The 288358-nt window shown below is 42.8% G+C and overlaps 2 protein-coding genes and 1 long non-coding RNA gene across 6 annotated transcripts; 1 reads left to right on the top strand and 2 right to left on the bottom strand.

Annotated features, from left to right (window-relative positions):
• Positions 1 to 85460: 85460 nt before the first annotated feature.
• Positions 85461 to 91612, bottom strand: LOC139673668 (uncharacterized). The gene is made up of 3 exons (XR_011698176.1): positions 91498 to 91612; positions 89021 to 89067; positions 85461 to 85537 (listed from the first exon to the last, which is right to left on the bottom strand). It is a non-coding gene; the product is annotated as an uncharacterized lncRNA (long non-coding RNA).
• A 604-nt stretch (positions 91613 to 92216) lies between these two features.
• BRF1 (BRF1 general transcription factor IIIB subunit) lies at positions 92217 to 271819 on the bottom strand. Of its 3 annotated transcripts, XM_071557365.1 has the most exons (18): positions 271484 to 271819; positions 256648 to 256728; positions 222999 to 223172; positions 198082 to 198113; positions 188692 to 188764; positions 180504 to 180653; positions 178872 to 178965; positions 168872 to 168998; positions 166868 to 166907; positions 166685 to 166777; positions 165750 to 166028; positions 141845 to 141906; positions 139133 to 139214; positions 138980 to 139035; positions 136901 to 137157; positions 101402 to 101453; positions 98128 to 98296; positions 92217 to 95939 (listed from the first exon to the last, which is right to left on the bottom strand). In XM_071557365.1, the coding sequence occupies exons 1-18, from the start codon at positions 271668 to 271670 to the stop codon at positions 95902 to 95904; spliced, it is 2046 nt and encodes a 681-aa protein (XP_071413466.1). In that variant the 5' UTR covers positions 271671 to 271819; the 3' UTR covers positions 92217 to 95901. The 3 variants fall into 3 exon arrangements, with proteins under 3 accessions (XP_071413466.1, XP_071413467.1, XP_071413468.1); XM_071557366.1 differs by lacking the exons at positions 256648 to 256728; positions 271484 to 271819 and adding an exon at positions 232048 to 232095; XM_071557367.1 differs by lacking the exons at positions 198082 to 198113; positions 222999 to 223172; positions 256648 to 256728; positions 271484 to 271819 and adding an exon at positions 198399 to 198554.
• BTBD6 (BTB domain containing 6) lies at positions 183431 to 186815 on the top strand. 2 transcript variants are annotated; one of them, XM_071557369.1, is made up of 5 exons: positions 183432 to 183993; positions 184243 to 184540; positions 184721 to 184811; positions 185095 to 185213; positions 185435 to 186815. In XM_071557369.1, the coding sequence occupies exons 2-5, from the start codon at positions 184332 to 184334 to the stop codon at positions 186465 to 186467; spliced, it is 1452 nt and encodes a 483-aa protein (XP_071413470.1). In that variant the 5' UTR covers positions 183432 to 183993; positions 184243 to 184331; the 3' UTR covers positions 186468 to 186815. The 2 variants fall into 2 exon arrangements, with proteins under 2 accessions (XP_071413469.1, XP_071413470.1); XM_071557368.1 differs by having other exon boundaries at positions 183431 to 184540.
• Positions 271820 to 288358: the final 16539 nt, after the last annotated feature.

The following is a 288358-nucleotide window of genomic DNA, read 5'->3' as shown; positions in this document are numbered from 1 at the left end:
GGGTGGTGAGACAGTGGGACTCCTGGTTGCCCAGAAGTTGTGGATGTCCATTCCTAGAAGTATGAATTGCAGTAAATGATTGCATTTCACTCTCTTCAACAACAATGAAGATGTGCCTGCTTATAGAAACACTGGATGTTTGGTTTCCTTAATGAAGTTAAATGAAAGCTTAGGAAACACAACAGAAAGGTGTAGGAGATGCTCAGGTCAGAACAGAGGTTTTTATTTTATGGCATGAAACCCATGATGTGAACATCAGAAATTACTGGTCAGCAACCAATTTCTGACACAGAGAAAGATCTCTGACTCATGGAGTTTTCATTTCAGGGTAATCCAGTCCTTCCTTTCCCAGGGAAAACCTCAAAGCACCCTGGTTGGTGCACACCCTTCTCAAACACGTGTCAAAAGCCTGCTGAAATGCATAACAGCTTCCAAATCCACAGGTATTACCTCTCTTTTGCTGACATGTCAGAAGCCTTAAACAGACAAAGCTGACTATAAAGGAGAAATAAAAAAGTTGCCATTTCCCTCCAGAGGCTGCATTCAAAGCAGGGATGGTGACTGAATGCACCTTTCCAGAGGAGGACACTAAAACCTGAACTACTGGGACATCTTCACTTATTTTTTTTCCTTTAAAATAAATTCAGGAAAAAGCTCACCCCATGTCAAATTGCCAGGACACCATTGCATGAGTACCTTGGCAGAGGAATTCAAGACCCAACTGAAGACTGCTTTTAAAAACCTTAATATCTTAATGTGATTTAAAGATCTCTTTTCATCCAGCTGAGCAGACTATAACATGACCCAGTGGAGGAGAGCTGGAAGATAAATTCTGTCAGAAAATAAGCACTGAATAGTCCTTTACTGTTGCTGTTTTACAAAAATAACACCTACAAGCACTATGGGAGATCTGTCACCACTTGAAGTCCAAACTCTTTCCCAAAGTGCTATTTCTGAGGTGATTTCTCAAGTGGTGGTGTCTGTACCACTGGTGGGAAGTGATTCAGCACAGAAGAAGGAGAGAATCATGGAAAGCTGTGCCATCTGCTGACTGTGGCATCCTCAGTGTCACAGTCTCATCAGCTCTGTGTAGCAAAAGGCTGAGCACAATACAGGCTTGTAAATAGCTCTGGAGGGCAGAGAGACACTCAGAAAGACACCTCTAACACTGCCTTCCTCAGCCAACATTAAATGAGTCTCTCTGGCACCTCTAGCATGTACCCATGGATCACCCTGAAGTACCAGCACAAGGGTTTCCCAACAGCAGTAAATCCATCAGTTCTGCCAACTTCATGCCTGAGCTTCAGCCATTTCAGATTGCTATGGCTGTTGGATTTGACACTTTCTCACTGCACATTCTCACCACTCTTTCTGGGATTCAGAAATGTTTCCCATGACTCTGAATGTGTGTCTTTCTAAATGACAATAGAACCCAGATACACAAACAGTTTTCATAACACTGCTGTTGTTCGCAGCCATTGTTTCCTATTTGAGACACTCAAATCCTCATTCTCACAAAGTGCTGGCCATATGCACAGCTCTACATTTTACACCGAGTGTAAAGTGGAGCTTTATATCCTTTCCTACACCTGGCACTTTATACCGATGCCACTAACTTTCAGTGTCTAACATTCCTGTTTTCAGCAGGTGACAGCTTGAGCTGCACCAGTGGTGCTTCATCAAACTACAACCAGGCCAGAAACTCCTGCTGTAACCTTCCTTAGCAGATCGTTTACAGGACTGACATTGGTCCCCTTCACTCTGCTGAATTACAGATAATTGAAATTAGTGGCAATATGCACTCACTGCAAACTGCTTAAATTTATGCCACAAAACTCTGGATCACTGTCAGAGCTAATATGACTGCTGGAAATAGATGTCACATGACTCATCTCAGGCTTTGCTAATCTTCTTCTAGTAGGATAGTGCTATGAATCCACAGCATGTTCAGCTTAGTGCGTCACTTTTTGTGGTACATCACTTTGAACATCCCTTTCCTTTTCAGGCCTTCTTTCCTACAGAGTTCTGGATTTCTGTGCGCTTTATACATTTCATTTTAGGCTTGATAACTTCCTTTCCTTGTCAAATGCTAATTTTCACTGTTTAATGTATTTCAGGTTATTTTTGCCCCATGCCTCAGTCATAAATAAGAGAAGATCTCGAAAGACCTAATCCTGCTAAACTAGTTCAGTCCCTGACCAGTACCAGATCTGCCAGAAACTCCAGATCTCATCAAGTTCCCATGTACTGCTTCATCTTTGCCCTCCTGAGTTACAGGGAAAAAACCAACCAAACAAACAAAAAACCCAAGAAACACTAGTAAAAACATCAAATGCTTGAGGAAAAGCTGTTATCAAAATCAGGTCACCTTCTGCCACATTCCTGTCTGTTGGCACTTGTGCCTTGCAGATTCAGAGAAATGTGGGGGGCTCTTCCCTCCCAATTAGCCTGCATAAAAAGGTGTAGCTCTAGCAGGTCATGTAGTTGTTTTGGTTTTACACTTGGCATGATTTCTTGTTTCTCTTTCACTCCTGAACCAACAGGTTGTTCAGAACTCATTCAGAGCCAAGTGTTTGAGGGCCATTGGATTTGAACCATTTAATCTCAAAGACGCAGTTCCCTTTGGGGCATCAACATATGATATAGAGGGGCAGAAGTTTAGAAACAAATGGCTAGAAAAAACTTGGCAGAGCCAAAACAATAAACGTGGATGAACATTAGAAGAGGGAATGGAAAAATACAAGTGTTGACCAACATAATTGTCAATCTCGTAGTGAAACAATCAGTAGAACAAACAGCATCTCTCCCAGCACAGGGAGAAGAAACATGGGAAAGGAGAACCTTGGGGCACCAGAGGTAAGAAAATCACATCTGTTGTAAATCTCCTGATAGTGTTGGCCACCAGCCCTTAAGGATCCCTAGCAAAGCTGTGTTCCTTTCACTGAACCAGTTTCCACACTTTACCAGCTGGAGCAATGGTCACCAAAGTTCAAACTAAGCCAATTTTCTACTGAAAAATCAGTGCTAAATCGTTCATGTCCAGACATTAAAAGGATTTTGGCCCAAACAGATGGAGTTGAAACACCTAACAAATTATCAATGTAACACAAAAGGGTGACTAGAGTTTCTGCTCCTGGACATAAAGCCCAGGTGGTAGCTGTGACCATGCATGAATTTGCCTTAAAGGGAGGGAGGTTTTGCCCCCTCCCTCAGGCTCACCCCTTGCTGTGAACCAAAGGTGCAGGGTGGGAAAGAGGACCTGCACAGTACACCTCAGAGGGGGCCCAGTGAGTGGCAGATGTCTGCACCATCAGTGTCACACTCTGCCTGAAAAGAGAGCACCTCAGATAGAGAGGGGTCAGGGTCACAGCATACTATGGCAAAGCCAACAAACCGCCAGCATTGCATTGCTCATGGGAATGAAAAGAACAACAAGGTTTTGAGGAAAGGTTAAAAAAAGCATCAGACCATGGACTAAGTTGGAATGGATGCAGATGATGTTTAATTTGTAGCAGCCAGACAGCACCACTCCCACCCCTTTAGCAGCTGGAGCATCGGGCAGCTGAACTCTAATGGAGTCAATTTGCTGCTGGAAATAATGACTAAATTACTCCCATTTGCCCAGTGAAGAGGCTGAAGTCTAAATAGATGAACATCGGGAGGTAGCAACCTGTTAGAAGCAGGCTGTTGTCTTGTGAGAGTTTCCTTACCTGCAAGAGGGAGCCAGAAGCCCCAGCACTCTTCAGCAGAGCCCTTCTCTTACTGCAGAGCCCTTCCACCAAGCTAAACAAGTTTCTAGCTCAGTTCCTTCCAAGCCCCAAGGAAAGACAGCTTGGCTGAAATGTCAGCTGATAAATGAAAGGGTTTGTTTGAGGAATAAACAAGGATAAGCCTTGCAACAGCACTTCCAACCCTGCTCTGGTCACCCCATTGACGTGGGGGAGGATCAGTCACTCTATAAAGAGGGCTGGTTATTCACCATTTCTGCACAGGCAGGCAGTCATGCTCTCTGCTCTCACCACTGGTAGCTGAAGCTGCCAGGGGTACAGCAGCTCCTGCGGAGTTTCTAGGTTGGTGGCACAACACCCATGTAAGAATTTGTGTGTCTGAAGATGTGTCTAGGACAGTATTGCTGGAACGTTTGAACAGCATTTAAGTTGCAACTTGTTTCATGAGAGACTCCTACAAAATCCCGATCCAGATGGTTATAGTTCAGCCATTTCACCTGGCAGCCTCTGCCCCTTGAGGGGTGAAGGCAGGATCCCAAAATGGAAACCAATGAAAAGTGCAGATGAATTCCCAAAGCGGTCTAAAATAAGTAGGAATTTTGCCAAGAGGCAGATCCAGAAAACTACTCAGACACCAAAGAAGGCCCTCAGTGCTTCTCTACAGGCTCTGACAGCAGGTAGGAGACACCTCCCTGCTAAGCCCTCCAGCACTCCCTTGAGGCTGACCTGCCTCCGGCCCCACAGCCTGCTACACCAAATGCTGAGTTGCAGCATGAGGCCAGGCTCATTTTACTTAGATGCTACAACACCTGGCTTTTAGAAGCTCTTTCTTTTGTTAGTTTTTTTTTTTTAGAGGTCTCCTTTGGATCTTTCCTAAGAGCCATCCAGATGCTTATCTCCCCATCCTATATAGACAATTACTCTGTTGCTGTTCCCATGATAAAACCAGGTCTTGACTATACAAGCCCTGGGGAGCCCTGTCAAAAGGGAAATGAGACTGAAGGAGATGGTTGCCCACCCCCCCACCTCCCCCCCAACGCCCCCACCTCGCTTCGGTACCAGTTGATGATTCATATGCTGCCTGTCACTCAGTGGGAAAGATATTGCAACACTCCATCAGCATCACCCATCACTGTTCCACACAGACATCCCTCAGACAGGCAAACTTCAGAGTTAATAGCAGCAGCCATAGCAAGGGAGGAAGCCAAGATATTCCACAGTGAGCCTGCACCTGAGGATGGCTGTGAATATACTCCTGTGGTTATACAGCAGTTCTATAGCAGGTCCCAGTTCATGAGTCCACTTGTCTCCCTTGTTCCTGTCACCTCTACTATTCCATCTTCCCTGTGCAGCTGTCTGAGTGAGGCACCCTTGCCACCACTTCCCCCCTGACCAGTGACAAACTTAGGTTCTTTGTCATTTCAGGAGCAAGTGTTCATTTTATTTCTTATAGCGGCTCTAGGCCTTCCAAGTGATTTTTAGCAGGTTTGAACTATTTTTAAAGGAGTCGAAGGAGAGTTCTAGCAATTCCCCACTCCTGAAGATGATGAGGAGCAAATCCTCACATTTTGCCATAGGCAGGCATGACTCAGGCAGGGCTGTATACACTTAAATGGCACTGGTACCGATTGCATTTACTGTGTGCCTATCAGCTGGTTGGACTGGCTCCTTCAAATTAACAAAGCTTTGCCTTGGGAAGGAAGGCAATCTCTCAGCCTATTTCATGGTCTTAATACAGTTGCATTTTCAAAGCAGGCTTCAGCTGCCAGCTGAAATGCTCCCTCCCAGCTCTGAGCCTCCAGGTCACCCACCACAAGCCAAGGACCAGGGTGCCAGCAAGAGACAGTGATCTCATCTGCAGCACTGCCCTGCTGTTACAGCAGAGATGCTCAGAGCACTTGGATTGCAGCATCATCACTGGCTCAGAGTCTCAGCCCCGGGACCAAGGGACATGGCCACTGATAAGTGCCCAGAGGGGGCTCCTTAGCCCCAGCATTCAGACCTCTTGTCATCATCATTCTAGCATGGGCCTGTTTTGTGAGTCATGCCTTTAAACAGATTAGGGATACAGATAAGGTGATTTCCACATTAGTCATGACAGAAATGCAGGTAGTGGATGAGCAGAGCTGGTTTGGGTCATATTCCTAACTGGAATGATCTTTCACTCTCCATTACCCAGCCTACTGCACTACAGCATTAGCATGCAGGTCCTGATGACTCTCTGGGTGAGTCACCAAGTGTAACATATCACAGTGCAACCAAAGCTTTAATAAACAGTGCTCTAGGTTTTTTTTTTAACTTGATCTCTATTTCCATAATAAAAGCTTTCTGTTATTACTGTGCATGTAGTTGTCAAATCAGAATATTCACAGGGATATTCTCAATTCCCAATCACTCAATAACTTATAACGAATGCAGAGCAGACATGAAAGCCAGGACACCTGGGTCCTGTGTCTTGGAGCTCAGGCAGAGCAACACAACTCCGAGTGAACATACTGCATGTCTGCCGTGGGTAGATTTTCCAGTCTGCTTCAGATTTATCCCTGTTGAGATTAAACCCTCACAGCACTGGGCAGCTCTGCACCTGCACCGCACCAAGGTCAATGGTACTTGCCACCTATTTTGCCAGCAAGGGTAACTGGCATTTCCCAAGCTCATTCACAAGGTCAGACCCACTCACCAAAGAAGAATCTTCATCTCAAAGAGAAAAAAACTTCTGTGAAACTCTGTGGGAAGGTCCCTGGAAGACACCTGTATTCACTACCTTTCTCACTGAGCAGTTCATCCCAGACCTCAGACCACGCTGCTGATCTAGGTTCTGTGTCATTGCTTCTAGCTGAAATCCAGAGCAACAGCTCCTAAAGTAGTGACTTTCTGTAGTCTCCTCACGTCTCCAGCTGTTCATCCAGTGTGGCCTGGCTCACCTTGGCATGGAGACAAGACAAAAATCAATATTTGACCTGTCTTTTGGTGACATGCCTGACATACCTCTCTTCAAGACTTCTATCATATTTGTTTACCTCCAATGAACTAATGTTTTCCAGATTTTCTAATCAATATTAGCTAAGACATTAAAAAGATGCTGAGCAAGATTATTCAAAAATGATCCAAGTGAATCAATGAAGACAACTGGACTACAAACAAAGTTATTACTGTCATAGTACTGGAAAGAAAGTGAGGGATGCTGGGCCAGGCTGATGTTTTGGGAGCTTGCTCAATGACTGTGTACCAAAAGTCCTTTGGCCTGGCCTTCAGTGATATCTCCATAAATTCCTAATTCTCACAATCATGGAATACTGTTGGTAGGCATTGGAGGTCCAGAAGTAAAGACTCATAGTTAGAGCTGATTGGAAAATTGTTTTCAGGAAGTGCTGGGAGAATGATGAGATGAAGGGACTGGAGGGTCTGATGCTGGGATCTGTTCTGGAAATGCAGGGAGAGAGCAGAACTAAGGAAGAGAAGAAATGGGAATAGGAGGACATGGACCATCCAGGGTGAAACTCAGACTATCCAGAGGGGGTCAGAGGGTCCAGGACAGAGGCAGATTCCAAAGGGCATCTCTACCTGGTCCCTCAAATTAGGCAATCAGATTAATTGTCTTCTAGCAACAAGATGTGACAGGAGGCATCTGGGCTGCAGCTGTGCTGTTAGAGCCTTGGCAGCGTGGTCCTACCCCTGCTTTAGCCTTAGTGTGCCCTTTCAGGACCAGCATGGTGGCAGAGGGACAGTGGGGTCCTGACACTGCCACCATGCTGGAAACGTCAGTGTTCCTGCAGGTCCCACAACTGCTCCAGGACAGAGTTTCTGCACTGCCAGAGCATGTGTGTCCACTCAAAGGGAGTGGGGTACAGGGTACATTCAAGGCCCTTTGCTACCTTTGAGAGCCAAGAGCTTTGCTTGTGCATCCTTTTCAAGGAGAGTTCTTTCCACAGGGTGAAGGGAAACACCCCAAGGATAGAAAGAGGTGAAGACTGGCAAAGGCCTGCTCTAAGCCATGAAGCTGAAATGCGGGGATTCACAGATAAAGCTCAAAGCATGTTGTGACACCCTGGTACTACATGGGGTCTGTGCTGCTGCTGGCTGATGAGCAAAATTTCTGTGCCAGCTCATCCCATATAAGCCTGACTTTGAAACTCTGCCTGTGAACTGGTTGGGGCTTTTTTCCCCTCTCAAAAGTCAATATTTAAACTTAACCTCATGGGGGTAAATCTCACAAAAAAGGACAAAGGCATTGCTTTGCAGTGCCTGTTGAAACCCAGCGTGACTCAACCCACAGCATTCCTGACACACTGCACAGGAGGACACATCCCTTGGATGTCTCGCTCTGGGTGTCACAGCCATTTCCTTCTGTCTACTTCCACCAAGCAAAGGCAAGTTCTCTCCCTGTGACTCAGTAAGGACTTTGTTAAATTATTTTTTCTGCCCAAAGGGATTGTTTTTTGACTGGAGTTAAAAATTACCACAGCCAGAGGTCAGAGGCAGGACCCTTACTGATCTGACCCAAAGCTCTCTCTGACTGCACTGGATGTTCTCTTCCCCTTTGCAAAAGGTGAGCAGCAAGGAAATCAGAGTCTGTTTGGACTGTGAAGCCCTCTACTACAGCATATAATCCTTTCAGACATCCTAAATCAGGGGAGATAAGACTACATGAGGGACTGAGAGCTTCAGGCTCAGACTTTACTCTCCAGCAAATCCTGAAACAAGTTCTGATAAGTCTAGGCTTTGGGAAGTAATTTAGGAATGATCTGCCCCCACAGACAGGGAGAGGCTGGGTAGATAAGAACTTGAATTCAGAGATATGGTAGCTATAGGGACTGCCTGTAGGGAACAGCCCCTGGAGCAAACAGTTCCCGGAACAATACTGGGATTTACATTCGAAGAAAAATAGCTGATTGCCTCTCAGGGCCTTTTTGACATTCATGGAGTGCTGGCAATCAGGGTATGAGGGTACGGGAGCAAACCTTGGCACCGGTTTGTTGGACAGTGCAGATAAAGCCTCTGGGAGTGGGGTTAGTTGCTGAAAAGGCTGTTGCTTCTTAGGAAAGAGAGGGAGTGAAAGACTTGGATTTTCCTTTTGAAAGACACATATAAAAGGATGAAAATAGACCTTAACTATCTGCCCCTGCCTTAGTCAAGGTCCTGCCCTGGCCAGGCTGACCCACAAGAAATGGCAATATCTGAATTTCCTTCTGCTGTACAAATGGGAAAGTCTTTCACCTTCTCTGGATCCAGCCTTGGCATCTGCACAGGGCTTTCTGACACACTGACAAGATGTTCCCAGAGAGTCTTTTTATGTCCCTACTAATTACCTATATTTTTAATTGCAGAAGGGAAACTTTGAATGCCACACGAAAGAGAAAAATCCAAAAGCAGTTTAGTTAGGTGAAATAAAAATGCCCTGAAAGTATACATTCAGGTAGCAATAAAAAGACTTCTTTTATCACTGCTTAGAGGCATACAATAAAAGTATATTTTCAGTGCTTGGCTGCCACAAATAACTGTACTACAATAAGATGTGTGTATTATAAAATTGTGTGGGTGTGGTAATTAGCACCCTTTGCAGCAGAATATATTCATACAGATCCCAAATTACATCTGAGAAGTTAAAAAAAAAAACAACCAAGGTTGGATGGGAGGAGGATGAAACTTTCCATTTTATTTTTGGGAAGCATTCTATGAAAAAGTAGGATGCATCATATGCTATGTTGGGCTAGAAATGGGTAACTATGCCTTCTGAGTAGGGACTGGAAGAAGCAGCCCGTGTAGGTCTCAGAGGAGTGTGTAAGTGTGTGTATGTGTGTGTGTGTGTGTGTGTGTGTGTGTGTATGTATGTGTGTGTATGTGTGTGTGTGTGTACACACCAGGCAGGACCATTACACAGCTGTTCTCAGTGCTGCACACTGCCTAAAATCCTTCTTACAGTAAACTGTGCCCAATGGAGCAATCGAGAGCTCAGCTGAAATACAGCTTATACATGCATAACTAAGTTGCGAATCAGGCCTGCGCTCTGCAGCATCATCTCACCTTTTGGTAGAACTGCATCTGCAAATACAAATGCACATGGAAAAATCTGTGAAGAGTGGCTGGATCCAACACCCACACACTATTTTCTCCAAGAATCTTCCTTGCTTCCTAGTCTTCTAGGTTTGGTTTCCAAATGCAGAAAGTCCTTGATCATATAATCTATTCACTCTGTAGCCTTATATTAATTGTTTCCATATGCTGTAGTTCATACAACAGAAAGAGATGAATCTGTCACAGCTTCCACCTTTGCCTCTACTGTGATTTTTAGGAGATTCTCTTTATGTTTGGGATAAAGAGAATCTCCTTCTATTACATGTGGATCCATCACATTTATCTCTTATGTAAGACTGCTTAAGCACTTGCTTGCAACCTCTTAGCATCTGCCTAAAGCCACTAAGGCTCATTGCAATGAGATGGAGCTTGACTGGGAGCTTTTTATTATTTGGAATCCAATATTCCCAGCTTGCATATTATATTTGCAGAAGCCTTGTGAAGCTTTATAAAAAATCTGTCACATATATTCTATTTTGATAGGGCTATTTTCATAGTGTTTCCAACTCTGTTATTTAAAAATTTTCTAGCTTGGTCTCCCAAATACCATTTTCAGGCAATTTCTTCTCCTTATTTGATGAGCATCTACTCTTTCTCCCTCTTACTTTTTACATAGCTCTGTTAAAATTTTCTAAGAGGTCAACTTAGAGGGCAGAACATGTTTGCTGTAACTGGTGTATTCTGGATTTTCTTGGCTGTGTAAATGAAATTAATATATTATCCTTCAGCAATGTTGTATTGACTCTCCATCTGTTGAAGGCTGTAGTCTTGTTTGGTCACAGTATTGTTTGTATGAATACAGGGGGCCAGAGGTTAGCAGGGTCATGACTTCACTACAATAGCACTGTCTTGGTGTGTCTCATTTCCTCCCTTGCTCATCAGTGTTTTCAAAGGACTGTCAGTGCTGGTCTGATGAAACAGAGTTGTCTGCAAATTCAGGATGGAGCAAGACAGATCACTGACTGGTCTTTGTGCTGATACCACACAGCAGGATAATACCATTGATGAAGTCTTTTAGGGCATCCTTGAACTAATTCACCAAGTTACTCCCCTCTGCTGCTACAAGTTCTTCCTCAAGGTGCACTTTTATATGATGCCCACAGCCATGCACTATATTAAAAAGATCAAGACCTGTGCATATCTGTGACAGCCCCACCAGCAGCAGTGCTGCACCAGTGCCTCTCTCAGAGGCCAGGAGGAGTTTCCATAGCATGCAGGAGTGGTTGTGAGTTCCACCTTCCTCAGGTTACTGGCTCTGTGTGACACTTAGGACAGACTTGGCTGATGAGGTTTCAGGCCAGGTGTGTGGGTTGCAGGTATAACCTAGAACATCAAATCAGTGATCCCACCCACACTTCCAACCATCAATTTGTCAAGGCAGCTTTTGCAGCTTGCATAGGAAAGGTTTTCCTGCCTACCCTGAGAAAACAGCAGGTTTCTTATAGAAACACTGATCAGGCAGGGACCAGATCAACACTGTCCATGTGTCTCTGGTCAGATCCAACAAGTCTATGGATGGGGTTTTTTGTGGAATATGTTATTGGAAGAATCAGTAGTGCTATGAAAAGAGTGTGAATGCTGAAGACACAAGAAAAGAAAACAAACAGTGTCATCAGTCCATTCAGTTTGCACAAGAACAGCTCTAACAATAAAGTCTCAGACTACGAATTGGTGCTACAGTGAAGCATCACTTCCAAATCTATCAGAAAAGTTGCACCTGTTGATCATCTTGAAGGCTTTAGAATGAACAGACAAAGTCATCCTCATACCATCTCCTCACACCAGTGGAATGGACCAGCCTGAGAGTCAGGTTTTACTTTGTAGTCACAGCATGCTCTTTTACAGTAATGCACAGAGAACCAGTGGACTGGCAGAAACAAATTTCAAGTGGAAACTGTTAATGGCAGTTACCACCCTACCACTCATTAGAATTTTATTGTGAATATCTCTTTTTTCCCATAAAAACTTAAAAGAAAAAAAGTATTTTGGCCAAAAATAGAAGATGTAGATCCTGATAGGAACTCTAGTTCCCTTTTTTCTCTACTCATCTGCCTACAATGCTAGCTCCTCAAATGTGTTGTATTTCCCATAGAGCATCAAAGCTCCGGGAAAGGATATGTGAGAAGATTGAAGTGCTGTTGAAAAGGAAGGGGCACATCTTTGAAACACAGAAGAACAGACACTCAAAGAACACCTAAAACTCAAACAAAGAACCACCACTCTAGTTGGATTATTTGACTGAACACAATTTTTTACAAAGGAGTCCACCACTAAACCATATTCTTAAGTACCACATCTACATGGCTTTTAAATACCTCTCGGGATGGTGATTCTACCATTTCCCTGGGCAGTCTGTACCAATGTTTGGCCACCCTTTCAGAGGAGAAATTTTTCCTAGTATCCAAACTAAATGATGGACCACCTCTCTCATTTGTGCCCACACGAGGGCCCTGCAGTGGTCAAGGGATGATCACACTCACAAATAATCCTGCCCAGGGGAGAAGGAGAGGAATGTTTTTTAACTGGAACTAGTTCAGTGATCCAGTGTACCACTCAGACATGGTGTAGGACTGGGTGCAGGGAACGGGAGGGAGGTGGGTGCTCTCTAAGCAGGAACTGGCTCTGAGGAGCTGCTTGAGGTGCCCTGTGCAAGCAGAACCTTGGTGTAAGGGGCTACAAAACCAACGAGGCATGAAGAAGCCTGAGGAGCTACATGTTCTAATATTAAATTGAACTTAACAGTTCAACAACAAACGCCTGATTAGCCAACTCCTGATAGCCTAAACCAGTGTCCACTTTGCCAAACCCTGGGTAATATCCACTGAGTGTGAATGGGGATGCAGAAGCTCTCACTGGGGTCAGCACAGTCATATAACCAGCAGACAGCTCAGCTGATCAGAGGTGGTTGTTAATAGAATCATAGAACGTCCTGAGTTGGAAGGGACTCACAAGGATCATAAATTCCAACTCCTGGCTCTGCACAGGACACCCGAAGACCACACCATGTGCCTGAGAGCATTGTCCAAATGCTTCCTGAACTCTGTCAGGCTTGGTGTGATGACCACTTCCCTGGTGAGTCTCTTCTCCCTGACCACAAACCCTTCCCTTGGACAGAAAAGCATCTTCCCAACTCAGAGACTTCCTTTTCCCAGGCTTCATGATTGTCAGATCCTGGCTCTTCCACATCCCCCTAACAGGCTACACCCTTCTAGACACCAACCTTAGCAATTTGCAGCCTGCTCCATACAGTCCCCAAAGACTCATCATTGCTTTTTCAAATATTTAAGGTCAGAAGCTCATCCAGTCTGCCCCACTGACTATTCCACATCTAAGAACCACACCAGTACTGGCCAGGTCTAGCCTATAACTAATTTTGAAGTTAGCTTCTTTCTGACATAGACCGTAAGTATCACAGCATCCATCCCAGCCAAAGGAAGGGCCCAGAGGTGGAGCAGCACCGCACTCAGCAGTCTGGTTATAGAGTCATTTAGGTTGGAAAACGCCTTTAATATCATTAAGTCCAACCATTATGAAGCTTTGTACATCCTTACAGGACAAAGGAGACTTCTGCCATGCTCACACCATACCAAAACCTTCCGAGGCACAAGCTCACAGTCCCCTGGCTCCATATCCAGCCTAGTGACAGTGCAGTTTGGTCCCTATCTCTATGTTCCCTGAGTATCTACAATTACTTCAGGGCCAGTGAAGACATTTTCCTTTGTGATGTAACACAAATTTTTAAGATATTCTTCTGGAATGTATTTACTCTTTTCACCCAGCAAAAAGAAAAAAACAAACAAGCAACAACCAAAAAAACCCACAACCAAACCCTAAAGTATTAGTAATATGCCCTACAAATAACTATGTTTAAAAAAAGAGAAAAAACAAACCCCACAAAAACCAAACTTGAAAATGTGTAGTTTTATCTCAGTTTTTCCTTTTCTGCTTGTACTTGAGGTTTTGCTGAAAGGCAGATTTTAAAAAGAAGCATCTTGTTTCCTTGAAATTTTCCATTTTTAACTGAAAAAGAACAACCACTTCAGAAGAGAACATGAGCAGTCAGCCGAAACCCTTGAGATTTTTCACTGGTGATTTCAACACTCTCATTTTGGGGGTTCATTGTTTCTATGTTGATGAAAAATCTATTCACTAATGTTTTCCCCAGTCAGTTTTGAAAATTAAAATTAGAAGTTCCTGCTTCTTTTATTGCCTTTTTTTCTCCTATGAGCCCTTCTCACCCAGGTTTACTATTTTTATATTGAGTCCCAGCTGCTAACTAAGTCTTGGCTTAGTGATCTTACTGCAATGATGAGGCATTTCCATTTCTGATTTCTAGCATATGTTGCACTTAATATAACACTGCCCTTGTGCACCAGTTACCCCGGAATAATGGCTGTGCCAGCAATAGAACAGTGGTATAGTCCCATGAGAACAACCAGGGCACGAAACCTGTGCCAATATGCAGATGTCATGCAGTTAACAGAATAATAATATATCCTTGAAATATATAGGTATTTTTCTCAATGTATACAGAAATATGTTTGATACTGCAATGAAAGCTTCTTTATTTCACTTTTTCTTAAATCAACTGGGGAAAAAAATAGCTGCAAAAGAGCCAAGAGATAATGATGAAAACCTGAACAATTAATTCTGGGGATGAGGCATCAACAGACTGAGCTGATTATTTTTTCTTTCTTAGGTCTGTAACCTCAACTAGATGATTGCAAAGACCAGGCTCTTCTGCAAGATTTATGGGACTTTATTCTTTTCAAAGAGGAAGAGCTGCCTTTTGCAAGGTGTCTTACAACTTCTGCTTTGAGAAACCAGAGCAGAACATCTGAAAACAGAAAAGAAGCAATGGATTTGAAACCACTATTGGATATAATGCGTCATAATTATTTTGCTGATCTCTGACACTTTGCATCATGCCCTGAGCAGTGTGACAGGAGATTTTATAATGGCTGCATTCTGCAAGTTGCTGAGCTTCCTTCACCTCTGGAGATAACACCACCAGCCCCACCAGTGGCCTGACTGGGTTCTGCACAAGTCAGGCTTCATGACTCAGACACATTTTTGCTTTATTCTAGGAAAGATTTAGCTGAGCAAACAGCTTCAGGGCCACAAGGTGAAGTTTTCAGCTACAGCTGAAGCAGTGCATCTTCTTGCCTTGGGATCCAGCCCACACAGCCTTTGTGAAGGTGCAAACTGGAATACTTCCAGTCTCCTGGGTGGTTTGACTAAATCTGCACACCAGATCTAGCAAGTGAAATCCACCTTAAAACCCAGCTTTTGGTTGATGCAGAACCTTTTGAAAACAAGTGCTATCTCCCATCCATGCAGTGCAGCAGAAGGAAGACAGGCAAACACAGGGGTGGGAGCACTTGCAGAAAGAGCAGCTCTCCCTGCTGCAGGAATAATTGTTTCTGCTTCCAACTAAGTCAGAAGTAAAAAAGCAATTCTACCCAGGAGATGAACACTGCATTACATAAGACTTCATATAGAGTAAATTGTCATCAGATTTATTGCAGGTAGAAAAAGGCTGTTCTGTCTGCTGGCATAAAATATGCACTAGGTTTTAAGAGGCCAGTGAGAATGAAGGAAAGAGTATTTTTGCAATTCCTTGTCCTAGAACTTTCTGAGCAGGGACCTGTCAAGCTTTTGGAGCAGAAACATTTTTAAATGTAAAAATAAGTATTAAAATGGTATAAGACATAAATCTGAAGCAGGAAGTCTTGATTAATTTTGCTTGTATTTGTAGTATTAAAACAAAACAATAAAATCAGATTTAATATTCCACATTGAATTCTGATCATTCACTGTTTGTTTTTCTCTCTAAGCTGGAGAAAAAGTTAAAATATCAAAGTCCTTCTCAGAATTTAAGTTCAAAGATTATTTAAACCATGAAAGGTCTTATTTTAACATTGTTAGTAACAGCTTGCTTCAAGGCTATTTGGCATAACTGCATCAGCTTATGGTCCTTGATGCCTAACACAAGTGGGTGTTTGTGAGTTCATTGCTCTTATCCTTTTTGTGGGTTGGATATATTCATACCAGGAATATATTTCCAATGATGCCTCTATAGGAACAAAACACAGTCAAAGAAGAAGTAACAGTAAAGGAGACAAGTCTGTGCAGTGGACAGTGATTTTAGAACACAGACAGACCCAATTCAACAATGTTCAAAACAAGATGCTTCAGTTTGGTTCAACAAACTAAAAATTTTTATCTGGATCAAAAAAACCTTTTTTTTTTACTTCATGGATTTTAGTTTTTTCCCCTTACATTAAATTTTTCAGAAACTGTGTATCCAATCAAAACCAAAACACACAAATCCTTACCAATCCTCATGGACAGAAATATTGTGTTTAACCAAAAGGTCATTAAGAAAAAACACCACTGTACAAACTGATCATCTCAATTCTTTGTCCTTTAAGCTTATAGTTTCCCCGTAAATCACACAATAGTCTCAACAGACAGGAAAGACAATGACTCTTGATTGGAAAGACAACGAGGCCAGTCAGTAAACTCAGATCACAATTAGCACCAGCTGTAACCCAAGTGAACTCCCCAATTTAATGGTTCACAGGAGAACACATATATACAGTAAAAGCTAGCAGCTAAATCAATTCCATCACCCTCCCCCAGACTCCCCTCCTCCCCCAGGTCCTTCAGACAAAAGTCTATTTCCATCCTTAGCTGTTAAAAATATTTTTAGAGCTCTTCAACTACAGAAGGCAGAAAAAGAAATAAAAAAAAAACAATAGAATTTGACACAAAAGCACCCTTCTCATTAGGACTTTTTAAATAGCATCAGAGCTCATTGAATTTCATGCACTAATAATATTCCTGCTCAATCCAAGGCAAACCAGTCAAATCTAAATCTATCAGATTTTACAAGCAAAGGAATATTGCCAAGTCCTAATATTTCTCCTGCATTCATTGTCAGAACGGGATATGGAGTCTCTTCCAAACTCCAGATTTCCTTTTCTCAAATCGCTTTTAAATCTACTACTCTATGGAAATAAAAAAAAAAGGGAGTTAAAAAGGAAGTTAAATCTCAATAGCAACATCTATGTAGGATTCTCAGATAGACAGTGTTTTGGGAGTGGAGCTGGCTTTAGCACAGCAATCAGCCAGGATTTGAGATTAAAAAGTAGCTAAGACCCTACCAGACAAAGCCTTTGGGCAGATAAAGCTGCCTGTGACAGTAATAAAGCCCCCAAAGACACCGAGACATGTCTGAATCCTTGGCCAAGCTGCCTCTTCAACTGGGAAAAAGAAGCCAGGGAGCCTGGTGCCGGTGAAATCAGTGGGACCACTCATGGGCTTGAAGCCGAATGTGGGATGTTGGTCCCTCTAGTGCTGCTAGACTGGGTCCCTCCTGCACAAGCACTTGAGACTCACCCAGCTAATTGCAGAGACCTGCAGTTTCAGCCATCTCCAGCCTTGCAACAACTGCCAGCGCCTTGCAAAACCTTGGTAGGAGCTGCACGAGGTGCTGTGGCTGCATGAACAGCTGCCTGGTGTGTGTGTGCATGTGTATATCACAGTTTCATTCAATGGTTGGTGAATACAAGTGATAAGGAGGAATAAAGCCTGTAGTTAGAGCTCATTTTGTATGGTATGGTATGTCTTGGGGGTTTTATGGGTTTAATATATTCACTGCTCATGCTGGATCTCAGCACAGACCTCCAGATGAGAATATCTACTTGAGATGCAGGTTGCACTTCAACTCATTTATAATGAATATAACAACTTGTGAAGTGGATTTAGAAGTCATTGAGTTATAGATTATTTGGGTAAACGGGGCACAAGCACTGCAGCAAGAAACCCATTTAAATATTAAGGAGAGCTATAAACTGAGAAAAGAACTGATGACAGGGTAATATCATGTCAGAACATGCCCTCCAGAGAGGAACCTCTACTGTGTATTGATCTGAAAGAGCTCCAGAAATCATTCTGAAAACTCATAAAGCTCAGACACAAATGTGGTGAGAAAGGTGAGCTGCAAAGGCCAGCAGGGAAATGGGATACACAAACTGGACCAAACCCTGCCAGCCTTAGCGCATGAGCAGTCCCACAGTGGGTTCCTCTTCTCTGGTCTGTAGCATTCCCATGAACCCAGAATTAATCAGTAAGTAAGAAGTAAGAGTAAGAAGTCAGTTGCTTGGACAGAAAAGCCATTTCTGGGAGGATTTTTACCCTCTGTTTATCAATTCTGTTACTGTCCACAGACAACTTCCTTGGTCTAAATAAGCATGTGTCTGGAGAGGTAAAAGATGCCTTGTAGGCATCTCACACCCAAAGGTTCAATAGCATGGACTAAGGACACAGGATTAACCCTCCACTGGAAATATCATGTCCAAGGCAAATTCTGGGCTATGGACTGCCAGCTGGACCAAGCACATTTGGCACACTATTGAGCTAAGGGGGAAGCCTCACTGGCTGCAATCTAACACTGTAATGAGGGTAAGGAGTAATGAGATTTCCCAACACCACATGATGCTGAGAGCTTTTGGAGAGGTGCTGAGAACACTCTGAGTCTAGTGAAATTTTAACACTTGTGGCTGCTCCAAAGCCACCCAGCAAAGCAGAGTCTGTTATGCACCAGAAAAGCATGAAGGGCTTCATGCACAGCAACTGACATGTATTACCTGAACACAGCCCTTGCCAGTGGTCACTATTGCTTGCTGCAGCACTCACCAAATCAAGAGGTACCCTTCCAGGGAAGGGCTTTATAAGCAGGTTCTGGCAGAGGACTGAATAGCAGAAGCCTGTAGAGAACAACTAGGGAAGGACAAATTAATGATAACTACAAGTCATCCAGTATTTCTACTGGACATTCTTTCAAAATGTGTCTATAACATAAGCAGCAAACAGGCTTTTCAGACTTGATCGGTGCACCAACTGTGTTTAGTTCAGAGACAGTTCATGAAGTATCAGGGCCCCTTCAGGTGGGGTTATGTGATTCAGCAGGAAGAACTCATCAAGAGAAGTAAGCACCAGCCAATTCAAGGATGTGTAGCTCCTGAAAAACAAGAGGTTCCTGTTTGGCATGCAATTTGCAATACAAAAGCACTGTTACAGTCACTTATTTCGAGTTTGTCCTCTTCCCTCCCTCCTGCCCTTGGTTAGAGAATGCTCTCCCATTTTTTGCAGCATCAGGAAAAACAGTCTGCATCTGGCTGATGGGCCAGAAGCACCGGGCACCACCTACGTGAGGCTGGCAGTTGCTTTTAGCATGAAAATTGAAGCATGCTCTTTGGATGATGAAGCTCTCTACCCAACTGAAAAAATGCTGAGGAGCAAAATTCAGGCCGAAGTGCAGGAAACTGTGAAGGCGTGAACTGTTGTTCAGTGAGCAGAAGAAGAAACATGGTCGAAGTGAGATGGGGACGGGGGAGAATGAATGAACGCAGTCTCAGTGCTACACCTAGTCTTACACAATTTATAGCATGACATTATAACGGGTAATAATAATCTAATGGGAGGGCATAGCTGGCGCTTCTGAAACTGTTGGATCTGAAGGTCGCTCATTTTAACATCGAGACAATCTTTTCAAAGCGCCGTCCGGTGTGAAGCGTTAACGGGGAGGTGATCAAGGCTTTTAATCTAAAGGCTTTTATGCACAGTAGCCTGCGGTGGGGCACCTCATGCACCTGAAGACCGGAACGCCTCACTGAGCAAACACGACATGGTACTGGCCCCCGAATCAAACTACCCAGACATCCAGGAAGGAGCTTCGCGCTACATTACCCCTCGCGGGCTGCCATCTGCGGGGGTGGCCACCGGAGCGGCGCAAAGGCAAATTCCTGAGCACACAACCCCGTCCAGAGCGCCTGCAGCTCCATCCCCCGGGTCGTGGTACACTGGAGACACCATGCCAAAGGAGTGGCTTTTATTAGCACAAGACCCCTCCTATAGCGATTAGTGGCGAAGCCTAATAACAGGATTAGTTAGGATGTTGCCAGAAAAGGCTAATTGTCTACTGCGAGACTGACTCTAACCCGTTTCTTGGCCGAAAGCTCCTCTGAGTTTTGTGAGAGCTCTGCAAGCCAAATGCAGGCACAGACACAGAATGAAGGCTGGAAGGAAAGGCACGGTAAGGGACTGTGAAGAGAGGGTGGCAAAAGCTCACCATTCACAGGGCTCCTTTATAAAGTATATGGAAAATGCCCCACCGAGCCTTGCTGAATAAAAACAAGCCAACACCAATGGATGACACAGCTTCTTCTCTGATAGTATTTCATAAGATACAGAACTCACAGTTTTCTAATAGATAAGTAATTTATACTTTAATTATCCCTGAAGAACAACAAAACAGCACTTCTATTTTTCCCCTCAGCTCTTACACTAATTCCGTTCAGGCCAGAATTAAAACCATTGTAAGTACAATTAACCTAATGGCTTACATTCTGTGTTTTACCTTTTACAGCCACCTCAACTGATGGGACACATTACTGCCTTATTAAAAAAGCAAAAGCATTGCTTTCTGCATTTATGGAAGCAGAAACTGAACTTAAATGGCTCTTCCACTTTATAAAAATCTAGGGATTGGAAATCACACTGCACTTAAGAAATGTGAACTACCAGATATTCCTTTTCTCCAAGATAATAAGAATGAGATACTCAGTTAGTTACACCCTGAAAATCTGATCCTTAGCATTTTGCTGTTGCCCCAGAGAATCAGAGATGTTCTAAAACAGTAATACAGTTCCACAGTACATCAGTCTCAGTCCTGCCTGGAATTGCATGGGAAAAACGAACTTCAGTTCCATACAGAACTGTGAAGGTTTTGAGAAACATTCTTCATTCCAAACTGTGGCAAGAAGCCAGCACTTCAAACGTTTTTGGTTACAGTGAATTCCCCCCAGACCTCAATTTGGAAACATCAAAGCACAACATGCTCCCCAGCATTCTCCAGCTGCTAGTCTGGCACCCAGCGATGAAACTGTAGCTGCTGGGGATTAAAACTGGCATGGTTTCTCTCTCACCTATTCCTTGAAAACAGTTTAAAATCCATTGTTGCTGTTGCTTTAAAGGTCTGTACCTCTGAAAAGCACATCACAATCCACAAGTGTGAATCAACATCTTTGAACTTTGGTGACTGGGGCCAGTGCCTTGTAGGGTGCTTAATCCCACCTGGGATTCATGGCTCAGCAGGTTGATAAGAAGCCAGACAGGTGAGCTGTCAGAGAAGGTATTGGCAGTTCCTTGGAGGAGTATAGCCTTGAGAAAGACCTCCAAGAAAAGCCCAGGCCCTTGAGGAAGTACAATTAGTCACCATCAGCCCACTCTCATCCTTGTCTCACCCACACCAAGTGACTGCAGCAAATCCACCAGCAGGATTTGCATGCTATCCAGTTTCCTGGTATTGTGACACCACAAAGAGCTCAAGCCACATTAATTGCTGCTTAATGTTCACTGTCCACAGCTTTTAGCAGCAGGATTTATCTTACCAGGTACATCCAGCTTCCCTGGAGAAAGAACTTGTGCTAGTACACCGTCAGGAGTGACATGGAGTAAGATCTAACCTGGGATAAGGCCAAGAAGGGAAGAAGACAAGGAAACAAGTGGAGAGTAGTGGAAGGTGATAAAAGCTAGAAGTGAGAGGGGAAAATATCGAATAGTCATGTGAAAATTCTTCCATCTGGCTGGAAATTGCCATTCCCTCTTGAAGGGCAAATGATAAAATAACTGTGTAAGGGCAGCACTCAGCCTGGCTTCCATCACGCAGAATCAGCAGTTAGAAGAAACTCTCTCTCAGGGCTGGAAGAGAACTTGCTAGTCTTCCTGTCCAAGCCTGACACTAAAACCCAATTCCCTGGCTCACAGGAAGGCTGTTGAATAAATACAGAATACTCGCTCCATCACCTGAGCAATGAGGCTTCGCAACAGGCTGAGCAATTGCTCTCCATCCTGATAACCAAGACAATTGCTAACCATCCCACACCACAAAAGTTTTGTTAGCACTGCACATTTGGGATGCTGGACAATCACATGTTCTCCCTCCCTTTTATTCCCTCTGACTTATCCATGTCAATTATTTCATTGAATTACCATAGTTACTCTGTTCTGCCTTTGCCTTTCCCCCCACTACCACCAGCATTTTACTAAAATGACTTATTTGCTTATTCCAGTAAAGTTTTTCCCCACTCTGAATCCAGACAAGAAAGAAAAACAAGCTTAATTTAGAGAAATTTTAAATTTCTGAAATAGATGACAGCTGAGAAAAGACTGGCATGTTAAATCATTCCAATTCACAAACACCCTACTCTCATTTAGGCTTGACAGATGCAAATGCCAGCCAGGTACTACCTACTAGTAGTGCTGTCTTTATTTATGCAAATACATAATACAAAATCCTCTTCATGTACATTAGCCATCTGCAGGAGAGTGGATTTCTAGCTGCTCTTTTTTCCCCCAATTTTTCATTTACGTCATCTACAGTGGTGGGAGGACAGGCTTAACACCTTCTTCAGGTTAAATAACTAAGAGATCACCAAATACTGCTAAATCATGTCACAAGTTCTGCCAGTGTCCTGTCCTGAATAACATATATATTTTTTAATGCAACCATGAATCAAAAATACCAACTAGGCCTGCAGTTACTGCAGCAATGAGATAGCAGGGTAAGGGTGGTCAATAAGAAAGCCAGTTTTTGCAAGTGTATGTGGTATAAAAATGCCTACCAGACAAAATGAGACTGAACTGTTATCCATTTAGAAACCAGGCAAAAAAACACGTTCAGTGCCAGATTGAAATTCAGACTGAACAGGAGGTTTCAAGCCAGTTGCCAGGTCCACCAAGAAGCAACACCTTCTGCTCCACGTAGCAGACTCCTGGTTATATTTGCAGGTGCAGAGAGATCTGCTTCAGGCACAGCACTAAGGTCATGGCACCAGTTTACTGAAGGTCACTCTGAACACAATATACCCCAGAGACTTTGGTTATCTCATCTGAAAATTGCAGGGAGTGAAAGGATAGGATGGTGATATGCTTCAAACAAAAATATCTCAATCTTTCAGGTTTTTCACTGAAGTAAGATTTTCTATCAGGAGAATTCCCAGCTGCAGTCTGAGACCCAGTGGCTGCCCCTTGCTCAAAATTCGGTTTGCTCAAACCAGCAGCTTACAAGCCATGGTATTTTCTTGTTCAGTGTGTGAATGCCAAGCAAATGCTCAGTTCAAAACTGGTTGTTTTAGAGGTGGGAAATTGGATTATTACAGTGCTCACTGCTTTGCACAGGGAGGAGGGAATGGGAGCTTGTGAATAATGCCTTGCACCAGGAGAAGGGAACAGGCCTTGTTCAAGCAAAGGACCAATCAAAAATGCAGGGCTAGGAGAATCAACACCAAAACCCCAGGAAGCACTTTCTGTCTGACACAAGGGGTTCCTGCTGCTGTGACAGTCCACATGCCCAAGAAGAACATCTTGGACACCCACTCTGAGGGTCTAAGGATTTGTCAGGATCTGAGCCCGACTGTGTCAGGCACTGTGCAGCTTACAATAGCATACGTTAAAACCAGCCCATACCCCAAAAACCTTGTGGAGTGGTTAAGATGCTGTAATTAAGTAATTAGCAAGTAAATAGCAAGAGGCGAAAGCAGGGAGAAAGGCAAAGACAGGTCAGTGTCTTGGGTTTCCTGTCTGGAGTGAGACAGCCCCATCCAGCCACCCCCAAACCAAAACCTTAATGTCCCACCTCTCTCTCTTTTTTAGCCCCAAGTGCCAGGTGAAACCAGTTAAGCTTGTGTAAAGCTGACACAGAAACCCTTTCCCCATCATATTACATCACTCAAGGTTTTGGGGAGTGAGAAAACAGATCCCTAGGTCTGCACCCAATTTTCATTCTGATTCTTCTTCTCCAACTTTCTCTACAAAAAACTTGAGATTTGGCATAGGTAAATGCTTCCTAAAAAATCCCACAAGGACCTCAGGATGTGTCCTAGGGATGACAGAAACCTGTGGCACATACAAGAGGGCAGACCCAGTACTCAAGCTCTATCTGCAGTTGTGCAGCTTTAATAGAATTGTTCAAGCTCCTTCTTCTCAAGGTATACACTGATAATGACAGCTCAACTCAATTCTTGTTAATTATGTCATTCACTGGAGAAATGCCCCAATGTTTCAGAGATCTCCCTCAAAAGATTAGGAAGAAAACAACACACTTGCTCTCTCCCCTTTCTTGTTAATTCCAATCAGGCACATGCTTTTCTCGGGTCACTCAGGTCTGCTATTCTGTGGGTAAGAAAAGCGCTTGTAGAGGGACAGAAAGATGCTTAATGTGTCCTGAGGACTGCAGGCAGCTTCCATACTGCCAAGCACAGCCAAAATCCTTGGGGACAGCCATTAGGAGGACTGCAGGTTTATGCCTGTGGCAAGCTATGGCTGTTCCATCCCAGGAGCCTCAGAGATGCCAAGACTGAGCCAATATAAAAGTCTACCCAAAAGTATCTCAGAGCAGCAGCTCCAGTGCTGTGAGCTCCACAGGGGCAAGTAGGGCAGAAACCAAGTCCAAAATCCCCTGCACACTGCCTCCAAATGTTCTGCTGGGACTGCCAGGCAGTGCCTCAGGCAGGTCCTGTAGCTGTGTAATCTCTGATGACTTGCTGAGAGTTTACCTGTATGGACCCTTGTGAGACCTCATGGTATTCATCCCTGCCCCAGAGATGCTTGATAATGTCAAGACCTGGGCCAGCAGGAGCAGGGGCACACAATACCTAGCAAAAATATGACTGCAGCAAGTAAGAGCAAATGTTAAGTGTTGTAGACATTGTACACAAACATATTCAATACAAATTTCTGAATACATAGGTTGTAAAATTGTATGGTAACTACATAGAATATCAAATTCTGCACTAGAGTGTCTCTTAGATTGCTGAACTGTGTCAGTTCCACTGCACTTCAGACACACTCAGATGAGGGCTCAGGCAGGGATGTTTCCCTCCTACTCAGCAGTGTAGCCTATCCTCTGGGAAGAGTTCAGAGAAAGGTGTTCCTCACTGCAGGGAAGACAGCAGCACATTTAAAACCTACCTCTAAATAACCCTGACAGGATCTCCAAAAAAAGGATTTTGCTTCCTTTGGCAGCAGCTTCTGCTGCACACCCAGACGCTTTCTGTGCCCACCCCAACGGGCTCAGCCCAGCCTAGAATCTGTCAGGGTTATCTGACAGAAACAAACCCCAAAGAACAGTCCTTTGCTTCTCCTCAAGACACACAAAAAATCCCTTCCTCTCTGTGATGCAAATTCCAGTTCTCTCCACACCTTTTGCATGGCCTTCTCTCTTCCTGTGTCCCTGAGCTCAGCTGCCACCAAATTTGACTGATGAAAGGTGACAGCTCTATTATATTAATTCCCCCCAGAAAACAGAAAAAGTCTCACATGCTTTTCATATCAAACACATGGCACATTTCAGAGTTTCTCTGCATACTCTGGCTTCTCTTCTGCATGAAATGTGGCCATCGAGCAGAGTGATCCCCAGACTGGGGGATGGTCTTGTCAAACAAATGGTAGATTTTCACTTACTCCTATTTTCATATAATGCATGCATGCAAGATTAAGTATGCTTGTGCTATCTTTGGCTGATCCAGTATGATAGTTGCCTGCAGCTGCTCCAGTCTAATGGACCCAGGCCCTGTCTATATGGCCTGAAAGGTGTGTTTGTAGAAGACAGCCTCAGGCTATAGTGCTCCAGTACATGAACTCGCACCTAAGTCCCTGTCTTATCAGAAAATTAACAAAAGCCAAAGCCCCAAATTCTCCCAAAGTAGGACTCTTTTATCTACAAATTCTCACACTGTATAAACTCAAATTAAAACAGCTCCTGTAACTGCATCTTTATTTTAATGACAGCCTGCTTTCATTCCCACAATCCTCTGCCCATCGAACCACTATGGATGGTTTTTACAACTTAAACACTATCTTGATAAAAGCTAATTGCACCAATCTGCAAAAAGTTTCTCCACATGACAGTAATTCCCAACAAACACTGTCATTTGATCTCATGTATCTCCAGTCCTTTTCTTCAGTTCCCTTTTACAAAGCTTGTGCTATGGTTTGTCCCAGTACAGTGCCCTGCTTGGCAGCAAAACGCCTTTGCCATGAGATTAACCACAAGGAAAGGATTTGAACCAAAGAACCCACCTTGCCCGACAAAAAGGGTTATTTTATTGTCAACCTTTCCAATTTATTCAAGCCTGAGTGCACTGAAGGGGACAGTCGTCTCCAGTGTGTTTAGGAGTTACTGATTTCCCTGCACTATATTTGCTTTCTAAGCAAGGCAGCTAATTCACCCCCCTGCCCGGGGCCAGGTCTTTCTTGGAGGGCATCCTCAAGCTCACAGCCATCTTTTCAGCATCTTCCTCAAGTTTCTGACCAGGCCCTCTGTCTCCAGCAGAAGTTCAGTCCTGGCAGAAGCAAATGTCCTGAGGACACCCAACCCACGTCAGAAAACTGGTTGAGGCAGCCAGCTTTGTAATAAGCACAAATCAGTCAGAAAAGCTGAAAACACTTGACCGTTGTCTTCTCCACCCATGTACAAAGGAAGGAGCAAAGCTCCCAGACTCCGGTCGCAGCCCGAGGACTTGGAGGCACAGCGGGTCCCAGCCGAGCCCCAGCAAACACAAGGCAGCAGGATACAGAAACTTCCCTTGGCAGCCAGACATGCTTTTTACAAAAGCAGGGGAACTAACTGCATTTTGCCACTCCTCAGTTTTGGGCCAGTTCCCAAAGGCTCTTTGTGCCATGCCGGCTGGAGGAAGCCGACCACCCGGATGAACAAAGGGCTGGGGGACAGCCCCGGCTTCAGGCTGGTGCCGCTCTCCTTGGCAGCAGATTCTTCCCTGAAAATCCCTACCAAGCCTTTTCCTTTAAGACTTTGTCCAAATGCTCCACAGTTTGGATACTGCACACCGTTCAGTGGCCTTGGAGCCAGACCCTCCTTTGCATTACTCTACTGGCCACAGCAGTAGGGAATGGCTTTACAGCAATTCCTGGGAAACCAAGAGGAAAAGCAGCGGGTGGTCAGACATGCATCACCTCATTCAGTTTTCTGGTACAGGGTCCAGCCAGTGCTGTTGGATGGAGGAGTCACTCTGACAGAAGAGGATTATTTTAAAATCTAACAATGAAAGACTGTTCTTCTCGTTACAAAGTGAAAAAGAGAGTGAGAAAAGGAAAGTGTCTTCCACGATAGTTTCTCAGGCGTGAGTGAGAATATGAACAGATTTTGCAGAAGCAAAAGGGGAATTGGGGTCACCCCATTACTCTCAGACAACACTTTGCTATGGAGAGCAGCTGCACATTTAAAGCATGATAAAAGTGGATGCACATGCAGACACACACATTTATTCAGCACTGCTCCTTGGAGTACTGCAGCCAGAAATCCCAGAGGGGTGCCTTTCCCTCCCAGCATGGCCCCACACCCAGATGGGCTGGTCTGGGGAGCTTCATGGGTCCCTAAGCACACAGGAAAGTAAGGCTTGCCAAAATGAGCTGTCCTCCTCTCTCTCTCTGTGAGACCACATCTCTAGCTTCCCATCCCCAGCACAGTAACACGTCTTAGCCCACCAAAGTAGTCCTTTGAGTGTGTTAATGAGACCAAAAATCTAGCAGAGGACAAGAGAACTCATAAAGTTGTTTTTACAGCAAGGAGAGACCCTCCATAGTAAATTCACATGGCCAAAATGGCCAGCAAAAGGACAGCCTTCAACCACCACCCATGTCTGCTGGCCTCAGAGGAGTAAAAAAAATCTCTACATTTTGGATGACAAACCAGAACTGGAACACCTGCATCTAAGTTGAGCACAGGAGGCAGTGTGGCTGAGCAGAGAACACAGAAGCACTCATGGACAAATGCTTTCTGCCAAGGCTCCAGCACTGATGCGCCACACAGCGTGTGGTAAGTCACTCCTATTTGCAGCCTCCTCCAACCCAGCTCATCATAGCAGGGCAGTGTGTGTACAGAGTCTGGCTGGAAGCTGGGCCTGACCTCAGCTGGGGTCGGTGCACACATGGATTTACTGATTCAGGAAGTTCATCTGCCAGTGAGTTTATTGAGGAAGAAGGTACTGCACACTCAGGTCATCCAAACCCATCGTGCAGCCGTTCTTTGCCAGGCCAGTGTAGCACCACCTGTCCTACCAAACCCAAGTCTGAAAACCATGAATATGTTTATTGGCTACCAGAAAAGTAGAAGACTAGCAAACTCATGCACTGTGGCCAGTGCACTTTGTGTTTGTGAGGTTATTTCTCTGCTGCTGGGGAGATGCTGCTCTCCCAGGGATGGGGATTTTCCTCCATGTCACACTCGCGTCACAGGCCATGGAGCTATACCACGTAGGGATGATGGAGGGGTCAGATTTTGCAGCCCTCTCTTTATTAGCCTCCCTGGGAAATCTGGGTCTGATCTTTCAGCATATCCTCTCTGTTTTCTGGAATTAAGTCTGCATTATGAGTAGCAGTGCAGCCACTGACTTGGACAAAGAAGTGGGGAAGACCAGGATAGTGTTTTTTCCACAGCTGAGAGATCCCACATGCCTGAGGAATTTCCCTCTCTTGCTCTATTAGTAGCAGTAGGAGTGAGTGATGGGGGCAAACCTGTTATCACATTACAGTCTGAAGCGCCTGTGCTTGCACTCCCAGCTTTCCCAATGGATGAGAAATGTAAACACATCTCCCTCACACCCCGTGCCCCGGCACAAGGAGACCGGCAGCTCTGCTGTGGAGGTGGCCAAGGAGAGGCAGTGCAGCACGGTTTGGGTTTCCTGCCAAGGGAGTGCAGGGACAATCCAGCAGGTTGAAAAATGATCAGAAGGGCTGCGCTTCAAACTCCCCCTGCTCTATCAACCCATTCTTCATCCAGCTGCTATGAAATACTCCTGGAACGCTCAGAGGTTATGTACTATGGTTTGGCTGTTTGCCCGTTCAGTGAGGCCTTCTTTTTTTCAAATATTAAGGCCTTAAAACTCCCAGTAGAACTGGGTCCTACAGTACAAGCCTTATTGCTACAGCTTAGCTGCCAAAACATTGCATCAGCCATCACAATAGCCTGGCACCAACTAAAGAAATAGGGCATCTTCTCCTTGTGCTCAGTTCAGAGCACAGATGACAAAGTCATCGATGGCTGGAGCTGCTTGGAGATTTCAGGACGAGACCAAGGTTTTGTCAAAACATTCAAGTCCCCTGGAACAGGAATTGTTTTATTCAAAACCTCTCCAGTGATAAACACTAGCTTGGTGCAACACAGAGGTTTCCAGTAGGTCAGCAATGAGAACTGGGACCAGTTCGAAAGCAGGTGATGAATGCAGGCAAAACTGCAGGGCCTCAAACAGCTGTATAATGTCAGTCCAATGTTGGCCACCATCCTGATAGCAACGCTGCTTTTACTGAGCAGCTGCATGGTCTAAGGACATCCACTTTGCCAGAAAAATGGAAATATTTTACTAATGTTCATAGTGAAATCAAAAGCAGACATAGAGAAACCAGTATCTCTGGCCAAAGAGTGCCTGATTTCCAGACAACTGCCTTCATGATCTCAAGTCCAACTCTCTGACTCCAGTCTCCTTGCATTCCCTACATCCTCACTCAGACATCTCACCTTCCTGAGGATTAATTTTCCTTTGGCTTCCATGCTACTCTTCTGTCCTGTTTCTACTCATACCTCCCTGACAGCCTTTGACCGACTGGAATGGCTTCCAGTCACACACTCCACACATGACTGAAAAGTGAGGCAAAGAAGCAAATTTATTAAAGGAAACACAGATTTTTATAGGGGCAGGTAGGGAAGGTACTAGAAACTGGGAGGTAACAAAGATGGAATTGGACAAATCCGGGGTGAAGTATGTAACCAGGCAACAAAACCCACCAATAGGGGAACAGTGGTCAACAGGCCAATAAGGGAACAGGGTTCTGGGCAGAGATGAGAAAATGGCCCAGGGGCTTATGGGAAGGAGAAGATGATTTAAGGGAAAAGAACTTTAGGAATCCATTTTTAAAAGTGGGGGAGCAACAACCAGTGAACTGTAAAACCAAACCCCGTACAATAAAAACCACAATGTCCTAATTCAAACATTCATAACATTGAACGTAGTGAACTTGGTGTCCTTAAACAACTGCGGTGCCTCAGATTCTTTGTCATCCTCATAAATCCATTTCTTGTAGTATTTTTTCCATTCTTGGTAAGTCAGATGTTCTCCTACACCTCCTCCTTTTTCTAAAGCAGGGTAACTAAAGGAATCTTGTCAGGTAATGAAATTCCTCAAGCAAACAAATAGGCAGAGAAGTATTGTATTAAAAGCATGACAAAAATTATAAATAAAGCTAACAAACCAAAAAACCACAAATTTTTTAAGTGGAAGAGAAAACCCTTACAATGAATAACTGACTATGTCACCCTCCAAGGTGTCATCAGACTGGGTGATTTGCTCTATGAGCTCATGAAGCTCATCTCTATGTGACTGAATGGATTTAGAATGATCCTAGAAGTTCAGGCAGCATAAACCCTCGAATTCAGAGCATCCATGGCTATTCACCAGTAGTAAGAAGTCAATGGCAGCCCTGTTCTGAAGGGTGGCCCTTTTCACCATTTGGGTGTCTAATGGCAATCCCTCTAGAGCAGCGCTGGTCAGATTGGCCTCCTTTGCCAACCAACATCCAACCCTTGTCAACAGGTTGAGAGCATGGCTTGTGTCAATGGCTGGGATTATCACACTGGCCAAGATGTTCCCACTATTTGACCATATGTGAATGTCTGAGTCACAAGTTTGTCTGAATTCATGGACAGTCTTTGACTTATTTAGGGGATGTTGAATTGGTTGTCGGGGGTTTATGTTCCCAACTACTGGACCTGGGGGAAGACTTTTAACCTTAATAGGATTCCAATTCTTGGGATTAAAAACATTCTTGGGTACACCTCTGAGAGTGTGATCCTTAATTTTATATGAAGAAATCATTTTAGCTGAATTGAAAAGAGTTAATTTTCCTAGTGTACAGGGACCTCCTATTGCTAGTTGTGAAGTCACTTTCCAAACTAAAAGACCACAAATAAGAAAAGTTTTTTTCCAGCAAAACAACTGATTTGGGAGGTACACACATTTCAAATGTAACGTTTCTCTCACACCAAAATGAAAAATTACTCTGTCAGTGGAAGAATCCCAAATATTTTTCTTATCTAATTCATCTAAAAGAAAATAGAAACAATAATCAGCCGGAGGAGTACCCAAAATTTCTAATGGAATAGGGAACTCAGTGGTATAAACAAACTGTTTTGGTGGTTGGTATCAATAATACCTAGGAAAGTGAGGGGTACAAGTGGCAGTAGGATTGTCAAATCTTCTAAAATCATCACAAATGGAAGAATAATCCTTTAGAAACTCGCCCCAGTCCTTTTCACTCCAATTAAACATGTCTTAAAAGGATTAGTCCAGTTAGTAGTGGACAAGCGTAACGAGTCAGTGCCAACTGCCTTTTCTAGGGAATACCAAACATTCTTATGTTGTGAAACAAACCAAGGCATAAAGGGAGGAGATGTAGAAGAAGGTAATGCCCGTCTGCCGTTGGATCGGATTGAGATGATGAGAAGAAGCAAGGTCAGGATCATCGTTCTTTCTAAGGCATCTTCATGGTGTAACTTGACCATCACAAGGGAATCCATTTTAGGCTGGACCCTGTAAAGACACAAATATACCCTCTCCCCCAGGTGATGAGCACAGGGCCAACCCAGTCTCCAGTTATTACATCCTTATATTTTACTATGGCTTTGGTGTCTACTTTCTCTTTAGTCACATTAAAATGTCTTTGGATGGGTGAGATGTCCTGCTGTGGGCAGTTTAAAAAATTAATAACATATAATGCTTTACTTAATCTTTCCCAGGGAGCAAACCCAATAGTAGTGTTCTGTTGTTTAATTAAAATATCCTTGAGTGTTTGGTGGGCACGGTCCATGATCGCCTGCCCAGTAGGGGTGTGTGGGATCTCTGTGATGTGAGAGATTCCCCACATATTAAAAAAGTTCCTTTAACTAGGTTGAAACACATGCAGGGCCATTACTGGTTTTTACCTTCCTTGGGATGCCAAGAATCGATATAGCAGCTAAAAAGTGTTTCTTGACATCCTGGGCCTTTTTCCCAGGATGAGCCATAGCCATAATGACACCTGAGCAAGTATCAATGGATACATGTACGTATCTTAGTTTTCCAAAGGGCCTGTAGCGCGTGACATCCGTTTGCCATAAATCAAGAGGGTTAATTCCCCTGGGATTAACTCCCTCTGATGGTACAGGGGTAACCCTATGACAGTCAGAGCATGCTGAAATCATAGCTCTAGACTGAGCAGTAGTAATTTCAAATTCTTTTCTGAGGGCTTTGGTGTTTTGGTGGAAAAAACTATGTGATAATCTGGCCTTTTCTAGATTATTTGGGACCACTGCATTTTGAATTTGAAATGTTGAATTGGCAATCTGGTCCTCTACACGATTTCCCTTAGCAATAGGCCCTGGAAGGGATGTGTGTGAGTGGATGTGAGTGATATAAAATTTATGTTCCCACTGAATTTTATAGAGCAGCTGCCTAAATAAAGGTAGTAACTGATAGTTGGCAATATCTTTAAGATAGGCATTTTCCATACAATGGACCACGCCAACAACATATGCTGAATCCAAAATAATGTTCAAAGGCTCAGGAAATAATTGGAATGCCCTCAATACCACTGATAATTCTGCAATTTGTGAGGAGGATCCTGGTGCTTGATGGACATCACACACCCATTTGGTAGCTTTGCGCCAGGCAACCATGGCGTTGTATGTCCTACCTGAGCCATCAGTAAACACTGTTCTGGCATTTGTTAGTGGGATTGACAAATAATTACACCTCAATTTGGGTTGGGTGAGAGCTAGAAACTGCAAGAAGGGGATGGAAGGAAGATGAATTAAAAACTGACTCTTAAAATCTGCTGTAACTAATTGAAAGTCAGAGCTGTAGGCTTGTAATTGAAATAATTGGGCAGTGGAGAGAGGAACATAAATGAAATCTGGATCTCTTACTGTGAGCTCCTAAAGCTGCATCCTGCTTTTTTGGCAAACCTTGGAAAGCATCTCAGTGTAGGTTGTAATTGACTTTGCAAATTGAAAACTCAAAAAACTCCATTCCCATAACAAAAAAATCCTTGTTTTTAAAACCTATTTGCCCCAATATAGCATTGTCTCTCTCCCTTAAAAATCACCATGATGATAGGTAGTCCACACACTCTCCTCCTGCTCTGGCAGGCACATAATTTCTGGTTCACTCGTTCCAAAACTGCTGCTGTTTCTGCTGTCACGTGGCAAGGAGAGGTTAAGTCAGCTTTTCCTTTAAGTAGTTGAAATAATGGTCTTAACACAGCCATAGAGAGTCCCCACGGTAGGTCTAATCCAATTAATCAATCCCAATAGGGAATGTAAATCAATTAATATTTTGATATTGGTGGGCAACGTTACTGCTTGTGGTCGTATGGTTGTATTGTCTATTTTGAAGCCCAAATAATTCCAAGGAGCAGTTAACTGTCCCTTTCCCGGAGCTATCTCTAAACCATGTGCCAACAATGCTGCTTTGCCAGACATGTGTACTTGTGTTAGATGTCTTCAGACTTGGCCAATAGCAGGATATCATCCATATAGTGGTAGAGTATCATCTCCTGGAACTGCTTCTGAACTGGTGACAAGGCATCTGCAACTACTTGTTGACAAATTGGAGGGCTATTTTTCATCCCTTGAGGTAGAACAGTCCAATTGAAATGCTGCGATGGTTCTGCCGCACTGATAGAGGGCACTGTGAAGGCAAACCAATGGGCATCTTTTGAATTCAAGGCAATGTTAAAAAAGCAATCTTTGATGTCAGTAACTATCACAGGCCATCCAGATGGAATCATATTAAGTGAAGTTAAACCCGGCTGAAGCACTCCTGTAAGTTCTATAATTTTATTCATGTCTCTTAAGTTGTGCAGCAACCTCCATTTTCCACTGGACTTTTAGATTGCAAATATGGGAAAGTTCCGTGGGCTATTGGTCCACACAGTATGTCCCTTTGCCAATTGTTTGTTAACCAAAAAGTGGACTTGGTTCACCCGGATTGGCTTATCAGAGACCCAACTGAGTGCGAGGACTGCGGTTTGCCCATGGTCTTCACAATAAATTTGAAATAACTCAGACAATTCCCCACTGTCCTATCACATCCCTTCCCCACAGAGTCATTGGGATGCTTAAGACATATTGTTTTCAGGAAGCAGTCCTTCCCTCTGGGCCTTCAACAAGGAGAGTGAACACACTTTGGAGTGGTGTTTTTGCTCCTTCTATTCCTTAAATATCAATGCCAGGCTTTGTAGTATTCCAAGCCTCTGGCCAGTCCTGTGCAATTATGATGTTTGCACCTGTATCTAGCAAACTTTTAACTAAAACAGACTGATTAGTATTGGGGAAAACACAGCACACATAAGCATTGACCTGTCACGTAAAATGGACTGAGACCACTGGACCAGTGTGGTCTCGTCCAGAGTTTTTTGTTCAGAGGAGACTTCCTTGGTAATCTGGGTGATAGGTGTTTGGTAATCCAGCTGCACTACAGGGAAATGAGGTTTCAATGCCACCTGTACTGCATTTGGATGTTGTACTGTAACCAACTGAGGAAAACCGTTAAACCCATTTCCTTTGAAGTGGGAGTTCCTGTCACAAGATACTCTCCCTATAATTGTTGCAATCCATGCGTAGATGTTAATAACACGGTTTGGTATTTGTCATCCTCTATTGTGAGGAGGTGGGGAGGTGCCAACTCCATCCTCTTCAGGCTTCCTTTGCAGGCTCCCCCTCTGGTATTGTGGGGAGCAGCTCCCTACGGAGGACTTGACAGGCATTTTTGGTCATCATGCTGCCCTTGGCACTCAGCTCCCCATTTCCTGGATCTGAGATTATTTTGTGAACTGCCTTTGGTGATAGGCATTTCCCATCTTTGTCAAAAAGGGACCGGCAATCGCTGACCCAGTGTAGCCCCTTTTTGCATCGTGGACATAAACTGGGTGGTATTTTCCTCTTTGTTTGTAGACTTTTTAACTGGGGATAATCCTTTCTAAAATGGCCAATTTGTGTGCGCTGGTGACATGTGCTTTCCAATAGTTTTAAGGGTACCAAGACCTCTCCCAATTGGGACGTTAATTTCGTATGGGCTTCTGCCAGCTGTAAAGCCATTGATGTTTGGGCCTCTGCTAAGAGCGTTGTAATAGATGTTTGTGGCCCTATATCGCGGCAGGCCTTGATCATGTCCATCGGAGTGGGATTTTGCAGTGCCTTAAGGACCTTTTGACATTCCTTATTAGAATTCTCTATGGCTAGTTTTAAAAATAAGGCATCTTGGGCCTCCTTTAGCCTCACATGTTTGGAGATGGACTCCTTCAGTCGCTTGGCAAAGTCTAAGAAAGGCTCATCCAATTTCTGCAGTATTTGAGTGAAGGAAGGAATGGACACAGATTCTTCAGCGATTGCATGAATAGCCTGGAGAGCTAAATGTTTTGAGATGGTTAGTTCATTGAAGGGTATTCTTGCCTGTGCTGCATTGGAAATGTATGGACCCTCTCCAAACAGCATGTTAAAAGTGTCAAGAACAGACTTTCCAGTTGCTGAGAAAGCTTCCCGCGCATGTTTTCCGATTAAAGCTCTCCACTCAGTCTGAAATAACAATGCTTCCATTCTACCCAATAGAACTCGCACCAGTTCTTTAATGTCATTGGGAGTGAAAACAAAGGCTGCAAACAATGAATTCAGTGCTCCCATTCCATAAGGCGAATCCAGTCCATATTCTGAAATGGCCTTTTTGACATCCTTTATAAGTGGTAATGGTATTGGCTCCCATACCAGTGGACGATTAGCTTGATAAAAAGCTGGGAAAGCCTTAATTATATTCAAATCCTCAATATCCTTCGCTTGTTGTCTAAAATGGGCAAAATGACTGTGTAGGCCTGGCTCCAGGAAGCAGCCATCTTGGCCGGGCACCACCTCCAGGGGGCCAGAAGTGGGTAGGGCCAATGGAGTGAGTCCACCCTCCTGGCCCTGGGAGCCACCATCTTTGACTGGGCGTTCATGGGTGCCGTCATTTGGTAATCTCCTCGCCCTAGAGGGACTGGAAGTGGGTGGGTCCTGTTGAGCAGGTCCACTCTCATGGGAATTGTCACCACGCCATTGTAGTTCTGGCAGGGTCCCAGTGCCATTTAATTCTAGCTTTTTTCCTGCCCCTGATACCACACACATGCTTCGATCACAGTTTGTCCCTTCCTCACAATCACTTAAGTCCTCCTCTTCCTGATTGTCAAGGACAGCCAAAATTAAATGCCATGCAAGAGTCGCTTGTGAAGCCAGTGGGTCATTCTGTTGAGTGGCTTGCCACAATTTTAGCCCCAGTTTATCCCATTTTGCATATGTAAGATGGTAGGGAATAACGTGATTGTTTTTTGAGATCCACTTAACTAAGGACTTAAGGGAAGCTTTATCAATTGGGTAACCATGACAGTAAATTAGGCTGTTCAAATGGCTGTAGCGTTCCCTTTCTCTTTTCGAGAGAATGGCACCCATGGTAAAACTGACAAACAGGAATTTGTGGTAAGGAGAGGAATGGAACTGCACAGTGGCTGACCTACCTCGTCTAGCAGGTAGGTCGAGGAATTCACCAAGCTTCGCTGTGGACGCCTGCCTGGGCAGGGAGCCAAGTCCACTCTGCCACCTGAGCCCGCAGACACCTGGTCAATCCTCTTCACAGAACAGCCTCTGTCCAGGGTCCCTGTTCAGGCAGCCATTGACCAGTTGGAATGGCTCCCAGTCACAGACTCCACGCACAACTGAAGAGTGAGGCAAGGAAGCAAATTTATTAAGGGGAACAGAGATTTTTATAGGGGTGGGTAGGGAAGGTACTAGAAACTGGGAGGTAACAAGGATGGGATTGGACAAATCCAGGGGTGGAGTATGTAACCAGGCAACAAACTGACCAATAGGGGAACAGTGGTCAACAGGCCAATAAGGGAACAGGGTTCTGGGCAGAGGTGGGAAAATGGCCCAGGGACTTATGGGAAGCAGAAAATGATTTAAGGGAAAACAACTACAGGAATCCATTTTGAAAAGAGGGGAGGGTAACAACCAGTGAACTGTAAAACCCAAACCCGTACAATAAAAACCGCAAAGTCCTTATTCAAATATTTATAACACTGAACATGGTGAACTTGGTGTCATCCTTAAACGATTGTGGTGCCTCAGATTCCTTGTCATTCTCATAAATCCATTTCCTGTAGTATTTTTTCCATTCTTGGTAAGTCAGATGTTCTCCTACACCTCCCTCACAAACTCTCTGAAGATCCCTCACCTCCCTTTTCCCCTGATGAAAAGACCCTGATATGGGTTTTTCTCTTAATGATGCCTTCTCTCACTGCCTCCAAGACCACTCCTGTCCCAGACACAAGTTCAGCCATCCCTTCCATGTGGGTGGCTCCTGGTTCAACCCTGACTCCAGACCTCCTCAACCAAAACCATGCACTGTGAGACTAGGTAACTCCCAACTGTGAGCCTGGACCTTGTCACTGAGACGGACTAGCCTCCCTCTTCTGTCCGGGCCAGAGCTCAGCAATATCACCCTTCCAGGTGCATTTCCAATTATAGCCTTCCCCAGGATCACCACCACCAAGCTAAACCTTCCAGGTTCAGTCCAAATACCAGTACTCAGACATGGCCTTTTCTGTCTTTCTGAACAGTCAAAAGCCTGGCCAAATTCTCAGCTTCTTGGTTACTGCAGCATCATCTCTTCTGTCACTCACAAATCCAATCCTTTCCCCTTCAGAGCCACTCTGAATGCTGCTGCAGAGACCCACAATTTCTTCAGGTCCCAGTGCAGCTTCCTCAAGGCCAGTGGTATCACAGCAGAAACTGTGCCCATACCCCTCTGCACTGCACTCAAAGCACAGACAGGCAAAGATCCCATACCCTGTTAGCACTTCCCAAGTATCCAAGAAAGTTTCTACGCGGGAATCCAGCTAGCTGCTTTGTCCTGCTTGAGAAAGGTGTTATTGTCCTACAGCTAAACTAACATTTTATGGGCTTTGATGGCATGCCAGGTGGGGCTTCCTGACCCACACTTGCAGCATCACCATTCCTGGGCAGGAAGTCACTCAGCAGCTACTGCAGCAGGCTGTGTTCAAAACACTGTTACTCATATTTATGATGCACAGCATATTAGTACCACGTCAGGTGTGTTTCAATGCACACAGGACTGAGCAGAGACCAAACCCTAAATTGATTTTGTTCAGTGCTGGCACTAGATCCAAATTTGATTTTGCCCAAGTGTCTGAGGCCATTTTTGGCCAGTGGCTGTCTCTCACTTTGGACCCAGGCAGACTGTATTATGTGGTCAGCCCAGCTGGTTCCTGCTCCATACACTCATCATCAGATATTGCCAGTTTGGTTTCTGTGGGACCCACACTGGTTGGAGCTGGTCTGGAGGATCACTGGGGATGGGTGTAAGGGCTACTCTGTGCAGCAAAGCGCACCCCCATACCAAGATCTCTGCTCCTCATGGGAACAAACTAGCAGGCACAGCAGTGCAGAGTTGCACCATGCAGAACATTTTCTCTATTGACCAGGAGCTGGCCCTCAGCATTACCCATCTATCCCACTTCCAGGACCAGGCTAATGCTGCTGTGCATCTCTGTACCACACAGCCAGGCCATCCTGCTCAAAGGCACTTGTGAGTTCTGTTTACCTGATGCAGACATGCCCTCAAGCCAACTACAACCATGATCCTGCCTGGAAGGGCTTTAAATGGCATCAGTCAGACAAGGAGATTTGAATTTGCGTGTCCCCTGACTACAATGTTTTTTTCCCCATGGCAAATGCCCTTCTTTCTTACCTCCCTCAGTCCCAAAAACACTCCCTCCCTGCTACTTCAGTGGGACAGGGAGTGTTGCAGCACCAAGCTGGGTACTTACCTTGGCTGCATCCTGACCTTGTGCTGGAATGAAACTTATTTAAACAACTTCCTCCAACACCCATGTTTCCACTGGAAAAAGACATCCAGGCATGGAAAATTTATTTAGAAGTCCAAAAAACAAGTTTGTGTTTCCTGTGCAGGGTAGTTCTCCTTAGCCCAACACAAGATTATGGAAAAGGAGGTAGGACAGTGCCAAGCAGAGCAGCCAGCTATAGTAAATGCCACAAGACACAGACCACAGTACTGAGGGCATGTCTGCATCTGGTCATCAAATGTTCTAGGAAGAAATGGCAAAAGGCAGCACCCAGTTTGTGGTTTCATCACATGAAATAGATACAAGTCAGGACAGTACAGAGATGGGGCTGTCACAGCAGTGGGCAAAGCCTACAAAGATGGCAACAGGAGCAGGACTTGGACCAAGAAAAATCCTCAGCTGCTTCTGTCTAGATGTCAAGAAGTCAAAGCAGGGACATGGAGAGAAAAGGTCATCCAACAGAGGCAGGCAGACACTGGGAGCAGATCTGCCAATGGTGATGACACAAAGATGACACAACTTTAGTTCAAAGCTCAGTATACTTGAGGGATAAAGGTGCCTGCTAGACCACAACAGACAGTAAAAGCTGTGCCCTTAGGGTGGCTGCCATACAGGCAACCACTGCCTCCAGTAAATCAACAAAGACTTGTACCAGAAATAAATATATATTGCCAAAAAATACATTAGCCTGCTTCTAATTGGAGAGTTGCAGAATGGAAAAAACTTGTGAGAAGCATTAGAAGCACACCAGGACAGAACAAATGCCTTCTCCAGATACATTTTGGATGTAATTCTGCTAATAAGGAACCCATGTCACTGTACAAGAAGAAAGTCTTTGTCATATTATTCTCCAGCACCTGAACAGCAAAGGGCCTCCTGTATAAGCACCGAGTCTGCCCAGACCATTTTTAGATCATGAAGTTCTTGCTGCTTCTGAGCCTGTACTTCAAAGCAGCCAGGACAAGCAAAGTTCACTCAGATGTATGTGAAGAGAAGGTAAACTGCCTGGCAAGTCAAAAAATAAAGTCTAGGGAACAGAAAATAATTTATGAGTTTTCTTGTAAAAGAAACTTGCATGGATGGAGCAAACAATCTGGTATTTAGCTGAAAGGCAGCACCAGAGAAATGAGAGTCCCATAACAGCATCACCCAAAGAGAAACTGGACTGCAGAAAACAGATAAATCACTTCAGAGAAGTGAGCTGAGGTACAAAGGATCAGGTGGTGTCACTGAAAGGATATCAGCATTTGAGTGAAAGAAAAAGGCCCTGCACTCCTCAGACTTCCAGACAAGAGCAGAGCGTGCAGCCAGCTCACGAGCAGAGGAGATGACTGTAGCCAGGCTTGGGGGACATTAACAGCAGGGCCCACATATGTATTTTCATATCTGAGGAAAACTCACTGTTGTATTTGATGGGACTCAAAATCTGACAACTTGGTGGGTGTGCAAGAGAGGCCCTAGAGCATGATTTGGATTTCACAGTAAACATACAAAGGAAACATTGCACAAGAGATGCTATCCAGCTACTGCTCAGAAACTATCCACAGCTGACAACATGGCTTCTCCACCAGAAAAGACTGAGATGACCCTTTTTTAAATATTATTGACACGCATCAACAGTTGTTCAGATACACTGAGGCCTTCTGCAAACATACTAAGGCTGGACAAAGTATACAAGGCAGAGCTCCAACCTCCCACCTGCACACCAATGCTCCATCTAAACTTCTTCATTTCTGCCACATCCAGATAACATTGCCTCTTTACCAGGTTTTGCCTCTGTTTCCCCTTTTTGCTGGAAAAGGCAAGTATAGCCTGTCTCCAGCACTCTGAAGTTGGCTTTCAGAAATACAATGGCTTGGTCTCAAATATTCTCAATGTATTATATCAATTCACCTCCACTGCCATAAACGGTGTGAACAGACTTAGGTGTGTGGGGAGACAGACAAATACAGGAGCAATTCTCAGACTATGAAAAGAAAAAGGCTGGAAAGCTCCCAAAAAAGGTCTTGTGCAGGTCAATACAGGAAGCTCAGCTTCTGCACCATTGTGGGGGGAAGTGGCTTCACGTTACTGATAGGTGAGGTGTGTGAAAGAACAATGAAACACTTCAGCTGTGGGACACTTCAGGCTACACTTGGACGTTTCATGTCGCACCTCAATTAGTACGTCAGAAGTGACATTTGCAATGGCAGTAATGCCACTGAGCTGCTGTGACAAAAGCACAAGGTTTTATTACACAGGGTTTTATGACGCTCTCGCTTACAGAGAGGCCCCTTTACGCCTGCCTGGCACTGGAGAATGGCCTTACAGTGGGCACAAACAACATCACATTCATCTTTATGCCCTTCACCCTGGCAGAGGGCTGCAAAGGGGCCCTGTAGCAAAAATAAAAACTCAGTCCAACCTATTGTCTTAAGGAATTACATAGACTACATCACCACAGTAAATATTTTCTTCGACAAGAAACTACATTCAGGGAAGTTTCCCAAGAAATGTATAAGCTCTAAGATGCTATGTCAGTTTTCTCATTGGGTCATCACAGAAATTTCTACCCCGTCATGCAGCTTTGCTGTATTAGTATTTTTAACATTGCTCATGAACCCACAGAGCAACTTCCAGATGCACAACTTGATTTTTCAGTTTAGGTACATTGGCATAGCTGGACTCTTCCAGCTGAATTTTTCTCTAAATTCAGAAAAATAAAAAATTAATATATAACTAAATGCAGTGGTCTTCTCTGAGCCTGGGGCATCTCAGATCTAGGTTACTGCTGAAAAATTAGTCATATTCATTCACAGCCAATTTCTGCTTTCCCGGACACTTCAGTGGGGGCTCAGTCTTCCCCACAACCCCAAAATACCCTCCCTTCCAGGCAGCATGGTCTGCCATGGGCAGAGAAAAATGTTTTAAGTGGAGCTCCAGCTCCCTCCACGCGCTCCTGCACTCCCAGCAATGCCGCTGCCAGATTCTGCCTCGAGATCCATGAGGATACCAGGAACAGGACGGTGTGCTGAGCGTCTGGCTCGCAGACAGGGCCCTAAACGCTGCAGGTCTGCACGAACACTGGGCAGTGTGTGGCCAGGAATTAGGTTAGCATTGATTTGGGTAAGCTGGCAGGAGCATCCTTTGCGTTACCCACAGACAGGCCGGTCACATGAGGAACAGCTGGAGTGCACACAGAGCCTTCTTTAATTAAAGTGCTACTCGCCATTTTTCTGGCAGCGCTCCCAGAAAAGCAATAAAATGGCAGCAGAGAAAACAAATACTACATAACACACTTCCACTCTCCTTTATGTTTCCAAGTCTCTCTTCTCCCTCCAGCTTAATGTCCTTACTTTTTCCTTTTTTTTTAATTTTTTTTTAATTTCACTTAATAATCATTCCTTGTTTGTGACAGGCTAGGAAAGGAAAAGGTCAAGAGGAAAGAAAAAAGGGTCAGGAGAATTGAAGCAGCCATTCAACTGCTGCTCGTGATTAAACATGTGGAACAATGTACCTGCTTATTAGGACATCTCCCACTCCAAGAAAACATCTGCAGAGCATGTACACCTTTTTAGGAGATGCGTGTGCCGTGAACACACACCGGCACCTCACGGGAACATGAACAGCATTCACGTGTCAGTCGTTATGGAAACATTTTCTTTTCCTCCCTTTCTCCCTCGGATCTACTGCTTAAACAAGCATGGGATTGTCAACACACCAATAGCTGCTCATTTTTCCCAAATTAGCCAGAGCTGGTTGGGCTTTGCTTTGTGTTCCTCCAACCTCTGGCTCCCACCGGCTGAGCCCAAGGAGGCAGGAGCGGTGCCTGTCCTGGGGCACACAGCCCATTTCACAGACTCATCTGTTCCCAGCAAGAAACCTGTGCCATGCTAATAATAGCCACGATGCTATTTTTGCTTGTGTTATTAGGCTTTTTTCAGCATAGGGCATGGAAGGAAAAACACAGAGACACACGGAATGAAAATGTGAAATCAGAGACAGGTACACATTGGTCCCACTATGGAGGAAATGTGTAATCAGCTTCTGAACAGGAACAAGGTTATCAGGGACATATGTGCTGAAACACAAAGGCTGTTTCACTGCGGGAAAGCACCTTGGAGTTGAGAGAAATCAGGAGCTAATCTACTTATGAAGTATAACTGGAGTCTGGTGGGACACAGAGTCTGACAGTCAACCCTCTCTGAATGTGAGTAGGGGAGCTGAATCTAAATGAAAACCCACTTCCAGACACTCAGACCTGAAGCCCACAACAGAGCTGATCTGAAACAGGGAACACTGGAAATCTGGATTTGAATTTTTCAGCTTGAGCCCATCTCTGTGTCTGAGATTTACAGTTTTGACATGTTTATATTGAAACAAGATGGCTATAAATACAGTATATTTCTCTCCCAGTAAAATCTAAGGAGAGGAATGTTTAAAAGCACTCAGCAGGGGACTAGCACAGCTCCCAGTCAATTTAATTATAAACTCTCCTCTCTTCAACTAGTTTAGTCTGGGAGTAGTTAGACTGCTTTTGAAAGTCCCGCTTTATTTTTGTAGAGCTACAAATCATCTATATTTATATAGCTGAATGTGCATCACAAGAATGTATTTTTATTAGCACAGATCAGGAGCTCTCCATGCAGGACTTTTTTTAATTTAGGGGATGAGGAAGAGAGTAAAAAAATTCAGTGCATAGGGGAAAAAGGTAGAAATCTTGACAAAGCAAACTGATATTGTGAATAACCTACAAATTCTTTCACTTTAGCTCATCTGGGCCTGAACTGTCCCCTCTCTGAACTGCTGACATGCCCTTGGGTGCGGTGGATGAAGGGATAGACCTGTTTTCTCTGGCCAGATCACATGTCCCATCATGCACAAGTGTCATTACTGCTTTAAAAGCAGCCTGGTATCATTCTGAATAAAAGCAAGACTGCTATTAACTTATTGGGCAACACTGGCCTACTTAAGAGTTTTATCAGATCTGTCTGATGATCCATGGCAGGGACAAGAACCTCTTGCAAAATTTTATACGTGGCCATGTAATCGTACGTGATTATTTTTCTCATCATCTGAGCAGAATTATTTTGTCTCATAAGCATTTCTGGCCTTTTGCTCTGCACAGAATGAACCAATTTTAAAAATGAAAAAGGTGGAAGGCACAAAAGCTATTGTGGATGTACAGAGCCCTTAATTACAATACTTTACCTTTGGAGAAAACTATGTTTCATTAACTGAACGAGTAGTAGTATATGACGGTGATTAAGTTTAATAGAGTTGAGACCACGGTGGGGAAGATAAAGTTACTACTGAGAATCCACTTCTAAGTGCAAAACCAGCTTCTGTTTGGAGAGGCGTTTGATGGAAAACTGCACTGCTTCTAACTAAATGAGGCTTAAATAGCTGTAATTTTGTATGTATTAAAATTAAGATTCCTTTAGGTATAAACCATGGAAGTTTCCATGCAATTACCACTCTTGACGAGCAGCAGAGAGCGTACACCACAGAAAATGACACTTTTTAATTTAATAAATGAGACCAAACACATGCTTTTCCATGGGGAGAAGGAAATAGAGCCATCAACGAGCTACGTTTAGCCAAAATAACTGAACAAACTTCAAAACCATTCACTCTAGTGAACTGTGTCTGTTCCAGTCTAAGGGAAATGTTTTTCCTCACTCTGGTTTTCCTGACTTGAGCCGTCTCTCCAGGCTCTCTGCCTGCCTCTGGCAGACACTCCAGCCCCTCAGCCCTGGATGGAGACACAGAGCTGTGTCTTAGCATGGCCTTTTCACCCACCTTTGCTCTCTGCATTTAATCCAGGGGTTTAACCCAGGGAGGATAAATGCAAGTGGGAATTTCTCCACCGCAGGCTCATTTGGAGTCAGCTCTCACAAGCCATGCAATGACCTGCCCCTATTGCTCAAGCACCATGAAACACAGAAAAAGGCTATAACTTCTTCATTAAGCATTGTCAGCAGACAGAGCAGAATAATAGAGTGAAAAGGTGGGAAGATAATAAACAGACACCATCTCATGAGGATGTCTTGACGAGACAAATATCAGACACCGAACAAAATGCATCCCCTCTTAAGTGGCATTTCTATATTTAACACCATCTAAAATGTGATAATTTACACTGTCACAACATGTCTCTTAGAAACAGTCCCATTTTATTTGCAGTCAGCCAAAGTCTGGAACTTAAATTCCGACCTCATTTCTAGTAGGGAAAAAAAAAGTAATGAAAAAAAGGAATAAAAAATAAAAGGGAAAGCTAACATCTGGCAGAGCTGGGTATTTATTAGACTTTATAAAACTCCACGCTTCTGTTATACATAAGACAGGCACAAAAGGGGCCCCCAAAGTGTTATTTCCCCACCAGTGTGAAACAAGTGGCTTATTCAGTAAGTTTTCAAAGAACAGAGGCAAATGGATTATCTCAAGGAGAAGTTAAACACAGAGAAATGCACTGTAGCTCACTGTTGGATTTAGCTGCCTGCTGGATGTGGAGGGCGGGGAAATCTATAAAATCTATCATCATGGTGTCCAGCTGAGACTTTACACTTCTTAGGGAAATGTGAGCTGTGAACCACCAACAGCTGCTTTTCTCCCAACTTGTGAAATCACTCACGGAAGGAAAGTGTTTTCTTAAGAAATTTTCAAAATACAGCAAAGAAGAGCCCACTAAATCCTCCAGCTCCTGACGCCAGGTCAGGATGACAAGGTTTTTCCAGCCTAGCTGTGACTGTCAGGCACAATGAGGTGTGATTTGTGACCAATGTAGTTGGGCTGGTGAAAGCCCCAGTCTAAGGAGAATTACACAGACTTTTGCTTGATTTCCTTTATCCAACAGCACTGAAACAAGTCTCTCCCCAGGGGTGCTTGACCAGTTCCCCACTCCCAGCTTTCCAAACATGGACACAGACTTAGCCCTGACAAGAGGAAAGGTCCACAGTCAGACTGAGTGTCCTCTTCACTTTTCCCCTCGGCATGGCACTCTTGGGATCTGCTTCAATCAGTGTACCCAGCTCCCAGATCACATTCAAAATCAGTATTTTCTTAGGAGTGTGGGGTAAAAGGAAGCACCATTGTTTGGTAGCAAAGTCCAGCCAGTGAGAACCAGGACCTGAGAGTGACCTTGTAACAACAGCAATAATTCTCCTACCTAATTCAAAAGCAGCAAAACTGCTCTAAAGTTGCATTTTTAGGTTGTTAGCTTTGGTCTCACGGACAGGATACCCTTTTCCACTCACGCTATCATTAGTAAGGCCCTTCACAGACATGAAGGAGGGAAGGTTTGCACACCCACACCTGGATATTAACCCTTCATCTCAGACTGCTGCTGCTGGAGTGGAACACAGGCAACAATTTGTGTGCATGACAGTGAACTGTAGGGCCCAAACATGCTCTTTGGAAAATAATAGGTGTTTTTACGGGAACAAGTTTTGAGTCTGAGATGTTCCTGGTCTCTTCAGGATGAAGGATATAAGGGAAGGCTAAGGATGAAGGATAGAAGTGAAGGGATGCAAAGGGGCTGGTAAGCAGCCCCATGGTATCATCAGCACGGTACTTGGTCCTGGGGATGTTCATAGGGCACAGAAGCCATGGACTGGTACCAGAGTGAGGCAAAGCAGCTGAGCAACAGGGGACAAAGTCCAGTCTGACCATGATACAGGCTCTCCAAACACTCAGGACAGCTCAGGGAGCTGAAGCTGAGTCCTTTCCTGGCAGGACCCAGCATCTCTATGCACCATCTGAGCTACATTCATTTTCCTTCTCCACACCAGAGAAATTACAGCTGCCATTTGAGAAAACAAGCAGGTCATTAACACAGAGATACCATCAAACAGTAGCACAGTGCAGATGAGCTGCTTGACACGGTGGCGCAACAGGCTGGAGGAGGCAGACCTGTTACAGGGAAGAGCAATTTTTTTTTTCAAGTATGCAGTGAAGCTGCTAAAAGATCCCTTCAGCCAACCTGAAACAGTTTGGGTTGCACTTCCTGAGTACTCTTAAGTGTATAGTTTCAGGGCATTTGGCACCTTTCACAGATCGAGAGACACAGCTAATGTCTCTTCTGGTGCAGCATCTCAGGCATGAATCTCAGTTCAAATCCCACCCCTCTTGAATTCAAAGACTTCCTCCTCCAAAACTAATCTAATCATCCCACTATAGGGCATGTCCAGGGGTGGGCACAGCGGGGTATCCCCACATACTGTGATCAGTGTTTCCCTCCTGAGCTTGGCCTCACCAGACTGAGAGAAGACTATCTGCCTCTTCACCCCTCTGCCCATTCGTGTTTCACAGCAATGGTAGGAGAAATGAAAAGCAGCCCAATTCCAAGGCACTCTCATGGAGGGTCAGTGTCGGAGAGATGACTGAGATCCAAGTCTTTGTCTCAGGTTATGGCTGGAGAGGAGGGTCATGACAGGTATTAGCACATGCTCAATACATCCAAACATTCACTCTTATTTATAGGACCCATTTTTTGGCAGATAAAGCATCCATTTAACCCTGAAAGACCTTTTTTCTTTCACTTTGCAGATGCAAAACTAGTCAATTTGGGCCCAATCTAAGTAATTACAATAATTGCTTTAATGTTGAGCCATTCACTCAACCTAAAGCAATTTATTCATTCACCCTATCCTCTTCACCCCACAGCCCAGGTTTCACACCACCCAGCATGGGTGACATCCAGCCCTGAGTGCCTCTACCACCCCTGAGGGTGGTCCCAGCAGCAGGCTCAGAGCATCTTCGCTCTACCTCAGGTCCTCTCAAAGCATCCAAAGAAAAAGAACAAAACAGCTTCCTCAGTCCTTGTGTTATTCTGTCTGCAGCAGAGATGTGCCAGTTACCTAATGGCATCAAATTAACAAACGAACAGGTCTCGTAGACCAATTAGCAGAGAGTGCAAGCAATTTTCAAGCAGGCTGCAATTGTCAGCTAATGACCTTGGAAGAAGCTTTTATTTTTTTGGTTCTCTCAGAAAAGTCCATATTAAAATAGTTGATAGCTGCTGAGTGTCACTTACTGGGCTTTCACGTCATGGCAGTGCACTGGGGAAAAAAAAAATTAAAAATTTTTTTAAAAATATAAGGAAAAAAAAGAAGAAGAAAGCAAAATTGGGAAGCCAGGTAAGTGTAATTCAAGCAGTATATTTAAGAGCAGTGCACCTTCACCCAGCAGGCATATCGGTTTTTCTCTGGACCATTACCTTCTCAACACCCAGTAATGCACCACACACGAGTGGAGTGACCACGAGATGAGCTGAAAGCTTCCCCTCATTTCACTATGAGCCCAGGTCACCCCAGCTGCACTGTGCTCTTCCAGACTTCACTAAGACTTTCCTTAGGGAAAGGCAGCTGCCTTCTTATACTGCTCAAGGAACAGCCCAGGACCAAGAGCCTTTCCTTGCCGCTCCTCTGCTTTTTTAAATAAAACCAAACCAGGGTGTGACCCACAAAAAATTGTCCACCCTAATCCAGGGATGTAAAACTTGCATGTGCCAAAGGTTAGCTACACCTCAGTGTCTCCCAGGAAAGCATGGTGCTGAACATAAGGGCAGATAAGATAGACCTTTGCATACCAGAGTATCTTACTTGGACCACGGCTCCATGTAGTTGGGGGGGGGGTGTGACATGTTATCTCACTTCCCCAGCTGGCCTTTTCCCAGGAGCTGCAATCCACCCTGGACCAGCAAAAGAATTAACAGCCAGTATCACATGAGCCCTGTGGGATAGAGATGGAAGGCTTCCTCACCCAGAGAAGGTGGCATGACACTGTTGATGCCAGCCAAGTCGCATTTGCAACATGGAATAGACATGACACCCCTGGGAAGGAAAATCCTGAATGCCCAGAGCATGCAGGTTTTGGTCCTCATTCACATCCCTCCAGTGTGGCACAGCAAAGTCTCACTAAAATGGCCAGAAACTTAGACCACAATTCTGGTTGGTTTGGAATTCCCTAACCCCTTCCTCATGTAACTGAAGTTTATGATTCCCAGGAGGTGCCACGGGAGAGTTTAGAGAGGGAACAAAGTAATCCAAGAGAGCAGAACCACTGCTGGTCAGTTTTCCTGACTGCTTTCTATTTTGATATAACCCACGATACTTCAGGTGCTCTCAGCTCTGCCCACACCTGGGAGGGTCATGCTGGAGTCTCCAGTGGTGGTCCCTCCAGGGCTTCCTCCTGCTGTCAGATCCACAAAAATCCCAACAACGAGTATCTTTGAGATCTCTATCCTTCTGTCAGATACAGCTGGAATCAACTGAGGGGCTCACCCTTTTTAAAGGTCAAGAGGAAGATAAAGAGACTGTGGGTGGATAGCTCCTGCAATTGTAAATGCCTCATTCCTCTAGGAAAGCAGGTTAAAGATGGGGTGGAAGGGATTAAATTCTCTGAAAATGTTTCAGAACAGATTTTCTATAAAATACAGTGGATATCCATAACTCCTCACAGGAAAGAACAAGATGAAAATATTTTAACGGTAATTTGCCTAGGAGGAACAAATTATGAATTACCTCTGGCTCATATGCTCCTGAGTAAGTGATCAGACCAAAATGAGCATGACAAAGCCTTTGTAATAGCTCCTTACTATGAAGCAGTAATAGCCTCATCTGTCCTACAGCATCAGGGTCACAGATGATTGTGTAAATCAATAAAGTAGACAAGCATCTTTCATCTGAATCAACTACTCTGCGTGCTGTTTATTTGGTACCACAATGACTCAGAAACTTTAAATCTCATTCAGTTACTGGACCTGGTCTGAGACATCAGGTTCCCTTGCCTCAGTATCCCCACTACATAATGGGGATATTGGCATCAACACAACTTCAGAAAGGGCTTGAAAACAGGCACTGGTATTAAAAAGGTGACTATGACAAATCTCTTGCTGTCACATAGCCTTCAGTGTTAGCACTTTCACAGCTTGCTATTGCAATGAAAAAAATAACATTTCAGTACATCTCCACGTACAAGTGTAGACAAGCTGTTCTTTAGACACCCTTGGCACTACCAGAAGCAAGGAGAGATCAAAATAAAGAGTAAAAATGGACTGCTATCCCTCCTCTGACACTGCTGTCTTGCAGTTGCAAACACGGAGGTGGCTTGTTGCCCTGGGCTTGCAGTTGCCTCCACCCCCCAGCCTGCCCTAATCCCTCCCTGTGCTGGGATGGATCCTGGTTAGCTCTGCTCTGCTCCTCTTCCCTTATGGAGCAGCTCTCAGGGGCGTGATGAAATTTCCTCAAGTATGGCCCAGGCATTGCCAGTCGTTGCTCACAGCCGGGGAATAAACACCGTAACTTCACAAAGCCTCTCCCAGACTTGTTTTCTCTGGTCTGTTTTAGGCCAAGCATTTTCATGCAGGCGCTATCCCCACATCGCATCTGGGAACGAAAGGGCAGAATCATTCATCTAAATAAGAAGTGTGAGCCAAGAAGTTTCACTAAGAGGGAAGACATTTTCTGCTGAGATAGGAAGCGAGATGATGAGCTGATAAGTAGAAAAGATTTCATGTAGCTATGAATACATTGTGTTTATATGGCCTTATACCATAAGGATGAGTTAATAAACAAGATGTATTTATGTGGCTATCTATCACATCCAGCTGGTGATAAGTACGCTGTAATGATATAACTATACATCCCATGTATCCAGATAAAAATTCATTGCTTCTCTTGGCAACACACTGTACTGTTTCTGGACATAAGTATATTTACTTGGTATTTATTTGGCATTCACCATGTGTGTGACGAAGATTACACTTCATCCACCTCTCTGTTTGCATGTATTTGTACCCTGTTGCAGACTTACTCAAATCCCTTGGGATTCAAACGTGGTCTGCTCCTGCTGCCTAAAAGTTCACCTGCACATCTCACCAAATACATTTGAATCCAGGCCGGATTCATGCAAAGTGTGAGATTTCACTGCACCACAGAAAGAAACACCGTGATTTTAGGTCATCAGTTTGAAATCACACTTAACACAAGCCAGGTTAAACTAAAGACTAAAGCCTAACAAAAAAAAAAGAACTATTCCAAACTGTTCCGTATGTAACAGCTGGTTTCGGCTACATGTCCAGAATAAAGCTAATCACAGTCATAAAATACCACAAACAGCATTTATTGCAATGCCAACTAGCAAGATAATAAAAAGGATATTTAATAATATTTAATACTCAATACAAAAGAGAATAAATATAATAAAATACTTAAAACTTAATAAAATATACAAAAGTATGCCGCATACTTGAAATACAGCTGATGCTGCAGCAGTTGCTTCCCATCCCTGATGCTCACTCGAGCAGACGGGCCAGGACCGGCAGGAACAGGACGGCATCCGTGCTTAGCGGGTGTCCCTGCGGAGCCAACACGGGTTGGGTGGGAGGGTGGGTGTTGCTCAGTTCCCCACTCCCGGTGTCCTTATTTATCGGCTATCCATTACACTACGTAGAGCCAGGACGCAGCATAAGGCTATGCCTGAGAGGCAGCCAAACACCGCCTATTAATTGCATAAGTGGCAACAGTCTGTGCATGCTCGTCTGTTGGGTAGTGGTCGTACGACCCCTGCCCACCTACTCTTCCATCATCAGCTTCCTCACCCGTCTCACCACCTTCACCATGGTGTTCTCATGCGTGTAGCCAAGTCCGAGAGGAACACGGCCTTGATAATGGAGAACACCTAGCGTTGTGTAGGTACTTTGTCTACTGCTCTGCTTAGTTTCCCAGCACGTACCTTCTACGTACTTTCTCACCCATTGATCATCTAAATCCCCCTTCTATGCTCCATTGATCATCTAAAATAAGAGTAACCCCCTTACACCATAACATTTCACCAGTTCATAAAGATATCCATCACAAAAAAAAAAGGAAGATAAAGGGTTTTTTCATATGGTCGTTGCAAGGTCAAAACCAACAGGAAAAGCCAACAATGTGGAGACACTTACCTCTCCAGGGGCTTGCTCACAGGGTGCATTTCTGCATTCTCAGTTTGCATTCACACGGATTAAAAGAATACCGGGCCTCGTGCACAAGTTTCGTCCCCTCCTTAAACTCCAGCTCCCTTTAGTCCTTGCACCAAAGGTACATCGATCGCCCTCCAACAAGAGGCAGTTTCGCCAATTCTCCTCGGGGCTAGGGAGAGGTGCCCTGGCTTTGGAAATGCAAATGCGCAGTTGGGTGGCCAGGTGCGGTCATCTCCTGTGCTCGAAAGCCATTAGCAAGTCGTTTCAGTGCTGAAGGGTGAGCTGCTCTGTTCCACCTGGGCAGAAGCTTTGCTGGCCCCAGCGGGAAGCCTTTCTGCACCCTTTGGGATTGCACCAGGCAACCCACCAGCTCAGCTCTGCCTCCGGACATGCACATATGCTAATAATCAAAAATGCCTCTTGATTGGCCCACTCAAATCGTCACTTTTGGGTGCAAATGGCCCTCGGGAGGAGTGATCCCCCCACTCCTATCTGGGACAAATACTGTGACATTCTTCTGCTCTGTTGGAGATTAAATCACTTCACCTGGGAAACTACTGTTGCAGACGTGAACATCTGCAGAAAGGTGCCCTCCTGTTTTTTTTTTTGTTGGTATCTGTCCCAAACAGCATTTCTTGTTCATTTACATTGAAGCTTTTTTAAGAGCTAAAGTCCATTTGGAGTGTCCTGAAATATGCAAATTAGGTTTCCATGCCTGTCAAAAGAAGGGGATCTGAAAAGGGGATGAAAGGGAATGTGCAAAAATGTGCTTGTTTTCAACTTTCCTTCCTCAAAAATCCCCCAAAATTCTGCCGTATCCTTCTTAGCTCTAATTCTCAAATAAGAGTAGTGTTTTAATTCAGTAATAATAAGTTTTGGTTTAAGAGCATTAGCCACGGGTTAAAATGACAAACAGATCCCTTAACCAATAGCTTTCAAAAAAATTCTTTGAAAGAAATATAACTAAACCACCCATTTCTGATACTGGAATAAGTTATGGAGGAAAACTACGCACACTTGGGAGTGTGATAAGCAGAGATGTGATTCATGTAAAACAAAGGAGTCACTGAGGCCCCTATAGAGACATGAAAAGAAACATGGTCAGTCAATTAAGCTTGAAGATCCAGCCCACACCCACATGAAGAAATAAACAAGATAGTGTTAAATCACTTTACTCCCTACAACCTTGTCAGGAACTACATGAATTGTATCAGGAAGGTTGAAAGAGTAAGGTTTTCCTACACCATTATCGGAAAAGAACAGAATTTATGGTGGGGTTATTACTGGGTTTGTAAAGGTGGCTTGGCTGTAGTTATATGTTAGGGAATATATGCCTTTTCAAGGTAGCAAACCAAGGATGAATTTGCAGGTACCAGCTTCTGAGATAAGAATGGAATCCCTCTGGAGACTTTGGGCCCACAGAGGAGCTGGAAACGGAGCCTGCAGAAACTCTGCAGAGTAACATTAATAGAGCTCTTTTATAACGTTAAAATAAGTTACATTAAGACAGTTTAGATCTAGCAATTTTTAGGAAATATGTATTACTTAATAATTAGCTATAGCTGTGTGATGTTAGATAGTTTGCATGGTGTGTATAGGTTTTAAGATTGTGTGTAACTTTGTGAAAAAGTAGCTCTGAATATAGTCCCTACTGTAACTTGTATATTCCTACGCCAGAACAGTTTAAATATTGTTAATGTAAACATAGTCGTCCCTTCTTCTGCTCCTCTTCCCTTCTCTCCACAACTGTTATAACACATGACGAAGAGGACCGAGAAATAAAATACCAAAAAAAGTAAAACCTCATAAAATTAGATGCAGTCAAGTGATTTATTTAACAATGAGGTTGAAGTCCCTGAAAACCCCTAAGAGGCTCAGTTGAGAACTGTGTCTGTGGAGTTCAGGCATCGTGACAGTTATAGAAGAAAATATATGTTAAAACTGCTTAAACAATGTACCTAGAATGTTTATGCATGAGTAAAATGAATATAGTTGTAGTAACTAGATAAATGTCAGATTTACGCTGTGTTTGGGGTGTGATATGGCCAAGCAAGATTGTGCCAACGCACCCGGCGCTGAATTTGCTTTTACCATATAATAAACTTTAATTTGAAACCCACAAGGGTTGGGACTTTGTTTTCTCACAGGTACGTACATGAAAGCAGTGAGTTGCCCTAAGGACACCACTGCAAAAGCGCTTCTTTTATAGTGCCTTTGGCAGGAGGAGAAAATTTTTAAACACACTAACCAATTTAAATAGGCAAAAGGGAAGTTATTTCCTTTAGAATCTGTCATATACTGTAAATCAAAGAAACTTTCTGGAAAATGTAGTAGACGTGCGATAACAGATGAAAGACAAACCAAAAGAAACTCAACTAATTGCTATAGAAAACAACAACAAATAAAATTGTTCGAACTGCTGTGTTAAATCCCTGTTCCCTGGGAGCAGGATTTTCCTTGAAAAACAGAAAAGAAAGGGGCACGTAGATCTGGTTTCTGTCTGCCTCAGTTCATCCAGTGTGTGCCCAGAAGATAACTATGAGAGTCCATTCTATGCTGTCACCCGTCTTTAATATCTCAACTGGCGATGGTGATGCTGAAGATACTGGGGAAAAGAGCAGCCCTGTTAGCTCACCTTTGATCTTTCATATAAGAGTTATACAAATAAAACACTGCACATTAAAATTGGTTTGGTCTTTCAGTTTGCTATGATAAAGAGGTAATGTTGAAGCACAGAGATGACTGAAAAGTGAAAGGGTGCTGGGTCAGAGGATGCAGAGCTTGCCTGATGACATTTGAACACCATTCTATGAACCAGACTCCAGCTGAAATTCACAGACCAATTTTACAGCAGTGGTGGAGGTGCTGCCCACCCAGTCACAATTAGCAGGGCTCCTGTACGGGGTGTAGGACTGATCTGTCAGTTTACAGCCCATTATATCCTTGAAAATTTCTGGTTTTCTTTGTTAATATTTTAAGTTTTGAAGAAATTCCTGAGAAGAATGGATGCTCAGGGACTAACAAGCCGTTAAGCCAGCTCTGCTTCGGAAGGGGTCACAATGGGCAGAGGAGCTGTGTGGGTAAGTATGGGCAGAACCCTGTTTGTCTCCCTCAGCCCACCCTGACAGGTAGCATGTGTCGCAGCTTAGTTTTGCCTGTCTTCACCTGCTTTTATCTAGAATGTGGGAGAAGGATCTGTGATTTAAATGTCTGAGACCATCACTTCAAATTCCACGTATCCCTGCTGAGAGCCCGACACAGATGCCAAAGATGCTGTTTGATAGTCAGCAACATCAAGGCTGACTCAGATGATAAGAGAAACCCATCCTCTGCTGAAATCAATGAGATGCCTTCGCAAAGTGCCCCACTGTTCGGCTCGTGAAGCGTGAGACCCTGGGAAGTCGTTTGGTACATATATATTTATTTTGTTGGCATGTTTCATTAGGTAGCCACTTGACAGTTCCTCCACAACAGCACTACTCACCATAACGAATGTGCTTGAGGTGTGAGTCGATGCCAGGCAGCAAAGGAGAGCATTTACTGCCTTCTCAGTCTTCAAAGTTAGAAAGGTGCATAAAGGCTGAGAAGAGAAGAGAAATCCATTTGTTTTAGCTGAGAATCACAGTGTGATCCCCCCACTTCCCTCTCCCACCACTGGTGATGTGCTCAGCGTGGCTCAGTCCCTCCTCAGAGATCTGCTGGTGATGAGGGCTGAACCCTCCTGGGTACCACAGGACATGTGGTGGCTGTAAGAGGTGAGGTACTCTGACAAGTCAGGTGCTCTGCAGGAAGTTACTTGCAAACTTCTGCTCTTAATGTCTCTTTATCCCTCCTTTACTCACCTGGCAGCAATTGGCACAAAAAACCTCAGCAGAGCCTAAGGTTAACACAGTAGCTCCTGCCTGGGGCTGTACGTGGAGCAATAAGGAGCAGTGTCTGCAATAGCTGCTCAGTGTGAGCACCAACCCTCCACTGCATTAGCAGACACAGGCTTTAGTGAAAGAAATAGATTGTGACAGCATAAGTGAAGATGATATCATGGTGAATTAGGGTTGCATGAGCAACCCTGAGCCTGGTCTTCCCTAATGCTGAGACCTGAACAGTGCTCTGGGAGCAGCAGTGGGATTTCTGGGGAAGCAGCATTGAACAGCCCACACTGAACAGGACAGCAATCACAGTGATGTGGATAAGGCAACTGAAAATACACCAGGTTTTCTGAGGTTTTTTTAAAACTCCTTATTTCCTTCAAAAACAGACAGCAAGGATATAGGACCTTCCTAGCACCATGCTGCCACAGATGCTGCACAATTCCTTCCCACAAATACTGCATTACACCAGGTCACACAGTCCTACAACATGCAAAATAACAGGTAAGCCATGGGGCAAGCTGGATATCTTGGCTTTTTCAGCCAGAAATTATGCATTCACTATGGTCTTATGGCTTCCTGATATGTTTGACTTTTCTGGTTTTGTCTCAGACAATCATCCAAGATGTAAAAGGTTTCTGGTTACAGGTGAAGGTTGGTTTGAGGTGTCATACCCTGGTCTTATACTCCCTGGGGACAGAATAAAGATGAAGACTGTAGTACCATGTATTTAGGTCTGACAGTGTGAGACACTTACTAATGTTCAGGACAACAAAGAACTAAAGAGAATCCTTGAATGGTCCTGATTTCTTCGGACAGACAGACACATCTGCCAGGAACAAGTCAGGCCGAGGTGACCCTGCCAAGACCTGAGAGAGTGGAGAGATGAGCTCCTGCTGTTCCTTCTAGCCTTTGGCTCTGTGATTTGTAGACACTGTTAAGGCCTCGGGGTCAGAAAGGAATCACAGAAGTGGGAACATGGGTAGCTTAAACCTAGATGAAAACATAACAAGACTGTAAGAACAGCCGTATTGGGTTATACTGTGAATCCATCTCACCTGATGTCCTCTCTCCAAAATCCATCAGCCAGTAGCAGACACCTAGAAAAGAGCAGGAGGAAGGGACAAGTATATAGAAATATCACCTCAGAAAGTTCTCCTTATTTCCAAAATTTACAGTTTGAAAACTTCCTGAGCCAAAACCAGCATGTATGATATTAATAAACTCCAACAGACTCTCTTCTGAGTGTTTCTCCATCCCTTTTGGGAACCTCTAGTGATGAGTTCCAGTGAAGCTATGAGCCAGGTGACAAACCATCTCCTGTAGGTTTACTTTGAACCTGCACCCATCTAGTGAGGTCCCATAATGTTTTGTACAGAATTGGAGAGAAAAGAAGTGCCTGAATGATGAATTATTCATTTACTCCTGATGCAAGCCCTCTGTCCCATCCTTGGAGGATAACTGATGTTTTCTGTCTCTCAGACTCTCACTCAAGTCTAAGACCGCTTTCTAGCAAGGGGTGGGTCACAAAGAAGACACTCCAAACCTCCCTTCATCTCTGTAGCCTTTCTAGATGTGTGTATCTCTTTCGAGGTGGGTCTGGTCCCAGCTGCACACATTGATTCCATTGCAGAGTAATGCTGCTGGTTTCTATTCTCTTCCCTATTGGCAACACCATTCCTGGCTAGGCCAGGAAACACTGCAGGTCCACCAAAATATGCAGCCAGACTGTCAGTTTGATTTAAAACTTCTGCCACTGCATCTTTTCTGTTTGCATTTCCAGCTGGACTGAATGGTCACAGCAGGAGAACAGAAGTGCCCTGTGGGTGTTTACAGCTTCTAATGCCATGGAGGTCCAACCCTGGGATCACTTTACCACAGTCCAGTCCATAGCCCTTCCTAAGCACACCCAGCAGTGTGGATTCAGCACTGGGATTAAGACACAGATGCCCATTGCCAACAGGACCTTTTGACTCTGAGTGTCAGCTCTGAAGAGTTACCTGGGAATATCTGGGTCTGTTAGTCCTCACCTTTAGCTTGCCTCTTAAACTGAGGTTTCAAATTAATTCAGGTTTGCTCTGTCTGGAGACAACAGAGGATCTTCCTCTGCCACACATAACCTGGAAAATAAGTTGGTAAAATGACTGAGACAAATCTAAATACAATGGTTTTCTCTGTAATATAAATATTTTTAATAGCAGTCAAAAAGTCTGGTTCAAGTCCAAATTGTTTGACCACTTCTCCCTGCTCTCCAGGCTGTTAAAGCAATGTGACTGTGCTGTGTTGAGTTTTACTTTGTTAGCAGTAGCTCTTTCTTTTTTTCCAGACCACTGCTTCTCTTCTTCTTGGGGACATTTGCCATCTGTTTTATAATTTCACCATTATCTGATGGTAGGACTCAATGACCTTTCTAGACTTTAATTAAAGTTTCTTTCTTTTTGAATCATCTTCATCAAATTCGTGTTTCCAAGCCACCTCTCTTGTGAATATTTTATCATTCTGACTGCAAGGAGATACATGGCAGAAATATATTAATTACTTTTTATTTTATCAAACTGATGAATTAATCTGTGATTGGGTATGAAAAGGGTAGAAAATGTCTCCTGAAGTCTATATAGATGTCATGTTAGTCATTGTAAGAGTCACTTTACAATTTTTACACTATTTGAGTTTTCAACTGCAAACACAGGCTTTAGCAGTTCAAACTCAACATGCAATCCCCCAGTTAAGCCTTGTTAAGCATTTACAACAGCTGGGCTTCACTAAGTCATGCACAGAGCGGTGGCATCACTTTCCTCTGCAATATTATGTGTAGTTTTGGTCACTGCAATAAAAGAAAGATATTAAGCTGTTAGAGAGTGTCCAAAGGAGGGCGACGAAGATGGTGAAGGGCCTGAGGAAAAGCTGTAAAGGAGTGGCTGAGGACACTTGGTCTGTCCAGTGTGGAGAGGAGGAGACTGAGGGGACACCTCATTGCAGTTATAATTTCCTCATGAGGGGAAGAGGAGGGGTAGGCTCTGTTCTTTTCTCTCTAGTGATTGGACCCTAGGAAATGGCCTGAAGTTGTGTCAGGGGAGGTTTAGGTTGAATATTAGAAGGTTCTTCACCCAGAGGGTGGTTGGGCCCTGAACAGGCTCCCCAGGAAAGTGGTCAAAGCACCAAGCCTGACAGAGTTCAAGAAGCATTTGGGTGATACTCTCAGGCACGTGATGTGACTCTTGGGGTGGTTCTGTTCAGGTCCAGGAGTCAGACTCGATGGTCCTTGTGGGTCCCTTCTAATTTGGCATATTCTGTGATTCTGTGACTCTATGTGCCTAAGATGGTAGAAAGGAGGTAATGAGGTCATTACTTATCCCAGATGGAGGGACGAGAATGGGAGCAACTGAGACATGAACTACAGGCAGGTGACCTCCAAGCAGGTTAGGCATGGAGTTGCTCCCCCAGACCCATCTAGGGCCTTTCCTCATGGCCCTGTTGGCCTAGTGCTGATGAGCTTCTCTGCATGGAGGAGAGATTATTTGGTGACAGGCTTCTTTCTCCACTGTGGATTTCTTTGATGGCTGTTGTCAAGACAGTCAGGCTGAGCTTTAGCATCTCTGCTCCACTCCTCATCCATAAAATAGAAGGAGAAGAGGGGAACATGCTCCTTTGCATCCCAGGGAGCTGAGGATAAACACATCAAACTCTGCCATGCTGTCAGAAGCTGTGTGTGTGTACAGGGACAAGCGAAATCACAAGCTTAGAAAGTCAGCCTCTGCTTTTGAGTAATCAGCAGGACAAAAGTGATTAGTCTCCCCCTTTGCTAGCTTCAGACACAGATTGCTTGCTCGCTCCAGGGTGGGGAGGAAGGGAGGAACCTTGGTTATTCTCTTTTCTCTGCAGAAGGCAACAGAGCCCCAGCGATGAACTGTGAGTGCAGGCTGGGTTGCATCTGCTCACCCGCTGTTGCTGTCAGGACTGCTGTGATGGTGCATCCCAGAGCACACACCTGTGAGTGAAAAACCTCTACAAGGGCTGAGAGATGTTATTCAAATTAGGAACCACATTTCTCGTTTAACTGTCTGTGGTACAATGATCTCTTTCTTGTGCTTCTGGAACAGTATTATACTTAAATATCACAAGAGACTGTGCATTTAATATCTCTGTAATGTGACATTTGTGGTTTTACATGAATATGTCCAGAATGGAATTAGAGGAACAAGTAGCCTAATGTTCAGACTGATAGCTAAAGCATGAAAAAGAAATACCACTCAACAAACCCCTGGAGAAAGCAAGGAGCAGGTAAGGTGAGGCCATCCCTCTCTGGTCCCAGAATATTGTGTGGTCTCTTGCAGCCCATCCCTGCCAGCAATGAGGGAAGGACTCTGAAGGAGTGCACAGGTGAGTCTGGAGTAGTTTAACCTCAGGTGACACTGCATTTTCTCTGTGCCTTCCTCTCCACCAAGTAAACACCTATGGCAAGGAAACTCCAGCTTGAGTTAACAGAGTGATTTCAAATTCACCTAAGGGAAAGAGAACCAAAACTCGGAGATTAAGCCCTGGATATTAAAAATGGGGTCCTGAAATATCATAAGGACGTCACCAGCTTCCTAATACATTCAAAGAGCACTAAATGTGCTAAATCAGTAAATGTACGACATAGCATGAAAATTGTAAGAACAGGGCTCAGGAAAGGAAGAAGTATCTTTCATTGATCGAGAAAACTCTGTCAGGAAGTACAGAAGGAAGAAGAAGAAAGAACATATTTGAACCCCCAGGAGTCTCAAGGAATTTGCGGAGGACACTCTTCAGTTCTAATGACCAAAAGATAACACACTGCTGCTATATCCATAGAATACTGATGCTTAGGTTGTCACAAGTCCCACCCTGGACTTCATTGTCTCAATGTGAGGTGTACTTGGGGAAATCTGCCTTGTGTTCACATGAGTACAACTGTGTACAACTCTGTACAGATGTGCAGAGGATACCTCAGTTATGCATGAAATATGCATAAATTGATGCTTGAGTTGTGAGTTTTGGCACAGAAGAGCCCTGGCTTTAGGAGAGGGCAAGAAGGGAAAGGGCACAGAGCATGGGCTGCCTCTCCACAAAGGCAGTGATCCCATCAGGGTGAGTGATAGCAACAAGCAGTGCTGGAGTACCTGGCTTATGGATGGTAAGAGGATCTGTGGAGGCTTTCTGTGTCATCTGGAAGCCAGACTAAGTTCCAACACACAACCCTCAGGGACACTGCATGTCTTGAAAAATGTAGAAATTAAACTTACTTTTAAATTGAGGGAGCCGAGATACACTGTTTTCATTAAAGCAGAACAGAGCAAGGATCCCTCTGCTCTTTTCTTTGGTTTGCTCTAAACTATCTGTGCTAATTGCTGAGTTGTTTTGTGCCTCGGTTTCCCCATCTTTGTGATGGAAAGAGTGCTGCTCCACCCCTGAATGTCGTAGAAGTTCACAGACCCTCTTTAGGGACACAGTATTTTCTTAACACTTCTGGCACTCTAACCAGACAGTGTCGTGCCTGTCCCTCTGCAGGAAGCATCACTCAGTCTGCTCGGGCAGCTTGTCCCTGCCCCCCTGCTCTCACAGGCTGTATCTCTCCACGCACCCTGCAGCACAGCTGTGCCTCCCTTTCCCTGTTTCCCTGCCCGTACTGCAGAGCAAAGTGATGCACAGGGCCCATGGACCCTTTGGGACTATTAGCTGCTCTGAAAACAAACCTTTCCCCTCCCACGCTGGAGCCTGCTTCACATACCAGCACCGTGGGGAAATAACTCAGCTCCACTGCCTGCTGCTCACCTCCCTGACCAGCGATCCCACTGATGGTTTCTTCCCACCAAGCAGCTCTCTGCTGATTTTATGACACAGTCCAAACAAGCATGTTGCACTGGGTGTTCTCTCCCCACTCCGATTGGAGGAGGAGGAGTAATTGCATTTGTCACCTTTGATCATACACCCACAGCCCACGGAAAGCGAGCCATTATTCTCATTTACAAACAGGTAGGCAATCTCTTCTCACATGCCCTTAAAAATCGTTGGGCTATCGGAGCAGGCTGTGCAGATTAGCTGATACTGGGAGATTGTCTTCAGCAAAGCAGTAAAAGCCTTAAGTGCACTAGATTGGTTTTTGATTGACTTTTGGAGCAATAGTATATCAGAAGAATCCCAATAAGCTCTCCCAGTGGTATTTTAAGTGGGTATAATGGTCAGAACTGACAGACAGTAACGAGCCTTGTAGACAGGGGCAACTGTATGTTATTTAATTTCCACTAAAGAAGATATCTCAGCATGGAACCTCAGGTCTAACACAACACACAAATACTCAACAGCCAGATTTTGTTTCTAACAATGCTGAAACATAGGGTGGTCCAGTTCCTTCTACAGCTTAAGATTTCGGGGCAAACATCTTAAATGTCGCCAGGCAAGGAAGGCAAATAAAATATGACTTCCTTTTTGGAAAGGCTGAGTGAGAACTCTCTCATACACCCCATTTCCTCACCCCATTTCCTAGCATTTAATGGCTTTCACACAAATTTCAAGCTGAAAATGTGAGATCGCTGATTAATACCTGGGGAATTTCAGCTTCGATGTGGGAGAATGAATCCCCTTTGCATCAAATGTCAGACAGCAAGACACGGACACCCTGCAGCTGGAGGTACTGTGAGGGTTTTCTTTGAAGTTGTGAGACTTGAAGGAGCGTTTCTTAGAGAACATGGGTTAATTACCCTGTTAGAACCTCCACAGCGGGTCTCGGGAGGGTCTCCCTTGCTTTGCACTTTCCCCTAATTCAGAAGGAGGAGAAGAAAATTTTAAAATAACACTTCAATGAAAATTCTGATGATCCATAAAACATTTGCTAAAACAAACAGGGCTGATTGGATGCTTTCATCCACTTCACCAAAGATGTAAACAAACTCTTTTCTGACTTGTAACACTGCTGTTTTCCCATGGTTTCTTTCCAGTGGACAGCAAGAGACTGAATTTTAGCTCTCTCTTGGCGGGGTCAGACAGGGCTGTAGGCAGAGCAGGCAGCTGCCAGGCCATCAGGGAGGAGCCACCACCCTGTCCATACCCTCTCCCTAGAGAGAAGCTGGAGCCAGCCCGCACTGCCTTCACTGCTCCGCTGCCCAGCCCATCACAGGCATTCATGTGTGTTGCTGCTTCCACCAATGCTGGAGTGATCACAGCAGTGTTTTAATTGGGAGCTGGCCCAGCAAACCCACCTCTCCTGAGCTCCCTCTCATCATCTCATCCCACTGTCTGGCAGAAACCATTCACTATTCATCCCCTTTCCTCCTGATAGAGGGCTGAAGTGGCAAGGAAAAACACTGTAGTGCCTTTTGACCCCTGTTTTCATAGAGTTGTAATGGATTTAGGACCCTTCCTACAGAGGTATAATGTCCTTCAGCTTCCACAGAACTTGCAGGGTAACCTGTGGCTCTAAAAACTGAAGTTATTTTTAACATTAGTTCATGTTTTTCCGTATTCATCTTGGTCATCTCAGCAGCCACCTCAACAGTCTCTGCTCCTGCCTATCCATTTACTTGCCTGTCCTCTCTCGTAACTTTTTAATTGCATGCAGCCAAAGACCTTAAGTCCCTAAAAGATTTGGCTAAAACGAGCCTAAGACCTGAAGGCTTGCCTTTATGATGAGAAAATGGTTGCTACAACTTGTCCCCTCACATATTGTCAAAGGCAATGGTTGGTGCCACGTGCCAGGCATCATGCCCAGTAAATGTGCTTTAAGTCGGACACTTATTTGCCACCAGCATGGGGAATGGACTCATCTAGCCTGCTATAGGAGGCACAGCAGATAAGAGGCTAATGCAAAATCTATAGGAAAGTAGAAGGCAGTAAATCTGCTTGTTTAATGAGAGATTCAGGCGCTGAGGCTTGGTCTGCTCTCAAGAAAAAAAGGAATTAGCTCCTGCTCAATCCGTCTGCTGCCGAAGCAGAAAAACCAATATTGAGAGCTGCTGCTTGTGAGCTGCAAGACCTTTATCCAAAGGGTCCTGGCTAAAATGTATGGAGCCCCTGCAAATGACAGCATGCGAGTGCCCTGACAGCCTGTGCCTGGAGCTGCACACATGTACACACTCTCCCAGCGATCCTCAGCCCACACGGCATGAGCGGATGGATGCTTTTATATCTCCCCAAGGGAAGGGAAAATGTTGTGTCAAGGAACTCCAGTGGAGTTCAGAGCATGCCTCAACATGGCTCTATAAAATGTCTTTTTAGTGTGTTGTGTTTTCAGCACACAGGAAAAGGAAGCCGGGCTGTGGTCAGGGCTGGCCATTGCACAGCTACAGCTGCTATGAGGGATGGATGGCAACACCCCTGCATTTCAGCTGAAGTCTTATGAGCAGGGGGAACCACAGGACACCTCCTCATGCCATGTTTCTCAAAGTCCTGCTGTCGGTTTGCATCCAAGTATGATGCCTGAGGGCACTGGCAGTGAATTAAAAGGTTAAAGGCTGCCTAAGATGTGTTTCTAATCCCACAAGACCATCACAATCTATTATTTATTTCTTTATTTAAGTGTTTTGCTTCATTTCTTTGTTGGCCCCCACCCCCCCCCTCCCTCCCCCAGATTTTGCAGCATTCCCTGCTCTCTAGAGATAGTCCAAGTTGTGCTGCCTGTGCTCATGGGGATATGCTGGATAACTCTGACAAACCCACCACAACCCCCTCTTCCAGCCCACACGGAAACCCAAATCACATTTGCTGAACTGAGTCCCAGAGGTGGTCGAGAGGCTTTTCTCCTTCTCTTGTAGTAGGAAGGGGCTGTGGCAGCTGGGAGACCCAAGAGTCTCCATAATTAAATGGGTTTCACTGGGGTTAGACATATGAGCTGCAAAACCAGCTCAGGCAGCTCCTGAGCTTGCTTTGACTATGTGTAGAAAATTTAAATAACAAAAGACACCTAAACCCCCTGGTTGTCCTACCTCCTAATTACAACCCCAATATACTAATACCTGCCACAGAATTCAGAAACAAAAATTCACACAGGAGCAGTAATTCAACACACTGAGCTAGCTATGAAAAACTCCTTTCTAAGCCCATCTCCTGGAGCCTCCCCTTCCCCTCCCACTCAGGGTAACGAGAGCTTTCACCTTCCCAAAAGCATTGCATAAAATCTCAGTTTGTAACTTTATTTTTACCAAGCTCTCCATTCCTCAGCACTGGCTCAGTGGACCTTGTCCTTTGAGGAGATTTCAGGAAAATTAACCCACACAAGAGGCAGCTAAACAGGATTTGACTTGCTTCTCACGTTGGGAGTTGAATGACAGGAAAGATGTGATGAGGGTCCATAAGTTCAGGAGTCAGGTGGAGACGGTGAGCAGGTACTGATGTTTGACTGCCTTCCACAGCACAAGAACAAGATGGCATCAAACGAGTGGATGACAGGTTAAAAACAAAGAAAAAAGAGGGTTTTCTCAAAAAAACCCCGCCAAACCCAAACCTTTGGAAGCTCCTTGCAGCATTGCCATGGGGATGCTGAGGGTTTACCCAGCTTCAAGGGAAGAATGCATGTCCACAGAAAAGAAATCTGGGGATGGTTAAGCATGCAGACACCACATCAGGCTTGGGACGTCCCTGAGCCGGACACTGGCACGGGGAACCACTCTCTTGTGTTTGCTCTGCTTTTACCCTTCTCCTGGTGTGAACAGGACCCAGGCATGCCAGCAGCCTGTGGGATCCTGGGGCTGTTCCCATGCTCAGACAAACCAAGGAACCCCACAACTTAACATGGACAAGCCACCTCACCACTAAGCTCCAGGGACACCTGCAACACAGCCAGGGGCTCCAGGCACGACTGACTTCATGAAGTGTTCACACCTAAGCAGTCCGAGCAGCCTGTTTCACAAATTCGTCAGATTAACTGTGCAGAGTCTGTCTGTGTGGGCATCCCACAGCTGCCACGCTGAGCTGGGGCTGTGCCTGGGCTGAGCCCAGACCCTGAGCAGTGCAGACACATCCCATGGCACCGTCTCTGACTGGCTTCATTTTCAGCTGTGGATTCAAAGGAAAAATAGTATTGCGTGCTTAGATAGTGGTTTTCTTTTTCCACCACTTTCTAATCAGAGACTAATTAATTCTCAATGCCCCAGTGAGGTAAATATATCTGTTTCGTGCATTAATACATATATATATTATGTTTGATCTTTCCTTAACAAGTCCCCATAGCCATGGAAATCCACACTGAAAACAGACAGAGGGGGGTAAAAGCAGCCTCAGCTTTGAAATCCAAAAGATCTTCATTTGTATGTCAGATTGAAAGTAAAAAGAAAATAGTTATTTGGCAGGTTTGTTCCCACTGAGGAATTGGTTTGCCTCAATTTGTATTTAATAAGTGTACCACCGAAAAGTATTTAATGCATAATGTATAATATAACTAGCACTACACTAAATAATATCCTGTGACTTTAAACATTAATGACTGCATATGACTATTTCTTTTGAATTTCAAACTGCACAGAAAATATTTGTCAGCAGTAAAAATAAGCTTGTGATAGATAAATAAAATATTGGTGCTATAAACCCAAGTCCTGATGTGCCTATTTAAATGCATATATACCTCTATTTAAGGCAGAACAATGAACACTGGGTTTGTACAATATTCTACTAATGTGTACACTACAATATAGTAATATTCAACAGCTTTTCCCCTTCAGCTGCAGAAGAATTGCCAATTCAGTACAACATTTGCTACTGAAGGATATGTTTATACTGTCTCATTTTTTAAACTTCTTGGTTTTATGCAAAGATGAAAGAAATCATTTCACCCACATACAGAGAGGAGATTTCACACCAAAGAGTATTTAGATGAGATAAATCCAATTATTACCATTTTATTTAACTATAGTTTTTACTTTTCTGAACTGTGCACTAGGCTCATTCTCTTTACCCAAGGAGGCAACAGATTTCACAGGAGCCTTTTGGATGGCAGCAAACTAAGCTCTGGAAAAACACATAAGCGTTTTCAGGGTCATGCTTCGATCCAGTTTAAGTAAGCCTAAATACGTGCTTAAGGCTGGAAATGCATTTAAGTGGTGTCCTAGCTAGGGCTGAGTTGAGTCAACTTCTTAAGTGTTATCTGAGCTGGGACTTAAGCTCTTCTATTTTTATTTTATTTTTTTAATTGGATCTGATATCACACTTGGCTAGCAAAATAAGATGCTGCAGCTTGGATGCTGTGCAGCACACAGACTTTTCACTATGATGGTTATGTAGATCAGAGCCTAAAAGTCTGACCTCCCCCAACACTTTTTAGTCCTCCTGTTGCTCAGAAAATTCCCAGTCTCTGGGAAGCTGCCCTGCATTGTCACAGGAGGCCATCCTGAAGGACCTGCCGCTCTTCAAGCAAAAGTCACGCTTGGCAACACAAATGTCAGTTCACCCACGGCTTTCACATGGGGCATGGTGCCAGAGGCAAGACCTGGGGGCATCAGATTGGGCACTCCATGTAGGAAAACCAGCCAGCAATATTAAAGTGCAAGAAGAATTTACTACAAAATGAAGTTTTCAAGATGGTCAGATTTTATTAGCTTGGACTGAACTTCTTGGATATGCTCCAAATTAAAAGAAATACAAATGAGGGGAGTGGAATTCTTGGAAATTCAGGCATGAAATACATGGCTTTGTTTCAAACTTCATAATGAAAAAATAACAAAGTCAAGTATCCAAGAGTCAGACTTTATGTTCTTAGTAAAACAAAATATTTTGCTTAATATTTCACCTTGCAAAAATACTTCTAAAAGCTCTAGTCTGAATTGAGCTGAGCTTAGCTTCCTTCACATTTTAGCTGTTGAACAAAAAAATAGAAATCCAGCATTTGCACAGTTCCCATGTGTTCAGATGGGTAACCTCTTTTGTTCTGACCCAAAAAAGATCTTTCACTCCTCTGATACCCAGTGAAAGGGAGCACTGGTGCCTCCTGCCTCGTCCAGTCCTCTCAGGATATGGAAGCTGGACACAGGCAGGTGTCTCAAATGTCTTAAAACCTCTAGAAATTCTGTTTCCAAAAAAAGTTAAAAGTGTGGAACAAATGCAGGTGATGCAGAGATATTTTCTTGAGTTTGCTGAGAGGCTGGAACAAAGATCTATGGGGTGCCTCGCTCAGCTGATGGAGGGATAGCTCTTTTTGCAGCTCTTCAATGCGGCATAGGAAAAATAACTAAATTTATAATTTAGCAATCTGCTTAAATAGCAATAGGTCAAGGACATACTCATTTTGGTACATGAAGGCCTTTACAAGCCACTCAAATTACAAATGCTACAAAAGTGCTGAGTTAACCTATCTGTTGGTAAGAGCAGTTTTAACCCAGGGCACAGGCATTCTTGTGGCACACAGTTGTCAGGGTGGGGTCATAGTCAGGAAAAGATGGTTTCTGAAGCATTCAGGTCTGTGCCACTGCCTTATTACATGAGAACCACTGATAGCTCTGAAGTATGGGCCATATGCTGCTCTCTGTTATACTGGATTAAATTTGTAACCCATAGGGTGCTAAATCTGGGTTTACACTTGCTTTGAAATGCAGAGTCTGATCTCTGTCCCTGTAAAGTGTCAGGAGTTGCAAACACTCAGGACAGTCACTGCAGCATCCCCGGACTGCACTGAATGCAGCATTCTCTGCAGCCCAACCCTCATTCATGAGCACCCAGCCAGTTTTCCAGCCAGTCCAGCAGAAAAAAATTACAACAGAAGACCAGAAGTATTCCCAAACCATGAACTACGTAGTGTTTTCATGTGCTGCTCTGTTGATTTTAATGAGGTTTCTTCAAAGAGGTAACAGTGGACATCATGCTTTTACAAAGAGCTGTGTAACCTCTGTCACCTGAATTTCAATTATCCAATTTCCCTGGTACCTGGAAAGGCAATCCATGGTAATTACATCAGAAGTTATTTTAGTAACTCAATCATTCAAATTTCTCCAAGCTTCTCATAAATTCAGAGAAGCCAAGGTTATGTTATAGACATGGGTGTGTTCACATCAGCTTTAGGTATCTAAAAAATTAAAGACTTGACAGCAATTTAGAAAATGGTTTGCTGGGTTTTTTCAAACACCAAGGAGATCAAAGGTTTGATGCAATTTGGGGAGATGTTGCAATCATTAACTATTTCAGAAGGGATCTCCCAGCCAAGCATTCAGCTTGAGCAATTGTTTGCAAATGTGCAGGATAGCTCTGCATCTTCCCTCGTCAGAACTAACACAGAAATATGCATGTGATTTACTGGGGCCGGATAAAAACCCTCCTCATTTGGAGTTGGGCTAATCTTGGAGCAAGACAGCTGAGGCAGGAAAAGCCATTTAAGTAATGTAGTGTTTAAAAGGCCTGGTCTGACCTTCATTTCTATCTGCTTTCTTGCAGTGCTGCCTCTGAAGTGCTGTACAACATAAATAGCATCTGCCCTGAGATTTTTAGCCTGAGCTTAGCAGAAATGGCTCTGGTGGCTGTGATGCACCCTCTCACAGTGATTAGTCACTGCAGTTTTCCAGTTCTTCTGCCATTTGGGGCATATGTTACACTTCTATTTATCCAGACATGATTGGGGAGGCTGCTGATTAGGAGTGACTGAGGGCACTCTTGCTCAGCAAACCTGTGTGCCAGATAAAAGCAGACAGCAGAAAGCACATAAAATGGGTGGATGAGGACTGGCCCAGCAGAGAAGGCAGCTTTAGGACACAAAGTTTTCTTTCAGCCTCTGAGTATGTTGGAGTTATTCTTGTATCCAGAGTCAAATAATCAGACTGGCAGGGACTGCAAGGACTTTTTTGCTTCCTCTGTAGCACAGGAGCACAGGCAGCTTCCCAGGGTGGGTTATGCAAGAAGTCCTTGTTGTAGGGACTTCAGCATTGCTGATCATCTCAGCCTCCTCTGCACTTTTACTAATGCATTTATGCTTCTGGTTTTTTGTTTTGTTTTTTTTTTAAAGTCTTGGGTGCTACAGGGTGCCAAGAAGCATCTGTAACCTATGGCAGGGTATAATGTGACACCTCAAGAGGACACCTCTGATGACCACATCTCTAGAGCTGTGGTGGTCTCTGGCATCCCTTGTGTTTTGGAATGTTTTTGAGACGGACTTTTTATAAGGGCATGTAGTGATAGGACAAGGGAGAAATGCCTTTGAATTGCAAAAGTGTAGGTTTAGATTACGTATCATGAAGAAGCTTTTTACTGTGAGGGTGGTGAGGCACTGGCACACAGGTTTTCCAGAGAACTTGTGGATGCCCCTCCCTGGAAGTGTTCAAGGCCAGACTGGATGGGGCCCTGAGCAACCTGCTCTGGTGAGAGATATTCCTGCCCATAGCAGATGATCTTTAAAGTCCCTTACAGAACAAGGCATTCCATGATTTGATGGTTTTATGACTTAGTGGTGCCCAAGAGCACTCAGCCCTGCAAAGCCTCATCTTCAAGCACGAAGTGGACACAGCTGGAACACACATTCCAAGCAGTCCAGCACAGGGGCCTATCCCCCATCCTACAGCACTGGCCCACATCTCACAGAAGCACCAGAGGCTCCTGAGGTCTGCAGATTTTGTCTCAGGCAGAGAGCCTGGGGAGGGATAGCAATGCACAAGCATGAGGAGCACAGCCCTAGGCAGGCACAGCGTGGGCCACGTGCTGCTTTTCCTCCCCAGATGGAAGGCAGAGTCACAGCAGAGCTGCCTGTCAGCAAGTCCTTGAACCACTACAGCAACAGATCGGCCTTTTAGGTGGAACAAATACCAGGGTGGTTTCACATCAGTCCTAGCACAGCCAGAGAAGAAAGGGTCCTTCTGAATCCCCTGCTGAGCACCAAGGGAGGGACAGTGGTGCTGACAAGGACTGTGTATCACCTGCTGTGGGTTTGCACACACTGCACAGAGCTGCTGCCAGGTTCAGGAGGAGGCCAGAAGCAGGACCCCAGCAAACTTTTATGCACAGCTCAACCTGCAGCTGCTGCAGTTTTAATAATGCTTCTCTTCAGTTCATCACCTCCCGTCTGGTCGCGTTTGCACCGTCATCCATTCTCTGGTTCTGAATTATGTGGCCACTGACTGGAGCTGGGGAAGGCAGGGGTGATGCTCACTCTTTCCTTGCACTGCACGAAACACTCCTGCAGCAAGGAAGGCAGAAGGGGACCATGCTGATGGTGGAGTGAGTGAGTGAGGGATGTACAGACAACCAAGAGATGCCCAGGCTGGGGATGGGGACTTGGAGCAGACACAGGAGTAGGGACAAGTTTGCAGAAGCACAAAGGGAAACTGATAAAACATCAAACCCTCACTGAAAGCAGAGCACAAAACAAACCAAATGCCGGCACATGGATGTCCTTTTTGGCTTTAACAATATTATTCACTCTTTTAAAAGCAAGCACACACACTCACTTTGCAGCCAAGGACTTTGGAGGGGCTGGCAGGCAGCTACAGTGCCTTCTTGTGCTTGGACATGAAGCCAGAAGAGCAGCTCTTATTCCAGCAAAGGTTTTTGGACAAATATTTTAGGACATTTCCAAGTTCACTCTGACCTTTTGGGGACCTTACAAACTTACTCAGAGCACTGGCAAGGGCAGACTATATATTAAAGGCCTTTTAAAAGCCCAGCAGTTCTTAGCACATCCAGCAAGCTGCCAGCACCTGATGGAGCAGAATCAACAGTCCTGACTGGACAGTGAAATCACTCAGAAACATTCAGCCTCAGGCGCTCACTTGTAACAGCAATCTGGGCACAAAACAATTCGAGCATTTCATCTCACCACATTTCACATGTTGTACAGGAGAAAAAAACAAACCACCAAACCGTCTTCCTAGTGCAGATCTAACCTGTCAGGCTCCTAATCCAAAGCTCTGGAGGGCAAGAGCATCATTTTTCCACAGGGTTACCCAACATACCAGGACACGGGATTCTCCCACAGCTCCCCTCTGGGAAAGCTTGGGATCCTCGTTAGCTATTTGTAAATTTGTTCTTGAGGTTTCTCTCATATTTCCTGCCTGGACATAACAGTGTTTCTAGTTGCTCCACACAGGTCCATAGCACCTCCTGGTTTAATCCCCTGTGTTTACCCTCTCAGTCACCTGGATGGACGAAGGATGGGTGAGGAGAAGAGCAGCATTCTCCGGTTGCAGACCAAAGTGTAGCCCCTCAGACAAGGTGTGTTTTGGGCCTCCTGTGCCTGCTTTGATGAGGAGGCAGCTCTGCTACAGCTGAAAGATTGAAGATTCAGGAGGCCCCAGTTTTGGCAGCAAATCCAGTTTCCGTAGTTCCTCCTTTCCAGTGGACCCCACAGTTCCAGTTGCAAATGGGGCCACTGAAATCATCCCAACGTTGATCTGGTTTTAACCTGTGGTTAAAAGGACATGTATCCAAAAGGGATATTTTTAACCTGGAGCATGTCTGACAATCAGCACTCTTATTTCAATAAAAGCCTCAGACGTTGCCAGGGCAGAGGAGAAAGTGGTGATCTGTCTCTGACATGCCCCTGCTTCTGTCACATCTAGATGTGACCCAGCTGAGCCCCCAGGGACCCTGGTTAAACCAAGGGTCCCACAATGATACCTGGTAAGCAGAAAGGGTTTGCAAAGGTAGCAGAAACACAGAAGAGTGTGCAAATACTTTGTATTTTCCTAAAAACCAAAAAAGAGTGGTGGTCTGACAGGAACAGAGGTCTGGTTGCTTCCTTCTGCCAAGATGGAAGTTCACATCCCTCTTTAAAAAGACCTGGAGCAACACACATCTCATCCAAAGTCAACTGTCATGAATGGGAGCTGGGTATTAACTTCCAAGGCTAAAACTTCCAGTCCTTACACAAACAGAATATGAAGGTAATACAGACAGAAAGTGCTCACCATTTCCAGCACATTTCCAAGGAGCAGTGTTCTCTCCCTGAAACTGAGGAGGAATCTCAAGAAGACAGCAGGAAGACGTTAATAAAGTTTTTCCATGGGATTTCTATTTGGTGTCAAGTATCAGCCAGTTTGCCCATCTGGGATATTAATAATGCAAATAGTGCTAAAGGTTGCTTTGCTCAGAATAAGCCACAGGAACTTAGAGAGTTCATTAGACTCACATATTTCCTCTCCTCCCATTTAAATAAAGAGAGGGGACACCGTGCCGTTTCCTTTCACACAAAACTGTTGGGCTTTGGCAAGGTTTTTACATTATTTAATTAGCCCACTCAAATTTCACTGAATCGGGAATATTCTAGTGACTATAATGTCCCTCTCCTGCTGAGTATCAGAAGGTGGAAAATAAAAAGCTCTGTCATGCAAATGCAGCCTCAGCAAAGCGCCTGAGGTGGTTGGAAAATATCATTTAGTCCAATTATTCTTCCTGCAATTCTTGTGAATTTGGGGAAATGAAAACGAACAGGAGATTTTCCCCTCTCTAAAACCTGCTGCTGCCTCACCCATGAAAAGAGCTACTCCACAAATCAGCCTTGCCCATGCTGGTGCAGTGCCCCGGAAAGCTCTGCAAACACACCTTGCAATCACCAGAAAGAAAAACAACCAACAGAACATGACCCAAAATATGATTAGCAGACAAAAGCCCAGTCCAGAGCCTAGTGTAAAATATCCTCCTGCTGTTCATCAGAGTTAGCAAGCAGACATATGACTCACTGATTGATATATTATCCTCCCCTGCCAATGCATCTGGGTACATCACAAAGTGGAAAACAGTGCATTAATCTCTGTCAGAGGGAAATCAATGGGAATCGGGCACCTAATTCCCTTAGCTGCTTTGGGAAGTCCCGCCCTTTCTCCACTTATCATAAATCAAATTTAAAAGAAAATCTTTGTCTGCCTGTGAACATACTGCATCTGCCCAGCCACGATGAAAATTCAGCTGGAATTCAGCCCTCAGCATCCTTAGGCTCTGAGGACCATGTGCTTCCACGGTGCTTCCCAAGGTCCATGGATGAGGCTGCAAGAGGCTGTTATGGTTCTGTGCATGGAGAGTCAGTGTCTCTGTACCCAATCACTCCTGAGCTGGTAGGTAAAGGGGAAAGTAAAATAAAGATGATGCCACAAAATAAATATGGAACTGAGAATCAAACATCAATTTTGCAGTTGGGTATCTGCTGGCTGAATTATTTTGCTCCTCAAAGCATTGTGGCTTCTGCCTGTGGTAGGAACATTTGTCAAAAACACATTTGTTATTTAGTTGGTACTAGTTCAGGAATTAAGATACATATCTATGAGCAATCATCTTCTTGTTCCTGGCTTGCCGTGTTCTGGGTAGGTTTTTCACAGGAAAAGCTGATTAATTACAGAAATTTTAGGGTAACAGAAGGGCTGAGCAAGCTGGACACCTGGTGCATTTGCCTGCTGCACGTTATGGAGTTGGTTCCACAGTGTGGTGTGGAAAAACTTTTCCCTGCCAACAGGCTTCTGCAGTTCACTCCCAAATCCGTGATGGTGAGCTGAGCAGATGCACATCTCCATACATCCACGTCTCCTGAGGCACCAAAGAGGGAAGAGTTACACACTGGGGCCTCTGAAGAAGAGGTGGTGCTGCCTTCAGATAAAGAGATGACCACCTACTCCCCCTTTTCCTCACCTCTGTGACAGCGCTCTAGAAAGCATCTCAAACCAAACCATTCAAGTACAGGGCAGCCAGTCTGGGCCACGTGGGCCTCATACCTACTTTGGCCATGTCTACAGAAGCCCCTCTAGCCCTGCTTCTGCTCAGATCCCTCCACCAGAGAAGATATGGTTCACTTCCAACCTGGGCAAAGATGATATAGGTCTCCAGCATCCACTACTAAGCAGCACTACCACCACCATGTTAAAGCAAACACATTTTCCTTTTTGTTCCTCAGGTGGTGATGTTTTGTTGTGAAGCTGCTTTGTTTTTCATCTTCAAAAGACATTGATTCATGTTAAATTGTATAGAAATAATTTTCCTTTCACAGCACCACCAAAGTCCCTTTCTGTCACGAAGTCCCACCTCTATAAAGCTGTTGGCTTCATGCCTATTAATTTTCTCCTTCAGAAATCAGCAGGAGGACAGGCAGAAGCTGTCCCTGCAGAGACATGAGCACAGCCAGGAGCAGGGAGCACCACAAGGCCCCGGCTGCACCCCTGAAAACACCAAGTGCATCAATACAGAACAGTGCATGCTTATTTTACACTCTGAAATTGCCACTGGACTAAAGGAGTGATGCAAAGACTTCCCAGCTGTCAGTAAAAGGCAGGAGAGGAGCAGAGGCAGCTGGTGGGGACAGAGGAAGCAGAGCAGCTTTCCCCAGTGCAGGAGGGAAACTCTTTGTTCAGAGCTTATGCAATTGAAAATGCAGATTCGGAGAGGCCCAAAATGTTCACAGATGCATGTCAGACTGGTTTAAGCAAAAGGGAGCTGGAAGGATTGTCTGACAGTGGGACATTTGACTACAATATTAACATTTTTTTAAAAATTCACTTTTCTTTATGAAGCAATGTTTCAAAAGTCTACATATAGTCTCTTACTATAAATACTAGAGCAAATGTGCGTTAAATGTAACTTACATTTGGGACAGGTGTAATAAATATTACAAAATACACAGTTTATCTGAAGTGAAATCAGATATCTGGATTTAGATCAAACAAAATATTTAGAACTGCTTCCCCCCACCCCTTCTGTGTTTTAGCTCAGCTGGCAAATCTGACCATCCATCATTGCCCTGCTTATTCTTCCGTCCTGTCTGATAATGCATCTCCACACAGGGATCAGAAGCAGTGGCTTCCCATAAACCCCACCTTCCAAAAGCACAAGTAAATCAGCCTCAACAAGCCCTACAAGAGCTGCCAAGGAGCAGAAAAAACACACACATGAAAATGAACTAGATCAAATCAGGAGCTGTGCATTCATTTGACAGGTTCTGTCCTCTGTAGTTAAAATAAACCTACTGTACCAGGGATGTTTTCACTGTAGTGCACAAACATCAAGTGCTAAGAGCATTTCAGTTTATTGCAAAGAATCTGTTTCCCAGCAGCTGCTCTGAATCCAGTCACATTTTTCTCTGATCTTGCTATTTTTGCATCTATCAGAGACTTTGGTCTCCTGCTACTTGTACAGCATCTTAAAACGCAACTCTGACAGGTTTCAGGAAGTGGGACAGCCCCAAGAAACCCCTGGCAGAGCAGGCCCTCCTCTTGCTGCTTTCCAGCAAAGCAGTTTGTTGCTATTGCTGAGTTAATGAGGGTTTGCAAGCACGTAAAAAACTACATCAAAGAATCAGAGAACCATAGTTTGTGTTGGAAGGGAACTTAAAGATTTTCTAGTGCCAACCCTCCTGCTCTGGACAGGGACATCTTGCCCTAGACCACGTTGCTCAGGTCCCATCCAGCCTGGCCTTGAACACTGCCAGAGATTGGGGCATCCATAGCTTTTCTGGGCAACCGGTTACAGAGTCTCACCACCCTCACAGTCAAGAATTTCTTCTTAATATCTAATCTAAACCTGCCCTCCTTCAGCTTGAAGCTATTCCCCTTTGTCTTGTCACTCCATGCCCTTGTGAAAAGTCTCTCTGTATCTCTCTTTTTTAGGTACTGGAAGATGCTATAGTCTTCCCAGAGCCTTCACTTCCCTGGGCTGAATAATACCAACTTGTCTCAGCCTTTGTGGGAGAGGTGCTCCAGCTCTCTGAGCATCTTTGCAGCCCATCATCACCCTGAAAGCAGGAACCACCAGGTTTTGCTCACATACCTGCTCTGGCACAGTTCACCAAAGTCCAGGTGGGTCAGACAGAGAACAAGGTTTCTGTCTTTGTCCTGCTCCTCCTCCCCACAGAGCAGGGCTAGAACCCCTCCACACACACCCTGCCCTCAAAAACTGACATGGCACCAGCAGCATCTTTGCTGTACTGCTTTCTAGGACTTGGGCAGCAAGGAACAGGATGCTCTCACCTGCTTCTACTGAAAACAAACCAAGAAAAAAACAACTTATTGAGCTTTGTGTGGCCACAGAGTGGGAACCTGGACCCAGAGCCCCCAGGGAGCCCCTCAGCCCTCGTGCTCCTTCCACAAGAGGGTGTTTATTTTGCATCACAGATGGAGAAGGTGTTTATCTGGCATAGTGTACCTGGCAGCACTGCCCAGCAGCCCTGCCTCACCGTGCTCTCAGGTGTGCTGCAAACCACCCACAGCAGGGCAGCATCCTGAGGGGAGCCCAGCTCATCCACACTTCATCCATATGGCAGAGCCCATCACCCTCCCATCCTCACAGCCTGCCCAGTGTGTGTAGTTAATAAATATGGGTGGAGAAACACGACACCTGCCACTGTTTTGTTTCCTTCATCCTCTGTGCTGGCCCAGCCCGAGGCCAGCTCAGTCCCACTTGCCAGCAGCACAGCGTCATAGCAAAATAAGGACAAAATGCCTCCCCCTGCCATCTGAGCCTCAGCTGGCTGCTTTCCTGGGGGTGAAGGAATGAGCTCCATCAGGATAACAATGCTGCCTGCATAATCCTACAGAAGGAGTAAACATTCAGGCTTAACTGTTTTGCAGGCACAAACTGAGCTGGCACAGCAGGAAGATGCTACCCCAGCACATCCAGACTGGGGATGGGATGGCATATCCCAAAGAATCTGGGCTCCTAGGAATGGAAGATAAGCCCACTTTGGGTGGAGGATCTTAATACAAGTTGGGAAACTTCTGTTTCACTCACTACAGCAAACCTTCTTTGCCCTCATCTCTCACAGAGGCTGCGGCAGCACAAGGAGGGAAAGCACTGGATGGGGTGTCACTACTGGCAGGATTTGAACCAAAGCTGGGGACACACCTGCACAATCAGATGGTGGCTTGGCAAAGAGAATTAACTAAATCTTATCACCTTCCTGGCCTCAGACTGACTTCCACAGCATATTAGCCTTCCTGACTTTTACCCTTGCCCAGCCACAGCATCTCACTTTGCCTTTGTTCGCCAGCTCTGCTGTCATGGCACCTTGGCACACACCACTCTGGAAATGCCATCATAACTTAAGAAAAAAGGGACAGTTTTTACTTAAGAAAAAAATACAAAATTGGTCAAGCTGTTTTTAAGAAGACTTTTGCTCTGTCCCCATCAGTGGGACCTTTCACCAAGTGATTGGTGTGACACTGCAATATGATGTGTGCTAGGAGGTGAAAAAGTGGGAAAAGAGCTGACAGAGAAAAGGCCAGGAGTTATAAAGGTGCAGGGGAAAAAAAACGAGGTGAGATTTCAGCTCTTAGCATGCAGCTTCATGTGTGCAAGCAGCACTTGGCACCCATAGCAGGAGGGGAGGGAGACCTGCCCTTTGCATTCACAAGTCACCCCACCCCTCGCCCCTCCATTGGACCCAGAACCAAGGCAAAGCTCACGTTTAACCTGTGGGATGGTTGCTGCAGGGGATCTGTGGGCCACACCTACATCTCCCAGGGGCTAGAGCCATCTCAGGTCCCACTCACCTGGTATGCCAGGTCCTGTGGAGACCAAATGCTGCTGTAAGCAAGGACAGCTGGCTAAGAAACCTGTACCCACCACAGATTAAAAACTGTATTTGATTCAATTGAACACCAACAGTGATCATGAAAACCAGTGCAATCACATCCCTCTTCCCATGACATTGTTCTATTTGGTTACTTGGCTTTTCTGTTGGCCTCACATCCCTTGGTTTCTAACCAGGAGAGGTTTTGCATCACCAGTACTTGACCCTAATTCAAGACACTGAAAAACCAGCCCCAGGCAGGCCTGAAGGTGGGTTGGAAGGGAAGTGCTGCCCATCAGGGGTGTGGGTCAGGGCTCCAGATCGTTCTTAAGCACTCACTTTACGTTGCTGTCAGAAGCAATCAGCAGCAGGACAGTCAGAGATGTTGGTATGAACATGTTGGTCATTAAATTCCAGATTCATCCTCAGGGAGGAAGGGAGCAGCCTTTAACTCCCCCTCCAAATAAACAGAACATAAAACCAGGGGAGACCCCACAGAATACCAACAAACCTTCCAGTTTTCAGCCTAGATTAGCTCATGGCTAATTTATTCTTATTTATTCTTCTGTTTTTTTGCTTTCTCTTTTCCCTGGTGCCTGCCCCTTTGAAGTATTTTTAGATTGAACTCAGATCCCCTCTTTGCCTTTGCTGGGTGAGACAAAACACACTCTTCCGACTGTTTCCTAAGATAAATGTTCTATTTTCCTGCCAATCTGCTCACATTTACATTCTCATTATAGGAGTGACCAAAACATGAGACCAGTAGACACACACACCAGGCCAGGGTTAGTCTCACACAACCAACTCCTTCCCCTTTGGGGCTGCACCTCATGGTGACTCTTGCTCAGCATCCCATGGGACAGACATCCCTTCTGTAAATGGGCCAGGGATTGGCTCCAACAGTGAGGATTAGGACACCACCTCTGCTGCGTGAGGTGCTTTGGTCATAGAGTGAAAAGATGGTTTGGATTGGAAGCAACCATAAAGATCATCGAGTACCAACCCCCCAGCCATGGTCAGGGACATCTTCCACTAGACCAGGTGACTCAAAGCCCCATCCAGCCTGGCCCTGAACATTTCCAGGGATGGGGCAGCCAAGACCTCTCTGGGAAACCTGTGCCAGTGCCTCACCACCATCACAGTCAAGATTTTCTTCCTAATACCTAATCTAAATCTACTCTCTTTCTGTTTAAAGCTATTCCCTCTTGAACAGTCACTCCATGCCCTTGTCCAAAGTTTCTCTCCAGCTCTCTTGTCACCCCATTACATACTCGAGGTGCTACAATATTTCCTTGGAACGTTCTCTTCTCCAGGCTGAACAACCCCAACTCTCTCAGCCTTTCTTCATAGGAGAAGTGCTCCAGCCCCCTGAGCATCTCTGTGGTTTTCCTTTAGACTCTTTTCAACTGGTTCACATTCTCCTTATGCTGGGGACCCCAGAGCTTCATGACGCTGGATGGGGTCTCAAAAGAGCAGAGCAGAGGGGCAGAATCACCTCGCTCACCCTGCTGCCCATGCTGCTCCTGATTGCAGCCCAGGAAAGGGCTGGATTTCTGGGTTGTGAGTGCACAGTGTCAGCTCTTGTTGAGATTCTCACCAAAACCTAAAAATCTTTTTTTCTCAGGGCTGCTCTCAATCCATTCTCTGCCGTGTGTTTATTTGGGCTTTGGATGGCCCAGAGCCAGGTGAAGGACCTTGCACTTGGCTGCCTTGAACTGTTCCCACAGCTCAGTGCTTGACTGGAAGCATCTAAACCAGCATCAAAGCTGAGGAAGGGAAGATGCAGAAGCTGCAGTGCCTCTATCCATGGGGTGGGGACCGGTGGCTTTGGTTGCTGTGCAGGATTCAGTCCCTCACAGCAGGATGCCCCAGGGTTTGCACAAAGCTTGTGATCCATTGCTTTTTGGTGACTGCTCTGCTCACACTCCAGGAGCACTCAGCTCTGAGGTTCTGCCCCTGCACATTTCATCTTCTCCTCTCAGTAGCACTTTTGGGAACTGCACAGTGATGAAGTCACGCAGTGCCCAGCAGTGTTTGCCTGGGAAACAGCGAGCAGCAGAAATGGTCTAAATACTTTCAGGCTTCTGGCAGTTCACAGAGCAATACCCCAGGCAAAGAAAAAGATATGTTGATTAGAATAATTATAATTGTCTTTTCCTTCATTCTTTCTACAGAAATTCCAGGCTAAATTATCATCTAATTTCAGAGAGCTCCATGACCAAGATTATCTATGAGTCATTTGTAATTATGTGCCAGATTGTATTAAAGCATGAAAATACAAAGGTTTCTCATCAAATACTAAGGGGGTGGGGGAAGAGAATCAAATTACATTGGAGCAAGATAACTGTTCCAGGCACTTTCTGATTCATGGCATCCAGCAAAGGCAAAGGAAAGAAAAACAGAGAAAATTCTCATTTTAATAATTGTAGAATTGTGAAAACTGACAAATTACCGGAAATTTCAGTTTAAGGCTGACATACTATCCTCATCCAGTGCTGCTCTAGAAAACAGTGTAAGGAGCTTTAAGACTCCCATTCTGGCTCCACACTAATTCCCATGGGAATTTCTACTGCAGCTTCGCCCTGGGCCTGAGTTTAGTGTTAAAGAGTGGATAAAAACTGTCCATTTAGAAATGCAGTCTGTATCTATCCAAACACATTTAGCTGGGGGCAGCAAACACACTGGCTGCCTTTCTGCACACTCTCATACCCAGCAGTAGGCAACATCCCTGGGCTTCTGCGTCTCTCTCCAGCTGCCTCCCCAGCCCAACTCTGGGAACAGGAGCTGCACTGGAAAACTGGGGCTATTTTCCCACAGCAGCACATCCACAGCCCTAGTTTTGCAGCATCAGTGATGAGTCCCAGAGTCAATCCAGGCATGCTGCATACTGCATTTTAAATAGCCACGGGGAAGCAACAGGGAAAATGTTCCCCATGTGGAAGTGTGGAAAGGAGAGGAAGGGGAGGGGATTTCTCTTAGCTCAAGAGTGGAAATTTTGTAATAGCTGATCCTGCAGCCCAGAACTGTACTCTTTCAGCATGAGTCTGATAACTTCATAAACATTTTTTGCTCAGAGGACATATCCAGCCCCATATTTTCTTTAAGCTTTCATTTCAAGCTTTTTTTTTCCTCTCACATACACGGTCAGCCCACCTGGCTTTCCTGAAGCAGGGATTTTGTTGCCTTCTTTTCTCTTAGCCCTGGCCATGTGACGTTTCTGGAGTCCCAGACCTGTTACTGGAACCTTTTGATCATGAGGCTTTCTCAGCTTTGTCTCTAAATATTAGAGATCAGAACTGATGTCCCTGTTTGGGCTTGCCATTTGTGTCAATGCCTGATCTCCACAGACACAGTTCTCAATTGAGCCTCTTAGGGGCTTTCAGAGGCTCCGACCTCTATCATTAAATAAATCACTTGACTACATAATTTTATGAGGTTTTACACTTTGTTAGTATTTTATATCTCTGTCCTCTTCATCATGAGTTAAGTAGTTGTGGAGAAAAGGAAAGAGGAGCAGAGAAGGAAAAAGGGAAAAGGGGTGCAACTATGTTTACATTAACAATATTTAAACTGTTCTTGCACAAAGATATTTAAGTTCAGAACTACTTTTTCACACAGTTACACACAATCTTAAAATTTAAACACAACACACACCTATAGCTAATTATTAAGTAATACATATTTCCTAAAAATTGCTAGATCTAAACAGTCTTATTAATGCAACTTATTTTAACTTTATAAAAGAGCTCTATTAATGTTACTCCACGGGGCTTCTGCAGACTTCTTTTCTTGCTTCTGAAGTCGCTCAAGGTCTCTAGACAAATTCCATTCTTATCTTGGAAGCTGGCACCTGCAAATTTGTTTGCTAGCTTGAAAATGTATGAATCCCAACAGATGTTGGAATCAGGGTCATTGGCTGCAGGGGCAGAGCATGGTGCTGCATGTCAAGGGAGACCCAGATCAGAGTCTTGACAAGGCTCTAACGTGTTCACTTCACTTCATAAACAAATGCACACATGTATTTTAAATGAAATATTAACATGCTTGACAAGTTGGATGGGATCATTTGTCCTTCCAGAGAGAATAGAGTCCTGTTTTCCCATATTATTGAGCAGCCATGAGCAACCAGGAAACATCTCTAATCCCAACAGCCATGTAAAAGCAAAACACAAGCTGATGATAGCTCCTCTGTGGCACCAAGGTCTGGGATGTGCCTCCCTGAAGATTTCCATGCCCTTGGTTAACCTGGATGCAGTCATAGCCAGGGCTGCTCCAGGTGCACCTGCCTGCCACATCCCAAGGCAGCTCACACCTACCTCTGCTCTCCACAGGCACAGACATGGCCACTCAAACTCACCATCACACCTACAGCTCTTCCTGAGAGCTGTTTTGAAGGAATTGAATTTCTTTTGTTTTCCTTGAGTTTGACAAACCTGGACACAAACCTGGAGTGAGAGCTCTGCCACAGCCCACAGAGATTCTTCTTTACTCCTGGGCCCAGAATGGGGCAGTGGGAAGGTGTTGCACTGGGATTCATGCCCCAGTGCCCTGCTCACAGACTTGCCCAGCTCCTAGGAGAGAACAGCAACAGGGTTACACAGGTGCCTTAAATCACACTTGGCTCACACAAGCCTGGTGAAGTAAAATGCCAACAGCAGCACTTAGTAACTGAGCCCCTGTGAAACAAGCACCAATATCACAAGTGTTTGTAAAAAAAACCAAAAACAGGGAGAAATTAAATTAAAAAATACTATCATCTCTAGCATACCATGGGAACCATCTCCCTCACTCCCAGTCACACAGTTACCCTGTGCCTCAAGCCACCCCTGCCAGCTGATCCTATGGGACATCTCTCCTGTGAGAAGGAGAACCCTCCACATGTGCCCATAGCCCAGCTTTGAAGCCTTACAGGGGACCTGAAGAGTTTTATCTTTTGTCCAGAAACTCAGCCCCATTCTTGGTGCCCAGGAGATGTCCTGCCCTTTTGCTCAACTAAAGTAAGAAGAGCTTGTCCTCTGTGGGATACAAGTGTCTCCTAGACCCTCACATACCTGTCCTGCCCTTTTGCCTTCTTGATCTCATTGGTGTGCCTGAAAACAATAAGATCTTTTAGGTGAAATTCCATTTACACATGACCTTGCCCATGCAGCATTTCTCCAACACACGTGATTGGCACAAACATCTACATGGACACAGATGTGCAGCTGCTGAGCCCAGCTGTGAGGGCAGTTGGCACTGGGCTTCTGCCTTCCCCATCCTCAGAGAAACACCAGACACCTCCATTGCTGGGGATGCACTGGAATCTTTCAAGGACAGTAGCAGTCAGGAGTTTCATCTCCACTCCATATGACACTGTAGCCCATGTGCTCTCTTGGGAAGGAGACTCAATCCAAAATGTACTTTAGTTTTAGAGGGCAGAGAGAGTTCACAGTCACTGTGACTCTGAGTCAAAAGAGCTCCAGAGAGCAGTCACTTCTGGAAAGATTAGAGCACCCTGGGAATCTTCTTGGAGGGTTTCTGACGAGTCCAAGTCAGAGCACATGGACACAGGCACCACAGCAGTGAGACAGGGACAGGAGGAGACCCACAGCATTCAGGATGCATCTTAATTTCACACACATGAACTTCAGATTTCACTGATGGAGCCCAAATTAAACAAGCACAGGCACCAGGATGTGACACAACTTCAGTGATGAAGTTGCAGTGTGGGAACTGCCAGAGAGAGAAGCTAACAGCAGCATCAATAAATGTGCGGGGCAAACAGGCCAGCTGCAATTTATTCTGCATGTGCTTCAGACATTTCACATTGTCTTCATTCCTCACAAAGTTTTTCTGATGCCTGTTGCAAGAGCATGTTCTAAATGCCAAATTTAGCTGCACTGAGCATTGCTTAGCAGCCTCACAAATGCTGCCTATTGTGAAGGGAAAATAAATAAATTATTAATCTAAGATATTTACGGTGTAACATTTTACCATGCCCATTCACCCTGGCTATACATCAAAAGCTCTTTTGTTTTGTGGCACACTATGGCTGGTTAATAGCAGAAGGGAGGGACTTAAGCCTCTTGTTCCTCAAAACAATTAGGACTATAAAAGAAGATTGAAACAGGTGGAAATGGGCTTTCCTCTCCTCACCTCACCTCACTGCTGGTACCTACAAGACTGACACACTGTCCCAACAACTCACTAGCAGCTTCTTTATACTCAGTGGAGAGCAACAGGCAGCCCAGGGAGCCATCAAGTAAAGATGATGGCTTTGAAGGAAGCAAAACTTCCCTAGAGAGTTTAGGGCTTTGCAGAGTGTATGTCCATATGTATTTCTGTGGGCATGCCTGGCACTGAGAGCACAGCACTGTGAATTTAGAAGCCAGTGGGATAAATAGGCCACAGCAAAGGTGCACTGTCAAAATACAGCAAGAACAAAAGCAAGTCCCTGCACGTTTTTGCATGATCACGGAGATGTGGGTCTACTTGTTCCCAGAACAACCTGGCATGGAAATCTTACCAATTGCAAAGGTCTTTTTTCACCCACCTGAAATGGCAGGGGTTCGTCTTGCTCCTAAGTACCCTTGGCCCCTCACAAGTCAGTGCTGTAATTTGAGAGGAGTTGGTTACTGCAACTTCTTCAATGCTGAGCCTGGCAGAACTGGCAGGAGTTGGCTGACTTCCATTTTGCAGGAATCACAGCACTGCAGATGGCAATTTGCTGCTCATCAGCCCCATGACTGCATAGAGGGCATGTGCCAGGGCTGAAGAGGTGTCTTCACCATGTAGTGCATCCGACACTGGGGACACAGATGCATCTTGACTGTCTCTGTCAAATGGAGGAATTGTGCTTCTCTTGGTGAGTGACCTTTCTTTCAGGACAGGCCTCCATAGAAATATTCACTGTTGGACAGAGGAAGCAGCAGAACTTGACAAGGGTCTGTGTTACCAAAGGGAAGCCCAGGAAGTAATGGAGATGACTGTAAGGATGGTGACGAAATGACAAGCGAGGCCTCCTATTTGCTATTTAATATGAACGCAGGGGAGAAGATGAAAAGCTGGGGTTTGCCTTGATAAAGAGACACCTTTACCATTGGGGTCCTGAAGGCAATTCACCCTTTTCCAGGCTCCCCCTGAGCAACGGGGGAGTGAAACATATTATGATGGAAAACTTGTTACAATGGAAAAGATGGAAACTTCTTCATATGTCTTTGAAGCTCACAGCGCTTTTCAGAGCAGCTGTTAATGTCCTTGGGGATCATGAGTAGAGGAATTCTCTGCTGAGTGTTAGTATCTCAGCAAACATTCTTGTTTTCCTGTTTCTTCCTACACATGGGTGAGGGCATTTCTACATGTCCATCACCAGAGCTCCTGGACACATGACAGCATGTTATTGCTTGCTGGTGACACACTCTTGTCTCTGGAGAACGGCTTTTCTGAAGGAGCTGTGTATAGCTGCAAGGTTTTTTCCAAATTTGAAAAATGGCTTTTGAGATTAGATCAGCCAGATCTAGAAAAACCAGAAGGACAAAGGTCTCCAACAGTGCAAAAAGCTGACGCTGAAGCTTGGCCAGGTGTAACAGGGTCAGCAGTCCAGGGCAGGAACAAAGGGTTGGACAGGCTAAGGAGGTAGCCAGGCAATTATTCATTTAGTAGGCACTTTTACTGCTTTTGTGAAGCATGACTCATCTCTTAATATGCACAGGGACAGTCAATCCTCTGGCTGTGCAAATGAATCACCACACGCTCCCCTCTCCCTGCGCCCATGAGGCCAAGACTCTGCACAGCCAAAACAAACCCTTGGAGGAAGCAGGTCCAAAAGTCAGCAACTGCTCACATAAAAAGAACACAAACAAGAACTTGCATATTTAAAGGAATATAAACCCTCCTTGTCACAAACTGGGTGTTATGGATGTGAGTATATTCACATAAGACAGCTTGCACCTCCAAAGAACTTGGCACTGGTTGCTTAAGAGAGAAATACAGGACTGGAAGAACCATCAAGGCCTTGAAAGGGTTTTTTTTTTGACAACCATGGTCCTACCTCCTTTCAGCATCTTATGCCTCAGGAAATTTAGCAAGCGTGGAATAAGGAAGCCAAGTTTCCCTGGGCTGTCTCACATGGACAGGGTATCAAGACTATCCCCCTAGTATTTCTTAGTCCCACACGCTGCTGATACTGAGATCCAGAAAGAGATGTCCAGAAGGAGTTGACACATTCTGTCCTGCCTGTCAGGGGGCTGCCTGTGAGCTCCCCAAAAAATTTTCTTGACTGCAGCAACGGAATGAGATGAATATATGAGAAATGTAATATTTCTCTTGAACTGCACCAAGTTAATGACATTTCCCTCTCCCCCTGTACCTCTGTAAATCATGGCCTGACTGTGAAACTCAACGATGCTATGCTGATGTAAAACCGCTCTCGTGAGGGAACCAGTTGGTGTAAATCATCTCCTCTATTTCCTTGTACGTAATTTGGTGCCAAGTTCCACCAAAAACATGGAGAAAACATTCACAAGATTTTTCCAAAGGCAATAGTCTGTCTAAATACAACTTTAAATGTCTGCTATTAAAGTTTTCTTCATCTCATTAAAATGACTTGCAAAACCATCTGCTAGCTAATAAAGACTTTATAAAGCTTTAATATTTTATTTTATAATGAAATATACTAAGGGGAAAACAGGACATGTATTTAGAAAGACAGAATGGCAACAATCTGCTGTTCTTCCACTGAAGGCTGATGATGTTCAGTCCCATGTCTAATTAAAGATACTGAACACTTTAGCTCCCTGAATATTTCTTGTACAAATACCGTAATTCCTCAATGCATCCACATTTTTATACAGACTGTTCCCAGACACTGCAACATTGCTGATATCACACTGTTTTTAAGTTACAAAGAGGCAGATTTAACTTTCATGTCCAACTCCATTCCACTTCGTTAGCTTTTGACACTTCAAATATTTAGTACAGGCTGCAGGGATTCCAGGGGGTAACTTCGCTTCCTCTAGAGGCATTGACCCTTCTGTTGGTACATGAGGTGACCACAAGGCAGGACTTTCACTCAGCCATAAGGGTGACTCTTTCTGGGACCAGACTGTCTTGCTGAGCACCAAGGACTGCACCAGACGAGGATGCAGCCCAAGGTTTTGGTGAGCTGCCATTCAGAAGCAAAACCCACGCCTGTCCCTAAACTCTCCTCTGGAGTCAGTAAGGAAGTAGCTGTCAGTCTTGCTTTCCAGTTAAACTAGACTGCCTGTGCCATGCTCCCAGCTCAGCCCTCTCTCACACGTTGCACCCTCAGAGAAAAGGACTCTTTTCTTCCTTGTGGCTTCTTTTTTGGCACTCCTGGATGTTGTTGTGGCTGCATTGTTGCTGCTTTTTGCACCGATCTCACAATATTTGTAATGGTGCCTAACACACAGGAACTGGGAGCAGCACTTCCAGAAAACTATTTCTCCACATCCTGCTCTTCCAAAAATACCAGTGACCGGTACATTACAGAGAAGGGCAGACAACGCAGATGCTAAGGGTCTATGTGTAATAGCTAAAATCCCTTGGTGATTCTAGATTCTCTCAGCTCCCACATTCACTTCCTTAAGCTACCCACATGAAATGAGAAATTATTTTGGTTAGATCATCAAGGACAGTGAAGCAGCCAAACTCAGAGAAAAGGCATGGGCAAAACCCCGAAAAACAGCACTGCTCTCTTTCCAGGAAAAGGAGCTGTTGTCATTACATCCCAGCCCCTTTGCCTGCAGAGTCACAAAGCTGGGGAGGATCTGTCTGTGAATGAGTTATAATCACAAGCATGGGGAGAACAAGCTGGGCCCATGTGAGTAGTTAATAGTGAAGAATAAGGGAAGTTCTGGGGAGCCATCTGAGATCATTTTAACACCCCTCTGTTGCAGTATTAGGAAATACAGAGCCCATCTTGGGGGTTAAATGAAGAGGAATTTCAGGTCACAGTTTACCAGACCAGGTCTCCTCCACTGTGTTTGTTGCTTGCTTCTCCAATTCTGATGTGGGTCATCCCTGTCTCTGAGACCTGAAGGAACTGGTGTTTTCATGCTCCAGGTTTCACCATGATTCTCTGTCTGTGCTGTTTCCCCCCCTTTTTGTCTCATTTAACATCTCTGCTCCTCAGCAGTGATTGCTTACTCCAGCTGAGCAGTGAGGACTCTGCTTAGACAGAAAGCTGCAATCCCCAACAAGGTCCTGGCAATTTATGCCAGTAGACGGAGTAACTTAAAACACACATACACACACACACACATCACTCACCCCAAATCCCCCAAAAGCACTTTCTTGGATAGTAAGACACACTATGGCCCAATCAACCTAAGATACACCCAAGAATTTAATGACAACTAAGCCTGGCTGGGAAAATAGGCTTGAAATTACACTAGAAGAGCCACAGACTTCTGTCTCTCAGCTAAGTCCTATAGTGGCTGTGTCTTCATTCTGCCTACTCCTGATTTTCACTTGAGGTGTCACAGATGGCCTCAATGTCTTATCTCCTTCTGAGCTTCATACCCGCTGTGGTAAAGGTGGATTAACGGATGGGACTGATCCATGGGCTGAACGCAGCCCTTGGGACATCCAAACTACCTCTCTGCACAATGATTAGTGCAACTGCTTCCCTCCTCTAAAATGTGAGGCAGACTAGGACAAACATAGTCTCCTAATTGATGTACTATGGTCTGCCAACTGAGGTGCAGCTCCTTTCCCTCAGTGTTACACCCACAAGCAGTGGCAATACCTGGGGTCTGTGCTGGGCAGCTTTACAAGGGTTGGCACTACTCCTGCTGATAGAGACCTTTTGCTTACCCAGTGGGCAGGGGACATCAGAAAGTTTACACTTGCACATGTGCCAAGAACACTGGCCAGAAGTGTTTCAGATGGCATTTTATGAATGCAGTGCAGCCAGCAACTCTGAACAAACACAAATTATACAGGGAAGATGAACAAGATGAAAGATCCTTCATCTTACCACAGGCAGAAAATACACTCAGACTTTTCCTCCTGGTGCCCGACGGTCTAGAAAGAAAACACAATGATTCACATCATGCTGATTTGCTGTAGGAGACCTCAAAGCTTATGGTAGGTCCTACTGATTTAGTGCTGCATGTAGCAGTATCTAACAATTTCCCATGGCCTTGTGTAAGAGTTTGCTTGAAAACAGTGACTAGTTTTGAAATTACTTGCTTTAGCTGTATTTTACTCCATGCCAACCCATGAATCTTCCTTGAATTGTGCTGGTATGTCTTGGACTCTCCTTCAGTGAGCTCCCAGAGTATGGGCAGGAATTAAAGCAGACACAGGAATTTATCCTGTTTCCCAGACATGATGCTGTGCTGAAGAACCATTATTCAATTACAACAGATCCATGTCAGACCACCTAGAAAGTTCTGACAGCTGCAGCCATCCCCATGCAGAGCCGAAGAAGAATGCACCATGTGCCACCTGCTGCAGTTCTATCACCACTAAAGTTCCCTTTTCTCATTTATTTTAAAAGCAGCAGAATTGGTAACATCTCTTTGCTGGTTAATTAGACAAGGCAGTTAAGTTGTGCCTGGCAAGCAGAGTAAGGCTTTAGGTGATATACCACAGTATTACAAGCTGGTTTTGTCCCAGAGCAGTTCTACCCCTTCCTTCACTACTGCTACCACTTCTAGAGACTGCTGTTAATGGCACAGATCCTGACTGACACAAACCAGCAAAGCTCCTACTGCCTGATGTGACGTCGCAGGAACTGCACCAATTCACAGCAAATGTCAATATCTATCACAGATATTCTCACATCACCTTCCTATTAGTTGTTTTCGTTTTTAGGCATCCCTGACTGCCAACAGACACCTGCTTAGGGCTCAGATCACACCCCTCGCATGGGACTTTTACTCTAAAATATTTGTTCTGAAATCCTTAGGGGCCCAAGGGTATTTAATGAAAACTGGGATTAGCACCTCTACCAGAATGGCAGACTCAGGAGACCCTCATCCAAGAGAAGGACAAGGGCCAGAGAGCCCCTGCCAGCTACCCCAGCATCTCAGGGCAGGGTTGAAAATCACACCTTGACCCGACAAAGCAGAGGCACATCAGAACAATGGCAAAGCCAAAGACTTAAATGTTTAATGCAGCTGTGACAGCTGTGTTTCCAGAGATGCTGATATTATCCCTCGTTCATTCCTATGCTCACTGCCTCTTGCACAGTCTGACACACACCATTGCAAAGAATATTCCCTCATCTTTCTTGTTTTCTCAGTGCTTGTTTTTCTCCTTAACATCAAACTACAGCCCTTAAACTCAATCTAATTAATTAATCTCTTTTTTTTTTTTACTCAGGAGAAACAATGACACTTCACCATCTCCTCTTCCTCACCTGTCTCGGTGTCCTGCCTCTTTCAATATCCTCCAGTGGACTGCCCAGTCTACAGATGATGAAGATTATTCAGAATATACCATGAAACAGGAGAAGTCTGGAATTCTTGTGTGGAAAATGAACAATGCTGCCTCACCTCTGCTGCTGCCAAGATGCAGCTTTTTCCCCCTTAGTCTCTCTGCACAAATACCTTTTACTTTTCCCACAGAAGAGCAGTGAAGAAAAATTACTTGGCAATCACAGTGTTAGTGCTGTTTCTTTTCACTGCTTTGTTCAAATTCCTTCAATTGGCTGTATTTTCCTGCTTTTGAAGAATTGAGAAACTTAACTAAGAGCCCTAAGAGCAATGAGAAAGCATTCTTGTTGCAATTTGGCAATAGAAATTGGTAATACAGTGCCAGTGCCCAGTACTGTACCACTTACTGCCCACCCACACAATAACAAATATATAGTTCAGACTAGAAGTCATTAAATTCTGTGCTCCTGGAGTCACATGGCAAGATGGGAATTTCATTTTGCATTTTTATGAACCGTATGTGCCTCCCTCATTTCCATGAGAATGCACAACAGGTCCCATAAGGAAAAAACAATTACAATGAAGGAACTCACCAAGTAAACCTGTTATGCTGTAAGTTGTGAATTTTCACCCAGGCTCCTTTCTTGTGTGCTTAATCCCTTTCACTAAGCAACCCCTACTCACCCAGACCACTGCCAGGTATTGGGGTGGCCATAAAAAACACTGATTAAGATGCTGTAACTCTTCTTATAGATGTGACAGGAGTAGAAAACTGCAACAGCCTTTTCTGCATTACAAAACATGAACCTAAGAACAAGTGTGCTATGATCTACTGGTGACAAATGAAGCTGATATAAAGCCTTGCAAGATTTCAGCTTTATTAGCATTATTTAACTTCAGAGACTATTAAAGGTGGTGTATTTGATGAATGCAGCTGTGGGAACAGAATGGTTTCAGTTATGAAAGCCTGGTGTGGTAGGGAAGAGAAAAACTACAGGGCAAAGCCAAAAGTTGTACAGCTTGGAAAGAGCAGAAAACACAAGGCCAAGGTGGTCAGTACTTCAGACATTACCAGTGAGAGAACATCAGTGCTGGACATCACTGGAGATGTTCCCAACTCCCAGTGGAAAGGGCTGGAACAGCTGAAAAGAAATTAAGATAAAAACATCCCAATGTCAATGAGAGCAAAAGTGTGCCTTGACAACGTTATGGGAACCCAGTGAAATGCTGGATGACTCATACTGCCTTATCAACACTACTGTTAATTGTCCTACTACATGCTAAAACTTTGCAGGAGACACGCCTGAGGATCCAGAAGTATCTGCCTTTTCAGAAAAATTTAAAGGAGAAAACACCCACATGCACAAAGGGCAGCTGTGGAATTTGGTCTCCAAACTGTGGTGACCAGATGTTGATAAAATAACATGATTTTTAACTCAGCACACACCTTATTTATCAAGATACAACTTTCAGAAACGAGCACTTGAACAGTTCCCCTAAACACACACACCATATATTGTTCCCACAGTCAGTTAATTATACAGCTTAGTAGAAAAAACCTCATTAATGTTACGTACTTTAGAGAAAGTATCTACATCTATCAGTGGAACAGTATCTTGCAAACATTTGCCTGATTAGCTGTGTCTTCCCTTTTAGAGATGCAAGAAAGCTCTGAATGACAAATTTTGGCCGCTATTAACCAATCATGCAGCAATCAAAACTGAACGTTCGTAAGAATGAAGACAGAAAAATCAGAAATTAGCAGGAGAGCATCATAACAGATGGGCTATGTAAGGGTTTTACTCTTTATTTACAGCAAATATATTACAGTAAAAAAAGGTTAACATGGCTCATGTGGTTGTGTAAGGATGGTACATATGCTTAGATCATCAGCTTTAATTTCCTTGGCACTAACTGAACCAAATACAAGGATTCAACACAAAAATAAAAACCAGAACATTTATTAGGCAAACTCTACACTAACTTTACACATCTGCAACTGGAGTTTCAATGCAATCCAAAGAACACAAGTCATGAGGATGGCAAGAACTTTTTTTGACAAACATGTTTAACCCTCAAGACAAGGCTGTCTGGCACCATTTAAAAGTTGCTGTACTGAACACACTGATTTTAAAGAAATGTCACACATGATTAAGACACTGAAAATGCACTCACCACAGTGAAGAAGCCCATTATTTTCCTTATTTCAGTTTTCACTCCCACAATACAAGAGTGTTAAAAGGCTACATGGCAGACAAGCTGGGTGCAACAGCTGGAGGGTTTTGCCTGTCAGGCACAGTGACTTGCAGCAAGAGACATGCTTTATGCAACAAACCCGATGATACACAGCTCGTGTGAGTTCAAATAAGATGATCTAAGAACAACAAATGCTGAAGCCTCATAAGCTCTTTACATTATAATCAGAATCCTGAGAAAAGCAGGGTCCAAATTACTACAAGTGAATTCAGGCTTACTTATACACAACAAAATTGTCCAGATACATCAACAGTAGTAAACAGAGTTAATGCAGTGTTAATCTTTTTACATTTTAATGACTAGCTATAAAAACAGAAACTAGCATGTTCTAATCTGTTTACATTTCCTGAGCTTAGTTAAATCAAGAAGGAATGAACGTTATAAAAATCCCAGTAAGTCACCAATAAATTAAAAATGTACATAACCACTATAGCTTAAGAAGCTCAGAGTGAAGTCTGCCTCTCCAATATCCTTTCTTTAGGAATCCTGTACAGAGACCATGCCATTAACTTCACCAGCAATACTGATAGGCTATGAAATTGTAGGTCTTTTTTTTTACCCCTGCTCTCCAAGGGCCCTTATAGCAGACTATCTGATAGCCTTTCCTAATCAAATCATATGAGAGCATTCAAAAACTGCAACCCTCTACTTGCAGCGCACAAAACAATGTTCTCAGAAACACAATGTACTACTGAAATTCAAATTTACCAGCAGCAGTTAATTGGGTGGACTCTCAGCTCTCGCACATAACATCACCACACTGGCAGCAGGTTCAGTATCCGCTGGGGGAACAAACCAGAACTGGAGGAAAGACCCTTAGCAACAAAGAAATCAGCTTAGCGGTTTCTTTAAGAGCCAACATCTTGCATTTGAGAAAAGCACTCGACCTACATGAGTCATACACATGTTTATTTATGCATGTTTATTTCCTGCATAGAGAATATTGTGTACCTTGGAATAAAACCCAAGCCTTGAGAATATACTGAGAGTTACGGGTATTTGTAGCAGTGCTATGGTAGATTAATTCAAACTCAAATGTTCAAACTCAACAGTCTTAAAGACTTGCAAAGTATGAACTTTGATAGAACAAACAACTTTTTAAAAAACTGTCTGCTTATAGCATGATTTTTATTTTATGGTGTAGATAAAAGAGAGGTAGAAAGGTTTATCTCCCCAATATCAGTTTCTGTGCAGTATTTAGAAAGTATCAGAAAAAATCTATAGCTTTCTGGTGAAAATGCCACCTTTTCCTTTAAGAATTATATGGAATCTCTTCTTTCCATTGAAGTGCTGCAAATTAAGTAACTAGAGTCTGGTTCAGAAGAGCTGTTCTTCCTATTAGCCTCACCACATCATTTTTGGTACCAAGCTCTGTTTTTAAGAAGTCATTATAAAGACTCCCACACAGGGCTCAAAAATTCCTCACAGATGCATCTACCAGCCAAATAATACCATATTTTCTCCCGCAAAAAGAAATTCCTCTTGCTCAACTTACATGATCCATGTTATGCATGCTACCAAGAGGGAGAGAAGAAGTGTGGAAGTATGGAAGGCCGTGTGGCCCTTCCTCTCTTTGGTGATGACCACAGGTATAAGCACCATCATCACCCAGTCTGGCAGTAGCTGGAGAGCTTCCTGAGGCAGCTGCTCTTCATGCTACAATCCACCCTCTGTGGCAGCAGGATGGATGGTGCTTCAGTGATGAGTTCTTCTCAAAAAGAGCAGGAAGGATGAGCTGACCAGGAAACACAGCTGAACAGAAACCAAGCTGGTAAGATAAATATCCATCTTTCTCTGGTGTAAGACAAGCCTGCAGTGATGCAGGTTTTGTGATTGTCACTAGATAAGGGAGAGAGGAAAACATCTCAGGCCCTGCAGCTGCAGTCATCAAGAGCAGGATCCAGAGCGCAGTGCATTTCCCACAGAGCCAAGAGCCTCAGACCCAGCAGTGCCAGGGAAGGCAGGTCAGAGGCACCAGGGCAGGATTTGGCCACAAGGGCTCCATTCTGACCCCTGCTCTCACAGCATTGCGAGGACTGATCTGCCTGTAAGAGAAGGCTCTGCCTGTTGACATTTCGGGGCACACGGGGCTGCAGTTCCAGCTTTATACACATAGCAACAACTGTTCAAGGGTGGGATTTGAGCCATGAAAGTCAGACTGCTGCATGGTGACCTTTAATTTACCCACAGAATGTTAAGCAAATTACATTAAATTAAACTCAGTCAAAGCAGATGCTAGCTTATTTATTAAAAAGCTCAGCTTTCTCTTTCATTCAACTGCTTTTAGAGACAGGCAGCTCTCCGGAGCAGACCTTCACTCTAACTCAGTCAGGCAAGAGCAGCTCCACAGAAATGGGCAGAGTGACTCTCCTACAGCAATACCATCCTCAAGAAGACCTGGCTGTCCCTAGGGCTGCCCAGCAACAACATATGAGCATGGCATCACCACCTGTTGCTTGCTACACCTCTTGTCTCACCCAGGTCTTGTGCCTCATTCCACATAAACTGCACTGGACTTGCAGTGGAAGATGATTCTTCACTGCCAACATTGCCATCTATTGTCATATCTTTCAAGAAACCTATGAATTGATTAATATAAAGAAGTATTTACTCTCTTTCAGAGAAACCAATACTGCTCTGCAAATATATAACTTGCCATTAATTTTTGATAGGGTTGGGTGAGGGAGCTTGTACACGTACGGGGTCACGTCCACAATGCAGGTTGGAAACACTTCTTTCTGTCAGTTGTTGCATTATGAGACAGTAATGCTACTGCACTCAAATAATCAACAGGCAGGCTTCTCCTTTTTACCTGCCCTCCTCTCTGTCCTTCAATCTGCTCCCTTTCAGCAGCATGCCTAAAAGCAGCCACATAAATAAGAGATGTTCTGCTTTTAGCCACACACGCTTTATACACAGTCTGTTTTGTCTCTTTACTTTTGTTCTCTGGAAACATTACTCTCATTAATTTTCATTCTCCAACTGTGATCCACCAAAATAAAAATAAATTCAAGTACAAACCCAAACTGGTTATTGCTGGGTTACAGGTCAAGGTAAACTGACCAGACTCAGTGCCAATCTCAAATTCACGTTACAAAAGTAAGGATTGTTCAATTACATTTGCTGACCACAGTCAGATTCTTCCACTATTCACACAGCTTGAAGACCAAAGATTTGCAGAGAACAAGACACCGTCCATGTCACTTAGAAGTAAATGGAGCTAATAGCTATCATCCTCATCCATATCACAGCCATAATCTGAAACACAAAGACAAAGGCATATAAACACCCAAATATTCCAGGTAGATGGGAGACACAATGAATGTATTGCTTCTTTAAGGTTGTTTTCCTGCTGTATAACTAGACGGTAAATTCTGCCTTAAGGAAGCATTTTAAAAATCATCAATTTTCTAAGGGCTAAATAAAGTTCTTGCATGTACTTCCCTCAATGAAATAAAATTATTTTTAAGCTTGTATGTGTAAATATCTCTTCTCACTTGTCACTCAACCCTCATTTAGGAATACTTGCCCCATGAGTATGTGAAATATTTGGTTTAATTTAGAGGTTAAAATGATCAAGCCTGATTGTTACAAGTACCTTGGCACAAGGTGACTGGTAAGCAGCAGCATACATTTACAAGTAGGCACGTTTTTCACTAGACATGGACACCAAGGAAAAAGCTGGTTTGTTCGTATTATTCATGGATTTATAAGCTGAAACTGCAAGGGTTCAGAGATGGCTCAACATCAAAGGAGTCATGGAATAAATCCTGACCAATGCATCTGACTCGGATCTCCCATATCTACTTAATTCTAGAGAAACAACATTTTGCCTAGATTTTTTTATCCAGTTTTGTTTTCTTAAACAATGCTGAGTGCAAAGACTGTGTGTTGTATGTCAGAAGGCATGTCTCTGTGTTTCTAATGCACCAATTTCTGTCCTGTGTGCTTCTGAATGCAGCAAAAGAGAGATTTTCTGTTGTGTAGTCAAACCTACAGGTAACTATTACATATGAGCACTGACAAAAGTTAACCTTTATATTCCAAATTCAGTACAGGGCAACATCTCATCCAAAGAGCCAAGCAGATGCTCAGAAGCAGAATTAAGTGTAATCTATAATAATCTGTGTACAGTGGGTGAAGTTCACCATCTGTATTTTGTGCTGTTATTACAGGCAGACAGGTCTAAAATCCACAGACAAAGCAGTTAGCAAAGAGTTACTTGTGCTGAGTAGCTCTGCACACCTGTGTTCAAATTCTGGGAATATTTCTTTCCTTCTTATTTTTTAACTCTGATTTTTCAGCTGTTGTCCAGACCAGACAGGGAGTAGTGGAATGTTCTCAGAATGGTTTAAAAATAGTAACATTTACAAAGAAAAAAAGCTCAGTGACCTTTATTCTATTTTAGTGGGGGGTTTATTAATAAACATAGACCCACCCTCCCCCACACGGGTGCCGTTTCTTGGGAACATTATTCTAATAATAAATGCAGGCAACAAACTGTTTTTCCTACAGTTCAGCAATTATTTTCCAGCAGAGAAATCAATTTAAAAGCAACAGACACTTTTGTGAAATGTATACATATTGTCCATGAAGCTAAATGAATAGTGCGGGAAAGATTTTTGCAGTAAATAACATTTCTGTAGGAAACTTATTCCCATCTTGAGTCTTCACAACCCATAATTAGCAGCTCTCATTTTAAAAATAATTTTGTGTATTTTCAAAGCTTAACTTCTAAGGGGAAGCTTTTAATATAGGATAAATATGGATGAGTCCAGATAGGAAAAACCGCAGTGGAGAGGATACTGCCTTTTCCTGCCAGCAAAGAAATCTAATTAACTGAGCGGCTTTGCTGGGTAACCCAAAGAAATTAGCACACATCTGTGTCCCATACAGCACACTGTGTGCTACCAATGCCATTCCTGCACTCACTCAGTGAACAACTACTTCCCCCTAACACTTTCCCAAAAATGGAGTGTGACGATTCGAGCTGGATTTGAGCTGTTTCGAGCTGGACAGACACGTCCCCAGGGCTCATGGGTGATGTGGACATCACTGCAGCCTGCACTGAGGAGGCACCAGGAGCAGGGCGGCTCAGCCTGGGGGGCAACAAGCCCCAGACACTGCTAACAGAGGGCTTACTGACCCTGTGACTTCTCAGATCCACATTAACAAACCTAATTCTGAAAAACACATAACTTCAGTTTGTTCTTGAGAAGCCCTCCTAGCCTAGAGCTCAAGGATGCAAAGTTTTCTCAGGAGTTTATAGCAAGGTCAGATTTCAGACAAGGGTGATTCCAGGCTTTCCCACAGGAATGGGCAATGATGAAAAAGTGGCAGAAGCCCTGGGACAGGAACAATGAGGGGAACCCTGTCTGTCCTCAGCCGTGCAAGAACAAAGCCCACAGCACCAGCAGATGGTAACTTGGGCAGCATCTCCACTCACCATTTCCTCCCATTAACTGCAAGGCGCTCATGCAGTGATCTTCATCTTCTTCTACTTCTTCCTCTTCCACCTCTTCATCAGGGTTGTAAGCTACTGGGCCACTCTCCACAAGCACAGCTGCTGGTTTTTCTACAGCAGGGGCCTCTGCCTGTGCATTTGGAAAGGTCACCTGCAAAAAACAAGAGAGGACAATAGAGCAGCCCTTCCTTCAATATTTGCACAAAACTCCAGCAGCTTCCAAATGCTGGACAGGAGAGATGGAAACCCATGTCTAGTGCTGGAGGTTCAGCTGTTCTAATAAAATGATAGGGCCAGGAGAGATGGAAACCCATGTCTAGTGCTAGAGGTTCAGCTGATCTAATAAAAGTCTGGACAAAAGTCAGGCCAAATGACATGGTTTTCACATAGTCCAGAACTAGGCAACTGAAATACCCAGAACAAGGATCTTCTTGCAAGCACAAGGGAAGGAGAAATTTGAGAATGAAACTCCTCAGTAGAGCTCTGCAGGAAAACGTACAACCTCTTCCTCAGTGTGCTCGGCCCACATCAGGCCTATTACACAATAACAACGTTATTGACATTTTAATGATAGCAAAAATGTACCCTTCAAATCAGGAAAAACCCAACATGTATTAGTTTTGACAGCTCTGGTTGGATTTATTTGGTGGCGCAATGAGCTGTGGAACAAATAGCACTCTGTAGACAGCACTTAATGTGATGGCAGAGCACTCAGTTGATAATACAGGCTGGCACCTGTAACATTACCTATGAAATTCATCAGAATAATGATCTCCAAACACTAACTTGGGAATCAATCATTGATGGGACCTGTTCTGTACATGTACTACCTGGCTGCTCCAAGGTTAGGCAGGACACAGCATGGAGGGAGAGAAAAGGCAACACCACAAGGGGATGAAGGTGAATTTGGAGAAGGCAGTATTGTCTTTGGTTCACTAAAGAGAGATCTGGGAATGGGGCTGGAACCAGCAACATGGTGCCCCAGCACAGCCCAGGCTCCAGACTTTCTGGAGCTCTCATTTTCATGACATGCTCAGTCTAGGGCTCCACCTCCTTCTCTCAGCCAGGGAAGAAACATCACAAGTGCTTTATCTCCATCAGCTCTGTAACAAGGCACTTTTCACCTCCACTGTGTACTTGGGACTATTTGGAGTTTGTACACTAGAGCCTGTGGCACAAAAACCAGCCCATTAGTGGCAACTTGAAGAATATTAAAGATTAACCACGAATGCTGCTCTGTCATGGAAGAATTTTGCGAAGGGAATATTAACAGTACCTGTCACTAGTCAGCAATTACCAGCACTGAGAGTCATCTCCCCTACTAGGAAAGACAGAAAACACCTGGACCATTTCCTTGGGAAAGACAGTGGTGAGGTTCTAAAAATGAATGGTCCAAAGGAGACCAGAATATCCCAATTTCTCTGGTCCCTACCCTGAGAAAAGTCCTACAGTGCTTTAGGTTTTAAATTACAGTAGATAACTATGTCCTACTGCATCTTCTTCAATTCCACTGGGAGCAAGTTCTGATTCAGCACCATAAGTCATTTTTATTTATTTATTTAGAAATGTATTTACTTGGGACGCAGTAACTCCCAGAATCCCTGTAACTCCAGGCACTTCAGAGATACACCATAAGAGAAAATCTCTGTACCAGAAAGTTGATAGTCTAATTATTCAAACATCAAAGCTGTTCCTGAATTTGTCATATACCATGTCAGTCAACCTAAAGAATCTCTCTGAGTTTTCCAAAGTCACCTAAGGGTTTGCTCCAATAACTCATTAATAGGGCAAAAGACACCCATTAATTTTAATAGAAAATCAAGTACTTAGATATTCAGATCAGTCGAAGGCAGGTTTTCATGATTTTTTAATGCTCAAATTAATCATATTATTTAGAGGAACTTCCCTCCAGTTTATATTTCCTACCACTGCTTTTGCCTCTAGAGGGATCAAATTGAGTCCATCTCGGTATAAGCAGAAAAAGATACAACAGTATGAGACCAATCAGCATCATAATATACATCAATTTATATGCTTAAAAGTATCCATCTGCTCTGAAAAAGTGGGTGAATATAAAGGAGATACAATTGAGTCATTATTTTTTAAAACTGCAGCATGCTAATTAAAATGTGACCTTCTTCTAATTATCGTGTCCACTTCCAGACTGCTGTACTTCTAAAAATGGGCAGAGTTTTCTAATGAGCATAGAATAAGAAGTGAAAATGTATTTCCCTAGGCAGGATATCAAACTGTTTCTGAAAATCAATGCATTTCAGTCATTTTAAAAATAAGGCAGTCAAACAACACCTTTAAATAGAACTTCCTGAATTCACTTCCAGACATCCTGGACTGCAGTTTGGCACTTTGCTTCATGTATGGATGGGCAATTGTTAAAGATGTTAAACTACCCAAGGGAACTGGTTTACTTTCCAAAGGGGTCAGTGTCACATATTCATGGGGAAAAGAAGAGAAAGAAATACCTTTGGTAAACTGAAATTTTAGATACTCAATAGACAGTTTATTGTACACAAAATGCCTATGAATACTCTGTACAGGGTGAAAACAATAGTGAAGGAAAGCAGCTATTGTTGTCTGGTGTCACCATCTGATAATAATCAGAATCCCTTTGGGAGAAAATGCAAGTGCACAAAGCCACCCAACAAGGCCTTCGGGTGGTGGACAGCTACTAGCACAGACTTTTCTGTGGCAGTATTAGATTTTCAAATTAAACAAACACAAAGCAAAGAGTAAGCCATGCTGTATGGGCTAACCTGTCTGTCCTCACTGGTCTCGCCCAGAAGCCCAACCCTGCCCTGGGGGGCAACAAGCCTGGGGTCAGGTCTGGCTGCACAAAGGTGGTGTTTTAAATCATCTTCCTTCTCTCTGGAGACACTCCAAGTGCGTGCTGAGAAACAGACACAGGTTTTGCCCTCCTTCTACTCTTCCTATCTATTTATTTGATAGGGACCTTTTTAGATTCTTGCAGGGAATTTTCTCTTTTTTCGCTGTCTAACCAAGCATTATGAGGCTGTGCTAATGCTATGCATGGATAAGTAAGAGCAAATGTGGCTTGGAAAACAGGCAACCTCAGCTTTGCAGGTTGGTTCACAGTAACCAACTCCTGGTCTGATCAGAGAGACAAGACTCCTACCTCTTTTACCCTTTTCTACCACATAACCAGACCAAGGCTGAGAATGCCTTGTGGGAATTTCCAACTCAACCTGTTGCACTGAGAGAAGTGCTGCACTTAACGTACCTCTTCAGTGGCAGCCTTTTTAGCAAACTGGGTTGAAATCAAAGGTCTTAATCTGAAAAGAAGCAAAGAAAAAAATGGTGAACATCAGAACATGCTCAAGAGTTTGACACAGAGTATTCACTCTCCAAACAGTGAAAGCACTTTGCTAGTGTTATGTTGTGCAATTACTTTTTTAATGATTTAAGATAAGGAGCGGAGAGCCACAGACTCCACAATAATTAATACACACATTCCCTTGGAAGCATCTGTCCCAGTTTGAGATAATAAGAAAAGATGCCAGTCAACAAGCACTGTAGCAAAACCTCATCTCAAAAGGGCAGCTCCAGCCCATCCCCAAGGTCTTTGAAATAGATGGGTTTGTCACACATTACAAAAGTCAAAAGAAATCTGGTTTTTCTGAAGAACACAGACATGGCAAAGCTGAGCCACACTCTGATTATCTAGCACTGCTCTGAAACTGCTTCCCTGGATCTGATGATACACAGGGGACACCAGTAAGATTATACATCCAGAATATCATAATCACAAGAGGCAAAATTTTAACCTCCAGCTACAGAAATCATCAAAAACAGGGGGACCCTGCATACCCTGAATGAGAAATCACAGAAATTAAACATAAACATTTTTTTAAATTCTGCATCAGACATGAAAAAGACCTGCATATCTGGGGAGAAAAGATGGATCAGCATTACTTTACACACACGTGTTAAATATTATTACTTCTGAAAAACATTTCATAGTCTGTTGTCTCCTTACTGCCACAAAGGCTGCTCTCAATCCATCATTTAGTGTTACTTTCTGGTCTCTTCTCCTCCTCCTCTAGATGTATCTAGTCACGAAGACGATGACTTGCTTTCTACTGAAACACTGCTCAGACAGCTCCTCAAGCACGTCTTTTAACTAAGTCTAGGCAAACAACTTAATGAATACGAATTTATGTCTCCAGAGATACAGCCTTTTATGATAAGCAGTACTTTCCTCTCATTTTTCTCTTAGTCATTCCTCCTTGTTAACACACAGAAACTGGTTGTTTCCTTCCTTATTTATTTATTTCAAATAATCAGCAGGAGGAAACAAAACCCCAGAGAATGAGGAGGGGAGACTCAGATCATTATCTCTGATTGAGAAGACAGTATTAAAATACAAGATATTGGCTAAGCTCCAAAAAGGTTCAGAAACTGGCCATCTCTGAAATGCTTTGCAGGACCAAAAAGGCATTTGAGCAACTCAGCCAGTTCACGGTGACTCCTCACAGTAGGTCAAAACAAAAAGAAGCCAAGGAAATGTTTCAGGAGCTGTGCCACTGAAGAATCCAGAACATATTATTCTGCTACAGGTACTTCTTGTCATGTTTCATAATTATCAAAAATGTCAAGAAAAAGATGGTCTTGACCCACACAAATATCTATTGAAAATTTGGATGGACTTCGGAGCTTAGAAACAACATATGTGAAGGCATGGATATACTCCTGCCTATGTGTCTGGCCTTCCCTTTCCTTTATCTAACCCAAATTGTAAAGTATTCACCTTTAAAAGTCATCTAGTCCAACCCTCTGCAATGAGCAGGGACATTTCAACTATATCAGGTTGCTCAGAGTCCCATCCAATCTGGCCTTGAATGTTCTTAGGGATGGGACATCCACCACCTCTCTGGGCAACCTGTGCCGGTGTTTCACCACTCTTATCATAAAAAGTTTCTTCCTTAATTCCTGAAATTCATGACTACCTAACTACTTTCAATCACTGTTTTTCAAAAATCACCCTGTTTAGATGCTTACAAAAATATGGATGCAGCAACACCAAAAGGTTACATAGCTGAATTTCACAATTACCAAACAGGTTGTATTTCATGGACATGTCTGAAAAAACCCGAACAGGGGTAAGAAATGAAGGATCTTTATTTTAAACCAGTAGTCATGATTATTGCAATAAACACTGTACCAAAGATAGCAGCTATTCCCTCCTGCTACCCAAAGACATCAGACCTCCCTGGAGCACCCTGAAAATATTTCCTCTCCCTAGTTAAAATCAAGCTGTTGAGTAAGACTCAGAAGGTAATCAGAAACTGCTGACATTTCTTTTAGAGCAAATTATACATGTGCTCACACAGTGAAGAAAACAATCACAGCTATAGGAAGCAAAGAGTAAACATTCCAGTTTCATTTTAATTAAAATGGTCCCCTAATGAAAATAAAAAGATTCACGCTTATGAAAAGCCTATTTGCAAAAACTTTAGTGCTAAATCCAAGAGCCCTTCTACACCATTTCTCAGCACATTTCTCAGTTCTCCCACACCCAAACTGAAATTAAAGCTGTATTTCTGTTCCACCAGAGCTGCTCACAACGTGTACATCTTCATTACTACAAGTACAGCACTGCTGTCTGATTTGGGCAATACAGTGTCTCTCTCAGTGTAGTATAACGTGCATCCCAAAGCAGCGGGGTGGATCCTACTCCTGCCACAGATGGTTGGCACCTGCTGCAGTGCAGATCCAAAGGGCTCACTCACCACTTGCCTGGAACACCCCAGCTCAATGCACCTCCATACTGTCTGCTGCCAACAAACATTAGCCAGAACAACTGGGAAAAGGTAAAACCATCACAAAGAGAGACAAAAACCAACTCACAACTGAAATAACGGCTTTGATTCCAATTATAGTTATAAAAGTTATAAATACACAACTCTCTTGGCTCTCCTTATGCTTATGGAGAACCCTACTATTACTGTACAAGACCATTTAGGAAGGTTTTATAGTTGGGGTGTTTTTTTGTTTCTTAAATGCCCTGATGTCCTGACCTCCTTAAACCAGAGCAGCTGCTGCCACACCAGCCATATGGAGCAATAAATTACTGGCTGCCATGGCTACAGATACAGGCTCCTTCTGCTGTCTGGCTGCACCTCAGAGGGTGGAAAAAAGTGTCTTCATGGAAGAGCACGTCTGCTTTTGAGGCTGGGAATAGGCTTGACTATTAATGGTCAAAAAGGCACCTTGAAAAAACAAGTAACTGAAGTACCTTATCCAACTTTTCCCGTGCATGACTCAACCTCATCTGTAAAAGGCTAACGAGGAACAAACGTGCACATGAAAGACTTCTACTGAAGTCCAGACTGAATTAATGGTTCCCAAGTTCCATAAATAATAATATCTTACATTAACATACAATTCTACGTATGCTGAAGTGAAAACAGCCTCTATTTAAAATGTAATGTTGTGACTGGGAGGTGATGCGGCTCCTGCTCTTCCCAAGTGTGTCAGTCGTTGTTCACTATTTATGATTATTTCTAGTTTGGGGCACTTTCTTTATGAACTTTACAAACTAACACAGTACCTTGTGGGAGGGAGTAACAGAACAAGCAACTTTCTGAACAGCACTGTGATCTGTAAAAGGGGAAAAAAAGATTTCACACAGCCCCAAGTGTTATATCCACACTTCAAAAATTATGCAGATCTATTAATGCTCATGTCAGCCAACACACATAGCACTGGAAGCAGATTATCTTGACATGTTTGTGACAAAAACTAATGGCATGGTACAAGGCATCAGAGGCTGCTCCCCACCGAATCTGCTCCGCTCTCAGCTGCGATGTGCACGATAATGTCTGGGTTTGTCCTCCAGCTTAACAATTTAAAAGAAGATTCAATATAATAGCTCCTGACAGGACTGGAGATCACACAGACTGAACTTTCAAAGTGAGCAAATTCTCCGAAAAACAAGCTGGCTGTGACAAACAACTGTTTTTATTTTGATTATTATTTAATAACAAAAGATTACACAGCAGAGAACATAAAGGAGAAAGAGCACTGCGAGGTAATAAATCCACCTCAATTGCATCAGGCTGTTCACCCACCAAAAAGTTGACAATACCATAACAATCTCCTCAGTGCAATCCTGCAAGTAATTTGGAAACCCAACCAAAGCTCTGTTTCTTCCTGAATTTTAATTTAATCCATCCAAGTAGGGAACATCTTATTGCTGCTTACCACTCATACTAATTTTATACACGGATGGTCCCAGAATACACGATGGAAAGCAGAGACAGAACAGAGCCCACAGCCACAAGCCTGCAGTGCAATTATGCAGGTCATCCAAGACAACTGCCCATGAAACCTACATGTCCCTACACAGGCCTTTCATGTGCAGTGACAGAAAAAGCTATTGAGGAATGACTCTGCAAGAGACTGGTCAGGTTCTCCACAATGGCCAAGATCCTCCTCCCACCTCAGGCCAGATGGTTTTGCCTCAGGAGGTCAGTTTACCAGACATCTGCATGAGAAGGAAATTAATATAAATGTTTATCCAGGCTGAGAGTGCCCTTTAATTAGGTACCGTCAATGTTATCCTTACCAGAAAGCTGGGAATTACCTCTGCAAGGATTTAATGCTCTTCTTGGAAACATGACAGAGTCAGGAGATACTGACCCACTCTTGTGCCATTAGGTCAGGACAAAGGGGTGACCCTCCTGGACTTGGACCACTGCTCTTTGCCAGAGGGAAAAACAGAGATTGCAATGATCACCACAACTCGGCAGCACTTCAGGGATTGCACATCCAGCTGCGGATCCCACTGTTTTCTCTGTCTGCTTCCAGCAGAGAGCCAGGTGCTCCCAAGAGCCATTCCCTCTGCTCCAGAGGCCAAGGCCATGGCTGGCTGTGACACCCATAAACAGCAGCAGCATGATGCCAAGAGGACAGGGGCCGGGGATAAGAGTGAACTGTGCCCCCTTAGAAGTCCAGATACAACCACAGAGAGCATCATGCTCTGCAGAATGACAAAACATCTCTGATTCTCACAGTGTGTGCCTGAACGTGAGGCAGGCAGGTAGTTTAGGCTTCCCAAATGCCAGCCTGACCAGCCCTTCATGCAGCCCAGCTGACCAGCACTGTGAAAGCCCCAAGGAGTTTCACTGAATCACTCCCCCAAGTGAGAGGATTGCAGAGACCACAACCAATGGTAAAAAGACTCCAGATGAAGGGCACGTCCACACTGCGATGAGCTCAGCTCACATACAGCGAGTTCCCTGTGGAGATGGCTCACCTCAGTGCTGCCAGCTGTACAGACGGGTCTGACAGAACAGCAGGCGGGGTTTGAACCTTTCTGGATTCTAACAGACAGCTAAGCCAGTTACTGCTAACTCTGCTCCACCAAGTGTCAGTGCTTCCGTCCTGTTTCCAAGCAAACAACACTATGGAAAGAGACATTTAAAGCAGGAAAAAGCAAAGCTGAAGTGACAACAAAAACTAGAGTGAAATGAGAAATTGTTCCCACTTCTGTTTGCTACTCAGTCTTCTTTCATGCTGGATCAGAGGAGCTCTGCTTTCATCAGTGCAGCATCAGACACCGAAGTGCTGAGAACATCTTCAGTGCTAATGAAATCGGCCCCTTGCAGCAAACAGGCCTAAGCACTGAGGGACCAAAACCTGCAGGAGGAAACGGGCAAAAAGTAAGAACCTCTATCACTCCCTACAGGATGTATTTACCAGTGAGGAACTAAGCACCTACGTCAGTCACTGACAGGCTTTTGAAAAGCAGGAACTTTGCTAATGTATCCTGAGCTAAACACCTATTTCAGGCTTTTCAGAGAGTGGCAGAGGCCATGACATCTGCCTTCAATAACCCAACTCAGAGAAAGCAATATTTTTCTGCATAGCTACAGCACTCATTCGTCAATGAGATGCTGTAAAATAGCAACTTGCTGTTCTTCCCACTGACTAAACCAACAGATTTTCAACAGCAAAAATGAAAAGAATGACATCTCAGTCGACCTTAATGGGACCAAATAAAATTATACTCCTGCAGCAGATCCCAAACAATCTCAGCACATATCTGCTTCCAAAGGAAATTGCTGCAGACCAAGGGAAATTACAATTGCTCCAGGACAAGAAAAGCTGACTGATCTAATATTTCTGGTTGACACACCTTCTTCCTGGGTTTGTCAATAAAGATACTGATGAGCTCATCTCTCCACAGGTCAGGAAAGTATTAGTTGAAAATACGCTATTCCTTTCATCATGGAAACTTTTCCAGATGAAATGATGGCAGCAAGGCAAATCTGCACCTTGCTGAGAAAAGCTACTTAAAATAAGGAAGCTATGAAGCATTTTAATGAAGGTAAATGAGTAATCATAATGGTCTCAGTTAAGCAAGTCTAATGGCAGTGTCACTTTTAAAACATGGGCCTGAGACAACTCATGTGGTGACAATCCATATGTCTTAACTATCCTGTAGCGCTGTCTTTCAAATGGTAAAAGTGCAGAATGCATCTGTTGTGGCAGAAAGAACCATTATTAGCAGATAAGGCAAATATAAATAATTTTAAAATTGTGCTTGGAACTATAGTAACAGAAATGAAAGTTTACAAGTTAAATGAACACATTATGGTCTCAACAGAAGGATTATGCTATTGAAAAGGTCTCAGCAGTAGCACTGCTTTCTGTTTCTGGTGCAAATGTATTTTTCCTAGATTCGGGCAAGGAGGATTACAGATACTTGCTTTTGGACAAGTGTTTTGGTCAATCTCAACCTCATGAAAACTTCAAATGAGGCAAGAGATAAAAAGAAAAACACCTTAGTAACCTTCAGTGTCTGAGAACCCAAAGGTAATGTCAGATCAATTGTTGGATCTTCACCATTGGCATCACAAGGACAAAAATACTAAGTCACCTCTTCCACACCTCTGACAGCACATACCATCGTGCAAATTCAGTTTTTCTCGTCCAATTATGCAGACTAAACTAGTATTTCAAAATTCAGGTAACTATAGATTCATAGAAGTAATCCATCAAGGAATAAAGACGGATGACTGAGTTTTTCCCCCCTTGTGTCTGGTCTATTATATATTAAAGAGCAATTTCTCTGGCAGCCATCTGGAAATCAGTGTATTCCAAGCTTTATTTTATGATTACCAACATTCCCCTTCGTAACTCATTTCTAATTATAAGCAATAAATCATTTCTTCTTGCTTGTAATTTATAACAGCCAATTATGGCAAACCTCTTATTTAAATAGCAAACTTCGCTTTAAAACATCGCATATTTTGAGGTATGCATAGAACATCTAATCAAGCAGCCCAATGGTAGAATGATGATTTAACATGGGTTTTGTAGCCACTGAGAAGACACACATGAAAGAACCTGCTCTCCCCTGTGCCCTATGTACACCAGGATTTTTCAAAACTGAAAGCACAGGTCTCATCTGTCTGACTTTACATGTAGCAATACGTGAGCCAGGACACAACTCAGGGAAGTCTGGTGTCAAGGATTCCCTGTTCTGTGTCAGGAAATGAATAAAGAAGCTGTAGCAGGAGAAGAAGCTGTAGGCTGGTTAAGTAAGAACTTCTGCATGATGTCTGGTCTCATTTCAGGAACGAACAGTGAAAGAACACAGCTCTAAATTTAATATTTAAAAAAACAACTCAAGCAGCTTTTCCTGTGCCTGGATTTGCCTTTGAGAAATGGGCTGGCCTCCTCCTCCCAAGCCAAAGGACTCCTCCAAGCACCACCCAGGCACTCACCACCACGGCTACTCCCTGTTGCACAGGTTTTGCAGGTGTTAGCATGGAGCATAAGCATGGCAATCTCTTGGATGACTCCTCCCCATCCCTCCCAGCCAGGAGAGGATCAGGCAGAACAAAGCAGTTGAAACGGTCTGCAGAGAAAAGGTGTCACCAAATAAATCCAGATTATTCCTTCAGGAAGGAGCCTTTAATGGCAGTTTGCTATGGCAACTCTTACCAACTGAACAACACCAAAAAAATGTAGTGAGGGATCTCAGACTAGACAAAACAGGGTCAGTTCAAAAGCACAGGCAAGGACACGCACAAGTTTTTACTTCTATTTGTTCTTCAGTGTAGGTCTGAGTAACAGGCATGTGAGTGTAAACACAAGAGAGAGGCTTCTTATAAATAGCTCTGCTGGGATTTGTCCCTTAGGAAAAAAACTCACTCTTGTCAGAGAAGTATTTGATACAATTTTGGATACAGAATTTATTACATGAGAAACTAATCTCAGGAACGTGGAAGTGGTTCCCACTGAGATTTTATTCGGTCATCACACAGCTCGAGTCTGTTCCAGCCTCACATCGTGTCATCTGGTAAGCGTTTACAGTAGGAATCAAGGGAACTGGATTTGGAAAAAATCCATCACAACTGACCTAAATCTGATCTGACCTGAATAATCAAACTGAATACCAAATTCAAAAATGGCTAGAGAGAAGCAAGAAGAGGGAATTCATCAGGATACAGGACCTATCTCACACTTTACTCAGCCATATGTTGGGTTAGGCACCCTACGTTTTTCTCTCAAAGAGCCATGGTGATGGCAACTACATGAGCATCCCCTTGTTCCAAAGGTGTCAAAGCCAAGTGCACAAGTGCTGTAGGTTCCACTATGTTCCCTTTCCTTTTGAGATACTATTAATTTATGAGAGAGCAAGTGGTGGTGCATCTTCTCCTGCCCCTGGGCTGCACTATCATCTGAGAGCCATCCCAGAGAATGGCATCGGCTGACATGGTGCTGGGCACATGGTGCTGCAGCAACCATCAGGGAATGTTGTGTTAGACCCACAGCCACGCCAGCCCACCCTACAACCACATGTCATACTCACAACTGGTCTCACCACTGAGCCCTGCCCGTTCTGCTGCTTCAGGCTCTCAGAGGGTTACACTGCCAGCATCACTTAATTCCTGAAAGACCAAGCTGAAGGTCTACAGGTGCAGCACTGTCTAAGCAACACACAGCAGCTCTCCATAGATGGATCATTATTTATGCAGACCTTGTAGTGATGTGTTCAACAAAGAGTTTCACCGCTTTCAAAACTCCTTATCTTCTTTTTTATGAGAGATCTAAGTATTATTTATTAGTCTTCTCCAAATACAAAGCTCAAAGGCATTTTAACGTCTGGTTTACTCTCTCAGCAGTGAGAACAAAAACACTCTGAAGAAAAGCAAAAAATCACTGGCTTGACGTTGGTGAAATGTTGTAGTTTGGGATTATTATGTAAATTCTCTCCCCTGCCACTTAACTGCCCAGGCCAGCGGTTGACAAAAGAAGTAGTTAACTGTGATCGCTGGGGTGGGGGCAGGTTTGTCTCTTTTGGTTTTTTTTTGGATATTCTCCTCAGTCTTGGCTCGGCGGAACGGGGGAGTGGGGGCTCCAAGGAGGCAGGCTGCCCTGCTGGTTACTGCGGGGGTTTTCCCTGGCTGTCTTGCCGCTGCCTACTCCGGATTACTTTTTCCTGCCGTGCTGCTACCTGCCTTGGATTTGCTGCTGGTCGCTCGTACCTTTTCTGCTTCTTGGACGGGGAACACAAGGGAAAGAGACTGAGTCCATCTGAAAGCCCACTGCTCGTCTGTTTCGCTGGAGAGGGACTGAAACTCACTCTGCAGCCAGCGGGCTGTGACAAGGACACTTAAGTATAACCTTTTCTCCCGGAGGAAAACCTGCTGGGTTTTGTTGTTGTTGTTTTTTTTTTTCCTCTTATGGTGTTGGGGAAGTGGGTTGCACTAGTCTGTTTACATATATATATATATATATATCAGTTATCCTTCTTGTATTAAAATTCCTTTTCTTAAATTTGATAAAGAGTGGTGTGATTATTGAGGAGGAGGCCCCTCCCCTGCTTGTGGGTAAAACATTTTGGTTTTTCCCCTCAAACCGAGACAGAAACTTGGGCAATATTTCTGGCAAAAACTACAAATGAGGATGCGAAAAACAGCCTGTAGAAAACTGTAAAGGGAGGAATAAACAGACACCAAAGCCTCTAAATTTCATTTTGAAAATAAGGCGTCATTCTTATTATGCCTGTTGGATGTGTATCTTCCCCATATAAAGTTTTAAAAGCATTATATAAACTATACTTCTAAGCAAGCTTGTAATTAGCTAGGGGCAGGCCTGGCTTTAATTACAGCTTGTAGAGACACATTATGGAAATCCTTGGCTAATAACCACAGCGATGCTCTGTTGATGGCTGAAGTCAGGCTGGCATGTGATTGCCGTGTAACCACTTGAGTACTTTCTGGCTTGTGTAAACTGGGCTCCTTAATGAAGGAGTAGGACCAGTCCATCAGGTCTCCCTCCCTGCCCTGCCATACAGGCCAGGCCAGGCTTCACTGCCAGAGATGCTGAGATGTCCTGTGTGCCTGCATCTGGCCTCCCTGCTCCTTACAAGTACACTGTAGGACACTTGTTTTCGCCTCACCTGGAGCTGCTGTACAAAGGAATGAGAGAACCTGAAAGAGAGAAAACTGCACCATTTCAGCCCCAGACAAGGTGAGCCTGCATCCAGTGCATGAATTGGACAGATGTCAGCACACACTGTGAACATGTATACATTAACCTGTACAGATTTCTTCAAAGTTAACAAGAGGCTAATCCCACATCCCATCCCAAAACCCCAACAGGATGCTCTATGGGGAGAATATTCCTCCAGGTCAAAGTTCGTGTAAAACTTCAAGTTCATACAGCTCTGTCATACCTTTGGATCCAACCTCTACTGATATAAAAAAGGTCCAGAAAGTTAACTGTGCTTTATTCCAACCTTGGAAGCTGCTTGCCTGGGAATCTCTACTTGGGTATAAGTATGCATGGATAATGAAGTGAAAAACCAGTACAAATCACTGGGGAAAAGGCTGTTTACCATTGAATATGACACAAGTTTAAAATATGCATTGCTACACACTGGGTGCTGGCTCACACACACTGCAATGTACCAATGAACTGCTGACCTCGGCCACAGAACCCCATCACGTTATACAGGTCCTGTCTCCTTCACAATGCATTTGGTACAGATAAAGAAATGAGTGTAAGAAAGCAGCCACATTTTCTTATGGAAAGAAAATTCCACATGGAAACGTTAGGAAGGAAAACAATATTAATTTCTGTTTTAAAATCTGTGTACAACATGTACAACTGTTTTTGAGAAAGGTGAACACTACTTCTGATGTTGGGAACAGACAGCACTCTCCAGTGTCCTGTGTAAGCTCCATGCTGCATGTCTGTGATGAAGTCAGGTGAGCTTTGTTGGGGATCCTGTGCGTAAAGAGGACTCATTTGACAGTGTTTTGCTTTAATACAGCTTAATACCAGAGTTAACAGATAGAAATTATCCAACAGAAACCTCCCTCTAACTGCAGGGGAGATGCCTCTCACAGCCTCTTGTGCTGGGTTAACTGGATCAAGTGGATCAAAACCTGCCCAGGTGAAGACAGTCAGCCCACAGTCAGGGGCACAGGGCTGGTGAACAGGGAGCAGCCCTGCTTGGGCCACCAGTCCCTAATCTGGCTCAGTCAAAACACACCAGGTCAGCCTAAGGAGACCTTTGCTAACTATCACCCTTTGAAAGTGCTGGAGTTTTCTCAACCAGTTAAAGGGCACTTGCATAAGCAGGTCAGCCAGCAGATCTGAGGCACAACACAGAGTGACTGAGTTCAGCTGGGAAGATTTTCCCTGACCTTGGCTTACAGCCCGCCCAGATGGTTCCTCTGCACCGAGCCGTCACCTGGGTGGGTGGAAGGCTGACCCCAATCTTAAGCATTCAGATGGTGGAAACCTCACTAACTGGGGTCAGTCACTCCTTGTCAAAACAAAACACAGCAACTAAACCGTTTGACAAGATCTCTTTAAAAATCCTTACTCCACCTCATTTTTTTACTCAACCCTTCCAAGAAATTGTGGCCCCTGGTCCGCAGTTCTTCAGCCAAAAAAAAAAATCCAGCTTCTGAGAAAGGCCAATGTAAAAGCCAGGCAAACAATTCCTATTGCTGAAAAATGGCCTTTCCTATATTTCACTGTAGCTATGAAAGATGCATTAAAAAGAAAATTACTGCAGCTACAAGGCTTCATTCAGAAACTGCTCATGCACATCCTCTGCACAGAAATACTGAAGGGTTGGGATTGCCCTTCAGCACTGTGTTGCTCCATCTGAGAGGGAGTCACAGACATGCTGTGCAAGCTACACTCCTACCATAATTACCAACACATGGGCTGTGAATAGAGAAAGGAGTTCAACTGACCATGAAATGTACAAATATTACAATAAATAGATATGTATACACTACCTTATTGATATAGAACTCCTCCTTCTCATCCTATCATTCATATTTTGTCACTGTATTCTGTCAAGTTTTTCAGACAATTTTGGATATATAATAGATTTTAATATAATTCCAGTGACAATGACAAAAACATGAAACAAATGCTATCCATCTCAAGTAAATCCCTACTTCTTCCTTTGTACCTAGCAGAGCTTGCACTCGAACCCCATTGTGAAATAATTGTATTGAACAGAGAAGGCAGTAAATTCCCACTGTAGTTCAAATCCCTCTAAATACTAACCTATGTTTGAAGATCAATAAAAAATGTACTCTCAGGTTAATCTTCTGCCCTTTTTTTTTTTATTCTGAACTTTAACCCCTTGCATTAAAAAATCACAGCAAAGAAAGTAATATTCCTGCAAGTCCTGAGCTACTTAAAGTGCTAAGAAGCATTGTGAGACTTGGTATGTACAGGCCCCTTCTGGGCTTTGTGCTGCACACACCCTCTCCAAAGGGAAGGGGCTCCCTGCCGCACACAAAGAGGAGGCTGTTGGGGCTGAAGTCACAACTTCAAAGACCAGCAGCACAAAGTTTGCCAACTCGCTTGGCCATTCAAGCAAATGTCAACTGAAACAAAAGCACACCGAGGAGAGTTGTTACCAAATGCCACGCTGGGAAAATAATGCAAATTTGTATCAATGATCAACTTAGCTTTAACTCAGTCTAATGAGCAAGTTGCTTCTGTTGTTTTTCATCACCACACTCATTCTGCTCTCTAAGGGCATTTCTGAAGCATCACTTTAAGAAAAAAAATCAATTAAAAAAACTCAAACAGCGACACTGTCCCCTATTTTTTTTAAGAAACTTTAATCTTGAATGTATAAAGTTTAGATTTCCTACATTCTGTACTTAGTCAAAATATGCAGCAAATGCCTAAAAAGTGCTTGGCCGAAGGGAGACAACAGTCTGTCTGCACAGACTCACTTGTAAGACACGCCAGCCTTTCAGCTGTTTAATCTCCATACACTGTATTTCGTTTATCAGCACTACAGCATCGTTACACTTTGCCTTAGTTTTTTGTGTCTACAAAGTATGTGAGAACATCAATACTTGGCAAGCTACCACTTGGGTTTTTAACATGACATCACAGATCTCTGGGTTACTTTGCTCTGTTGGTTAGTAAAATGTTACAGAAAATAAATAGCTGTTTAAAGGGGGCTTTTTGTTGTGGGGTTGTTGGGGTTTTTTTGTTGTTGTTTTTTTTAAACAAAATTTAAATGCTATATTGCAACATAAACACTTTTTACTGTGCATGTTTTTAAGGAAAAAGGTTTTCAGAATAAACTGTTTTAAAGGAACTGAACTAGATTAAACACATGAATGACAGACTTATATTTCGAAATTAATTTGGTAGCAATTTATGATCCTTTGACACGAACTTTCACAGTCTTCTCAGAGCAAGAATGTGTAAGTTCAGAAAAGTTACATTTTGACTGGCCTCTATGGGGAAACTACAGCTGCAGCTCCTCTAAGGTTCTTGTTAGCTGTGGACTTCTGAGTATTAATACTGTATTCAAAAATCTTACTGGAAGAACAAGAAAGCAGCACAAACCTCGCAAAGCAAAATACATGTTTGTACCATGAACCTGTTTCACACAAAGGTGCTAAAACCAATTGCCAATACTGGTTGATCCATCCAATATCAAACTTATTTACTGCCTCTACATCTTCCCACTGAATTTTGATGCCCATGGCAAGCAGTCCCAACATTCAAATTTCCCATCCATCTCACAGGATAAAAGTGAAAAAACACACTTCAGAGGCAGCATACGAGTGATGTGGTGTTTGTACCAAATGGCAGCACCACGCAGAGAGCCCGGGAGCAGATTTCTCTCATCTCTCAGCAAAGCAGATTGGAGGAGTCACTGAGTGAGTGCTGCTTCTGCAGTCATGCCCTGGGCTCCTGGCCCACCAGCCCTCCTGGCAGCACAAGAAGTGTGTTTGGCAAAACCACACTGGAACAGTCCCGCCTCGTCTGCCATGCCCCAATCCCTGCGATACCTCTGTGGCCCCCATTAACAGCTGTCAGTATTTAATGCACATTAGTTCTGACACAAAATCCCACCTACAGGGTGTTACAGCTCCCAGGAAGCTCAGGGCACAGGCTTGGGAGCTTGGGATTGCCAAATGCTCTCCTGTAGACATCACCTAAACAAATTCTCCAGGGTGAGGCAGGAGATGCCAGCCTGATGCTGATGCCTGGCCCATGAAAACCCAGTGCTGTCCTCTCATTTCCCAACAATCAGAAGAGGACACCATCAGACTCCCCCCAGCACTGGCAACTGCACAACAGACCCAAACACAGGCGACTGCTCCCAAATGCTGGAATCCACCTCAGCCAGCAAGCAGGGCCAAGTGTGTGCCCTCTTACATGACCAGCATTTTTGCAGACCAGCTTTCACTCACACGTCACAGTGCAGATAAGATGATGCACAAGGCCCTCACCTTTTTTAATGGGTAACAACAAGGAAGTGTTTTTAGCAGCAGGAGCTAAAAAGTTAAGACTCTACATCTCAAAGTTGGCTTTAGTTCTGACATAATCAGCATGCAAAGCTCACATTTATTAAAAACAGATGAAACAAGTCCCCGTTCTTTTTGAATAGCAGAACTGCAGAAGAGACCTGATGAAGTTTAGCATGGAGGAGGTTTAGTTGTCTATCATCACATGTTTAAACACTTGAGGACTTTGCAATAAATGCTGAATTGAATTCACCATCAAAAGACAAAATCCATGTTCTATCTGCCAAAACCTTTAGCAGCCTAAACAGAAAATGTCACAATTGATTTTCAGCAATAGTATAGAAATAAAAACCAACATCTTCAAGTCTTTAGGGAATAAATAGATAGATAGACAAACACTGTGACAGACAGATGAATTTATCCCTATAGGTAATTTTTTTACTCCTCCTAAGCAAAAATCAGGTTTCAAATACATTGTTACAGCTAAACAGATTAACAAAAATCCCTCCAGCTAATGAGTAATTTCATTGTTAAATTCTCTAGTCTGTCACAACCATCAGCCTAGAGGTATAAAGCAAACAGATTTTTTTCTAAAGCACTACTGTTTTATTTGCATTAAGGTTAAAGAGCTTCCTCTCTCCTTGACTGGTGTCAGATATAATAAAATAAAACCATTTGAAAGGAGAGAAAAAAAATAACACCTCGAGCTATTAAAAGTGCTGTTTTGGAGGCTCTTTTACTCCCTCTCCATTTCTCTCACAAAGCCATAAACTACCTTTGGGCTCACTTCACACCCACAGAACCTCTGCTGGGGTATGTCTGCAGAGCCCCCCAAAGCCCTCCCCTCTCACACCTCAGCCAGCTCCGGCTTTCGCTGGCCAGGGGATGCAATTTTGTGGGAGGAGGCAGGGCATTCACAGATTCCCTCTTCTCTCTAAATTTAGCAGGGTTTTAATACTCCTGATTTAAACAGTGCAGTGAAATACAGAGTGAAGGAAATGCAAGCCAATGTTCATAAACTCTCAAGGTTGACTCCAAGCAGTTACCAAACATACGATACTGGCAAGTCGCAGCGGCTGCTGAGCTGATAAGTTGTCTGCTCTGCTTACAGCCAGGATTCCACTTTTAAAAGGACTGTGAAATAAGCAACTTTATAATTCTGCTATAAGGGAATTAATGCTAATATTAGAAAAAGGAGTTTGAATAATCAGGCTCTGCAAAATGCAGTCCTACTAAGCAGCAAGCTGCACCACTTTCAAAGCTACCATGTAACCTGTTTTCATATAACCCTTTCGACATGAACAACTGACCTGCATCCAGGATCACAGTATATCAGATTTTAGTTTTCCCTTCTGTTTGTCACACTGGAAAAGAAAAAAAAGGCTCAATCCAATTGTTCCTACTTAAAATGGTATGAGAAAGGCCACTGTAGTGAGGAAATAATTAGCTGACAATTTGTTTCTTTAGGACTAAACCCACTTCAACAGGGTCAACAAAAGCAAAGGTGGAGAGAGGTCAAGACAGCCCCCCCCTTCACACCAGGCCATTCCTTGGATCGCAGGCAGGAGCTTTCGGCTGCCCCCATCCCAAGGAGCGTGTGACAGCCCCACTGCTGCAGGAGAAATAAACCAGCCCTGGTGATCTACAGACTTCTTTTAAGATGTTTCAAACCCTTTTGCACTTCTTATTAGCTGGAAAAAAGAAGCTCTGCAGGTGCTGACTCCCACACAGGGAGAGGAAACTGGGCCAGCCTGGCATCCTCATCCTCCTCTCTCACCTGTTAGTGATTGGGACACACAGCACCCTCTCCTTTCATGTAGTTATGGTTCACCTACAGCTACAGAGGACCCTTGGAAGTGAGTAAATGCTTCCCCATCACCATGTATCTCTTTCTTGAAGTTCATGAGTGCCTTAAGGAAGAAATTCAGACTTTACCTAATCAGATACAGATCCAAAAACAAAGATCTTATTTGACTTCAGTATTTGGCCCTGAACTTGTATTTTGACTGCGCTGTCTTCAAACACAGCACCCAACCTTACTACCACTGAGCCTCTCCTTCTGCTGTCCCACTGAAATGAGCCTTTTTCCCCGGCTGCATCTCAGCTCTGCCATGTCATATGCTGCTGTTTCCCTCATCAAAAGCTTGCACACTTCCCTGTATGTAGGCTCCTATCACCACACTGTGGACGGCACTTCAGCGTTTCCTCCAGATCATCATCACTATGTTGTTTCCTGCTGAAACCACCCTAATGAAGCCCATTCTCTCATCTGCAGAAGCGAATGGTTCTCCAAGACAGGCCTAATGCCTCCCTAATCTGTCACGTGCTGCTCCTCCAATGCGTGGCCCAAATTGGTCCTTTTGTAGAGCCTCATAACTAATTTGCAGTCCACTATCTCTCTATCTTTTTCAGCCTCATGGCTTTTACAGCTTCTGCTCCCATGTATGTCTGTGTTTCAGATTGTATTTCTTTGGATGCATTAGCCTGGATGTTTTCCAAGAAGTTCTTTTTTATTTCCTGCTCTCAGTTACCTTTTTTTCCCCAGCAGCATTACTTTGCAGGGCCATTTTCAGTCGTCTTTGCTGTATGACTCACGTTATTGTCTCCTGCAGATTTCATTAGCGCAGTTCTCCAGCTCATTATGGGGTAGGACTGAATTTCATGCATTGTTCAAGCTTTCCACAAAACATCCTCTTGCAAGTTAGCACCCTCCTCACTGTTTGCTTGGGCAGGCATGGCACTGCTCCTCTGAAGGAAAGATCTTGGGGTAAGAGAACCTGCCTAAATAGAGCAAATTTCCTAAAGTGCTATGAGGAAAATGCTAACAGCATTAGAGAGTCAGGGTGTGTTATCATCATTAGCTCCTGGAAGACTCTTTTTTCCCATGACCTGTTTTGTTAGGTATTTGAAGGTAACTCCTTGCCAGGAACAGATGGTGTTCAAGCAGACAACTGGCAAAGGATCTAGAAGAGTGCACTGAGATGGTGGTGTGTGTAAGTCTGGCCTGTTATCCGAAACAACGGTATGAATACAACAGGAGCTGCCAAAAGGCATTGTTTTGGAAAGAAAGTGTAATAAGTAGGACAAAAAAACCCTGCAGGTGACGAAATTGAAGAAACTTTCTGATACCAGGATGGTGCCTTGGCTATTAGCTCAATTTTTGAAGCATTTGTATCAAATAGTCTACAGATGGTTGGAAGTGAGTAACGCTTTGACACGTGTCCGGATAAAAGAATATGATAATGATCTTTCACAGATGTGATGGCACAATTAATAGCGGACAAGAGCAGCACTTTTTGAGAAACACTTAAAACTGAACAAATCTTAATGTTCCGCAGAATGCCTTCAAGTGGCTGCATAAATTTCCTCCCCCTTTTTACTCCAGTATTACCTTACTTCAGCCTAAAAAAAGGGTAACATAGGAGACCTTCAAAAGAATTACACTATACATTATGTATGTGTTTCAGATAATCCCTGCTAACTGTCCAAAAACATTTTCAGAAATTGCCTACTCCCTCAGCATAAACATTACTAATGATGCAAAATAGAACCAGAAGGGATCCATCTCCTTTCTAATGCTAAATATTGCACAAGAAACTACCACCTTTGTAATCTTAATGCTGCCCCAACACAATTTCCAAAATCGAATTCAAAATTGAGAACAAATTGTTAGGAGATTACTCTTCAAGAGAACTATTGCCAGTAAGCTCCTAATAAGACCTGTCACTTTGACCTTCATGCATAGTTTTTCAACACCTTCACTTGCTGCAATGTTTGTGTGAGTCTAAGTGCAATGAAGAGCCCATTTAGGGAGAAGTCTCTTGTGCATTATGGCTCAACAAGCCACAACCTTGAAACACCCATGGAACCGTTTAAAATATTTACAGCCCCCAAGGTCAAGCTCTAGAGTTCCTGGACAGAAATCTGTCACACTCTGAGAAACGGAAACACTTCTGTCAAACCTCCCCCAGTCAAAAAGTATGGTTAACACCCATGTCAAAGCATTGTTTTAACCAAACCCTGCAAATTAGGGGAAACTCACATACAACATTGTTTTTTTCTGTCCATAACTCACCTCTCTGCTATGCACAGGTAACATTAGTCTTTAGAATGTGCCCTATAAAATTAGAAGGAAGGGGTCCTTGCCACAAGATTTCATGCCTTTATTTTGAATGACTGTGGGTAGCAGGGGATGCTGCAGAGCAAGCATTACAATTCCATGTGCCAAACGCTGCCGCAGAAAAGCCCCATTAAGCTGTTTACCAAAGACTGCCCTGATACTCTGTTACTCATAAGGAGACGGTGGGGCCAGAGCAGCAGCTGCATTTCAGGTTGTGAGGTAATTAATTGGACTGTTGGAGAACCTCCACTAAATGTCCTCAGGTGTCATTGTCCATTCATGCCAGCTCCATATTTCTCTCATATCAGTACATGTATCTACCATTTTATGGACATATATGCAACTTCACACTTTGGAACATCAAAATTCATTTAGAACTCATTTTTTCCCCTTAAGCATCTCTCCTTGTACATCATCTTTAAATGATTTTGATTAGAGCATCTTAAGCACAGTCAAATGATCTTGATTATGATACAACATTCTCATAATTGAGTAATTCACAGAAAGTTGTAGTTTTCTGTAGATACCATTTTGAAAAAAGTTGTTTACTCTGTTCCTCCCACTTAAACAGCAAGTTGATCCTTCTCATTCTGAACAATTGAAGGCTATGGGAAGAACTACAAAGCCCACAAAATGATACTTGCATAACCATTAACTAAATGTTTGGTGTCATCAAGGCAATAATTAAAAACAAGCCACAGGCTGACCCAGCATCAGTCTCAACCCTTTCAGACAATAAAAACTCTCAACTGAAAGTGACAACTTTCTGCTCATCAGGACACTGACAAAATTAGGCCCCAAGTAATCTTGTAATTTTTTTAACAAGATCCTAGTCTAACTCACAAGTGAGGTTTTCCACTGCCAGATGGTCGATAGGAATGCTAATGGAAAGAGTTGAAGCTGAAATAAATCTGCCACTTTTCATCAGTCACAGACAACCGTGTCATCAATAAGTGACTCGTGTTATGACAAACTCCCTTTGGTTGGTACAAGCAAAGTTAATACAATGTATCACAACTACATATTCATTACCAATATTGGGCAACTTCAGCATTCAGTTTTTGAGGGTTCAGGGTTACTTTTGAGGTTATTCTTTCCCTAGCAAAGCTGTGATTTTGGATTCATCCTGAAAAAACAACAGTTACTGAATGTTAGAAGATACTTAGATAGCAGCTGAGTTGGGAAAAAAAAACCAAACCAAAAACCCCAGGACTAAAAGCTCTAAAAGCCCAATTAAATCATTGAATCACTGAATCATAGAACAGTTTGGGTACAAGGCACCTTTAAATGTCACCTAGTCCAACCCACAAAAATCAGCTACTACATGATATAAATTCACTCCTTATTTTCAAGTCTTTGCCCACAAACTCAGGGTGCCCTCTGTAATGTGTAGAAAAGATAATTATGAAAGAATAACTATGAAATATGCTGACAGTCCATCAATCTCTCATTCACTCCACTCCAATCCCTCCAAACATCAGTGGCCACAAAATTCCACAGAGAGTAAAGTCACAAAGATAAGTAACTTTCTATGCCCTTTCTGAAAACTGGAGTCAGGAATAGGAGATTCAGAAGTGTTCCCCCACCAAAGGGGAAGGAGTTGACCACATCCAACACATGTATCAGCTGGCTGACAGCCACGTGCATCATACCAGAAAACCCACCTCTGCTTGCAGGAAGGGCTCACAGTGGAGAACTGGAGCTCTTGCTTCAAGAAAGGAAGGGAATGACCAAGGGAAAAGAGAAGGCAACCAGTAGAAAATTAGACTTTGCTACTTCCACTGATCATGGCACAGGTTGCTTTACAACTATATTTCTAACAGAGACTTCCAAATCTGGCCTCAGTAAGAATCATGTCTTTTTGCTTTTACTGACAATTGTCCATCAGTGTTTAGAAATATAATTGCAAACCCAAGACTGTATGATTAGGTGAAGGAAATCTAATATCCTCCCAATTAAGAGGCAATATGGGATTCAGTTGCTTGAAAGAAAAAAGAATCAATGACAAAAGTTACTACAGCACAAGAGCAAACAAGTAATTTCAAATCCATTTACGGAGACACAGGAAATTATAATTAGCCCAGACTTCATACTTGTCTATCAGTACAGCAATAAATACATCACTAAGATGCCTCTCCCTCCTCACCAAACTACAACCTCACAGTATCTAATGGACAAAGACCACAAGTCAACGCAAAAAACTTTCAAGCTCGTTTTATACTCTCACTGAGAAAAATCATGCCAGTGCAGACACTCCTCCTTCCCTTCATCCCTCAGCTGAGAGATGACACCTTTGTAACACTGAGCAGCAGATATGAAGCAATAACATTTTGCTTGGGTTTCTTCCTTGTTTTTTTTAACATCCCTATCCAAGTGTGACTGTGCTGGACAGGATCACTGGAACAGCATGATCATCCTTCAGTGTAATTTTGAAAGAATATCGAACTGTGTCTGCACACAGAGAACACTGTGGATCCATTTTATGAAATAATGAAGGCCAGGATGAGTATCCCAATATCTTCAAAATTTAAACCCAACAATTTTTATTCCAGTAATAATACTCTGAAAGATAATAGGTTAGAGTTATTATAGACTGGTGCAGCATCATAGATTAGTCTCATAGTATTGATCTTCAGGAGACCAAATGGCAGATACGTGAATGTTCCCTACAGTTTAATCAGTGAGCACCTTTCAATGTTTCTGAATTATTTTTCTCCATTCTCCTATTTAATATATTTTGTGCTTTTGAAGTTCTAAGGAAAAGAAAAACACAGCTATTTTCTCCTCTTCATGCAAAATGAAAGGTTCTTTTCCAAGCTTTTCAGAGGACTGGAGTCAAAAACATACTTAGGAGCCTAAGTCAGACAAAAAGACAATAAATAACATTGAGATACACTTGCTAAGAGCTGAAGAAAAACAAAATCATTAAGCACAAGGGTGATGCCCTAAAAAACATCTCACAAAAAAGGAAATTATTTGCAGCAATAGCATAGACAGCATCTTTAGTAACTTATCAGGGAAAGCTGCAGCATAAATTGGCAAAAATTCAGATGTTTTTAACTAGATTGTTTTACCATTCCTTCCTAAAGCCATGCACAAAGCCTGAGTAGATCCATTCAGTCAACAACCTGCCTCGTCAGGGACTGAGCCCCACCATTCTGTGTGGTGCTGTGTACACACCAAAACACACATTGCCCCACTGTTTGAGAGTGTGAACTGAAGTCCACAGAGGTCAGTGGGACAAAATCCAGCCCTAGGAATGTTACAGTACAGAAAAAGTTTAGGTGACCCATTAATAGAAGATTGGGAGATTGAAATCACTTACCTAAAGCATTCCCTATCTCATCTCAATGACATTTTAAAAGCAGGTACATCTAAATTCCTCTTTAAAAATTCTCTTGAGTATCAGTACTTCTACAGCTCCTGGCTCCAACCCTTTGGTTATGGTGGTAAATTGAGAGTGTTTAAAACATTTCAGATTTACCCTATTAAGTGAATTTAAACTGGAAGCTGGCCAGGTATCTCTGGAGCTGTGATGTGGAGCAGAGCACACAGGCGAGAGGAGCTCTGCTGTTGAGAGTGCTTTAGGAAAAGGTAAGTCTTCCAATAAAAGCCTGAAAATCTTCATCAACCTTTAAAATTACATGAAAGTAGAGCCCAAAACGTGTACCCTCCACTCCACTGTGTCTGCCACAGTGTACACTAACACCTTGCTCAGCACAGAAAACAGCACCACAAACATCAGCTCTTAAAACTGTGGAATGTGGAGAGGTAGGGTATTAAAGGTCTTGATTACTGTGCTAGAAAAAGCCTTAGCTATTTCATTTGCTTTAAAATGGATTTTAAAATTAAATCAGAAGATTCTGAAATTGAAAAGAGAGGGAAAGCAATTTAGAGAAAAATGCATCTGTTCCTGTGACTGGCCTCTCACAAGCACTCTGTAAAAAACATCTGAAGTCTGGACTTCCTTCAGTTGCAAATCCTATCAGCAAATGCTGAACCATAAAACTTGAGTTTTCTAGTGCCTGGATTTCACCAAAAAGTTAATACAACGCTGTGCTTAATACCTGTGAGCTACTGAAGTAGCAACAAAAAAATTAATATATACTATACTGCAAGCCCACTCAGTGCCTTGGATCTCAGGATTTCCTACTGCTTCATAATTTAAGACTTCCTTATGCTTTAAGGAGTAATTTTAAATTGTGACCCAAAGCTAACAGAAAACTACAGCCTAGTAATCATCAGATCTCAGAAATGTTGTCAGTTCTCCCCATGAGATGGAAATAAATGCATGAAACCAGCATTTTCCTCCAACTGCTATTTAAAGAAGGTTTTTCTGTAAAATTTGTGTTTGTCACACAGACATATATATATATATATATGTAAGACTATACATATTAAAAAATCCAGAACCTGAGGATTCAACTACATTGAAAGACAAACTTTTCATGTGATTTAATTACAACTGCATTTTCTGTCACTGAACAAAATAAGACTTATTTATCCACTCCTGGATAAAGCAAAGGAAGCACCTGAAAAATGTTGACTCAGTAAGCCCAGCAAATCTTCCAAACAAGTTTGGGCAAATGAATCCTGGAGTCCGGTTTCCCATCCATCATGTCAAGAGTGGTGGGTTGTTGTTCCAAGGCAGGGGCTGAGCTGGGCAGCCTGACCTACAGCCAGGGCCGCATTGTTGGTGCCAGCAGGGAAGACTCTGCAGCAGGAACAGGCTGCTGCTTCCTGGGAAATCACTCCTGAGCACAATGGGCCTCAGAGACAATAGCTCCACAGTTCCTTTTGATGTCTGAAGTTCTTCTAATCTCTTCAGGTTAGATTAAGAGAGAGGCAGCCAGGGTCAGCAAAGGTCAGCGAGATGAGGTTTATTTTCACAGAAACCTCTCCCTTCCATCCAAGGCTTCTCTAGCTAGTCAGTTACTTGCTAGGAAGTTGTTTTGCATTACACAGAATTTATGATTCCTTATGGCTTACACACACACCACACTTTACATTTGACTCAGTTCAGTGGTTGCAAATCCCCCCCAGACCTCAGAGGCTTCAAATCCTTAATTAGCCCTTTCTTTGTCTTTCTGCCCTTCATGGCTCTTCCTCCCTCCTGCCCCCCCCCCTTTTTTTTTATTAGAACAAAATTAAGTATTGTCATTTCATGCTTCTAGAGTTGATGAATTGGTATTTAGATTTATTTTCATGAAACGTATGACAGTCTCTCTGAGCCATATAAGATCAATGTATGAAATCCAGTTAAACCAAATTCTTTCATTACCCCAATGCTTTGTTCATGAAAAGGAACAAGAATATTTTAAGAAATAACAGGAAAATGAAAATAGGAATGCCTGGAAAAAAAGCAGTTCTATTCCTACAGGGATTTATGAAAATTTAAGGTATACATATACTCTGAACTTTTCCCATGATGAGACTAAAGCTTTCTCAGCAAGTTTCTCCCTTGTACTTTTGGAGCATTTATGTTCTGACTTGAAAAATAAATTACATGTAACCTGATAGCAAGGCCCAATAATTTTTTATATTCCAGATTTCTCAAAGCTCAAAAATCACAATTGGGCTGGACCAGGTTGTAGGCAAAGAAAGTTCTTAACTCACCACTGCATTTAGACGATTTGAAGAGATGTGGCAAGGAATGAACATGTAGGCAAAGAGTAGTTTTTTTGCACTGCCACATCACTGAGAGCCATTAATGATCCTAATCTCCTGCATACTGTCCAGAGGCGGTGGAGGAGAAAGAGAGGGCTCAGAAGGTAAAGCCTGACACAGATGTTCCCAGAGAAAGTCTGCAGTAGGCATCCATCAGCGATATGAGCAAACCAAGCTGTTCCTCTACCCACCTTGTTCCACAAACAACCTACACAAAGGAGCTCATCTTTGTTCTGCTCTGTTCCCATCATTTTTTTCCTGTAATATTTCAGTAGTTACGAATAAAGTGCAAATATGTCTAAGACGTGTTGTATTTGCATATCAATTTTTAAAGCAAATACTGCTTGCACACAGTTCACTTGGCAGGAAAAAGAACAACTGTCTAAACCACCTTCAATTAAGTAGCACCTTCAGGCACAGAATTAACCTTTACATGGACTTACTAAAGCCCAGACTGGATGGTCCCATCTCTGTCTCCAAGACCCAGGCAGCAGGAGATGCTGCCTTGTAATAACCAGTCATATGTTTTAAACTACCCTGATTTCTGTCTTGTTTCTATTCATCTAATAAATTGACTCACTGTTGACTTTAATCTCCGTTATTAATTCATCAGATGACTGATTGATTCAACTACAGCTTTAATCTGATGATTATCTCACTATACTCGAGCAATAGCTGTTTTAGTTATGATTCCAAATTATTTTGTTTCTTTATTGCTGCATGATAAAATCCTTGCAGAAGTGTGCAAAGCCATTTTTCTATTAAAACTACTATGTTATCCCTGTAGACAGGCAAAGATAACCTTACAAAATAAATATGCCAGCCACTTCATTCCACTTTCAAATCTCTGTATGTGTCCTTCATACTTCAGATTAAATATCTAAAACCACTCAGATTAAATATGTTGATAACTTCTTAAAAGAACACTATGCTGGAACAGCATATATTTCTTGCCCATAAATACCACGACTAAACCCATTGCTGAATAAAGACATGACAGACTACTGAGTACATGTACACACTTCTGTACATGGTCCGAGAGCGCTCTCAATGTCCCAGCATCTTCCAGTGCTCCAGTTCAGCAAGGTTACACCCAACTGAGGATCAACAAAGATTTCAAATCTATCGCACCATGTCACCTGGGCTGTAAGAACCTCCCTGTATCCCCCTTCCCTCTCAGCTACCATGGTCCTGCTTGCTGGAAAGATTTCAAATTGTCTGTGTTTTGACAGCTCCTGAGCCAAGCAATGCCTTGGAAGAGCACTCAGGGCAAGAGATGCTCCCCTTGCATGAGCACTTGGGAGACAGATGGCACATCCTGAGGTCCAAACATGCTGTACTCTGTACCCTCCTATTCGACCTCTGTTGCAGCACAGGTTTCTACTCAAGTGTAGAGCAAAATATTATGTAAAAGTTAGTGGTTTCCTCCTATGATACCTTGTAGGTCAGAAGGAAGGGGTCTGCAGGAGAGAAGAGAGGATGATGAGCTGCTCCAGAGCAGGTCAGGAAGTGTCCTTGGTTCCTGCATATCCTAAACACAGCAATGGGCTTGTTCAATATATAGTTGTGTTGCACTGGAGGAAAGGCAAAATGCCAGGCAGAGATTTCTGACTCACAATAAATTGGAAATTCAGCAACAGAAGAAAAAGTTAAATTTGCTGCATATATCTTCCAAGACCACATTTAGAAACTATCTCAGAATGTTTCATCCTATATTTAGTTACAACTGCAGCAAGGTAAAATTGAAGTCAGTAAGTGCACCAGAATCATCACCAGGTAATGGAACAGCACTTACATAAATGACTAAGTTACAGCACACTGGCCAATTTAAACCTAATTATGTAGATGCTGTTAAATATTATGTGAACAAAAAGTACTTCAAGTTTTGCAACAAACTGCTGTAACTTTCCAATACTTTACCCAGTCATGGTGAAGGAACAGTAACTCAGAACCACATAATGGCTGCCAGCCATCCCATCTGGAAGTGCCTGCACCCAGCAAGGAACAACAAGCTTCATGTGACTGCTCTCCTAGCTTGGGTATTAGTCTTGGTAAAATAATGTAAGCCATATTGCAGTGAGGTGAAGTCAACTTTTTGTTTTATTCCTTTTCCTTCAACATTTTACAAATATTTGTCGAAGGCTCAACTTCATTGGCAAATCTAAAACACATCAGACATACACTTCCCTTGGTTCATACCAGAAAAATGAGCAGACATACACTGTGAAGATCAACAAGCAGACTCTGCTGGGAAAAGGGTCAAAGGAAAATCAATTTAGAATTCACCATTTTCCACCCGTGAAAAAAAAAGGAAAAAATTAAATCACAAAAATATACAGACGGAGAACGAGCGTTTCACAGTGCTGAAGGCCCCTCAGCCATGACAGCAGGACATGCACCTCCAGGGTTTGACAACAACAGACATCACACTTCCAATTTTTTTGTTTCTTCCCACTCCCCTCACCCCCACAACACATATAACTAGTTTTGTTAACATGCTGTAAAGTTCAGGAGACTGCACATGCATATTTATATTAAGTCTCCCATTAGACCCACTGAGGGTAATTTGGAAGAAAAAAGCTCACAGAGTCTTTTCTTATAACCAACCTGAAAATGAGAGCATAGATAAACAAGGCACTTGCAATCCAACTGTCACACAAAATTATCTTCTGGGCGGAAATTGCTCCTATTTGGTCTTAAAATGCAAGACAAAATTATTTCAGTCATCAAAATCCCCTCTGCATTTTTGCACTGCCCAGCTGACCTCCCCCAGAACCCAAAAAGGAGATGATTTTCTTGAGCAGGAGGCAGAAAAGCAATACCCAATTTATATTAAACAAACAAGAAGGGTGCCATAAAAATAAGGAGACCTGACCTAGGTCTGGGCCATGAGGTTGAGCTGGATCAATGCCTTTTTAGTTTTAAATTGAAGGCATTCTAATAATTTGGGGAAAATGGAACTGAGCACTGGATTTGGCAGATGCTTGTTATTGCTGAAACATTCACACAGGCCCAGATGTGTCCTCACCCAATCTTGAAGGGTTTCTCTCTATATGTGTATATTTCCCAAAGGTTCTCGTAAGTCCCAATAAATGACAGCTCAGGAACTTTCCTCTGCAGTCCCAGCAGACCATGCCCCCTTATCCTCATAGTAAACCTAAACAATAAAAATCTCTACAATAAAATTTGAAAGCTCTTTATCAATGATGTACAACTAGAGATGATTTGCAGCATCACTGAGCTTAAAAAAATTGGTAGAGGTCACATTAAGAAGCCTTCTTTACATTATTTCCCTTATCATTAAGATATCCAGGGGCATTTCTCTCTCATTATATTTTACAGAGTGAAGATACAAGTGAGTTAATTGTCATACTGAAATTCTGGCATTTTATTCCAGTATTCAGAAACTAATGAATCCTAAAATGGAATTTTTAGGAAGAATACTCCATTTTAATAACATAACAAGCTAGAAAATCTTTGTTTCTTGACTCACTGACAGAACTGGCAAGAAAGGGGGAAATGAATTGAATTCTGTAATCCACCTTCTGCAGAAGGAAGGAAAGGATTGAGGGATGAAGGAATGAGCCTTTTAGTGCCCTCACACTAAGGAACCAATGCTCATGACAAAAAAGTTCTGAGATGCTGGAATTACTGCTGGAATGACCAGGGAATGAGTGGCAGAAGCAGCTCCTGCAACAAGCTGTGCCAGATGCTGGTTGGAGAGCAGCTCCTTTCCCAGTGCTGCAGAGCACAGCCATTCAAAACACTCCCCACACATTTCAGAGTTTAATGCAGCTGTAGTCTTAGGGATATCAAGCCCAACAGATGTGAAATAAAAATGCTATTGTATCAGGGGAATTGGTTCTCAGAATAGCTTGAGTGATCAGAATAAACATCAAATCCTGAAAAACACCTGCCAGCTTTTGGAAGGACAGGTTTGGGGAACTGTTGGGGATTTTTCTTGTTTGTTATTTTTGTGCAGAAAAAAAATAATTCTTTCCCCATCTTTCTGTCCTATCTAAGCATTATGAGAAATGGCCAAGAGAAAACCTGCCACACTGCTCCTCCCTGGACAGTGTGCTAGTTCCTGCCTCCCCAGTCTCTCAGTGGCATTTGGTTGACTCCACCTCCTCTCCAGAGCATGGTGTTACACACAGAAGCGATGCCTTTGCCCTCCTGTGTCCTCCCTTACTGAAGAAGGAAAGACTGCTGGTCATCACAATTCAGTGTTCAGAAGTCAAGAAAAACACACACTCGTTTCAAAACATGTTGGGTCAGATCCATTTCTTTCCTGTTCTTGCCTCTGATTTATCTCTTTATTACAAAAGGCTTCTTAGCTCACAGGAACAGCAGTAACTGCAGCATTACCAGGTTACCACACTACAGGCTGTAGTAGATCCACTCTCCAAATCAACTGTGAACAAGTAAACACATGTGTCAGCTCCTTTCAAGGTCATTGGGGAAGCTCTCCCTGAACAGCTAACTTTAATAAGGAGATGCATGGTTTGAAAAGCAGAACCTTGGAAGCCTTGAATTCATTTTTTCTTGGCTTTGCTTTTTGTAAATAAAATACAAACATATTTTGTATAAGCTTGTCCCTCTAAAAGTTACAAGACTGGAAAATACTGGTTAAGATTTATTTAAAGTGGAGGTACTTATCAAATGTCACTGTTTTCCTGTTCAAAATGATTGCTCATTTTGATTAGCCTTTTATACCACAGCAAAGCAAAAACACACATAAAATTACACTCCTAAGAAACTCTCAAAGCACAGATCACACAAGAAAACAGTTATGTTGAAATGGTTAGAAAATATATTCACCATGTACACAACATTCAAACCAAAAGCTGACTCCACACACTCCACTGGAAGGCTCCCACCACATGTACAAACACACCCAGGAATCACAGTCTAGTCTGAATCCTGTAGCCCACAAGAGACTGCTTGAGAGAAACACCAAAAATACCAACCAAATAATAATTAAGCTACAGAAGAAACCCCTAACTATCATCTCAGCAACTACTCCCAGTATCTTCTGTAAGGAATTTTATTCCAGCTGGGAAATCAGAGTTAGCACTTTAGTCATATATAAAGAGAAGGCCTAAAGCAGCACAAGACAAGAAATAAAACTTAGTATCTCAAGTAAATACACATGAATTGCAAACCCTGTAACAGACTTCAGAGAGAGAAAAACAGGATATCAGAAGTAAATTAGACAAAGAGCTGAAGGCGCTTCTGAAAAATAAAAATATATGGTGGAAAATTAAAGCATATAAGAATACCCTTTAGATCCCATCTCAAAGGACTAATTTGCACAGAGAATTCATACCACCAAAGTGAGCATGGAAAAAACTCTCTCTCAAAGCTTCATATCCATCAAACATGATAGCTGGACTGGATCATCTCAAAGGTCTCTTACAACCTTCATGACTCTGTGAATCTAACAGGGGGATCTGTCCTTCTTCAGAAGATCTGCTTCATCCCAAATTGCCAACCTGTAGGACTGGCTGCAGATTCCCATCAGCCCATCAGACTCCACTGCACCAGCTGCAGTCAAGGAACTTCCAAGACACCCATTCCCAAATTTTTAAACTAATACTGCAATGTCATTTTGCCTAATTAAAAGAAATATTCTGAACCAGCAACTCTCTTCTTGATGCTGTGAGTCAGAAGAGCTCTAACCTTAATAATCACCTGGGTCTAACCAATACAAAAGTTTTTAAGACATCCAGGAATCCCTTAAAATGTTCAAGCTGAACTTTGACACTGTTTTGGATCAATCAAAGTAATCTCGAAAACAAGAGCTGATGCTCCCCCCCCTCCACAAATACTATTTCCATAATGAACTAAAACCACTGTACATTCAAAAATCCATTTGTTTTGGGTTTATTAAAATAAATTACTAGTCATGGCCAATGTAGAATAAATATTCATAGACTCATGGAATTATAGAATAGTTTGGGTTGGAAGGGACCTCTAAAGGTCATTGAGTCCAACTTGTCATGGGCAGGGACAGTTTCTACTAGACCAGGTTGCTCAAAGCCCCATCCACTCTGGCCGTGAACACTTTCAGGGATGGGGCAGCCACAACTTCTTTGGGCAATATTCAGACTTGCAGCTGAGTTTGGAGCACACAGCCAGGACATGGCACCGCACTCAGCCAGCACTTCCACCTGTGTAAAACACACAACTACAAATAAAGGACTTCTGAGTATCAGTGATCCTGGATGTGAGGGCCACAGGTGATTTGGGGCCTCTTCCATTCTCACTGTCCAGGGGAAAGGAATACAGGTTCTTCTGCACATCTGCAGCACCAACAAATAAAAAAAGCTTTCAGGCTGGATGTTATAAATTGTATTCCATGTCTCCTTCCTCCTACAGCATCATCAAAACTAACCTGGCAAAGCCAATGAGATCAAACAAACTTCTACCTTACAGAAAATCATGGACACAAAAAAGGGCCAACTATAAATGAGTATAGAAACTGGGGGAGCCATTTGAGTGCCCCTCACTGTCTCCAAAAGCTCACTCAGCACCATGGCATTGTTAGGTTCCTCCAAAGCACCAAAATTAGGCTTCTGCCTGTATTTTCCCCTCCAGGGAAATGCGATTTCCAATTAGAGCCAAGAAAGCAGCAAGTAATTTATCTGGGTAAATGAGATGCCAAATGCTGGGCCGTAGAAAAGCATCACATACATTCTCCCTAATAAAATGGGATTGTTGAGTTGTGATACCCATTGACAAGTCAACAAAAATGTGGCTGGAGCAGATGATAGATGAAAATGTGCGTCCTGGAGCAGAAACTTGAGCAGCAGAACAAGTCCCTGGTACTGAAAGGTTCCCAATACTCAGATCCCATGGCTCTACACCACAGGTGGAGCCCTGAGCCAACAAGTACTAGCAAAAGGGGTAGTCAGTAAATACAACTGAGACTATGGAGAGAATTTGGAGGTGAATTTCCAAATCTAATCAGATCTGAGATCTCTTCAAAGGGTTTTTGTCATATTCATAGCAGGCATGATTTGGTTTGCTATTATATATTCATGTGGTTCCATTCAGAACAACCTTGTTTCATTACAAGGGATTCCGTTGTGCTTCACAGTCCTGCTTCATTTCTTCGATGGCAAATTCTTCAGGAGATTAACCTGACACACTTAGTCCCCTGATAATAGATCCTGTCTTTTCTGATATCATTACCAATTTCAAGCACATAGCAAGAAACAGGCTTAAAATTTTTTAAAAGTAGTGACTTGAAAGCTTTCTTGTTCCCACATTTTCTTGGTGCAACACATTTCACTTTACATGAATGTTGTAAGATTCAGCTCAAGTAAATATGAAATAAATTATTAAGCTTCGAACCAAAAGCTCCCAGTCCTAAAAACCCTCTTTATTGCTCTTGAAGGGCTCCAGTGTCTGGCACAGCACTAATTGGAGTTCAGATTTTAAGTAGCTTGGAGTGGCTTTTGTTCTTTTCTCGGAGTTCAACATATTATTCTTATGCTTCATATGCACAGAGGACATTAGTGAAGATAAACTGTGCAACTGGTAATTGTAATTAGAGTTGCAACATCTATTATGGGAACAATCCACTGTGCCACTTCTTCAACATACTGAGAAATGAAAAGGCTTTTGCTTATGAAGCACCAGTCATGATACTCACTGGAACAAAAATGCATTAAGAAATGGAATGAAATACATTTACACAATATAAAATTTCCTAAAATTACTTACATTGTCGTTACTGGTTTTCTACTGTCCTGTCACATAAGCAGAGTCCCAACATAATTCTGGGAGATGTGTCTGAGGAAAGCACAGCTTTTTGTAAAGCTCAAAAAGTTCACAGTAAAGAAATCTGTTCAAAACCTCAATCTACTTCTGAAAATGCTGATGTCCATAATATCTACCCATCTAAACAGCAGAAAGCTGCATGAACTTTGGAAGAATTCTTTGAAAGGATCTTCTTAACAAAACTGTAGAAAATGCCACACATTTCTGAGATTTCAAAATTAGAATTTTTTATAAAATGAAATGTAGATAAAACTGTATTGCCTTTGGAATCCAAATAAGCATTAAGTGATTACAGTGGCAACAAAGCTCTAATAAAAGGGCTACCAACTGAAAGACTATCCACTATCCAGTTTAAGTTTGCTCCTGGGACCATGCCTAGCATTCCAGCTCTTTACAAATTTCTTGCAAATCAACAACTTTTTACAAGACTGTAAAATTTGCTTATCATTATCACATCAGGAAACAAAAGCTTTTTCAATATTTTAACTGATTAAACTTTAACTGCTACTTTATTTTATATTACGAAAAGAAAAAACACCCAGAGATTGCACCATGTCTGGCTGAGGTAACCATTTTCTAGGGATATCCAAATTCCTCTGTATGAAAACAACAGCAGAGAGTATTTTATAGCAAGGGGCAATTAGAAACACGGACATGAACTTCCTTTTTCCACAGCATCTGAAGATGATTTCTAAGACATGTGACAAACTTGATGGCATCATCTGTGCAAATCTGGTTTGGTACATAAAATGCCTTGCAAAGGGAAAGCAAGAAACATATTTATTTATCTATATGTATAAAAAATACATTTTCCTAATTTTATACCTTTACAGGAGTGCTGCTTTAATCACCAAAAATGAGTATTCTTTTCCTATCCTGTAACTTGGCACTCCTTGTACTGGCACCTTCTAACTGGGACCAGGACTAAAATAATAACTCTTTAAAATCTGACTACAACTCCAATGAACTGAAGGATCAGACCAAGCCTGGTTATTAATGGTGCTTCTGTACCCAATGCAGCTTACTAAATATTTAAGATATATAAACATGAAAGACTGTAAATCACCACACACCAAAACTACAGATGATCTTTAAGGTCCCTTCCAACTCAAAACACATGATTTTTTCTCTGCAATGCCTCCTGGAAAAAGATACATTATGTACTTCACTCATTATTCTAATGATCAGTGTTCAGGGTTTTTATTATTATTAATTGCATATAAATTACCATGATTTTTGTATCCCTGGGAAAATATTTAGCTATTCACCTCTCAGAGGAACAATGCTGAACAAAGGCAATGAATGCTCAGCATAAAAGAACAATGCAGAACACAGAAATTTATGCATGCCATTTAAAAGGCATGGCATTTAGCAAAAAAATCAAAAGTATGTCATAAATCTTTAATTGTAAGAAAAAAAGAAGCCCAACTAATGTTTGCCAAGTCCTTGATAATATTTAAGCATGAACACTGCCTACTTCATGAGTGCAAAATCTTCTTAACTCACTTATCTGCATGTATCCTCAACCTCCTCTGAAGTGTTCTGTTGCAAAATTCATTGTATCCAAGATCTGCTAATCATCATCAGGAAACTCTGTTACGCATCTTAAGGACGTACTTTAGGCTCTCAAGAGGAAAAATAAACACATTTTATTAGCTGCTTTTGGAAAATACTGATTTGTATTTATTTAGAAACCTTTTCAAGTTGCACCACTGTTAAATTAAATATTTATGGCATGATTTTCCAAGGAGTTTAACACCTGTTAAGAGTTTAACATGCCGACTTCAACAGAGCTCCAAGAGCCCAACATTTCTGCAAACTTCAGAAGTGACAAGGTTGGGATGTGGCAAAGCAGCTCCAGTGTTACTGCTGAGCTCTGAAATGCAACCAGGATCCTGCCCAGCCCGTTTCGCATCCAGCACTGCATTTCAGACAAGTGAATTGGCCATATTTTACTGGAAATACCAGAAATACAACTCATTAGTACCTGTTAACTGTAAATAAAACATATGCTAAATGCTGTTAAGCTAATCCTCAATGCATCTTCCCTGTCCTTTACCAGTGGAACACCTACATGCTTGGATCATACAACATCACATTGAACAGCAGCTTAGAGAGGAGACAAAAATCCACAGTATGTCAGGAGCTGAAAAGCAAAGCTATTGATATTGAGAGTGAGAAGCTGAATGAGGATGCAGCAAAAAATACAGCATAAAGAAGAATATGTGTCTGATACACTGTAAAAACCTGTATCCTGCTGACAGTGGGGTGAGTGGCTTTGGCATTTGGCTTCCCAGCCAAAACTGAAGCCTGTACCTCTGGCCTATCAAATGAAGTCAAAATAAGAGGCTAGGTTTAGCCATCCTCATTTTGTTTAGCTTCTGAGAGACTTGAGTTTACTATCCTGCCCAGCTTCATGTTTTCAGGTAGCCCATGTATTCCATTCTTTCACAAACAGACGATTTCTCATGCCCTGTAGGCAGCTGTGCCCTCCTGCCCTCCCTGCTCCTTTACCCAGTTGCAACACGTGCCTAAATCTGAACTATGGTGCAAAGACATCAATTTATATTTCAGAATTAAACTCCAAAATTTCCTTGTGGTGCTTGGCCTAGAATTATGGAAGCAAAAAACCCATTATCTTTTAGGTAGTAAATAAATAAAATCTAAGTAAGAAATTGCTATACATCAAAATTATTCAAATGATGATCCAACATGATTTCATAAACTGAAGACAAATAAAATAGTTGAATACTGAAGATTGGACACATCAATCTCTTTATACACTTTACAGCACACTACAAATCTGCCCAGCAAGTTGAATATTTTACACATTAAAACAGAGGCTTTCATCACACCATAAAACATTTTCAAATGGAGACCAGAAAACAGACAAGCATATTTACTGTAAAGCTTTATACTTGTGTCATCAATTAACAACAAAAGTTTGGAATAAAAGTAAAATAAAAGCTAATCAAAGCAGCTAGCTGTCAAAACAGATGGGAACTGTATTTTTCAAATCAAACAAAAAGCCAAAGCTTTCCAACATTCAGATGATACAAATAACTTAAAGGAAGGACAGTAAGTGTCAGAATTTTATGAAGAAAAGGTGTCCCTGACTTAAAGATTCACATTTATGCATTTCCATTTTTTTCTCTTTTATTTTGGCTTCATGATGATTAACTCACACTACAGCAGACCTCTGAAATGTGAACTATAAATACGGTGTCGCCATGACACTGCAGGCAAAATAAATAAAATCAGAGCCCCAACATTATTTCAGCCTCAAACAAATGTTTCAGTCCCTACATTGTCTGGCTCAGAAAGATACATAGACAGTCTCACAGACAGAGATATAAATGAACAATTGCAGTACCTTTTTCCCACACTGTTTACAGGGCTGGCTATATTCCTACTGGCAATAGATTTTCTTCTTGACAGCTTCTTGGTGTTGGTGCTGTCATCAGTGTTGTCATCCTCTTTCTTTGCTGTGTTACTTCCTTTGCTGTTCAGGTCCCTTAGCACATTATAATTAATTTTACTTGAGATTTTCTTCTGTTCTAACATCTTTTCAATTGCCTCTCCTGCTGTGCTGGCTTGAATTGGCTCCCGCTTCTTTGCAGATTTCTTTGGCTTAATTAAAATATAAAATTAGTGATGTTGATACAAACAAAGTTTCCATGAAGCAGAGGGGCGAGTTACAGTGCAGCAGTCCTGGTGCAGGTGCTGCTGATGCGGGGATGCAGGCCCTGTGCCCAGGCTAAGCCAGCACTGCCTCTCCTGCCACTCAATGGGACCAAAGCACCTCTTTTCTCTGAGAGGTGTTTGCTTTTTTGCCAAATCCCCAGTGTATTACGAATTCTTTACTTAGTATCTGTAATGTTGCCAGAGAAGAAGGATGGGCCATTTCTCAGGCATGAAAAAATCCAAAAGGGGAGTGAACTGCTGTTACAGGAATAGGGACCTTGATGGCATCACCCAGCATGGAAATAAAGAATTTCCTCTGCTAAAACTGCCTTTAAAGTCAGAGTGAAGCCGGGTCACAACTCCCCTCAGCGCTGACAACTCCGCATCGAAACTGCAATGGTGTTTTATATCGAGTCTGAAAGCAGCGTGGGAAAATATCTACCCAACTCCTCCTCCACACTGGAAAAGGCCAAGAACATGAGCAGCAGCTTTCTAAGCATGTACTGGCATTAAGGAAAGGAAGCAGGAGGCTGCAGACACACGAGCACTGCGGCAGTGTCACCTGCCAGTGCCTTTCCCAGGCACGGGCTGCAGGGCTGATGCTGCGCAGAGCCAGGCAACAAGGAAAGACACTGGAGAACACTTCCAGCTATGTCCCATGCCTGGGTAGGTACGAAAAAAATCCCCCAGAACTTCTGTTTCTCATTTGGCATTTTCCTTTTCAAAGGAAGGTTTTAACACCAAGCTCTGCAGGAGATTTATTTTTTAATGGATAATAGCCCCTCTGTTTACCTACATGGGTCAAGTGCTACCTTGAAATTGGAAAGCACCATATTAATCAAGTTCTACTCGAGCTGTCAGAAACAATACGGGGTTAGAGAAAAACTCCTGTGTTGTCCGAACAAAAAAGTGGGTGTTTGGGCTATTTGGTGGTGCCAACGAGTTATACAATTTTGAAAATTGCTGGTAGACTGCCACGTCTGTGTGAGCACAGGATGAATGAGAAACTCTGAGGCATAAAACAGTGTTTCATTGTCTGGTTTTGTTTTTATTGTTGAAATACCTAGGGGAAGCAGGAAACTCTGTCTTTCGCATTAGTCGGGGAAAAAGACAGAGGATATATGCACTAAAAACTAACACGGATTTCAGTTGCATGTGGAAGATTTGACTTGTCACTTGCTCAATTACACAAAATACTAATGCTGTAAATCATGAATATACGGCCAATTAGGCTGCTTTAAACTGCTAAACATGGAGACAGGACATGCCATTTGTTAACATAACTGTCGCATTCTTTATGAAAGGTAGAACAAAATACTCCTTCAAGTGAACGTAACAAGGATCTGTTCAGTTCTTCATAAAGAAATCATTATTGTAAGAGCAAAAGAAAGTCACTGAAGTTATGGCAAGTACAAACAAATTCCCCATGCGCATGTTAAATAAAAAATTAGGCATGTCTTAAGACCTGTAGTTTAATAAGCAAGCAATTAGAACAGCAATCATAAATGCAAAGAGCTAGCTCTAACTTTGACATGCACAGAATTTTCTCATAATAGCAATTTAAACTAGAAGTTTGGGCAAGAAAGCGTTTTACTCACCACCTGAAAAAACATAGCCTTGTAATTCAGTAACAGCTAGAGATACAATAGCTTTTGCTCGCTTAGTGGTGACCTGTACCAGTATGCCCATACATCCTACATGGAGCTGATCAGCAGATGTAATAAATTTCCCAGACATTTTCAAACAGACACAACACACAGTTTAATACCTTGTGCTCCTTATATATCCCAAGTTCTTTCTCTTTTGCTATTCTTGCTTCCTTTTCTGAAAGATGACAAAAGGGTAACCAGCATGAAAATTACACAGACTGCATATTTCAGCAACACCAGCCAAAAGGAGAATTTCAGTCCTACATACTTACCTTTTTGTTCCTTCAAATAATCTGCATTTTCTTTCATCCACAGCTCTGCTTTTATCTGAGCTTCTGTTTCATTAAGAATATACTAAAAGACAAAACAAGTTTTATCTACTTTCAGAAATCAAATTGAAAACCATGGAGCAAAATTGAACTGAAAAATCACTGGCAAGGTCAATTCATATTCTGTTTTTGAAAACACACCAATAAAAGAAAACATGAGTGAGATGTGACAATCAGAGAGCGTTTCTAGTCACTTCTAAAGCTGGCAACATGAATGACCTGTTTTCAAAAAACAGTGCTTGGTTTCCAAACTATGATGGGGTGACCAAAACCTATCCAGACGTGGTCTGTAATTAACCAAAAATTATCCTGGGTTTATGATTTTTTTTCAGATGATATGAGAGGTTACCATGACAATATGGTCATCTGTAAGCAATTCTGCATATTGATGGTGGTCTGTAATTCAAAACAGGACGGGAACCACTGTCCTGTGCGATCAAAACAGAAACATGTGTCTTCTGGGTAGGTTTCTGCCAAGGTTTAGGCAGAGTTACCAATTATTAGTTCAGTGGCCACATCTGTGTGAAGGAAATCAGCTTAGATTGCTGGAGTGTTAGTCCTCTAAATTTTTGAGAGAGCTGGGTTCAGTAACCACATCCAGGCTTTTTGCAGTTAACTCCACTTAGTAGCATCATTAGTGGGAATGAAGCAGTAAAACACATCTAGGACTATGTGGATGAACCACAGAAATAAATAAATAGATAGGTGGCACTTACTTAGTTGTAAATTACTTAAATGTAAAAATTAACCCAGTATTTAGCTCAACTATCAATGAAACAAAAGTCAATGTTGTTTGGGAATAAAGAACTTTGCAGAACAAAAACCAATTAGGTCATCCATCATGAACAGGGCACTTTAGTTTTAACCAGTGCACCCAAGACTTGGAAAATTATGTTTAAATACAAGAAAAACAATTTGAGATTCCTTCATCTTTTGAGCCTGAACATTCGAGAATTTCTTCAAAGTAAAATGCACATCTAGGATTTCATATGAAAAATAACTCCAGTCAAATGAAAGTAATGCAGGGAGGAGTCCTTACTCTGAAGGAAAATAAGGCGAGCAAACAGCTGTGCAAGTCCTGGTTTATCAGACCAATATTTTTGTTCTTTCATCTGCTTCCATTAAAAGTGGGCCATAAAAGTAAAACACCCTTCTTCCTAGCTCAGTTATTCATCCTGCTTAGGCATTCAGAGAGTTCATCATCTTGGGCTTACAATATTAGTCTATTGCTGTAGAAATGAATATGAAGTCATAAAAGCAGAGTTAGGACCTCATCACAGAACCCAGGAAGAGGAGAAAATGTGTTTGTTCTTCCCTTGTGATTGTTTAAATTATGGACTGGCTACAGTGAAAAACCTCAGCCTTCCCACTCCCTCCATTCCACATCCACTCCAACCAGGAGACAATAAGGCCCAGCCCAGCAAGCCCCACTTCACAGTTACAGTCAGTTCACTGACAGCAACGTTTCAGTAACCCCTGCACTACCTCATCACTCTCAGTGACTTTGCACCCCAAAAGGAGTTTTTAGCACTGGCATTATCTGTTCCAATGACACTGTACACCAATGTGGCGGCTGGAGAGGGCACCAGGCTCAGCACTGGGAGAGCTGGATCACTGTGTGGCCAAGGATTGACCTGCCCTGTGGCCTCCAACAAGCCATCTTCCACAGGTACCTGTCTGTCCTGCTCAGGCTATATGGTAAAGGGTCATTTTTGCTGCCACACAAATAATAATATATCCTGAAAACATTACAGAAATCTTTGGAAGGACAGAGAAGCTGTATGTGCTGGTTGTGCAGTTTAGTTTCATAGAATCATAGAATCGATTGGGTTGAAAAAGACCTCTGAGATCATCAAGTCCAACCCTTGGTCCAACTCCAGTCCCTTTACCAGATCATGGCACTCAGTGCCACAGCCAAGCTCACCTTAAAAACCTTCAGGGATGGGGAATCCACCCCCTCTCTGGGCAGCCCATTCCAATGCCTGATTACTCTCTTCGGAAAGAATTTTTTTTCTGATATCCAACTTAAATTTCCCCTGGCAGAGCTTGAGTCCATCGTGCCCCCTTGTCCTATTGCTGAGTGCCTGGGAGAAGAGACCAATCCCCACCTGGCTAGAACTTCCCTTCAGGTAGTTCTAGACAGTGCTGAGATCACCTCTGAGTCTCCTCCAGGCTAAACACCCCCAGCTCCCTCAGCCTCTCCCCACAGCACTTGTGCTCCAGTCCCTTCACCAGCCTCGTTGCTCTTCTCTGGACCCGCTCCAGACCCTCAATATCTATCCTGAACTGAGGGGCCCAGAACTGAACACAACACTCAAGGTTTCCTTGGTAGCCTCCTATGCTGAATATATCTTAATTAAATAATGAATTTAGAACTCCATCAAACTTTTAGAAGTCCTCCTTTAGAATAAAAGGCATCCTAAAACTTAACTACTCGATCACCCTAAGAGCAAGCACAGCAGTCTCACAAGTGTATATGCGCAATTCACGTTTGCATGAACATTAGTTTTGATCTCAGATCGCTGCAATCGCTCAAACTTTTCCATAGACCAGAGAGAAGAGGCAGTTGAGGGGAGAAGATAAGCCAGGCAAGAACCACTTTGTCTTTTTCAGATACCCACATGCAGAGACACCCAGGACAAGAGGCGACCTTACCCGATCTATTTCACTGTCATCAATGCCACTCAGATCTAGTTCACCATCTCCTGTATTCTCACCTATAGAAAAGAACACATTTTAATCAGCCGCATATTTGCTCAGAATCCATCACAAGTTAAGTTCTACAGTAATGTAATATTTCAGGATTGTCCTTCAGAGATTTGCATCCTTCTGCCTTCATCCAGGAGGTTTAATGTGTTGCTGAGTATTTTTCAGTATGGAGGTACACACATAGACAAATTCACATTGAATTAATTTAAAATTCAGGAATAAGCACAGTCTTCTTCAGTACTAAAAATCTGTCTGAGACTTCCAATCATCTTTTCCCCTCCATTTTAATTTACAGCTACAAACGTTCAGCAGGAAGCTGGGGAAACCATTTTAAAACATGACCATTTTTCTTTCAACATAACAAGAATTTCCCTGTCAGAGCCTATAGGTCAGTAAATTATCTGTAAATTATGACTTGGAAAATATCTTCTGTTTTCAGGGAAGCAGCACCAAGCAGTGAATAACATACCATGCTGACAGTCACACGATGGCTTTCTTCTTAACTTTCTGTAATTACAACTTCACTGCAATTTTGGTAGTTTAGTAGTTATTAAGACTTCTTCTGAAAACAAATTTTTAAATATTCTGTCCATTAAAAAGCGTAACAGCACAGAACTGAGGCCTAATTTGGGACTGGCACAGTGTACAGCAAAACCTGATTTTCCACATCACATTAAAGTACTGTAGTAATATGCTATTAATGGAGTCCAGGTAGAGAAGAAAACAAATTATTCAACAAAGACTTCTGCTGGGGGATGAAGCAATCTTCTTGGTCATCTCCATTACATCTAATAGAGATCAAACAAGAGATGACCTAACCAGTTCACTTGCAGAAAAAAGTAAACAAATTAAGCTTCAACAATCTGCAATACCAAATTAAAACCAAAATGGTGCAGAGCAGTTTGACATCTCCACAGTTTGCATTACCCAGCACTGGGGATGTGCCTTCCCACAAATCCAGATCTTTGAAGAGTTTGATTCCCCAGCCTGGTGCCCCTGCACAGCACTGGACCAGTGGAGGGGGTGGCACCAGCAGCAGCTCTTTGATCCAATGGCAGCTTATGGCAACCAAATGGTAAAGACAAGAAAAGTCTGGAATTACAAGCACTGCCAGAAGATGCAAAGGATGCTCTGCTTGGCAAAACTCAGGAGTTTAAGCCAGTTCCCTGAAGTATGTGAAATCACAGGGCTGTGAATCCAACCAAAACACCTGGTTAGAGAGAGAGGCTGAGCTTCCTGGGGGGGTGCAAAGAGTCTGGCTGCCCAACTCAACAGACATACACTGGTATCAGACACCAAGAGCTTACAAATGTCTTTTCAAAATCCACCTTGAACAATCAACAGAAAGTTTTAAACATTCCACACCAAGCCATAAGCAAAACAGGTTTATCACTCTCACAGAATGTCATGTCACAAGGAACAGCATAGACTCATGGAATAATAGAATCATAGAATAGTCTTGGTTGGAAGGGATACCTAAGAGCATCTTGTTCCAAACCCTTGCCATTGGCAGGGACACCTTCCACTAGACCAGGTTGCTCAAAACCCCATCCAACCTGGCCTTGAACACTTCCAGGGATGAGGCATCCACACCTTCGTTGGACAACATGTTCCAGTGTTTCACCAACTTCACAGCAAATAATTTCTTTCTAACATCCAATCTCAACCCTCTAACAGTTTAAAGCCATTCCCTCATTGTGCTGTCACTCCAGGCTTTCATAAGAAGTCCCTCTCCAGCTCTCTTTGTAGCCCCTCTACGTACTGAAAGGATGCAGTTAGGTCACCTGAAGCCTTTTCTTCTCCAGGCTGAACAATCTCAATTCCCTCAGACTTTTCTCACAGGAGAGATGCTCCAATCCTCCATAACACTATACTTTGATTTTTTCTTGAGATTGTCTCTTAAGTGCAATATCAACTTTACCAATTCAGATAATGTGCTGCTAATATGACCGAAAAGGCCTTAAGGAACATTTCTCATTGCTGTTACATTTAGAAATTAATTTCACATTAGTCCCAGGCACCAGATTTTCTTTACAACCTGTTTCCCCCCAAAATACTTTGAAAGTGTAAAAGATTTTTATAGTAACTATATAACTGATCAGTACATATCCTTTTCTTCTGGTCTGATCTCCATATAGAGCAGCAAGAACAGAACTTTCTGCAGCAGTGCCAGCAGCTCCTCATGCAGGCACCCCACTACCAGTCAGGCAGGGATGCAACCCCAGGACATGGCCAAGCACTCCCTGGCTGAAGGATGGAGAGGAAAAGCAAGGTGACAAAATACAGTCGTTTGCTACCTTTTGATGTAACTCACTGGAATTATTTCAGTCAAACATAATCATGCAAAGGGTGGAGAGGAATCGCCCACAGGAGTGCAGGGTATCCTGCCAAATAGCCCTGGACACCTCTCCTGCCTGAACCAAGATCCCAGTTTTCAATGTGGTTTACATGCACAAGAACAGGATTTATTTTTCTTCCATATTCCATATTCATTGCACTAGATAAACTAAACTGTCCACTATCTACAGGAATCAGGGACAAAGAAAAAGGGAGCCAACTTCAAAAATCATTAGTAAGTTCTGAAAATAAAAATTTGGAAGTGATGGGTTAGAAAATAAAAATTTGGAAGTGATGATAGAACTACTCAACTCACTGCTCAACTTCACATAAAAGTGATCCCAATATTATTTGTTATAGAAACTGCCAAAGCACTTTAAGAACAATAAAAATATCCCACTGAAATCAAGCTGCCACTGCTTTTCATCATTATACACCTTGCTCTTCCTATACCCTGCTACATTTTTGGATCAGAGGTTTAAAATTTAATATGTCACAGTACAGTAGGTGTCTGTTCCCTCATACAGCCAGACTGAAAATGATGTAATTTCAGGCACCATGAACAACTCCACTTGTCATTTTAAATATAACTTTTTACCGAATTAGGTGCCAGTTTTTCTCATTGCATCAATTAGCAACAGGGATGGAAAACTCATTCTCCACCTGGTAAATTGCAGAGAAGAATCCAGAAGCAAGTTATATGTAATAAGCATTTCTTAGACCCCATAACAGCAGCGGAGGGAATAATTGCAGGATATCCCTCTGCCTGCAAGTTGTCCTTTTTCTTGCCAAAGCGATAGGCATTCATTAAATGGGTTTTTCAGAAGAAAAAGTGCCTTCAAATGCCTAATTTAATGCTTTCACTGAGAAAAAAGAAGTGTTTTGTTACAGAATGCTGATTCAAAACAGAACACTTCCATTTTGATATGAAAATTTCCATGGCAATCGTTTCCAAGAGAAGTAGACCCTACCTGCTGCAAAATATCTGTCTGCTCACTGCAAGGCATGGAAAGTAAACTCTTTGCTTTTTCATATACCACTAAGATCTTCCCAGCTGCTAAACTTTCCAAAACAATTTCTAAATGATCATTTTCTCTTTTAATAAAGGGGTCAAAATGAAACATTGGACGAAATAAAATCACAGATGTGGCCAACATCTGGCCCAGCCTCTTAAAAGCTTATTTAAAAGCAGAAACATCACGTGGCACAGCTCTGAGACATCACAGATTTCTTCTGTTAAGGAAAACAAACACTTTACCACAGGGCACAGGGAAAAAAAATAGTTGGGCATTAAAAACAACAACACTCCCTGCCCTCCCCTGCAACTTCAGTTATTAAATTAAAGGATCATCAGGAGGAGCACAGAGCAAGACAACGAGGACCAGCCTACTCCACCCTCACCTAACATCTCTGTAGGGAGGACGGGCACTTCTAGAGTTTTCCAACAAGGTACTGAATCAGCTACATTCATATCACTTAAAAACATCAATCACCCAGCCAGCTCCCCAAATATTTAAGAAACTCCACCCAAAGCCCTCTCTTTACAGCCTTTTAATGTCTTTCCAACCAACTCCTGTAGACATGAGGGCTACAATCAGACACTGGGGATTAGGTTTGTAAACCTGTAGGATTATTTACTGTTCTTGTGATTACTAAATGCACACTAAACCCTCTTTTAACACACCGTCTCCCTCTCTCCCCACCTCTGTGCAGCTAGTTAAATGTACACACAGCACACTATTATGGGGATTTATTACAGAAGAATCATTCCAGCCGATATATTTTAAATCCCACATTTTTAAAAAACAGCCACGTGAAGAATGTGTTTTTCTGTTTCTATTACAGAAGGCAGTACTATTTATTGCTCTGCCCAGATAAGAGGATTTCCTTACAGACAGAAATGGAGGCTGAACACTTCCCAGGAAATCCTCCACAGCAGATATAATAGAAGGCACTTGGTGCTCTGGTCCCACGTAGCAAATACACCTCTCATCACACCATTTCACAGCAGTCAAAGAGCCAAAAGAGTTAAAACAAAGAACCCTTCCACCTATTCAGCACACCAGATGCTAAGCACTCCCAGTATTTAAGAAATACTTTGGGGCTAAAGCAGGACAAAACCTGAAAAGAGTTGGGAGACATTTTTCAGCTACAAAAATACTTCAGCAACAAACCAAACAACCTGAGCCCAGCGTATCAGAACCAGTGGGACTGATTGCAGCTTTCAGGGAGGGATTAAATCCAACAGGAGCCACAGAAAGCTCTTGCAGATCCTCGGAGAGGCCTGATGGGGCAGAGACACTTTAGCAGCCCAAATTGATGAGCAGTGCCAGCGCCACTTTGGGAGCTGCAAGGATTGCGAAGGGAAGGCGGCAGCTTAGCATCAAAAAAGGTGCTGCACAACTGTGCCAGAACATAATTGATTAGCTGATCAGAGGGGACACGAACCCATCTGGAGGGGAAGATAACTGATTTACCGAGGGACGTGAAGAGAACAGTCATTAAACGTGGGTAACAGCGAGGGGAGCAGCAGCGGTGCTGGAAGACAAAGTGCTGTAGAGATTGGGAAGGGAAGAGAAATGGATGTGAAAATGCTGCAGCAGCAGCAGTGCAGGGTGAAGTGCAAGGATGGATGGGTGTGCAAATGAACACAGCACGTACCAAGGCGTGAGCACAGCCCATGTGGCCATACAAGCATGGAACACCACTAGTTTTATTAATATGGGGCTAGGAGCCCTCCCTCCAGAGCAGGCTGGGAGGTTATCTTGGCAATTTTAAGCTGTTGCCAACCTCACTGCTCCAGATAAGGCACTTTGTGCAATCTCAGCCCTCCCTGCCATGCTCCCATCCCACAACATGCAAGCCACGGCTGCTGAGGGCTTTGGTTCCCCCCACTCACCTTCAGCAGCATCATCGTGTGCCGTCAGAGCAGAATTATTCCACAAAAACAACACGTAAGGACAGAGCAAAATTGATTGCACTTACTGATGAAATAAGGTCACACATAACACATGACGTGTATGCTTGTATTTAAGTGAAAATGTTTTTATTTTATTGTACCCAAAGCCACCTTGAACATTACAGCCCACTCCTTCAAAGTGCCAAATCGACACCAGGATTTAGGTCCAACGGTGTACGGAGCACATGAGGCCACACATCCAGAATAAAGATAAATGAAGTCTGTCACTTTATTATTTCCTTCTGCCAAGACAAGGTTAAGGGGTCCTCTCCAGCCAAAGCCAAGTTTCCAGCCTGCTAGTTCCTCAGAGAAAGCAAACACACCACACCACACAGCGCGAGGCCCCGTCTTCCCAGAAACATTCATTCCTGCTGACGAGGGATGGTGGGAAGCGTTGCCGGCTGGCGCCGGGCTGCCTGGCACTGCCAGGGCACACAGCCCTGGCTCTGCAACGTGCCCACTGGCCAGCTCTTCACACTTGGACTATTAAAAGTGTAGAGACAAAGCCCAAATGGGTGCAAATGAAGGGCAAAAAGGTAAAAGGCGTGATTTAATAAAAACAAAGAAGTTCTACATACTCTGCTATTGTGACTGTGCAAGGTCAGCCTGTACAAAAGCAGGGATGTGCAAGTTCATCAGCTATTTCCTCACTCCTGTCTAAGGAAAACAGGACCCTCTCACAAAGCAAAGCAAATTAAGAGCCAGGAGCAGCCCTAGCTGGTTTGCAGTCACTGCACTGGGCTCATCCCCGTTGTAGGCAGACTGAGATTTTCCTACAAGATCAGACCTTAACGTGGCAAAGAACAACAAACCCATCTTTATTAAGTGCCTGAGTCTATTTCCTCACACTGAGACTCAGGCTCCAGGTGCTGCTCTGTCCTACAGCAGCTGACTGACACCCGACAGCCTCCCAGCATCGGCCGCCTCCGTACGGCAGTCACAGAACAAGGACCCCGTCACAGGAACAGCATTTCAAATTTGTGTGCTTAATGATATATGGGAATGAATTATGAGAAAGGCTTTTCCTCCAGTAAATCGCCTCTCACAAAACTTTTATTAGATACTGAACGTATTTTTTACAAATTAGATTTCCATTTTGGAAAAAATACCCCCAAACCACGAACCATTCTGCTTTCCTGAGAGCACAGCCCTACTGAAACAAATGCTGTTGTTTCACCTCACACTCCACAGAGGATCTAACCAAACCACATCCACATATTTCATATCCAGTTAAATGTTATACCTTTAGACCACTCACCTAACAGACATGGAAACCTGCTAACTTAAACTTAAGTCATCAGAAAAACAGTTAATCTCTCCATTCTTTCCAGAAATCCTCCCTGCAACATGTATTTTTAAAATAGGTAGTACAAAAACAGTCCAGCAATAAAGAAAACTGTTCTGATTCTAAAGAGTTTTCTTTGAAAGGGTAAGCTCATGTTCACTGAACCACATGGCAATATAAAAAGCCCTCAAGAAATAACCCTTTCAACTCCCCAAATAAACATGGCTGAACATTAATTAAGCTTTTGAACTGAAGAACATCTTGACACTGTCCTCAAAAACAGCAACATGGAATAACAGGCACGGCCCCCCAACACCTCTGGAAAACAACGAAAAAGAGCATCACTTATGCAACCTACTTGATGCAACTTGTTCACTGTTGAGCTCACAACCCCACTGCCATGACCGAGTGCTCACAGGATGGCTGCTCTGAACAGCACCAAAAGAGTTATTTTTTGCTGATGAAACCAATAACCATCCATGATCAAAGTGACCAGTGGTCACACAGAAACACACTAACTAACTACCACAAATGCCATTTTTCAGCACCCAAGCCCAGAAATGGTACAGGCTCCCAGGCACAGACACAGGTTTTCACATCATGGTTTCTGCACCTCACAATGTCAAGACTGACCACGGTGCTCCTGACAAAGGTGCCACACACTCACATCTCAGCCTCTGATCACACATTCATCCCCTGCTGCCTGAGCAGTTATGGACTCAAAATTTTTTAAAATGGAAACTATAGAGACAGACCTCCCCCACTTATTGCTCTTTTCCAGATGATCACCAAGTCCCTGCTGCATTTTCATCTTTTGTCTTTTATGCTGTTCTTGGCATCTTTTCTCCCCTTTCTCTTCCTCTACCCTTGGTCTTTTTCTGGTGCCTTCTGGCTTATATTTTCTGTGTTCTTTTAAATCCATGCAGGGGGATCCAAGAGTAACAGTTTATATAAAGGGAGAGGCCAAGGAGAAGAACTGATCAGCATCTTAATCAGTTTCCCTCTCCAAACCCCAGAAGGGCAGAGCGCTACCATTATCTCTTGCAGAGGGCGAGGGCTGTCCAACACCCTGGAGGGCCGACAGCAAAGCAGCCAGGCTCAGATCCCACTCCAGCTCACTTTCCCCATATTGCCAGACCACTATGTAAAACAGTAAGCGCACTTTACACCCGAGCCAGACATAAAGGGAACAGCTGGCTTAATGTTTAAGTGCTGAAGCATCACTTCTGCAGCTCGCCTGCGAAGCAGCCAGGTCTTGCTGTGGGCACTAAATGCTCTGCTGTCCGCCCCTGCAAGCCCAGGATCTTTGCTTGGCCAGCACTCAGCCACCCCAGCAGAAGGACATATGTTTTATTGAGAAGTAAATCTCTTCCTGTAACCCCTGCACCAACTAAAAAACAATGGTGAGCTCTGCACTGCAGAGAACTTAAAAGCAAATTCAAGAATTTTGCTTGGATTATTTTTCTCTCTATTTCTTAAATTGTGAAATAATTTCTGTCCCACCAGGGAAAAATTTTAAATGTATACAGCCACATAAATACACCAACATATCCCACCTGGTCCCGTGGGTGGCATCCCAGCCCACGGCAAGGGATTTGGAACTAGATGATCTTTAATGTCTCTTCAAACCCAAAACATTCTGTGATTCTATGACACTATGATACATACACAGAAGTTTTTAAGCTACAAAGACACAGGAAAAATTTGAGGAGATTTGGAATACAATATTTTAAGGCTAATTTGACTGACTGAAACTCAAAAGCAAAGTTAACTTACATTCCTAGGACACCACTGACAAGCCATTGTAGGCTCAGATGATGGTGCAAAACTCAGAGCAATTTTCCTTTAGCAGAAGCACAAATGGTTGAACTGTCACAAGGAAATGCCAAATGGAGCCCAGCCTAACTCTGACATGTCTCTTGCCAGGTCAGAGTTATCACACTTACTCCCGTCCACAGCTCCTCACCTGCAGGACAGGCACATGGGCCAGTGCTGGGCATCCAAAGGCCACGGACTCATTTCCCTGTTAACCTGGCCTATGTCAGCCCTCCCATTAAAGCAACAGTCTTCCTTCCAGCACTGTGGTCTGGATGAAAGAGCTGCCCCATGTTAAAAATAGTCTACCAAAATAACTCACCTAGATGAGCAAGAAAGTGGAATGAGTTGAACTTTCCCTTTAAAACTTCTTCTAGTTATCCTTACCATTTTTCAGTAAAGCTGGGCTGACTTCATCCTCCTCCTCTGAGGTTCAGAACTGGTCTATGGTAGGTCTAGTGACAAGCTCAGCACCAGCCAGCAGAAGCCACCTGGACTACAGAAATGCTTCAGCAGACAATTATTAGCATTAAGACAACATCACAATACGGTGTATGAAATTACATACCGGAGTCTTTATTTAAAGGAAAAAAAAAAAGAGTATGTAACCTGGGCATTTACTGCACAGTCCAGGAGGTCTGGATGATGAGAAGCTGTTAACTGAAAGAAAATTATCAGGTAAGAAATTTCTCATTTTGTTACCCAGCTTCTTCCTTCCTTCATTGCTAATAAGAAATAGCAAGCAGGGAATTACAGACACAGGGAGAGGAAAGAGGAGGTAAAAGTTTATTCTTATTATTTGTTACTACTATATTAGAATAAGAGGCAAGAGCAGAAGCTCCCCTGTCAAAAGTAAAAGCTTTGAAAACAAAGTAGGTAGATGGGAATCTGACCCAGGAAAAGCCTCTGAGGTGGATGGGAGCTGGACTCAGAGCAGGTACCAGACAGGGTTTCAAGCCACAAGGGCTATCAGAGGCATAAAGCAGAGAGAGATGACACATAAGATCTTGACTGGTTCAGAGATCAGTATCACCAGCTGGGATTTACAAACCTGGAATCAGGAGGTATTTGTGTTAAGAGCATCAGGCCATTATGCAACAGTTGTCTGCAGCCAGCACAGACCATGCTTTTAAATAAAAATCACAGAGGTTGAGCTGTTTCTTGTTAGATGAAGCGCCATCTTTTTGTCCCTGACCATGCCTAATGGCTGAGAAACACAAAAGTGAATAAAGTACTTCTCTATTTTGCTCTGGACCCAAATAGAGCTCTTGCAGGAGCCCTGCCCCAGGGACCAACGCAGTTTTGTGTCCTTTCAGGTACACATATGTGAAGCATATAAGGATCTCTGCAATCCAAAGTATAGGCACTGCTTGGGTGGTTCCAGGTGCCAGCAGAGCATGGGAAGCTCCCTTGGCCACCTGGCCAAAACACAGCACACGCTGTGTTTGACACAGCACACGCACCACAGCAAACTCCTGGAGAGGATGTACATGGGCTCTGTCCTCCAACTCCTCCTCCTCCTCTCCCCTGATGTTTAGTAACTGCAAATGAACCTTTTCCAGATGCACCGTAGGCAGTGGAGAAGGATTTTAACATTTTGCCTGCAGCAGCTCTGAGGCTCCGATGCCTTGGCATTTGGACAGACTGATCCGTGAGCACAGTGCAATTAGCATGTGTCCTCCATATGCTTGAGATCCATCAGTACAGTGCTGGAATGCCCTCTGACACCACAAGTCTCCAAAAGAAGAAAGCTGTGAAGAAGCTCCTGGAGAATAATTTGTCTTATTCTCCAGGAATGGTGAAAAGCAGCACTTTTGTGCACAGGAGGTTTAGGTGGAGCTGGAGAAATAACCTTTTCCCAACAAAGCCCAGCAGCAGGATTCACCTATAGAGAAGGGACCTGGTTTCAAAGCCAGCCTTTCAAGCTAATGGCTATCAGAAAGGCCAGCCATCTGCTTGTGCAACCTGTCCTTATGATTAATCTCAACATCTGACTTGTATATAAAGTTTGTATACTAACAGGACTATACTTCATATGTCATTTTAGCTAAGTTATGTACTGCTGATTGTACAGTTTCTCCCAGTTTCCCCACCTTCTCCAGGTTACAGGCACACAAAGGACTCTGCTTAAATGCTGATTAGATGCAAAGTGAAATGAGAACTTTGGGAAGATTTTAGTAAGCCTTGAAAACCAAGTAAGCTTTAAAATAGTGCACTGAAAAAGATAAGGTCCCACATCCACATGCAATTAACTCTTTGCTTAAATACAAAGGCCTCTCCTTAACACAGTATTGCAGAGGCAAGAACAAAGTCATGGCTCAGTCTCACATACACTGAAAGGATTCGTGGCTCTTTCTGCCATGCACCCATTTTATTCTACAGCATACGGCACAGTATCAAAGTTGGTTTTCTTTAATTAACTGAATAACAGTGTTTTCCCATGGGGCTTAATCTGTGCTCATCATAAAATACTGATATTATGGCACCAGTTCTCAAAACCATGACTGTGTCCACAGCCTACTGGGAGAGAGAAATGTGCATTTCATGTACCAATTCATTTAAACACATTCAGCATCGCATGTAATATTGATTTCTCTGAAATCGGGAAAGTTTATTTTGAGTTAACAACACCAAAGTTATCTTCTGAAAATCAGCTTTGGATAACTTTTTATTTTTTTATTATAAAATCCCACCTGATCATCATTTCAAATTCAGACCTATTGTCCTTTTGTATGGAATAGATGTTTATTTGGATTTTATTTCTTTTACTTCCTTAGATAAGAACAGATGGATTGCTCTTTATGTTAGTTTTAACTAGGTAAACTCTTTCCACAGCAAACTTTAGCACCATTAACCGTGCAGTGAAAATAGCCCAGGATAATGGGCTGACAGAAGGGACTGATGAGGGAAGAGCTTGCACAGTGCACTCATGACGAGTAAGAGTTTGAATCTTATCTGCAAAATAAAGCAGAGAATACTAAAGTCCAGAGAAAACACTACCATGTAATTCCCTTCATACCATTAAAACCAACAGAAAAACTATTAAACAGTAAAATAAAGCCAAGCAAAGGAACATTACTGTCAGTGAATGCCAACTGAAATGAATTATGTGGATTGAAAGCGTTTGTTGTTGTAACTACAAATTGCCACAAAGACTTGAGGGCTGTGGCAGCAAACTGGTCTGTGGAACAGCTCCTCACCTCCTGCCCAGGTGAACCAGGCACGTGGACCTCAACTCTGCCATTGCCCGCAGGGACCGAGGGGATGAAGCTGGAACTCTGTCCCTTCAAGGGCCTTTTGGGAACAGGACCCTTCAAACTGGGTGTAACAGACCCAAGATAAGTCCAAGACACTATTTTTGGCAGCAACAGCAGAGAACTTGGGAATTCTGGCCTTTGTCCAGAAGAGGTCTGCAAGTCGATGAAAAGCACCTTGTAGCTCAGACACCACTGACAGGCAGCCAGTGAGGCTGTGCCAAGGCATCCATACGCTGGCATCACCCTGGGGAAATCCAATGAAGGAGCACCCAGAGGTTGTGGAGACAGCAATCCCAACACAATCCCAGCATCTGCATCCACAGAGGTTTAGTTCTCAAGGTGTTCCTCAGCTGCTGCCAAGAAACAATCCCATCACTGTGGTGACACTGCAACCAACCAGCTTGGCTGACCAAAATGACTGCACATCTACTGGCCATATAAACTTACTGACTACATTATTTCACATTTTGCCTGAAAGAAAAGGACTGATCTGAAGAACACAAGTCATCTAAATCACAGCCTTAATTGTGAAGGCACTTAAAAAAAGAAAAAAGAAAAAAAATAAAGGAAACAAGAACAACATTTTCTGGCTTTTGTGTTAATTTTAGACATTACATTTTTCTTCATATTGTAGTAAAATGAATAGTAGAAATATTTGGATGCAGAAAGGAGAATGAAGAAACGTGCAAAATTTTGAAGAACCAACAATTAATATAAGAGCAATTAATTCAGAAGAGTAACTGCATGATGCTGTAGGGTTCCCTGTGTGTCTGTCCCAGTGATTGCTTACAAAATTCGTTAAGCAAAGAAATAAAACAAGGAATGTTCTTTATGTTTTTTCTAAATTACCAGCATTGCAAACTCATGCTGGTATTTGAAAGTCAGTCTGGACTTTCCTTAGTTATACATCCTTATTACCATAAACATTCCAGGACTGGAAATTACTTTTGTGACACTTAAGCCAAAAAGAGAATAGCTATATTGCATCTGCAGAACCAAAAGTAGTAAATTGTAATAAACATTCATTTTTGTCAGTGGCTCTGCAAACCAATCTGTTCAGCACAAAGGTGCCATTTTTACACAGTTGCTTTATTACTATGCAATTATTGATGGATCAGCCAAGTGCTCCCTCAAAGAAGACTGATCTTAAAAACGAGCTTGTTAAAAATTTAAGTGTAAACCTTGGGATAAAAACTAGCAGTTAGGTTTCATCTAATATCAACTTTTAAAGAGGAAAAAAAAATAAATTGGAGGGACAATTTTGAAAAATGCTACGTTTGAGGCAGGCATGAAATTGAAGCAGACAAGAAACTTTAATGTGATAGAAAGAAAGAATTGGGGACATCTGTACTGAGAATAAGCTGTAAATAGCAGGAGGAATTATCAATCTAGTGATGTGCCAGCTCTCTGCATTTCAATTGCTTCACAGGCCATACCATAAAAATCGTTTGCAATGAAAGCAGTATGAAGCATCCCTAGATTTTATTGCTCCCAGTGATATTCCACCCCACTTGTGTATGTACACCAGTTGTAGCCTTTCAAGTATAACACTGTTTCATATTACTACCTGTTTAAATTACTTGCCCACAAACATCATTCTGTGTTCAAAATGCCTCACTATTAAATTTTCTGTTTCAGTCAAAGTACTTCAAGAGTTTCTCTCAAGCTTTCAAAGGCAAGGAAGTTTCATGCAGCTTTTTGAAAGTTGAGACAAAGCAATAAACTATCAATTTAAAAGGAGGCTTTTTCAGGAGAGACTTCAGCTTACCTTTTTGAATTCCCTCCCCACCTTGTTAAACAAAACTTCTTCATTGCTCCCAGAATTCTTAAGCGTTGCATTTCTGGAGCTCAACTTCCAAGCATCAACCTTACTCTCTACAAAGACTATGCATATAATGTGACCCTGGACAACAGCACACCTGAAACTGCCCATCCCAGGTCACTGGTGGATTGTAAAAGCTTTCCAGCACTGGTACCTCAGCCTCCAAAATATACATTCTTTGCTGCCACAAAGACATGCTCTGAAGTGCTCCTGCAGCCCCAGGGAAGCTGGTTTCTGCCCCGACTCAGCCCTGTGCCCCCTCCATCTGCACTGGGTACCACCCCCCTCTCAGCAGCCTCTGCACTGCCAAGGCATCGTTCCCCTACAAACATCCATCAAAATAACCCTGATATTAAAAGTGCCTGCGTGAGCCTGTGAGACTTTTGACAGACCTGTGTGCGGGGACAGCTACATGTGATGTCAGCAGATACGAGGGGGATGAGACAGTAAGGCAAGAAGCTTCTTAACCTCGACCAACAGCACCCACAACATCACATTCCAACAGAACCTGCTCCTCCTTAAAACTGGAGACCAAATCCAAAAAGTGCAGTATAATCCAGGGATTTTATCTTTGCTCTTAGGAAAGAACTTGGCACAGCAGCTTCGTGTTAGTCCTGCAGCAGCTAAAGAGCCATGGGACACAAAAGCAGTGCTCCCACTAAGTGCTGAAAGCTCTGTCTGGAAGTGCAAAGAGAGACTTCATGGATAAGCAAGTTCCACTGGAGTATGTTTCATTTAGTGAAAAAACCTGCCAGAATACAATACCTCCAGCAGTGACACAATTTCATGTTGATGGGGGCATTTTGATACATGACTTCGATGGTATTGTAGATTTGCATTTTTCACCTTTAGCAAGAAATTAGAACCATGACTTTCAAAATCCGTCATTTGCCTTGATCCTATGTTAGTGTTAAGGATTTGGTCACACAGCACTGTTTTACTTCCTTCCCATCCATGAGCACACAGTGGCTTCCCCACCATAACTAAATCAAACGGCTGAAAAATGGTATCATTCCACCCCCTGCACAGCTGTTTACTTCTGGCTTCTGCATCTGTACCTGTCTCAAGAGCCTTGTTCCTTGCTCTGAATTTCTTTCCAGGTACTACTTTAACAGCATTATTTACTCAATCTCATTTCATATTCATTCCCTTATTATTCCTACTACACAGTTGTACATGTCCAGGTCTCTCATCACCGAAAACCATTTCTACAATCTTAGGTGTACACATATGTGTCAATATGAAAGTTGAGCCTTCTCTTAAATGGCTAACTTTAAAAATAAAATATTTTCTGCTTCCTTTCAGCAAAGCTTGGCTGCAGAAACTCCCTAGAGTCAACTCTTTGCAATTTTCCCCTAATTTGCAGCTACCCCTCCCTTGGCAGCCTTCCAGCACCTCCTCCTCCGACTGCTTCGGACACTGGCCCAACACAGTCCACCCAATCCTAGATAAAAAAATCACAAATTTTGCTCAATAGCCAACCCAAAGCTGTTCTTATCTGTCCATTTCTACAGCTCTGCACCGCTGTAATTAATGAACACTGAAAACTCTAACCACAATTTCTTCAGCCCTACTGAATGCATTCTGGTGAGTGCCTATGAAATAAAATTAAATTGAAAACCTGAAGACTACAGTAGCCTCATGTTGACAGGTCACTCTGATTTCAGGTCAAAGTAGACTCTATATTTGGCTGCCTTGATTATAATTGCTTGCAGGATAAAAAATAAATAGCAATTATCTCATTGTCACACAAGAAAAAAGGCCTAATAAATGAACCAATCCTAAAGTAACACTGAAAAACAAATTATTTCAAAAGCAATCAGGAGTAGTAAAACTCACTTGCTAAAATTGTTTTTAATTGCCAACAGTGTCAACATTAATATTCTTCCTCTATTGGATAATACATCCCTTTTAGTTATGAAAGCATTCAGCAAACCAAAAATGTCAAACTACAATTATACAAGGCTAAACTCATGACTGTTTTCATCACCAGCCCGCACTGCCACAACTGAAATCCCTAATTACAAGGGTCATCTACACAAGCCTCAGCCCAGCCCAAGCATCCTGCCTGCTGTGACAGTCCCACGGATTTAAGACCAACAAACAAAAACAGATGAAGTGTGTAGGGGTGTGATGAAGTTAATCCTTAAGAGGATCTAGGAATTAGTTTTGCAAACTAAATTCAAAGCTACCGAACAAAAGCAAAACAACACAAATGCTGCACAACGACATGAAAACCTTGCAGAAACAGCACTCCACTTAAAGGGTTTTACTTCGGTGGATTTTCAGTTTCCAGGTATTGCCTTTACCATCTGAACCTGTACCACAAGAAAATGAAGAACTAAATGGAGGATTATTTTACCTTTTTCAGACAAACCCAAGTGGCAGGGATCCACCACAGCACCGCACACGGATTTATTACCCATCGTGCTAAAACCAAAGTACCTAAGCCTTGCAAATCTCTCCATGCTGTATTTCCTTCTTCCAAGGGCATGTTTTGTGGCTCCTTGACCTGGGTTAATAAGTCTTTATTCTCAGTAACAACTGAGACCGTGGAGACTCCCTGAACTGAACCCAGGCCTCCACTCCTGACATTTCAGATACTGTGATGAATTGCTCAGATAACATCCTCCTCAGCAGTCAGCTTTCTGTGCAAATTTAACATTCTCTCTGTAGCCTCCACACATTTCACTTTCCACAGTTCTCTAAAGAACAATTCCAGTTTTCATTTGAGTTTTTTGGTGAGAGACTTTTCTTCCTTTTTGGCAGAAGGGCAGGGTAGGGATGTCCGTTTCTGCTGCAAACTGGCCACCAAACCAAATACTCATCTCTTAAAGTGTTAATGGGCTCCAGTTCTGGCAGGTGCAGAAAAGGATCATATAATTCTCATACTAGCAGGGAGGTTTTTTAGCCAGGTTTCCTGAGTGCCTGTAGGTGTCTGAGTCATACTCCTCAACATCACCTTCCTGAGTCTTGTTTTAATCCACAGTCAACGAGGCTGAGGGTGGCAGAACACTGGCACAGATTGTCCAGAGAGGTGGTGCATGTCCCATTCCTGGAAACATTCAAGGACAGGGGAGATGGGACTCTGATCTAGTTGAAGATGTCCCTGCTCATTGCAGGGTGGTTGAACTAGACTGCCTTTAAAGGTTCCTCCCAACCCAAACTACTCTATGACTCTATTTCAACCAAGCTTAAAGAGCAGGGCAGAGATCCTTCAGATGGTTGTATTTCCACAGGTTCCTTGGGAATCGACCCACAGAAAGACAGGAGCAAATATAAATGCTCCTGAAAGCATCTCCTATGCAGAGAATGAGCATATTTTCAGACACTAGGGAGTGCAGACAGGAGAAAACCCTGAAAAGAAGTCCCAACAGATTGGTACCTAGAAATGCTGAGGCATGTAAGTTAACTATGAAACACAACCCTCCCTTGGTATTTGGGGAACAATTCTTTTTGCAATTCTGCTATTTAAATATGTGAAAAAGACCATTTCTAAATCCCCAGCTGAGCTTCTCCTCTTCTCCCTGTTTGCCCAGCTCTGTGGTCCTTAAGTCTAAGCCTAGAGCAGGTGACAGCAGACCTGGACTTCCCCTCAACACAACAGAAAACAATGCACAAAACCCTGCTATGGCCGACAGCTTCTCCTTGCTCCACTAAAAAGCAGGACGGATGTTGCAGAACACACATGTCAATTATCAACACACAGAAGGACACACCAGAGCCTCCACTCCACACATTCAACCTCTCCCCCCAGTCACAGGTCTCCAAGTTAGGACACAGCCCTGCTGCCCCCTCCTTCTCCAAAGAGCTTGCAGACTGCAGCCAGCTGAAGCAGTGAGAGCAAAATGCAGCTTTTTGCCTTTTTTTTTCCTCAAGCAAGGAAAGATGAGGCCTTAAGCGGCTGGTTAGACTCATCAAAGAGCAATGCAAGGCTTTTACACTACTTAAACTGAAAATAAAGCTCATTTTCCACCATGCTTTTATCAGAGAAATTCAAGACAGAAAAGACACGTTGCCCACTGCAGTCAGGATGACGCAAGCAAAAAAAAATTCCAAGCCTGGAAAAGCTTAATATTTTAAAGTATTTCCTATTCCAGACCAGAGTTTTATGAAGCAAAAAAATGAGAAGGCAAAGGAGAAGGAGGTTTTCTCCTCTAAGACAGTTGGGATAACAGGGGGATAACAGGACAGCCAGGCCGGTCAGCCAGGGGCTAAGGGCATTCACTCACAGGTGACATGGCAAAGATAAGGTTTAAGAGATGAGTATTCCTTATTCTTCACTTGGCTCAGGAACCTGAACCCCACTTTCTAATACCTTTTCCTGATGCCAGCACACATTAGTCTGGGGCAGTTCTTTTCCAGCAAGACTTCTGAAAAAAGCCCACAAATGTGCCTATAAGGAGTGTCCCTATTGATAACCCAACCCTTTGGAAAATTCCTAAAACATCCAAAAATGCCATAAAAATGTACTCACATGATTCAGCTTATGCTTTCACTCAAATTTATCTCCCTGATGGCTCTAACAAACTGCAGGTTTCTCTGCAAAACCCCTCTATAGCTTTGTTTGGAAATCTTTCAGCCAAACTCAGTGATTAGTTTTCATCCCTTAACCTTCCTAGTTACTCACAGCATGAATATGGAATGAATTTACAGCATTCCTATCCTTTAATGAAATGCAAAGATCCTGCATGAAAAAATGTGCACACAGATTTGGGAGGAAGACATGAACATGCAGTACTTGTGTGTGAGTGACATACAGAGTCAAGTAAGAAAATCTTGTCATCTGTAATTCATACCCAAGACTTCAGGTATCAAAAAACTGCACTCAAAGCAGCTGGTGGTCTCATATTACTGCTCTGGCTGCAATAAGCTCTTCACATCTCATTAACAGTGTAATGAAGGCTCAATCAGGGATACAGCCCATCAAGACTGCCAAACACAGGCATATGGAGGCCAGAGCAGAAAGATTAGTTTCTACCGAGGTTTTTACTGTTCAGATCTCAAAATTGAGAAAGGGCTAGTCCTGCTATGGAAAACACTTTCCAATGAGGAAGCAGCACATGGAGACAAAGATCAAACCCTCAAAGTGCTTGGAAGGGTTTGCACAAGGAAAGTGGCACTGAGCAGGACACACACATGGCTCATTTCCAGAGGTGGGGCTTCAAAACACCAAATAACTGCAGTGTTGAAGCCAGAGGCCAGAAGAGTGATCAGGATGGGGACATGCACACCTGTGCTGATGATCAGGTGTCCTTTGAATATGTAACACAAACTCAGGAGCTTGGTTTGTCATGTATGCAGCAACTATAATGTAACAGAGCTTAATAATGTCCTCTCTACTGATTAGATAACAGAATCAAAGAATACCAGGTTGGAAGGGACCTTAAGGATCATCCGGTCCAACGTTTCACAGTCTAGACAAGATGGCCCAGCACCCTCTCAAGCGAAATCTTACAAGTGTCCAATTTGGGGGAATCTACCACTTCCCTGGGGAATATAATCCAATGGCTGATTGCTCTCACTGTGAAAAATTTTCCTCTTGTTCTCATTCGGAATCTCCACAGGAGTAACTTGTACCCATTACCCCTTGTCATTTCCATGTGACTCCTTGTAAAAATGGACTTTCCATTCTCTCTGTAGCCACCCTTTAAATACTGGAACATGGTGGTAAGGCCTTCCCTAAAACTTCTGTTCTCAACACTGAACAAGCCAAGGTATTTCTGTATGCAATGTATACATTTATATATTTCTAAACAGTTGGCACTAATGCATTCAGACACAAGAGGAAGAAAGGAGGATGCTGGAAGAAGAAACCAGTACAAAGCAGGGTTTAACATCCAGCCACTGATGAAGCAGCAATGGCCACAGCAGTGAGCCTGCTGGTCACCATGCCACAATCCGTGCAGGGATCCCAGACAGGGTGGACAACTCTCCCTGGCACATGCATCCATCAACAGCCATTCTCCAACCATCTTCAGCCTGCAGGCCCCTAAGCATCCTGCCACAGCACCTCAGATCCTGTTTCCACAAGCTTCCCTGCCTGCAGTGCTGCTGCTGAAACAGAGAAGGGGGACCAAACACACATCCATGTGTTCTTGCTGGGTAAGGGAGCTGAACCTGCTTGTGCAAGAAGTGGGGAAGCCCCAAGGCCAGGATGAAGTATGAAAAGGGAACTGGCAGCTGCAGCGGATGAAATCCAGGAGGCAAGAGTAAGACCTGTGAGGATGAGCCCATCCCCACCTCGTATCAGATCATCTTTAGCCACTTTTCCCATCCTCCTTGAGTAAGAAGCTGAACAGCCCTGGTACACAGGGACAGTTGCTGATCAATGATCACGGCCTGCATGGGGTCTTTAACACCCACAGAAATCAATGGCAATATCTTTCAATCTCAGCCCGTGTCAGATTATGCTTGCAGCAGTAACGGAGGCATAAATACAAGGAGCAATAAATGAGCAAACTGCTAATTGTGACCCTTTCTCATGTATTCTTTGTGAAATTAGCAGCGAATGCAGCTCGCTGGGTGCCTAACCAAGCACAAGACGGGACATGCACGGCGATTCCTCACTGCAAAAGCCGCTCACTTTCATGAGGACGTGCAGGAGCGTGTTACCACCCACTTCACAAACAGTACTTGAAATTACTGCCTGAAATGATTGCCTGTGAATTGTGACTCAGAACAAAACCTAAATCAGGTCTAAAATGGTAGATTACAAACGGGAAGTTATATAAAGTCAGTCAGTAACTCGTGCCCTGTATTTTACCTTTATCTCTGTTATTATCAGACCTTCCTCACTTTTTGCTTGAAGTGGCAAGAAGAGATGATACGGAAGTGTCCAGGCCAGTGTGGGAAGGACAGGGTGACTGCCAGCAAACATCAGAATGACAGAAACATCAAGAAAGATGATAAAGTATTTGAAGTGGTACGAAAGGGACATAAAAATAAATTGCAGAGGGAAATTTTACACCAAAGAATGCTATTTCTTGAGAATGAATGCCATGACATTTGACTGTGACAGTCTCCTAAAAGAAATGGTGCACTGTTTTGAGGAACTGCAGAATCAGAAAGAGCATGTGCAGTGTGGAGAATATGCTGGGATGCTCCACGTCCAGGAAAATGGGCAGACTGATGTACCTGATCTCCATCTCTGAAACTGAGATCTCACCATGAAGCACTTTTATCATGAAGAAGAGGAAAGAAGCAGTTTGCAAAAACTCAGTTTTCAGCTTAACGTTTCTGCAAATTAACACACTTTGTAGGAAAAACCAGACAAATGCAATGTTTATTCTAAGCACTTTACTGCCTCAGACTCATTAACCCAGTGCCTTACATGCTGTCTTTGTAATGCAAATTTGCTAAAATACTGTGCTTTCCATAAAACATTTATATAGACAAGCTCACACTGCTCAAATACCAATTTTAAGTGGAGCAAAAATGCACTGTTTTTACCTTAATACTGGGGCTCTGCACCTAAGTCTTATCTGCATAAGCACTTTGTGAGAAACCTTCTGCTGTTGCCACTGTAGCACAAAGGTGGAAGACTTCCCAAAGCAGCTGATGTAGCCATTATGAACTGAATTACCACATGTCAAAGCCAAATGAAAAGACTTTGTAAGAGGTACCTACAGCAAAGTTTTTCTTGAGGAAGAGAGATCATTGCAGAGAGGAGAAGAGACACCCTGTATTTAAGGAGGCCAAAGATAGCACATAGTGCACCTGTTTGCTCAGCTCCTATTTAAGAACCATCTGCCCAGGCCCACAGTGCATCACCACGAGGATTTGCTGGGCATCCTCAACACTGAGCACCAGCCAGGCTTTTTCCATCCACTGAACTGACTGGAAGCAATAACACCCATCCAATGACTTGTGGAGCCCAGCTGGAGATACAAAATCATCCTGGTAAAGTCTCCTGCCCAACCTGAACCACACAGTGGAAGATGACTCAGAGCTGGGGAAGGCTGAGGGTAGGGAAAGGTTCCCGGTTTATGACTCACATACCTGTGGAGAAGGACCAGAATATCACCTTAAGGGTTCAATGTTACAACACTCTCTGTTCTCCAGTGGATTTAGATCTTGGAACTACCAAAGAAAAGCTGTGGCCAGATGAAATTCACAATATAAATTGCAAATTTAAATATGCAGGATAAATGCAGGAAATTTTGTGAACTTTTTCTCCTCCCTCCACAGGCATCAACTGTTTTTGTTTCAAGATGATCTGTAACTGAGCCATGTCAAATTAAACTCTGAGCAACTGCTCTCACCCTGTATTTAGTTTTGAAAACTGCCATTTCTTTTTCATGTTGGAAGAAGGGTCCACAAACCTGCAAGGTGCCTAGTTTTTTACAACTATACCAGTTGGTCTAATAGAAGAACATGCTACCCTAGGTACAAATCCTTCCCAGATATCCCAGGACTATGAGGCAGAACTCAAGACATCACTGCCTGAGGCACCAGAATCATCTACACTGGTTTTCATCAAGGTTCAGAGCAACAGTGCACAGGTAACCCATGGGAGGCACCTTAATAAGAGGTTTTGTTTATTCACCATAACATGCCAACTGCAAGCCAGGTGTACTTCCCATCCTGTCTGCTAGACCTAGTTCCCAGTCACCCAAAACACATCAAGGCTTCATTGCTGCTCCTGAACACAGACCATTTCCTGAAGGAAACCAAGTCCTCAGGGGGGTGATGTACACACCACTAGAATGCATACACATCATACAATAAAACCCCACAAAGAAAACCCCAAACACCCTCCCCGCACCCAAAAAAAAAATCCAAAAAAGTTTCAGGCAGGATCTGCGATAAAAATAAAATCAAAACAGTAATTTTGCATATGAGCTTCAAAACTTGTTAAGAAAACAAGTACTTGTTCAAACACTGGCAGTGATTTCTCAAATGCACTGGAAGAGAATGAACATACTGAAACCTGCTTGGTTTCGAAATTCAGTTCATTTGGCACATCCTCCACTTTTGCAAGAAAACAAACAGCAAACACAGACAAGCCATGGCATGAGCAGCCCTGCACCCTCCTGCCCACCTGCCTGAAGTCTGACTCAAAGGAACCTACCTGGCTATGCCAGCTTAGTTTGATCTTTAAACTCAGCCCTCAGCCTGTCCATTAAAATGGTCAATAGCAATGCCAGCTGAGGAACGTCCATCACTGGGAACTTCTTTTTACAGGTCACTGGGTAGCCAGACAACAACAGCTTCTAGCCATGACTGACCTCTCTTCGACACGAACCACTGATTTCCAGGAGAAAGATGAGCCACCCACCATCCATTTTCTTAATAGCAATTAAAACAAAACCAAAACCACTCAACTGTTTCTATATGATTTTGTTTGTACAAAATATAGACATGCAATCATCCTGCTATGTTTCTAGAGAGTAAATACCAACATAATAAGGATCTGAATGCATTCAGGCAGAGATTACCTTATTACAAGTGGGTGCTGTTGAACAGAAATCAGCATCAAACAGTTTGGATAACAAAATGTTCTGTTGCATTGACCCCCAAGTAAGCTGACAAAACAGAATTAAATGGGTGTGTCTTATGGAAAAATTATGAAAAAGAAAAGAAAAAAATTGCCCTTTAGATATGCTCTGTTTTCAGTAACTAGGATGCAAAAGGAATTTAAAAAAAGTGCCACCGCCATAAAGTTCAAGTACATGTACGAAAAAGCAAACAAACCTGCCTGGATGACTGGCTGTTTGCAGGAATGGCTGCTTTAATGGCTCTGCCAAAACTGGCTGCTTTGGTTCATCAGGGCTGTATCACACCGACAAATGTGGACATTTTAAGAAAAATGGAGCAAAGCCAGCACAACACACACCAAAGTTCATATCAAAGAAAAAAGCATACAACCAGTTATTTCCTCTTTTAAACATTTTAAATGTTTGCCATTTGCAAAGATTCTCAATCAGAAACACACTGCATCATGTTTAACTGCAGTAAAATGTCTCCTGAGAAAGACTGCCTTGATCTAAAATTCTCATACTTGGGTTTTAATTTCCAGTCATATTTACAGGGACCCGCTTCCTCCAATTTCCTAATTGAGACTGCATGGCTTGCAATATGCCCATCAGCTATCATATGACTGCAAATCGACTTAACCAAGAGATACACATTCTCAGGCTTCAGATAATAATTAGGCTCTCCAGATTTTCCTGCAGCTTCCAGAGAAGCAGATGTCAACAACCACAACGCCAACAAAGACCCATCCAGCCTCACAGCTCTGGTAGCCCCTTGTTACAGAGTTTCATGGAATTGCTCCCACAGTAACAAACAGGAGACATGGAAATTACACAAGAAATCCAGGACAAGGGGCTGCATGTGTCCAGTTTTTGCTCTGGAACTGAACTCCTCCTTACCAGGCTCTTGGTCCTTAGTGGAAATGCACTCCTTTATGGATTCTGTTATGCCAAGACTAGCGGCAGTGGGGAGTGGGCCGAGCAAGGATTCCAGTGCGGGTGGTCTCACAAGAGTTTCATTTCCATTTCTGCATTCCCCTTCTTCGTTGTTTTTAACTCCATCCTTCTCATGAAGTTCATCATAAAAGTCCTTGTTTAAGTGATTAGCAGCTGCTTCCAGTTCCTCATCATCTGCCTCCTCCTCTCCAAGAATGCTAGAGGCACTATCGTCTATAGAATCTGTAAGGGGAAAAAGAACCCAACAGATCACTGCATGCCATCTGTTACAGAAACTAAATAAACAAAGAGGTGCTCACTTAAAGAATAAAAATCTTTATAGAGGAAATCTGTAGAAGAAATACACAATATTTTAATTCAACATACATGGAGTTTCCAGATGCTCTTCAAATTCATTACCTTGAATATTAAAAAGCATTTTTGTGACTACAATCATCATTTAAAATAGAAGCATCAACTTAACAAATTAGGCAAAAGGGCTTTGTGAGAGAAGTCAGCTATTTCCTGGTACAATTACAACTTAAAAATAGCCAGTTCAACCTGCACAAAGCCCTTCCATATGGGAAGTCAACTGGGGAATTTGGCGACAGAAGGGTCTAGATACTGGTCCACTGCGCTTTCAGTGATGAAAAGAAACATTCTCAGGTGCCAGTGCCAAGCTCATACTGCATCAGGAAGGAAAAATAACAGAAATCATTAATGAACTGTCACTGTAGCAAACAATGTAGTTGTTTTAAAGACTGATCTATGAACCAACTACTTGGCAGAGAGAACCCCAGCACAAAAAAGCATATTTGTCACAATAAAGTTCATACACTTCAGACTCCTGGATCTGAACCCAATACTATTTAAGTAGTCATAAGACTTTATAGACTTACCATCTTTAGTGAAATTTGCAAATACGCGTTTTGCTTTTGGTCTACTGTTTTCTAATTCAATCTCTATTTCATCTTGGTAGCTTGATATTTCTCCTGTGGTGTTAAAATAAAAATAAAATTCAGCAATTCACGGATATAATTTTGAAGAAATGAGTGATATGTTACATTAAACACAACTTATACCTTCAAAATCCTCCAGCTTTTTTGATAACGCCTTCTCAAGCTGAAATGAAAATAAACAAAATAAATGTGAAATTACAAAAAATATGCACATTTTTCAACTGTTTGTGAACTATATATAGAGACGGAGAATGGCAGAGTATTTCAAAAGCACTAAGCAGGCTTTGAAACACAACTGTAATGTCAGACAGGTAAGATGGACAAGGTTCAAAATATTGACCAATTTCAAATGTTACCTCCACCATCTACGTACTTCAAAAGGACCCTTCACTCTGGCAATCTGTAAATAAAAGGCCTCATTCTTCAACAATCAGACCCTGTCACTGTGCCTGTAGATGTTACCAGTCGGGACAGAGACTGGAGTACCAACAGCAGACAGAGCACACAGGTGATGGCAGAGTGAAGGTCTGACCTACAGCACCTGGTAGGCTCTTGAGAACATCACTAACATGCCTACAGACATTTAATGATAGTAAGAACAAACAAAAACCCTAACAAACCAACAATATAAGAAATCACTATGACATCAGTAAAATCTTCTCCTTTGGTGCCAGCTTTAGTTCATGCTTTGTAAAGAAATTAAGCCACATGAGAACTGATCTCTGTGGGAGCAGGTGTTGTACCACACAAACCCCCCAGCTCATTAAAGCACTGGGTTATTGTTTTCAGATCTATTTAAAAGAAGTTCTACGTAATGGCACTTCCCCTGGCCACTGTTATCACACTAAAAACAGTGCATGGTTTCTGATCCCATTACAAACCTTACACCTTTACCTTGCTCCTTGCTGACCACAGTGGGAGAGAGCAGGCAGTACACCAAAGAGAAGCGCAGATGTTAGGACAGCTATTCGAGACCTCCACACCACAAGCTCACTTGTCACAGTTTTGTAAGGACAAAAAGACTGGGTTCAGAGAATCACAGAATCATAGAATCCATTGGGTTGGAAAAGACCTCCAAGATCATCAAGTCCAACCCTTGGTCCAACTCCAGTCCCTTTACCAGATCATGGCACTCAGTGCCACATCCAATCTCAGCTTAAAAACCTAAAGGGAGGGTCAATCTACCACCTCTGGCACAGCTTGAGCCCATGCCCCCTTGTCCTATTGCTGAGTGCCTGGGAGAAGAGACCAACCCCACCCGGCCAGAACTTCCCTTCAGGTAGTTACAGACAGTGCTGAGGTCACCTCTGAGCCTCCTCTTCTCCAGGCTAAACACCCCCAGCTCCCTCAGCCTCTCCCCATAAGACTTGTGCTCCAGTCCCTTCACCAGCCTTGTTGCTCTTCTCTGGACCCACTCCAGCACCTCAGTATCTTTCTTGAACTGAGGGGCCCAAAACTGAACACAGAATCAGGGAGAACGGAGAAAGGGCACAATGAAGCTTGGCTAAAACCAACAACCAATCGAAAAACAAATTTGGGTTCTTCAATAAAAGGTTAAAGCCTGAGAAAGGAAACACACCTGCAGCAAAGAAGCAAGTATAAAGGAGGTAACAGTGCTTAGTGTGACTGTAAGTGGTTGAGCAGCTGGCCAGAGTGTGCTGAGCCCTGCTCTAGTAGAGTGGTTAGTACAGGGCTGAGCACAAGCACTGGTGGCCTGTGGAACTCGGCAGCTCAGCTGGTGCCACTGTCCTTGGCCACCCAACCACTCCATTCCTAACCCCAGCACTGCCTCTGCACTGCCCACAGCAGCTGGCTAAGGCAGCAGACACACTCCAATCCCTCATCAGGGGATGTATAAAGCTACATTTGAAACTACGTATCTGAAAGAGCAAGTCTCTCTGGAGGAGTGAACAAAAACGATACAGGTGAAAAAATTATATACATATCTTTAGTTAATGGATATTATATGCACTAATGCTCACCCTTCTCTTAAAAACCTCAGAATAAAGGTAACTAAACATCACCAAAGGCTGGTCAGTTAGGATTTCGTATTAACTCGTTGAAACAGGAATACACAGAGAGAGGAGAGAGGAGAAAAATACAGAGAGCATCTGGTTTAGAATTCACCTGCTGTATCTTCAATTTTTTTTGACCAGCTGTAAATGAAGGAGGATCACATTCTTCTTCCAAGTCAATCTTCATAAACTCATCTATGGTTAGTTGACTGGTTGGTGTATCTTCAAACTCTGTCAACCTACCAAAGCACACAGCACATGACCAAAACATCTCTAGGAACTCCTTCAAAAGAAACAAAATTCGCAAACTGCCAAGTTACAGAATAAACATGCCATCCTTAGCAACTTTGGCTCAAATACAGACTACATTAAAACTGAAGTGCTACTAATTGTTTCATCTGCTGCAAAGAAAGTATCTTTTCATATCCCAAATTAGCTTTTGATTTATTAAGAGTACATAACACATTTTTTGATGAACAAAGACTAAACATAAACACTGCAGCCCCTACGGTCAATTGAGTATAGACAAAACTCAGATGAGAAACGCAGCTCATTCCTCCCCTCTCGCTGCTTTTGTTATCAACAGAAACAATGAAACAGACACTCAAAATAAAATATCTGCCATCATAGTTTATGAGTAGGCTCAAAAATATTCCTGATACGGTAGCCTGATTAATTTATACAAATCAAATGTTTAAGTAAAATCTCTTCAGCAGACTGGAAGAGGGACAAGAAATAATCATGCCAGGACACAGAGAAGCAGTGGTAAAATAAAGGGACCATCTGCACGTCACACAGATGGAATAGATGGAGGCACATAATTTGACAAAAATAAACTGTATTTGTTTAAGGTTTGCATTTTAAAAGTTCCTACCTATGTGAGAGATAGGACCGGCTCCATGGGGAATTCCCATGAAAGCAGCTGAATCTTTCAAAGGAATTCAATCTTAAATAAGACCACATGGTCATAACTTCATCCACAAATTCCAGCATTTTATACAGGTCGAGAATTTTATACAGGAGAATGAGCACATCCATTTTACATATGGAAGAAAGTGAGACAAAAGGTTAAGTACAAAGCCAGGTCAGGAAACGTCTGGCAGAACACTTCTCTGACAGAAAGTGCCCTTTTAATAGTATCAACATTTTCCATGGGAAAATGACAACGATGGGTCTGCAGCTGCTTCGCTGGAATATTCCCATCTTTCAGAGGAAGCAAAGCTGACAACAGCTTCCATCTGCAAAGCTAGGAAACTAAAAATGGGGTTTCAGTGCTCCCAGCATTTCAACATTTCTCTCCCATTAAATGTAGTTGTGGTTTTCTCCTCCACCTCTGGTTGCAACGAAACTCCTGAAGAAGGAATTTTCTCTAGGAGAGAAATGCAGTTTCTAATCAATGCCAGGGTCAAAGACAAGAGCACAGCGCCACACTCTCCCCCTATATCCTCAACGGTATCTATTCATCTTCTTCTATACTGAGGAACAAGACAAGACAGCCCATACAGAGGGCTGCAGGCATGCTGCAACTTCAGGACACCTTGCCCAGAGGCATCCCACTCCCAGAGCAGAGGCCACAGATGGCATCTCATGCCATGAAATGCTGAGAGAGAGCCAGGCACCTCTGTGTAACTCCAACAGCAAGCAGCACACTGAGCCCAGATACGGCTACACCAGTTGGAACTAGTGCTACTGAGAAGAAAGCTCTGAAAAATAGACTTGCTTTTGGAGTTTAGGCATCTCCACAAAGCCTCAAATTAGCCATATACTTGAGTGACTGACAGCCCAAAACCTTCCCTCAGAGTACCAGGGACTAGCTCCCTCCTCCTCTCAGATCAAATTGGAAAGGAGAGGAGGATGCTGTTGGCAGCAGCAGCACCCAGCTTTTAATTAAAAGACTGGAAATCTTTCTCAGCATTAACAGGCTTCCAGCATGCATTACCCACCTTTCAGGAGTGAGCCTCATCTATCAGGCTGGAGGGAAAACCTGGTTCGGGAGTTGTTATTATTATTCTAATTCAGGATTCACTTAATGCCAAACCCATGTATCACTTGAGGAGCATGGATCTTCCCAGTCACCATCATTAAAGAACAGTCACCCATCTCTCCACAAATGAGTCATGAATTCAGGGGTAGTCCTGCTTCAGCCAAGACTTTTCCTCCCAACCAACCTTGTCTTGTTAAAATATTATTCTCCTCCCAGTCAAAAGCCAACGTGCACTTTGGCAAAGACACACAGTTTGTTTATCCCACGCTTGCCCCAAGTCTGAGGTGAGCTGCCAGAGCCCCACAAAGCACCACATCTGCACAGGACAAGCAGACGAGAGAACACCAGGAGCAAAACCAGTTGCTCATGAAGCCAGGCTGGGGATGAGATGACCATGCTTGGGTGTCAGCACTTAACCCTGTGCATGTTTGCTTGGGGCACCTCAGGCTCTGTCTGTCCCTCTCCTGTCCACTGTGTTTGTGACTCAGGTCACGTATCCTGCACTCGTAAGCCCTCAGGTGAGGCAGGTGGCACAAGCTCTGGCTTAAGCACCAGCTTCCACCTGAGCCAGAACAGCAGCACAGGTCTGTCCCAAGACCTTCAGTGCATCTGGACTAGGATAGGGCCAAGTTATGTCATCTTTGCTATCAAGGAGCTCAAACCTACAGCACAGCAGTTTGACCATCCAACCTGGCACCCAGTCACACTCCCACTGCCCTCCTTTCCCTCAGTCCTGATCCAAGACAAACTGACCATCCAGTGGGAGGAGCTGCCAGTGTAGGGAACCGTGTAGGTACGAGCTGCCAGCACGACAGTGTAGGTACAAGCCAATGGCAAGCACAAATGTAGAGGAGCACATATTTCTTCACTTCTCTCTGGTCTTGTCCACAAGGATCTAGCCTCCCTCCCAAAATGAAGAACCACCTCTGATGGTCAGGATCCCAGCTTGAGCATCATCTCTGTGGGAGAGCGAGCTGTACACTCAATATTTTCTCTTTCAACTTGATATAAATAAATACCTGTGCTTGCCAACCATTTGCCTGCCTCAACATTTTAAATTGGCTGATAGCCTGTCTACATATTTTTAAACATTTCTTTAATTTTATCCACTGTTTGGACACATGCCACCAAGGCAACAAACTGATGCTTCAGCAGTCTGCACTGCATGAAACAAGACAATATTAGTTTAGCAGTTAAGAAAAAACGATGCAACCTTAATTATAAACACAATAATTTCAGGGGCGAGGGAGTTCCCTCATGGAAAAAAAATAGCTACAGGCTATTTTTTTAAGTCCCACATAAAAATACTACCCAAGTTCATTTTCGCTTCTGTTAACCTAAAAAAAAATCTAATAAGAGTTGCCACTTCAAGTTATGCACAGATGGAGGAAAATAAACAGATATACAAATTAAGATATTATTTCCTTGGCACAAATTCAAAAGGGCTCTAAAAATTGAAATTTGGCAGACAAGTGTTTTCTATTTATAGTCAAAGCAGAGGCAACCACTACAGCTCAGGCTAAGCTTCAACTTCCAGTATAAACTGTCCTCTTACAGTTTCTCACAGCAAACTCTTTCAAGCAAATTCCTTTGGGAAAAAGTTTTTCCAGAGCCTGGTGTCATCTGCCTCTAAACACAACCCTTTTTCACAAAGGAAAGTTTCCACAGTTGTTGTTTCAGGCATTTACAGACAAACCACACCTCGCTTCATGATAAAGCACTTTTGTGCACAAACCAGTAAACCAATTCTGTTTACACTTAATTTAACTCCCAATAAGGGAAAATGGGTCAATCGTTTTGAAGTTACAGGCAATGTTTTTTTACTTTGTTTTGTTTCAGGGACACCATCCAGTGGAGACTCCTGAATCCAGTCTACAGCAGTGGCAAAACAGACTCCTGTGTGCAGCTCAGTGCTCAGTTTTAATGTTTAATTGAAATTCTGCAGCTGTGGAGCAGCGACAAAGCACACAAAAGAACACTGACTTCTGGAGTCCAACTCACAAATGCTTCAGGAGCCCAAGTTCAAAGTCCAAGAGGGACTTCTAAGCAGAAGCCACTTAGGAAAAGCCTCCTACATATACAAAATCAGCATCAAGCTCTAGAAAGCAGGTAGAATGAGCAGAGGTATCTTGTCCTTGGTCTCCATACAGAAGGGCAAAAAAATTATAACTTCAGTGACAATTGTTTCTTTAGAGAGAGAATGTGAGGTGTAGCCTGAGCAGTCAGCCTCTAAGGTACCTGTTGTGAGAGGTCTCTTTAAAGGACTTGAAGTGGTTTATTTATAGAATAGAAAAATAGTAAGCTTAATATTGCCACACTGTTAGCAGAAATACATGAAAAAACTTTACTGCAAGATAAGCTGCTGGTGGTGATTATATTCCCCTGAGTTCTCCCAAATTAACAATATAATTAAAAGCATAAGTAATAACTTAAATGATATCTGTATAATCTTAACTGTCATATCAATTACAAATATTCTAGTAACAGATCAGCTGATCTGATATCTCAAACAATTTCAAACTCTGGAAAAGTAAGGGATTTACTTTAGCGTCTTAGTGAAGTAACACAACATTGTGGAATACTCTCACTGGTTTAAACTTAACACTCATCAGTGCTGCAACCCCAAACCTGTGCACACACTCACAGAAGAGAAGCTCACTGTGATGTGGCAAATCATTCACTGGTTTTATGCTACAAATATAACAGTCTATTGCATCACCCTTCTCTCCCCAATTTTTCCAAACCATACAATGTTTGTTTACACATGGACTATTTATGGAATTATGTAAACACATACCCTAAAAGTGATACTTAACATAGAACACGTATCAGAAATAGTTATTAAATGCTTCCTACATGAGATAACAAAAAGTGTTCCAGTAGCCACCAGTAAGTAAATAAATAGAAGAGTAATCTCCTTATATGTAATCATTGTACATTGTACACAATTTTACATGTACTTGCAGCAACACAAAAGGAGTTTAAAGCCTGTAGGAATGAGTATCTCATTACTAAATGTAAGGCCACAATCAGAGGTGATCCAGTTACTGGCGTTTTACAACGTACAACTAACTTATCACCTAAGCTGTGCTAAATTAGTCTGTGCTCCCAGCCCAACCCAACTGTTAAGAGAAATATTGTCACCTTTAAACAACACCTTCCAACATTAATATACATCACCTCTTTTTGCAATGGGCTAAGAGCACACACACAGAGTCATTTACTGCCAATTAATAGGTAACTGATAATTTATGGCGCTCATTTGGTGACAACTCTCTGATGTTTCTCTAAGTATTAAAGAAATGGTACTTCTAAAGATTTACTGTCCTAGATAGAAGTGCCCTTTAGAATCAGTTCCCTTACTTGCTCACACCAAAACAGAGATTTAAAACTGTCACAAATTCATTATCCCACCTTTTAAAGCCCCGATTCTACAAATGCTTACCCATGTGATTAACTTGCATTAGCACTTGTGCCCACTGTCAGATAATCCCCACCAGCAGACCTCCCTGGCCATCCCAGAACTCTGGTAGTCTAAAACACCTGCAAGTTTTTGTTTGATGTTTTTCCTCCTGATTCATGTGTTCACACCGTGCTAAGGAAAAAAAAGGCTTTAGCATTCCTCAGAATTTTGTTTCATTAGCGTGGTGCTTCTGCTCTGGTCTGTCAAAAGCATTCTACGATCTCTTGGGAAAGAAAAATAGCGCTGCTTAATTTCTTAACATCAGCTCAGATGAGGAAAGTCAAACACAGAGAAAATTGTTTACAAGATCTAAGCCTGAGTTAGCACAAATAAGTTAATGACTGTTGCAAAAATAAGAGTCACCAATAATTTTGAAATTACATTTTTAAGGGTGATGTACTAAAATATATTAGGAATCTAATTAATGTATTAACTTACTAACTGCATAGAAGCTATATTTATAAAAAGGAACATTGCCTGTGAAACTGGATTCCTCAGAAATAAAACCTTTTTTCATTAAACCAGACATCACCATCATCATTGGCCAGGCTTCGCAAATGAAGATTTGGGAAGGGCTCTCCCCATGTGGGTGCATCCTTTGAGCCTGTGCAGTGGATGTTTTAGGTGAGGCACAGCATGTGCAGAACTGGCCCCAAACCAGACAAGCCAACTTACAAAGTTATTCAATACCAGCCCATGTGGATCAAGTTGTTTTACTCACCATACCAAAAAAGATTCTGTAAGTCATCTGTAAGCCACTTGAAATGATTTAATTGGAGACATGAGATATTTCTCAATTTAGCTTATCACAACAGTGGCCAGCAAAGGTGCTCCAAGGCTGCTGAGCTGAGATCTGAGCAGACACCACCACAAACTCCTTTTACATGAAATAACTTTCCTGGTTCTCTAAATGCTTCTCTCCACATCACACTTCAACCAAGAGCCCTTACGCAACTCTGACATACTGAGCATCCTCTGCCCTTCCATGCTCGAACACCTTGGGGAACCAGCTCTCACTGATTCACCAGACACCTTTCACAGAGCTTTAGCACAGCTGGACACGGATCACAGCCCAACACTGACTTCTTCACACCCTTCCCTTCAGTCCTGGCCTTGATAGGACTTTGGTATTTTGAAGAACACAACCTTGCAGCCACCTCACAGCTACCCATGTCCCTGTTTCCTCCTCTTCCCATCCTGACTCCAGACTCACTCACTCCCTGCTTTGCCGGCTCTCACAGATACCTGCCTGGCTTGAGACTCGGCGTTTGGACATGAGGTTCATGTCAGCTACATATTGCAGAAATGAAAAAAAAAAAGCAAAGCTGCAGGCAATACATTTATCTTTACACATCAATCTTTAATTTTACCAGAAAATTACCAACACAGTCATTGAAAGAGCTGGAGCTGGATCCCCAGGATGTCAGCAAAGGACCCCATTTACAGTCCCTGCAGCTTCTGCAACTGGCATATGGAGTTACTTTGTAACAAGTCTTGTCTTCCTTCCCCCAAACCACTATTTTGTTGTGAGGAAGAAACATTCACCTCAAAAGGGAGGCCTTTAAACCCATTCTGGCCTTTCATTGCAATTTCTTCCAAATGAAGCTTTACTTCTCTGAAGTTCACCACAAATAGGCTTTTTAGCAGATAGTACTTTATGGAACTGAGAAGAATTTTTTTTTATGCAAAAGCAGTTCAATTTAAAGATAAAGGGAGAAAGCTAAAGAAGCAGAATGCAAATGTTAACAAAGATAAGATGATTTTTTTTAATTTCTTTTGAATGAGTGCCTAAGATCTTCAAATAGGCGTAAGGGCCACACAGTATTAGATAATGCACAATGGACAAATATCACAAGAATTATTCTCACTACAGATAACACACAATTTAGAACACAGAGAAGGCATGCAATGGGTGAATAAAAAGATGAAGGGACAGAGTATTTAAAGGTTAAAAAGGCAGCAGTGAAGACAGGTGCACTGAACATAGGCACAAATGCGAGGATGGAACTAAATAAAGGGGTTGGGTTTATTAAAAGTTAATTTCTCCTACCTCCACAGATGATTACAGAGAAAATAACAATTTGACTAATTAGTTAATATTTGTACAGTACTTTGAATATATAAAGTGATATATAAGTTAATATAATTTCAATTAGACTGGAAATGAGATAGAATTATCAGTGCATTTATTAATATTTAATAAGTTCTCTCTCAACAGCAACAAGCTTTACATTTTAATTGTGTGCTTCAAAACATAAAGCTAGAGGCCTTGTGAAGGGACTACAAAGTTTTTGTACCAACACTACCAAAAATCCACACATATTAAAAATAAACATGCACTGTTTTTTCACCAAACAGATGGTTAAATTAAGAACTCTTGACTGGAAGATGAGTGTCAGTGCCCACAATTCACGCCTTGTCGCTTTTGCCTTCCAAAACACACTCCCTTTATGATCAGGTCATTAATCTTTATGACCTGCAGACATGTCACATTTTTGTGAACCTCCTGCTAAGAGCTACTCCTCCAGCACACAGTAGTGAAAGAGGAGACAGACTACAAGCAGGTGGGCTTGGTGGTCTCCAGCTGATGATGATCAGCAGGGTGAACTAACCCAGTTACACCAGCTGTGCTGCCCATGACCAGAAAGCCCTTCTGAGGGACCCAATCTGGGCTTTATTAAGGAGCATCCTCAGCCAAGCCACTGACCTGCACATCCCACAGGCTGCTGGGCTGCCTCCAAGAGGCAGGAGAAGGTCTATCATGTTGGGCCATCCCTTCCCTTGCAGATTTCTGCCATAGGAGTCCATCAGCACTGAAAGCAAATCCAGCTTCCAATGGTCTGCGCTTCCCCAGGAGCCATGTAGATAACTGGGAGCTAAATCAAACCACACAGCAGAACCTGCAGGCTGGAAGTGTCAGTGATACCTGGACTCCCATTTGGTTTCAATTCCAGAGCTGCCAGGGCAATGCCATCAGCAGTGAGCTGATATGATGATGCAACATTGCCCATTAATGAGCATTTGTCCAACTGCACCCAACACCTTCCAACACAGAAAGCACCAGCAGCTCTTTACCAACCAGAGTAACTACAGCAATAACTAGAAGGAAATAAAACTGTACAGCAAACTGAGAAGCAAAAGAATGTTTAAGAATATGAAACAAGTTTTCATTCATTTAGATAACTTCTATTTCAGGGCATTTTGAGAGGAATTCTTAAAAGAAGAGGAAAAAAACTTGGAGAGCAGAAAGTTATTCAAAGGATTTTTTTTATTTTCCTTCATTAAATACTAGATAACATGCTCTTATTTGAAAAACATCAATCAAATTTATAGATTCGTGATAAATAGTTGTAATTATAGCTGCCTGAAAATACTTCAGCTGTCACGTTTACCCTGTCAAAGTAAATAACGCTGTCATTTTGGTTGATGTGTGTGACTTGAGTAAACATTTCAAAGCATGAATTTTGAAGCAAGATTTTCTCGCTTGAAACAATTGCTGAAATTAATTTTCCTTCCAATTCTAATTTATTATGCTTATTTTCTTAGTAAGAACAAACTCTTTAACTATTTAACCAAAGCACCTTGGAGTAGATTGTGGTGCATAACTCATTAATCATGCAAAATGCACAACTAAAACATATGACCCGTTGGCCAGATTAAAAAAGTGGCATTTGTACTGCTCCATCCATAGCTGCAGTACCTGAAGCATTTAAAAAACTTCAAATTTATCCCTATGCCACCCATGTATAGAAGAAAACCAGCATCACTCCTGTTCCACCAATGAAGATCTGGGGCAAAACTATTTTCATTAATAAGGAAGTGAATATTATTAGCATGAATTAGGCTCAGCTGGATGCGATTAAGATGATCCCAGTGAGATGGAGAGAGAGACACCAAGGAAGCTTTCTGAAGACAGACCTTGGTGGAACAAACATCAGTAAATCCTGGTGATAGCAAAATTTCCAACTGGGGGAATAGAAATCATGGTACTTCATGGCTGGGTCACTTTTTTACTCAATCTATGGAGAAATAATAGGTTAAAACTTTTCAAAAGTAAAGTGAGGGAAACTGGGTGTCTGCTTGTATTATTAAAATATGGAAACTACTACTAGGTCGTTAAAAAAATAAACACACAAAAGGTACTTCAAAAATTCTCACTTTCAGGGATCCTTCACTGAACTTAATCACAAGATTCACTGTGCTGTCTTCCATTTATTAGCAGTGCAACACTACCAAAAATGAACATTTCAGCAAAGTATTTTGAAAAGTTCAGTATTAGCTGAAGTACAAGACTTTTCATTACTGGATTCTGGATTAATGAAAAAAAAATCTCACAGTAGACTGTCAGCTTTGAGAATCAATGTATTTTTTTTCTGAGGACATGACAACACTGTTAACATTTCTGACACAGTATTTTTTTTGCCTTCAACCTTCTGCACCTGTTAAATAGGCACAGTGCTCCTCACCACCTTTGCTAAGCATCTGAGGGCCTTACACAACAGGCAGGGTGTTAGTGCTTTAAAATCACCAGCTAAAACACGCAACACTTATTTTATTTGTGGCACTTCTGAACAGAACCTGGTTTTCTCTGATATACATTCATTTCGGACCACACCACTGTTCAGTACTGTAAATGAAAGATAAAAGCAATAAAACTGCACTGACCTTTTCCTTAATGTAGATTCACAAACCTTGACCACCCTGATGACCTCTTTAACAGTCCGTCGGAAATCATGCATTCTTGCTGCCACTAGCAGAGCTGGAGAATAAGCAGGGAAAGTCAGTATCAAACAGAGGAAAAAATTTCTTGGATAAAAGCAGAACACAGTAAGACAGCTATAACCTCTCTTCATCCCTGCCTTCAGCTAAAGAGCTGTAAATGCTTATGCTCAGCTGTGCCCTTGAATACTGGTGACTAACTTGACTTTATAAACTTTGCTTTCTACCCAATAAAATTACACCAATTGCAAATCACATCCTGAAAAATTCTATGCTTTAACATGGGAAACCACAGCCAGCTACAGCACAAGAACATTTCACTGATCACATTGCTTTCAAAGTTATCATCTTTTTAGCAGAATTCACTGAATTCTGAAACATAAAGATCCTGAACATAAAGATCTTCAGTGAAACACTGAATCAGCTTAAGCTGATTAACCCTCATTGCTGTCACTACTATCACTGTCTTGCTGGTGCCCAAGTGCTCTCCTGCATGACCCCCTATACAGACAACCAGCACTGGCTGCAGTTACACTGTGTGTTGATTGAAAGCACCAGGTCCATTTTGAAGCATTACCCCCACTCATCGTGCAGTGGCTCAGTATGCAGAGCAGTTTTAAGCATGCAAAAGTGCTTCCATACAGGGGAAACTAACAACTGGTCCTTCAAACAACATGTGGCACAGACATTTAGGCCAGGGAACCAAACTAAGCCCAATCCACAGTCCAACACATGAACTGCATACTGCATGGATGGATGGAGGTGCTCAGTACCACCTGCTTCCATCTATTGATCCATGTCAGTTGAATCAAATTACCTCCTTGTGTGAATATAATCCATGTAGTGGATCAAAGAACAGGCTGCTCTCCTATGGAGTCTAGACTCAAATTTTTAGCATTGTGCAAGTACTATTAACAAAAAGGTGCTAGAAATGTCAAGATGATTTCATAGTCCTGGGTTCCCAAAGGTTTGAGCTCTATTTCTCATTCAAGCATGCACATGTAAGATCTTTTAAATAACGTAAGTGCATACATGATCTCTGTGACTATCTACACCCTTTCTTACCCTGACCTCACTGGCTACTGCCTTTTAACCTGGCTCTCCCAAGCTACTAGGTTTTATGCACACATCATGACAGCAATGGATCTTGGAAAAAGATGAAGAAAGAGAGCAAAATAATTTCACAAAACAGGTCAAAGAGGGCATTTCTTGCATAAGACTCTGCGTAAAGACACAAATCAAAGTGCTTGCACTAATGGTGTCATTTTAGCTGACAAAAAGACCTTTTAGCAGCTATAGCCTGCAGAGTGGGGGCAGAAAAAGCACTAGAAAGGAGCTTCAAAAAAATCCAAGCTGTAAGTTACAAAGGATCTGAGCAAGTACTGTAGGACCAAGAGCAAAAACGAAGTTTCAGTTTCAGAAACTATTTCAGTGAATACCTATATAACCTGCAGATGCCTGACAGCAAAAACTCTGAGACTATGGGTATCACCAAGGAAATGAGAAAGTCCTCATCTGTTCCAGGTCTTCCACCCCAGCCTGCTGAAGGGGAAGCGACACACCCAGGCTGTGCCCTACCTGCCCCGCAGAGCCCCGAGGGCCGGCGTCCCGTGTGCATCCAGTCCCGCTTCATCCTCTGCAGCAGCCTCAGAGCAGTCATGGACACCTCATGGTTCTTATCCCCAAACTCCAGCATGTGTGCAAAACGGGGAATATATAAACACGGATCTGCAACAGAGAGTAATACCATTATTTCTAATCCTGACTCTGATTTAGGAAACACAGTGCCCGGGCAGCCAAACTGCAAGGCTGCTGTGCTTGGCATGCTCCACCTCTCAGCAAACACAGACTCTGCTGCTGACCACTAAGCTTTAGAAACACCTTTCTGGTTAAGCTAAAACTGAGTAATTTTTTGCTTTGTAGACAAGAGATCTGTAAAGCACTGCACAAACATTTTCTTACATGCTTTTCAGTGTCCAAGGCTGCACATGCTGACTCCGACATGTGAGCAGTGTTACTGGTATCGTTGAAATCACATCCAAAGTAAAGCATTTACAAAAGCTTTTCCAGAAGCTTTTCCAAAAGCTTTTGCAAAATGGGACATGACTTAGGCCCCAAACTTTTCATATCTCCTGCACAGCAATGACATAACTTGCATGTCTCATATCAAACCTAACTACAAATTAAGCTTAAAAAAAAAACAACCTCATTTGCTTAAAATCCTTGGTCCCTAACAACAGTCTACTTACATCTTCAAAGTTAATTCCAGCTCCTGCTCAGACTCACATTCCAATACAAAACACTGTTTATTACAGACAATAAGGCAGACTCTCCATCAGCGTAAATTGCTGGAACCCAATTAACATCAACCATGCTATGACAATTTACAGCAGCCACAGATCTGCCTCCAGATGTATAAACTTATTTCAAGTGTCGGTGTTATCAGCTTCAAACTAACCAAAATATGTCAGTACGGACTGTGCTTTGCCTAAACCAATTTATAATTTATCAAACAATCTTGTAAAAGCTACACTTAACACATGTTTACTCTTACTTGAGATATCAATTTCTCATTTCCTGCCAGCCTTTTATCACTTGACCGAAAATCTATGATGTACGGTAAATTGTTAACTATTAGTCTCAACTCAATTTCCCCAGCTGATCCCCTCCTAAAAATGAAAATTCAGCTCGAAACACTAAAAAATCTTAGGGGTTTACAGCTAATCAAAGCAGTTTTATTTAGCACCAAGCTCTAACAATGAAGCCCTCTTGCTATCTGTAATTACCAAGATCACACCGTAGGTGATGATACCTGTCAGCCTCCCAGAAGTATTTGAATGAAAGCACTTATCAAGCAAGAACTTTCAACCTCAAAACTGAAGAAATTCCAGAGTGCTGTCACCTTCTAAACATGGCCCTAAAAGTCAAAGGTCTAGAATAGATTAACTAATCCTCATTATTCTAGGGAGAGTTGTGCTGCACTTCCAAGTGTGATTTTATGAAGCTTTTCTGAACAGAAAAGACCAATTCCAAATTCAACAACAACAAAACAGTGCCCTTCAGAAAGCATAGCCTGGGGTTCAACAGGCATTTAAACTTTGCTTTTCACACTGCAGGACCACGTGTGATTTTACAAAGCAACGCCTGGTTTGCTTTTTCGTCTCTTCTTATCCAGAGAGGGCTCAACCTCAGCTCCTGCGGCTGCCAGAGAGGAGTCGAGGAGAGCAAGGAGCAACTCTCAGCTCTCTCTTCCCAGCTGAGTTTCAGGAGCATTTACACAGTTGCACTGTAGCTGTTGAGAAATTTCTGCTGGCATTCATGCCCACAGGTCATTTGACAAAACATTGCACATCGTTCATTTAAATTCTGAAGCTACCAAGCACTCAGAAAATGAATACGCGGGTGGGTTTTAAATAACAAGCCTTAGAGAGGCTAAAAAAGTAAGACTGAGAATATATAAATTCGAGGCAGGGCCCAGGTTTGCATAAACACATCTTGCATGGATGCAAGTATTTGAAAAAAAAACCAAAATCATTTCAGAAGCTGTAAACCCAGAACATCTTTCCTCCATCCAAAGGTACCAAATCAGCATCTTGCTTCCTTCCAGAGGAACCAAACCAGCACGGGTGCCCTGCTCCCAGGAGGGTCTCCTTTGGCTTTGGAAGACCCCTGGGACTGAAACCCTCCCACACAAGTGAGCAAGTTCAAGTCGGGCAAAAATTGTTTGTCCTCAAAGAAGGTGTTGGGGGCTGTGAAGCAGGTAACAAGAAAAATATTTCAAGTTTTAAGAAAGGAGCATGTGTTTTTCTGAAGACTTTCCCTTCTCTCCCGATCCCATTCCTGACTTGGAACTTGGGACTTTTGGAAGAACCTTGATGCCAGTCATTAACAGGGATATAGAAAAACATCTCGGGCACTATTCAAAAGTGTTCCCCACCACTCCAGGTACCCGGTAGCGGAGTGGGAACCGAGCCCCGGTGCTGGTGGCCCTCAGTAAGGGGCAGAATGGAGGGCTCAGTCCCCGGGGACCGGGCGGGAGGTCCCAGCGGGGAAGGCGCGCACAGCCGGGACACGGCGGCTGCGGGAGAAGGTGAGGGCTGCCCCGCAGCCGCCCCTGGCTCCGCAGCCCCGGCCGGGCCGTGCCCCCCGGGGACCAGCGCTGCTCCCCAGCGCGGTGCGGCGGCGCCCCCGCCCGGGCCGCCCGGGAACGGCGCTGCGCACTCGGGGCCGCCAGCTCCGCTCCGCGCTCCGCAGCGCTGTCCCGCATCCCTCCGCGCCCGCCCCGCTCCGGCCGGACAGGGGGCACCGGGGGGCACACGGGAGCCCGCCCGGCCGCGGGGGGACCACAAGGCTTCCCCCGGAGCGCTCTGAGCGCTGCGCACGTAGGCGCGGGGGCGGTACCGAGCGGGGGGCGGCTCTTCCCCGCCGCGCCCCCGCGCTCACCATTGGCGCGGGCGGCCGTGACGCGCGGCGCGGCCGCTGCCTCTTAGTGCGGGAGGCGGAGGCAGGGCCCGGCAGAGCCGTGCCGAGCCCGGCCGCGCAGCGCCGCATCCCGCCGCATCCCAGCGCGAGGGGAGCGCCCAGGGCAGCGCCCCGTCCCGCCCGCCGCGGAGGAGCCGGGGCCGCCCCGCGGGCAGCAGCGCCCCCGGCGCGGGCCGGAGGAGCAGCAGCGGCGGCGGCAGCCGCGGGGAGCGGAGGAAAGTTGGTGCGAGCTCCCCCGGGAGCGGGACTGCAGGGAGCTGCCTCGGCTCGGCTCGGCCGCCGCGGATGTGCCCCCGGCGGGCCGGGAAGGACGGAGCAGAGCGCGGGCAGCGCGGATCGGGCGGCTGGCTGCGCTTCACCCTCGCCGGGCTGCTGCACTCGGAGGATTTGTGGATTGACTTTCGCTCCTGACCCACCGCCTCTGCCGGATTCCTGGGGTTTTGTTGCTGGATTTTTACTTTTTTTCCCCATTTTTAAAATTTTGCTGTCATCTTTCATCGGGGAAGGAACTGCCTGCTGGCCCCGCTCGGGTTCCCGCTGCAGTCGTGGCAGTGCCGTGGAGGTTGGGACCCCCCTGCAAGCCAAGGTGAGCGCTGGCACTGATCCGACACAGCATCACCCCTTTCCCCCCGGAAAGGTGCGTCGGGCCGGTAACCAAAGAGCGCGCACACACTCCAAAAAAACCAAAGGCCACCCTGCATCTAGAAGCGTACAAAACACCCTGATAGTGGGACTCGCATTTGGGATCTGTTAGTTCTCTTGCTCATGCCACTGCCCCCTGGTTGCCTCAATGGCAGGATCATGAAGTGTTTGACTTTTTTTCTTCTGCTTCCAGAGACCTTAAAGAAGTCCAAAAAGAGTGTGAGGTCAAACGGCAAGGTGCCAGGATGCTATGAGATAGTGCCCCTGTCCCTGAAGAAGAAGATGGCTGCAGAACTTTACCCTGCCAGCACCAACACTAACATTGCAAACAGCAACGCCGCCGCCACCGCCACCACTGCCAACAGCAAGAAGAACGCCCTGCAGCTCCAGCAGAGCGCCCAGCCGCCCCCGCCGCCCCAGCTCCAAAACCTCAACAACAACAACTTGGAGAGCGCCAACTGGCAATCCTTCCATCCCACGCTGCGGGAGAGGTAAGGGCCAGGCCCGCCGGACCCTCCCCGGGCGGGCGGGAGAGAGCGAGGCGCCCGCCCTGTGCACCTGCGGCCGCCAGGCGAGCGGGCAGGGATGGGCTGGAGCCGGCGGGAGGCTGGGGCACCGGGCGAGGGGCAGCCCGCGGCTAACGCGGCTTCTCCCCCCTCCCCTGCTTGCAGGAACGCGCTGATGTTCAATAACGAACTCATGGCTGACGTTCACTTCATCGTGGGCCCGCCAGGGGCATCCAAGAAAGTTCCTGCCCATAAGGTTTGTGCAGATAATTTTTTGGCTTTTTAGTGCTGCTGTGCAGATCGCCTTCTCCCCTTGCTTTGACAACTAGGTTGCACTTTTTTTCCCCCCACCCTAATTATAGCTCTTGTCTAATCCCAGAAGTAATTCACATACATTGCAATTAAAGGGAACAGTCGAAGGCAGTGTTCTGCCTCCACTGCAGCTTTTTAACTTTCCCTAAATGTAGCTCTTAGGAAAGCCAGCACGCTCAGCTGTTCCTGATCCATGTTACTGAGGCTTCTCTCTCTTTATTTTTCAGTATGTTTTGGCAGTTGGTAGCTCTGTCTTCTATGCTATGTTTTATGGCGATCTCGCAGAGGTCAAATCTGAAATCCATATACCAGATGTGGAACCTGCAGCCTTTCTAATCCTATTAAAGTAAGTGGCCACTACAAGTCTACTAATTATATGGACAGAATCAAAGTAGCTTATAAAATATACATCTCCTAATTGGCATTGTGCAATATGCACTTATTGCTGTTTACTTTATGTGCTGACAAATACTGAATGTCAGATTCACTGCCAGCAAAGACAACTATAGATTATTTTCATGGCCTACTTTTTTTCCCCTAAGAAACTATTTTTTTTCCCCCGTCTAGATACATGTATAGTGATGAAATAGACCTGGAAGCTGACACAGTTCTGGCTACACTGTATGCTGCCAAGAAATACATCGTGCCTGCCCTAGCAAAGGCTTGCGTCAATTTTTTGGAGACCAGCTTAGAGGCGAAGAACGCTTGTGTCCTGCTGTCTCAGAGCAGGCTCTTCGAGGAGCCAGAGCTGACGCAGCGCTGCTGGGAAGTGATTGATGCTCAGGCAGAAATGGCACTGAAGTCAGAGGGCTTCTGTGAGATAGATCAACAAACACTAGAGATCATTGTAACCCGGGAAGCACTCAACACCAAGGAAGTGGTAGTTTTCGAGGCTGTTCTCAACTGGGCAGAGGCTGAATGCAAAAGGCAAGGGCTGCCCATTACGCCACGCAATAAGAGGAATGTATTAGGGAAAGCTTTGTACTTGGTGCGGATTCCAACCATGACTTTGGAAGAGTTTGCCAACGGAGCTGCCCAGTCCGACATCCTCACCCTTGAGGAAACTCACAACATATTCCTATGGTACACAGCCGCAAATAAACCCAAACTAGAGTTCCCACTGACAAAGAGAAAAGGACTCGTGCCTCAGCGATGCCATCGGTTTCAGTCGTCTGCGTATCGCAGCAATCAGTGGAGGTACCGAGGGCGATGTGACAGTATTCAGTTTGCCGTAGACAAACGGATATTTATAGCAGGACTGGGATTGTATGGGTCGAGCTGTGGCAAAGCCGAGTACAGCGTCAAAATCGAACTGAAGCGCTTAGGCGTTGTCCTTGCTCAAAATCTGACAAAGTTTACCTCCGACGGCTCCAGCAACACCTTCTCTGTATGGTTTGAACACCCTGTGCAGGTTGAGCAAGACACATTTTACAATGTAAGTGCTATTCTTGATGGTAACGAACTCAGTTACTTTGGACAAGAGGGAATGACTGAAGTGCAGTGCGGGAAAGTGACGTTCCAGTTCCAGTGCTCCTCGGACAGTACTAATGGAACCGGAGTACAAGGAGGACAAATACCTGAGCTCATTTTCTATGCATGATGCATTTCACCTTGATTGTATTCCTGTACTGCAATGATGCACATTAAGGGATTTTTCAGTTTTATTACGAACTCTGCAGCAGTATGGAATGTTATGCTACTTACCTATCTGCTACATCAGGCTATACAAATAAGTGAAGGAATGCTCTTGAATTTAATCTTATTTTATTTATTCATAAGCTATTTGACTTAATTATTAAGACTGCAACAAGCAGAAAAATGTTAAATTTTGCACGTACTGTGCATTTATTTTGTATATAGATAACTAACTTGCTGACTTAAACAGATTGTTCTAAACTAGAGCAGTTTATGAATCTGTGAAATATAAAACATTTTTACTTGCCCTAAATCCTGTGTACTTGATCATTGCTGAACTTATGGCTTGGGTATGGTAATTCATGTACAGTTAACAGGGGTGATGACACTGTAGTCTGGTCCTTGTGTGCATTTACACACAACAAATATGAAGGTTCCCTTGCCTGGTAACTTAAGCTATCCATCAGCAGCCTTTATGTCCCTTCATGAGAAAGGGAGCTGATGCTTGTGGAAGCTCAGGGTTCTTTGTGTGTTGCCCAAGCTGCAGACAGATAAACCATCAGTATAATCAAAGTTGATCAAAATCATCCTGTGCTTATATTTGAAAGCTTGTAATGCCCCTTCACACACATCATCATCTGCATTAACCTCCAGTCTGCCCAGCAAAAAGCAACACTGCCACTTGCACCTGTCAAACTGTACCTCATTTGAAGGGCCAGAGTCAAGACATAAAGATGAAGCTTAATTCAGTGACAGGGCTCCATCACAGTTTTAGCCTAGAGCTGTAGTAGTGGCAGCCACCATCTAAATTTACTTCCTGTCCTTACATTTAGCAGCAGACATTAGAGAAATACTTGCAAAATGGTCTTCAGGCTTACTCCAGATTGCTAATTAGAAATAAGCCATTTTAAACAAAAGCTGGTGGATCTTTCCACTCCTTCTGCAGTCTCATGCACCATCAGCAGTCATTTTATGCTTAACTTTTCTCAGAGTGATAAAAGTAGGTATTTTTGATAAAGTATCTGACAATCCTTACAGATCAGCTAATTAGAAATACTTTCTGGTTTCTATAAATCTCTCTTCTCATTATGACCTTGTAGAGAATACTCAAAACAGCTGTCTAAACCAGTATCTTTTCCATAAGTACCTCTACATCTAACATTTCTTGTTTGCTTTTCCTAAGCTGCTTTAATTTTCACCATGAAATTAAGCTGCAATATAAATTTTGCCTGTTCTCTCAAAATAAAAAAAAAGGAATGAAAACAAGAACTTTCTACCAGACAAAGCCAACACACCAAGATAACCAAGAGCTGTGCAGTACCATCACTATCCAGATGCTGTTCCAGTGATGTTCAGTGAGCTGCTGGTTCTCTTGCTGCAAAGGCAGCAGGTTCAGTGCCAGAGTACAGCTGAAGGGGTTTGTGTGTGCTGTTCCTCAACACAGGCATCTGATTCCCTCAGTATAGATTAAGGAGAGGTGGGAGTGAGAGTGGGTAAAGAGACACAAAGATAATTTCTACACAGAGGTTGGTAACAGTCACAAGACCTCACCGTAAACATACTCTTTTAACTGGAATTGGCACAAATTCCTTTGGCTCAGGAGCCACAGCCCAGACAATGGCTTTTTTACCCTTTTGACAGGCTAAAACCCACATTCCTATTATGGTTGTGATTTCAGTGTTGACTTATTAAAGTTATTCACATGTTTGGAAAAAGTTGCACCTCATTTTCCATCAAGCTACTTGTATTTCAAGCACGGAACACCCCAGCTACAGGTGATGGACAGATAGTGAATTTGGCAAATGTTTATCAAATGCTGCATCTGTGGAATTGAAGCATGACAGGCCTGTGTGAGCCTGCAGACACAAATTTGTTACACATCAGCCCATTGTCTTAGGATGGTCAACACTAAACTCAAGAAAAAGCAACGAAATTACTTGTATAAGAAAATCGCATCCAGTTCCAAAAAAGCTCTTACATAAAGCCTGCTCTCTTACATAAAGGAGAACAGTCTCTTACAGTCAGCAATGCTCTTCTGCCTGGATTGATTCCAGCTTCATTTTAAAGTCACTACTGGGGTAGTTAGCACACAGTACTATGTATACATATATATATACATACATATTTTTGTCAAGTAATCGTAAAAAATACACTCAAATAGTCAAAAGTCAACTCATAAAATAAAATACCTATGGCTGGAGCATTTATGCAGAGTTCTCTGGCCAACAGAAGGAAAGTCTTTCCCAGCACATACACATTCACCTATTAAAAGACAAAAAAGGAGTTATTTAAGTCTTAAACCACAAATGATTTTAATAGAACATTTATATGGAAAGAAGAAAACCCCAACTTTTGAAATCTTAAACAACTTGCTTTAAGAAAAATTCAATTGAAGTAATTCAAGTGGTATTCATAGGTACAGGATAATACTTGATGCTTGTCAAAATCTGCACAAATTACCATTGTAAATCAAAGTATAAGTTAATATGGAAAAAAAATACAGAAAGTTGCTCCTCATGCACTTCAGTGGGCTCAGTGCTGCTCTGCAGTAGTTTCTGAGTTGTCACCTAACACCATAAAGTATTAAGTAGACTTCAATATAACATCAGTATGTATCAGTATACTTAAGCCAACACTATCAGTATATATAAAGTAACATTGCAAAACCTGAGCAAATACAAGTCAGTGCAAATTTCAGCTCTGCAAGATCATCTCCAGTAGGATAATTAAGTGTTGCACAAGCACACGCCAAACTTTTCCACCAAATCAAGGAGTCGTACTACATGCCCCAAGGGTTATTTGTCATCTCTTACTGTTTGGACATTGCTCCAGAACACATTAAAAACATTAAGAACATTAAAAGAAATAAATAAATAGATTCAGAAAAGCCCTAAACCACACCAGTCCTGCCCAAGCTCCAAAGACACAGCTTTGTTCCCCTCCCCTCCTTCACTGCTGCACCCAGGAGGATGCAAACTGAGGGGAGGAGTTACTCTTCAAACTCTGATTTGCAATTTAGAGCATAGGCAAGTATATTTGTAGTTTACAAGTCTGAGAAGTTTTCCTTCTCTATCTTAAGATATGTTTTTGTGGTCAGTAAGAAAGGCAGGATATACTCCAGTTCCCTATCAGTCCCAAACATTCCCACGGAGCTCCATGAACACCTCGCTCCCCCAAGGCATATGTAAAGGTCAAGGTTAATATAAAAAGCTCCATCCTCCTACACTCCCAACAATTTTTTAAAAGGATAGTATATACTCTATTGCTTTTATGTAACAGAACTGCCCCTCTCTTTTCTATGTCTGGATAGTAAAGGTGGTTACTAAGCAGTCAATTACACAACTGAATTGTTGAATATGGTACAAGCCTATTGAACTAAAAAGCTGTTGCTAATTATAGTCGCTTTCAGTTTCACCAAAGAGCTTTGCCAACAGTCCTTTAAAAGCAGGCTTTCCTCCCAAGTGTATAGATGCTTCTACCAAGCTAGCAAAAAAAAAAAAAAATTTAAGCAACAACCCCCCATCCCACCAAAAAATGACACATTTTCACCTAGTACTTAAAAATGTTTCTTTATGTGAAAATGTTCTTAATGTGTAATTTTCTCAAAAAACTTTAGAAATAACAACTTCAAAGGAATCCTTAGAATGATCAGGTATCCTGAAATTGACTGTGCAATCAAGTACACATGATATTATGGTAATTCCTTCCATATTTAGTGAAAAGTGGTGAATACCTTCTGTGCTGTGTCCAAACAATGGCTGAACTGGCCTGGAAGATTCCAAAGTATAGCTTTAAACTTTATTGTCCTTTTTTCCCTTAAAATTGCAGATGACATAGAGGCACTATTCTATGGGGAAGGAAGTGAACAAAATATAACCTCTGAATAAGAAGTATATTTTCTAAGAAATAATTCACCAAATCTTATCCAGAAAAATAAGCACCTACTGAATCTGGCAACTCATACTGGAGTCTGAGAGCCTGTGACTTTCCATGAGCCACAGAGACAGAAGAGATATTGCTCTGTCAAAGTATCTGCAGTGTTTCAGTTGGCTTCAGAGTCACTGCAAGCTCGAAATGGTTTGTTTTGACTTTTTGTCTAAAAAATATTAACATAAAGAACAAGGGTTTGGCTGTAGTTTCAGCCTTCTAAGCTGGCCGACCAAGTTACTATAAATCTTAAACCTCATCACTTAGATCTTGTTCTGCAAGGCCGATTTCACTGCACAAATCAATAAAGTTACTTCAGTGGAGCCAAGTACATATGATGTTTCCATTAGAAGCTTCACAAACTCATCTAGCTCCTTCATTTTAGTCTAGAAAAAAACCCCAAAACTCAAGTATTTATCCTTCTACTGTTTTGCTTGTCACGACATCCAAATATCTGATGTTTGTCCCCATCAAACCATGTTATTAAGAAACTCTTCTCAAGCAAACTTACAATAAATGCAACAATAAAGAACAAATAAAGAGGCATAAAGAAGTAGGTTTTTTTTAGTGAAGTTCTAAACATCAAAGTGGAAGACAAATTAAACCTAAAGCAAAGACAAATGCATAATAAATGTGCTCAGTGGCTACATATCCTTCTCTCCTTGGCCTAACTAAAAGTCTCCTGATCCAGGCTCTATTTCAGAAGTAATGCCCTTAAACCTAACCTGCTTTTCCACCTCACCCACATCATTGGTGTTTTGTGACCAACTTTAAGGTGTAGGCAGTGTATTTGCACAAAATAATAAATTCAAATAGAAATGGTACATCAGGGAATTTATTTCTTTTGATCACAAGCACATTTCTTTGTAGTTTCTGGTTACTACCAATTTGGAAAGAAAGCAAAATATACAGTGGATTACATGCTCTATATTGTCTTCCTCATAAAGCTCACACATTTTCAGTGCCAGGGAAAAAAATCACAAAAAGAATGAGGAATATTTAATTACTTTCGGTTTTCCTGGAAAATCAGTAGGAAAAAAAAGACTTTAGGCCCTCTCAAACAATATGCTTCTCAATTTTAAAAGTTACCAGATATTCCAAGTTCTGGGGCATTTCTCATAAATGAGAAATTAAAGATGGCATAAGGCTCACCCAGGAATCTGTAATGCCACTGAACTGCCAAAACATAGTATTTAAGAACTTCTGGGTTTAGTGGAGGAGGGCCCTTTCACTAAAATTTTATGCCACTATCACTAATTTCAACTATTACTCACATGCACACACAGATTCTGTGACAGAGGAGATATGATATATAACAGGCACATAGAGAGGGTCTTTCTTTACTTCTCATCATTTGTATGGTTTCTTGCAGTCCATTAAGCTTGGAAAATTAGGAGAATTAATTTAAAGGCCTACTTTAATTTCTAGTTCTTTCTTCATTAAGAACTTCTTATAAAAATTCATATACTCCAATCCATCAAAAAGCTTAATGCTCCAAATTTAGAATCACATGACATTTGCATTTATAAAACCTAATTTTATATGAGTTCTTAGAATGGTGAATAAACAAAAATGGTATTCTAAAATGATGGCTCTGGCTTAAACTTGAATTGGTGGAGCTTTAAAGCTTACATCAATTTCAGCCTTTTTTCCTCCTTAATTTAAAAGGATCATACTGAAAAACAGTATTTCCCCAAAGTCTCCCCAATCAAAACTGCCAAAGTATATATGCACTTTCATAAGACCTGTGCTTTTTCTGCAAATTTTCATCAGATATTAAAATTTCCTGAACTTGATTGCAATCACTCGGTTGGAAGCATCACATAAACAGCTAATACAACAGAGGGGTGTCAACCTCTGTCAGAAGGAATACACACAGACCTGTCACTGAGTTGTTTTGTCTTAAAAAACAAGTGGATTATGCAGCAGGAAGACATCTTTCAGACAGAAAGTATGTGCTCACCGAGGCACTGCAAAAACCTGTTTTTACAGGAGGCCTTAAGGTTTGCTGAGATGTTGTCCTTTACCAATAGTTAATTTCTGTTCTCATTATCAAACACATTATGTTAATTAAAAGGAGCATTTAGAGAAGGAATGGCTTCCAATTATTCAGTTACATCTTCACAACAAGATCCTTCTACTTGTTACGCTCTTTGCCCTTCACAGTATTTTCTGGAGACAGTCTTTTCATTTCACATCTGTCAGTCATCAGACAGATTTCAAAGGGACACTTCCAGAGGGACTCTTATCCTTTCATAATTTCCTCTTGCCTTCACATCATGCCTGATCTCTTCACAAAACCAATATACTTCCACTTTTAGAAATAACAACAAATACGTTGTTTCCAGTAACACCCGAATTCATCAGTCTTAACACCTTCCAGAATTTAAAACTCTCTTTGGGGAAGAGGGACTCTCCCATTCATACAGTTACCAGGTCATGTTCACTTCTGGGCAGTAGCAAGAAATAAAGCTGCCACCATTCAATGAATGCTTTGCTTGACCATAAGTTCCATAAATTGATAAATCAATAACCCTTTAACTATAAGCAATTTCCAAAAAGGCATTTCAAGACTATAGTGGGGCATTCTGGAAAAGTATTACAAATGGTGACAGTGGTTAAGATATTCTGTCTTTTAGAAAGACAAAGACTGGGCAGTTGGAACACGATGAGAATTCACACTGTGAAACATCCATGGCTGCTTGCCTAAATAATTAAGCAAGCATGAAAAGCAAATGAGTTTTTAAGGAGAGTGTCTGTTGCTGGGGAAAGAGGCACCTGTGGTTATTTGATTCATTATTAACATTTCTAGTGTAATAATGCCTGAAGGTCCCAACCAGGTTGTTTAAATTAACTCAATCAACATTGCAATTTGCATAGGGGCAATAAAGGCAAATGCAGTCAACATGTTAATAACTTTAAATGAACAAAGAGTATTAAAAACTAAAGCAAATGAGTATAGTCTTTAAAAGAATACTCTTATTTTACCTTTCTCCATACAATAAACTGAAAAGTCCTACTGTTTGGATCCAAATTGCAATCAGAACAATCAAAAGGTAGCACACGAACTACAAACATGTCCCAAACCCAGCCTGTCAGGCTGTTGTTCAAAAGACACATCAAAATTAAGCAGCTTCCTCTCATACTGTGCTTTAAAGTGCTGCCACCAGTCTGGGGACTCCAAAGGGAGTCTCCTTTCACTCATCACATACGTGGCAGTCCTAGAGTTCCTCCTCAAGCACCACAGCAATACAATAGGCCATTGTCACACCCTCTATGCAAGAAAGTCAATCAGTAATAATTTGTGACAAGCATAGAGGAATCAGGGAGGCCAGTGCTGCCTTTAGATGAAATAAATGAAAACAAGTGTCCATAAATAACTCTCAATAAAAATCCTTCTGGACAAGAGAGTACTGTTACTTCACTAGACAAACTGAAGATAAATAAAAAGGTTGAGAGTTGTGTTTTGAAGTGAAAGAGAGACCAAAGCAGGACTAGACCAAGGAAATACTAGTTACTAATCTTCATTTCTTGTGCACTTTCTGCCCTCATCTAGAGCTGTAATGTAGTTCAGGTTGAGATGTATCTCAGCAGGTCTCCAGCCCAACTCCTGGTCCAAGGAGGGTCAGTCACAAGAATAGACCAGGTTCCTCTGGATCTTGAGAACCTTCATGGATAAAGACTTCAGAACTGCTCTGAGCAACATTTCCACATTTCGCTGTCCTCATGGTGAAAAAACTTTTCTTGGTATCAGGTCATCATGTAATTTCAATTCATTATGTCTGTTCCTGATAATTCTCCTGCTGTGCCCTTCTATAAGGAAGGAGCCTGGCTCTTCAGACATCTAACATCTCTTCAGAGAGCATCAGGCTTGTCTAACAGCAGGAACACTTAAAATTATATTCTACTAGGCTGAAACTGGAGATCAAAGCACTGCCAACACCTCACCCCAAAGTCTTTTATGACCACATTGTAAAGACCATGACACTGGAGTTGACAACAGACTAAAAAAGAAATGGCCATTTCTGAGGATGCAAAATGCAGCATTTCACCATGCTGAGAGAAAACTTCAGCCAAGCAGTTCTCCAGGTGCAAAGAATGGGGTGCTTGGAAACACAGGAACAAACCTAAATTGTTCAAAACTTGGCCAAGGCTAGACAAGCTTCACAGCTCTCCTAAACAAGCCAGGCCTGTCGCTTAGATTGGACTAACAAAAAAGCAAACAAAAGGCCTGATTACAGACCTCTCTGAGGACTGTATTTGCAAGTAAAATGCAGTATCTGAAAATATAAGCAAGTACTTTCCCTGTCAGAGTCTGATGACTGATCGTCCTTCCAACTCAATCAACAAGCCGCACGACTGCTCGGCACAAGGAAGTGGTCTGGACATTTTCAGCTCATTTCAGAACATGCTTTAAAGTCTAAATGTATCAGAGACATACTGGATCCGACAACACTTTCAACAGGAGATTTCCAAGACATAGGATAGATTTCACCTGAAGATAAAATGGGAAAAAAAGTGTACCAAAGAAACTGTCTTTCCAACCAAAAAAAAAAAAAGAAGAAAAAAAAAGGGATTTTGGCTTTTCCCAAGTTGACAGCAATTTTGAAGCTCCAAAAACTACTATAAAATGCACAGTTCTCCAGCAGAACAAGACAAACTTCCACATCTCAGTCATCAGCATGAGAAGAAAAGAGATATGACTTCTTAAACAGACTGGAATTAACAGTGAAAATTAGTCTCCTCTATTGTGAAGTTTAGCAGCACAATAGTATCTAAAAGCACATTACACTGTAAGGGACAGCCTTTTATTTTTTTATTATTAAATCCCAAAGCAACTCAATAAAGCCAGGAAGAGAGGTTGTACAACACGTACAAACCAGAGACTGAGAGGTCATGCTTAGGATTTCCTTTACATCTTTTTTTTTCTTTTTTTTTAAGTCTAAACAGACCAGCAAGAGAGAAAGAATAGAAATAGAACAGTTCACTCAGCATACACTGAGTTGCAGATAAGAGCAGATTCACATCTTCTTTCATATTACTCTTACTTTTAAGCTGCTACTGGTGTTGTGAGCTACAGAGAGTTTAGCTCTCCCAGTGCTTGCAAGACACTTGGCTGAAGGTTGTTGATGTGGAGGGTGCCCTAAGTGTGATGCAGAATGGCACAGCTAACACTGATTCCAGCTGCAAGATGGCAAAAGGAAGCAATGAATGGCCCTTTTTTCCACAGGCTTTCAGTTATCTTTTCCTGCTGGTAGCTGAAGTTACAAAGCTTACTTTCTACTTTGCATTTAGATGAAACAATACCTGAAAGGTGCCCACATGCGTTGGTGGTACAGTGGTGAGCAGAGCTGCCTTCCAAGCAGGTGACCTGGGTTCGATTCCTGGCCAACACACGTGGACTTTTAAGGGCAGTCCCGTGGTGTAAAGGAGAGCACTCCGGACTCTGAATCCCAAGGACCTGAGTTCCAATCTCAGTGTCAGTTAAAGCCTCCCTGCCATCCCATCCTGTCACATCTCGGATACTCAGCAGGGTCAGCCCCGGTCAGTACCAGGTGCTATGACAGTCCCGAGGACCTCCCTGTCACTGTCCAAGCTTGCTCGGCCGTGGCAGATGGACCTTGGGACTGAAACGGTGGGGCTAGTCTGTGCCTCACCTAAAAAATCCACTGTGCAGGCTGGAAGGGCACGTGAGGAGAGCCCTGCCCAAATCTTCGTTTGTGAAGTCTGGCCATACATACACATACACATGAAAGGTTGTTATGAGGACATGGTTAGTGGTGAACAGGATGGTGGTTGATAGCTGGACTTGGTGATCTTTCCCACCCTTAATGATTCTATGATCTTTTCCCTCTCAAATGCAGTGAAATTTATTTCAAGTTGTTCAGTAATTCAGTCCTACAGGTTCCTCACCTCCCACAGCAACTGAGCTGCACCAAGGACATTCTGAAGAAAATCTCAACATTTGCTTTTAGCAGCTAAGCAAGAGTTGGTGCAGGTCAGCAGTAGCTCATTTTTCAGACTTTCAGATGTGATTTTTTTGTGATATAAAACTGACACCTTTCTCATTTTACCAACAAAAATAGTTACCTGGACCAGTATGACATATTTTGTACAGATTAGTCTGAACAAGTTAAATATTTTGAAAAGTTGATACCACTGCCACTACTATTACTACTGCTTACAAATTTTCTTCTTCATTAATGACATTCATATCCCAACTTCAGGATGGGAGAGCTGTCCTTGAAAATAAGAGGCACTTCAAGCTAAACCAGTACAACCTAATGAACTAATTCTAATAAATTTCATTCTTTTTTACTCACACAATCTGTGGGGCAAAGGCTAATCTAAAGAAGAATATACTGGAGTTTTCTGCTTGGGACATAAATGTTTTGCCACCAAGGTATTTTTGTTTTAAATTTTATTTCTCTGGCTCAGTTTGTAGTTTTGTTTGGGGGTTGTTTGTTTGATTTTTTTTTTAATAGACTTGGGGTGGGAGAAAAGAAAATCAAGTTAAAACCTGAAAAGCTCCTTTATACATTCTTAAACAGGACTTTCTGGCTAGCTAGAGTAAACAATAGCATTTAACATTCTTGTATGCTCAGATTCACTTTAAAGAAGCCATAAAGTAGAGCTCATCAGAAGTCTTCACATAGTTAAATGCAGATCAAGATACTGAAATCTTGGATTTTTCTCTTGCAGGAGTTGATTATTTCTCGACTACTGATGTATTTCTGTCTCTCCCATCTCCTCAGTTACCCCTCTTTAACCTTTTAGTCTTCATATGTCCCATCTCAGCATCTTTTCTGGCTGGATGGGACAGAGGGGAAAAGACAAATCATTCAGTCTGTTCCTGCTGACAATACACCTTTTCTTTTTTCATCTCTTACAGATACAATACTTCTTCACATTGTGTGACTATTCTTCATATTACTGTGATTGTTCTATTTCAAAGCCCTCACCATGAAAAATGACCTGTGTTTAGAAGGAAATAAACCTCCCACTCTACGCATGCAGTATTTGGTTGTGAGTAATCAAAATAATTCAATAAGAGTTCAGAAAAGAGGAAAAAGATACTAATTTTAAGAATTAAAGATTCATTTGATTATTGCAATCCAGCAGATTGCTCCAAGCAATAAATAGTTTTCAGAGGGATGCCATTTACCAAGACAGCTGGGAGGACAAAAATAGATGCAACTAACCTACTCACATTGTATGTAAAACAGTTGTAACAGGGAGAATGAGGGTAAGACAACATATGTCAGTGGAGCTTTCTAGTTCCACACACAAAGCAAGTTCGTATTTCTCTCAAAATATATTTTATAAAACATGTTTCTGTAGTGCACGAATCCATTTGCACTGAATTACCTACCAAAAAGGTTACTTCTGTCTTCAACAACTGTTGTTTTAAAAATAACATCTGACCCTGTGCCACTGCAGTGACTGTGAATCCTGATGAAAGGATCACACTAACTCTTGGTACACTATCTGTAGCAATAAAAGCAAAAAGTACTTTTGGCTTTTAATTTTACTGAACAATTACTCAGATTTACAAACCCAGTGATTTCCCACTCTGGATTTTCAAAGAAAAATGAAAACATCTTAAACTGTAACAATTCAAAAAAAAGCCAAATTAAAAAAGTGTACCTTACCTGCAGAAGATCACTGAGGTCAAGCAGCATGTCTGTGAAGAAGTCAAGGAATATACATGCTTGTTGAACTGACAGCATTTCTTAATTTCATTAGCAAACCAAAAAAAGGGAAGAAATAAACCCAGGTTTCACTGTCAAAGAAAGCAAATATGGGTTGGCTACTTCGATTCCTCACTTCTGCTAACAACCAACATCCAGTTAAACGTTCAGATGCCCAAAAAGCCCTGCCAGCACCTGCTGAATTTACTGCACAAGTTGTCTATGAAGTGATGGCCTGAAAGAACAATCCAACACCTCATGTGACTTAAAATACTCACCATATCCTGCAGCCTAAGACAGACCCAGTGCTAGCGGGGTCTTCTGCTCTGGTCAGAACCCACTTGAAGTGCTGTATCCAGGGAAAGAGCACCTCTCCTGTGAGGAAGGGCTGTGAGAGGTGGGATTGTTCAGCCTGGAAAAGAGAAGGCTTCAAGATGACCTTAATTGCATCCTTGCAGTACCTGAAGGGAACCTCCAGGAAAGATGGAGAAGAGCATTTCATAACAGGACAAGGGGAAATGGCTTCAAGCTGAAAGAGAGTAGGTTTAGACCGAATATTAGGAAGGAATTCTTTACTGTCACAGTGGTGGGGCACTGGAACAGGCTGCCCAGAGAAGTTGTGGATGTCCCATCCCTGGAAGTGTTCAGGGCCAGGTTGGATGAGGCTTTCTGCAACCTGGTCTAGTGGAGGGCCCACAGCACAGGGTTGGAACGAGATGATCTTTAAGGTCCCTTCCAACCAAGGAAACTATTATTCTGTGATAACAAAAACCCAGTAATAGCATCAACATAGAATACTCTTACTACACTGAAGTCTTGTATGTCAGCTTAAGAGCCCAGGATCTGAGAAACACTAGAAAAAGAGCAAAGTAAGAAAACTGAAATAAATTTCTTTTGCCCTCTACTATGAGGACCTTCCAAAGAGCTGGGAAGGGAAAGCAGCTTTGGCTGCTCTGTTTTCCAGCCAAGCAAATCAGCTGTTACCTTTGAGCTTTCACTCCCTTATCATACCCTGAGCTGCAAAGTATTAGGTCACCATTGACTATTTATTATGGGCACACAACAGTTAAAAACAAGCCAAACCATTACAAGTTTCCATTAGATTTTACTGAAAGTTAGCACACTTATAAATGCATTGTGCTAACAGTAACCAAATAGAAAAAACCCCCAAGCACCATGAAGTTAGAGTGCAAAGGCAGCCTTCTTGCTGCTGTTCCTGCTGGATCTCCTATCAGCTGCTCAGGTGTGGCTTACACGTTGTAAAAGGGCTCTGATTTTATTATTTAAAGGAGTGTCAAGGTAAAGTGTGAGAGAAGGGGAGACAGAGAATGAGGTAGGCAGAGCAAACATGTATGCAGAGCTGTATGTGAGTTTGTGTATACAGCAATGTGTTAGGAAGTTCAGTATTAAACAAAATCCAAGAACATCAGTATAGTTTGGAACATATTATAGTAACATGAGCATTAGTGAATGTTCTTCTGAAAGTATGTCAGAGTAATCCAGTACACGTTTCTCCTAAACGTTATCAGTGGTGTAAAGAGAGTAATTCAGATAACACAATCAGTTTATACATAAACATTTTCCTTGCTAAGGACTTTCATCCTTGAGCATTCCTATCCTTATTTTGCATTTGAAATTGTATGAATATACTCCAAATTTATTACAAAATTCAACACATTATGTTAATATTATTTGCTGGCAATTAATTCCAGCATTAAAAACCACAGTGTAGCTGGATAGTTAATTAGTTGGAAACTCAGTATGGCTCTGACAAAAACACAAATCCATTATAGGTAGTATTACACAAGACATTAAAGTAATCTGAAATTTTAACACAGTAAAGAAATTGCTAACAAAAAACATCTGTAAAATACACAGCTTAGAAATCTACACAGAGCAATACTGAATTCAGTGCAACTTTTTTTCTCAAAATAGTGAAGAAAATGGGAAGACTTTTAGCAATGCAATTGCCAAGGAACCATAATAACTGTCACCTCATCAAACAGATCTAGGAAGAAATCACTATGCCAATTTTGTGCTCAAGAAATATTCTAGGTCTGAAAATGTTCCCAGCTCTTTATTGACTTGGAAGTGTCTGGTTATTCTATGCCCACCTTGAGATACCTTGACCACTGAGACAAACTAAAATCATCATTCATATCTGCTAGATATCATTACAATTTATGGAAAATAAAAACCAAAAACACCAAAAGAAAAGCAGCCCATATGTTACTGAGGCACCAAGTGAGTGGTCCTAGAGCCTGGCTGCTATCACTGCAGTTGGAGGAGGAGTCAGAGAGAGCACCAGTGCCAAAGGCTAATTCAGATCTCAGGTGAGCCAGAGAGGTACTTTTTCAAACGAGGCATATCAGTTACAGTCATGAAATTTGTATACCAAAGTGTTCTTCATCATCCTCAAACTGCAAAACCCAATTTGGCAGAATATCCAGACTTATTAACACAGTACAAGTGCTCAGACTTTATTACTGTAAGGAAAATGACTCCAGCTTTTTGTCCAAGAAGAAACAGAGAGCACTGTATGCATTTAAAGTGACACAAGATCAGAGCTAAGGAGCTGGGAAATTCACTTGCAGGGTTCAGGTAACTGAATCAATTTAGAACTACACTATAGATGCTTTAACATACAGTTCCTCAGCTCCTCAGAGAAGTTAGTTCAAGTGTCCATTGAAACTGCAAGCAAAGGTCACAGTAAAAATGTGGTGTTTCTGGATTTCATTTAAGGCAGCCTCCAGCAATCTCTCCCTGATTAGATGTGTAGCTGCTACATTAAATCAAAAGGGGAAACTTGAGTCATGCAGTAGCGCTGGGCTGGCCTTTACTATGAATATTGTGGGCACGACTATCAGCAGGAAGTGGTTGTAAAAACAGGCTGTTGTTTCCAAACTCCTTTTCAGAGCTGGAACAGTTCAGGAGAACATACAACAACAGCTGAAAACAGCAGATAATACTTAATATGTATTCAAAAATTACACAATCGTAAGATAAATGTTTTCTTTGAGGCTGAAAGAAAACAATGTTCATTTTCCATATGGAGACTGCTACCCACATGGAAAAGCTCTCAAAGGGATAGGAAGCTACTGATACTGTAGATAGACACATACAAAATAACAGGGCACAAGGGGACTTGGGTTATGAATGCACCCAATTGAAAATAAAAGGAAAAGAAAAAGCAAAAAGAATTAACAGTTTTAACTGCTTTTCCTTTGCTATTCATTCTTAAACAAATTTAACTGACTGCCCATCACTAGAAATGTCTAATCAAGATGAGATAAGTCTACAGGCTTTAAAAATGAAACTCAAGGGAATCCTTAGACCAATGTGTTACAAGAGGTCAGACTGAGTAGCCAGAATGCTCCCTTTCTGCCTTTATACTCCAGTAATCTGGGGATAATGTGAGAGCTCCATGAATCACAGCAATAATGATCTCATTCTCAGCACCAGAGGAAACAAAAGTTCATGATGAAATGAATAGTACTGGAAACCTAAACCCCAAAATACCAAAACAAGCATGCATTTGTACTTCAGATAGACCTACATTTTACTTATTCCAGCAATCCTAAATTACTTACGTGCAGCAAAATCCCCTTGGTTTTCAAGAGCAACACAAATCTACCATTTGCAAAGTTATATAAAGAGATGCAGGAATAAATTGTGGGAGATGCTGCTAAAGTAACAACTATCATTTACAATGCAGTTGTTACCCCTACTAAAAATAAATTTAAAAAAACCACCTTTATTTTAGTGTCTGACAATGTACAATAATCAGGAAACCTTCAAACAGATTATTTCATGCTACTGTGTAAAAATTCTTCCACTATGAAGGATGTCATATCAGGGAGACACAGGCATGTATAGAAAGCAGGAAGAAGACAAAGAGTCTAGTATTTATTTTATTTAGTTAGTTAGCTTTCAAAAGTTGCCCTCGGAACATTTTTACTTATTTAAAGCAGCCCATACCATGTAAGGAGGAGTAATGCCAAAGAATCATGACTGCAAAACACTCAGAAGAAATCTGACATCCATAAGAGCCCTGCTGCCCATAATGAGGTGTCACCTTTTTTCAGCTAAAGCTAAAATGTTTTCTGTTTCTCACAAAACCTAAAAGCAGATCCATTAAATATATAAAATATTTAAACATAAACTCAGTCTCTGTACTCAACAACAGCAATTCAGCTGGCTGCAATCACAAGAGCAAAGCTTTATAGGAAATGTGGCAGAAAAAAAAATGAATGTTGAAGTAAATTTTCTCAAGTTCTAAGTAAAAAGAAATATATTCAATTTCAGCATTAGGGTTTTGGATAAATTACATTAGAAATGGGAACTTCCCAGAAGCAATTTCAGTAAAAAAGACATGGAGATAAGACAAAAAGGAGGTTGGACAGAGAAGTGGTGAAAATTGTCCAGGGTGAAAAACCAGGGACAGAATTTGGCTGGCCCAAACCCCAGTTTTTGACCTTTCACTTCAACACACAATTCACAGTTTTCCCCCCATACACCACATGATTTCTGATTATGACTTATCATGGTTATACCTCTGTTGCTTTACAAACTTTCACCATTTTAATTAGCCATTAATTGAAAGTGACTGACAACACTAATTGTTTAAAGTAAACATTTATCTTTCCAATGACACTGAACTAAAACAATTAGAAAATAATAACCAAAACCAATTCTTTTTGAAAACTCATTTCTGACAACTCTAATGAAAGCTTTGCCTTGAGGCTGAAACCCTACAGAGCCAGTTTCCAAAGTTTCTTCAGTTTCCAATTTTGTCTCTGCAAAGAAGTCCATGTAGCACAGGCTGCACTCGAGTATACAAATCAAAACAGCATTTAACAAATCAAACTGCTAAGCACAAATGACATTTTTAAAAAAATCTATTTTTATTCAGATGCAGATTAATGCATGATAAAAAAAGCACAGCATTTTGGTCTGTGGGTTTTTTTCCTTCTTTGCACACAGCTGCATGTCTATGTTTCATAAAAGCATATTATTCTAAATTCTGTATTCTAAAATCCCCAACTTAAGAACAAAAAGCAGTGCTGCACTCCTTCCCTAGGTCTGTTAGGATGTTTCTGCAGCAGTTCCCTTGCAGCATGTGCAGCCTGACTACCTTCATCGTGCAGACAAAGTCAGCAGCAGTCATTTAGCATCGTACACCCACCAGGCAGATTAAAGAAGAGACAGGCATTTTGGGCTGCATTCAGCCTGCCTGATTGCATGGCATTAACTGAAAGGGTTAGAAGTGTGGCTTTCTGGCTCACCTAAGATCTGAATTAGCCTCTGACACCAGTTCTCCCCTTCTCTACCTCCAGCAGCTGCAGACAAATCAGGGGCGACTGGGCTGCTGCCGGCGCCGCGGCCGGTCAGGCGGGACGGACCCAGCGCCTGCGAGCAACATCAGCCTTCAGATTTCAGGGCACGTACAGTTCAGTCTTTGCTAAATTAATACTGCAGCTTTTCTTAATAATTGTCTTCAGAGTCATTGCCATTTAGAGGAACATTTTCAAAAGCACGCCAGGCTAGCTGAATATCCAGAGAGCGTTCAGCACTTCTGAAAACGCTGCCCTTGGTGAACATGGTCTTCAAAGGGCTGGGGCGAGGCTGTGCCCTGGTGTTACTGACTGCAAGTGAAAAACCTGCTTCGTGGGGTATTGCCAAGTATTTACATACTCCCATGTCAATTTACAACACAACAGAAAAAAAACAGAGTAAAAAATACATTTCTTGTCTCAAAATGCTTGTACAGTCAACTAGCAGTTATTCAGGATATCAAAGGGATAAAATATGCAAAGAATATCCACACTAAGCTCTTGAAAGATAATCTAGTTAGTATATTTACTTAGGGAAAAGAAAATTTAGGCATAGAAGGAAAATGTAAATATTAATTTAAAAGTTGTGAGAGACATGAGGTTAATCTTTAACCTGAATGATGTGGCCGTGTATAAATAACAGTTGGCTGTATTCAAACAACAAGAAGTCTCCAAACAACAAAGAGAGACCCTGTCCCCTGAACAGTAAATTGAACAAGCACTGGTGAGGGAAAACAAGAGAGGTTGCTAGGAGAAGCAAGGTTTAAGGAAGAACTTAAAAGAAGAGCAGGCCTGGCAGATGAGAATGGGAGAGGCACCAGGAAAGCAGCAGAGCTCAAGCTGCAAGGGGAAAAGAAATCAGAATAAACCGTAAAATTGATGTAGAAAACACAAGCAGGTATGAACCTGCACAGTACAAAAATCTACACAGAATGAACATTTGAAAATAAAACAGGCTTAAAAAAAGCAGCTGGGAAGGAGGACATTGATAGTAAAGATTTAAGTAAATGTAAAAGGAGTTCAGTTCCCTCTCTTTTCCCTGTGTACAAAGTCTATAAAGGTTATGACTCTTGTACTAACAGCAAAAGAAAAATTCACAAGAACTCAAAGGTACAGAATTGGAAGAACTATTCTGAGATGACAGTCCGGAATTCAGCACAGCAGCAACGCACACGTTTGGAAACCTGGAGCAGCTGCCTGACAGGGAAGCAGCAGAGGAAAATCACTGCCTGATCAGAGGTGGCAAAGGAAAACCAGCACTGTCATGAGCTTGGCACTGCTTTTTCAAAAAACTCCAAATAGGAGAGTTGAGAAAGATATAAAGAAATGAAAAAAGGAAAAAAAATCCCTGCCCTAACTAGCTTGATTCTAGTCTATTACTGCCCCCTTTCCTGGGCTGCTGTTTGTGCAGTAATGTGGCAAATCAGCCAAAGGAACTGTCCAAAAAATGTATCTTTTCTTTGCTTTTCTTTTTTTCTCCCTGGTTTCAGCTGGATTAACTCCCCAGTTCTCATGTAACTGCAGAAACACCTGGGCTGATAGAAGGCAAGGGATGGACTGGGGGAGGGCTGAGCAGGCAAGGGCAAAGCAAGATAACTTCTTTCTGAAGCCATGCCAGCTCACACTGGCTTAAAGTATTCATCAAAACTAGAGCCTGAGACAATCTTTCAGTCACCCATCCCACCTTCTCAAATTTCTCTTTAAAGTTTGCAGTTTTCCCCAGCTTGCTTCAAAACACAAAGACCTACCTTATCTGAAAGAGAAACCTTAAAACAAACAAGGAGCAAAAGCCTGCAGAGTAACTGCTTTTTAGTAACCCAAAATCCTACAAAACTGGTAACAGTTGTTTTAAGTGCATACAGAGTTCCTGTGTGAGAGTTCATCACAGCACTGCTCTCATTTACCCACAGTAAACACCCAGCTATACTTTTTGAAAAAAGTAGCATCACCGCTCAATTAAACCAGAATAAAACCAAATTATGTGGACACCGAATGTTCTACATTTCCCATGCCAGAAGCCAAGTGTTACATCTTTGCTTTCATACCCATACTGAGGCCAATGCACTTGTATTAGCACTTGCTCCTCAGAGAATTATCTCAGCAGACCTTTCCTGGGGCGGGAGAGCAGCAGCTGCTGTCCCAGCACTGGGACATGGCTGAGTTTGCACAGAAACTCAGATGCTGCTTCCCTGCCAGTATTAGTGGACTTGATTTATCCCTGCATAGGCATTATCTAATATCATGCACGTAAAACACTGTCACTCATTTTGAAAAAAAATTGTGACACTAGAGCCTTTGTTTTAAGAGAGAATATGGCTTCAAAGGAATTAATTGCATCCCTGCCCTTCTGAGGCCACTGACTCCTTAATGGCCTTTGGTGGGAAGTACAACAATGGGATGAGTTAAATTTCCCACTCTCAAAGGCCTTCAAGAGAATCATCTCAGCACGTCACGTAACACCGTGACAGAACAAACCCTTCTGTGTCAGATGCCCACGGGCACCTGGGCTGCACCAAAGGGAGCCTTGTGTGCTGAAAGCAGGCACTGTAGGAATACCTTTCCCCCAATGGTGTATTCCTGCTGATCAGAAAACCCCACCTGGGCAGGCAGGAGAGCTCTCTGCACTCCCACCCTGCCTCACACCCTCAGCACTCTACTGGAAAAACATCAGGTGTAATGGCTCCATGGACATGGCTGGGTCTCTCCTGGGAAATGGATGGAGCAATGCTTTCACAGGTGCTACCAAACTGTTAATTAGTACTCTTGCAGTAATCAAAGCAGGTTTCATTAAAGGCATTACAGTAACTCACGACTTCCCCAATCACCTGTGTTTGTTACAGACCATAAACGCAGCATGGAGCTGAAAAGTGGTCACTCCAGACTAGTTTGTCAGCAGTGCTTGGAAGTCAGGACAGGACAACACACGACTTTTACACTGGCCGAACTCCTCAAAGCAGTCTGGTTTTGATATTTTTAATAAAGTCAATAGGAAAACATGGAGCTAAATTGATGCACTGCACAGGTGAGTTGAAAAATCCCCAACCCATGCTCTCACCTTAAGAAATGACTACACCAAATATAAAAAAGATTCCTACATGCTCACTGTAGCAGAAACCTACAAAAGTCCTAACAGCACAGAGAAACACTGACTGTGGGTTTTATACTGAATTTGGTTTTTATTAAAGAGGTACATTATCTAAACTGCGCTTGCCTTACAGTTCATAAATAGCAGTTTATACCAAATAGGTTACTGATAAAGCATTTTACCAAATTATAGAATAATGCATCTTGTACTTTAGAGTACTACTGGATGAGCGTTCAAGGGAAGTTTGTTTGGCAATATGGGAGTAGAGAACTTACATTACCTCCTTGGACAGGTATCCAGATATCTTGGGATATGAACAGACAGAAGCAACGGACTTAGCATGTCTGAATTTACCAACCTGTGGACAAGATGCAATATACAAACATGTCTTGCACTTCCCAGCAATGCACAAGGGAGATACTGCCTTTGGATGTCACTGGCAGGGTGAGAAGATACTTGCTTAAAAAGAACTAAAAAAAAAAGAAAAAGAACTGCAATAGTTTTTCGAACTTTCAAAATATCAAATACCAACTTTAAATACTTTCCAGAGCTAGTGACAAGGGATGCATCACACCTTGAAATGAATTCTCAAAATGACACATTACCCTTCAAGGACATACTGGATTTTAAAACAAATTAATGTTTTAAAAAGTGGTCTCTTGAACAAGATTAAATTTGGTCCTTGAACAAGCATAAGAGAGCAGGTGGAGGGAGGAGTTTGCATGGCACAGAAAAAAGTCAACCTATCTGAGGCTTTAAAGGCAGCTAACTTTTCAGACAGTTCAATTACAAGAATAAATCTTTGAGATGATCTATTAGCAGGGAAAATACAGTCATAGGCATTTGATACACTTTGTATTTCATCTACACAAAAGGATGGGAAACAAGTGCTTCCCTTTGGGAATCTGTTTTTTCCAAAGAAACCGACAGGCATAGCCCAGAGGGACTCTCGGCTGAGCCTCAGGACACTGGATTTCTGTTTCCATTTTTGCCACTGCCAACAAAAAACATTCCATCCTTTATCATGCTTTTATAATGAAGACAACAGTTTCCCCTTCCTTGGCAAAATGCTCTGAAATATTCTGATTATCTTATTATAATACACATTTTGACTCTGAGGTTCCCAAGTCTCTCCAGAATGTCACAGAAACAATCTTCCAAATGTATTTCAGCTATAATATCCCAGTAGGAAACTAACTTTACAATCAACAATTATTTTCCAGACCATCTCCCTGCCTTTGATATATCCAAGCTACATCCTGTCTAAATGCAACATTTTGTTCTAACTAGTGGATTTGTAATACGCAAATCATAGAAACATAGAAATAAAACATAGAAACTTGTACACCTGTGCAAAACATGCAATAAGGGCTTAAGAGTTGAGACATCCTCTGCTCTGTATAATAAAAAGAGATATCAGAGATTCAGCCCCTCCTTTCAAGTATGACAGTCTTAATTTTTATGCTTCTATTATCCAACACAAATAGCTGAGCTCCTCCTGTAACTTCAAAATCCTTTTTTCAGTTTAATACTTAATTCCATTTTGCACCAATTTGCTCTAAATGCATTTTGTAAATACACGTATCAATTCTCAGTGTTAAAAAAAGATAAAGCAAGTGTCAGCTCCTTTGTGTTTTTGAAAGGATTCTTAAGGAATAAAAGGAAAACCAGTTACTGGGGCAAGGCGTGTGGGGAGAGAGGAGGGTGGGAAGGGGCCAGAATACACATACCAGTATCCTACTGAAAACTCGGGTATTCAGTGAACAAGCTGGTGCAATTCACTTGTCACAGACACTGCAATTCTGCTGGCATTATTGTCAATATTTACTTTACTTAGGTAGGAACTCTCAAAGCATCCCAAAACAATGCTGCACGGCATCAGTTAATGAACACACTGAGGTTAATTTACTTACAAATGGCATTTCTCACATTCTTAAAAGTTAACAACTTTCATTAAATGGCTTTAATCAAGATGGAAAATGTGGTATTTTCCTGAAGTGTCATTTTAAACTTTTATCCCTGTATTATCTTCTTTTGAATGCTGTAGCAATGGCAAGCACTTATCTCATGTCTGTCTTACAGCACAGAGACTGCTCTGTCATTATCAGTTTTTAAGAAGCTGTAAACTTATCTCAGCTGCTGGAATTCTTCATGAGAGAAAGCAAAAAAAGAAACCCAGTAATGATGTACATATCATCTGCCTCTGGGAAAATAAAAACTGCCAGTGATATGCTGGGAAATATCTCCTTAGACGCCTTTCAGACAGACTTGCAGTACTTTTATTGTAACCTAGCAGTGTAATTTCAAATAACATTCTCCAGGTACGCTGACGGCGAGCTCCTAAAATACAGCTCAGTTCTGAGCAACAACTGAGAATGCTATTGTGAGTCTCATGTTTACAGCTGCTCACCGATTGTGTCATATTTGCAAAGCTTTCAAGAAAAATGATATCTTTTTCCCACCACTCAGATTTATAAATTCAGCCTAGAATTTTGCTAACAAGTTCAGTGCTATACCAGAGCTAGTGAGCCTGCAGAACGTGCTCCTCTTCCCAATTTTGGCTAAAAATTCCAAAGGGTTTACTATATTCCAGTGCCTTAGCAAAATTATACAGAATGAGTAGGATGTATGACAGGGCTGCAACATTATGGGAGGCAGCAGTAAGAGGTACAGATGCACATGGGCCACAAACATATTGACATCTTGATGAAAAATTTTGCTTCCATTCTGTGCCTCAGTTTCTCCAATCAGATGACAAGGATTGCAGTACTGACCTTCTCCATAAAATACTATAAATGCTACACCTCCATAATCAGGACACTGAGCTGGGAGGAAGCAAACTGGACTTACAGTCCTGCTGCCACAACTGTTTATGTATCAGGTCAATGGAATCATATATATTAAATACATTAGTGAAAAACGAAACACACAGGAATAACCTTAGAGAAAGAAGCTGAACTAGGTATACACCCTCTCTATGCCTGGCCATTCACCCACAAAAGCTGTCACTTGCCTTTCTTCTGGCCCCACAATTCTTGCATTTCACACTGCACAGCAACAACAGCTTCAAAAGGAGAACAGGCAGAATTTGGCCCTGACTACTCCCTTGGCTTTTAACTTCCCTTATGGAAGTGAATCTGGGGTTTGTGCAAGTCAGGAAGAGGCTTTAGTCACCAGTCCCTTAAAAAAAGCTGTAAATTAAATCAATGAGCACCTGTCGTGTTGCCCATTACAAACAAAGATTGCTCCAGACTCTGAGCAAAGAGAAATTCTCCATCCAGAGCACAAGCAAGAAGAACAGCTCTGTGTACTGACAGTTCAGCTGCACCCTTGTGCAAACTGCCACCTACCCATCAATTTTACATGGCAGCCCAACCAACACCAGCTCAGGGATGCTGGCACTGCTATGGAAGCTGCTCATCTTGTGGTCTGCCACAGTGCTCTTAAAGCCAAATTGTTGAGACACCATGGCCTGGCTCGCTGGCCTAGAAGACAGGCATAAAATTGGCTGGAGTGCCAGGTGTGAAGGGCTGTGACTAATAGTACAAAGTCCAATTAGGAAACAGTTACTGCAGGTGTCTCTCAGGGGCAGTGCTGTCTCCATGAGCAGTGAGCCAGCAAGGCAGGGGCTCCCTGGGCAGGTCTCCAGATTGCACCAAGCTGGGGGAGAATCCTGTGTCAGAAGGTGGGGCTGCCACTCTGGAGGGATCTTAGGAGGCTGGAGAACTGGGCTGACATCTGTCTTTGAATTTCCTGAAAAGCCTCATGCACTTGATGGTGTAACCCCTTGCTACAGTAGAGGCTGCGACTGACCTGGCAAGGAACAGCTTGTACAAAGGAGCTGGAGGTCCCCATGGAAAAGTATGTACACCTCACACCTCCTCTGGCTGCTGGAGAGCTGGTGGAGAAGGCTCTGTATTCTCTTTTCTCCCATCCTAGAACCTCTCAGTAGGAAGGACTGTTGCAACGAAACACTTCTCTCAAGCTACATTTCTTTGAAGCTTCTTGTTCTGATGCTGTCCTCGTGTTCTGGGTATTACCACTCAGCCAATGTTCTTAGCTCCTGACTGTGTTCCAAACTTCTCCAGATGAAACAAGAGCAAAGTGACTAGTTCACAGCACAAACCAAGGACTGGAGCATTCTCTTGTTTCACCACTGAATGACTGTGAGAAATAGCTCAGACACTGAAGCCACCCATTCAAACTCTGAGAAATTAGTACAGCAGCAGTCAATATTTGAGTTGCTTTCCTCTGCCACAGTAACAGCTTAGGGTCTAGGTGGAAGATAATATAAATGCTAAAGTGAACACTGAAAAAAATATTTTTCAACTAAAAAATACAATCTGAATATGCGCTGGAAATAATTATTGGCAATGAACTGGGTCCTCCAGATGTGACAAGAATGCAGTGATTTGGGAGTCCCTCGGAGACAGCAGCACAGATGCAGTCCATCTGGTGCACTCTCTAGAAGACTGATCCTTTAAAGACCAGAAATTTTCATATAGAAAAGAAAACAGCTTAGATTCTGCAGAAGTTACCAGCAGTCACGTGGCAAAACCAAACTTTCAACTCCAGATAAGAACAGGAGTGTTCTCTGACTCCAGGTACTGAGTAAGAGGCAGCAGTTGAAACTCCTGATGTCTCCCTAAAAGATTTCTTCAGTAATGACTAAAAATTATTTACATTTATTGTAGACATCTTCAGTAATGACTGAAAGTTATTTTACACTTCTTTCCTCATTTCCCTGGATATCAAGAATGGTCCACTGGTGATTTCAATGGCAAATTTCAAAAGAAAGAGTCTCAATTCAGACAGCTCTTTCGCCCAACAGCAAAAGTCACAGAAAACCATCTACAATCTCACAGCCTTTGGAGCTGAATAGGCAGAACTTCATTACTCTGAAGCCACTGATTCATTAGGGAAGGGGAAAAAGTGTCTTTTTAATGCAAGTAGAAGGGGGCAAAAGCCTTTCAAAGCAAGGACACATTGGTGCTTTCCCAGAAACAAGCAGGTTCAGGTAACCTCTCAAATTTTCTGCAGTCTGACTTGAAACACCAGCTCTTTGTTTGTCCCAGAATTGTGCCACACATTACAGTACCTGAAATGACAATCACAACTTTGTTTCCCCTTGGAAACTGCAAAGCCACTACAAGCACAATAAAAAATTAAAAGGACCAACTACAAAAGGAAAAATACTGTAAAACAGATAAAGTAAGAGTTCTTCCTGACAGTAAGACAGAGGCAACGTTTGGGGTTCTGGTTTTTATGTAATAAAGGCTTTCCCATTTCTGTTAGTACTAGTCATGTTGCTGAATATGCAGTTTCACTATATACAAAAAACTGCCATTTTCTCTCCATATTAAAAAGATTGTAGCCTATTGTAAGTTACACACTATTTCTTGTTCACACTAAAGCACTTTTTTTTTCCAGTTATATATTTCCCCTCTTTCAAAACTTGCCTTCCATCATGACATATGACAACATAAAATATATTGTTCACTATTGCTCCTTGCTTACCAATACAAAAGGAATCTGAAGAGCATTCCAATTTTTACTCCCTGTCAAGACATAAGCCAAGACTTTATTTCTGGCAGACAAGCTGCTCCTCCATTGAAGAAACAGCTATATATCTCCATTTAAAAATACTGATTAGCCAATCTCACTGCACTTTACCAACACTTGCAGTCAAAACATCACTGAGACTTCTGTGTTTCTCCCAAACTGGAAGGATGTTGAAAACTTAAATGACTCACTTACAGCTGATCTAAAGATGAGAGCTCTGCAATTTATGTTTTATTGTCAAATGTTTAAAGGATTAAATCTAAATAAAATACACAATACACAAGCTTCAAAGCACACGTTATCTTTAACATCTTAATTCCAATTAGCAAGTCAAAATAAAGAAGACACAGGGAACATCTGGCTTCAAAAGCAAAGCTCTGGAAGAAATCAAGATTTTGGTTGTTTTGGGTCTCATTTAAGGCTGCTATTTTCCCAGACTGCTGAAACTGGATAAGATGGAAAGATTATTCTCTCTCTCAAAGGGGGGAAAATAGCAGACATACCACCATGTGATTGAGTATTACATCATTCATACTTACAACAATACTGAGCCAGTCTGGCAGTTAAACTTAAAAGACATTTTCTTTTGCCTTCGAGGAAGGACATGGACTTGCTGTAAAGGCAGACTAACAGGGAAAAGGTTAGAAAAGGCTCAGCTCACAATTTTACTTGGCATGAGATTACAAAACATTAAAAATCTTTTACTGAAAAGCATTTCCAGTATGAGGTTTGTGTATGAAGACTATGTCATGCAAACAAAATCCTAGCGACAAACATCTGAAGGAAATAAGACAGGTCTTGAGAAGCACTTTCACCAATAAAAGGTTTTATTAGAATGTAAGAAATCACTATCAAGACCAATTTCAAAATATGAGGCCAAGCCAGGTGTGAGAATGAATCCTGGTTTTACAAAACAAATTCGACAGGTAGTATCTGATATACCCTCACTTTGTTCTTACAACATCAAAAACTGCAAGACAAAAAAAGCTGCACAAGACTCAAAAATTTGATGAAAGTGGACACAATTTGAGAAGACCTCCAGCTAAAATATTTGCAGACAGCAAGCACAGAAGGGCTTATAAGTCTCAATGCACTGGCTTTTGTTCACCCTGTTTTGCATTACTGATCTTAATTAATCTAATAATATGAATTTGTGTTCTAAGGCAGCATTCTTACTGCATTAAAATTCAAACATACAATCTTCTATTTTAATGAAGAAGAGCATTTAATTTTCTAATTGACTTCTAAAGTATTAAAATGCATAAAATATTAGTGATGGCTACAACCAGGAGTACTTTTCAGTGATTGGATCAAAAACATCAACCATAATTGATCATGTTTGCTATCAGGATTTATTTAAACAAAGGTAGTGCCTTTTTTCTGTTTTTTTCTTTTTCTTAAGAAGGGGGTGGGCATGCAGGGAAGGAAGGGGAAGAGGCTCCTTCACATCCCAGAGCACATCCAGCATATCCTCTGACAAAAGCAAGAATGTGCTACACAATGACCGGCTGTACCACACTGGTTTTTATTTAGCTGGTGTTAGCAACATATTAGCTCCCATCAGGCCACACCACCACCCAGTTATAATGCTGGATTTGCTGACATAAGCCCCAAAAATTCAGATGCAGAGATAAACTTCTGTATTAAGCAGAGAGCCAAGCTAATTATTTCCCCTTTCAAACAAGCTTTAAGAAGATTGTTAAATATTTATTTTCACAAGCATGCAAGGATTGCTGAAGGTCAAAGACATCAGAGGTGTGATCCCTTCCCTTATCATCCCTCCTTTGTATTTATTTCCCTGGAAGGAGGCCTCTCTGCCATCACATTTCCCTCCTCTCATCCATCACCAAAACCTCACCCTGACGTTGTTCCCATCGTTATCCTCCATGTCTCTGCCACGTTTCAAGCATCACCCCCTCTCAGTGTTGCCTCTGAGGGTTGTCCCTTGTATTTTTAATCTGGTATTACTGATGCCTTTGCAGCTCTCCAGTTCCTTGCTTCTGGTTCTTTCCTTGTTTCACCTTTACCATGAGAATGTCTCATCAGTTCAGACACCCTAACTTGTAACCTAATTATTAAGAGGACAGACCATGCAATTAATTTAATTCATTATTATATTTACCCATGCAATACCAGACCACTATTGCATGCATTAAAATTCTGGCTCAGATACTTCTGCTGTAAGGCTTTCAGGGTTACACAAGGCCTGACATGGTGATGGAGCACAGGGTTGCCAAACAATAAACACTCTCCTACTCACCCATCATGTAATTCAAGCCCACAGTGACAAAGGCTTCACTGGACTAACCCAGAAACCTACAGAGTTAAGGCGTGTCCCTTCATTTCAAAGGGTGAGGGTAATGCCTCGTTTTGCCCCAACACAGAAATGTACGATGGGCAAGGGCAAAGGATCTCCAGAATTATAACAATGTAGGTGCAGCAGCCCTGTTGTCTGCAAACCCCATAGTTTCAGCATCATAGAATAAATATCCTGAGTTCAAAGGGGCCCACAAGGATCAGGCAAGTCCAACTCCTGTACCTGCACAGGCACCACGTGCCTGAGAGTATCACCCAAATGCTTCTTGAGCTCTGTCAGGCTTGGTGCTGTGACCACTGCCCTGGGGAGCCTGTTCAGTACCCAGCCACCCTCTGGGTGAAGATCCTTTTTCTAATATCCAGCCTACACCTCCTCTGACACAACTTCAGGCCATTTCCTCGGGTCCTGTCACTGGTCACCACAGAGAAGAGATCAGTGTCTGGCTCTCCTCTTCCCCTCACAAGGAAGTTGTAAACGGCAATGAGGTCTCCTCTCAATCTCCTCTTCTCCAGCTGAACAGACCGAGTTGCCTCAGCTGCTCCCCATGTGCCTTCCCCTCAAGGCCCTTCATATATCTTTTCTTATATTACGGCACCCAAAACTGCACACAAGACTTGAGATGAGGCCAAACCAGCGCAGAGCAGAGCAGAGCAGAACAGTCTTACCCTTCGATGTGCTTTGAGAAAAAGCTGCCCCAAGAGAGACTTTAAACACTCTGCTCTGCAAAGTAATGAAGTATTTCTACAGACGGATTTTACAAGAGGATTATTTTGACCTTTACTGTTCAAAATTTCCCTGTAATGAGGAAAACAAAGCTATCAAAACTAGCCAAAATCTGTAATCTTGATAGGCCATCTTGTGACCCTGTCCCGCTCTCTGTCTCTGCAGATGCTTTGTTTAATTCTGCATTATGGAAAAGCTGACAATTCGAGCCACCTGCTGGGTACCCAACATCCTGAAAGGAAAAAAGTTGGTCACCCCTCTACACAAAAGCTGGTGGGAATTTTGTCAGTGAATTCAATGGGCCATGATCAGGTCTCCCCTTGCCAGCACCAGAGGTCAAGTTCTATTTTATCCTGAGTCAGTAACAAGTGAACAAAAAAGCAAATTTTCAGAGTGTGCAGTTCTTAAACAAAACATTAGCCTGAACACACACACATACACACAAAATTACAGTCCTCCTGCTTCTTTTGGATGATATATTTAGAAATCCTATTAGCTGGAGAGATCAACATTCTTATCTGAATTTCCAGGATGCTGTAACATGCGAAATTAGAGCAGCTCTCTTAAGTGGGTCAATTATCACTACTGCACTTACAGCAGCTTTTCCCCTCCCTCCCTGCAGCATCCATAATGGGCATTTAGCACAAGGATTTAAACAGTCAGATGTTGAGTTGACACACACCACAATGTAAAGTTCCCTTCCCCTTTTATATTCTCAGAATCTTAAAGGAACAAAGAAAATCACCCAAGTACTGAATCTCCACATTAAAATTAGTCTCCCAGGGGAAGCTTCAATGACTCCCAGAACAGGGCATCCTGCGGGATAATGCCAGTCAGCAATCACGCTCACTGTTCTCCCGCCACATCTGAGTCATGCACAAAAAGGTTTATGGCTTTCCCCCTGCAAGGAACAAGAGGAGAACCTGCAGGCCACCAACCAGTGCGCAGGACCACACAACCAGTTGGAAACACTCCCAAGGGAATTCTCTGTACAAGACACTGCAAACCACCAGAGAGAACTGGAACAATTCAAGTACCCAGAACCACTCCAGAAACTACAAAGTCATCCAGAGCAGACTGAGATATGGCACAGACCGAGGGAAACACAGGCTCTTCTGCAATACACCTGGAGGCCAGGTGAGATAGCTGGGAGTGACACAGCCCCAGATCCTCCTGCCTCGCCCACCCACGAGCACAGGACAGCAGCCGGGAGCAGCCCTGGCAGTCAGGGAGAGCAGCAGGGAAGGGAACAGAGCCACGCAACGGAGCACACAACGTCAACCAGCACATGGAAAGGAAAATTTTACTTTCCCACCAACTGGAAACATGAAACACCTCATTCTCTCAGCACCACACTTCCTTTATATGTATCTCTTTAAAGGAAAAAATGTGTAAGGCAGTACTGAGAAGGAAAGATGGTATGATTCTCCTTCACTCCATGGAAAAGGACAACACTGGATATGCAGGCTTCATGTCACAAGACCTGCTGCTGAAATTCAACAGTCCCAGTCTTGGCTGGAGGAGAGGGTGACAGGGAAAAATTTAGGTGCAGAACTTAAATTTCTACTGCTGTCCTTGCCTGCCCTCTTCCTTCTATCTCCAGCATTTTCTTCTGTAGTACCAAGGAGGAATAATCACACAATCCAAGCATTACCAAACACCTAACTCTTTGGAAATCGATGCAAATAACATGGGTAACAACAGCCACACCCTGGGCCAATTTTTGATTAATAAATTGAAACTCTTCCAGCTAAAATCCATCCACTCAAAAACAGAGCAATTTTAAAACTTCATTTTGAAATTAAGTGGACAAGGCTTTTCCAAGACTTCAAGTCCAGACAAATACTTCATTAGGAAGCATTTATTTACCAAGAGTGTCGCCAAACACTGGGGTTTCCTCAATAGATGGTCAATGCCCCCAGCCTGTCAGTGTCTAAGAAGCATTTGGACAATGCCCTTAACAAAATGCTGTAAGTTCTGTTAGGCTTAAATTGGTCAAGCAGTTGGACTGGATGATTGCTGTAGGTCCCTTCCAACTCAAAATATTCTGTTCAACTCTGTATGAAGTAAGATCTTGGCATCCTTTACCACACACAAAAAAAGGTACTGAAATGAAGTAACTTGCCTCAGTAAATACTGTATGTATTTTAACTGTGCAATTTAAAATCCATTTTTATTCCCTTACGTCCTTGTCACACTCAACTTATTTTCAATGCAACAGCAGTTAATCAAAAAAAGTAAAAGGTCAGTTACTAAAGAGAAAGTCCTTAACCAAAGAGAAATAGAAGCTGATTTTATTAACCTCCCTAGCCACAGCTCTAAAGTTTTCTTGATTAAAGCCTCATTTCAAAAGTTAACTTTTTAATCAGCAGCACTAGGGCCTGCTGGCTCCAGGAAGTTTTAGTAGAGGTCAAAAGATGGCTGGAGATCTCACTTTTTATTTCTAATAAAAAAAGGAAGTCTTGCCCTTTTCCTTGCAAAGACAGACCTTGAAGTGTTAGTAGAGAAACAAAGACTGCATCCATCAGAGATTCTCATGGCAAGGCTACACAAAGCTTCCCAAGACAACATGGCAGCCAACAGAACCTTCTACTGTTTGAGAGGAAATTAGCTGAATTTCTCTTGCAAAGACCAGCATGGTAGAAAAGCTCAGTCGCTGCCGTCTCACCAAGGATTAAAGAGACCAGTTCCTTATTCCACCACAGATTTTCTGGGTAACTCTGAATGTGTCACTGAGTTCTGCACCTGGAAATGAAGATAAATACTCTGAACTTCCCTTACTGTGACATAAAAATAAACACATTAAACCAGGAGACTTTCAAACAGCTTGGCAATAAAGTACAAGTACTGCAGACAGATAGGAAATAACAAAGTGCTGCCCCATTCAGATGCCCCTTTTTTTTTTCTAAAACCTTCTTGCCTGCTGGGATCTGGCAATGCCTTTGTGATCTTCCCTCAAACAAAAGGGAGGTTCACAGGGCAGAGGAAGCTGGGGAGGAAAAGTGCCTTATGCTTTCCCACCCAGAGCAAGTTTACATCTGAAAGACTTCAAGGCACCAAAGCTCCTCCTGACAGTGTTCTGCTCCCAACGCCCAAATTTAAGAGGTTATTTTTCTTAGGCATTTAGAAGAACTGTTCTTTTGCAAACAACTCAGATGACAGGCTCCACTTGGCTGCCTTGATCTGACCCTGGGAGGATCCCACCTCTGTCCTCTGACCACTCACAGTGCCACTGAGGACCACCTGAGTAATTCAGCCCCAGTTTCAGGAGCTGCCCAGCCCTGGGCAGAGGGAAGGGCTCAGCAACCCCCAGCACTGAGACTGACGAGCTTTACTGGAGGGGGGAAAAACCTGTCCTGAATTTACCTCCAGAGGCAAACAGAGGGATATTTACACAAGATAGCTGGTGAGGAAGCTTTGCAGGGACTCTTCTCATGTGGAAAAGGTTTTATTTACTGTGCTCTAACAAGACAGGATTTGGTTTACAACTAAGGGTGCGTTTTTCAGAGAGCTTCAAAGAAAAATAATAAATAAGTAAAATAAAAAAGGTGCATGTTGTGGGATAAAAGACATTTACCATGTAAAATGTTGCTATAAAAGACCCCAGGTGGTAGTGCTGGAAAATATTACACAAAACAGTGGACAGTTGTGCAGTTTTTCTAACAGTTGTGTACAGTAGAAGGATTACAAACAGAATGAAATGTTCCTTGATTAAAACAAACTGATATCCCACCTGGAAAATCCTGGCCAGACTCTCATTGTTCCTGAGTGACCCTGGGGCAGCCATGGGTTACAGCTGAGCCCATAAGTCACTCAGACACCCTGCCTGGCTCTTCCCAAGTTCTCTCTCTCGGGAACAGCGGGACCAGCTAAAAAGCCCTTTGTTTCCATTCAAACATATGTAGGGGTGGAAAAGCTGTTCAAAACATTAAAGAGAAACAACTGAGGACTGTTACTATTCCAAGAAACAAATTAAAATCCAGGGTCTGAAATGCTGGGAGCACTGGCAGTGCCAGATGAAGTCAGACATCAGTGGAAATGCTCAGCATCGCTCAGTCCTGGAGAGGGGGACAACAGGTTCCATGAAACCTGAGGACTTAAAATTACTATCTCCCTTAGATGTATTTTTTCATTATATCTTTACTTCTGACACTGATAATATAGACACGTTCTATAAAGAGAATAATAAATCAAAGTTTTTATAGGTAACTCATCAAAATGATGAAACACCTCCCAAATTCACCTAATGGTTTGTAAGCCATTTTCCCTTGAAAACATTTACACTGACAAGGAATATAAGGCAGCAAATGAAAAGCTATGCCAAGTTGCTGCTTTGTGGGGATTTGTGTCACATAAACTAATAAAACCCATAAACTGATATAAAATCAATCCACACCTCAAATAATATATATAAAACTTTCTAATGGACTGTAAATAAAAGACGCACTTCAGATAAACCAATTTTTATGTTCTCTTTAAGTTCTGGAACTACTTTTTCAGATCAAAAAAATTTGTGGTACCAGAATATTTTGCATTTTTGCATTAATTAAATAATGCATAAGAAACAAGGAGAACATAATGTTTTCCTAGTTCAGGCTGAGGTTTATTCAGGCATAATTCATACTGCACCAGTAGACTTGGCTCCAATATTCCTCTCATTTTCACACAGGCTGGCTGGCGACGTGCACATTATGAAAAAAGAAGAATAAGCAGATAACCATGTCAGATAAATACATTCCACTCCCTCCAACAGAACTTGCAGACACAATTAAATTCTGTTTTCCCTTCTGAAATGTTTCCCACTCCTTTGGTTCTGCCACGAGAATACAACATCTCTTGCCACGTCAGACCCTGACTACATCCCACTGTAACTACCCAGGCCACATACATTCTTTGTCCTTCCACTGCACTATCTTTTGAGAAACATGATGTCTCCTGTTTCAGAGACTAATCTGTTCAAAGGTAACATCTCTAGCCTCTACAACTCCCAAGTCCCTCTGCAAATTTATTTGGCCACCCAAAACCTGCAAGCTGTCTCAGCTCTGAAGATGCTGCTGCTCTTTGCTACTTTTTCCACATCACCTTTTTCCTCTAAAATACATTCTCCAATCTTCAGTCTTTAACTTCCTTTTCTAAATTTCTCACAAATTTCTCTGTTAAGAGTTCTGTAACAAACACAATGACAATGAACACTTTTAAACTCAGGAAATCTACTGAGCAGTGTATATAAATCTTGAAGTGTTACAAATACTGCATGTCCTTTGTACAATATTGTACAGTGTATTGATGCTCTTTCAGGCCCTCTCTGGCAGCTTCTCCAGAAGACCAAAACCAATGGTAAGTTTATTACCCTGAATGCAGATCTTCATTCTTGTCACGTGCCCATCCTCTACACCTGCTCTGGGTCCCTCTGTCCCAAAGGCCCTGGGAACACCCCTGCCTCCTGTAGCACGTGTCTGTATCGACAGACTTAGGCTGGGACGAAATATAACACACTGATAATGATCATCATAATTAATCTACGGAGCCTTGAACATATTCTAATTTCAAAGGTCAGCAACGTGCATCTGTAGCCCTCAGGTTTTCAAGTTTCTCATGAAAGGATAAAGTACAAGAAAAGGAACTTCTATTCCAGTGTTCAAGAGTCCAGCATTCATTTGGGGTTTGGTTTTCAAACTACACTGGACTTTAAACAGTAACAGAAAACAAAACAAATTAACAGAAAGACCCCAAACCCACAGCAGAACACAGGCAGAAGCTGAACTCCTTCTCCCAAAGTGACATGGTTAAATTCTTAATATCAGCTACAAAATTAAGTTTATCTAATGGATTTTTTAAAAAGTAAACAATAAAAAATTGAGCCATATGGTCATGCACTTCAACTTCTTGATTCCCAGGCAACACAGTAACAAGTGAGGGCGGAGTATTTTGTGACACTGATACAGAAAGACAGAGCTTGTCTTTGCAGACTTATTCATGCTTTACTTGTAGTAATTTATGTGAAGTATAACACAGGATATTAACTCCATTTAACAAAGAAACCTGGGAAATTAATTTAGGTATTTATGAAGTGTCAACCAGACCAGTACATCTTGCACATAACTGAGATACATGCTGAAATACATTAAAGAAAGATAAAACCCAAGCAAATTATTTTTGTTTTGTTTGTTAGAAACGTTAGCCCCACTTGCTGCACAGATGGCTGCACATTACAGGGTTACTGTCTGCCTCTTACAGCCTGCACTGCTGCAAATGCTGTTTTATCACTATCAGTGGGGAGAAATGGATTTGCATATTATGGCTGGGCTATCATTCAGTAGTATCAAATGGCAACTGTATATAAATTATGTGCCATAGGCATTTAAAAAGAAAACAAAACACAAAATAATAGAAAAGACCTTAAAGATCATCCCATTTCAACCTCCCTGCCATGAGCAGGGGCACCTTCCACTGTCCCAGGTTGCTCCAAGATACATCCAACTTGGCCTTGAACCCTTCCAGGGATGGGGCAGCCACAGCTTCTCTGGGCACCTGTGCCAGGGCCTGCCCACCCTCACAGTCAAGGATTTCTTCCTAATACCTAATCTAAACCCATCCTCTTTCATGTGGTTATCTGAAAAATATATTACCAAAATATTTATAATACTTTAAAATTGACAATATTTATGGTAGTGACAGTCATACTGTCCAAAATTCACACAGAGACTTTACATTAGGAAACACCAGTGTAATAGGCAAGCCTTTCATTTAATTCCATTATTCCAGCAAAACTACATTTTTCTTAAACATGCAAATGCAATGAACACAAGACTGTGAGAAAACACTAATTATAGAAAGGTGAACATAGTTTCTGAAACTGCAAAAAAAATCTCAATCTGAAAAGGAAAGCTAAGCTGTCCCACTGCAAAAAATGTAGCATGAGAGCAGCAATCTAGAAAAAGTATCAAATTAAATGGAATACTGATGATATGCACATACTTCCTTAAAGTAGAAAAGAACTAAAATAATACACAACCACAGAAGGATAAAATCGTTTGGATTTAAAGGGACCTTAAAGATCATTTTGTTCCATGGGCAGAGACACCTCCCAAAAGATCATGTTGTTCAGAGCCCCATCCAACAGGAGGAATTGTTTGATACTAAACTCTGAATTCCAGGAACTGAAACACAACATAAAAGAAACAGAAATATATAAAACAAATTAATTTGGATGGTCATCAGTATTTAAGGCTTAGATAGATCTTAATGAAGTCCTCAGGACCAAAACAGGGATTGAAGAGCAAGTACTCACTTGCAAATCTGTCCCGTGTGCAGTTCCACTTCCAGCTACTGATTTCCTGTAGGATCTTTCAGCAAATTTCAGAATTTATCAGACATCATTTTTTTTTCTCAAAACTTAAACAGGAATGATACTATCCTTCCTGCAAGTATTAAAAGAAGGAAATCCAAATATGGTGATGAAAAACCCACTGGAACTGTAACCTGTTCTTTGATGTTGATACTGCAGGAGGTTTGGAGTTAATTGTCGTTTGCTTTAAAAAAGAAAAACAAAATAAACAACAAATACTTCACAAATAATAATCCCTAACAAAGCACAGGGAACGCGTTGAGAGAGAAGAAATTTAGAGCTATTGATGGGAGGCAGAGTGACATTTATACATAAAATACTAAATATTGTACATTTGGAAAGGGAACAAATGTACTTGAACCACAGGAAACACTCCCATTCCCTTCACTAGCAGTGATCAAGTTAGCTCTTAAACACTTACCTTTTCACATCTGGAAGCAAGGTCTAGCTGGGATAGTTGACTGGCTAAATGCATGACTTTATTTATATTTTACAAATGTGAAAGGATACGAGGAGTTCCTTCAGTCCTACACACCAGGTAGAGACACGCAGCAATTACATGGGTCATCTTCCTCCCCCGGGTCAGATGTTTGCTCACAGCCATCTTGAAAAAATTAAAGGCCGTATCCAGACAATGTTGGTTGAGTTGAAGCTGGTTTCCCAAGTTGTGAATCTGGCGTTTCCCTAAAAAAATTCACAAGGAAAAGAAAAGCTTAACAATTATGCAGCTAATGTGCTTTTGGGTTGAGGTCTTTGGTGTTGTGGTGGTTTTTTTAAAGACAAAACTAAGGAGGCAGATTTTGGATTTCATCTCTGGATTTCATTTCATTGACTTCTCAAATTTCAGGAACTACTCTGGACAAAAAACCCCGCCCTGTTTTGGACTGCTAGAAACACATGCAATCAATGAGCTCTGGAAAACTAAGTCACAGACATCAGCCCCAGAGAAGGTCCAAACCATAGCCAAGACTTCTCAGACAGAAGATTATGCCCCCCTCCCTTAACATCATTTGACAATTAGCACTTGGTTGGCTGCAGCAATGAACTTCCAAAAGCCAGAGGTCTCAGTGTGTTTGACACTCAGGTGCAAACAGAGAAGACGTTTTGCTGCAGCTCTCCAAGAAGTGATGGAGTTTGCTGCTCCTCTGACCACAACCCAAGCCCACAAGGAAAGGGGCTCTGCTCCAGGGTTGCCCATGACCCCACTGATGGGGGGCATTTCCTGCCTCTGAACACTTTCACACTCCAGCCTTCATTTAAGGCTTGGCTGCCAGACAACTGAGCTTGTGGCTTCAGGAGAACAAATGTGCCTTCACCCTTAAATAAAACAATAAAGAGAAAAAAGGATGTTTCAGATGATTCATGGCAGGAAGTGGTCCAGCTGCTGGGACAGATGTGGGAAGCAAGGTCCACTCCAGCTTCAGGAAGAGTGTGCCGAAAAGACAGCTTAAGAAAAAGATGGGTGAAGTCATGAGGAAAAGGGAACCCTCAAGTTCCTCAGCATACGGGATCAGACAGCACATCAAGAAAAATCCTTTAATTCAATGTGCTGGGCAGATGTTTCCCGCACGTGTATTTACAGGAAACACTTGTCTGTTCCCTTCAGAGATGTCAAGAGCAGCTTTGCAGAAGGGGGCACGATGCCTGCTGTGCCCTCAGCCACCTCTGCTCACAGAAAGCAATGGCAACCACACGATGCTTACCAGAACACCACCAGCTCCTGCACAGACCACACACTTAATATTATGCAAATCCCTATATCCTCATCACTAATAACACAGTAAAATTGCTTCATCTCCAAATAACCTTTTGCCAAAGACACTGCTTCAGCACAGCTTTATTAAGAAGTGACTCCAGCCAGGCAAGGTCAGCAGGATTCCAGCCAAACAGGAGCTGCCACAAAGGAACAGCTTCTCCTTCCTGCACACGTGGAAATCAGTGCACTCACCACTGAGATCTCCTTTAAGGCACGTGGTCAACCAGGTGGAACATGTTTGGATGAAGAAGTAAGAGCAGAGGAAGGATATACCACCCTTCACAGAGGTGTGGGCACAATAAGCTACTCAAGAGTAATCCAAAGCCCATGAGACAAATAGTTTTACCACTGCCATCAGCAGGCCTTGGACTGGCACTTACCAGCCTCAAATGTAAATATTACATCTTCCTAAAACTAGGATATAAACCAGCATCCACCCTCTTCTGAATTTTATTTCACTTATCAACCTGTATTGCTGTTTCTTCTGTCCCTAGGAAGGTATCACTTTGTACTCATTTGGGGAAATAAAATGCACTTGAGTACCAAAAACTCATTTTACAGTGGCAGCAAAGCAGCTTTCCTGATCCACCACTTCCCAAACAATCCACCCCAGAGGCCAGCATGCATCAGGGAACCCAAAGAAAGTCACATCTTCCCATCACCTAAAGTATTTTATATGGTTTTATCCTATTCTCCTCTCATCCTATTTTATCTGGTTGTATTTTGCTGTGCATGGCCACCGAGATGGAGACACCAAGAACTGCCATCTGTAGATTTCAGGCACAACATGCAGATGTACAACCATTTAAAAAAATAAATGAACATGCCCATGTGCCTCACCCTCAGCTGTAGAGATCCATAATCCCTGGAGTAGCTAAGGCACAGCATTCCCTTCAGTAAGATGACACAACTCAGTGTCCTCAAAGTCACAAGGACAGATGATAACAAGCAACAATTTCAGCAGTTGTAAGTGTTGTCCAAATTTTGCTGCTAAGTAAAGCTTTTGCCAAAGCATTAATAGAAGAGTGGCTCCTATGCCAAGAAGAACCACATGCACTCCTGAAGGCTTCTTGGGCTAAAGATGGAACTGGAGTGCAGGTTCTACCTGGCTCCACAAGGACGAGGCTGGCACAGGCCACCAAACAACAAGAGATCATAGAATCATAGCATTGATTGGGTTGGAAAAGACCTCCGAGATCATCAAGTCCAACCCTTGGTCCAACTCCACTCCCTTTACCAGATCATGGCACTCAGTGCCACGGCCAATCTCAGTTTAAAAACCTCCAGGGATGGGGAATCCACCCCCTCTCTGGGCAGCCCATTCCAATGCCTGAGCACGCTCTGTGCAAAGAAGTTTTTTCTCATCTCCAGCTTCAATTTCCCTTGGCAGAGCTTGAGCCCGTGCCCCCTTGTCCTATTGCTGAGTGTCTGGGAGAAGACACCAACCCCCACCTGGCCAGAACTTCCCTTCAGGTAGTTACAGACAGTGATGAGGTCACCTCTGAGCTTCTTCTTCTCCAGGCCCTTCACCAGCCTAATATGAGGAAGCTTCCCAGGCCACCAGCACAGCAGCAACTGATGTGGCTCTTGGTGTATACAAGATGAGCCCAACGAGCTGGAGATGCAGAGTAAGAACAGGACAACCATCCATAAGATTTCTTCCCCAGCACTCCCCTGGCCCATGCCTGTTACCAGGTAAGCCCTCTCCCAAAACACTGTTTTCATTCATGGTTCCACCTCAAAGAGCACTTCAGAAACAAAGAACATACAAGGGAAAAAAATAATACCAAGAAAGATACTTGAAATTAATTTCTTTCATAAGCTATTTTCACCACTGAGCTCGTCCCATTCCCAAGCTACCATTAATATTCTGAGTATTTAACTTTTTCTTAATTTCAAATGTTGAAATAGAATTAATTCACCATAATCCATTCTAAGTAAACAGGATGCTTATTTGAGTAATATATGCATTTTTTAGCTGAGCTCTCCATCCATCGTAAATATTTTAAAATAGAATACTTTAGAGGTGACCAGTCATTGTGTACTGACAAATACCAAAGAGATCTCAGACCACAGAAAGATACTTGCCCACTCAGGAAATGCTATTTCTTTGAATGTTCTACTCAACTTTCAGCAGACCAGTGAAGGCTTTTATTCTATGAGCCAGGACTCCCCCAAGCTGCTTTGTGGTATTACGTCAGTGATACAATTTGTGGAAAATGAAGGCAACTGTTACACTGCTGCTCATACCCAAAATGAACAACCTAATGCAGGGCAAAAAGCATCCTAAAAATTATGTGCACCCTGATAACTAACTTGGTTTTGTCCTTTTCTGTGAGGAGAGAGAAAAAAATGTACTGGTTATAGCATCATCTAAGTATACATCTACATTCTGTAACCAGTCTCCTATTTACTAAAGAAAGATCAAAGCTTTGTTGTTTCCCCACCACCACCTCCGCCCCTTGAATTTAACATGACAACGAAATTCTATTTTTCTGGTATCTTATGTAACACTGACAAAAAAATAGCTGGAAAAGTTACCATTAGCAATTCTGCTAGATTTCTCCACAGGGAACACAAGATACCTTGTTCTCTTACTGGTTCCTTCCCAGAGACAAGAAGCTACTTCACAGAGTCCAAGAAAAGACAGGTATCAGCTGGAGGGCTGTCACCCCGGCACTGCAGGATGGTACCAAACCACTGCAGAGTACCCTCTTCCAACTCATATGGCAACCAAAGGGTGGTCCTGCGGTGTAATGGGAGCACTCTAGACTCTGAATCCCAAGGACCTGAGTTCGAGTTTCAGTGGGACCGTTCCCTGGCAGTTAAAGCCTCCCTGCCATCCCATCCTGTCAGATCTCGGATGCTCAGCAGGGTCAGCCCCAGTCAGTACCGGGTGCCGTGACAGTCCCGAGGACTTCCCTGTCACTGTCCAAGCTCGCTTGGCCTTGGCAAATGGACCTGAGGACTGAAATGGTGGGGCCAGTTCTGCACACGCTGTGCCTCACCTAAAACATCCCCTGCGCAGGCTGGAAGGGCACACCCACGTGGGGAGAGCCCTGCCCAAAATCTTCGCTTGCGAAGTCTGGCCATACACATACACATGACAACCAAAAGTATGTAGTTCTGTGACTTCCCACCTTTTCAGCCAATCTCAGCAATCTGACATTTCCACAGCTGAAAAACCCATCTCCATAGTATTTTATTTAATTATAAATACAGAGATTTAATCTGTCAGTATCAGAAGAGCAGCTGTTCATACACAGAGAAACTGGGCTTAAGAAACAACTGATCAGAATAAACATTCTATCCAGTGTTGGAGTTACTGTTGACAAACATGAACAGAGACCAGATATTCACTCAGACTGCCAGTCCTGAACATGAGACAGTCCTCGTAGCTTCCAAAAACCTTGCTAAGCACTGGGATGCTGCTCCCCCAGCACCAGGGTCAGTGCAGGGAAGAGCAGCTGCAAGCTCCAGGGCTGGGAAGATGAGCAATTCCCTCCAGCAGACCTACAGCACTGCATTATGTCGATCAGCTCTTGAACGTCCTCCCACTCCCACTGCTCCTCGCTAGCTGGGTGGCATTTCATAACCTCCCAATTGCTGTTTATCTCCTGACTGCCTCCATCATTTTTTCTACCAGCACTGCTCCAACCAGCCCTCACGGCTGGGTAACACCCTCACTGCCAGTCTGACCATATGGTCCCAGTGAGCAGGGAGCTGGTCCAGCTCACTGCAAGGATGCAACAAGCCTTGTGATCTCATGATCTCAGCCAAACAGCGGGAATATCCAACACTACAATGCAATTTATTAGCAATCTGCTCCACTCACTATTCACCAGATTCCATCACAGTGTTATGAACTCCAATGAACAGAGTTGCTCTACTGCATGAAAAAGAACTGACACACCTTCCAACTCTGCTGTGCTCTGGCTTATAGAACACTCAGGACCACAGATTCCTGACTTCCTTATCTATTTTATCCAGCAGAACAGCTTTTAATAAAGTTTGAATGTGACACTGCTCTAAAACCCTGCAGCTATTAGCTCAGTACCAAAAAGGAATATCATCATGTGGAACAGCCAGTATGAAGTATTGCATTTTTTTCCAAACAGCTATGCAAATGTGTAACATACAATACAAAATACACAGGGGTAAATCAAGTATCTTAGTAGGTGCATCTTTTATTAGTAACTTGAAATATGAGTTGCCTTTTTTGGGCCTTAGAGGTTTTTGACAGATCATGGGATTCTTTTTTTAAACCACAAGAAATAGCGCCTTTAAGGTCAAAGCTTACACTTGACACTGCCCTTGCAATTTAGTGATGGCATTAAAGTGGTGTTGAAGTATCCTTGGGAAAAGGACAAAGAACAACGTCTTTTTAAAAAGGCAGGACAAGCTCAGAAGCAAGGTTTCAAAAATTCTCCCCCTTCCCTTACCAGTAAAACAGTAATAAATTTTCTTTTAAAGAGCCTAAGAACAAAAGTCTAGAAACTACAGAAACGTTGTGATGTACAGGACACACACCACGCAGTTCCCATTTATTCCTCAAAGGCTCATCATACCATTGGGGTGGAGGGGGAGGCAGGGGGAGAGGTGAGAGAGAGAGAAGCTTGTGTTTCTGGAAGCAACACACTAATTCAAGTTCCCAGGCTACCAAGTAGTAAAGTTTATCACGCTCCTGAATCTGCATCCAAAAACAAAAGGCCCTTTTCAGCTTTTAGTTCCAAGCCTACTAAAATAAAAGTGTTTCTACCCATCTCCTCCCAGCATGCTAAAAGAGGCACCATCATCTTCTCATCCGATGCCAACCTCAATGCTTTGAACTTGAAGTGACAAGTTCACATAGGACCCCAGAACGCCACTATCCTTTTATTTCAGATAATTTCCATTCTTTTGACAGAGGAAACTGTGGTTATTACAAAATAAAATGCGTAAGCCAGAAATCACTGTCACAAAAACATTTGCAGAATATCTTGGTAACATTAAATGCTTACACAAGAGGCAGTTGATAGCAAAACTGCAGCTTAAGTTATAATAGAAGCAAAATAGAAAAAGAGAGAAAATCAGACCCATTCTTTACAAGCAATTTTCTTTCTTTTATGATCTCGTTACTACAGAAACATCTTGTTCTCTTCCCCTATGGAAGAGGAATCATACCTTTTTTTGGATCCCTGAAAAGTCAGTAATGTCAAGCAGCTACAGCTCAATATTACTCGTCTCTGGCTTCTGCCTGCTCATCTGCAGCCCTTTGCTCCGTCTGACAGAGACTGTGACTGCTGCCTCACAGCAGCATTGTCAGTATGAAGCATTAGTTTCTAGGGGAAGAACAAGCAGTACACAGACAGACCTTAAATTAATTGCTATTATGATACTAAACTGCACCATCAAAATCCAGGCATATGGATTTTCCCCCCTTTCTGCAATTTGCTCGAGGGGCCCTGCAAACCAGCACTACCTGAAAAGGGGAACACAGTCATGTTAACAGCACTAATCCTTTTTTTGCAAAAAGGATTGTTATGGCAACAAACACTAGATTCTATTAAAGGAAACATTTTGGATAGTTTTCACTTGGGTATTCATTTCCAGCATTTGAATTACTTTACCAACTGAATTTTATGTGCAGATTTTATTCTGCGTTTTCTTCCTTTGAAAAGGCTCCCCAAAAGAACTCCTGAAAAAGGGAAAAAAGAGCAGTTTTTATATGTGAGCATCCCTGCATTCTTTGTCACATCTTTCAATTCCAGCTCAAAGCCTGAATGAATTTCCTGCTCTTTGCTCCATGCCAGGTTTCTATGCTATTTGTATTACAAATCTGTAAAACAAACAAACAAAGGCACAACAGGGAAAGTCCAGGAGTATCAGTGGGGCTACTCTTATGAAGGCTGGTCCCAGCAGCCTAATCAAGGGCACAGTCCCATGATCAAAGAGAAGAAAACATTTAAAGCCCAAGCAATGTGGGGAGGCAGGAAGGGAAGCAGGGCAATGGCTGCAGGGATCACACGGAGCATTCCCAGCGACTCGCACAATACCGGGAGCAAAAGCAGCTTTATCCCTGTGAGCCTGTAAGGAAAAAGGCCAATGAACAGTAAAAGTAGCAGCACGGTAGGACACTGCAGCAGTGCTGACCCAGCAGAATAACAACTTTAATTTTATCAAGGTTAGCTAAGAGTTATTCCCAGTAACACCTAATTGCCCGTGAGGAAAAGTGATGAACATGCTGGCCTTATGCCCAGGCTCTAACTTCAGCCTAGCTCCAAGTGCCTATCTTGCCACCATCTAGGTGTGGGTGCACTCCACATCCTCAGGCCAAAGCTCTTCCACGCAAGAATTCCCCTGATCCTCCATGGGATGTGCCAGTCCCGAGGCTGAGCAACCTGGAGCCCATGAACACTTGGCCCTCTCCAACTGATGCATCCTGGTGTCTGTGTCACCTGGCAGCCCCGCTCCAGGGACTGCCCAAGGGTACATTATGTTCCTGTTATCTCAGCAGAATAAAACCATTCCTGGCCCTTTCCCTGTGATATTCCACCAGCTGCGCCAGCACAACTTTTGTTTGTGGCGATGGACAGAAAATAAAACCAGTAAACTGATCCGTGTTAAAAATAACCTTGTGAAATAAAAAAGACTTAATCCAGACCTGTTTACTGAAGGATTGATGCTTCCACTTTATCTTTGCAGGGCCAGACCCAGACTATCTCAGTGCAGAGACCTGTATTCAATTTCTCTGCTTGCTGACAACAATCCAACCCATCCATTTTGCCTCCCATGGGAGCGCCCCATCTACCAGGTGCAGCTCCCTGTCTCTCCTGGCAAAGCCTTTCCATTGCATGTCAAAGGTTCATTCACTCATTCAGCTACAGAGAACGACCATGCAACTTTAAGATTAATGGCTTAAAAATTCACATAGTGGTCACTGCTCCAAACACTTCTTAAATATTTGATACTAAGCCACTTTTCTTTCACCTAGAAAATCTGCTGTTAACATCTCTTCTCAGTGCTCAGTACTTCTTTAAGTACTCATTCCCTCAAAATTGGCCCCTGTATAAATTAATGCCACTGCAGGCCTACAAAGCACCCCCACAACTTCCCCACGCCCCTCCTCAAGCACGTTTTCCATTCACTGCTCCTATGATACCACTCCCACATGGACAGCCCCTTATCATATACAGCAAGTGGCCATTTGAATTAATTTGTCTTACCCACTCTGAAAAATTTGGCATCATAAGCGGTTCCTCTGACATTCTGCATTCAGTTTCTAGAATTCCTCACAGGTGGCATTTCCCATTACCCATCTAACTGCTACTCCCACTTCAGCAACAGACTAGAAGCCATACAATTTATCTGGGGGCTGAACCAAACCTATTGCTACTCTTGCCCCATCATCCTCACAACAGCAGCCTGCTTGTTTCTTAGCCCCACTTAATTATCCTTTCCAGCACAGTTAAAGAACTGCTTGCTCATAAAGTCCTTACTGAACTTCACTTCCAAAGTCATGCTGGAAAACCATGGCCAACACTGACATTAGAAAAACAAAAGCAAAAAAACCCCAACAAAATCCTAATCTGTTGATTCACCAGCAACCAGAGGAATTGGATCACGACTGTTTTAAGTCAAGCTAAAGCCCAAGCTGTTCCTGCAGACAGCGTTCCCACCTCCAACTCGACATTTACATGGCCACACGCTGATACAGATGAGGGAATCTGCTTGCTGAAAATCAACCCAAACAACAAAAAAAGCAGAATTTTCATTCGGAGCAGTTCCCTCCTATAACTCAACACACAGCCTCCCGAGCCCTACCGGCAGCAGAATGTGGCTGGGGTGAGGAGAAGTGCTGTCAGCAGCTGTGCACACGTGGATTGACTTAAAGCAAATGTGAGACTGCAACCTAAATGGGTCAAAGAGAAAAGTACACACTATCCCTGTGCTTCCTCCTGCTTTCCTGCAATTGCAATTCCCAGCCTGCTCCTCCCATATGAGCAAGCTTACACTGGAGCCTGACTTACTGCACTTCAAACAAATACAAACAGCTACCAGCTCTTTCTGTATTAGAATGCTTCAGGTTGCTTCAGATTAATTTTGGAAGAAAGCAAACATGGACCTTTTGATATCCAAAAGTTTAGTCAACAGAATTTTTTTTACTCGCAGAAGATTTGCAGCTGTTTCAAAGTTGAAACAGCTGGAAAGCTGCACTACTGGCAAGAACTGTGAGCACATGTATGATTAATGTAGCAAAATTCTTACCTGTTTGACATTAAGGAGTTGGAGAGAAAAATTTAAGATACCAAGAATTTTTAGGTAGTGCCTGGTAGCTTTTGGACATGAAAGTTTTTCTTCTGAAAGTACCACCAGTCAGGCCTTGCTTTAATCTTCCTCTGTATTATTTGGACAGCAATTTTATTTTTTTAAATTACATTTTAAATGAGAGTTATTCTTAGAGATTTTTCTGTGTCTACATACAAGTAAAGCTTTTTACCTACACTTACCAATTGTTACTCTTGTCACAACAAGAAATGGAATATTTCTGCTGTCACACAGCATTACTGCTGACCCAAGCACTGCCTTCAACCACCCAAAATCATTTCTCTATCACTGCAAGAAAAAAAAAGATATCCTTATGACGTAATCTGATGGTTTTCAAAATATTAGTTTTTTAAAGTTTTAAAAAACCTGCATTATTGGAATATATAACTTATTTCGTACTTTTACAAAGCAAAAAGCATTTAACTAAGAAGCAACTGCCATCAATCTACAGAGCTAGAAAAATTAATGAATACAGCACAATATAGGAAAAAGAATTCCACTGCCTATTGGTAAAAGCTACCAAAATCTTTAAACCAAAACAAAAATGAAGACTGAACACAAAAGGATCCACTGCTGCAATGGAAAACTTTACAGATGCAAACAGCATATAAATCAATGCGGTGTTATCTGCTCGCTGACAGCAAGTTCTCGTGCCTTCCCTGCAGATCTGGGCTCTCACCAGGCAGAGAAGAGTGAAACCTGACAGGAGCCATTTTTCAGTTTTGCAGACACCATGGAAGCAGACAGGAGCTGTGGGAGTCAAGATGCTCCACATGGATGAGGCGGATGCAGGAGCTGACGGGATTCCCTGGCCAGAACTGCCACTGAGGCCAAGGGACAGGGACAAGAGCAGAGGTAACTGAGTTACTGCAGCTGAACAATTGCCACCTCTCAGCTGCACTGCAGCAACTGTTAGATAAGGTCACACATATTAAGATTGTTTAAAAAAAAAGGACAAAAAACCCTCCTTCCTGTTTAATCCTCATTCCCAGCTATTAAAGCCAGTCCAGCCTTTCCCTTTTCCTGCCAAGAGGCCCTTGTATATCCCTGTGAACCTTCCCTACTTTTTCTTGTCCGCCTTTAATACTCACCCTCTATAATACATCTGAGAATTCACTTGTCCTTAGACATGTGCAGAACAATTTTCCTCCCCTGGAGTCCAGCCCTGCTTCTCTATTCTGTCAAAATATAACTGTTAGTGGTAAGTTATTTCCACTCTCCATCATCAGACAGCGCAGGCAGGAAGGACCTTGTGGACAGAGACTGATACCTACTCTGCTGTCAGCCCCTCCTTAAGGTTTCTGCTGCTTCCTCAGGACTGAAAAAGGCCTGTGAGCCCAAAACTACTTTGGGGCTCTGATTTTGGTGTGGGCTTTGGGGTTTTTTGGGGCTTTGGGGTTTTTGCTTTCTTTTCCTTCCCTTCTAGTTTTCCATGCAAATCTAACAAAGGGCACTCTGTCCCCATCCAGACCTTACTCAACTGGCAGTCAAAGATGGCACAGTTGTTTCAACAGTAAAAATGTCATAAATATCAACTAACTGGTAAATTTCTCAAACCATCTCAAAAACTGGGAAATGTGGTGAGAAAGCATCAAGGGAAAAATGATGCAGAGAGAAGCAGTTGAGGGGGTGAAGAAAAAGAGGGAGTTATTAAAGGTATCAAAGGGATGAGAGATAAAACATGATCTAAAAATGGAAGCAGAAAGGGAGAAGAATGGAAATCAAGCTGGGAGAGGAACAGAGCCATTACAAAAGAGAGAAAGATTGTGTTAGGTTAATACTTATTTAAGGTACTTTTATATGAAGCTGACGAGTGGTCAAATACTTCTTCCTTTATAGAGAAGGGATAAGAAAGCTGCCAGTGAGGTAAGACAGCATCAATCTTTATCTGGGTTGCAGCTGGAGAATTAAATCCTGCCCTTAGTTTGTCCGTGGCAGCCGAGTCCATCAGCTATAGATTCATGCAAGCAATGGGATTCTGCAGGGGCTGCTCTCCCTTACCACCCAAACCAGCCTACTTAGATCAAAGCTCCTGGTAATTACACCTGTGTAATTACTGCCCATAGACATGGGAGACATTATGGACAGGGCTTTAGCCTCAACTTTGCATTTCCTTCCTTTCTAAACTAAGCATAAATGAAGGTTGCCACAAATCTCAGCTAAACAATGTAGCGAACCAGTGATGCTATTTATCAAGTCAGTCTCTCGTGCTTATCTACTTCAGCCTGGAGTTGGAAGGAGATTTATGTTTGAAGAGAGGATGGCATGTATTTCAGAAACAGCCTTATATTTCTTTAAAGAGTAACATTTATGTAAGTCAGATGTACAGACTGTTCCAGTAAAGAATTAAAATTACAATGCCATGTATGTATTTCTAGAGCATCAACGTGGCCCTCTCAGAAAATATTTGGCATATTTGAGTAATATTTTATCTGTATGTCTGTGATCCCTTCCATTCGTATGAGACTTTCTTTTTACGTATGGGATGTCATCCATCAGCAAGTGTTTTGAGAGGAAGGAACTTGCACTGGGCTTTGTTCTCCTCCTCAGGAACTCTGATCATCCCAGAATTAAGGATGGAGAGCACTGCTAGGAGATGGGGGTGGTATGTGTAAAGACCCAGAGAATGAACTTGCAGCCTTCACTGAATTATCAAACATGATTCGTTAAGAGAAGAGCAGAGGATCAGTAGAGATCTGGAAGACGATGAAAGTTTAAGTCAAAATAGATATAAATAGGAGTTCATGCCTAAGGAATAATAACATGAAATTAAAGGAAAATTTAAGAACTATGTTAACAGGACCATACAACAAAACTCACTGGACCTCATAATAGTTTCCCAAGAGAACCTGTGGAAACTCCCACTGCTTGGAACATGAATCCAGGATGGGCAGAACTCAAGAAAGATGCATTATATGGAGTGATCCTGTGTAAGAAAAATGGGCTAAGATGATTTACTAGGTTAAAGGGAGTTCCTATTCTTTTGCAAAACTGTGATCTTAAGAAAGAGGCTGAGTGTACAGAACAGGGGAAAAAATCCCAGCAAGCCTTTCCTCCCCCAAGAGCCACCTCTGCTGACTGGGTACAACAGCCTTCAGCATCCTCAGTCTGGCAGCAGAACAGACCCAGCATCAGTCAGACAGATCAGCCTGACCTGTACAACAAACTCCCACCTACTCAAGTTCCTCCCTTCATTTATTTCCATAGTCACCACTCCATTCTAGTTTTCCTAAATTAAATTTTGTATTAACAGCACATCCCAACAAAAAAACAAAAACCAAAAAAAAAGCCAAAAACTCCACAAATGAAAAAACCTCAACAACAAAACCAAGAAACAAACACAACACAACAAAAAAAACCCTACCACACCCCTCAACACTGGTTCATGAAATGAAGTCTGAGAAATTTTGTCCATAACCAGCTCTTTAGGTATCAACTTCCTTTGCTCTTCTACACAATCCAGTTGCCTCCAGTGTGCCAGTCCTTAGTAGTCAGAGAAAATTTTAGGCAAGTACAATTACATTTTTCTGTTCTTTATGGGCTGAACCTCAAAGATCAATTACAACAGGGTTTTTTCTGTGCAGTATGACTCCAAGATAGGATGTGAGATCATCCATTAAACATACGTATCCAAGACTAGATGCATTATTAATTCATTTTCCTCTAGGTAATATGGTATGGTGAAAAATAGCTACCAGAGAACATACTGACTAAAGACTTAAACAGAAATCAGTGGATTTACGTGATGATTGCTCTGCAGCAACCTAAAGGATCTCATTAAAGGAGACATGGATTCTTCTCCCCTGATACTGTCACTGCTCTTACAGAGCAGACACTGATGTTCAACACAACAAAGAGTATTGATTGCAACATACCCCAGAAATAGTCCTGAGACCAGTTGAGAGAATGATCTATCTGAATTTAATATTGCCCAAGTCTGACTCCAGACAGGTCTCAATTTCATAGCATTTTTCTGATTAGTGACAGTGTTTGGAAAAATCTTCTACTTTTTTTTATCTTTTTAAATAAGCTGACTATAAAACACTACCTGCCTCTGAGCTTCAATCAGCCAGATGCCGTAAACATCGAAATGAGGTTTTTTATTTTGACTTGGTGGAGCTGCAATCAAGGAAGCTGCCCTAAGGAATCACATAACATCAGCATCATCTTGAATCTAACAAACATATTGCTTCAGTAGAGTCCATGGGTAAGTTCTATTTACTGACCTTTTTCTAAGACCCACAAAAATAAACAAACACTTCAATCAACTGCCTGCCTCAGACCTGTTTATGCTACAAGCAGCTCCTCACTGAAGGCCTCAGAAGTTCTACTGCTACATTAATCAAACTCAAGGACCATGTTTTCCCTCTGAAAAGCAATTATAATCTGGCCCGTCCTACCTTTTGTATTTTACTCGAGTGTTAGGAAAAGCAGACAGGCTGATGCAATTCTGCCTTGCTTTGTGCAGGATAAACTCACCTCCATGGATCCACAGCCCCAGCAGCTGGACAGCAACAGGACACACCAGAGTGCACATTTTGTATGGTCCAATGCCCCCACTGCACTGGCAAGAAGCATAGGTGCTGTTTGTTTAGTCCAGCTTTAATTATCATAAGCACTCAACTCCTATGGAGAGCCAGGCCCTTATACATGGGAAGCTGAACTTGGCACAACCAAACACTTCTGAGGGCCCCATATCAGCTGTGGCTTTACCCTGTGGTAACAGTGCCTGTCATTGTTTTGAAATCACAGCACTCAAACTTCAACAACATCTCGTTGGAAGTGGCTGTTATTATTTTGTCTCTCTTTTATGCTTTCTACACACTAAATCAAGAATGGATATCAGACATAAGGATGACTCCCAGGCACTCAGCAATAGGACAAGGGGGCACGGGCTCAAGCTCTGCCAGGGGAAATTGAAGTTGGAGATGAGAAAAAACTTCTTTGCAGAGAGTGTGCTCAGGCATTGGAATGGGCTGCCCAGAGAGGGGGTGGATTCCCCATCCCTGGAGGTTTTTAAACTGAGATTGGCCGTGGCACTGAGTGCCATGATCTGGTAAAGGGAGTGGAGTTGGACCAAGGGTTGGACTTGATGATCTCGGAGGTCTTTTCCAACCCAGTCGATTCTGTGATTCTGTGATCTTTCTTGGCTTAATGGTGAGCAAGTGTGGCTGAGGGAGATGGAAAACCACACACGATTCCCCACACTGACCCACAGAGGCAGGTGGCAGCCCTGGACTCCTGCTGAGCAATGCAGAGGAACAAACCTCTCCAAATGCACCCTTTGGAAATTCTGATTTTTGCTTCCCTGTCGCTGCTTACACCCCCTTATACTCCTCTCTATCTTCTGTTGAAGTTTTCTTAGGATATTAAATTTTGTATTTAATATTCAGTGTCACTGTAATTCCACAGCTTGGCTTCGCTGGCAGGACAAATCAGTGTTTCAGAAATCCAGAACAACCTCAAAGCTTGCTTTCTGTCTATGTCAAAGACCTTGATCAACATCAAGCTTCCTTTCCTTCTTAAAGCTGGAATCAAACACTGCAATGATCTTGGAATGAAATTTGTTGTACGTTTCAGATCAAAAAATAAAAAGCAAAGCTGGGGGAAACAAAACGACCTGCACATGCAGTAGGAAAACTCTCTGTATAGTCAAAGGCAAAAGGAGCATCTGAGCACCACTGTAATCCTGCAAAATGAACATTATTTCTATTCCCAGTTCCCCCAGATCTGAAACAGGGTGCAAACTACCCTCGAGGAGACCTTCTGCCATAAATGTGTGGTGGGCTTACCATGGATTGAGAACACAAAAGAGACAGAAGTATGTTTATGATCCACAGCATGTCTAACAACTTTATTTTGACCAAGGCTAGGGATACCCATTTGCTCTCAAGAAAGAAGCTGGCAGCAAGCAAGAGTTAACTTTTAGAATAGGGCCAGCTGGAATAACACAGACCACTCAGACAACAAACGTCACCTCACAAGCACCCTGGATTTGTTCCAAAAATCACTTGAAAAGTGGTATTCTTTCTTGACACGCTCAAGGACTGATTCAACTTGCACCAGAAGCAGTACTCTTTTTTTCTACTGCATGTCAGGAACCATAGTTTCTAAATCTACTTTGAGATGGCTTTGAACAGTCTCAAGATACACATTTTCCCACAGTATCACTAAGCAACCTTGTAAATTAATTTCCTTGTACTTAAGCTTAAAAACAAAGATTTCACACAGCTAAATATTTCAGATTATTTCCCCAACTCCCACCTTCCAAAAAGAAGAACCCATTAGATATAGAAATGTTTTCTAAGGTGAAAAGGGACTGCATTTGTGAAGTTATTCACCCACATTAGTACTGCTATGAAATAATTTACAAGATTTCCACTGACATTCAGTAATTTTATTTCTAGCTATTTCCCTGTGCTCACAGAGCTTCCATGGCCAGGGAAGTAAGCAAATATAACACCTGCTTGGATTTGGCAATCTGCATGGGGCTCAAATAATAAGGCAACCCCTCTAAAATCTCCCTCATTTCCAGTTGCTGATTTGCTGACAATAGGAAGACAGCTTCAATCTCACCTTGGAAAATGAAGATGAATTTGGATTGGCAAATACTGAGGATTCAGCTCACATTTAAAATGGAAGCTGGTAGTTAGAGAAGAGTGAATGATAAATTAAGAGCTATTAAGCGATTTACTGCTTTATCATGTAAAGTCTGTTTTGCTCTCTTCACTCCAAAGCAAATGCAGGGTAAGAAGCCAGGGAGAACACACAAAACCCTCAGCCTGAGGATTGGATCCAACTGGACAATGTGGGGCTGCACTTTTTATCATTTTTATTTCTGTACAAGTATTTTCCTAATCTTTCTGTGATTAGAAGAAATCTACTTTTTTCTTTTGCAACAACTCAGGTAAAATGTCAGAGGATGAAGTTGCCAGAGATAGTTCAAAGGGGAAATCCAACATCCCCCACCCATCCCACCACCACCCCTTGCACCAGCTCCCAGTGCTCTTCAGACTTTGTTTTGAGACAGAAACCAAGGAAAAAAGACCAAGCAATCAGTTTTCTACAGGCACTGGCCAGAGCAAGAAAGAGAAGTGAGACAAACCCTGGCAAGAAGTGCAGCCACAAGCCTTGAGAGCAGCTCATCAGTAACACACGACTTTTATGCTTTGTCAAGGATGGTGTTATGGGTTTGGCCAGATGGGCCTAAATTTAGGTTTTAAAAGTTCAGCTAGGCCTGGGAATTGTCAGCTGACTTGAGCTGGGCTGAGCTAGCTAACAGCTGACTTCTTCTAGCCAATAATATTGTATTCCATATCATATTGCATCATCTCAAAAGGGGTAAGAGCTGGTGTGGGAGTGGCTTTGTCAGTTGCTTCACAGCTGTGGTCCCAGCAAGACACTCTGCCATCCCAGGAGGGATGGGGAGGCCCAAGCCCAGAGCACCGGCTCACCATCATGTTATCTTAGGGAAGTAAAATCATAGAATGGTTTGGGTTGGGAGAGACCTTAAAGACAATCTAGTTCCAACTCCCCTGCCATGGGCAGAACACCTTCCACTAAACCAGATTGCTCGAAGCTCCATCCAGCCTGGCCTTGAACATTTCCAGGGCATGGGGCATCCACAGCTTCTTTGGGCAACTTGTGTCAGTGCCTCACCATCCTCACAGTACAGAACTTCTTCCTAATATCTAATCTAAACTTGACCTCTTCCCTCTCATCCTTTCACGACATGCTCTTGTAAGAAGCCCCTCTCCTTCTTTCCAGCCCCTTTTGGGCCTGGAAGGTTCTATTACATCCCCCCAGAGCCTTCACTCCTCCAGGCTGAACAACCACAGCTCTCGCAGCCTGTCTCCACAGCAGTTGCTCCAGCCCTCCGAGTATCTTCATGCCCTTTTCTGGGCTTGCTCCAACAGCTCCATGTCCTTCTCTACTACAGAGATGCTACAGAGTTTGAAAGCAGAAGTTTACAGCTGTCCCTGTCCTCCCTCAAAACACACAGTATATGTACTCCATGAGCAAAGGCATCTATCTCCCAACCTGATTTAGAAAGTGTCTTTTCCCATGTAAAAGGATTTCTATGCATCTGCCTAAGCTTACATGTGTGCATATATATATACAGATGTGCCCAAAGGAACCAGAAACGCATCAGCTGGCTCTGCCAAACTCTGGAAATCAAGTACCAGGATTACTTCTAAGAATGACCGCCCAAGCTTTAGCACTCATGCTACCCCGTAAGAGTGTGGCTGGAAACTCTGCATTGTTTATGTTTCCCTTTTAGACAACATAATGTGATGCTTTCTAAAAAGTACGGAGATTAAAGATGGCCACGTCTTATCCAGCAATTTTGCAAGGGCAGGAAACAAGCGAATTCAGGTTCCCTGTACTATGCACTGTTACCAAAAAAACCCCAAGCCTCAGACCTGACCTAATGACCACTGTCTGCAGAGCAACCCATTCTCCAAAATTCATCCTAAATGGACGGACTACAAAGCAAAGTAGTAAACTCATGATTCCTACCATAAAAATTCACAGAATGTTTCCCCTCAATAATGATTTATATGAGCAATCAAATAGTATAACCAAGGTCCAATGGAAATATTTGCATATATTCTCCCTGATGCATGACAGCCACACAGGATAGTGTGTGTGTGTAATTCCTGTATATCCAAAGTGGTTCTATGAGCCCAGCTCTGTGTATAACCCTGGAAACTGGAACTATGATCCTAAACCACTTTCTTAATATTATGTTTTTCATAATATACCACCCAAAAGTACCACTAATCAACTGTGTAGTATTAGGGCACATAAAGGAAGAATGTTCAGCTTTCTTTTGAAAATCCTGTTCCTAATTGATTGTATTAAAAATCATTTATATGCTCATTAGCATAATATGAGTTCTTAGACAGCCACACATTTAAATATAATTAGCCACTTGTTTTGTTGCATTCAGTGCTAATCTTACTTTGAAGAAAGATCCGTGTTTGATTTTGCTATTGTTCAAACTTAAGAGAAGCCTTTTTGGGTTGAAAACGCAGGAATCCTCTGAACTGACTTGAAACACCTAAACAATCAATTACCCTTCCACTTAATTTATGCTGTGTTTGTTTGGGACAGCTTTGCTGTAACAGCATGAAGGCTTCACATCCTGGTGATTAAAGCCACCTTCTAGGTACATATTTGAGGTCCCAGATAATAATGACAACCAAACATGGCTCTCACTGACATTCAGGGCAGGTCTATACAGCATGGATCAAAAAAAGGTTCAAACTCAACTTCTTGCCACACTGGGTTTCAGGAGACAACACTGTACTTCTCTCTCAATTTTTTTTTTGTGTCATTTGCTTATAATTTCTATTGGAAAACAAATTTAAAAGAAAAATCTCCATGTAGGAAGTAATTACATTCATTTTTCAAGTGTTTTTCAAGTGTTACATTTTCAATGTAGGAAATTACACCTAAAATTACAGCAATAATGCCTGCAGGAGGGGTATGCATTTGAGAACTCTTCCCCCCTCCTCCAATTACTTAAACTTCCTTCATTTCTATCTGCGTGGTTGGCAGTACTAAGGTTTAATCTAAGCAGACTAGTACTTAGCTGTCTTTAAGATTCAAAACGATTCAATTATTTGAGTACACAGAGAGAGGAAAAATCTTCATCTAAAGGAAGAGCTTGGAACTTTAAACTCATGATTTCCCATCCCACAGTTTATCCATAAACAACCAGGTCTGCAAAACCTTTGCAAAAAAGGAACTTTCTTTACAACTCTTATTACTTTACAACTGTTGAGAAAAAAAAACAAAAAAACACTTCATTTTATATGTATGAGCTAGAGCTTTCTTCTAAGATGAAAAGCATTACATTTATTGAAGACACTGAAAAGAAACTGTGCATTAAGAGCCTGGATTTCTTTATTTAAAGAGCGTCCTTCCAGAGCGTGCTGGATTTCTTGCCCTTCAAAACTTGCAAGGTTAAATTAAAGGATGTTCATGAAACAGGCTATGTCCAGCTTATGAAGAGACATCACTTTCCCACCATTCACCTTTGCTAATTTAATGCAAGCCGTCATAAACTCAGCACCTAAGACAGACTCACTGAGGCCACAGCCCAGATATGGTCCCATAGACCCAGCATCTAAAGCTCTTGAATAATCCCATATACCATTTTCACATCAAGAGATGGTCATAAACTAAAAATCCACTTTAAGCAGATAGCAGAAGAGCAAACCCACTCCTCCTATGAAAATACAGTTGAAATGGCAATGGCAGAATTAAACTTATTTTCCAGAAGTGTTTTCAGCAGTGTGTAACAGCACCACCTGGTGATTGTAGCTGGGCAGTATTCTGAAGATATCCACTAAGTTAAGGCATAGCAATCAGCATAGAAAAACAGATTTTAATTCTGGTTGTGTGCAATTCGGCATTTTTTTTCATTAAAAATACATTAAATTTGAACCAGCAAATAGTAACATTATGTGATTTTGTTAAAAAACAAACTCCTCAGAGCTGGCATCTGTCAACTTCTACTGGTAAGCAACAAAAGCTTTTGACATAGAAACAGCCACTTTAATAAAATGCAGTAATTGGTTCAAATGTTTTAATGTACTAGGTTAATGAACTGATTGTTTAAAGGTTTGCTTTGTAGTTCATACAGAGGGAAAGGCCACCTCAGAACCAGAAACACTCAAGCCTCAGTTACTAAAATACAAAAAAAAAAATCAAACTGGATGTCATGTATGCTGTATATCCTGAACTGATTAACATATAAACAGAATTAGCATTTGGGATCTAAAATGCATGAAGAATTTTACTGCTGCTCCATCGAAGCACCGCAGAACATCTAATACACATTGCTGGAAAAATCCTTAGGGATCCTGAAATGAAAATGTACTCCCTAAAGATGTTGCGAGCGACAAGAATTCTATTAGAGTTGAGCATTTCTTCCTCATCACTCCTTTTTAAGTTGCGACTAAATTAGCACAGGCTGCGCACTCCGGGGCGTGTGCTGGGAGGAGGGAGGGGGAGAAAACGGAAGATATCAAGGCCTGAGGCACTTCAAGCGGAGAGCATCCATCTGCCAGCAGCAGTCAATGAACAGAACATTTCTAAAATTTCTTCCCACTCACTGTAAGTCAAGCCAAAAGAACAGAAAACACCTTCCTTCACTGTGACTCTGCAGGACTGAGCGTAACAGGACAGTGGGCTATAAATAAATGTTAAAAAAAAAATAAGGAAAAAAGAAAAAGAGAGAGAAGCTTGCTACGTAGTCCTGCGTTCAGCCTCTCCTGTTACAAAGCTGGTTTAAGAGGCTCCTGCTCATCTCTACCTCATCCATTCCCTCCCCCACTCTGGGGTGGCATGTAGAGGAGGGAAATGATCAAAGGAAAATAGGAAAAGAGAAAAAAAAGGATTGTTTCTTTTATTTTTTTTAATTTTGCTTGTGAAATCCAGATCTTTTCATTGTACCAGTAAACAGATGCATTGCCCAAGCCAAGGCCCAGCATATTTGGATGAAGGGAATGGGAAAGAACAGTTGAGGGATGGGAAAGGCTGGGATCAAACTGGCTTTGCTGTTAAGAGAGGCTTATCATGGAACTGGACTCCAGGGCTGCAGCTCTTTGAGATAAACGATTCTGGCCGCAATACCACTCAGAGGAATTCCTGACCCTTTACACATCTCCCTCCTACCCACGTACCACAGCACAGCCCTTCGGGCTGGCACAGCAACCCCTGGGAGGGCAGCAAATCCCAGGACTCCAACCACCCAGTTCAAAGATAACTTGCTTCCATGCACAGAGTTGTTGTTCAGGCTGGGACCAGCGTTTGGTTCTGAGGTTTTTGGTGGTTTCTTTTCTTTGACGAGGGTTGATATAGGTCAGTCTGCTGATAAATTTGCTGGTGTGGCTGTACTAGACACAGCACCCGTGCACTGAACACACATTTCACAGAATCATAGAATCACAGAATTACAGAGTCGATTGGGTTGGAAAAGACCTACAAGATCATCAAGTCCAACCCTTGGTGCAACTCCAGTCCCTTTACCAGATCGGCACTCAGTGCCACGTCCAGTCTCAGCGGAAAAACCTCCCGGGATAGGGAATTCACCACATCTCTGGGCAGGCCATTCCGCTGCCTGATTACTCTCTCTGGAAAGAATTTTTTTCTAATATCCAACTTAAATTTCTCCTGGCAGAGCTTGAGTCCATGCCCCCTTGTCCTATTGCTGAGTGCCTGGGAGAAGAGACCAACTCCCACCTGGCTAGAACTTCCCTTCAGGTAGTTACAGAAAGTGATGAGGTCACCTCATCACTCATCAGCTATTTCATAGTTGTACTGAACCCTTAAGTTTCTATTTGTATGTAACACATTTGGGTATTCCACCAGAGCACTCCATTTGCCTGGGAAATGCTCCTGCAGAAAAGCCATTGAGCAGGAGCCAGTCTTAGCCTGAGTGACCTGTGAAGAGCACGTGCAATGGCTGTGCCTGTCCATCAGGGAGGACATCTCACACAACCGAGAAGGAAACAAGGGCAATCAAAGCCACACATGCATTTCTGCACGAGGGGCAGTCCCGTGGTGGAAAGGAGAGCACTCTGGACTCTGAATCCCAAGGACCTGAGTTCAAGTCTCAGTGGGACCGTCCCCTGGCAGTTAAAGCCTCCCTGCCATCCCATCCCGTCACATCTCGGATGCTCAGCAGGGTCAGCCCTGGTCAGTACCGGGTGCTGTGACAGTCCCGAGGACTTCCCTGTCACTGTCCAAGCTCGCTCGGCTGTGGCAGACGGACCTGAGGACTGAAACGGTGGGGCCAGCTCTGCGCACGTTGAGCCTCACCTGAAAAATCCACTGTGCAGGCTGGAAGGGCACACCCACGTGGGGAGAGCCATTCCCACATGTTCGCTTGCAAAGTTTGGCCATACACACTTCTGCACGAGGAATGAGGTGTCAAGTGCTGTGGAGAAGCATCAGCACAATCACTGCTCTGCAGTGCTCCCTTGGCCACCGCTGGGTACCTGTGACAAATACCGTGGTGCTACAGCCCTACAACAAGAATACAACGTGCCTGCACATCCTTTCACAGACACACTTTGGCTGACGCCACTTGTGTCCCACACCAGCAGATCCATGCTCGTTTTCCAAGGCCAGCCATGATGAGATGAAAGCAGCTTGGGATCACAACTAACTTGTGTCCTGCTGCAAAGTGGAGGTGAATCGAGAACAAAGGTGTCTGCAAGAATAGAAGCAAATAAATCGCAGTCTCCTGATAAAAACAGTGTCCACAGGCACTGAAATTTTTTCTGTTGTTATATCTGCAGAAGGTCCAGAACTTTAGTGCTGTAGCCATTATTTCAGAAAAGCCATCTTCCAGCAAAAAGCAACAGCCACACAAGCAAATCACACTTGCAGACCCTTGGCCTTAGGGAATGCTCCCCTGCACTGTCACATCACTCTCCAATTTATTTCATAGAGCAAAACAAGAAGGCACTTTCAACATATGAAAAGGAACTCGGCACTATCAAAGAACACAGCCTGAAAAAACAACAACAACATTCTCCCTCTCAGGTTTTGAGCCACAGTGCCTACAAAATGATAAAAAACACTTCAAAACTCTCACATTTCAATGCTTAGAAGACAGTCCTTTGCCATATAAGCAACATAAATGTTTGTCATTATCAAAAAAGAGACCAGCAGTTACATGGAACTCAAAGTTATGTTACCTGGAGTATATTTAAGCCTGTCTAACAAGATTCCAAAGCTAAGATGATTTAATTCAGATGCTTGTTAGAAGAGGCAAGATTTCTAGCACTGAAACTTACAGACATCACTAGAGGGGGAGGAAGGTGGAGAGAGGCAGTTGCATTTTTTCTGTCACACTGTACAAAGAAGGAGGATAGACCTATTAATATCCAAGTTCAGCTCCTTGTGAATGGTACTATAAAAAGCAAATGTTTTAAAAAACATTAGCCCACAAGGTAAACTGTATTTAAGTAAATGATTGCTCTCAAGAGAAATGACAGTTTCCAATTACCTACACAGGCCTGTAGGGAGATAAATCTCCATCAGTGAATTCCACAAACATGATATATATCATCCTACTCTGTGTCACATAGAAATTGTCAAAGTTCACGGGGAGAAATTTTGAGATACAAAGGCCAAAACTTTAATATCCAGGCAAGAAATTTTACAAGTGTGCAGAATTTGAGAGGGCATTTCTTCTTTTGTTTGACAAAACGAAGCAGAGATTTGTCCTTCCCTGGCACAGGAGTTCTCTTGCCCACAGCCAGCTATAAACCAAGAGACAGAGCAGAGACAGGAGAGGAGACAGAGCAAAAGAATCATGAAAGACTCCTTTAACTCCACAGTCACAAACAGGCCAATTCAAGGAGGCTGAACATACAAATATTTTGTTATTAGTTTAGAGAACACAAGTCGTGTTAACTCATTTGATTAAGACTGCAATTTTTTTTTCAACTTCAAAGACAATCTTCAAAATGAAAAGAAATAGTAAAAACAGAGACAGCCCTCAGTCACAGGACAATCTCTCTACATACTCATACACATACAGACTGAATCAACACCTCCAAGGAATTCTAGAAATGTCTTTTGTAATTTTTCCCTTTTCTAGCTAAGCAAACATAGGAACAGAGTGAGAAAAACCAGCAAAGCTTGACTCACATATTTCAACCCAGTGGAACACTGTGCTCAAAGTTTTAAGTTGTCAATCAGTTTCTGGACAAAATCCTACCATTATATTATCCTCAGTAGACCCTCTGCTCTTTATTTGAAGGATCCCAGATCATCTTCTTTAGAAAAGGAATATATTGCATTAAAGGAGACATGGGTTGTTTTCCATTACACTGCCCCTGTAAGGATAAGCAGCACATCAAAAGCATCTCCATGACAGGTACTTTATTCATCATTCCCCTGCAAAATACAAAGATGGCCAAAACAATGAAAATTTTCAAATTTCAACTCAAGCAGGAACTAATTAATTCCTGTACAACCAAAAGGTTGTCCCAGATCAGCTGATGAACTCAAATGGTCTTTCAACAAAGGTAACTGGAGATGATGAGCATGGGATGTCATTGGCCATTTGAGAAAGAAGAGATTCTTCATGGGCTGAAGGGGAAGCTGGAGTGCCAGAAGGATCCAACCCTCTGAATCAAACTCCATGGCTTCCCAAGAGCGACTGGGAAACAGGCAGGGAAATACAGTCTTCTGGTTTATCCAAATTCTTGGAGTAACTTATGTTGGCTAAAGAGTAGGTTTTCTGCCTCTGAGGTTTTCTGTTTGTTTTCCTGAAGTGTCTGCCTGTCTCTTCAAGTCTTTGCTGATTAGTGCAGTTGCCTGCAAACCCTGGAATCTGAAGCTCTGAGAAAGGTCTGTTACATATGGAGATACCCTAAAGGTTCAGCCACTCGGCACTCCCACGTGAGCTGTGGCTTGTGCTGCTGAGACACCAGAGCCTGTATTGAAGCAGGAGAGCCCACACCTACTGACACCCAAACAAGCCTCAGAAGCACAGGGGGACAGCAAGCTGGAACCCCAACACAACAGCCTGGTAACACCAGGAAAGCTCCCTGTTGTTACGTGGTAAGTAGCAGCAATCACAAATGTGGACAGGCGAACAGGATGGGAAAACAACACTCCTTTAAAAATTCTTTGATGGAGAAGTTAAGGCACCAAAGATTCCAGGTCACAACTTTTCTGTTTTCCTGGCTCTGGAGCATGTTCTGATCAGAGAGGAAGATCAATGAAAGTCAAGAGACACTTATTCAAGAAATAAACATGTGAGTGTTGTGGCTAGGACACATCCATGTTTTAGCAGATGCCGGAGAGGGTGGATCTACAAGACAAGAGGAAGGAAAGCTGTGAGTGGCCTCAGTGGGAAGAAGCTTGAACTCATTAACATTCAAAAGGACAGAGCAGTTGGATGCAATTCATAGTTCAGTTTTGGCCATGTTAAGTCTATGTCAACATGGAGATCCACAAATGCAGAGGGATTCAGCAGACACCAAAGTCCACAATTCATCACCCTTATCTTCAGAGATGAGTGGCTGAGCTTAGTCAATACAGACTTCCTTTCAGTGCATGAAGAGAAACAGACGATTCAGAGAATGAGTCATTTGACTTCCTTTCAGATTAAATTAATCACACCCTAAATCTGGTTGTCTCTGTGCAGACTCTGAAAGGAGTTGCAAATTAAGAGCTCACATAGACATCTAAATTTTTGCCACTCTATCTACCCAGCCATGATATGGAACTAGATGGAAGAAGGACATTGAGAATGAAAAAGTTCACCAAAGGAAATGGTTGTACTTGAAACAAAAACAACCACCAAACTAAATCAACAGCAACAAAAAATCCACTGACCAACAAAACAAAACAAAACACACCAACACATGAAAAACATGCAATATAATCCCAAATGAAAAGGAGAAGATGTTCCTTATCCTCCTTCAGGGAGAGATGGGCAAAGTTAACACATGACATGTGAAGATGAAGGAAATGGATGAGACAGAAGTTGTTAGTGATAATAGAGGACTCATAAGGGACAAGGCAGTAGACACTTCAGAGAGAGTAAAACTGAAGCAATGGTCTGAGTAGAAGAGGAAGTCTTTCAATGCCTTAGTGAGTAAAGCAGTTTAGGAGGATGGGAGACAAAACCAGAAAATGAGAACTTTAGGCAATGTTAGTTCAAGCAATGATTAGTATAAAAGACAACAAGAGAAAACTCAATATGGTGTTAATGAAGGCAGAGATGAGAGGATTAGGATTAGCCTCTGTCCCAATAGAAACGAAAGCAAGAAGGATGAGGAACATGGCATAGATTAGACTAGAGATTTCATTACTGAAATCAAAACCAGGGATGGGAATTGATACAGGAGGAAGAGTCAAAGAAAAAACTGCATCCAACAAAGGAAACAACCTGAAAGGTTTCAAAGCCTATGCACAGCTGCAAAACTACAAACTCACTGGGGAGCAGATACATGGTGGAAAGCTCACATGACTGGAACCATGAGATGGATACATGGTGGAACAGCTCACATGACTGGGGTCAGGAGATGGATGGTTACAGCCTCCACAAGGACAGACAGGAAAGGTGACAGGGACTCATTCTACCCAAAGGAACTGCCTGAATGCATGAGGATCTCCTGAAAACCAAGTGAAAGGCAAATGAAGAGTTAATGGGTCTGGATGAGAAGCAAGGCCAAAGGAAACACCTGTCATAGACCATCTGATCTTGAAAATAAAGCCCAGCATCTCCTGTAAGGGAACCATAGTGGGGCACAGACAACCCAGTGGACTTCCAGGGCATGTCAGAACAGGTAAAGCAGGAGAAGCATTGTGATACACCTACCCATTCCCTAGAAAGGAAGAAGTTGTAGAGAATGTGAAGTCTGATGGCAGGTTTGGTTGCAGCAACCATGAAATAAGCAAGATCTTGAGGTGTCACTTAAGAGTTGGACACGAGGATCCTTGCGGGTCCTTTTCACCTGAGACTATTCTGTGATTCTGTGAGCGTGAGGAAGATGGGCAGCATAGTTACAACCCTGGATTTCAAAGGGAAGGCTTCAGTTTGTTCAGAGAAGAGGTACTTCTTGAGGTACTGCTGGGAAGGCCAAGCAGGCCAGAAGGACTGGTCAGTCTAAGTCTCCCCAAAGCACAAGACATCCATACTGATGTGCAGGATGTTGAGCAGACAGGGTATCTGGCAGCTTGCCTTCACAGCAGTCCATGAGTCTCCTTGGTGTTCTGTTGCAGTGTTTGTTTTCAGGTCTTTATGCAAGTTCAGAGGAAATGAAGCGTTATCCACAGCAGAGAAAAACTCAACAAAGATTCACTTAAAAAAAGCGCCACACACAAGTTAATTAGACTGGATGGGATACATCTGAAGATGCCACAGGAGCTGTGAAAGAGCCATCTCTGCCATCTTTTACAAGCTGCAGGACTTGGGAGAGGTTCTCTCTGACTCGAAGGCAGCAAACATCAGGCTTCTCTTCCAAAGGGAAAAGTTGGACTCTAGAGGCAAATCAGCCTCCCTTCAGTCTCTTGGAAGGTTATGAAAAAAATCTACCTGGAAATCATTTCCAGACACACAAAAGGCAAGAAGATTTCCTGGAACTGCCAGCACAGATCCAACAAGGGCAGATTGTGCCCAACTGCAGTGATGGCCAGAATGCAGTCAGAGTAAACTGTAACCACAGCTCTTCCCTCCTCCCATTCCATCATTCTGCCTGGCAGCCAAATTGAGATCTGGACTACAGAGGTGAACCGCAACTTGGGTGAAAAACTGGTCTGGTTCCGAGGGTGGTGGTCAGGACTTTCATCATCAGACACAAGTGGCATTGATACTGGGGTCGGTACTTTAATGCTCTTTAACAACATCAACAGTGGGCCAGGAGGTTCCCTTTGCCAGCCTGCAGATGACATCCTATGGGTTCAGTGGGCAATACACTGATGGGCAGAGTTGCTATTCAGAGGAATCTTAAGATGCTGCAGAAATGAGCTGCCAGAAGCCTCATGAACAGGACAAATACAATTTTTCTGCACCTGGGACAGAAGAACTTCAGGAAACAATACAGGCTGGGGACTGTTTGGCTAGGAAGTAGCTTTGCAGAAAAGGATCTAGACTCCTCGTGGACAGAAAGATGAACATGACACAGCAGCACCCAACCCCAGTGGTGAAGGTTAACTTCATTCTGGAGCCATGCTATTAAGAATGCAGCCAGAAGGTCAAGAGAAGTGATTATTATCCCATGTTGAGCACATGTGAGACTTTGTTTAGAGTGTTTTGTCCAGTTGAGGACTCCTCTGCATAGGACAGGGCACTGACATATTGGATCAAGTCCAGTAGAGAGTCACTAACATGACTAAGAGACTGGAGCACATGGCATGACGTGACAGATGAATTTGCTTTGTCTTAAGATGAGAAAGCTGAGGGAGAAGCCTCATTGGTGTCTTCAGATACACAGTGGGAGGTTATAAAGATGGAGCCAGAAATATCAGAGATGCACAGCAAGAGGACAAGAGTTACATTTCATCAAAGTACGTTCTGACTAGACACGAGAAAAAAATTCTTCACAGTGAGGGTGGTCACCCATCAGAGAACAAACAGTGTGTCCACGGAGACTGTGTCATACCCTTCCATGGGAATCACCAGAGCTCAGCTCCACTAGGCCTCGAGCAGCTTAATGCAACTTCAAAGCCAACACTTCATGAACCTCCAGAAATCTCTTCCAATCTCAATTATTTTAGGATTCTACTATCCTCTCCTCCCTTGTTGTTTTAGTTCTGTTAAACAGCATTCTCTGTTCCTCCCTTTTGGATGCTTCTGTTCTTCATGCATTTAATGTACTGTCCCAGTCTAACTCATGGTGTGTCATTCTGGGAGGAAGCAGAGCCCTCCATAATCCCTTGTAATAAACCAGCTACGAAATTAATGACGACAACAAAGGTTAAAGAATTAAACAAATAGTTTAAATGTAAACAGTCAAAAATGCATTACAGAACATCTTCAGAAATGCATTTCCATTTAGCATTAAAGTACTGTTAGCTATGTTTTGGTATTTAAGAGGACTGAGGGAAAACACACATTCATTTCATGAAATAACTAAAAACACAGCACAACAGTTCAGAAATTGGATTAAGCCAGATGCAGCTGCAATCTTCAAACTTAGTTTAAACCAAATTTGAATATCTGTAACTGAAGCTTTCAAGTTATAATCATTCCATTGACCTTCCTTCTCCTCTCCCTTTTCTTTCTGGTCACTGAGGACTATTGAAAGTATCCAAGCTCCAAATCAAGAACAACTCCCTTGTAATGATGACTCCGACACGGATACAGTGAGAGCAGATTGCCTGCAAGGAAACAAGAATAAACTGGCTATTTAGAGAGATTATGTAATGCAGCACAAAGCTGTAAAATGAGATTTAAAGAGACAGCATTTTGCACTTCAGCCCTGTAGGTAACCACAAGAACTGACCAATACTGTAGGAATTTGAAGAGGTTCAGGAACAGAGGAAGAAGTCTGGTCAAAGTGTCCTCTCTCTGAGACAGTATTTTATTCATAATTGTCCTTTCTCAACAAAACAGCAACATTTAGCTATTTTTTCAAATTCTTTAAAACAAAGTTGAAGCTGGAACACCACGTCATCTCTTAGGTTTTACTACAAAAATGAGCTCCACGTGCACAGATACAAAGCATTTTATGGACCTGAGCTTAAACTCGTGGAGCTTCACACACTCAATTAGCACAGCACTGCACACTGAAAATCAAACTGATTATGAACAAATACAACAGTACAAAGTCTTTCCTGCATAAATATTTTAGCACTTGTAAACAAGACTCCAGTTTTTGTAAGCAGCCAATTCCCAAATGAACACATACAAACATCAGCTGGTTCAGCAAAGAAAGGGAGAAACTACAAACTGCCATGTCCCACCACATTATAAATAGTGAGCAAATGTACAGCAAAGGCACATGTGACAAGGGAGACTAGTTCCGTATTATGGACATTCTTATACAAACCTGGAAACTAAAAAAACTTGCAGCGTTTGCCCATGGCATTGTTTAGGGCCTATATATATATACATATATATACAGACACATATATATAAAAACAGTAATGCACAAAGTTATTTTTAGAAGAGTCCAGAACTGTTGAGCAGTTATTGGTAGATTTTACTTCTACATTTCTCCACTTTAGAATGGAGGAAAAAAAATAATGTTACTACCTTAGGCATTCTAATGAAAAGCTGTTTTTCATCTAATTCTAAACATCCTTTCATTAAAAGCCTCAAAAAAACCAGCAGCATCATACACTCAGCCAACTCCAGCTGCTTCATGGGTAATTAAATAAGAGACAGTGAGCCCAGATCACCCCCCTTTCACCTCCTCTGAAAAGACAGACATTACAGTAAGGAAGAATTTGGCCCAAACTGCATGGGGAAGGAGTGGAGGGGTGAAGGGGTAGCAGGGGGAGGTGGTTGTTTTTTTAAAAACCAGCAAGCCCCTGCCCTGTTGCTGGACTTTTCCCCCACCATGTCAAGCCTGCAGGTTGCTGGCAAGCAGAGCAGGCGAAGAGCGAGACCTGCCAGCACTCTCGGACCACACACACACACTGCTCTCAGCTGCTCTCCAATGCCCTGGGGACAGCTTCCATCCACCGCCCATCCCTGCTCTCCAGAGTCTGGCTCTGCCCTTCAGCAACAGCCTGCATGGAGCACCACACAGGAGGAAATTGTGTGCTCACACCCCTAAAGGCAGCAGCAGCCCTGACGCAAGAGCCACAGCGAGCCGCAGAACAGGCTCCCTGAAGCCGCTCACAAGCTGTGCTGCTCCAGCATCCATCCCTGCAGGAGCTATTCCAGCAGTCCTTCTGCAGCCCAGTTAACTTTGGAAATGCCAACACAGTGGTACCAGCACATAAATAAGTAGTTCAGCATTTTTTCTGATCAGACATCGCAGCCCTCCAAGGATAACTGTTCATACAACCAACTACCAGTGCACTTCAGTCTCACCCAATGAATAGTTCCATACCTTTCCTTTAAGATACATACAGGAAGTTCATTTACCTTGCTACACTTTGAAGTCTAACAACAATGGATATTAACATAACTTCACACCCCCCTCCTCAAAAAAAAAAAAGCAATGATGATGGCCACACAGTGGCAGGGTGAGATTTTGTAAGCTCATTGCCACAGCTCAATTTGCAATTAAAAGCTATGTAAAGCTAAAAGTGTGATTAAAAGCAGCAGACAACCAGCTCATTATACAGCAGAAGAAAGAAAAGCCTTTCAAACACCAATTGCTCCACCTGAAATATCAGCTGCTGTTGTCATGCCTGGGACTGAGCAAGAACATCACTTAGCTTGCTAAAAAGAACTTTCCCAGAGACAGACTGGCAGCATGACAAATGTAGGCTGACTACAGAACTCAAACAGGCGGTCCCGTGGTGTAATGGGAGCACTCTGGACTCTGAATCCCAAGGACCCGAGTTCGAGTCTCAGTGGGGACCGCCCCCTGGCAGTTAAAGCCTCCCTGCCATCCCATCCTGTCAGATCTCGGATGCTCAGCAGGATCAGCCCCGGTCGGTACCGGGGGCTGTGACAGTCCCGAGGACTTCCCTGTCACTGTCCAAGCTCGCTCGGCCGTGGCAAATGCACCTGAGGACTGAAATGGTGGGGCCAGTTCTGCTCACGCTGTACCTCACCTGAATAATCCAGTGTGCAAACTGGAAGGACACACCCACGTGGGGAGAGCCCTGCCCAAATCTTCCTTTGCAAAGTTTGGCCATACATACACAAATCAAAAACCAAATAGTTGCTCCTTACATAAAGAAAAAAAACAAAACAAAAAAAAGGAGAGAGAAGAAAACCTGCAAAGAGCCTCAGAGACATGTAAGTAAAGAGACAAATTATTTTCCTGTTTCAAAACTGTTAGGGAGGTAAATTCATTTAAAGCAAGCATCCTTTCTTGTAGTGATGCTGCTACACTTTAGCCAAGTCAGAATCATTGGGTGTGATCAGGGAGGCCCCACACACAAAAGCTGTGGGGAAGGAAGATGCCCAGACATATTCCCCAGCAAACATTCATCCAAGAAAGAAGCTGTGTTTAGATTCCAGAAAAACGCCTACACTGTCTTTATTTGTGATTACCATGCAGCACAACCAAAAGGGCTTTTAAAGGATTCAAACACACCAAGAAACATTAAGACAGATTTTCTTCCATCAGCATTTTACTTTTATACAATTAAAGACAAGTGGGCAGTTGTTATCCGCAAAAAGTCAATTTACTTTTAAAATGCCAGTGCAAAATTACAGTTTTGATCAAAGTGTCTAAACTCAAAATTAAACTTCACTAACTGTAAAAGGTATTCTAGAGGCTTTTTTCCACTGCTTATGTAGCTTACACATTATACAGGCATTTTTAAAACTCACAAGATAGTAACTTTGGGCCTGGCCCTGAAACCAGCTCACCTTAAGTGCAAGCTTTACTCTGCCAAAGAAACAGAGCTCAAAAGTCTTCTACAAACAGCTGAATAAAATATTCTGTATATAAAACAATCTATATATAAATCAGCTGAATAATGCTGAGTAAAGCAATCTAACTATAATTCAACGACAAAGATCAATCGTAACCTGCCCATGCCTATGGAAACACAACATCAGATCAATCTTATTTTTTTCTACCTATGCAGGCACAGTATCAGGTAAGATTTTCTGTGTTTGAGTTGCAAGTGTAAGACTAATTTAGGAAAACACTTTTCCTTAAAATATCCCCCCCAAATGAGTACCTTACCAGTAAAATCCATCTACATCCCTGGTTAATTACCTGTCAGCTTCTGAGACTTTGCTATGACAGTCCATCACCTGTCATCTCCAAGAGACAAGAGACAGGAGGACTAATTAGCCAAAAAGTGACAACTCCTGTCCCTTGATATGAGTAACAGCAATTGAAACTAGAAGACCATTCTCCTCCTGGAATAAAAGGTGGGTTTTTTCACTCTCTTTTAAGAGTGTAGATTATGTAGATCTAAATTAAAATGTAAAGCATGTAATGAGAATATTTATTTAAATATCGGCTGTGCAGTAAAACCTTTTTTCCATTTTTCCCCCCTCTCTGTTCAACAATCACATATTAAGCACCTGACTACTATGAAATATGCATAAAAATATGCATTATCTCACACTTGTATTGCTTCAAACCAAAAACATTTGAAGAATTATACTTAAAAATAAACACGTGTAAAGCATTTCAAGAACTTGAAAACTGACAATATAAAAAGCCACAATAGGTTTAACAGATAATAAAAAGGTGTAATGGGCATGTCAACCTTGAAACAGACCTTTCAAACTACAGTAGTATTGTCAGGTGCCATTACCCTTTGTCAGACAGCTACCTGGTCTCATAAATCAGAGATAGCAACCAAATGAGAGCACAGGGTAAAATCAGCACCAGGCAGACTTGTCCACTGAATGAGGGGCCTGCAAGGGTTTTGAGGTCACACTCAAAACTAAAAATTAACTGTCATCAATCATATTAATAAAAAAAAAAGCAATATCAATAAGAATAAAACTTCTGCTAGTACCGTTCTGTAGAGTTTGAGCTCGTGACTCCTTTCCCAGGTTGGCGTGGAATCCTCCTCCTAAAGTTGGTGTTTTGCCTGCACCTATTACAGGAAAAAAACCAAACAAACACCAGACATGTCAAAGAATCGCTTAATTAAAACAAAACTTATTGTGCCACTATATGCATTATCTGTATAATCTACAACATGTCAAATTACATTAAGAAGGGTTTAAAGGACTTAAGACCTCAATTATCAATGCTGTGCAAACTATTTCTTGCTTGGGATACTGCAAGAATTACATGGCTTTGGAAGCCCTTCCAATCTCAGCTCCAAAGAAAGTACAAAAACCTTTCCATGCCTATCTTGGGTAGAACATGAAAATCAATATTGTAAAATTTTTCTCTAAGTAAATGATGAGAAACTACTTAGTTAATACTTTTTGTCTGAAGAATATTTAGTGGAGAGTTTTAATAGCTAATTACTGGCACTACAGAACATAAAACCTGTTTAGCATCCAGTAACAACTGTGTTGGCTACTGCAGAAATAGCACTTACCCCAAAATAACTTCAGTTTGTCATTAGGCACACAGAGCAACACTTAGGCTACAAAAACTGCAAGTCTGGAACTGCTACTTTTACACCCTGAAAGGTTGGAGACTAAAAGATGTCTGAGTTGTAAATTAGCATCAACTAGAGGCTGGTTTATGCATCTGTGCCAAAGCTGAGCAGTGAATGCAGAGTCTGCTGGGAGTCAATGGAACTACTCATGCAAACCAATCTTGCAGAACGGGGAATTCAACCACCAAGGACAGAAAGAGTCTCCCCCCAAAGCAGGGAGGTGTTTTAAAAAACAATCAGGCAGGACATTCGAACCCATCAGCTTAACAGCAAGTGCGACCAAAAAGCTAAATTGCACAGGACCAAAAAAGCAATTTGTCAGTAATTGGACTTCAATTTAATTCAAGTAGTCTGCTCTCCAGGATAGGAAAAAAAGTAATCTTGTTGCCTATCATGCTTTTCCTCAAGTTCTTGTAGCTGTTTTCTCCTCTTATATCAGCTCTTCAGAACAAGCTAGAAAGACTTTGGGATAAACACACAGAGAGGAATGAACTGGCACTTAGGGCAGTTCAGGACATTTCTCCTACACACCTGAATAAGATACTTCCATAGCAGGTACAAGTTAAAAGAAACTGTGACCTAAACTATACCCTCTTAGCAGACTTTTTTAGCTCTGATCTCCTCTCAGTTACACTTAACTGAGGGAAGAAACACCAAAACAGAAAAGCTAATATTTCTCAGGAATTCCTGTCTATCAGCCTTCAAAGCTTATTTTTCCATACAACTTTTAAATTAGGTTTCCAGTGATATCCACAAGAGAAACTGACTTCACCTGCACTTCATTAACAGATCCTTTCAACAAACAATAATCAGTTCTCACATAAATGCCCCACAGATTAAGTACTTCAGTTCAACATCCTAATTAGAAGTGAAAAACATTCAATAGTGACCTCCTCACTGGGTACAGAGGTAACTCTCCCAGCTCTATTATAGACAGTAACATCTTGCCATTTTTACAGGTACAGCCTCTATTTCCACACACACTTGAAAACAAATTGATGAGGAAAAACACAGAGAGGTTACCAAACTACCATCCACAGCAGGCACAATATTTTTGGTGTAGTTACTAAGAATGGTTCACCTGGAAAAAACCCCATATCAATAGTGGCAACAGATTTATGTTAATTTCCTTCATAAATTCTGTCTCCCACGCCCAAGGTTTTATTGTTCTTTTAAGGTTTGCTTTACCACACAGGCTTCCTCCTTGGTGTGATTTGCACCAGAACACACACCCAGGCATCAGTACAGCAGAGGGGAGTTCCACTGCAGGGCAAGACGAGCAAACAGGGCAGGCTGGGGCAGCATTTGTGTCAAAGGCACCTCTGCTCCCTCTTCTGCACAAAGGCTTCACTTCCCAGTCCCCCCTGTCTTTGAATACACCAAAATACTGAACTGCTTTGGACTGTCACTGGCAAAACAGCAATTTACAGGTTTTCCTGTTACTACTAAAAAGCTTGCACAAAAACAATCTTGTGGTGGTGATAAACAACACTAACAACTAAATAATTTAACTTGCTCAGAAGCTAAAATCCAGAAAGAATACAAACAAAATGAAATTAAGCTGAGAATTCAGTGGTTTTGTTCTTTGAGATTCTTTTTCATTAGACATTAAGCTGCAACATCATACATAAAAGTAATTTTTTTCCAGGCAATAGACATGCAGCAGATACCAGCAGAGCTATCTGAAAGACAAATTCTGCCATCAGAATTGATGTGCCCATTTCTCAGCGAGTTAACTGGAAAAGCTGGACGTTTCTAATTAGAATTTGGCTTTGAAAAGTGGCAGAAAACTAGTCTGTTGAGCACTTAAACTTTCAGAACTGCAAACTAATGTTGCCATTGACTGTGCAGTCTACACCATCAGCTTTAATCTTACAAGCATTGCAAACTAAACTCATTAATGTAACTGTTCAGCTGCGTAATAAAAAGATAAACTCTTTTAAAAAAAAAGAAAACCGAAACCATCAAATTCATTTAAAGACAAAAATCCCCACAAAGCTAGTAATTTAAAAAGTACAAAGGAGAGGAACAGCAATTGCCAGGCACAACCAAATGAACATCTCAGCTTAACTGCAATTTTTACATTTCTTGACCTTTTCCATTTTTCCCCTCTACAACTTCAAAAGTGAATTAAAGAGGCTTTTGGTTTTTCACATTCAGCTTTCAAGACATACAAAAATATACCCGAGAAGTATTTGGTATCTTCAAGTACTGCCTTCCAAATCTTCAGCATTAACACTAACATTTCACTGAGCCAACCCAAACAACCTCCTTCATGAGGTGGTGCCTCCCAAGGTAAATTCTCTTCTACGGAGGTGAATTGTCTTTAGAAACTCAACTCAGATTTGCAGCTTTGCCTGACTCAAGCCTCCACTTCTCTTTAAGTTAGCTTTGGACATTTACATGAAATTTTGGACAACAGGTGTGGAGAGATGTATCAGGCACCTCAAAAGTACAACTACTCCTTTTTTTTTTTCTTTTGTGCGCCTCTCAGTGGGCTACAGTGCCCCGTGACAATGAAAGAAGTGAAGTGAAGTGAAGATGCAGGAGATCATATACCTGGAAACTTGGTGATACTCGATCAAAGCTTAAACAGGCACAGACCTGTGGGGGTGACAGTGTGTGTGTGGATCTCCTAAGGTCTGAGGTGACTGATGAATGCATCCTTAAGGACCAGAGAACCACCTGTACAATGTGGATACCTTGTAACCAGTAGAATCTCTCCATGTATGTGAGGTGAACTACTGACCAATAGTGTGCTGGCATGTTATATACAGGAGTAGATAAAAGTGAAGCTGTTACTAAAAATAAAGTCCTTTGTCTTTGGTGAGCCTTCTGATCACACTGCAGCCTGAGCTGTCTCTGCCTCCTCTGACTGACACAAGTTTACCTACCTTACCCAGACAAGGATGACCCCAATAAATGGTGACCTCAACGTGCCCCAATAAATGGTGACCCCCACACAGACCCAGCCCATAACTCTCATTACTCAAGCGCTGAACTACTTGGCAGTGTTGGATTAACAGTGGGATTCAATAAAAGCCTTAGGTATTTTTCCAAACTAAATGGTTCTATGATCCCACAGTGACTTTCCCTCCATCAGCCAAAGGCAGCCCATCCCCACGTTGCTCCTCATGGCACAGACACCTTGGCAGTTTCTGTTTCGTTCCACCAGCTCCCCAGCAAAGGAGGCATAGCACTTTTCTTCTCAACAAAAATGCTCCTCAAGCTGCAGAAGATGCAAAGCTTGAAGTCTGTGACAACCTTGCACAGTAACAAAAAGATGATGAACAACAGAACAGCACTTATCACATCCCTCCACACAGCAGAGGCAAAGCAGCCACTCTGTAGCTTTTAAAGGGCACTTTTCTGTCAGGTGAGTGACATGATGAGTTTCAGATTCAACACCTGGAAAAGAAACAGATTCAGTCCCAACACTGTGGATTTTGTTTCCTCTACATACATGGGCAAGTGAAGACAGGGAATGAAGCTGCTTGCAAACAATGAAGCTGCCTGCAAACAAACTGAAGTGTCTCTGCTACCAGATAGGACCAATCCTACCAAAATCCTTCCCTGGAAAAGTGAACCCAAAACTCACCAATTCTTTCTTCAGGACAAGGTAGGGAAAAACCTTCAATTTCACGTCTGTGTTATTTACAGACCCAGCATAAAATCCGGCTCTGGTAAAAAATGCAGGCTCCATCACAATGGTCTCATAATCAGGGTAGACTGATCTAATATAAAAAATTAATGAGCTTCCCACTTAAGTTAGGCCATAAATTCAAAAGCAGAGTAAGTAAATGTCCCATTACAACTCACACCTATAATAGCAAAATTATGTGATTAAAGTATTAATGCATAAAACTACTGAAGTTTGTAACTGAAGTAACTCTTTTCCCAGCCATTTTTCCAGGGAAGTTAACAGGCCTACAGGCACCACAGCCTGCTGAAACAGCACTGCCAGAGAAACTTACACAGACAAACCAAATCTGTTCCATCAGAGCTCATTCTCAAGGGCTTACTGTCATAACTACCAAGTGAAGAGATAAATAACCTGTTGCATCCACCACACTCCAGGTTAGGGCTGCACAAGTGAAAACAGTCTGGTCCAAGTTACGTGCTCCACACTGCCCTGCCACAGCTGACAGCACAGCAGAACCCTCTGCAGCACCTCCAGCAAGTTGTTGCCATATCCCAAGGACAGTATGGAAAAGACTCAGTGCCAGAAAAACCCTCATATTGACTCTGGTGCACGACTGCCACCTGGAGGATTTGGGGAGAGAAGCAAAACCGATTCGTGTCATCTGACAAACATACAGCAGACAATTATTTCAGATGGAAGTTTCTCCTCTTCCTTCCCAACACAGCATGATTATGAATTACTTTTGTACTGAGAAAACCTGGCACGGAGTAAAACAGGCAAATACTCCTCAGGATTTCCCTCACAAGGTCTGCAAATCCAGCATATCTCTACTTCCTTTTTCTGTATTGTGAATTACATCAGAACCATTCTGCATAACTTATAGTTTATCATTAATTAGGGTCATCTCTAGAAATCTCGGTCACAAAAAGGAAGAATTTTGCTGGTATTAATCTTATTTTCACTTTTCAGTACCCAGCATTTCCATTTCAAGTTCAGCATGTGTATTACTGGCAGAACCCACTCCAGGACTGTTGAAGGCTGCACTGCAAGAAATATTTAATGTCAGGACGTGGCCTATCAATACATTTTACATGGAAACCAATTACAAACTACCAATTAAAAACATAACCCTTACTCCTGTTTTTGTAATATTAAAAAATACACAAGAATCCTTTACTGTACATAACAATTAAGTTGACAAAAGCACAGAATCTGACACAGAGTTCATCCTCCTTCCCAGCTGTCTCAGTAGCACTCACTGTGACAGTAACTGTCCATCTAACAAGGTTCTAGAGGACAGAAAGGCATTTAAGATGAATGACTAGTAAGCTAAGCTCAAATTTTATGTAAGCTTATTCCTCCCTGTATTTAGTCCTTCTCTTCTTTCCAGTTTGCTGACCATAATTTCCATTTCCACAAACCCCAAAAGGCTGAAATACTCAGATCAAGGCAAACTCCCATCAGGTTCTGCCCTTGAGGTCAATGCAACTTACACACCCCAATGTAAAAGCACAAAGAAGTTTATAAGGGTAAAATAGTATACAAAATATTTCTGTAAGCTTCCAGAGGCACAAGTGAAACACTGAACACAGCACAGCTTTCCTAAATGAAAAAATGCATTAAATCTGTCAAGGGACACAGCAGAGTAAGAGTTCACACTCAGCATTTATGGCAGTGCAAATGGGTCACTGCAATAAGCTGCTTAAAATTTACTTGCAATAAAAAGTTATATTTGTAGAAAGAAACTTTTTCTCAGTATTCAAATATTTGAAGCAGCTTGCTTACAAATGTCGTGAAGCTTCCTGCACAAAAAAACTTAACAAATGCTTGTTCACGTTTTAACTTCACAACTTTGCTTTCTCCCTAAGAGTGAAAGCAATCAGGTAACTTCCCAAAAAAACATTCTTCCCACCAGCCTCAAATCAGTGTATTGCAAACTCATGTACATTTGGAGATGGAGAGTTTTAATGTATGTTTGCTGTACGTGATCCTGACTTGGTGCTGCAGTTTCAGTGCTGCCTCCAGTCTCCCAATGCTATGACTGTGTCCTGTGTCACTGCCCTAAAACCTCCAGGCTTAGTAACTATGTAACAGTAAGTTAAAAGGCTTTAATTCATACTGGTTATTGCAAACCTCAAGTAATAAATGCCTGCCTAGCATTTAAAGAAAAAAATATGCATATGTGATTCAAAATAACGTATTTTTTAATCAAAAGTCACCAAAACAAATAGCAATCAACCAGAAATCGGTAAACCTGTTTCAAGACAGTCACACTGCTCAGTCTCTCACAGACACACCAGTGCTGTTCACTCACCTCAGATCCCTAAAGCAGGGGAAATCCTGCAGGGTAGGAATTCCATTTTGGTACCCGGGCTACAGTCATTCCATAACTCTCCTACTGAGGCTTCCCACAATGCGCATTTGAGGACTCTCTAGGTCTGACCTAAAGCTGACAAATGCCCTCTAGTTCCACCAACTTGTCTTCTCCACCCCACAATTCTGTTGCCTCAAGACTGTGCAGGCTTTATTTCACTATGCTAACTTCCAGGTTTTATTCTGTTTTCCCAAGTAAAAACAGCACACACAGCAGCACTGCATACCCATCTTATCTCTGCCAGTTCCAGACAAACCTGAGAGGGGGACAGCAGCCTCAAACCCACGAAGTTTCTGGCAGCTGGATGGGCAAGACACACACAAAGTTATAGCAAGACAAAAGCTTCTGAAAAATAATTCTGGTTTACATTTTCTGTAGAGATGTGACCCTGAACTCAGGAGCAGGAGGGAGACAGGCAGAGCTGAGGGCACTGGGCACCCACATGGATCCAGGGATGGGCAGAGAAAGGCAGGATGTGAGCCTGCATGTGGGGGTCAGGATCAGGCCCACAAGGGGAGCGAGCTCAGACAGAGGCCTAGGATGGCCCAGCAGGGCCACAGGGATGGGCTGAGGGGAGACAGGACATGGGCCTGGCTCAACAGGGCCCGTGGCCGGGCAGGGCAAGGCTGTGGGGAGCTGGAGAACAGCCCTGTTGCCCCATCCCTGGGGCAGGGACTGATGTCTGTGGGGTCTGACATGGGGTCCTGGGCCATGGGCAGGATTGAGGGAACCCCCAGGAGAAGCTGGTCAGGGACAGCAAGGACCAGCAGTGCCTGCTTTGTGCCCAAGAAGCTTATCAGATGGTGTTTTCCTCAACATACTACCAAGCATTTAAAGGTGATTCTGGAACAAAGAAGCTGAGCTTCCCCAGACACGTGTCAGGATCACAAGCTCAGTATTCCCTGCAGTGCCTTTCTCTGTGCTGTATTTCTCAGTTACATCTTCCAGCTTATCAACCTTTTCAGGTTTTCTTCTCCTTTGATTAGTGTCAGAAGTCTCAGACTTCACCTTTCTCAGCTTCTTTAAACAAAAACCTGAAGAGAGATCTGGACTGTCAGGGTTTGCTCTGTACTCAGCTTTCTTCCTCTCACTCTCTTCAGCTTTGTACTTAGTTTTTCTCCCATCAGCTTCAAGGAAAATACTTGTGAAAACAGTTTCTCCCAACAACTACCACAAGACAGGGGACTCCCACCCAGACACAGTGAAAAAGTGATGAGAGAACTCCAAACCTTCAAGCACAGCGCACAACTTATTACTTGCCTTTCTACAAAAGCAGCAGTCACCAAATCAGTGCAAACTGGCAAAATGCTCACTGGAATTCCATCTTCCAGGATTCAATTACAGTACAATGGAGAGGGGGAGATGTAGCTCCCTCTTAGACCCTGTATTTGCTGTACTTCCCACTGGGATGTGATCAAATGTTTATGATTGACAGGCATCTCTTAAGAACTTGGGTATGAAGAAAAATAAAAAGCAAGGCACATTCATTCCAGTTAGCAGAATGATGAATTTTAATTCAAATGCTCTCCAAATTTGAAAAGAAGTCACAGAGAACAACCTCTTTTGGGTAGTTTAGGATGGTCTGAACTGGCTATCAATTACAAAGTGAATAGTTATTATTCAAAACTAGACTCAGCTAGGAAAAGCACACGTCTCAAACACTTTCTGTGCCATTAACAGAGTTCTTTTGAGCTCAAATGTGCATTACGACCCTTTCCCACTAATATCTGACTTATCCAGGGCCAAATTGGTCACATTTAGAAACCCATTTTCAAAGCATGGCATTCACAAGCTTCAACTGAGTAACACAGCCAGGGCTCAGTGTTGAGGCTGGACTCTTACCTGACTGTGGCCATCTGCAACAGAATTAAGAATTACAACCAACTGGACCAGCACAGAGCCTACCAAAGCTTTCACTGGGTTGTGCTTTCTGAGGGCCTTCCTCTCAGATGTCCAACAGAACACTCAGCAGCCCCTTCCAGAACATGAAGAGGTTATTCCCTTGCTGGTGAAAGAACTCACCAGTTCATGACCCAGCAAGAGGCACCTCACAAGAACCAACTTGCCACCCCTTGTGACAGACAGCAGTAACAGGATGGTAGGATCGGGCCAACCTGCAGCCACGTTTTCCATTTCCATCAAGACCATGGCAATGAGGAGCACTGGTGGTGCTATGCTGAAACAGCCAGGTCATGCCCATCTCCAAAGACCAATTTCCCTCTCTCTGTGCATTTCTATAATCCTGCTCTCTCCTTTTATATGCCCCAACTACCACAGAAGACTTCATGGTGCTTATTACACAGTACTGCATATGCAACTGTATAAACCCAGCTCCAAACCTTTACCCTGCAGTCTGGATTTCTGGACATCTTATCACAGACTCTCACAACTGCAAGTATCTCTGCTACCCATTTCTCACAAGACCAGAAAAATTAACTAAGCATTTTCAGGAAAGAATGTATCTACATAACTATCAAAGCCAGACGAGTTTTGTGCTCACGACTTTCCAAAACACAGGCTAAAAAACCCCATTATTAATACCAAGGGACACCTACACTTTATGCTGCCAAACCACTACCCCACTTTCTAGACCAGTGTTAAAAGAATGGCCAAAACCCTAAAAAGCATCTCTGTAAAGCTCAAAGGACATGTTGTGAAGACTCAAAAGAATGGCTGTGCCAAATCAGATTGAAGGACTACCTAGACCAATATCCTGTCTCTGAACAGGAAAATCCATTATTACGCAAGTGAACACAAAATACAGGAGGAAAGCTTGTTGTGATAGTTCTGTCATGATCTCCAAATGTCTACTGACCAGTGGCTCAAGAATTTCCCAAGCCAGAAATAATGTATTTTTTAATGGCCACGGCATATTTTTATTCTGTTTTCCCAATCATTCTAAACTCACATAAACTTTTAACACTGACAACTTCAGATTCACATGGGGGGTCTTTTTCTGTAAAAACCAAAACCAACCAAACAAAACCTCCCAAAGCTTCTGAATCTCCCACTCACTATGTCTGAAATGAGCTAGCTGCTAGATTTGTTAGCACTCCCAAGTTTTTGCATTATGTGGCACTGAGCAGCTGCTCATCCTTGCTGTGTAATTCTATTGCCTTTACAGACCTCTGCTATGGCCCCATTCAATCATCCCCTTCCCAGCCTAAAGAGGCTGAGTCTATTCACTCACTGTAGTTGAGAACCTCTTCAAGAAGCTCTCCTCTTAATCACTCCATTGTCCTTTCTTTATCTTTTCCAGTTCTGTTAGGCTACTTCTTGAGAAGGGGAGAGAACTGCATCAGAACTGCACAGAGCACTCCAGTCCAAGGTACTGCTGTGGGTACCTCACGGCGGCTGTACATGCTCTTTTCCTGCTAACTCTCAACATTCCCCTGAATCAACATTGAACTAGATCTTTCTGCAGAGCTATCCATTAAGACCCAGGGATCTCCTTCCCAAGTTATCCCAGCTAGTCCAGATGGAGAAGAAGCCACCTCACGTGTAGAATAAGAAGCATCCTACCCTCACAGCACCTCTCGATCCCATCTGCTACCTTACTATGTAGCTACTGAAAGCAACAGGTCCTTCTACAACCTTTAATACCCCAAATAATTTAGTGTTGTTAGCAAACTTCATTAACTCATCATTCACCAATTTTCCAGATCATCAGCCAGATTCTGTGGAATTCCACTGGCATCTCCTCCTTCAGGAGACATATTTCTAGACCACACTTCTTGTCATTTCAGGAGCTACTCGGGTCTGTAAGGACTTTCCCTTACCCATTACAGCTCAGATTCTATAAAAGCTTCTTTCTGGTGAAGGATCTTGCTGACCTTCTTTTGAAAATCCAACCCTCTGCTTTGCGCACTAACCAACTTCCTTAGAAAGCTCTAAAGGATCTGCAAACCAAGCCATTTTGCAAAAACCACTGTTACCCCATATCTACCTGTACAGACACCTCATCTGCCCTTCACTGTTGCTACTTTGTCAGCTCATCCTGTAGATGTGGCACTCAGGGACGAGGTCTAGTGGTGGATTTGGCAGTGCTGGGTTAACGATTGGACTTGATGACATTTAAGGTCTTTGTTCCAGCCTAAATGATTCTATGATTCTACCCTTTTTTCCAACAGACTTCCTAGCCTGAGTTTTCCCAAACCTTCATGCAGCAGCAAAGCAAAACCTCTCACTGACAGCTGAGCACAAGCCCACACTTTCTCAGTACACCAAAGCTCAGTGGTTCAAACCTTCAAGACAATGGAAAGAAACAGACTCACACCTGCCCTAGAAAATGCTCACTTACACCAAACTTCTCTGTGAAAGGCACCAGTGTTGAGGCTGTGGCTGTCTGCACCAGCTCAGTAACAGCTCAGTGTAAATACTGCCTGGGAATATTTAACTGTGATCTCACAGCTTCCTCCAACCCTCAGAAAATAAAATAAGGTATTTCCCATGTTTTATAGTGATTCTGCCGGACTTATTAGCAAGGACTTGGCATGATCTAGACAGGCCACCCTGTATTAATATAGAGAAATGCAGGACTCTCTTCCTCCTTCAGCACAGATGCAAGATTCTGAAATCCGAATATGCAACTTGGCAACATAAAAGGTTTTTCTACATGTACCAAAGAGAAATCACCAACAGTACCTTTCCGTTCCCTTTTACTTCTTTATGATGAAGTTGAAAAAATTATTAATAAAGGCATCTAAAACTATTCAACATGTATCAGCACACAAATAGAAGTAGTTGCGGATCTTGGAAGGATTTGGGGAATCTTGTTTCGCAACCAGAAGCTCTGAACTCCACAAAGAGCCCTGTTCAACTCCCAGCCCTGCAACAGAGAACCTGTTATCTCTCATCCCTTGGAAATACTACACAACGTTCTCCAAGTTACCCAGCCCTACTGACCACGAGCCAGGGGCTCAAAAACAGCAGCCCAGACACCTCTGTCAGTGAAAATAATCCACACATTAGGACTGCCTGAGATCACCAGACCTGCAGCCCAAGAAGTCTCAGCCCAAGGCATTTCATACACAAGGGACCCCTCAGGGCCACAGACCCAAAGACCTGACAAAGAGAACAGGAAAACGTGTTAAAAACAGGGAACTTTGATGGAAACCTGTTAATGTAATCAGAAAGATGAAAGATGTAACTTATCAGAAAATGCTTTCAGCACATGTTTTCTGACTTAGAAAGAAATATACACTCCTTTGGAAATTCTCTGCCCAGCATAACACCTAAAAATACTAAGTCTTTCTTATACAGGAAAGGACTTTTCTCCCCATTTCTAAGGACTTAAATCAGTGTCATACACACACATAGACAAGCACACATCATGAAGACACTGTTGCTGCAGCACAAATACAACTTTTCAGATTAGCTTCCATCACTCAGTTTAAGTCAAGAAAAATTAAATATTTGTAACAGAAGCATCTGTTTTGAAACAAAGAATTGCACCAGCATCAGCCACTCACATCAGGACCCATACTCACAGAAGCACAGAATAGTTTGAGTTGGAAAGCACCTTAAAGACCATCTAGTTCCAACACTCTGCCATGGGTAGGAACAACTAGATCAGGTTGCTCCAAGCCCCATCCAAGCTGGCTTTGAACACCCCTAGGACTGGGGCATCCACAACCTCTGGGCACATCTTTTGCAGTGCATCCCCTCCCTCACAGTGCCTCACCTTCACCCATCTCTGCAGTAACAACAAATCTGTAAACAGCTTTGTTCTGAAATTCCTGTTGTGTCACTCCCACAAACATCACCAAAGTGCATCTGCACCTATATATGAACACACAGTGAAGCTCCTGCAACAACACCTTGTGCCAGCCAAAAAAAGCCACCATGGCCATGCTAGAGTGTACACCTGTCCTTGGGGTGATTATCCCTCTTCACAGGTGCTGGAATTTATTTTTTCAGGTAACATGTAACAGATAATACAATTGGTAATTAGCTATGGAAGATCAAAAAATAATGTGCTATCCATCAAAAATAAAATGAGCCAACAGCAATATCTCAGGGCTTACACAAAAGGGAAAGAGCCCTTAAAACAACTTAGCAAAGTACAGTGCAATTCATCCAGAAGGAGAAAATCCTCAGTATGGTGCAGCTCTCTCTTCTCCTTTTCATTTTTTTTGGTAGGATAAAGGCATCCCAAAATGTGCTCTAGCAGGCACGCCATCTGTCCTGCTTGATTTTGGGTGGGAGGGAAAAAGCAGTACAAGCCCTTAAAAATGCAGTCTCCACATCACAACAGGAAAAAGTGAAGGATGTAAGAGCTGCTCATAAGCTATAAAAAAGTAATGCAAGCACCCTGAGCTGGAAGACAGAAATGACATCAGACAAACCCCAGCCTACAGTAAACTCCCAGACTTCAGTATGGGGTGCTGCATTCTCCACCACAATTCCTCTTTCTTTCCCACAGTCATACAATTCCTCAGTCCCTCTTGTTTCACCGCTAAATTCCCAAGCTTTTGCTTATGTTTCTTTCTCCTCAGACACATTCCCCATACCCATTTTCATCTCTCCCTTTTCAAACACTATATCCTCCCCATACCCATTTTCTCTCCCCTTCCAAACTCCGTGTCTTCTTCACATGGCCTTCTTCCATATCTTATCCTCCAGGGCACTCACACAAACATCCCAACCCATCTACAGACAGAAGGACACTCCTGACCCTTCACTTCCAGCTTCCTTGTCCTTCATCACTCTGTCTCCACTTATTTCCTCTATTGATGAAACACCCAACCTCTCCTGTCCTCTGCCCCAGATAACTCCATCTACCTCCCCATTCCATGTACACTCAGTCCTTCCACAGTGACCCCCAAACCTCCTCACACACCTGCCCTCCCAGTGCAGAGCTCCAATCACCCAGGCAGTAACTCCATCACACCCAGGGCATCTCTCCCATCCTGCACAGCTCTTTTCCCCCATTCATCCCAGCCTCCCCTACCCCATTTCTGTCTCACCTTGCACAGCACACAACACTACTCCCCATGCACTGACTCTCCCATTTCCACTCTGTGCAGCACGAGCTCCCACATGCACCATCCACATCCCTCCTTTGCACAACACACTTTTCCACAGTCTGCCTCTCACACCCCTTTGCACAGCCCCTGTCCCACATGCACCAACCCTGTACCCCCTTTGCACAGCATCCTTTCCCCTACACACTGTCCTTATCTCCCAGCACACACTCCTCCACGCAGCATCCCCATAACCCCACCCTTTGGCACAGAATTCCCCTGTCCCTACACTGCCCACAGCCCCCTCAGCCTTGTTCCTGAACCCAGAGAGCCACAGAATTGATTAGGTTGGAAAAGACTCGAGATCATCCAGTGCAACCTACAACCTCACATCCCCATGACAACCAGACCACAGCACTGAGTGCCATGTCCAGTCTTTCCTTACACACCTCCAGGGTCAGTGACTCCACTACTGCCCTGGGCAGCCCATTCCAATGTCTAATCACCCTTTCTGTGAAGAATTTCATCTTAATGTGCAACCTAAACCTCCCCTGGTGCAGCTTAATACTATGTCCAGCTTAAGGCTATGTCCTCTCATCCTGTCACTTTCCGCTTGGGAGAAGAGGCTGAGCCACACCTGGCTACACCCTCCTTTTCTCCAGGCTAAACACCTCCAGGTCCCCCAGCTGCTCCTCATGGGACTTGTGCTCCAGACCCTTCTCCAGGTTTGTTGTCCTTCTCCAGACTTGCTCCAGCACCTCCGTGTTTTGTGTCCCAAGGGGCCAAAACTGGACACAGCACTTGAGCTGCAGCCTCACCAGTGCCCAGCCCAGGGGGACAGTCACTGCCCTGGTCCTGCTGGCCCCACTATTCCTGACACAAGCCAGGATACCACTGTCCTTCTTGGCCACCTGGGCATACTCTGGCTCATGCTCAGCTGCTGTCGATCAGCACCCCCAGGTCCTTTTCCACTGGGCCGCTCACTCCTGTGCCCTGTCCCTGATCCCACACTGCCCACAGCCCCGCACAGCACTCCCTTCCTTATGCCACGTCCCTTGCCCCCACACCCTCTCCCCTGACCCCCTCACACCCTCTCCCCTGTCCCCCTCACACCCTCTCCCCTGTCCCCTCCACACCCTCTCCCCTGTCCCCTCCACACCCTCTCCCCTGTCCCCTCCACACCCTCTCCCCACACCCCGTTCCCTGTGCCCGAGACGCCCTCCCCACACACCGCCCCGGCCCGTCCGCACTCACCGTCCAGAGACACGAACTGCCCCACTGCGGAGGAGCCGCCGCCGCTGTTCTCCACGAACTGCACCTCGGACACGATGATGTTGTCCTCCAGCACCGACCCGCAGCCCGTGCACACCGCGTCCCCCCGCGCCGCGTCCACCTCAATCTCCGCGCACCCGCAGGCGCCGCACACCCGCCCGCCCGGCATCCTGCCCGAAGCACCGGGACGGGGCTCAGCCGCCTCCTCCTCCTCCTCCCTCCCTCCGCCGGTCCGCCCGTCTGTCCCCGCCCGCCGGCGCTGCCCGGCCCGGGCTCGGCGCAGGCCTCGCTCGCCGGCACCGGCACGGGGAGCAGCGCGGCCCTGCCGCTCTCGCGAGACTTCGCCGAGCACCCGCCCCGCCCTCCGCGGCGGCTCCGCCTTCAGCAGCCGGGCCGGGTCCCTCAGGGACCGGTGCGGGGCCCTCAGCAGCGGTCCTGGTCGTTCAGCGGCGGCTCCCGGTCTCTCAGCGGCCGGTGCGGGGACCTCAACAGGGGTCCGGGTCCTTCAGTGGCCGCTCCCGGTCTCTCAGCGAGGGGCAGGGTCCTTCAGCGGCTGGGCCGGGTCCCTCAGCGGCCGCTCCCGGTCTCTCAGCGACGGGCCGAGTCCTTCAGCGACTGGTCCGGGTCCCTCAGTGCCCGGTCCCGGTCCCTCAGCGGCCGGGCCGGGGCGCTCAGCAAACAGCTCCCGCGCCTGGCCCTGGGTGCAGCCCCCGACACCTCCCACCACACCGACTTGCTCAAAGCCCCGTCCACCCCGGCCTGGAAACAATTCCAGGGTTGGGGCAGCCACGACTTCCCGGGGCAGCCCCTTCCAGTGCCGCACCGCCCTCTGGGCATCAGTCAAGTTCATCAAGTCTAATCGGTCGTTCTGTGATGGTGAAATAAAAATTTTGTGAGGCCCAATGGATCAGTTTCAGCAAGCCCTTTGAGCCCTGCAAAGCTGAGATCTAGAGCTCTTGGAACTCTTTTATTATTATAGAATCACAGAGTGGTTTGGGCTGGAAGGGACCACTTGGTTCCAATCCCCCTGCCATGGGCAGGGACACCTTCCACTACCCAGGTTGCTCAGAACCTCATCCAGCCTGGCTTTGGACACTTCCATGGGTGGGGCATCCACAGCTTCTGTGGGCAACCTGTGCCAGGACCTGCCCACCCTCAGAGTAAAGAATTGTTTCCTAATATCTAATCTAAAGCTACTTTCTTTCAGTTTGAAGCCATTCCCCTTGTGCTGTCACTACATGCTCTTATAAAATGTCCCTCTCCGTCTTTCCTGCAGGCTCCCTTAAGGTACTGCAAGACCACAATTATGTCACCCCAAAGCTGCCTCTTTCCCAGTCTGAAAAATCCCAGTTCTCCCAGCCTTTCCTCACAGGAGAGGTGCTCCCTCCCTCTTCTCATCTTGGTTGCCCTCCTCTGGACTTGCTCCAACAGGTTCATGTCCTAACTCACATCAGTTCCTGAATCAAAGAACTCCATTTTCATCCAAGTTATTGCTCACTTCAACACTCAACCCACATGTAGTAAATCAGCACCATAACACAGATGGGAAGGAAGATGATCAGAATAGCTACCGTCGCTGGATGCTTGTACAGACCTCCATCTGCCAGCTTTTGAAATACACAGTTAATGCAGAAACAGAAACTGTCACCTTCTTACAACCTCGCTACTGTCAGTATCTCTTCCACCAAATGACTCAGGTGCAGCCAAGTATGAGGTACAGACCTCTGTGAACTCAGGCACAAAATGACTTGCACATTTAGAAGCACACGGGGGCACATCCTAAAGCTACACTGTTCTGTCCAGAAATCTGAGTATTCCATATGCCTGAGTTATGTCATATGCTTCCAAATTTGCAGGTTCTGTGCTTTTGCTTATGGAAAACAGCATTATTGTAAGGGATATTTTGCCACTATATACACAGTTTTTCTTCTTTCTTTTTATTCAATTTTCAAGATTACATTTGTGAAAAGTAAGAACTTTGGGTTTCTTCAGATTCTTTCTGCTTCTGGAGTTTGTTTTCCTTCCTGAAGTTCCTCCTGCTGCTGGTGAGGTAATGAGTGCCACAGCAGCCAAGCATGAACTCACAAAATTATACACCATGTAGATAATATCATGGGAAAATTATACCCCAATAAACAATTTCTGATATCCTCTGAGAGAGACCAACATGAACACAAGAAATTCTGCAGCAAGAAGTTTTGAAATACCTTTCCATTAAAAACTTTCTTCTTACCTTAGTTAGGTAGAGATTAATATAGTCCTGATCCATAAGGACTACAGTTCTACATCCCTCTGAAAATTACTTGTGCTGTTTCAGTGTTTCAGTTTGAATGTGAGCAGCAGAGGGCCCTCGTGAGAGCAGAATACAAAGCTGCTGTCCCAAAAAACCCTCATTTAATGTCATACTGAAGAAGGGTGTGTGTTTTAATTTTTATCTTCTTATAAAGTCAGGTTAGTGCTGATGAAAGAAAATGGGTTTCCAGTCCTGAAGACTTTAGTCCTTTGCCTCCCACTCATGAAAGCTTTCATATACAATACCTCTTAAATATTTAAAACATTTCTGTAGGACCATTTTCTACCAGCCAAAATACAAATAATTTTTCACCTCTTTATGTTCTTTGCCCTTTACGCTTGCAAGAGGGTTAACTGAAGTTTTTTTGACCAATAACATTGAACCCAGAACTGCATGGAACCTACAAGAAAGATGGACAGAGACCATTTGCAAGACCACGTAGTGACAGGACAAGGGAAGAATGGCTTCAAACCAAAAGCAAAAGGAGGTTTAGATTAGATAATAGGAAATAATTCATTACTCAGAGGATAGGGAAGCACTGGCAGAGGTCACTCAGAGAAGTTGTGGATGTCCCACCCCTAGACATCTTCAAGGCCAGGTTGGATGGGGCTTGGATCAACATTGTCTAGTGGAAGGTGTTCCTGCCCACAGCAGGGGGGCTGGAACTAGATGATCTTTAAGTTCCATTTCAACCCAAACCATTCAGTGAGTCTATGATTTTATGAACTCAGTTCACTTAGGCCACCAAAATAATAACCTTTCAGTAAAATGACTGAAGCCTGAGAGTAAAAATTGATAACTTAAAAATTTGTATTGACAAAACTCCATTCCCTACATTATTTTGCCCTTTGAGTTAAGAGGAGGAAAGGACCTGTTTTCCATTTCACAAACTCATATTAATATCTCTTATCTTCATTCCTGAGTGTACCAAAAAGTGGTGATGGGGATGGCTGTTAGCCCAGACCAATCGATTTCCTTCCTGCTTGCCTTGAATACAACCCACCTGTGGGTGTGCATTTTTGGCATTCAGTTGGTGAGGTTTCAAAGAGAGGAACTGTTTGCATTGCCTTGATAATTAGAATATTTCTTCTACTGCTCTTACAACAGCAGGAAGAATGCAAATGTGCTGTACAAATCCAGACTGGAATAGGAGGGAATCCTACTCTGCTCCTGCTAATGCTGAGTAGCACAGCAGGGAATATATCAGAGCAAGTTGATGACACACTACTCTACTTCCATAAGAGATGGATCCTCTTCTACGAATATAATTATTTGAAGCAGATACTTAAGTGTCATGTGACAGGAAAGACTCTCTCTGTCTTTTTGGTCATAATTCAACCCTCTACAAAGTGAGTATCCCAGCACACCAGCCCATGGGGGAAATACTTCCAGTTAGAGGCACAGAGTTTAACTCCTTGATTTGATCAGCTGCTGTGAGCATCTCCAACTCTCTGGCATTTCAGCTGGAATTGTTCCCCTTAAAATCATTCCTAGGAGTGTTGATGAAGTCTCTCAAGAGATCTGAAAGTGCACATAACTTGGAGAAAACACAAGCAGAGGAATCCGTCTTTGGTTTTGGACTGTCCAAGATAAGGCATAAACTTTCAACCTGCAGATTTGCACACGGATTCTTTAGAAATGGAGTCACAGGGATACTAAGATGGGGAACAAAGAATTTCGAAATTAATTAACCTTATAAGGTGATAGCAACTGGATACATTTTTTTGTGTCTGTCAGTTCAAAAGCATTTGGCTACACCAGGGATGGACACGAGGGGGCACCCAAGGAAATGAAATCGTCGAGGAGCTGCAATGCTCCAAAAGACGAAGTTGATTTTCCACGTATTTTCCTCCTTTTTTATTTTTATTTTTTTGTCTGCGCCTTTTCTAATTATTTCCTCACATTGTTACATGATGCTCATCAATAAATGTTAATTGAAAAAGCTTTGGAGGGAACATGAGAAGAAAAGATTTTGGCATCTATGAAATCACATTAGTGCTGTCCAGAGATAGCACTTCACAGCTGAGCCTCAATCCCTGAGTAAGTGGCAGAGACCCCATGACTTTCCCAGTTACTGTCCCAGCATCTGTGTCTGGTGCGATTCTTGGTATGTGAGGACAGTAGAAAGCACAAATACTGTCACTTAGAAAATCTGCCAAGAAATTAGCAGAGGGAAAATCCAAGGATATTGAGCACATAGACCCAGAAGCCACCACCACTTGAGGAAGTCTCTTATCAGCTGGAAGCTGTGAGCAGCAACTTTGCTCAGAACATCTCCCCCTGCCAACACACCACTCAAAGATGTATGACTGATCAGTGGGTGCTTTTAAGAAGGATGCAAGCGACGTAAAAATAGCTGTGCCCTCCTAGTTTTTAGCAATTTTCAACTTAAGGATTCTCCAGCTGAAGGCTCATACTCACTAGCAGACTTTTTATCTGTTTAATCAGGTTTTGATCTATGTATGCTTTCAAGATCCACAACATCTGGTGCTTTGAAGTGTATCACAATTTAGTTGGGTAGCAAATGAAAAAGTTTAAAATAGGACCTAAACATTTCAGTTGGCAATCCTGAGTTCTAGTGCCATAATCAGTGGTGAGGAGTAGCACTGAATAATTAACTGAAGCCCCCCACCACTTGGAGATGCAAGCACAGGCAATGCTTACAGGCAATTCCTATGAAAACACAACTCTGCTTGTCTGCAGTTCTTGTATTCTGAGAGTTGTTCATTCAAACATGAATGGATTCATCACTTACCATCAGAGAACTATTCCAGTCATTAAGCAGAAATTGAACTGAGATGAGGAAATGCCTGGCTACACATTTTTGTGTGCACACTTGATGCATGGATACTTTGGTGCAAATACTTTTTCTAGACAACCTGAAAATGAAGTTTTCACTAAATGTTGATATTCATGTGCAAGGGGAAAAACCAGAGACATTGCACTGGATGGATCTGCACACTGAAATGCAGAAGCAAACCATACATCTTACTCATCGTTCCTATTGTTTTTACAAATTTGGAACTACATATACTCAAAAATGTGTATTTTTTATTGATAATGTCATGAGTCCATTGGCAATCCCCTTCAACCTGAAACCTGCAGAGACAGAATGTTGCTCCAGACAAACTCAAGCCCCTGCTTTTGCCAGCATGGAAGAAAGGCTGGAAGCAGGGTAAGGGACACAGGGTCCTTTACACAGCCCGTTAGCACCAGGGAAAGTTATGATGGAGAAGCAGCTTGGATAAGTACAGGATGTCTGTGGGCGAGGCCAGTTCTCTCCTCTTTGGGTCATAAAAGACATCAAAGAATTGTCCTTTGAGTGAGCTGTGTGTCATTGTCTGCTTTTCTGACAGGTACCTCAAACATGCCAAGTTAACCTGGTGCCAAAGAAACCATCAGTCAATACTGCAAGTTGTTGTCCTCCACCAAAGCTATGAGCAGGCTAAATAAAATCACCATTAGACTTAGAGAAGTCACAGTATAATAATTTCCCATAACTGGAGAATTTTCAAGAATTTGGCAGGTTTCCTAGTTTGAATTAGTTGAATAAATAAGACAAATAACATTTTTCGGAGGGCAGACATAAAAAAAGCTTGGACTAATTGAAGCTGTTTCATACCAATAATTTGAGTCAGACTAAACTACCAAAAAAAAAAAAGGAAGAAATCACTTAATTTAATTATTTTCTCTATACGTAGATTTATGAAAAGGGTAAAGTCTGCCACAATTTTCAAAATGAGACATATATAATCAGTTTAGGTCTCAGTGAGTACATAATTTATTTTTTTTAAATTAGAAAGTAGTGTAAGAGAAAGATTCTAGTGCAGTGCAAGCCACATCTTGCCTTCCCCACTCTCACCCCAAGGTAGGAAGTTTCTTAAACCTCCAGAAGCAAAAGAGGATCCATCACCAAAGCAGTAAATCTTGCCATTTCTTCAGAAAAAGACCACATCAGTAGCACAGAGGGGAAATGCTGTCACCATGGCCATGCCCATCTATACTTTACTCACAAAGGGCTGGATCATCTCTCTCTTCTCTCTTTTACAGGTCACCTTTCTTCATTGGCATTGGGAACTGCAGCACTGATGGTGTGAGTGAGGGACAGGTCTGGGAATTAGCACGACCCAGGGAGGATCAGTTGGTTCACATCTCTTGGCTGGCTGTTTCCAGGTGCTGGAGATTCAGGCTACCACCTGTCCCCACTAAAATCACAGTTCTGAGTTCTTCTTCCCCATCTTATGAATTAAACACATAATTTTTCCAGTAAATTAGAAGAGGGAATCTGATATAACAATATGCCAGTAAGATCTGGAGCCTTTGGCTTGCCCTTCCATTGTCTGTGCTTCAATCAGTCGGCTCACATCAAGATTATAAAAAACCTGACCCAGGAGTTTACAGTCTGAAGCCCAAATTGAACAGAGCAGTCAGCAGATTATGTATTCGACTGAACAATGAGGTCTTCAGTCCCTTTTTGAGCCAGTTTTCATTACAGGGGTTATGTTTGTATCATATTGCTGAGAATTACACAAAACCATTATTTTTGAAATGAGTACAGTAGACAATAATGTTGCCAATAATGCAAGTTGTTAGTAAAGTATATTTATAGCAGCATCAGAAGTGTTTCAGAGAGCTCTAAGCACGTTCAGTTGCACAGCCACATGCATACAGCGTTTCAGAAAATGTAAAGCTCAACTACTATGTTTTCCTTTGGAAGGAAAAGCTAGAAGAGGATGTTCCTATACTTTTTTCCTATGGTATTTTACATAAAACCCCTCCTGAAAGGGCCTTTATAAATGATGTAAGTAGAAAGGATGTCCAAAAAAAGAATATAATTATAGCGTTGGCATTTCTAACAAATAAACTGTCTTTCCTTCCTAGTCTACCCCATGCTAAACAGTAACCATAGAACTTTCTTCCTAATAAAGCTTTAGAGCTACTGCTGTGACTTCTCACCCCTGCTACAGAAATACTATCCAGATGACAAAAGATGTTGTAATTCAGCAAGATGCAACAAATATCCAGCTGAAACAGCAATTCAGTGGACTCAGAGCAAAACCAAATTATTTTTATGGCATATAAAATTATGAAGAGCCTTTCTCAATATATACCATGAGTAATAATCATCAGCCTGCACAGCAATGATGCTTTAGCCACTCCCTCCGTGGTCACCTTTCATTTGCAACCATCAAGTCTGCTAAAAACAGGAGGAGAAATTGCAGTTTAAAAGTGAGATTTTATCAGCTTTGCCAGATAGAATCAGGTTGGGAAAGAAGAGAAAGAGAAAACTTCCTCTCATAGTTGAAGGACTAAATGAGCAACTAATAAACATTCTAATTTAATAAGTGCACATATCCTGCTAACAAATTTTCTTTTGAATAACAGAACTGAAAGGCTGATGTGGTGTTTTGTTTTCAGTTTGTTTGGTTGTCTCCAAAGAGTATATCCCACAATTAAATTATAACAATAATAAGAAAAATTGAGCAATGTCCACATAAAGTTTAAGCTGGGAAATCACAAGGCAAAATGTTCTATTTCCAGTCCAGAAATAAATCCTAGCCTGCTGGTTTATGTTCCCTGCACACCATTTTTCACTCAGTTGCAGTGCAAACAGCACTGGCCTGCTTTGACAGTCCTCTTGAAAAGCCATGAAGCTTGAACAGCATTGCTGAAATGCTGCATTTCTGCTACAACATGCCTGGAGCTGGGACAGTTGATGTAACTGACTTGAGACACCAATTCTCCACATCAAGAGAGCTCTTGTTTTCCTTTACTGACCTGGGGGAGATGCTGACATGCAGCATCCACAAGGGCATGGCTTACTCTGGGTCCCTTGCATGTCTTCATCAGCCTAATCCAATCCAGTCCATCAAATCCTGGGACTTGAAGGTGAGACCTTGGTGGCCAAACCCCTCTGCAGACGAGCTCATAGCACACATACCCACCCTGGGTACCACACCATGGCCCCTTTCCTTCCTCCTGGCTGCCCTCCTGCACCACGATCCATGGGACAGCCAGCTCTGCCCGGTGGGGTCTTGGAGAGAAAGCCAGGCTTGGCAGGAGTCATTTAGCTCCATGCAATTCCACTGGGTAGCTCATACATTGCTTTCAATCTGTTATTTGCCATGGGACCATGACCCATCAGAGTCTCCCACCATCCACAACACTCGCACTTCAGCCTGTCACTGTCACCTAATCCCCCTAACTGACATTTCCTCCTGGGTGTAAGAGGCTTTGATTATCTCTGTACTAGAAAAGGCCCTGAGAGACCGAAATGACAAAAACCAGGCAGCCCTGAGGATGTCTGGAAAAGCAGGGCAGCACTGGTCAGGATCAGCAGATACAACACCCTCCAGCTGTGGAGTCTTCTGGGGAAAACTTCATCAGAATGAGAATCTGAATGTAAACAAATGACTACTGCTGGGTTCTTCTAGCCCAGCAGGATACAACAAGTAAATAGCTCAGCATTCCAGCAACTATTAGAAATACCCACAGAGGTTTCAATCATGCTTAATAATTAAAAGTAAGGAAGAGAGTTTCAGGTATTGTGTTAATCAACAGGTGCTAAAGGAATATGACCTTCCTTGGAGGCAAAGTCTGGCATGATAGCCAGTTTTTTCCATGACACATACTAGAAAGCACAGAAACACAATCAGCAAGATAATTTCCTTGCTTCAAGATTCAATATTTTAATAAATGAGTCACTGATACATGCTTGAGATATTCCTAGACTAAAACTAGAGTATAAGTCATATGTATTAAATCCAATCCTGCCCCGTGAGCTGCCTGTGATAGCTTTTTCCAAATATTGACCTAGAGAATGTCTGGTATGTTCAGACTGATGTAAGAAGTCTGGATTTTACATTCATGATCCAATTTATCAGTAGATGTCACACAAGTGGACTTGTCTCAGTGCTAATTTCAAGAACTAAGGAAAATGCAGCAACAGAAAATCTTTCATGGTCCATTAAATGAAGAAGCCAAATGTCATCACAAGTATATGCTTCCATTGCTTTAGTAAAGGGAAAACATGGATTTGTCGGACTGCATCTGAGTACATAAGTAAGAGTTCATGACTGAAGCTGTTAAATATGGAAGGAGAAATACTCATTAGTACATGCAGGGAGAAGTATAGAAAAGAGCTGTTATAGGCGCTCTAATGACTAAGATAAGGGTCTGGGATTCAGGAAAACACGACATAAATGCAGTTCTGATGTAGACTGTTTTATGACTTTGGGCTACCCACCAGATATTGCTGGCCTCAAGCTAGCCAGATATACAATGGAGACATTGTTAATTAAAGCTGCCCACTCATTTTCAGTTGTCTCTCCTTTATTTTACATGGAGACACAGACCAAGAGAGATATTTCTTTGAGCATGAAGGAGGAGAGGGATGAGGTGTCACAGATGGTGTGGAGTAGATCTGGGGGGACAGGGATTGCTGTGGAGTTGCCAGTACCATTAGCACTGTATGGAGGACAGACCTGCATGGGAGGAAGGCAAAGCCATGACTGACAGCATGGCACTGCAGCTGGCACACTGGGAAGGCACAGAGGGCTGGGAGAGAAGGGAGAGAATGGTTTAAGAGACCTCACATCAAGGAGATAATGCTGAGCAGAGAAACCTACAGATCTTTCAGCACACAGAATAAAAATGATGCTAAGGGACATCTAAATATGCAGCCAGGTCCTCAGGCCTGGCCCACACTCAAAGGATTTGCCAGACTAGCCTTTTCCATCATGATTGCAAAAGAAACACCCATAGCCACGACAGCTGAAGCCTTGTACTGGCACTGCCACATCAGCCAAGTATCCTCTGCCTCTCTGCATCCCTTCATGCAGGGAGCTGGAATCAAAGCTGCCACTCCAAGCACTCTCTTGTGAATGTAAGTTGTGCTTCTGCTGGAAGGGTTTGCCAAAACAGATATGCTGGCAAACCAGCTAAGGCTGTCAAAGCCAACTCACCTCCTTTGGCTTAAATCAGAGCCACACCAATTTGCGCCAGAGAAACAGCTGGTTCTGAAACCAAAATAGCTCCTTAGTCAAGGGCATATTCCAAGGTCTGAATCATCTCTTGCAAAGGAGAGGGGCTCAGTGTCAGTGAATTTGACAGCGGACAAGAGAAATGCTAACTGACCTTTATGGAGAATGTCACCACAGGGAACTGAGGCTTAATCCTCAAAAAGCCCTGAGGTATCACTCTCATCAGTGCCAGGAAACTTGTGCCCCTCTAAACAGGCAGGCACACTTGCCAACAGAACATGCAGGTCCAGATGCTGTGTGTGCCTTGATTATTACATAATATTATCAAATAGGATTTTAAAAAACCTTTAAAATGCTCTGCTCAAACACATCAAGTTTCATTTTTCAGAGGTCATCAAAAGGATCAGCTCATTTCTTTGATGTAAATAATAGCTGAGTATGTTGAATCTGCACTCTCACAGAATCACCTCTTTCCTAAAGAGCGTAAAATGACAAGTTTTTTGACAGAATGAATTTCCCTTTTTCCTAACTGAAATACCATTACTAGAGCATGAATTGACTAAGTTAAGCTGGGATACCTCAGGAAATAACTTTAAAAAGTGCAGTGCTAACAGCTTTGCCTTGTAAAGATGAGAAATTTTTGACATAAATCTCCAGATTTCTATAAACCTACTTGATTATTTGTAAAACATTTTTAATTCTCTATGCAAAACCACTAAGCCTTTGTAGGGATGTCTTTGCATCTTGCCATTTTGAGCTCCACCTCCCTCCTTCCATTCCTTTCCCAGATGAAAGCAAGCCAAGAATTCCCAAGTTCTCTGTGATATATTGCCATTGTCAGTGGACACTCTGCCACTCTGGATGGTGACCAGTTCCTGCCTTTTGCTCACCACTACAAATGCCATTGCATTGAGAATTACTGACATTGTCACTGAGGGGGCTATGGTTGTGTGAGTATAAATAAACACAGTGCTAGAAAAGACACTCGGGGATAAAATAGCAAAGGTAGTGCATTGTGAGAGACCAGAATAACTCCATGCTGTTCACTGGAAGTACCTTCCACTGACTGTCTCGTAGTGGCTGTTTCCAGCCAGGGTACTTGTCTTCCCCTGAAAGGCAAAAAGCAAATGTGACTTCAGAAATCACATGGGGATCCTCTGTCACTCCAAGATGATGAAACTGACAAGCTGGGACCCACCTGTAAGTACACTGTGAGTAGCAGTGCTCCATATCCAACATCTGCCAACATTCTCAGAGCTGTGAAGATCCCAGGCAAAATTACCAGCACCCATATGGACTCCTCTCTCTCCCTCCCTTGTAGCCACAGGGTCTCTTCAGCAGCCCCCTCTCACAGGGCCCCATTTGGGGGTTTCAGCCCTGCTTTCTACCCCCAGACAAGGTTCATGGATGACACAAGTGAACTAAAACATACAAATGGCTGATCTCATTGAGAAGGAGAAGCATGACAAAAAGATTTGAGTTAAGCCAATTCCCCTGAACGTATCTCACCAGTTTGGATAGGAAGGCCTGTGGGTACTTGTGACAGAATAGGGGAGAAAAGGATGTGACAGGTCTGTAATGCTCATGTTTTGTCACAGTGAGTGGCTTGAGTGAGAGTCAGGGGTCAGTTCTGCAAACTGGACCAATCTAGACAGATGAGTACTGAAAGGGCTACACTCCTGGCATGTGACTCCATTGATATTTATTCATCAGGGACAAGTTTGACTTGGATGATGCCTCAGATGAGAACATGAAACTACAGAGAAGTATCTTATCAAAATACAACATATGGACAAGTTTCTGACCTTCAGTGTAACTGACAAAAATTCACATCTAGAACTCATTGAAAAGCCAAACCAATGTTTTGGCATTAGTAATGGTGTTTGTAAATGTCCTCAATACTTGAATTACTTTACTCTCTACGTTCATTAACAAGTTGCTCTTCCAATGATTCCTTTTTTCCTTTGTTCTGTTTTAAATTAGATTATGGAGAAATCCAGAACTCAGAGCCAGCTCATCTGTTTTGCTCTCCTGGGAACAATGATGTTTATTTTGAAAGGAATCTTTCAGCGATCTTTTCCAATTAAAAAAAAAATACAGAAACCATTCTTATCCTGCAGTGCTTATTGCATTACCTGTAAGACCACTTAAGCAGTAAATTACTCTTGATATTATAGCTAGAATCTCATATTTTACATGATTTTCCTGCTTTGCCACAACCCTCTGCTCAGTGTCATACATCAGTTTTGCCTTCTTTGAACACAATGTACCCTCTTGAGTGCTATTCTAGTCACAATATTCAAGTATTTCTGACTGTGGAGAGGAGGTATAAAACTAAAAAATAATACAGTTCAATGATTTTATGTTAAATCTACTCATGCCAAGGACACAGTAACACGTCAATCGATCCTTGTTTGGAAATGAACATGTAGAATTGCATAGAAATCCATTGTTTTAATGTAGATATGCTCTCAGCAATGTTTCTCACCTTTCCAAAGAACTTCTAAAAGATACACATGGGACTGACACTTGAATTGTCATCAGACTGCAGTTCAGACTCAGCATCAAGCAGAAGGGCTACTGTTCAAAGAGATGATGTAAATTGTCTATTTCATTGCTAATAGGTATATTTGTCCTGTTCAAAGTTGTATCCTTACTGCAAAATTATGTTTTACTCCCCAGAATTTCATCATCCACAGAAAAGCTTCAGAAATGTTCTGAGTTTTGCTCCAGGGCATTCATAGCTCCATGTACTCAGCAGGGGATGGAGTGTCTCGCTTGTCCAGACACACAATCTGTTGCTATAGCCCTGGAAAAACTCCTTGTGCTTCCAACCAGAAGTCTCCAGAGGATTAAGTAGCCTCCAACAAAACTCTTCTGAAATAGTGTTGAAATAAAAAATGTTAACATATCCAAAACACTGATTAAATTGAAATTAAACCTGAAGTAGTTACAGTAGCCCTTCTGTGTGTACCAACCTGCCGAACCAGCAGCTGAGCAACATCTGAAGCAGGAACCTTTCAAGGACAAGGTAAAACATAACAATAACACCAAGGTCTGCCTGGGGTGTGTTTCAGAGAGCTTGTGTGCTGGTAACTCCTAAGTGGCAAGACCTTCCCTGCACTGCACTGCTGCTGTAAGCTCTGTCAGCCCTGTGAAAGAAGAACAGATGCACTGTGAGCTACCACAGTTGGCCATGTTGATGTTAACTCAGTCTTCAGGAAGGTCTCAGCCCAGACAGGGGTCTTATTTGAAAGATCTGTTAGGGACAGACCTGAGAGTGATCTGTTAAGGGCTCATGAAGTCCTTGGAGAGTGTGACACCAACACACTGAGTGAACACTGGGAGGTTCAGGGCAGGAAGTCCTGAAGTCCCCACAGCACACCTAAGGGTGAAAGATTAGAGTGGAACAGCAGAAAACACTGTTTAAACCCTGTCAATCCTCACAACCACAGTTTAAGGCTCTTTCTAGCAGCTTCAGTCCCTGGACCAACACTATTACCCTCTCCTTTAGATTCCCTGTCTCCTGAGTGATTTCAGAATTGAGGAGCATTTAGGACATGCTACATTCAATGTTGCACAATTTAAGGTACGTTTCCAGGGGATCTTTAGTTTGCATTCAGTTGTTTATTGAGAATCATAGAAAAAATTAAGTTGGAAGGACTCCTGCAGAACTCTCGTGCAATCTTCTTCTTAATGAAACAGGTTTCTCAAGGCCTCATCTAGCTGGCTTTTGAAAGCCTCCAAGAACAGAAACTGCAGATGCTTTCCAGGCAACTTGCTCTAGTGCCTGAAAACCCTCACTATTGACAGTTTACTTTCTTGTGCCCAGCTGGGCTTCATCCTATCTGGTCTCATGGATTTGTGTATTTCCAGCTGACTTAAGTGATCCCAGCATGACCCTCTTCAGCTGTGGGTAGTACCTCTGTTTTCCAAGCCCTGGCATTAGACATGGATGCCTGGGAGCAAATGCTGCCAGTAAAGGCTGAGGGAAATTAAATGCTGCAAACCTCAGACTTCTGTGTGTCCTTCATCATTAGGTCTGCCCTGTTCAGCAGTGGATCCAGATTTTCTTGGTCTTCCTTTTTTTGCTAAGGTAGCTGTAGAAGCCCTCCCTGTTGCAGTTCCCATCATCACCAGCTATCAGCTGAAGCTCAGTTTTGGCTTTCTTAATCCCATCCCTGCCTGCCTGTGTAGGTTTGCACTGCTCCTTGATTGCCTGTCCCTGCTTCCCTCTATTAAGTGTTTTCTTTTTATGTGCGAGTTCAGTCAATATTCCTCTGTACACCCAAGCTGACCTCATGCCCTGACTGCTTAACCTCCTGCATGGCAGAATGGATCATTCTGGGGCTTTGAGGAGATGGTCTTTGAAGATCACCTAACCCTGTGTGTCCCTTTCACGGCAATATCCCATGAGAATTTGCTTACTAGTTCTCTGAACAAGCCAAAGTCTGCTCTTCTGAACACACACACACAGAGTCGTTATCCTGCTACTCAACTTTCTCTGCTTCCTCATGATCTTATATCCTACCACTTCTTGGTCTCTCCAAGGCTTCCATTGCCCATAAAACCCCCAACTATTCCTTCCTTGCTTGTGAGTAGCAAATCAATCACAGCATCTCCCTACTCAGCCTGGCCAGCATCTTTTCAAGAAGTCATCCCTGACCCCTTCCAGGGTTCTGGATTGCTACTGTCCTAATGTGTCTCCTACCCAGCAGACTTCAGGTCAGGCAATAGATCTTATAAAAGCTAGAGCTTGAAACAGTGACACTTCTTCCACTTGTCTAGAGAAGGTTTCATCTATTTTATCTTCTTGTCCAGGTGATCTGTGGCAAGTACCTACCATGATGCTACCCATGCTGGCCTTCCCTCTGCTCCTGGCCATCACACAGTCCACAGCAGAATTCCCTGGATCTGAGCTGCTCCTCTCTGTGCAGAGCATAAGCCTCTTCCACATTTCACCTTCCTCCTTCTAAAATGCAGGTCTCCATCCAGCACAGCACTTCAGCTGTTGGATCTCTTATAGCTTATGGGTACAAAGGAACAATGGGTGGGTCAGTCCCTTGCCTATCCAGGTCTGCAACACTGTGTCTTCCAGTCCAATCAATACAGAGATCTGGACACTGTCTCGAGATGACTTGCTGAAACTCCTCAATTAGATGGTGCACCTTCATCTCTTCATTATTACACTGAAAAATGCTAATAACAGTCTTGGGGCAAGGCTTTAATCCACAATCCCCACACATCCCATTACAGTCACAAACACGTCATGCACACTCTGCCAGGTTCAGTAGAAAGAATAACTATTCTTTTCAATGTAGTAAAGACAGATGAACAGTGGAAGCCCTCTCTCAAAGATCTAATTTCCATTTCATTCACAAAGTCAGGGACTTCTCTGCTTGCCCAGACATGGTCATGGCTGATGTGCTTGTGTTGGCTTGACATGGGACAGAGAAAAGCAAGGAGCCACGGCGAGGAGAACCCCTTTGAGATCAGACCTTGTCAGGACAAGCAGACTTGGGAATGTGTGTCCAGAAACTACTTGTTTTGTTCTTTTGTTTGTTTCTGTTGTATTCAAAGAAAGGCGAAAAGACTCTGTATACCCTTCTGAAAAAAAAAAAAAGGAAAGAAAAACAACAACAAAAAAAACCAAAACACAAGATCAGAGGAAGAAAAGCACTATATTTATATTAGCAGTGTCTCTTCCAAACAGAAAGGCTGTGACAAGTGACAGAATATGGAAAGCCTGTTCTTTTAACCTTAGTATGCTCTCTTTCATATAGAAGAAGAATTAGAGTAAGAACATCTTGAAATTCTGCAAATTACAGTCTGGTTTCTCTGCTTCAAGCTGTAAAAAAATCTCACTGCAAACATTTACGATTTAGTCTGATCCACAGGAACTGTAACTGGTACATGGTGCTTCCAGTGCAGTTTGTTTACAAGATGAAAGTCATAGTCCCAGCCAGAGCAGGAAAACATATCAACAACATCTGGAAGCACTCAAACCAAGGGAGGAAATCCAGATTTTAATGAAACCCAGACTGACAACCTCTCTTCCTACTGCAAATCACTTCCTGGTGCAGTTTCCAGTTTGACAGCTGCTCTTTCCCCCAGCACACCTGCAGGTAAACACACAACACAAGCAGCACACCCACTCCCAGGTGAGGAGCAAGTGAGGTGATGGTGCTGCTGTCTGTACAGAGGAGCTGCTACTGGTCCTCCTTGAGTGGAAAGATGATTGATTGGTAGGTAGGTAGGTGCAGCTTTGGCTTTGAGAGGGTAAGGGAGACAAGCCACAGAATAAGCAGGAGCAGCAAGAAGCATCTTTAATACCCTGTCAAAGAGTCATGGAGTGCTTTGCCTATCTGAGAGGGGAACTAAATGGATGGACTAAAAAATATTTTCTCCCCAGGCAGAAAGGAAACACTGGTGGGACAAGAAAACACGATGACATCTTTCACCACTGCTGCACCCAGTGAGAGCCCACTTGTCTGGAAGTTAAAAAAGAGCCACATTTCTTAACATATAAAGAAGTGTTAGTTCACTGGTCTCACTGGAGCTTAACGGTACTAAAATATCTGT

This window comes from Pithys albifrons, chromosome 6 (assembly GCF_047495875.1).
Source record: "Pithys albifrons albifrons isolate INPA30051 chromosome 6, PitAlb_v1, whole genome shotgun sequence".
In the NCBI taxonomy this organism is placed as follows: domain Eukaryota; kingdom Metazoa; phylum Chordata; class Aves; order Passeriformes; family Thamnophilidae; genus Pithys; species Pithys albifrons.
The sequence above is the reverse complement of the archived record's forward strand: the minus strand, read 5'-3'. Positions and strand labels throughout refer to the sequence as shown.

Coding starts and splice junctions, on each gene's coding strand:
- BRF1 (XM_071557365.1), bottom strand. CDS start 271,670: ATGCCGGGCGGGCGGGTGTGCGGCGCCTGCGGGTGCGCGGAGATTGAG. Junction 188,765..198,081: donor ACCTCAGTGATCTTCTGCAG/GTAAGGTACACT, acceptor GTCTTTTAATAG/GTGAATGTGTATGTGCTGGG. Junction 166,908..168,871: donor AAAAATTGAAGATACAGCAG/GTGAATTCTAAA, acceptor TTTTCATTTCAG/CTTGAGAAGGCGTTATCAAA.
- BTBD6 (XM_071557368.1), top strand. CDS start 184,173: ATGCCACTGCCCCCTGGTTGCCTCAATGGCAGGATCATGAAGTGTTTG. Junction 184,812..185,094: donor AGAAAGTTCCTGCCCATAAG/GTTTGTGCAGAT, acceptor TTTATTTTTCAG/TATGTTTTGGCAGTTGGTAG. Junction 185,214..185,434: donor GCCTTTCTAATCCTATTAAA/GTAAGTGGCCAC, acceptor TCCCCCGTCTAG/ATACATGTATAGTGATGAAA.